The sequence below is a fragment of the Atractosteus spatula genome, chromosome 9 (assembly GCF_055471065.1).
Source record: "Atractosteus spatula isolate fAtrSpa1 chromosome 9, fAtrSpa1.hap1, whole genome shotgun sequence".
Taxonomy (NCBI): Eukaryota; Metazoa; Chordata; class Actinopteri; order Semionotiformes; family Lepisosteidae; genus Atractosteus; species Atractosteus spatula.
In genome coordinates, this window is record NC_142714.1 from 43,362,869 (window position 1) to 43,651,226 (window position 288,358).

General features: G+C 34.8%; 2 protein-coding genes across 2 annotated transcripts; one reads left to right on the forward strand and one right to left on the reverse strand.

Moving 5' to 3' along the window:
• The first annotated feature begins 3,520 nt into the window (after nt 1-3,520).
• sh2d1aa (SH2 domain containing 1A duplicate a) lies at nt 3,521-11,700 on the forward strand. The gene is made up of 3 exons (XM_088925604.1): nt 3,521-3,684; nt 7,699-7,762; nt 8,298-11,700. Exons 1-3 carry the CDS (start codon nt 3,545-3,547, stop codon nt 8,466-8,468), a joined length of 375 nt encoding a protein of 124 aa, XP_088781730.1. The 5' UTR covers nt 3,521-3,544; the 3' UTR covers nt 8,469-11,700.
• A 13,694-nt stretch (nt 11,701-25,394) lies between these two features.
• On the reverse strand, nt 25,395-239,593 carry tenm1 (teneurin transmembrane protein 1). Its single transcript, XM_088925605.1, has 31 exons — nt 239,374-239,593; nt 223,186-223,446; nt 155,941-156,184; nt 145,169-145,407; nt 132,440-132,601; nt 120,913-121,121; nt 118,168-118,378; nt 115,450-115,551; nt 110,042-110,236; nt 108,634-108,834; nt 103,224-103,409; nt 101,569-101,595; nt 100,966-101,112; nt 93,390-93,606; nt 91,463-91,582; nt 89,796-90,057; nt 86,793-87,060; nt 85,090-85,233; nt 84,689-84,938; nt 84,105-84,125; nt 82,146-82,378; nt 56,017-56,171; nt 49,123-49,489; nt 47,515-48,025; nt 44,950-45,122; nt 40,966-41,201; nt 40,031-40,324; nt 38,242-38,629; nt 33,546-34,766; nt 30,397-30,539; nt 25,395-30,124 (listed from the first exon to the last, which is right to left on the reverse strand). The coding sequence occupies exons 1-31, from the start codon at nt 239,591-239,593 to the stop codon at nt 29,369-29,371; spliced, it is 8,163 nt and encodes a 2,720-aa protein (XP_088781731.1). The 3' UTR covers nt 25,395-29,368.
• Nucleotides 239,594-288,358: the final 48,765 nt, after the last annotated feature.

Consider the following 288,358-nt stretch of genomic DNA (forward strand, 5'->3'; position numbering starts at 1 on the left):
CATTTTCTATATCGGAAAAATTTATTTGTTTTTCTTTACACTTTTCTACATTGAAGTGAGAAAGGATTTCACTTTCTGATTTATAATAACAATGGTCTTAACATGTTCCAGGATTAATTTTTTTCTTCCTGTACATCTCCATTCAATAGTGCTTGCCCAATAGACAAAGTTACCTTTACAAGCAGTGCATAATCTCTTCAACGTTGGGGGAACACAGAAAAGGATGGACAGTTCTGTCTTTTTATCACAGGCTTCATCTAAATCTTCAGCAGTGATTACTACTTGGAATAAGGAATCGAATGTTGCCAAAGAGGCAATTTCTCAGGACAATAGTTTGGATATTGCAAATTTTATCTTACATCCTACTTAGAGGTGTGCGTTGGGCTGAATGGCCTCTGCTTATGTCGTGTCAAGTGTTACACTTAATTTCACAAAGTGGATCTGATCATTTGTAGACTGTGTCATTGAAACTAGTTCCTAGTTCCCTGTATTCCTCTGTAATGTGTTCCTGTAGTTCCTTCTACACACTGGTCGATTCTTTAACCAGTTCTTTACATGCTTTTGGGGTGCCCAGGGGTAAAATTCTAGAACCCACGTTCATGTTTTTTCTGCTCTTCTAAAGCGAGAGATTCTCACTTTGCACTTGGTACTCTTGCTAGATAACTACTTTGGATCTCTCACAGCGGCAGAAACAGATATGGCTGTTTAGCATGACTGTGCTGTTGCTGCCAATGCTTTTGGGAGTCTCTTCATTCCTTCTACTAGCATCGCTGAATTCTATCCCATTGTGATGTTGTTTATATAGACCTTTCAATTGCTAAGTCTAAGAATAAGTTAAGGCTTAGGTTCGTAAAGCTGTTGCAAAAGCCTTGTTGCATGAAGGTTTTATTGTGGCTATTTGAACTATTTTAGGTGCCTTTAGACAGAGACCTGGAGGGAACTACCACTGAAGGGGGGTTGAGGAGGGTGTTCATAACTTCAAGATTCTGAAGTAGTCTGTGTTGGCTATAGTTCCGCTTGTTCAATGTAAAGGTTTTGCCGATGGATACGTTTCATGTCTGTTTTTTGTTATTTTAAATTTTGATAGTTTTACATCACAGTTGCAAAATTCCTATCTGTTGCTTTTCTCAATATATTGTCGTGTGCCTGTAGTATGACAGATTGTATGATCGTCATACAAGGTTCTGAGAATCCCTGCTGCTTTAAAGCAGCTTACCCGTACATAGGCCAGGCTTTGAAATGGAAGGATGCACACTGTTATCTCACGTTGCAGTTACCTTAAAGATGTTATCTTTGATTTAAGGTTGATTTAGCACTTATGGGAGAGACTGTATTAAAAGAATGTGCAACCACATTCAGTTAAGCTGCGTCATGATTGACAAAGCTTCTATTGTTTCAACAGAGGCATAAATTGGAAAAATACAGATACTATCTGCTCACGTGTTTCATAACAAAAGTAGAATTAACGAAAACCAGGTGGTTTGCCGGAATATTCTCAGGAAATTAAAATCCTTGCACATAACATGAAAGAACTGAAACATTTGTGGTAACTGATAGTTATCAGTTTTACATTAATTGGTCTGATTTGCAGAAAAATGCTTTCAAGCGGAACATTTAATGCAAACCCGGTGAAAATGCAGTTAATGTGATAACTGTAAAAAAATATTTTTAATTTGACTCATGTGACCTTAACTTAGTCAGCTACACATTTAAGTAATAGTGGTGGAAGTAGGTCATTTTTTTTTTTTACTACTTGAACATCTTAAGTATTTTAAAGAGGTTATAAATATTTAATAAGTATAGGTGTACATTAAAAACGGTGTCCCTCTGATGCTTTAAACATTTTAGACATGGGATTTGAAAATGTGCTGTCTGATTAGCAATAATGAAAGAGGTACTGCTTCTTCAGGATCAAGACCGTTTATCACTTAACCCACATACAAGATACAAAGTGTGAAAAATGAAGGCTTTGAAAACGGGTTCAAGTTGTTTTCAGCCATTGAAGAGTTAGACACTTAAACCATGTGTACAGATCTTTCCAAAAGTTTACGTAAGTCCATTTACATTGATATTACAACTTTGGGAGTGTACACCATTCTCTACAGCAACTCTAAATTAGCACGTCTTTATCCTAAGAAAGTTGTATCCTCACCCGTTAAGACATTTTCAGATTTTCTAGACATGTTCTGACATGTTTATCTATACAGCATTAGGGTGTTGCTGTCTGAAGCATTGTACAGAGAATAAACAGAAATTTTGTTAATAAAAAAAACTATTTTTTCTTGTGTGATATGGTTTAATGCTGTTTAATTCCTTTATTTATATTAGGACGATATTCCCTGTGAATATTACATCCATGCTTTTCATGTTTGAAGTTCAGAATAAAAGATATAACAGTACAGTATGTCATTTCACAAGTAGGTTGTAAAGTTGCAACTTTAGCAACAAATGTAAGTGATGAAAATAGATTCAGTGTATAGTTACTCACCTACCATGTTATACGGGATATTAATAGGTGAAGTATTAAGTGATTCAGGCCAAGAGAAGTTTCCCAAGTGTGGCAGCTGTGGTCAGAAATTGGATTCGATCCGCTTCTTCAGTGCTTCTCTGACCTCGGTGCCTTACAAGTGTCAGATCTGTTCAGCCAAAAGACCAGTGATGTGACCCAGTAGGTTTGAAATGCTTTTAAAGCTCCAGTGAGGTTACATTACTTTAACAGTTTCATATACCACATTATCCCAGTTACACTTTCCCCTTCTAAATTCTATGCATCTTCCCATGACTGATAGGCACCAGTCTCAGTGATTTAGACTCTAGTTTGTAACTTGCTCACAGCTGGTATTGGATTGCTCTCTCTCCGCCGTCTTCCAGCCCTGAGCTTTCTTACAGGGCTTCAAGTGTTTGAAGTTCATATCAGTTTCATTTATAAATACAGTAAATGAAAAGATTTGTATCTGTAGATTTTCTGCTACTTCAGGGTCAAGTAACAAACAGCTAAAAGATCCAAGGATCTTGCCCAGCTTTTTTCTTGAAAGAAGCCTGGATATTCACTATTACATCGTAGCTGGCAACTCATTCAGTACACCCACAAGCCAACATGTAAAGGAGAGCCACATGTTCTTGGTTTAAAATGAACTTCCGCACAAAACCATAATATGGAAACCCACATTTTATCTGGTGCTCATGTAATATGTACCTACAGAATGAGGAGCTTATGGGCCACAACACAACAATTTGAGCTGTCCCTTGTGTGCTAGCAAGTTTTATCAGTATACTGTAGTTTCTTGACTCTGGAAGAGGAACCTTTTTTATTATAAATAATTTAACAGAAGCTGCATAAACTTGCTGACTGGCCAATTTACAACAAGAAACAGAACCGACTAATTTCATTTTGATGTTGGAGATGGAGAGACTGAACCACTTGTGATGTTATTTCCTGTGTTTCTTTTTTTCTATTCGTTATTATCTCATTTCCTGCACTCCCCAGTTATTTGAACACTTCTCTGACAGTACTTGCAACTTGCATCACCTTGGTTTTAGCAGCATGATGGATTCTTTGTCTGTTTATCATGGAGGCATCAGCCGGGAAACAGGTGAAAAACTTCTGAGTGCTGCAGGGCAAGATGGCAGCTATTTAATACGAGACAGCGAGAGCGTGCCTGGTGTATATTGCCTCTGTGTGCTGTAAGTATTGAGACAGATGCATTGGAAAATACATTTGCAATTTCAGTGCAAATCACAGGATCAGTGCCAGACTTTGGTACTCATCACAAATTCAGCAGTGATGGAGAAAAATGGTTCTCTAAAAAAACTTTCTCAGAACATGATTGAAACTTTGTTGATTTGATGCACTGCTTATTGATGTTCGCTTATGTTCAAAACAGTTACTGTAAAAAGCTAATTAGTGCATGTATTTTTATTGTATGTATACATTTCAGCTAGAGGCGTATGTCTTCTGTACAGTTATTATTCACTTTAGAAACTAGGATTTGGCTCATTTAAGGTAATGTATGTCTTCACTAATTTAAAGAGATTAATTTCTTGTTACATACTAATAAGACTGCCTCTTTTAAAACGTTTTTTTTTAATGTTGAGGTTAGCACAATGTCTTTGTTCAATGGGCTTGGATCTTCACTAGTGAAACTACATTCTAAAGTAACAGTGGAGTCCAAATTGAAAGCAATGCAACCGACACCAAATCTGATCATATTGTGCTGGAAAGAGTTTAAGTTTCAATAATGGTTGTGAATTTTTCAAATATTTGATTTATTAAATAATTTATTACAAATATATTCACCATCTAGTGTTATTGGAATATGTCTTGGCTCTCTTCGTTTGCTATTTAATGCCTGTGTTACCACAATTATAGAATTAAGATAATTGTAAATGTTAAACTAACATTTACAATTATGTTAGTTATTGTTAGTTGATGTTAATGAGTATCTCAGCATATAATTGCACATTATCGGAATGTACTCTTCACTACATCATTATAAACACACTTTTACACATTTCACAAGTCCATACTGGCAAGTCAAGGTCTATAAATCCACTTTATAATCTAGGACATTTTCTTTAATATATTGGTATTGTTGTAGAGCAGCAACTACAGCCTAACTCTAAATGCTAAAAAAGTAGAAAGCAAAAAAAAAAGTTTGGCTGTGAAGCTTTATTTGGGTATTTGAGAGAGAAAGATTGCAGGATAATGAAACAGCTGATTGACAACCCCATCACTCACAAGTAAAAACTGATTACTGATTGTAATCTTTACAAAAATTACATGATTTGGTATTATTGTGCAATATAGTACATTAAAAATTATGACCCCAAAAATGTAAAGGTACAAGTTAAGGAAAGAAGAGAATATTCCTGATCTAACAGTACATTGTTCACCTCTCACATTTCGGCCAACAGGATTAGCGGTTTTGTTAGCCTGAAAACCAAAAGCAGCCTAAAGATTTTCTGTCTGTGCCATGTGTTTGAAGCCCTCAGCATGTTTTAAATACTGCATAATGAAAATGCACAGTACAAACGGCACGTAGAAGAGTAGTTATTTGTATATTTACAAACATTTGGAAGCAAAAATGTATCTTGGGCTATTACTAGTTCAAACCAAGTGGGAGCCGCCATTCGGTCTCTGGGCTTGTCACTGGATAAGTATTGTAATGTTTTGTAAATTAATAGCTCTTAAGAGGGTCATTGAAAAGGAGAGTTTAGTTGTAAAGTAAAGATTTCTTAAATTTAACCCACTGTTTGCTGCTTTTCTTTATGTTGGACACTTGGCTTTTAGTTTCTGTAGGCCCACCTCATTGCTGCAAAAATTAAGTGCAAAACTTAAATCTGGAGTCTTGCTTTATTTCAGTTAATTTTATAGTATTCCCATTGTTGTGTGCATTACATCATTTTTGCAGAACCCACATTAAAAAAAACAAATTAGTGGGTTGCTGATATATTGCGTTTACACAGAAAACAATGAAGCTTGAGAACAGAAGGTGCTGTGTGATGGGCAATCAACATAAAAAGTAATGTTGGAACGAAATGTGTCGTGCTAAATTGAGTTCACTGTTGAGTTCAGTGAATATATGGAGTATCAGGCTTTTTCTCAGGTCATTGGTCATACCAAAGATTTGTGCATTGCATGTTAATAAAAAGATCTATAAGTAATGTGATGATGGTATGTTGCATTATGTGAAATTGTGTAAGCAGTACTAAATGGATTTTAGTCCTGCTAAATAATGGTTGTAGATGTTTCTGCTTCAACCTCAGACATCTATAGGAATAGTCTTTATGACAGGTTACATTTTTTTCTGTGGGATAAAACTAGTTCAGGATGTTTTTGTAAACAGTTGAATGAAAACAAATAGAAGTACTAATGTGTGACATAAAACTAGTTTTTGCAGTTAGTATACAATGTAGGTAGCTGCAAATTGAAGTATTATACCCATGTCAGAAATAAGATTATTCAGTGACTCATGTGAATTATACTGTATATAGGAAATATTCCTTGTTAAACAAGTTTTGAACAACTTATTTATGGTATCAAGTAGAGGTTGAGGTGTTATAGTAAACTAATTTAAAACAGAGTACCAATAATTTAATCGCAAAATCTTTGTGCGTTTATGTGGAGAAAGAAAAAAAATGTACAGACATTCCTTGTACAGACAGGAATTGTGTCTGTTACTAGTAAACTCACATATTTTAAGTAGGTATTTTTATCAAGAAGCTAAAAAACATGTTAGAAAAATACTCCCACTCATAAGAAATTATAGCACCAGAAAGTGAGAGACACAAATGCAAGAATAGAAAACAAAGGAGAAGGTAGCAGGACAAGACGATGAGATAAGATGTTCCACTTTTGGGCAACCAAACCATATGACATTTTCTCATAGAACAGTCTTGTAATTAAATTTTCTGCATGCTGAGGAAATCATTATCTAATGGTGTGGACATTCATACAGAAGTCACAGTTTCTTAATTCATGCACTTCCTTTATTCTTTGTGACTCCTTTGACTTCTCTGTTCTAACACATTTAATTTTAAATTGTACATTTTTAAAGCTGTCTTGATCTGAAATTATGAATTATGAAGCGCTTATCTGCCATACATTAACTTACTTCAAGACGTATTTTCAGATGCAAATTGAACACATTGAACATCATAGACTTTTTAAATGCTTTACAAATTCATCTTCTGTAGAGCACAGAAAACACATAATGCCAAATCTAACTTAAAAAATATTATTCATTTAATGGACTTTCTAGCATTTCAATTGTGAATAATTGTGAAAAAGATCATTTTCATGTGGTTATATACAGTACACTACTTATAGAGTTATGCAATGTGAGCCATTACAAACTATTGGTACCAATAGCTTTTGTTTTTAATGCCTCATAGTATATTGTATATTATATGCTTATACGAACACATTATATATTAACTGATATGTCATTACATTGAGCTTCACTGGATTTTATGTGACCTCGACATTGCAACGCATGTCTTCCAAGATACAATGTTTCTTCAGCCAGAAATGTTAGCCTTCCTTTTTTGCCTAACTCAATAGTTTTTGCTGTGTTAAGTTTGTGTTTTTATAAGGGGACATTTCTTTTCAATAGCCTGACTCTATTATAGTAATATAACTATGGCTTATTTAAATTGTAAATATATAGATTTTACACTGAGAATTAATCTGAAGAATGGCTCAGCAAAAGTTACAAAATGTGTGTGAACCTAGAATAAAACGTTAATGTCTTATATCATCCATCCGATGTCAGAAAGATGTTCGCTGTGATATCAGTCAACTGCAGGGCACAGGCATATACACACCGTTTGGAGACGCCAGTTAACAACACCTGCATATCTTTAGAAGGTGGGAGGAAACTTGAGCATGTTGAGAAAACTGAAATAAACTTTGAAAAAAGCATGAAAACTCTACATTCTGGCTGAGTCAAACAACAGCGGTACCAAGTACTACACAAGCATACCGCCCATTCTAATTCATATTCTGTTTTATGTCAAATGTATCGTTTCTTATAAACAACAGATCCGTAAAATGATTGTGGGAATTGGAATGCAACGCAATTTATTAATGTCTTAAAAGTTTGAATTACTTCTAGAATAATTAAAATGTTACCCGTTATTATTTTTTGTTTTGAGTTGATGGGAGAATGTTATTAAGATCTGTCATTTGGTTTACAGATTCAAAGGCTTTGTCTACACATATAGGCTCTACCAGGTTGAAGGGGGATCTTGGACAGCTGAGGTAAGATACAAAAATATTTAGCAACTGGGGCTGCATTTTTATCCAAAGCAACACGTACTTGTGCCCATTTGTACAGCAGAGCAATTAAGTAGTACAGTCTGAGTGAAGCATTTTGTTCAAGGGTACCACTGCAGTATCCAATCAGGTAATTGATTTCACAATCTTCTAGTCTCAAGTCTACAGCCATGACACGTCCACACTGCTGTTCTGTTTCTTCTGTTCACATATTAATTATATATGCATGTATTTAATCCACTCTAAGTAGAACACTTAAGCCTTGGGTGGTAAAATGTCAGAATGATAAACTGTTGAATTTTTAAATATGGTAGACTGAAAATGGAAAACATCTGTCAAACTAAATGTTTTTTTCCTCATTCATTATTTGGTATTATGTCTCTTCTCTGTCTTTTTTTGTGTTTTGCAAGATTCAAAATTAACTGATGAAAAATGAGAAAAGACCTGAAATAATACCACATACTTGAAGATGCACAGTAGACGCTATGTTGAATGTTTGTTCGTTTTGTTTTTGTTTTAGACAGCTCCAGGTGTCCATAAAAGAATGTTTCGGAAGATCAAGAACTTGATAGCAGCCTACCAGAAACCTGACCAGGGCATTGCAATTCCTTTGCTTTATCCAGTTACCGTTGAAAATAACTATATCAGCAAATCCAAGACTGGGCACGATACTGAATCTTACATGCATTAGATAGAAGGTTGGCTGAGTCAAAGAGCTGTCAAAACACCATCATTTTCTGAAAATGTCCTTTGTTACTCCCTCTGTGCAATGACTTCAGCTCAATGATACAATGTGCTTATAATATTTTTTTTATTTTGCAGACCTTGTATTTCATTTGGAGTTTTCCCTGTTTTTATATGCACCGTCCATAAAGCCATTTTAATAAGGAATATACATGATCATCTGCAATCGTTGGTGGCTGCTGAGTACTTCCCCACCTGTGATACGATACGGTGTAACAAGATCAAATAAAGGACTGCATTAGAAAAAAATGGCAAAATAGGATAGAGCACAGCTTTAAAAAAAATCGGACAATTTGAAAGGTGTTAAAAAATGTTTTCCATTGAGAAAAAATGCCAATATTAATTAACTACATCAAAACAGACTTAAACTTACTAAATATTAAAAAAAATATTTAATTTAATAAAATAATTGTTTTCTGAATGATTATCTGACTCAAGCATAATAACTACAGGTCTTCAGGAAAGGACTGTTTATTTCAAATATATTATATATGTCTCCTTCACCCAAAGAACTTATGCCAACCTTCAATGGACGTTCTGTATAATACCGAACCATGACTCTGGACATTTTCCTTTCCAGATCAGATGCCAGTGGACTAATCTTGATCACCTTGTCCTTAAATTACTCCCCCCTCAAAGAATGTTGCATGTATTTGGATGTGGACTTTACAACGGTCAAGACCAACCATAACTCAGTCCTGTTTAATTAGCTTTAGCTTTCGAGAGACTCTTAACATGGTAGGGTGGGAAAAGAACTACTTGCTCGTACTGTTAGAGAAATACCCACCCTGCATTTTTTAGAGCAGTCTGGTGAAGATGTGATTAAATGAGCAAAAAGATCAGTCTTTTCCTGAGGATACTTCACTGTAATTAATAAGAGTAGTGTTTTTTTCTGATGCAAGTCATGAAAAATGCAATTTATGTTTTAATAGATCGAGACAACTGAGATATTTACCTTTACATGTGCCCTGGGTCATTACTAAACACACCATTTGATCTTCATATATGTCAGTGGATTTATGTACATAGAGGTATATTGGATATTTTGTGCATTTTACACAATAGAAATTACAACTTCAGTAAGATTTTTCAACTGTTTACAGCTGGGAAAAAGGTGCAAATCCCATTCATTTGGGAAGCTCAGCACAAACATGCAATGCCAGTTTTATCTAGACCACAAGCCATAAGCTGTTGTCCAAGTGCTATTTCATCAAGTGTGTTTTTTTTCTGCACTAATTTCCAAAAAAGGACATTTTACTGGTGGGACTACATTGACTGACATAATGGGTAAAACCATGACTGTGGAAAAAAATATTCCCTTGTCCTTGCGTCATGTTTTGTATTGTCACCCATGTGTTTAAATTAAATATATTCATAACTGGGGAAGGAGGAGAGATTCCAAGTGAACACCATATATTGTTTTGAGCACTCCTGACTAACAGGTTGTCGCAGCTTTCATTGTATTGTAAATCTGTTAATTATTTTTTATTATCTTCACCGATTGAGAAAGGTTTTGATACAACATAGAAATGTTTTGATGCAATATAAAAGTGTAAAACAGATACAATAGTAGCTAAATTTTCTTTCATTGTACATTTATCGAAACATTAGAGACCATGTCTTACTGTGTTCTTGGAATACGTGAGATAAAACTAAGTAAGTAAATTGCATTTGTAGTTATACTGTGTCTTCATCACTTCAGAAAATATTATTGCCTTACCGCAACCCATCAGCTCTACACCTGTCCAGTCTTTCTGCAGTTTCTGCTTTGTTCTTATGCATTTTTGACACTTCTGTATCTAGGTTACAAAACAACCAGGTATTTCATTTTAGAGTTTTTGACACTTTTCATGCACTGTTCACTAGATAATGAGAGGCGTTTTTGTTTTTCGTTTTGTCTTTGTTATTGCTGTTGCTGTATTTAACCTGTCCTAGGAATGTTCCAATCAAAACATCTACTGATGAAGAAATCCGTTCCATTGCAAAGACAGTGGCAGAAACAAAATAAATAAGTTAATTCGATCTTTTAAAACAATACAATGACCAAGAAAAGCAGTGTTTTTTTTGTTGTTGTATGATACATGGGATGTGTCCTAAGCTTTAAAATCGCGGTCTGCAGTAACAGAAACAAAAGCAATGGTCATAATTTACAATTTTAAGGTAGACTGCATTGTAGGTTTTAGATAAAAGATTTTCAAATACTCCTCTGTATCCTGATCATTTGCTGCATTACCATGCAATAAGAACTAAAAAGGAGAATCTATACAACTGTTCTACAATAATGTATGCCACCTTTTCAGTGGCTGCATCACTCATATCAGCAAGGCGAGCAGTAATACAATGCTGTAGTCTGTCATTCACCAAACAAAAGGTTTTTGTGCTGTGAGTAGAATTTGCTTCACCAGAAAAATGAATTTAACGGCATATCTGTTTTTAAACCAGCTCTCTTGGCGTTATACATTGGCAGAATTATCTCTATGTTTGTAAAGAAAAAGAGTGATGAAACCGTGAGTTTGCAGTGTAAAAACGTTTGATTTTTTTGCCCCTGTTTTGTTTCTAAATCCTTAACGAAATCTAACAATGATTTTCTTCAGACCTAACAGCTATGCAAAGTGTATAGACTACTATGTGATATGCACATTGTTTAGGGGAGAATTAATCACTTTTTAGTGTATGTAAGTATTATGAACTGTAAATGTCATTAGTGGGTGCATTGAACGAGAACCTCTGGGTTGATGTAATAAGTTGCTTGTGCACTTATCATTTTGTATGTATTTTGTGGTATTTTAAAAATTCTTTAATGGATAAAATACGTAGATTTTTCTGTTGGAAATTGAAATATTTGTTTTCCTATATTATGGATACAAAATGGGTGTATTTTGTTTAATATCTCTCAGTGTTTGTCAGCATTTAGTCAGAGGGGAATATGGTGTGCTTTTTAACTTACTTCAGTACAGCAGTTAGATCTGTAATTTATATTAACATTCTTTCCTGCATAATTCAGAAATCATGAGTCAAACTGGGATATTCCAATCTTGGTTCACATGATATATGGTTTAGAATTTTTGTTAGTCATTACTACACCCTTGTATAGCTCTGTGGTTGTCATTTCTGTTTTTTTTATAAATGTCATATGGAAATATGCAAATTTACATTTTAAAATAAAATTTATCAAGTTGTACATATTGGTATGCTTACATTTTTGCATTTAAATGCAGTTCCTTAATCCTTTACCAAGTTTAAAAAAAAAACCAAGCAAAATATATTCATGTTATATTTAAGAATGCTTGTGCTGATAAAAACATTTTAAATAAGTGATCTTTAGTCTTGGTTTTGGAGTACTCTTGTGTAAGCTACTTTTTGTTCTTACTGATCCTTTAATAACCAATTCTAATTGCTGACTAATTGAGCTGTTTGTTTGTCTGGGTTTTTTTCTGCTCTTAGGCCTTAGCATTAAAAATTACCCCTTTACAGTTGGACCTGGGTAACACCTGTGTCTTCTGGTTTCCCAACCAACTCCTTCCTTACAGGATAATTTCTTTTTTATTTCAGGCCTTTTTTAAAAAAAAAAATGCTTTCAGGTCTTAAGCTGAATAAGATGTGTAATTGGTATGAGCTAGTTAGTGAGTTTCTGGACTGCCCTAAGTCAGGTGTGGTATTGGACACAGGTGATGCTGTTGGACAATAAACGTGCAGTTACAAGGCTTTTGCAGGAACTGAAGCCAAAACTGCTATTCTGTGCCATTCCTGTGCATAGAAGAATATTTACGTCTTATGTTGTTCTCCAGTTTTGCAAGAATTAAAAAGAAGGGGACTGTGGAAATTTCAAAGGAAAGCTGTTTAAAATGCGTTATTCATTATTGTATAAGTTATATTATACTGCATATTTATTAAACTGGGATCACTAAATGGATCTAGTTGAATCTGAAATCCTGAACATTAAAATCCTTATGTTCTGAATTGTAAATCAATGCATGTTAAACTAAAATTATTTGGGCCATAAATTTTATTTTGCAAATGGTTAAAATATTTTCTGCACTTTGTTCTGCTTTGCTAGCTAATATATTCTATTTTTTTTTCCATTCACTTCCTAACTTTCATGAAGGCTTTTACTAATATTACTCTGTTTCTCATTTCCTGTTTTTTGTAGAAAATCTCAAACTCAAAACAAGTTTTGTGTGTGAAAACATTAACAAACTGAAGCAAAAGCGTAGCAATTTGCTAAATACATTATCTAGTGGCACTCAGCTAACTTTATATCCAGTATTTTAGAAAAAAAGTCAAGAACGAAATAGGAAAATGAAAAGGAGAGATGCTAAATAAAGTAGCCACTACTTGTATTTCTCTTGGGAAATGAAAAATGTCTTAGGTAATCAAGAGAACACCTGTATGACAAAACACCTCCTTTTCAGTATTGTAAGAGGCTTTGCCTTTTGGACTGATGCAGTAGGCTATCTAGAGAATTTGAGGGAAGAAGAACAGACAATATTATTCTCTTACCCTTCAATGTTCACTACATGGTATTTATAGAAATAGAAAGTGTAGAATATCACTATATACATTGTTAGATAACCAAATTAAAAGATGGAAAGACTCAACCAAGTATCATATTGGTTCTTGACATTTCTATTAGTTTGCAAATATTATGTCCGTCTGTTTTCAGTTCGCTTCTTCGAATTCAGGATCGCGGGGTCGTCCTTCACAGGGCAGACACAGACATACCCACATTCATGCAAAATTTATACACCATGGAATTATTCTTTTTAATTTAGCACCAATAGATCTGTGTTACTTTGTTTCAAAACTCATACCAAGAAGCAAAGCTGTTCTGTACAGTCACATTAAGTATATCATTCTGTAAAACAAGAAAATATCATTTTAAGTTTTCTCTTCTCATGATGAAAGTACACATCACATGGCTGGCATTAGAAATGCTACTAAAAGTGTTCTGAAGTGGCATTTCACAAAGTATCATTTTTTTCAGATTGACTTGGGACATGTCTGACTAAACAATTTGGTGGGAAGAAGAAGAGTGCGGTTTGTGTAACAAAGTGAAACAAAGACCCCATAATAACGTACTCTTGCTGTTAACAAAGGAGGATGGGTGAGTGGCAGAGGTCTAGTTGTAAATGAGTAGGCAGACACAGCTTAGGTGTCAAGAATAAAGTGCAAAATATGTATTAGAGACCTTATACACTTGAAATTTGGAAAAATAAAACTGTAAAATGAGACTCCTCATTTTAAAGAATCCTGTAAAGTGTATTCTGAGGATATCAGTCATCCTTTCTTAGGGCCCTTGACAAAAGAATAGATTTTCTCCTTTTAGCACACACATATTGGCACTGTGCCTTTCTCTCGGCTGTCCGAATAAAAAAAAAAATCCCAATTCTCTGTTCGACATGTATCCTCCTCTTATGGCAAATCAGCACAGTTAAATCCATAAGTGCTAACCTTCCGATTATAATTGTAATATTGTTTCAAAGACATAAGGCAGCAGTCTGGCCTGGTCAGTACTTGGATGGGAGACTTCTAAGGAAACTAGTTTGCACTGTAAATAGTGTTGGTCAACCAGGAGGTGGTGCTCTTTTGTCTGGTCCAGAGTTTTCAAATCCAGTATGGTAATGGGTGAAGGGTATATAAAAGGATTAAAGAATCTTAGTTTAGTAAGTCCAATTAGGACACAGTGAGAGTCTGTCAAATTGCAAAACTGGCAATGGTAGAAAGAAAGGAGCAACATTTAAGTTGACAGTGTTTGTAAGGCATTAAAAATAAAGATTGAGAGAATCTCTGCAAGAAAAAAAAAAGTTTTTTTTTCAATTATTCAGATCTTCTTCTGACACCAATTTGAGAGAACAAAGGAAAAATAAACTATAAAACCAAATCATGCCAAGTGCATACAAGTGCACGCTATTGATCACATAAAAGTAACACATCATGATCAATCAACACGATTAATCAACTTTGTGGGAAATGACAATAAACTAATTCTATCCAGTTCCAGCAACTGCAAATAAACCCCTCTGGAAGAGTTAACAAAAATAAATAAGGCTATAAATCAATATTGTCACATAAATCTGAGGCTTTGTATAAATGATAGTAGAGACATTTACAGATGGCACTATATTTTAGGTGTACTGTACATTCCAAGACAAACTTACTGTTTAGGAGTTAGAAGTGTCCAATACAGAATATGTCTTATACAGTGGTGTGAAAAAGTGTTTGCCCCCTTCCTGATTTCTTATTTTTTTGCATGTTTGTCACACTGAAATGTTTCAGATCATCAAACAAATTGAAATATTAGACAAAGATAACACAAGTAAACACAAAATGCAGTTTTGAAAATGAAGGTTTTTATTATTAAGGGAAAAAAAATCCAAACCTACATGGCCCTGTGTGAAAAAGTGATTGTCCCCCCTGTTAAAACATAAATCAACTATGGTTTATCACATCTTTGGAAAGCTGAGTTCAATTTCTCTAGCCACACCCAGGCCTGATTACTGCCACACCTGTTCTCAATCAAGAAATCACTTAAATACTGTAGGACCTGCCTGACAAAGTGAAGTAGACCAAAAGATCCTCAAAAGCTAGACATCATGCTGCGATCCAAAGAAATTCAGGAACAAATGAGAAACAGAGTAATTGAGATTTATCAGTCTGGAAAAGGTTATAAAGCCATTTCTAAAGCTTTGGGACTCCAGCGAACCACAGTGAGAGCCATTATCCACAAATGGCGAAAACATGGAACAGTGGTGAACCTTCCCAGGAGTGGCCGGCCGACCAAAATTACCCCAAGAGCGCAGCGACGACTCATCCAAGAGGTCACAAAAAACCCCACAACAACATCCAAAGAACTGCAGGCTTCACTTGCCTCAGTTAAGGTCAGTGTTCATGACTCCACCATAAGAAAGAGACTGGGCAAAAATGGCCTGCATGGCAGAATTCCAAGACGAAAACCACTGCTGAGCAAAAAGAACATAAAGGCTCGTCTCAGTTTTGCCAGAAAACATCTTGATGATCCCCAAGACTTTTGGGAAAATACTCTGTGGACTGACAAGACAAAAGTTGAACTTTTTGGAAGGTGCGTGTCCTATTACATCTGGCGTAAAAGTAACACAGCATTTCAGAAAAGGAACATCATACCAACAGTAAAATATGGTGGTGGTAGTGTGATGGTCTGGGGCTGTTTTGCTGCTTCAGGACCTGGAAGACTTGCTGTGGTAAATGGAACCATGAATTCTGCTGTCTACCAAAAAATCCTGTAGGAGAATGTCCGGCCATCTGTTCATGACCTCAAGCTGAAGCGCACTTGGGTTCTGCAGCAGGACAATGATCCAAAACACACCAGCAAGTCCACCTCTGAATGGCTTAAGAAAAACAAAATGAAGACTTTGGAGTGGCCTAGTCAAAGTCCTGACCTGAATCCAATTGAGATGTTGTGGCATGACCTTAAAAAAGCGGTTAAGGCTTGAAAACCCTCCAATGTGGCTGAATTACAACAATTCTGCAAAGATGAGTGGGCCAAAATTCCTCCACAGCGCTGTAAAAGACTCATTGCCAGTTATCGCAAATGCTTGATTGCAGTTGTTGCTGCTAAGGGTGGCCCAACCAGTTATTATGTTTAGGGGGCAATCACTTTTTCACACAGGGCCATGTAGGTTTGGATTTTTTTTCCCTTAATAATAAAAACCTTCATTTAAAAACTGCATTTTGTGTTTACTTGTGTTATCTTTGTCTAATATTTCAATTTGTTTGATGATCTGAAACATTTCAGTGTGACAAACATGCAAAAAAATAAGAAATCAGGAAGGGGGCCAACACTTTTTCACACCACTGTATATGATGCTACTGATTTAGCTTGGCACAAATCTAGAACTACCTAGTGTTCGGTAGTTCAGGAAATGGTCTAGAACTAGATTTTTTTATTCCTGATAAAAGATAGTGCTTGCAATACATATTGATTGTTATATTGAAATAATTCTATTATGTTAGCCATTAAGGACTGATTCATGTCTTATATACTTAAGAACAAATGGAACCAAGGTATTAAATGCAAAATTAATGTACATCTATGTATATTTCATGTGAGGGGCTGTCACTTTAAATGCTTAAATGGGAAGTGAAGCATTCGAAAGTACAGGGGTCCGCATGTTTAACGGTGATGCTTAAGAAGTGTGTGTTGCATTAAAAAACAAATTTTAATACTTCTTCAGGCTTCATGTGGTAATATTACAGTCAAGAAGGATACTAATATTCAACAACAGTAGCTTTTTGTGTGGAACTTATTTTTGCTTTAGTGAAGAAGTCATTATTCATGTGATTGCGTGAGAATAACATCAATATCAAAGGTAAAATGGTTAAACCGTTATAACCGTTGATTCTAAGCTTTAGTTTGCAGAAAAAAAACAATTGGACGTTTGAATTTGAAGTGAATTATTGATGTACACAGGTTCTTGTGCTCTCCTTGGACAGCAGTATAGCTTTATTGTGGTGGGGAAGTGTGCAAACATTTTTTTCAAAGGCAATGCTAATGCAACAAGAGGCCCACAAAGACTAGAAAGCAGAATTTGTGGCATGCAGAGTGTCTGGAAAAAACGTCAATTTTTGATTTTTTTTAGCCCACATGGCAAATTAAATCAAGTGTAATTTTAAGTAATATTGTGAGTCATTCTGTGCTAAAGAACAAGCTAAATCAATTTTAATTTTCCAAAGTGAAAGGAGTACAGATCTTAAAACTAATGTTAAAACCTGTTATACGTAATAGCAATTAGTCCAGGAAAGTCTATGGTGGGATAATCAGAAAGAAAACCAGCCAAAAGAGAGAAACGTATCTGGTTCTAATGGTGGTAGTAATCCAAAGCAAGAAAAACTTAAGATAATTCAAAAATCTAGCAAGTGACCAAAAAAGTGACCAAGTGGTGAAGTCCTACCCTGAAATAAATAGTAAAAAAGCAAACGCAGACAGGGTAGGTCTGCATGACAAGTCTTAGGGTGTTTGTGTTGCATTGGATGAAAATAAAACCTCCATCTGCTCTTTCAAAGACCTGAACAGTATTTAAAAAATCCTGCTGAGGTTTTATTTTTTGGTTTGACAACACAATGAAAGACATAGAACATCACTTGCTGAAAAAGTAAGCACCTTCTATTCCAGAAACTGTTTAAGCTTATAACATGGCGATGTTATGAGTGCTTTGTGTTAAACAGGATCTTGCATTCATACAACTGTTTGAGAACCACTTATTGTTGTAAGTCACAATGTTAAATATGAGTGCAGGGGAATTCAGAGGCACTCTGTGGGACTTTCAACATGTGGATCACTGGTTTACAGTATACCCACAAGACATTCTGTATGTGTTTGTTTATCACCAGAAACTGATGGTCCCTTCTTTTCTGCAGAATCAACAAATTAATTTTTGTATTCACGAGTAAAGTGGTGTCTGATGTGAAAATAGAAATGTGTCCTGGGAAATGGGACTTACTGAAGTTTTCATACCAGATCTTTAGGAAGAAATTAGTAACAGATCACCATATGTACTGTATACTCAAACATGTGATCACTATTCTCTCTTACTTGTGCCTCCAACATTTTTGGGTAATGATTCTGTTCATTTACCTCATTTCCCTGAGTAAGAATCTGATAGCTCCTGAAACTACCCACAATGAGGTTTGAGTCATTATTTCAGGTTACAGTGTAAATTGCATATTTACACTGTAATGTAATGTCTCAGCCAATTTCCTTTGTGATTTTAGTGCTTGATAGGATGTTGAACTTGTACATTCAAAATCCATCTTTGATTTGTCAGTGACTGTCTAGATTACAGCCCAAAAACCTGTCCATGAGCATTTTACTCATGTTGGTTTTCTAGGTTTCATTATATAATAAACAACAAAGTTAACACAATTCATTCTTAAACTGGTGTTGAAGGTTTTGACAGGCAGTCAGCCTTAACTACTGCCTTAGAGAAGCCAGCTGTTGTTGGTCTTCATGATCACGAGCTTCACCTGACAGCTAGGTTCCTCCTTATTTATATGCATCCCCCATCTTAGCAGGTGAGGGAGGGTAGCTAACACCAGAGCAAGAAACAGCCACACCAAGTGTCCCCTGGAGAGCGCCACATAGAGAGACGAAGAGACAGGCTGACCAAGCTGAAGGTTTGAGGCTCAGCAACAAACAGCAGAAAGGCTGATAGCAGAAAACTGAAAACAAGGACATTGAGTCGCAATAAGAGCAGCTAAGCAGCAGCCTGAGGAGCCGGCGGTGGCTGAGAAAGTTTTGCTTGCACTGACGAATGTGTTCAAGGTAGGTTTTGTTGGAAGAATCAAGGGCACTATAGAGTTGTCAACTCTCGACTCCTTGACCACATTTCTTTCCTAGCTTGTAAGAAAAGTTTTAATGAATCCATGAAAACATGCTAAATAGTGGCATTTAAGAACTGGAGGTGGTAATTCTGAAGATGTATAAATTATTTGAGCGGTAGCTCACTCAATATTAAAAAGAGTGTTTTGTATATATTTTAGATAAGATCACTTTAATTTGCCATATACAATTTCTTGCATTAGGAATTTGTCTTTTTGCATACCCCATGAGGAGACACAGGCTGGGAGAGAGAAGGTTGGGGTCAGAGCGCAGAGTCAGCCATTTATACAGCACCCCTGGAGCAGTTGGGGTTAAGAGCCTTGCTCAGGGGCCCAACAGGGTAGGATTCCTCTGCTGGCTGCAGGATTTGAAAAAGCAACCTTCCAGCCACAGGCACAGATCCTTAGCCACAGTGCCACTGCTCCACCAAAAAAATATTTCTTTTGTATAAAACTAAAATGTTTAGATGTAACAATAAATGCAACCAAAAAACTGGGTTTCAGCTTGGATGCTGAAAATGATGCCTTTGCGATCACACAAGGTTGTGAAGAGGACAGTGAAGGGCAAATCACCATTTGAAGGTGTGGGAGATGCAGTGAAGAGAGACATTGCACAAACAAACTTTCAGCTTTCCACCGATGGCCTGATTTGAACTCCAAAGGACACAGCAAGATTGCCTTTGACAGGATACCTTTTATCTATTTTGCCAGAAGCAAATCACAGCTGCTGCACAACACCTAAACTAAAAGAAAAAGCCCACATTGACTATAAAAGGCAATAAAAGTCTTATTCATCCTCATCTGATAGTCTTGTTCTCAGTTGCTTTCACTCTCCCTCAGATCTCTTCACTCTTGACATCAGCAGTCAAAACCTAAGGAAGCAGATGTGATTCCTATAAGGGAAGTGTTATTTTTGTTATCTGGGAATTGTATTGGTCAAGACTGAATGTGCCTGAGGAATCTGGAGAGTTTTATACTCACTTGTTGGCAGTTATAATGAGAAACTGCAGTGCTGAGTCTTTTTTACACATCACCGTCATCAAGAGAGTATGAGACTCAGGACTGAAATGACCAAGAAACTGCAAAGATAGAAAGCTTCAATGTCTGGAGTAACTTGTGAAAAAAAATGGTCTCACTCTTGTGTTATTCATTTTATCATGTATAAAATATAGAAATTTCACAACAATTTCAATATTCAACATGAAATTGTGGTGTTTGTGAGGAGGTTAGAAACAACCACATTTTAAGCTGTGATGTACCAGTACCTATTCTCTTATGAAGTCCTTTGAATAAGATTTAAAATTTAGAGTGATTTGTTGTGGAATGCTCTGTAACTATTTAATGCAAAGCTGATTAGGTAATACATTTGTAATAAATCAATAGTGTCTTTTTATTAGTAAGGATGAAAGATGAGAATTAGTGTTTGTTTTAGTCACCAATTCCCATGTATGTGTCATGTAAATGTGAAACACTAATGATGAGTAGTAAAATTAGTTTTACTCTATTTTCTGTTGAAATGTAGCTGTGATTCAGTGCACATTCAATTCATGCGAAGAAAACGGAAATGACCGATATGAATTAAAAAAAAATACTGTACAGGAACAATCTGAGTTTTGAAGAAATGTGCTGTTTGACATGATAACTGTATTTTGTAAAGGGGACGTAGGTTTGATTCTTGCTTTGTATATCTGTTGTGAAGTTTGCATGCTCCATCTATTTAAAAGTGGGCTTTTACTCAGTGCTCCAGTTTCTTGCTAATTAGACACACTATTTAGGTTTGATTGCCTATTCTAAGTTATCCTTTTTTTTACATAGCCCTGTCATTGATTTGCTTTCTGAACTAAGGGCAAGAGCAGCTGTTTATTTTCAGTTCTACCTTGCATCCAACACATCACTCCCAAAAAATGTGACGACTAGGTTAATTGCTGTCTCTAAATTGTCTCTGTGTATGGGATCTTTGATGGACTACTGTTGCATCCACAATGTACAGTAGTACTGCCTTGTGCCCTGTGCTTCTGGGATAGGGGAAGGGTTGCCATGATGCTCTCCAGGATTAAGCAGGTTTCTGATCATAGATGAGTCTGAGATCTGTGTGATCATGAAAGTCATATAGTATAGCATACGTTATTCCAAGGTTAGATATTAAGAATGGCCTTGTGTTAGTTTCTGTATATGATTTTAGGGTGTTATTTTCTAAGCTTTTTGATTTTTGAGAATGAGAACAACATCTCTTAAGTGTCAGAATGCAATGTGAATACTGTGGTAGATACTGCTTTTAGCTACCAAGGTATGAGTAATAATAAAGACAACAAAACAAGTGTAGTTTAATAGTAGCAAATTATTTTTACACTGATCCTTCATTTACCATGAGAAAATGTAAATGTACTATCAAGACAGAACAAGCTACAGTGTTTTGTGTGTAAATGTAACCCACAGGAAAAGGGGTTGTAGGGGACTAGGCACAGAGGAAAAAAGATCTTACCAGCTTCAAGCCCCTAAACCTTTAATTGAATCCATTAAAATATTATGTGCCTATGTGAAAATCTAGTACAGTTGAAGGTGATCTGTTAGATCTTCTGTGGCACTAACATGCTTCTATAGAAATCAGCATTGTGAAGCAAATCAATTTGTTGAGAAAACAGAAGGTGCTATACTAAGTTGCACCACCATTTGTTTCTGTGATCCATGATGGCTTGGGTCCATATTTTTTGTTGGACGCTTGTGATTTTAGTGTCCTCTTGTGAATACTGTCTTCCAAATTGACTCTTTGGCTATGCCTACTGTCAGTGTATTCCAAATTTCATAGCTTCATGTTGCACAGTTTACTGTTTTGTATGACTAGGCCAGACCTTTATGATCCCATGATTTTCGTTCCAGCTGAGCTTTTGATTATATAATTTAACCGCAAATTTAAATAGCTAGACCTTTTTGAGTCTTTTTCAATTTGGGAACTGGCAGAGATGTTAATTTACCTACCAAGATTGCAAACATGAAAAAATGATTAAAATGGTCACATTATTTGTAGAAATGTGGAGTTCAATTAAGAAACTGAAAAGATAGTTGAATTGAAAGCTCATTGACACTTAGGTCAACATAATCAAGGTTGAAAAGGCCTGGATTAGCCAAACCAGTTTCTCTATACCCACTGCTCTACAACTGCAGGATTTAACATTTTACTGAGTAATCAAAGCTCTGTGGGAGGAAATGAGAGAGACTAATTTACTCAGTGAGAGTGGAAATAAAATGTTGACATAATCATAATTTCAGATACTATTTATTAGACCTAATCAAATGCAACATTATTTTTAATTTGAATAGCAACTTTTCTCTTGATTGTATAATTGGAATAATCCAAGGGCTATTATAGAGAATTAATTCATGAACACTTTAAATGGAAATGTTTTTTTTTACTTTTAAAATGTGCATTGTCAGTTATATTTATTTATATTGCTCACACAACACCAATTTGGAAACAAGCTCTGCAGGGTTTTGATTTAAAAAAAACTTTCTGCTGTCACTATTTTGTTTTGAAGGAAACAAAGATAAGTAATATGTTATTTTACTTGTCACATACTGCTGGGTAGCTCAGCTCTGGTCCCGAAGGGCTGGTGTGTCCGCATGGTTACTACACTTAAAGATGGAGCACCTGAACTGTTGGGAAAAGTTGGTAAATTGGTTTAAGTACGACATTAACAATCTGATTTAAGCCAACGGCTGATGAAATTAAGTTGTGAAGAGTTAAGTCTACACTTCTTGCAGCTGTTTTGAAATATGGGCAAGTAACACTACTGTGTGGAGTTTTTTCCCTATGTTTGAATGGGTTTTCTCTAGGTTTCATCCTACAGTCCAAAGACATACTGGTAGGTTAAATGACGTTTCTGAAAATTGTCCCTGGTGTGAGTTTGTGCATGTCTGTGTCTGTGTGCCCCATCCAGGGTGTACCCCGCCTTGCACCCAGTGCTTGTCAAGATAGGCTCCAGGTTCCCCATGACCCTGAATTGGATGAAGTGTTTAGAAAAAGGATGGATGGATCACTGCTTTAGGTCTTTGAAATATATTTTGAAATATATATATTTTTTACGTAGTAAATATTAGGTAAGCTAAGTTGCTTCACATTAGAAGCACGCTAGATACACACACATACTTTGTGTCATTTATTGTATAACTTTTCAGTTCACTTGTATGACTTATAATTTGTCATATGTATGGTACTGTATGTTGATTTTGTATTCACTGTAGGCATAACGGAGATCACTAAGATGCTCTCTCATTCTTGATGATTGTTATCTGTGGATGTAGCCCAGTCAAATCAATCACGCTCAATCAAATGATCAGTCATTTCACACAGGTATCGTTATTTGCTCCTGCATGCATGCAGTCACAGTGTTAAATTGATGAAACTCCATGTGCTTAGTTGCAGCTTTAGATTTGGTAAAACAATGTGGTGCAAGATCAAAGCATGTTTTCACGGAAATGTTCTGATTGGAAGCTATTGAGAATGGTGTTGAAACATCGCCTTGCTTGTGTTTGTTTTTGCAAAGAGAGTGAGAGAAGCTGCTGAGGTGATGAATGTGCATGTAAACCGTTAAATTATTAATGATTTTAAGGGTTTCATTATCTACTGTGTTAGGCAACATATCAAAAGCAGCCCTGTAGACAACAGGGGAATTCTTCTGGGTTACAGGAACATTACTGGTTAACTGGGTCATAGACATCAAGTTGAACGACAGGTCAGATGCATCATCACAGTAGAAATACTTTTTGACTGTGTATTGGGATTGACTTGGTTGTGATGGAGGATCATCCTTCTTTTCCCATACTTTAGTGACCCAGCTCTCCAGCTCTGACCTCCTGAACTTGGACTATATCTGTTTCTAGACATTTCCTCTCCTGCTATTTCTGTTACATGCACAGTGCAAATCATTCCTGGGCAATTCTTTGGTTTAAGGTGGTATACAGTACCTTGAGGCAAAGATGAACTTCAAAAGGGCCCAAATCAAAGCACTACATAAACTTGTAAAATAAATCCCCAAAGCCCCAGTTCCCCAAACATTGTGGAAACAAACCAAGAACTGCACCTCCTGTCATGTAATTCTAATTCAAAGCTGTGTGTGTGGGGTGACATTTACCCAGTATTTCAAATAAATTGATAGTAAATTGTATTTATTTGCTAAATTTAAATCAGTAAGAACAAAATGAGGCTTTGTGATGACTCCAGACAACACATCACTGCACCTGAAACAAGTGGTATTAGAAACCAACTCTGACACAAAAGATATATTTTATCAGCATCCCAAAAGTGCTCCCAAACAGAAAAATACTGCCTTTCTGAAGACACAAAATGAGTAAGTGCTAACACCTTCACTTTATCATTGTAAAGAATTACAATATCACAGACCGTATCCAGAATCTTTCACTTTTCTTTTTTCTCTTCCAAGGCCCAACATTACAGCTCCACGGTATAATTTATTTTATAACACTAACAATAGCAATGCACAATAGCGTAATTGTACGATATCCATCCACGTTAAAGATTTCTATTTACTACATTAGGACTTTCTTGATCAGTGGGATACAGTTTTTGTACAAAATACAGTTTTTGTTTGTGTTACTTCACTAAATTAAAGACTAAATATAACTTAAATGGCACATGAACACAACTTGAAAAATGTTTCTAACTCATAACAAGCAGCGTATATTGGTTTCAGGCTTTTATTTTTACCTTTTGGAACATAAACAGTCAAAATGTCAAAAACACATCCTGCCTCACCAAGGTTATCAGATGATTTTGAGTCAAGTGCCTTTTTATCCTCCTCTTTTTCTTTTTGCTAAATCTATTGTTTTACATAAGTTAGAACTTTAAAGAAAAGTGATATGGTGACCAGCTAATTGTGCCTATTAGTGTGAACTCTGTATATGCTATGTTACAGTGAGATTAATAAAGTGCTACAAAACTAAATACTAATGGTGTGAGACTATTAACATAGTGTAAACAACTTCTATTGCCTTATGTACATGGTAAAGTGTATAAAAATCAAGACACTGCAAAGGCAAAAAGAAGTTGTTCATTTCGTCTTATTTTCTTAGGACATTTTATACCCACATATAATAAAGACTCAGATAAGGTTACAGATCATTGATTGTGTATAAAAATCGAATCTGGTGATTATATCTTCTCCTTGCTTTCTATATAGAGTACCAAACTTATTATATTCTAATTTTATAGAAACTTATTATATACTGTATGTTTTATTTTTTAATATAGCATTGTGTTGTCACCTAAGGTGATGTCTGTAGTAATGTTTTGGAATTCTTTATGTAGAGTGGGAAGAAAATCTAAAATATTCCAATTAAAATAGGTGGCTTTTCATTAAAACACATTAACTTGCACTTTTATGCACAGTGCAGGTTTCGTTTTTCATAATAGGGAAAACAACGTAAAAATCATAGCAAGGCATGGTGTCGTTAATCCTGGTCTAATAGTATAAAGAAAGAAAAAAACAGTACAACATAAGCTTCATTTGCACATTTATTTTTTAAAAATTAAAAGTTCAAAGTAAGTTTTTCATGAAATTTTGACACTTAAATATATGAACTTCTTACTATTTACAGCACGTTGCTGTGGAGCACTTGTAGAAAATACATGCCTTGGGTATGAAGCCCAGAGAGAAATTCAGTAGAGCATTTTCACAAGAGCCTGCACAATACCCACATTTCAGCCACAGGAAGAGAGCAGGAAGACGTCACTGGAATGCACTGTTTCCTAGCAACAAGACTTCCATTGTACTAACCCAATTTTCTGCTCAGGTAGTGTTAGCATTGGTAATAGTGAGTTGAAAGAACAAATAATTTTTTGGGAAAAAATATTTGACAAATACATGTTTGATCCATACATTAAAATCTGAAACACAGTTTAGAATAGGTTAGTTTTTCCTGCATACTGTATGTTTTTAACACCTTTTAAAACTTTCTCTATCACTGACAAAAATACAAGACAATAAGAGAAAATGTTCATATTATTTTTAACCTTATGTATCTGACCAAGGAATTGTAAAGAAAGGAACATTGAAGAGGTTACAAAAGAAACCATAAGGCAGTGCAACAAACTTTAAGGAAATATATTTTTAAAAAACCACAAAGAAAGAAACTGTACAAATTAACCTAAAATGACTGTTATTCTCAAATTAAGAACTTAGATACTTTGCTAAAACAAAATAAAACAAAAACTGAATCTGTAGTAATGACACCAGAATGTATGAATGCATGCACTATGTATTTTCTATCAGTGCTTAATGTTTTGGCTTTAAACCACCAAATGTGTCATGATTCACAGGATGTTTACACACCTTTGGTAAAGCCTTAGTTTCACAGTGCTGTCTTTCTTATACTTCTTATCTTTCGGTACAGCATGTAAACAGATTGCCTGAGAAAGAATATATTCTTCCTCACTCTTCAGAAAAAGTGCAACAATTTGGGTTTCACGACTACGATAAACTTTAAAATCAGACTTTGTTCATCAATTAGTTTGGCTAATAGGTTGGAGTCCAAACAAAAAGCTGTTACCAAAACAATAAAATAACGACAAATGTACAATTGAAAGGTGTAATTGAAGTTACTAGAAGTACTTTTTGCTTATATTTTGCCATAATGAAGAAGCCATATTAGACCAATGTTATTGTTGGTTTCTGATTTAGACAACACAACTTAACTTAATCGCATGAAGGGATTCCTAGATATAACAAACCACATGTATATGCAGTTGCATTCTTTTTAATAATGACAGTGTGTCATCTGTTGTCAGAAGAACAATACAAAGTGAATGTTTTTAAATACCGGTGTAGTGTATGAGTTTATAATTCTAAAGATGTATTATAGCTGCTATTAACTTATGCGTTTGAAACAGATGCATTAGCCAAATTATAAAACACCTGCAAATACTGAGTTCTTTACAATTTTGCTATAGTAATAAAAGTGGAGAATATCTGATGACCAGATTTTGGAAGCAGGGCCCAAGGTGCATTTGTGACAATTTAACCTAGTGCTGCATTATTAAGAAAAAACATATTTGAATGGACGACAAAAAACTATTTTTTTATAGGGAGATTAATTATAAAATATGGATATAAAAATAAGATTTATGTAATGATCCTTCATTGAATGTGGAGGCGTATAATAGCAATAAATGTTAAAAGTATTTCTTACCACTGTTTAGTTATAAATAGTGATTTTCCTTCCAATTGCTTGACATTTAGTTTAAGAAGGCTAAGAAGTCTTCTGTTGCAATCCTACTATATAATCTCTTTGTAATGTTCCCCTATATTGAACTTATAGCAGCCAGATTTTTCGAAAAGTATTAATGACTATATTGTTTGCTTTGCAGTTTCAGCAGTACTGTGCATTCTCTGTTATGAAATTAGTTTTTTAAATGCATTATAGATATGGACGTGATGAGAGAATGTTAACAATTTTTCAAAGGCTTTTCTTGAAAAGGGAATGGTCAGATGTGTTTGTTAAGAAAACTTCAGCCAGAAGGTACAGTTCACTTCATCTGTAGTAGTCTTTAGCAATCAGTACATCATTCCATGTCGTCAGAATGTGAAACCACTGCATTCAAGATCTTTAAAGACAGCACTTGAGGACTTGATTTATCAGATGTCAAAATCTTTTCAGAAAAGAGAATAAGTAAACCAACTTGAACACAAGAGTTTGTTCGGAGAAGCTGTATTTAAATATAACTTAATCCATCACTAAAATCAAGAGTGATACTCCTATGAGTCAATGAACATACCAATTTTCTTCCAAATCAATGTTGTGTAATAACTTGTTTATATCCATGGTGCTTCCTTTATATGGTGTAATTAAGGTTACAAAAGCACTTTCTTAATAAAACAATCTAGATTACTAATACTTTGCAACTGAAAAAAATCAAAGTTACAGAAATTGACACTTGATGAATGTCTGCGTAGTTGTCAACACTTCTCTGTCTTGTAAAAGAAGGGTATCTTTTAATCATACATGAAAACACAGTTGGACAACATATATAAAGACAATAGAATGTTATGTATTTTTATATGAGGCACCTCACTTCAATTTTCCTTCAATAAGAAATACTGTACAGGTGAATGCTTGCACAAGTTACAATCATGTGGAATCTTACATTACTGAAATGATTTAAGAAAATAAAGCAAATAACATACAATTAATACTTCCATTAAATATGTGCAGGGGGGTGTCTTTTATTAACTCCTGAACAGTGAGTGATGATAAAGAGCTCTGGCACTATGATAAGAAATGACTTTTGCATCCCTAAATGGGATATTTTACAACTTTGTTAAGCGATAGAATATGCAATGAAAAACACTCAATATTAAACGGAATAAAAAGTTTCAGTTTACGACTGATTAGTTTTCCCCCCAATGGGTCTAAAAAAACATGGACTTGAAGAACATTAAGATTCTCTTCTGCTATTCCACACTTAAAAGATATTGTTTTAAACAAAAAGGCACAAGCTCCACCCAAATTATGCATTATATACCAATAATGCACAGATAATAACTTTAATCTGTACTGTAATGCATTAAATAATTTGTAGAAAAGTAAACTCTATACAGATTTTTAGCATGAATATTTGTAGCAATGTTTACTGTCTGCAAAAAACTGCGCCTACAGATTAACAATAATATTGATTATAATGGGTGACGACATATTGATTTTAGCACTTGTTCTTGTTAATGCACTTGCTATTTACAGTTTCTTGTGACTAAATGTATATATTCTAATTCATTGTTACCATCATAACTTCAAACACCAGAGCAGAAGCAGACAGTGTGTTGAATTAGGGCGACTGACATTGGAGGGCTTTGTAACAATTGTATTTGCTATCACATTGTTAGAAGAGACCTCTCTCCAGCATTTACCAACAGATTTTTGCTTTAGTTTTAGACTAGCTCAGATGTCTTAATTTATTGAAAGCTTTAGAAGCTCTCACAAGTAAGCGAGGTTTATTGACAGATTTCTTAAGGACTGGAAATACTATTTCCATCAACTTTATTTTTTCTAAATGTAATTTCAGAGAATTTATGTCAATCTATCCTAAAAGGTGGCATTTAATCCATTGCTCCTGTTTGCACGTTTAAAAGTAATTTAATGAAATGATCTGAGAGATACTTCTGCATATCAAGGATCAATGCAGGGCCCTCTGATTATACAAAAGCCCTCAAATAAAATGCTGAATAACCTGGAAATTTTAGCAATTTGTAATAACTCAGCAATCCCCGGTCCTCCAAAGCATGGGCCACAAATTTAAATGAACTCCCAATGGAACAATAATAAAATACCATCATTTGTCACATTTAAAGGCAGTTGGAAATGATTTCTCCAGTTTTCTTTATATTTACAGAGTTTGTCATTCTAGAAAAACAGTACAACAAATCATTGAATGTCTAAAAACAGGCAGTCTTTGGTGAAAGAAAGGCAGGCAGTCTATTGTCACTGTTACCTCCTTCCTATTTCACTCTGTCTCATGAAGTGAATGTTGTTGGCACTGTCAGAAAGTTCTAGGTTCTGCTCTACAGACAACACAAAGTATCCATCATAGCCTGGGACCCTCCCCGTGGTTAGCAGCTGCTGCTTCTCTCCCTCTGTCCATGCCCTAATCCCTTCCTCTCCTTCCTGCAGCCTCTTCTGTTCTCTAGTCCAGGCTTGTTCTACTGCCCTCTGCCTGGCCATTTCTAAGACGTGCACTTTTTCTTCCTCAACAGTGGCCCCGTAACGAATATTAAAGCACAAGGCCCCGTGCTGGAGCTGAATATCGGCAAACCGTCTAGTCCTTCCATTCACCACTGAGGTCATCTGAGACACAGTCACATTGACACCATTTTCCAAAATGCGCCCTCCACCAGTGTTGCCAATCACTGCCAGGTCACCTTCCAAAGGCCCCGACTTGATGAAGTAATGGGTATCTTTCCCATCAATGGTGAAATGGAGGCCACTCAGGTATCTGGCATTGTTCAGGATAGCCGCAATCCGCCTGCTGTCATCGTTGGCAACTCCAATAATGTCAGTGGATACAACGTCATCCAATATAGCAAACTTCACACCTTTACCGAAAACTGAAGAAATGGCGGAAAACCCGGGCCTCCTGTCTTGGCATCCTTCCTGGATACCACTGATCTGGGTCATTGGAAGCCTCTCTAAAGAGATGAAATTTCTCAGTTGTTTCTGGAGCTCACATTGAATTCCAAGGACCACCTGTTGCAAAAAAACAAAAACAAAACACAATTCTTTTTGTTTGCTCTCAATTATAAGGATCCAATCATTTGGTGTATTATTTTCACCTGAAATGCCTGTAGTATTTATTTTACAGTCTTCAAAGGCTGATTGGTCTCCACTCCTTTGTAATCTTCATTACTTTCTGATTCAACACTAAATGTGTACTACTGCCAGTAACAGTTGGCAACTCTTTCTTGGCTTTGAGTTCCATATATGGAATAAAAAAGGTGTGATGCTTATTTTTTTTTTACCTTACTTGGGTCCCAGTCTTGTGTTTTTGTCTGAGTTTTCATCAGCTCGTAAGTCTGCTCCATGTTTTCTACATCAGGTTTGGGGAATCCTGGAACTACGTTATGAAGCTGAAATCCAAATAGCTGCAACCAGCTTCCAATGTCTAAAAAAATACACAGTGATAAAACACAGAGGTTTTATATTTGTTCCCAAACATTTTCAAATATAAAAATAAATGTCTGAGCACTCCAGTTTTTAAGATAATTTCATATATACTTTTAAAATAGAGAAAATACTGACCATTAAGTTCTGCCTCTTGTGACAGCACCTCCATTGGGCTTTGCTAGTTTTTTATTTTTTTAAATGTACAATTTTAATGCACTGGTTGATTTGCTGTATATTTCCTTGTAATATGCAAGTATTGGCCGACGTTTTTATCATGTAAATGTTTTTGTAAATGTAAATACATTTTACATTGTGTAAATGTAAATTTGTAAATATTGTAAATGAATATTTAACAAAACATTTAAAGTAAAATAGTCTACTAAAAAATGGAAAGAGTTTTGGTGTAAGTACAGAGTAAAATGACAAAGCGGTGATTTTTATATTATATTTTTGGAAGATATGTCAGCTTGAATCTTATTATTAAATGGTGGGATTGTGTAAAATAATTTTGTGTCATATAATGTGAAGTTTACCAAGAAAAAACATGAGAAGACTATACATTATATATAATATGACATACAGATGCAGCCATCTAGAGTATGTGAGATGTCAGTCAGTATACAGCAGTTGGCACAGCAGTATCATGGACAGTACTGAATTTTAAAAACAAATCTGATGTAGGACTGCACTATTCTGTAAAAATGAAGTGCAGCGAATCCTTAAAGTACCAGAGTTGCGTGTGGTTGTCAGACAAAGGATTATAGTATTAGTACTTCGCCACGCAAATCATGGTGTATTTCATCAAGTGCAATCATTACATTGTTGAAACATAATGTTTTTACCACATTGCTACCATAACTTCAAGTAAGATACTGAATGTCGCAATACTGTATAACACTAACAGAATTATTGTTTTTCTTTAATTAAATATACAGAATGATTAGTAACTGTGTACAAACAGTAATTTGAATACACTTTTAAATGTTTTTAATAAAAAATATACATAGTGTTGCTAAAAACATGATATTTAAAGGCACAAATATCTGAAAAAGAAAAAAGAGGCCATATTTAAATTAAATTTGAGTAGATTTGAATGTCTTTTTCAGTCACACACTGTAAGTTGAATTTTAGCTGATACAAGTCTGTACTACTGTATATAAAGCGTTTTTCTTTAATCAAAGAAAGGTTTAATACTCACACAAGAGGCCTAATTGTAACCTATTTTGAGTTTGTGATATTCTGCTTTAAATGGTCATATTTAGGTACAGTATTGCCTATAAATACAGTACATGTTGAACAATAATTCTTACAGTATGAACTCATGTATACTACACTTACACTGTATTCTAGCCTATGCGTAATTGCACACAAACAAAAAGCTGAATTTACTAAAAATGCAATTACAGTAGATAATTGAATACAATTTGTGAAAAACTTCACAAACAGCAATTTTTAACCATCAGTGGATTGAAAGAAAACAGCACAGGAGAAGCATCAACAAAGAGATGTCCAGTGCTCAGAAACAGTACCTGATGAAAAGATCTGATAAAAGAAAAAAAAGAGATAGGATATAACACAGAGATTATTTTCCATGTTCTAATTTGGTATCATAGTATACAAGTACAGGTGAAACAGCCTGCAGTGGGGAACTAACTCACAGTTCCTTACAAATATTCAGAGGTTCCAATTTTACATTACTGTACTGAATATAAACCGATAATTTAAAACAGAGCAAATACATTACAAGGTCTTCATTTGATTGTTCAGCTCTTCATCCCAGAATCTATAATAAGCTTTTGCTTTGTGGTTGATTTTACTGTTTTCAAATACAGTCTTTGAGGGAATGTCAAACCATCACTATTGGATTGAAGTGAGGGGATTCTGCTGTTTTTTTTCAGAGTTTATTCCCTCTGTTTTAATACTAGACATTGCTGCTTTGTGTTTGAGATCACTGTCCTTAACAAACCAGTGTCTAGATCCATAATGATCCCTGATGTTACCGTTTTTAAGTAAACAGTAGAGAAACAAAGTACAAATATGTATAAGAACAGACCAGTTTAAGAAAATACTAAAGTCTGTTCAGTTAATGTCTAGCTCTGCGGTTCCAGGTTTTTCCCAGCCCAGTAAAGATTCAATGAGCACCAGGGATTCTCCTTAAGGAGCAGAAAACACATTTGCCACAACACTGCAATATTTACAACAAGATGTTATTGATTTATGGTATACTGTTCTTTAGTTTCTCAGTAATTTCATGTAAGCTTTCGTTCAGTGTTTTTTAGTCATATTGTTTTATTTTTCTAAACACTTCTGGTTGTACCACTAACAGCTATATAAATATATTTATATAGCTGGTAGAGTAACACCCGAAGAGGGCTCCACAGCCAAAATGTTATGTTTTCTTTCTTCTCTTTTCAGCATGGAATAAACCTATATTTAGATTCATCAATTAATATTGTTCACAACATTATTTTCAGCTATCAAAACTGACCTTTAGTTACATTTTTCCATATTAATATTACATATTAAGTGAATTTAAAGTAACAGTAAAACTGGATAAATTAAGCTACCATTTCACTTACATCTTACGTACCACAAGTGCCACCTATCAATCCTCTTTGCACAGTGAAATGCTAAATTAAACTCTTTCAAATTCAGATGACACATACTAAATGAAGCATCTTAGAGCAACATGCAATATTTTCCCCAAACTTCCCTTTCACCATTTCTGGATTTGGACATCTATGGAAAACTATATCCTGATAGGAGACCATAAACTATTTCAGCACAGAACTAATCATCATTTTCAAATCATTTTCAAATGTCCTACACAAATTTAGCAGTGCATAGTGGGCTGATTTGTGAAGAGGTACAGTAATTAGTGGCCTGTACCTTCTCTTTAACTTACAATTTCAGTTCTACCAGAGCAAAACATTGTACAAGAGTAAAGCCTGAGAAGGAATTTATTACATCCTTTGAAATAAAATTAGTCTGAGATCTTTCTTACCTGTTGTGTACTGTGTGACTTCCTGTAAATCCCCAACTGGATAATTGTTCCTAAAAGAATACAGGTTAAAAGGCTTTGGATGTAAGCTCAGTTCTTTCCACAAGTCATAGTTTGGGGTGGTCCACCGTCCTGCAATCACATCATAGTCCCTCCGACCAAGATGAACCAACTTGGTCAGGGGGTCATAAAGCCCCCCATGGAATCCGATGATTATTTCAAAGCTAGGGTTGGAGTCTTGGTATATATCTCCGTATGGGGTGTACAATATTTCTTTAATTATCTGTCCTTTGCTGCTAAAAACAGCTAAAGGAGTTCCAGTGTTATCGCAAGCCACATAGTACTCCTCACCACTGCTTAACTCCATGGCAATCAGATGTCCTTGAAGGTCATAATACAGGGATGTTATCTCAGAACTGCTGTGGTTGTACATATGAGTGACTCTTGTTGGTTTGGCAAGATCGGCATAAAAAAACTGGAGGTGCTGCATTAGGTTTGACTTGCTTGCCACCCGTCGACCCAGACCGTCATAGTGGTACTGCACACTCCACTCCGAAGCTTTGTTGTAAGCTCTGCTCAGTAATCCGTTAGAATTATACTCAAAGACATCATTACCCCGAAGACGAAGGAATCCATCCTCATCCATTTTGTACTGTATTTCACCCAATTTTGTTATGCGATCTCGTAGGTCGTACCTCAGTGGCGTGAGTCGTGCACTGTTGCCATGGCTGAGCAAGTTAATGTTCCCATTCAGGTCGTAGCTGTAGCGCCATTGTGGTCTATCATTCACTGACACAGTTTGAAGCTGGCTGTCTGCATCATAATCATAGGAGTACCGCGTGATGTTGTTGTCGACACCTATTCTGATGTCACAGATGGTGGTGCGCCCCATATTGTCATACTGAACTGTCATCCAGTACGCAATGGACTTCAGAATTTCATACTGGACTTCCATTACTTGTCCGTTAGCACTGAATATCTTGGTGTGCTTCATTACATGCGTGGTAATAACTTGATTGAGATCGTAGTTAATAACACTGAATTTGCCAAACTGTTCAATCCTTCCAGAAACATCCACATAGCGATAGAGGTCAATTGGCAGTGGAGTCTCGTTAATCATTGCTTGCATGCTGGTCACTCTGAAATTATTGTAGCTGTAGTCAAAGCGGGCGTTTACAAGACCCTCTTCACTGAACCTGAAGATCTGACGCCCAACAAGAGGTCCTGTGAAGGTAATTTTTTTCTTAATATTTTTGTAAAGGAGTGAAACAGAAACTATTTTCCTCATTTTATAAGACAGTACAGAAATAACAAAAACGTGTAACTATTTTTGTAAGATTTACATATTTTCATTTTTTATCAAAATTCAGTGCTCAGAGCTGTCACAGCATTTTAAAACTGATAGAAGAAATGCTATTATGATGTGTTCTCATTTTACATTTCTAAGCATTATATAGTAGCAATGAAGAGCTATTTAAGAAATATAATTGAATTTCATTTTGACCTGGAAAGAACAGTTTGTAAGCTAGAATTACAGAAAAACAATACTAACCATTTTTTTAGACATCAGGCCATTAGCTACTTGCTGTACCAGAACAGGTGTGATCTAAATTAGCTATAAAGAAAACAGTTGAATTTGAACTTAATGATGTGTGACTGTAAAACCCTTCTAGCCTTGCTGATGTAAAACCCTTCTAGCCTTGCTGAACATTATTCAGTCTTTTAGAATTTGTTTTTGGAAAAAGAGAGAAAAAAAGATTCTAAAAAGGTTACCATAGGGGTCATCAGCAAGTGTTTTTTTGTTGTCATTGGAATTTCATGCTTCAGAAAATAGTGCTCTTCTGATGTGTTTTGTTTTCACTTAGGGCCCTGAATTTTAAAAGAACCACGGTTCTTTGCAGTTACTTTAAGCCTTTCTGTATGAAACTTGAAAGGGTTTTACATGTAGTCTGACCAAGTGCCTGTGCATTTGCTTTTAAGCAAGATGCATCTCTTCTTGAGATATAGCGTTTTTTTTACACTAGCATAAAAGTCAGAAAGTGCATCGAAACTCGTCAGTAAGAAACTGATTTTACACGTGGGACATCTTCTGAATAATTAGCACTTTTCTCAGTTTCCCTCTCTAAAAATCATTATTAAACTAAGCAATGGTAAAGAAATTCCCAATTTTGTGTCAGCTTAAAGATTGACATCCCTGCTTTGTTAACTCTCAACCAATGAGTTCCATAATAATCAATTTAGGCTGGCTAAATCTCTCTTAATTTAGTGAATATTAAAATCCACTTTAAAGCTGACCAACAATATTACTTGCTGTTTCTCCAGCTGCCCAGATAAAATACAGATAGAACTTTTTACATTCATCAACTTATTTGCAGGAAAATGGAAAATATTTTCTTTTCTATTTTTCTAAAGACAGTATAGACTACTTCAAAAATGTTTTTTCAACAAATGCAACATGCGTGTTTAATCAAATGATAACAACAGATTATGGTTGACATTCCTGAGTGTCTTCAAAAAGGTCAGCTGAGTCTTTTAGAGCAGATTCATTTGTATTGTGTTATTTTCACATTTCTTTTTATAGATTGCACTGTCTCGAGGTTTCATTTCTGTTTATGTGAATTTTAAATCGAACACAATTCTGAGCAATGTTTTTCAATGCTAAAAGCAGCATTCATGTGCGGTAACTTAAACTTGGTCAATCAAGTCTTTGCAGCTATTCTAAAAGGATATCGGAGGATCCTTCAGAGTCAGGGGAGAATGGACGGCAACCTACTCTGCTTGAAATACAAAATATATTTATCCCAAGAGTGAGTACAATTTCTCAACTCAGAGAAATGTGTGTACCAGGATTTAAAATTGGTTAATAAATAGAAAACAGAGAGTACATAAAAGCAGTGAATTCTCAAACTGAGGGTTCCCTTCCCTTCTCCCCCTGGTGTTGGTCTGGTGTTGGCCCTGATTTTCTTTCCAAACTGTTCTGCCCACCAAGCCCTGGGGCGGAAAGGGTTCCCAGAGCTCAGACCTCCTTCCTCAGTGCCCTTAAATTTATGCTGTTAACCCCAAACCTTAGACACTTCATACTATCATGAGAGAAATACTATTGTACTGTAAGTCCTCGGGTGGATCTCCCTTCATCTACTGTGCAAGTTTTCCTCTATCCTTCCTTTCTCAGATGATTTCCCATCTATTCAACCTTCAACCTTGACTTAGATTTCAATTGAGGAAACTTTCCTTCCTTTAGGTCTCTAGAGATCGTCCTCGGTTCTAACTTTTCACACCTCCTTATCACAAGCCATGCTTGGCTGCATTAAGATACCACCATTTGCTGCCGCCCTTATTCAATGCAAGCTCCTCAACCTCCTCGGTCACTTAGCCTGCTCTATGCATATTGTTTCTTTGAGGTGCACCATCACTTATCTTCTCAAATTTGCTTCCTCCATAACATCTGGACATGGACACCAACTGCACAGTAAATTAAGGCCATGGTTCCTGTACCTGGAGCGATGGAACAGAATCGTTTCTATAATGATGACCCTCTGTTTCCTGATGACCTCCAACTTTTCATTATGCTGCACTATCTATTGCTTTACAGCCTTCATAGAGGATAATTGCTCACAGCTCCCCGGCCTCATGAATCTTCTCAAATTCCTCTGTAATATTTTGAGAATTGTACCCTATCATCATCATCCACTCTTCATTGGGGTTTCACCTTCAGCCAAAATGTCTGCCCTCATTCAGCACTTATGTAATATATCTGTGGTACACATTATAAATTAAGGTGCTTTAAATCACTATCACTGTGTTTCACGAGCTATAGCTGCATATCTCGTCTGGTGTTCTATGTGGAACTAATTCTTAATACAGATTGCTCTTCCCTGTTTCTCAAACTGGATTTGCAGCCTCCCCATCTTCAGAAATATTTTCTTCTGTAAACTATGTCACCTTCATGGATCATTTCTGCAGAGCACTGCATCTCAATTTTTCCACTAATTATGAGTTCATGCCAGTCTCTTGGACCGCCATCCCTTCTGATCTAATGTTCTTTGAAACACCTCTGGTTCCTACACCACTTCCTCAAAGCGCTAACTAAGCTGGCTTCAGCACCAAATACTTCCCAGCCATTCTTTCAAATGGTTTGGCACTCATTGAGGAATCCCACTCACTGCATTTAATCCCTTGAGCCGTGCTCCTCTGATGTAATGGACTTTTTATTAAACCCAAACTCACTGTAAGCTCACTGACCATGTTGCATGATTAAGGATTCTGCTTTGATGTTATGACATTCTCATTCATTCCATTCCTTCACCCTGTCTGTAACAATATTTCTTCAGAGCAGTGTGTCCTGAACCTTCGCTCTTTAGTTGACTTGGCAATGTTACTAAAGTTTCTTTCAAACCTCACATTTACCTTTTATATGTTCAGTCCAATAATCATACCTTTATTCCTATTCTTTCTTTAGTTTCCCAAACTTTCTAATTCTGCATTAGCATTGAGTCTCTCTTGTTTTTTTGGGGGTTGTTGTTCTCCTGAGCCGGGTAATTTAACCCCTTAAAGCTATTATTACTATTATTAAATGAAAGTGTTAGTAGTTAATAATATTTAAGTATAATAAGCATTAACATGATAAGCATTTAATAATGAACTCCATTAATGGTATTTAACTTAAAACCAATGAGTAAAACTGAGAAAGATTTATTACCTGTCTGCCGGTATCTGATAGTGCAGATGAAACCCTCATGCATCAGGTGGATAGTTTTGACCACACCAGAGGAGTCATCATAGGTGAAGGTGACTAGTGTGGTGTCATACAGGACTTCAGAGAGGCGCGACTGCCTGGTATATCTGTACAGGACACGACGCCCTGTTCCCAGGTACAGTGTCTGAAGCAGACGGCCATCGTGAGTGTAATCCTGGATCACAGAGGTGCTGCTGTCTGGAGGGGTATAGATGTTTCGGTAGCATCCCACAGACAGCATAGTTTGCAGGCTGTGACGTACCATACTGGGCATTGTGACAGACACGAGTCGGTCCGTCTGATCGTACTCGAAGATGTACCTTCGCTGACTGTGCAAAAGTAGCATTATAGACTGTAAATAGAAAGAAAAATAGACCAAGACATTAACAGAAATCTTTGTCAATTATATTGTTATTATTATAAGTGAAAAATACAGTTTAATTGCTTTTTTTTCCCAGAAATAAGAGCATTGCATTGCCAACTAGAAGGTTCTAGTTATCTTCAGGCACAGATCTAAAATGTTATCCAATATGTTATGCCTGGGGACCTGAATTCCAGTTTTTGTGGTATCTGGTCCTCATTGTTAAACATTAAATAGTTATAAATATATGCTTTGAAACAGGATCTGAATGGAAGGTGCTATTAAACACACATAGTCACAAATGATACATATAGAGTATTATCTACAGGAAAATTTAGAGCAGCATATAGGAATTGGTAAGGAAAATACTGCATCTTCCATCTCATATCAAGTTTGGCATCCCTGAAGAGACAATATTGAGACAACAATCTCCATTCACTGTCAGAAGGCTGCTTATCCTGGTGAGTCTCATGGCAATCACAGGTATAAGACACACAACATCCTCTGGATGGAACACCAGACCATCACAGAGCGATTTCGAAAAACAGCATGTCTCTGGGAAATGGCAAGACACTAGAGCATCTGGCTTCCATGTAAACACAGAGAGCATGCCAAAAACTGAAACCGTCCTAAGCACTCTGGAATTAATAAGAATCTCCTATTTAAAAATAAATATAAACTACAGAAATTGGAGGAGAGCATTCAGGTATTTTTGCTTGCTTGGTTAGTAGCTTATTGATTAAAACATCTGCTTTAGTTTCATGGTTGTGTAGTTTGTTCCAGATTTTGATAACCATTAGACTCCCCTGTTTTCAGTCCTATATGCATACCCTCTTCATAATGGAGGAAAATGTATATTTTGTCATCAAATAAAAAATCAGTTCTGGCAAATAAAATACAGTGAATTCTTTGAGGAGACATGCTTAACCTATTATAAGTAGGAAAAATAAATATTAAATACAGCATATAAACATCTTTTACCATATTTACATATTTGACCACTATGTATGTAAATTAAGGAAGGAAAGAATACTTAAAGATATCACCATTAGTAAATTCTCTTTTACATAAACTATTGAAAAACACATAAAAAGCTTTATGTTACACCATGCTGACAAAAACACACTTTTTACTCTTTTTACTTCTTTTGTTTCTTTCTCTGGGTGTTTACATATCCCAACATATCCCAGAGGTCACAGGTTTTGGCTACCCGCATTTTACAAAAGGATCTAACAACAAAGGACAGCAAATCAAACAAACTTGTGATCCATTTTCACAAAACGCTTAAATACATTTCAGTGGAACTATCGTTAAAAATAAAAAATCTCTAATAAAATAGGTTAGGAACTGTTAGCAATAATCAAAAAACACCTCATGTCAGCCATACTTCACCTTCTCAAGAAATGTGTAGCTCCATATCTTTCCATTGGCCCAGGTTCTGGATATAATCCTGCCATTCTCATATTCTATTTTTTCTGACCAGTTTCCCCTCTGTATATTGGTCACTAGGCCAGCAGGTGAGTAAGTGACATTGACCTCATTGTATTTACTACTAGGAGACCACAAAATGGGTCTACCCATTTGGTCATACAGAATCCTAAGGGTAAACTTTCGATGATCATCGTAGATCTTGCCCACTCGTGTTGCTTGGTCAAAGTCTATGGACAGCAGATTTCTGTTATGAGCCTAATAATGAATATCAATAATATAAGATTAGTGAAACAATCAAACTTAAATAAACAGATACAACTTCATGACAGTTAAATACACATAATAAAGCTGTAGACTAACTTGCTAGTGAATGTTTATTTATGGAATGTAAAATGTATGATAAAAATAAATACAAAGTAAAAAAAAATCTCAAGTAATAAGTAAAGCTATCTCTGGTTTCAGCACCAGTGTTCATTTTTTAGTATTTTTTTCATCCTTCAAAATAGCTTTATGGTTTGTTGTACTTGTTTTTCCAAAATGAAACAAAGTAAAACCGTATATCATCACAATGAAACTCACATCCCAATCAGTTGTATTTTGTAGTTTTCTATATATTCAGAGGAGGAGAATGTGCACCAAGAAAGAAGAAAACAATAGTATGCAGGCCCTGAAGTAAATTTCTGGGGGGAAAAAAGGACATTGTGTATTTTTGTGCAAGTACTTATGATTACATGCTTCTAAAACATGCAATTCTCATACTTAATGCAGGTTTAGAAAGGGGAGAGAATCTTACAGAATTTAACCTCACATTATTACAGAGAAGTTGGTATTACAGCTATCTAAGGATGAGTTACTGTTCTGAAGTATCTGCATCGGCAATGAAGAAATGAAATTACCCTCAGCCGTCGCTCATAGGCTGTATGATTTCCTTTGGCTTGTTCCCGCCTCTGTCTCCACTCAATGAGGCTAGAGCTGTGTTCCCCAGGCAGGGTGATATTGCATTTGCCCACTGTGGGGTTCACCACACCTCCAGAGTGATGTGATTCAGTGTTGAGAGTCACTTCCATTCCACTTGCAAAGGTCACGCGCAGGGATCCGTCAGCGCTGACACGATACGTGTTCTGTGCATTGTCTGTGAGACACAAAAACAAGTAGGAACAGATTTAGGAAAATCTACCCAAAATCGCAACGGGCATTCTGCTACCACAATATTTGCTGACACATACTGAAATCTCATTTAAATGTTATTTTCCCAGAGGTGATGGTACACCGAGTTCTCATCAACTGCCAGAAAAAGTGTGAAAACAAAAAAAAAAATAGAAGCATGAATGATGGCACTAGAATGATGAGCAGTTAGTGTTTTCTTTCTAGTTTTTGCCTTCATGATCTCACTAGGGCAGGAAATATGTTTGACTTTTTTATTATTCAGTAGACGTTTTCCGTTGTTTCTGCTATTATTGAAATAACACATTAGGACATGAAGTGTTTGGATGTTTATGTCATAAAAAAGTCTCTAAAAAGTTGTGAAAATGAAACTCTTCATAAACTAGTCTGGTTTTTAATTTGGATTTTATGTTAGATAGATCTTTCAAAAATAAGGTTTCTAAAGATGACTCTTTGTGTTATTTAAACCTTGACTAAATTTTCAGATGAAGGAAAATCAGGCTTTGCAAAAGTAACAAAATGCTCTTCATGGAGCATTTCTGATTATAATGTGTGTCTTAATATGAGACTGAAAAACATCGGAACCAGATTCACTATGCCTCAGTTTCCTGTTTACCCATTTATAGTTGACTTTGGGCCAGCAGTTCACACCTTTGCAAAATCTTCACAGAGTTAAACCTAAAGATAACATAGAAATGCCTAACTACATTTGTTACTTGATTTGATCAATTTCAGGTCTCATGTTGTCTTTTGTTCACACATACTTTGTTCACTCTTCTGCAAATGTGTGATTAGCTGGTTAGAAAGGCAGCTATGCACAAGACAATATATCATCTTCCTTGTAAAACCCAACACTTTGTACCTCTACACCTATTCTATACAGTGTAAAAAAGAATTTGGAATAACCACATTTTTACTTAAACAGGTCAGATTCTGGGTTTTCACGTCACATTTTCAAATGAGGAGATACGCATTTTTAAAAGTTACAAATTGCATTCTATTATGCATAGCATGCACATGTTCACACTACAGCTGCACTGAAAATGTCTGATTTGCACCCAGTGTGATACATATCTATAAAAATGAAAAAAGACAAAAACCACCACACTGCTACGTATGAAGTCAGATGCAGCTGAGAGCTAAGTCTAAAAAAAACATGCCTCCCGAAAGCTAAAAGCTCAGCTTGAAAACAAAGGTATAAAATCACTTTCACATTTTAAATAAATAAAAGCTCTTCTTCTTGCCTGTGGGAAGCACTACACTAATTAGATCAGTAATGATAAAAAGATACAAACAAGTCAATGGAAGTCTTTTGATAAGTTTTTACCTGCACAAAACCCCATTTCAATTTATTAAAATCAGAAATCATTAATCATCATAATGCATTCAGGTGGCTACAGACTCCATTTCTTCACTAGCAAGCATAAAATGGTGGGCTAACTGGCAGGTTTCAGCATTTGTAGATTTCTGTAATCTCTGATTCTCCAGTTAGTGAGAACATTAAAACTGGTTATTCTCCCTGGAGCACTTAGTCTGTAATAACAACTATCTAAGAGCCATTTGTCTTGCTAAGGTAATTTTTCCCCCTGAAACACTCATTTCTGTTTTTTCTCTTCCCCCCTGTTTTTCTTTTCAAATTCTAAAACCAGTAGGTAAAATAACTGTGTCCTATATAGCAGACGCTGGGACTACGTATATGCTGTACAGTATATTCACCATCAATGGTCAGCCAGTAGAACACATTTAAAAATAACAAGCTATTTGAAAAGTAGTAGGCCAGTAAATGATAATAGTTGCTGGGTTACATCAACAGGATTCATAACTTATTAACCATGGAGATAAGTTCTTAATTGTGTAGAGATTATTATAATTAGGAGCAAGGGTATTCTATTATTATTTCATGTAAGAGAGTATTTTCTCTACTTGAATTGGACTAGAAGGTTTTCCAAGTTTTCTTTTATGTATGGGTTTGCACTGACAATATTAAAAATAATTTTCAGAATTCATAAGTACAAAAATAAATTTGTCAACTTGAAAAATATGAATTGAAGTAGATATGGACAATCATTTAAAATATATATATATATCACTTAGTATTACTATAAATAAGAAGTTTATATATACTTTAATTGATCTAAAATGAATACACATGGATGACCCACTTAGCTTTGTGTCGATAGAAACAGGTTACAAACTCTTATATTTTCTTAGTCTATGCTGTGTTACAGAGAAAAAAGCTATTGTATTTAAAGCTGTGTTATATTATTTAAGATTTTCATTTTCATTTTTACAGAGCTATCAGGCTTTATTCAATACAAGCATTATTTAAAACTGCACTTCAAAACTTTATAATATTATATAGCTGACAATATGTAGTCTCAAACTGAAATTGCAATACTAATTCAGGTGGAAACAGTGTAAGGAGGCTGTGATGTTTTCTCTCAATACCTCTGTATGCAATATCAAAATATATACTGTTTTAGTTAACCATACTGCCTTGATTTTTGATTCTCTAATATAAAGGATTCAACTTCAGGTTTTTCAGTTTTGTGTATTCTGTTTGTTGTCTGTTTCTTGTTTCTGTTTTGCTGTTTTCTTAAGTGCTTTCTTAACAAGTGTCTGCACTAGAATGATTGACACCATAGGAAAGGGTTTTACTTCAATGACTTAGGTTTAGCTGCTTTTTGTTTTTTTGTTGTACATGCTCAGCTTTATTCATTAGATTCAACAGCAGTGACAGCATATCTTCTTAACATACACATTTTCCAACCGCTGTTTAGAGAGTGACATTGATGTGGCTTAAAGCTGAACCACTTGTTTGAAAGGAAACTCCTGAAATAGTAAACCTTAAATTGCATCTGCATCTGTGTCATTTATATCTACAATGAAGACAAAGCACAGTGATACATTTCAATCAGCTTGCTTCACTAATCGGATAACAGAAACAATGAGCAAAGCATTCAATACCACAAACTCTTAATTAGGTCCCATTTCTTTGTCAGGCTGATGAAAAATGCTTGCATTAATAGTACTGGTGTTGATTTACATCAACAATAAAAAATGAATGTTACCCTTGGACAAACATTTACAGTGGCCTGTAACATTAAGCATAATTGGCTACATTATTGCTTTTGCAGGATAGTACTCTAAGAGGAGTACAGTATAAAGCAGCAACCCAGACCCTCACTTGGTAACAATTTTTGACAATAAGTCAAATTGTTAATAACAATTTATTGGTAATAATTTTGATAACAGTTGGGAAAATGGGGGCAATATGGCATTTCAAGGTTCACAAGAACACTGTTATTTAAAACCCCTTATTTGATTGTTACTGAAATTATATGAATTGTTCTCAGAGAACTATTACGCATGTCCAGGACAGCATTAAGCACTCACAGGCAAATAATCAAAAGTGATTTTTAAATGTATGCCGTTTATAGTATTTTAGTCCTTAACAGTGTTTATTTAGTAACAGTCTGATTTTTATGCCACTTTCCTGGAATATAACATGTTGTCTAAATATTCCTCTAATCCTGAGAAAAAATAATAAGTGTGTTTTCCAGGATTATCAAAAATATTTAAACTTTGAAATACAATTCTCTGTGGTTCACAATATATTCTTTATGCTGGCTTTTAAATGGCAGAACTCGATTTCAGGTGATAATTGTCCTGTAGTTTGAGACTCCCCTTAACATATCACAATTCCATACACATACCTTGCCTTAATGTGTAGATAGTGTTCGTGGCAGAGAAGTTGGTGGCAGTGACAAAGTTCTCTTTGGTTGAAGTGTTCACTTCCACTCTCACAGATCTCTCCATGTTACTGTGGAAACTGCTAACTTCTCCCGTCGGAAAGGTTACATTGATTAGATGACCTTCACTGTTATACCTACAAACGCAATCAGAACAGTTAGCTGCTATTTGTATTCCATTTGTGTTTTGTATTCTGACCACTTTAAACGAAATAGTTACGAATGATATTCCAGTTTCTGTGCTGAACAATGAGAACAGCGAGGCATTCAAGTACTTATAATTAAACACAGACATTAGTGACAACATACTGCAGTTGTGAAAAGGGAGGCAAAACTCATGATGCTTTTAAGATAGGGTGGTCAATCCTTCCATTTCATTATTTTTTAAATCTTTGTTTTGGCTAATCCCTAATTACTGAAGAGACCTTTAGCACCTGTATTATCTAAATAAATCCTTTTCCATAAAAACAAAAAAACAAAAAGCAAATGGAAACAGTGGTGGAGCAGAAGCATTAAACTGTAAATAAGGAATTAAGAGGAAGCAAAATATGTGGATCTGGCTGATATCTTTAAATGTAATGTAATTAAAGAAAAAAGGTTAAGAATTACAGTAATTCCATTCCTGGCCATTACTTAATTTATCTTAATTCTTTAACATTAAGTATTATAAATGGACACATTATAAACAACATTTGGTTTTATTTTTTGCCTGATCATGTTTCTTTTAGAGTCCTTTTAATTCTGAAGGCTAGCTAGGATTGATCTGCAATTCCCTTCCGGCAGATAATAGAAAACAAAAGATATACTTAACAAAGGTTTGCAGTGCCATCCAAGTTCCACTGGATGGCACTAGTAAAACACTGATTTAAATCTAGGAAACATGACCATGGAAAATAACATGAGTGAAACTGGAAAACAGAATCGAAGATGAACATTTAAAATTTAAGAAACAGAGACAGAGATGTCAACATCATGATAAGTAACATCAAAAGCATCCTGTACGTATAATAAAAGTAATACGATTGCATTTTGTAATTTTGAAACTTTTGAAACTTGCATTTTAAAACTGAACTTTAAATATATATAGTCACAATGGCAAAATAACAACAACAATAAAATATTGCTAACGTTTTCCTAAGTTTAAAGAGATACAATTCAAAATTTTATATTTGGATCACAAGTCATAACTCGTACATTAATCTGTAAGAATGTAAAATAGTACTTGATGTTATTTGTTTATATGTTCTGTATATGTCCTGGTGGCCTGACACCAAACACAGATTTAATGGGAAAAAATCCTTGGTTATTACAAATATTACATTTGCAACATCTGATGTTTCCATTCATGGCTGACTTCTAGATCATAAAACAGAGTAGAAGCACAAAGCTGAAGAGCTGAAGCTGAATAGGTTATTTAAATGTCTTACTGAAGACACCAGACTCATCAGTTTTTTGCTCTCATAACAGGCTGCTTTTCTACAAAGCCAACCAGTTAACAAGTAGCAGTTAGTCTAGATAAAATAGTCTATAAAACTCCTATAAAATTCACTATAAAATCCTAACATAACTAAATAACAGACTTTATTTACAACATTACAATCCTAGCATTACTAAACAACAAATAAATAAACACTAAACTAGACCTTCTGGAATATTCAGCTAAATTATCCAGAGGGAACGTTTCCATCTGCTAACTTTGGGTCACAATTTTGTGTAACACTGTATAGAGCACAAAACCACAAAAATGTCAATACGGTACATAGTCAGCACTGCTAATGTTAATTTCCCAGGTGACCAAATGCTGCTTAAAAATACCTCTTTTGTTCAGCTGACAATTGGATTTCCAAGGAAAGAGTCAAAGTTATGTTGTTAGCAAATTAGCTTTTAATTTACCAAAATCAGATATTATCAAACCTTTGAAAAATGAAACAGGAAAGCAACATTTATTTTTAAAAAGATGAGCAGCAGAATGCGGATGTTAAAAGATCAAATAAACAAAGAATGGAAAAACAAAGAAATGGAAATATTGGGGTTTCACAGAATTGATATATTTTTATATATTTATGTAAAAATCACAAAGACTAATCTTTTCTTTATGCATGACATCTTAGTATTAAAGTTTAGCCTGTTTGTCTGTAGTCAAATTTGATTGTACCTTAAGCGGATGCTATTTACATATTTGAGAGTACATATTAAAATTAATGCAGTTCCCTTTTGAATTCATTGGGATTTCAAATGAGGCAAACAACAGCATAACCTTTGTGGGTCATTTTCATCTCCTTTGTAATACCCATGCTGTAAAGATGGAATGACAGACCTCAAAGGCATTTCAGTTTGCTACAAAAATTAGAGCAAACAGCACCAAATTGTTAAATGTCTTTTTCGATTACAAATGCGGGTGTTGCCAGAAAAAGATCAAAAGAGAGGTGGAGAGTGAGACACCGATCTCACCACTTTCATTTTTCCAATTAAAAAATAAATTTGAGAGTTTAATAAAGGGAGGGGGTTAAAAAGAATGAAAAACCTTACTCATAAACAGTAGTCCAACTGTTCTCATTGCTTTTGGTTGCTAAGAGACCAGAGTTGCCATGGTACGTGATCTGTGCAAGGTCGTGTCCCTGTGCAGAGACCCTCTTCAGGGCTCCATTGTTACTGATTGTGAGCCAGTAGACCTGACCGCCTGGCACTACCAGCCAGAGAGGCACGCCGTTAGCATCCCGACGGATGTGCACAGAGTTCCCATTGCTGCTGATGATTGTGCTAATATCCTTCTCCCCTGTGTAAGTGAAATTGTAAATATAGTCTCCCGTTATAAGGTTGAGTGTGTGAAGGTGGGTCCCATTGGTGTTGAACAGATACAGTTCCTGATCCACTGCAGAAGCTATTTCATACATATTCATGTGATTGAGATTAGGTTTATTTCTGCTGAGGGCTCGGACTCGGATGTTTCCCAGGTCAGCTATGTAGAGTGTGCCAGCAGGAGATACTGCCAAGGATGAAGGGGCTTTCAGTTTGGCATCCCTGGCGTATCCTCCATCACCTGAATACGTAAGAAACAATGAAACCAAGAACAAAAAAAAAAACATCAGAAATTTGATAACTTTAATAACCCATCAGCTGAAAGCAGGCCTATTTTGTTCATACTGGGAATTCGGCTCACAAAATCCTTCATGGCACAGGCTTACACACATTTAGGAAGGATTTGATGAAAAACTATTTCATTTATCATTATTTTTTATCAAAGATCTGCCACATTAGGAAATGCTTTTGAATCTCATTTACTCCAGGGGGCAAACCATTTTGAGTGCTGTGTGCCAGCAGTTGAGTTGGGGGGAGGGGGGTGGTTATAACCAAAAGAAGTAGACAGACACGAATTTTTAGAAACTAACAGGGTAGCACAGGATGCATATTTCTCGAGAGAAGGAAGTGGGAGGTAAAAGCCTCCAAAGAGTGCAATCATCTGTTAACAGCATGACGTGATGGAAAATATGCAAAGTATCACATGAAAAATAGTAAATGTTTCACACTGTTGGCTCACAGTGTATGTATTGTAGGTTTTGCTTTCACGTTTTAAAATAAAAAATATACTACTGATTAGATTATGTCCGGTACAGGCAATTGTTATTTAGCACATTTAGAGCAACAAGAAGGATCTATGCAAAAAGTGATTTGTCTTAAAAAAGGAAGGGCAAATTAGACTATCTTTGCTACACTGCTACAACATTTATTAAATAATAATCATCTTTGCAATCTATTAGCATGTACTCAATCTATGGAACATAACAGACTGTCTTACAGATGGACTGGGGAGGTAGACAAAATCAGAACAGAGACTATGAGATTATAACTAACATTCTAAGCCCCTGGCTAAAATAAATATCATGAGGGGATTATGCTGTAGTTATTTTTTTCTAAAGGAAAGTGTCTTGTTCTTTGTCAATCTCTCATTATTGCATGTGTTTGTGGTTCTCATTCTGCGACAGCAAATATGACGCCACACTACAAGTTATCAAAGAGTTCAGGAACAATGAAACAGATTAAACAGATTTAGAATCTCAATTCAGTAAAAATAACAAAACTACACTAAACTAACACAATCAAAGATACGGTGGCCAAAGACCAGCTTTGAAAACCCACCTGAGAAACAGTCGCAGTTGGGATCAATTTTGCAGTCACATTCTGTTGGTGCTCCTGCTATAATCGAGATCTCTCCATTTGTTGTGACTTGCTGAATGCGATTGATCTTTCTCTCATCGGTCTCGGCGATATAGAGTACTCCATGGTGAGACACACTGATAGCTTTTGCTGATTCCAAGGTGGAATGGACAGCGGCCTTGCTTACAAGGTAATGATCGATTCCAGGTACCTGACAATGGATTGGCCTTCCTGCCACTATTCTAACTTGATTGCTCTCTGACACCTGCATCACAATGTTGTTGTCCAGGATGTAGAGTGAGTTATCCATTGGGTTTATGGCTAAATCTGTAGGCCACTCAAGTCGAACCTGAAAGAAATATGCAATATATTAAAATAATAATCTTACGCGTTCTGTACTGTACAGTATATATAATTCCATGTGATTTACTGGAGTATCGTCCAGGGTGTGTCCTGCCTTGCGCTTGTTGTGTGCAAGGATAGGCTGAGGCTCACCGCATAAGGCACTTATGTACAAAATGTGTAAGATGTTCATCTCTCCTCTTCACTGGAAACTGACCAGGATCCAGCCCTGGACAATAAAGGTAACATTTACATGCTCAAATCAACTAAAACCCCCAGCCTATATAATAATAAACTGCATTTATTTTAAGCATTTATAGAAAAGAAAAAAATGTATGGGTTTGTTGCTTTGCATATAAATAGGACAGATGACACATGATTGCCTGATAAGGTGGTTTTATAAGTTTCATTTTTACTGTAGCCCACCTATTTAGAACTGATCTTATCAGGCCATCTTGAAAGAGCATATCTTAATTTCCTTACCACAATTTGTGGTATGTCTCTCAGGTTAATCATGCATAGCCTACTCTGTTTATGTTTTTCTAAACTGTGAAATTGTTCAATCTCCCCTACTTGATGTCATTGACTGTTGAATCCACGTGGCTCAGAGCTATGACACATGTGTCAACACCTCAGGGAACAGGACATAGAATGCTTCTAAGATACCACCTGTCTTTATTTGCAATGTGAGTCCCAGCAGTATTTACAGCAGACTTAACTTTAAACGGTGGACTGATGTTACTCTCATTCACAGGAATAAAAGCTTACAAATGTAGAACAAACCACAGGACCTCTGGCCAAGCAAAGCCAACCAGATTCTAGGAGTACTTGGTCAGCACTTGGTGTACCTCTGTTAAGGGAATTCTGCTCACCGATGTCTAGACTACAAAACCTGGTATGTATTCTAAATATAAGCCTTTAATATTTTAGCCATTGGAGACCCCTACAACCTAGAGCTTTGTTCTGATTTTCCATCCCATGCTTTTCACTCTTGGTTTGAGCGGGATTTTAATTTCTTACATTTCAATGGACGATTTAAACATTCATCTCCATAATCTAAAATCAAGAGCTTAAGAGCAGGGGTTTAGGGTTGCAAAAACTGTTGTATCTGAAAGAATGGCTTAGGACCCCGATGTCCTGGCCAAATTTCCCATTGGTCCTTACCTATCATGGCCTCCTAATAATCCCCATCTATGAATTGGCTTCATTACTGTGCTCTCCTCCCCACTGATGTGTCTTGCAGGGACAACCTGGTTTTCCTTAGAGTCCTCCTATCCCAGTAATAACCAGGACCAACCTTGTTTAGATTTTGATATCTGACCAGATCAGGCTATGGTATAACAGACAACATGGTAGCAGGATTTGACTTGATTACATATATTACAGTATATCACCATAAGAGTTTGATTTGAATCCCACAAAAACTAACACAAAAATGAAAGCTAAAGTGTAAACAAAGACATAAAGCAAAAGCTTTTTTTATGTGTATGTGCTTTTTTAGATTATTACTAGAAGGATGCGCTATATTATATGTCTTGATGGATGCATTAACCAGTAAAATTGCATAGAGAAAATCATAGCTGACCTCTACTGAGATTTATAAACAAGAATGCTATTGTGGTGTGTTCATTCATTATGAATGTGCCATTCAAAGAGCTCTATTTTCTTTTACTGCACTGATCCAATAGGCCTCCTATCAAACTTTTATAAATTAAGTGCCTTTTTCCAGCACTTTATCTTGGACCTGTCAGGTTACATCAGAAAGAAGGCCAAGGTAGGTAACCAAATACAAATAAGTGGATAAACAGCTTTTGTGAGATTTTTGAAGTTCTGGATAGAATTCTCTTAGAAAAGCAAAGGGCCTTTTCAATTTTTAATCATGTCAAGACTTAACTGAAATGTTGCCTGTTTTCCCATATTCAGGTTGTTCAAGATTAATATTGGACTTTTAAGGTACTATTCTTGACATTACGTTAACTTTTCAAAGGAAATGTAGTTGTCATTTTATTAATTTATTAATTTTAACACCTTATAAACTCTGTATATTTGCAAGAAAACTTTTGGAAGTATAAAAATGTAAGATGAGTGACTAATCTTTAAAGACTTGGTTTTGGAATGGCAGTTAACATACAGCATTACAGAAAGTTTAATCTAGGATACAGGTTAGAGTTAGTTATTCAAACATTATGTTATTCTCCATGTCAAAATCAATTCCTGCAGTCAGCAGCTACATTCTTGGTTACAGAGGCTCTACATTCCAGAAACTGCTGACTGCTATAGGAAAACATTTATTGTCTTTGTATGTTTAGAGGCCATAGGGCTATGTAACAAACGTGAAAGAAATTCTCTTGGGAATGGCTCCCACTTCGTACTCCCAGCACACATGAACCTTCTTCCTTGCTTGTTAATAATATAACATTGTTTTGACAATACATAATGTGGAGCACACATGCAGCCCCTCTGTGTATCCACTCTGCCAGTATAAAGCAGCACAGGCAAGAAAAGAGGAAAAAATACCCTTTTGTTGAGAAATGGAAGTTATTAACTGAAGTTTGGGAAGGATAACACTGACAAATCAATCACAAACAGCTGCAGCTAATCACCATCAATATGAAATTTAGCTATAATACAGTATATCGACACAAACACCTCCTTTTGCATTCATCTTGAGCATCCCTCCTGAACCCCATCTGCACCTACAGTAGCTGCTTCCCCTTCTTTCAGTCTTTCATCTCACCTAGTATTCTAAACATTCACAAAGCATTCAGTTCTTGGATTTTGTTGTCCTTAGTGAAATAATATATTGTGTTTTAATGTCAGGGAAACGTTCAGAAAAACACATTAGTGAAAACTGTGATTTAACAGTATAAATATCGGCCTTCTTCAGAAAAGAGTAATTGGTCTTCTAAAACCCAACTTTGATGAGAATAGAAATCAGAGGTGGGTTGTGTCTCTATTCAAATGTTCAGACCAACAATGATAGAACATTTTGGACTTATTTTTGTCCTTGAAAGACTTACTGTGCTGCAGCAGTCATGCTGAGTAGTAGTAGACACAGTAGCAGTACAATAATTGTGGTCCATAAGCTCATATTTAAATATACATTTTTGTAACCTGCTCTTTTTATTGAGTGTTATAGGTTTAATACAATTGTGTCTAATTGTTTTCTGGGGAACGCTGATGAATCCGGTGTTGATGGAACATACTGTTTCTCTTTTCAGAAGCTGCTTTGTTTTTTTAAATCATAATATTTCAAAATAATCACAACCTATACACTAACATTTTATATTTTATAAAACCATCTAACTTATCTAATAATTATAACACAAAGAGGTTTCAGATACCTACATCTATATATATTAAATATAGTTCAGGTTGGTGGCTGCGTCAGCATGCGTAGGCTGCAAAGGAACAAGTAATAGGTTTATTCCATGCTGAAAAAAAGAAGAAAGAGAACACAACGTTTCGGCCGTGGAGCCTTTTTCAGGTGTGCGTGAAGAAGGCTCCACGGCCGAAACGTTGTGTTCTCTTTCTTCTTTTTTTCAGCATGGAATAAACCTATTACTTGTTCCTATATTAAATATATATACCTATAGAAAAAAGAAATGCAACATTTTCTGAAATGAGAATACTATATTTATAGCTTATGTACTTTCACAAAATGTTGTCAATTTGTTATAAGCCCTCTGACCAGCAATACAGCTTGTGCAATGAGGCATTGCAACTTGCCAGTCACATGAAAGCTTGTAGGTGCACTTTTACTCAATGAGGTCCAGGTGGAACAATGCCTGATCAGGTCACCTTTAAAAAGGCCTTAATTCAAAGCTTAGGTCACTGCAAGAAAAAGGCCACACTTAGTCAGTTTTCTGTGCATTCCATAATGCCTTGAATATCACCAGAAGCAAGGGAGAGGGCCATTGGCATGCTGCAGGCACGCATGTCATGTGCCAGCATTGCCAGACACTATGGTGTAAGCCACTCCACTGTGTCCCGACTGCAGAGAAGGTTTCATCAGACCTGCAGGACAGATGACCGTCCAAGATACGGTCGTCCTCGAGTGACCACACCAGAGCAGGACCGACACATCAGACTGGTCCATCTGAGAGATCATTTCAGATCTGCCACCCGTACTGCTGCTAAAACTGCCGGCAGACACAATGCCCACATCAGTGACAGGACAGTGAGGCTCTATGCTGCTAGCCTTAGAGCAAGGCGACCTGTCAGACGCCCTCTGCTCACACCTCCTAGACGTCACACCTTGGCTTAGGCCAGACATAGGCTATGATGGACTCATCAGGCAGTTGCATCAGGTCCTCTTCATGGTGAGTCTCTCTTTAGCCTGTTCCACCCAGACGGGAGGGCCAATGTGTGGAGGAGGAGGTGTTGTGTTTCTTTTTTCCATCAGTATATATAACCTATATATTAAATGATTACATTTATTAAGTTCTGTGAGGCATTTACAGTACTGCACCACACCTTGTTTGAATGGCAAAATAGAATTATTAATCATTTTTATATTTGAAAGTAGGTGAATAACATTGGTAGGAATCTGTAATCTATGCAAAGGGATGAATGTATGTTCATGTATGTAACATTTATGTTCTTTTAGGTTACTGCGTGGTGCTAGGTTTTTATGATTGTTATTATGCATTTAATTAATGAAATCTCAGTGTTGATAAGATATCAATTTTGGGAATAAACCAAGAAGATAATACAGGAAAACTACAACCTACAGAATCAAAAGAACAAATAAAGATTTTATGTGAAACATAAAATATGAATAAATAAGTGCAGCATGAATATTAAATCACCCATCTTACTATGTTTGTATTCTTTCAAACCACCCTGGAAAATATATTTGTCTTTTGTCACAATACCTAGCAATGCTATTTTCCCTAAATAACAAGTAGATACAACTATAACTATATGTAATTGAAAACACTCCATAAAGATAACAAATGGTAGTTTCTTTAAACTGCTAAATAGTGTCCACTATTTCAAAAAATCTTTGCAAATGTCCTGTTTCTTTCAAATATCATGTTTTAAAAATGTATATTTGAATCTGAGCTTGAGGACCACAACAGCAAAAATGCTATCCTTCTATAGTCTCAGCTGAAGTATGATAGTGGTAGTAAAAGAACAATAGAACATTTCAAGGAAAAAAAAATAGTCCCACCTGCACTCAAAATGGATGACTATCAGTCTGAATGATAAAACGGTTCTTCTGTATGGATTTATGCGTTCACGTTGGTTCATTTCTCTTTCCCACATGATTTTTCCCACCTAAAATTCCCTTAAATGTGGGTTAATGTGTTCTATTATTGTGCCTCCAAGTAACTGCAGGGTATCACTTGGCAGTCACTGGGAAGGTCAGCCAGCCTCAGCATTTTAAAAGTTTCTATGAGTGCTTAATAAAGGTAGGTTTGTTTTGTGAACCTTTATATAACAAGGGGCAGACTAAGAAAAATGGCTCATAGATCAGATGTTTCTCTATTTAGCGTCTCTGCAGTTCAGAAACCTGGAATCTCTTGGGAAAGGTTTCTGCCTTACAGACAAATTCAGAGGGTAGTGCCAATATATTATGAAGAAAATGTTCTTAAGAAGTATGAACAAATCTACCTTCTGAGCTTTCAAGAGAGTTCACTTTGACATCACATTGACAATGTGAATGTAACAATGTCAATAACTCCACAATTGTGATTAAATCATTTATAAGCACACGATATAATGCTGTTAGAGCTCTGACAGTTTAATGAACCAAGAATGTTTGTTAAGTTTTTAACAATTTTTATCAGTACTGCCACATTTTTAGATACTAGCAACTAAGGTTTTTTTCTGTGGAAATCTGAAATGAAAACTTTTAATAACATGAATAATATCGGTCTTTGAACAAAAACCAATAACATAAAATCACTTATTTAAATAAATAAGAACTGTTGTTCTATTTTTCCAAAGTTATGTAACAAAATGACTCTCTATCAATTATTCACTAAAATATCTTATTAAATGAAAATGCATGATTTTTATAAGCTTGATTTTATTTAGATTTAGCTTTTAGAAAGAATATGTTCAGTTCTGTGTGTAGCTATACAAACCATTCTTTAATTAAACATTCTTTTAATTCATGAAAGAAGATGTACCATTGAAATATTGTGTTTTTACCACCATATTTTTTAAAGAACAAAACAGGTTTGTTTGCTTCAAGTACTCAAACAAACATTTTATGCATTCAGACTGTTTGTCTTGATCATCACTTTATTCCTCTTACTGAGGTGCTATTTAGAAATAATGAATGGAGGAACAAAATCAAAAGTTTCAGACAGAAATAACTATGTTCTAACATGAAAATCTGTTTCTTCATTTTGGAGTGCTCTGCAAGTAGCAGACACATTAACAGCAGTCTGGGGAAATGAGTGTCACAGTCAACGTTTTATAACAGTCACGTCCAGGCCTTCTAGCCGAAAATGATTTTGAGTCACTATAATAAGATGAATATTAATGTGTGTATCTCAGGCACTGACTTAGGCTGTTTACCTGAGTGATGTCCATTCTGGAGTCGCAGCTGAGTGGCTGAGTTGATGTCAGGCCATTGGAACCAATCACTGTTGTTATTATTCCTTTCTCATTAATCTTGCGAATCATGGTTCCATCAACAAAGTATACAAAACCTCTTTTGTCGACAGCAATTCCTAGAAAGAAAAATGGAAGAGAAATACATTAAAAATGATGGGTAAGGTTTTATTGGATGCAGGTACTATGTTAGAATACTTTTATGACAGTTTAGGGACCAGTGTAGACTGTTCCATGGTTCATCATCTGCAGTAGCGTAAACAAGTATGGATTCTTATTTTTTGATGAGTCTTTTACATTTTTTTGGAGAAGAACAGAAATACAACATTAAATTATTTGTGTTTAAATTCAGCTCTGCAAAATGAAACTTCTTTAAAATTCTCAGAGTCTCTCTTTGAATTGCATCATGGAATAAAACCATTAATAATGTGCTTTTCAAGTTATATCGAGAAAGACATATTGACGTGGTAGTGACTCCAGGTTTCAAATGAGCAAATATGCCATGGGTAAACTAAATAACCCCAAAGGACTATTCTAATTTAAATAAGCAAGAATAATTCCAGTTCTTGTTTACTGTGAGATCAGTGAGTCACAAAGGCACCCCCAAAAAAAGCTTTTAATAACGTGCAGTCACTTTTAAAAATGCTTATCTGTCTCATACATTGATGGTCATCCCTGGCACTTCTATTTCATCCAGCTGCAAGTATTTATTCAAGTTAAATGTCAAAGTAGTCTTCAGCACCTAGGTTAATGAAGTAATTAAGGCTCAATCCAGTATCTAATTTTTATGAAGGTTTTATGTCTTATAATGACACAGAATGGAAGCTGCAAGGTTGACTACTCCTGGTCTAACAGGTACAACTTTCATGTATTTTTTAAATGTCTGATAAAAAGGTACCCTTATAAAATATATCATGTATATTGTTACAGCTTTAGGAGACTTAGAAGTGTCTCTTAAATTTTAGATAAAGTTTGTGACACTGGGAAGAGTAAACACTTCAAAGGAGAGAGGATGTTTGCTGAGGTCTGGGGGCCCCTTGAGCAGAAGAAATTGAAAAGTTTACCTTAGTATACCTAGGGAAGTGCTGGGTTAATGATTGGCAAGGAGCAGTACAGACACACACACAATATAAGATCACATGAAGAAAAAGAGGAAGAGAAAAGGGTAGGAAACAAGGAGAAGAGAGAGGGTTCTGGAGGAGCTGGGATTTGAAACTTGCGCCAGGTGAGAGCCCCTGCTTCATGATCATCCAAATGAAACCTGACTGGAGATAAGTATTTGAACCGTGTTAGAGAGAGCATGCTTTTCTGTGTTTTTAGGGAACTTGGATATCCTGGATAAGAGATACCTTAGGTAGAAACATCTTTCCTGCTTAGGGTGCAATTTTATGAATAGGGATATAGGCTCCCATTTGTTTTGTGACATCCGGGGTGCAGAGAGAGAGATTTAACTGCAGGTTACATTGTATTTAGTTAGAAGGCAGCTCATCTCTTATGTGGCCTCTCTAGACATTATGAGTTTAATGCTTAGTTGCAGTCTGGGGTTTTCTGGATGACCGGAATGTTAGGCCTCTGAAACACCTTGTTTGTAAATACTGTACATAAAGTAACTTGTGTGTTGTATGTTGTGTGTAGTGTAGTTTGTGTTTTGTTATTGTAATAAATATTTGTTTTAACCAAGTGTGCCAGGATTATTACTCTTCTCAACAAAGCTGTGCGAAAGAATAAGGAATTCAGGTACCTCTAATTATACCAGCCACTCCGGTATATTGCTAGAAATAAGTCGGGGGTTATGAATAATTATTTCACCGATTGACTAAACTGCTCGGTCAAATACTGATTTTCGTAACCCCACATTTGTAACAATATTAAATAGTTTTTTACAAAACAAACATTTTTGTGTAAAAAATACATTGTGTATATTATAGTCTTTATTTTATCATTTTTAAATAGTGCCAATCATCACTTTTAATGTGTATAGTATGTCAATAAAGCAACTGACTAAAATAAACAAGTATTCCACATATGATTTAATAAAAGCAGTTATTTAAATAGTAACCATTTACATGTTATAGAATAATATCTAATTGTTTAAATATTAAGATCTTCCAAACATTTAACACTTGTGACTTAATTATCAGGTGATTGGTTGATTGGCTGGTTTTAACAGGTTTCATCCATTTCTAAAGTAAAATAACAAGTCTGACAGAACCTGTACAAGATTTTCCTCTACCAGACCATAAAAAGGACAGGATATGTTTGGAAAATGACATTCTAATAACCGGTAGTTCTGAAAGAAATTGCAAAGCCCATTAGTCTTTCAAGGTTGGCAGAAGTAATGCCCTACTAATGCAATCCCATGCTGACAGTAGAGGGTAAAGGTACACATTGCATCAGCATAGACAAATGTGAGGCACTCTTGGCTAATCAATAGTAATTCTACTAGCTTGCATTATTTTAGAAGAAAAAATATTCACAAAAAGTATACTGTGACTTTACAGATGAGATAATTTCACAATGTACAAAACAAAATCCAATTGACTTTGTGTTTTTCAGGAGTACTTTTCCAAAGATGGAAGATGCTAAACTATATTCTTTCTTTTAACATCCAATTAACTCCATACTCAGTCATGAATAGGTTTCTGATCATTCATCAGAACAGGATTTGCACTTGGGGTGACTTAATAATTTTCTTCAGCCTTTATGTTTATGCTTTGAGACTGGCATGGTGTCATGGTGTCATAACATAGCACATGGGAAACTATTTTAGATGTACAGTAACTGGTACTTCCTTTTGATGATTTTATTTCTTTTTTAGTTTCCACAAGCACGAATTTGTAAATCTTGAATGTTTTAAATCTCAAGCTGTCACACTTTCTCGGAGTGATCAACACTATTTAGTATTTACTGTAGTTGCTTTAAAAAAATCACTATCACAAATTGTGATTTCACTGCAATACTGGTGATGTTCTCATTTAGTTATGGACAAAATCATATACTACTGCTGCAGTGTCTGCACTTTACAGGTGTTCGTCTTATGGATGAACCAGATTATTTTTAAACTAAACTGTGACAAGGCAGAGGTTATGCTCACAAAAGGTTTGCAAAGATGGCTTAGTGTTGTTACACACAGGGGTGAAATCTAACGCTAGACTGAAGTTTGAAACCTTGCTGCTATTTTTTATGATGTATTGTTATTTGAAATTTTTTTTTAAAGGAATGTTACAACAGTATCTTTTACCTTCTTTCATAGCTCATGTGCTAACTAAAAGTACTCTATATCTTTACTATTGTCTAATATAAATCTCACTGGCTCCTTGTAAAATATGAAATGTAGTGTTGTAACCTTGCTGTCCTGGCCAAATTTCCCCTGGCCTTTACCAACCATGGTCTCCTACTAATCTCAGTCTATAAATTGGCTTCATTACTCTGTTCTCCCCCCTCTGATAGCTGATGTGTGGTGAGTGTACTGGTGTACTTTGGCTGCTGTCGCATCTACTGTAGGTGGGTGCTACACATAGGTTTTGGTGGAGGAGAGTCCCCATGGCCTGTAAAACACTTTTGAGTGGAGTGTCCAGAAAAGTATATAAGTGTAAGGCATTTTTATTAAATTTAGAATGCACTTTAAAATACTCCTGCTCATGTCTGAGGCTTTTAATCTGATACCTGCTGATTTAGGTCTTTTTACTCTGCCAAAAGCCAGGCTCCTCACAACAGGTAAAAGTCCTTTCTCTTATGCATCACCACGTCAGTAGAACTCATTGCCAAAATTCATTACAGACACAGTTACTGCTGATTATCTTTTAAAACTCACTTAAAAACGTTCTTCTTACTTTTGACATATAATTTAGTTTTACTGTTCATTTTACTGAGTGTATCTGCTATGCATTTCTCTTTTCTTTCCTTTTACTTCTGAATATTACATGTTAAATTACCTGAAAACTGGTAAAAAATAAAACTATTATTTGTTCTTTCTAAAATTAGAACACAAACGCACATACACAAACATACGTAGATTTCAATCAGATCCTGTGCATCTGATGCACATAAAAAGCTGCTGGAAAACTCCTAGGAGAGGTTTACTATTTTAAAATTTTGCTAGAGGAGACAGACATCTCAACAGGGGATTCTCTAATTTTAATACTCCCATAAAATAAAAAGACAGTTCTCCACTTTTTTAACCTAAAAATCTCTGCATGTACAGTCTGTCTTTTTAACTACAAGGAAATACTTTTATTCTGTACATTAATTTAATAAACATTCATATAACAAATGGAATGACAACATGGTATGGTGATGAGGTACAGGATGTACAACTACATCAACAATGGTTGAAGCATTACCATTGTTGCATTACCTAAGAGTAAGAGTAAGATGCACAACCCTAGCAATGTCTTGCATGGCTGCCATTAGCAGTGGTTATCTGCATCTGCATTTTATAAAAGGCCTTTACATTTGTGTGTTGTAGGTAATAATGTAATGATAATGTTTCTTTATTAGCCCTATACAATTTTTTGCATTAGAAATTCATCTTTTCACATACCCCAGCTTTTCTCCATGAGACACAGACAGGGAGAGAAGCCTTGGGTCAGAGCACAGGGTCAGCCATTGTACAGCACCCCTGGAGCAATTGGGGTTAAGGGCCTTGCTCAGGGGCCCAACAGAGTAGGATTCCTCTGCTGGTCACGGGATTTGAACCAGCAACCTTCCAGGCACAGGCGCAGATCCTTAGCCACAGAGCCACCGCTCCACAGGTATAGCTGCTGAATGGTTGAAGGCAATTATAGAGGCGCTTGATCCATCTGAATTGTGAAAGTGTGATTTCATGTGAATCTCCTGCAAGTGCCTTATTATTGATGCTGTGAATAACACTATAACATCTCATAACTGCACTAATAATTTTAGGTGGGTAGCTGCGTCAGCATGCGTAGGCTGCAAAGGAACAAGTAATAGGTTTATTCCATGCTGAAAAAAAGAAGAAAGAGAACACAACGTTTCGGCCGTGGAGCCTTCTTCAGGTGTGAGAGAGACAGGGCAGTAGGCAGTTGCCTACTGCCCTGTCTCTCTCACACTAATAATTTTAGACAATGTCTGAAGAAATTTGACACAGTCTATTGGGGAATTCCAGCTAGAAGTGAACCCAGCACTTGGTTACACTCATCTATTCATAATCAGTGACATCACTATGTTTGGGACGGAGCCTTTTTTTGTTAGAAATTTATAGTTGCTCAATGTGTCTCCTTGAATATTGCTCAGCTACTGCATTTGTTCCAGTGAATAAACTGGGTCGATACTTTGCACACCCGTTGAGGGAATTTGTGATATGTCATGCTTCCCTTTGTCAGCAGCACATGTAGAAAATGTGTTGGGTTGCAGTTAGTACAATGGAGCAGTATGTGCAGATGCAGCAGTGTGAAATAAATAGTTAGGGGTGTGAACTCATGACTGGAAGCTTTTTGGTTTAATTCCTTAGTAGGGCACTATTGTTGTACTCTAGAGCAAGGCTCTAGAGAGCTGATTGCCTCTCCAAAATGCCATGCTGTATAAATGGATACAAATGTTAAGTTATTATGAATTAAATTCTCAGATGGGTAAACATTAAAACGTTATACATGCATATATAAAGTATAATGTACAGAAAAGGCTAACATCATGTCTGACTCCCAAGGCAAACAGTGGGAAAACAAAACTCAAGGTGTACAAGGCGTTAGTATCATGTGTTGTCATAGATAATCTACATATTAACAGTTAACAGTCAGTTAACAGTCAATATTCCAATTTTTGGCATTAAGGGGTATTTGTTCTACCTGTTATAACTCATGGATCACATTGGTTAGTTGGCATCAGGAGTCCGGTCTGAAAATTGCAGACTCTGCCCCTCCATAGTATAAATGCATAGAACACCTTAGCAGGCCAAGATGGAACCTGTATTTTAATAAACAAAAATGTATTCCAACCAGGACTAAATCCCTCTTTCTAAACAAATTAATAGGAACCAATTTCCTGATCCTAAACAAGTCCGCACTGAAATAGGAGTGAGGTTTTTAGCCAACTAGCTACTAGGAAATGAGAATTTTCAAACACATAAGACAGAAAACCTAGGCTGTTTTGAAGGAGGTAAACTCTCTCATGTTACAATCTTGTTGTGATGGTTAAGATAATGGATGATGGTGAACTGTCTGTTCTTCTGTTTATCCCTTTTTATCCTGTTATTCCATTTTATCCTATGATCCATCCCATGAAGGCTGGAATAACAACCTTCTTAAGATGGTTTGGCCACTGTTAAATATTGATGACCTAATATTACTGACTCAATGATTTAATAGTGAGTTAGTTCAACCGGGGTTAGGAACACTCCTTTGTTCATCTGTATCTTCCCTCTTGATTGCTTTCCTCATGGCTCAAGAATGGCTACAATATCCATACAGCACAACAATATCTATTGTTTCAAACTTTCAGAATAAGGCAACCAAGGTGGGAAATGCAACAGAGCTAGCACTCCTTTGTACAACATTGTCCTACCCTTAAAAATATTCTCCTTAACTTGCCAAGGACATTATAAAGAAAAGAGGTAATACAATGGGATAAAGAAATTTAACAGGCTGCTGCCTTTTCCTGAGATACATTTCAGTCACTACTGAATCACTATTTAAAGTCCTAGTTTGAGAGGAAACTAGTAGCTTATCACTTAAAGGTTTTTTTTCCCTCAACATGATTCTCCTTATTTACAGGTTTATCAAGGGGATTGTCAGCTGGCAATGTTATGGCAATCACTCTCTGATCAATATCCACAATATCAATCATTTTAAAATGCTGCTTCTGCCCATATGCATTATTATGTAAAGGTAAAACACTACATATATGCATTTCCCTGAAACATGCATTTTACCCATCACACATCTTGACAGATATTACTGCCAAAATTGTACACAAGCTAAACAAAGGTTCATTTTTTTCATTCATCAGAGGGCCTGAATCTAAATTACACATCCCAGCTTAAGGCTGAAAATTGAATCTCTTGTCTGTCACGCACCGGTGTCACATTTATTCTTCCTCAGCTTCAAACTGTTAGAAACGCCCATTTACCATATTGCTGTTCAAGCCATTTAAAATCAAACAATTTGTGACTTTTCTGCTATAAAGACACTGACCTTTTCTGTTCAATGGGTAATGTATTTTGTGAACTCAAGGCAAAGTGGGAGATTGATAGCAAACGAGGCTGGAGCACTGTGTTTCTCCACAGGCCAGGTGCACCATTTCACACCTCTCCGAAACTGCTTCATCATCCTGTCATGGCAGAAAGATTAAAAAAGGCAGGTCCCTTCAGGGCTGATCTACTGTCTAGCAGCCTGCGTTTCTCCCTGCTTGCAATGAATCCCATTCCTTTTTTAAATTTAAGAAAAACACAATCTGTGCGCACATGTGGTTAACGTTCCATCAGTTATTTCTTAGCCCTCGAGAAGGAGTGCCTCATCCAAGATTTGCAAAATGGCCTCTCCCCATTTTCCACATTTCTTACATCTTTAAGGTGTCACTTCAAAGATGAAGTTACTTAGAAAAAACTATTTAGCGTGGAAGTACTATGTTCTATTTTTTAGAAAAAAAGATTGTCTACTTCACTAAACTGTAACAGTATCCAACAATACCACCTCAATTTTCATTAAATCCACTTTATGCTGGTATAAAGAGACAATATCTAATATTGGACCACTGGTTGCTTCAAATGAATTGGTGCCAAGTTATGGCACAGGCACCATCACATAATCTTTTCGAAGAATTAATCTCAAAGTTGTTGAAAAAGGTTCTGTCCATCATTGATTTAAAAGACTTCTTCTTCTTCTTCACAGCCTTAGTCCCAGACTGTCCTGGGGTCAGCTGCTTTGGTTGCTCTTCTTCACTTGTCTCTGTCGAGCACATCTTCCTCACTCACTTCACATACCTCCATATCTTTTCTCACACAATCTATCCATCTCTTTCTAGGCCTGCCTCTTCCCCTGTTACCTTCCACCTCAAATTCCATTACCCTCTTTGTTACTTCCTCAACGTCCCTCCTCATGATATGATTTAAAAGACTGATTGTAATAAAAGATTTCACTTTCAACCAATTCAAATGACTTAAAAAATGGTCTTCCTCGGTTAGCTTTGGTAATACAAAAGAAAAAAAGCTTTTAAAGAAAGTAAATATTTCAAAAGTAAAAAGAAAGATTTCTTTTCACAAAACCTGGATCAAAAAATACAGGATAAGCTATATAAAATGTTTTGAAAGCATCAAGGAACATCCATTACTGCATGTCAAAGGAACTAGCACACACCATATTCAGTGTATTCATAATGACTTGGGGACCTTTTCACCACAAGCCCAGATTTTACACTCACTCTTGTCTGGTGACATTCAGGCAAAGCATTACAAAGTTCATTAAAATAGATTCATAAGTCTCACCCAAAAATACTTGGTAGACGATTTCAAATGTATTTTGTTTCTCATTCTATGGTAGGTCCTTAATTTCAATAATACTGAACTGGTTAGTAGTGCTTGACAAGTGAATCAGTGGTGATTAATCACTGGGGTTCACTGATAAATATCCATCAATCCTTCAAACAATTCAGGGTTGAAGGAGAGCCTATACTGATAAACTAGGTTTTTCTGGAGTAATCTGACTGATCGTCCCATTTGAGATGTGAATGAATCTCATATTAAAAAACCTTCAACTTATTGTTATTAGAAAATACTTTAGTTTTATAATTAAAACATGACATTCGTCCATGAGGTGGCCATTGCATTGTGATTTTCTCATAGAGAATCTTGTTCTGCTCTTTGCTGAGTTAATTTAATTGAGCTACTGTATTTCTATTCCCAGGCTTTGCACAGCATTGTAGAATCACTGGCACTTTCAGCTAAATAGTTTCAAGATTACCCTGTTACTGGCTTGTTTTACTGTGCTTTAAATTCTACTGAATAAAGAGCCTTGATTTCACTGTTCACGAATCTTTGTGCAACTTTTTATACAATTTTGATAGTACAATTCTGGCAACAGTTGCTTTTTAGAACCTAAACTAACTCTATACTGCTGAGAAATAAATATCTGTAGTTACAATAGTGTATGAAACATAGCAATAAAGAGAGATTATTTATGTTGTTCTGTGATAATTGTACTTATTGTCTGTCACACACTGTCATCGGAGTCTCTTTAGAAACAAATAAGTCCATATTAAAAAACAAATGTCACGTGCAATAAAATATACTAAGACAAAACCTCCACCTCTAATGTCCGCTACTTTTTTTGCAGTGCAAATAAGCAAAAAAATGAATTTGGCTTCACACACACATTGACATGTCAGATTTAATTGATCATCCTTTTGGAACTGAAAACATCACTTATATTTTCTGAATTATCTCTAAGACAAACCAAACAGATGTATCGAAAGTAGGTTAAAACCACAGGTAAAAACAGCAAGTATGTCACTTCTACATAACACATACTGTATGTGGCCTAACACCTCATGACTTTTACTTATTTCCTGCAATCTCTGAGCCTAGTTAAAAATTAATCTTTTTCCTTTGTATGACCGCTTTCACTTTTGGGTAACACTTTATTGAATTTGGTTGAAAAGTGGCCTTCATAGCCACTAAAAAAGATGTTATAATCAGATACATAATACTTTACAAGGACATGAACAAATTACATAATGTGTGTAGAAGTGGTCATGACAGTTGTATTAGCAGGATAACGTACCAGGCACTACGAATACGCTAAATCACTAAAGGTTTACATATTCACACAAGGATGGTAAATATATAATAATTTGTGTTATACATCTAATTGGATCACCCTAGGGGGTTCACAGACTTTTTCTCTGCACTGTTTATAACATGGTGGTGCCATGTAGGATAATAATAATATAATTTAGAAATGTGCAGTATTTAGTAAATTGTGTTGTTTCTAACTACTGTACCTGTACTACATGTTATGAAATCTAGTATAACAGAATCTTAGACCAATCAAGGTTATAATTAATATAAACAATTTTCAGGTGAGATAGAATAAATAATTTCTGTTTCCGAAAAAACTATAAGTTGTTAAAAAGAGAATTAAACACGGAGGGCGTTGTGTATTATCGGAAATTGCAAAAACGCAGTTAATTTCTACAAAGACATTAATTAAACCACACTGAAAACAATATTCTAGAATATTTTTTACTTTAATCAGGATGTGGCTAGCTTTCTACTGTTTTAAAATAATGTAGAGTTTGTAATGTCTCCTCTGTCAGTAAGAGTGTTTTATTTTAATGGGACAAGCAGAGGTTAATTCCAGTCTATACCACAGAAAGGAAGAAAAAAAAACATAACAGCTGTGAAAGTTTCTTCAGGTATGTGACTTACTGTCAGATGAAGAAAATCTGATATATTTTCTGTGGAATCCATTTTCAGCTCATCTTAAAAGATGTGGAATTTATGTAATACATTTGTGGAACATATTGGAATTGTGTTTAAAAAAAGCAGACTTGGAATAAATACTTCCAAAATGTTCACAACTATTTTAGATCTTCTTCTCTGTGGTTAACAAAAGAATGGCAAGATTTTAATGATTTAATATTCTTTTTTTTATAATTTTAAGGACCCCTGGTGGTAGCTAATGTTTTTTGTATGAGAAAAAATCATTTCCTAGCATACTCAAGTGTAGAATCACAAAATCAGTCTCAGACCAAGCTAGAAAAATGACAACCCTAAAAGAATGTCTGTAGGAGTTTTTTTGTCAGCTTCAGGCAAAAGACTCCCACTGTTTATTCTAATGGAACATGGGCCCTAGGAAATATAAAATGCATTTAAGCTTTTATTTAAGAGGAATTTTGTTTTCGTATTCTTTGTCAAAAGAGTTAATAGACAGCATGTCAGATGGCTTTGACAATTTTCTGTAATATACAGCTGTACCAGTGATTACTTAAATGTCATCAGACATCTGTTGCTGTGTATTTGTTAATATCTACATTATTAATGAATATATGTACAATAAGAAAAAAAATCACATTTCTCATTTGCAGTGCCGTCTAATTAGAAAATTATACAAACAAGACAACATAGAATGAACACCAACTTTTAAATTAAATGATAATGAAAAGGAAATGTGGCTCAGCATTTCACCTTTACATTATGTGTTTCAGTAATCTGTTGTCAGCTCTGAGTTACTCTGATTACACAGTGCCATATGGTATAACACATCTTTGACTTCAGGATTACAGCACTTCTCTGATGCTAAGCCTGAATCATTGAGCCATGTTCTTAGCGCTCAGATGCAGTTGGATGGCACATGCCTGTTATGCTTCAACAGGGCTAGAAAGCCTTCTTTGTTTAGCTGCAAAATTTTTAATCGCCTGTATTGTTAATGCTGTTACCTATCACAAAATAAAGATACTAAGTAAAGCAAAAGAGATGGATAAGTTAGAAAAAGCTGACACACTGCATAATTGGATACTACGCACTGTAATTTGGCAACTTCAAAATTTCATAAGAAAAACATTTCTTTAATTTCCCCAATCTAGGTATTACAGTAACATTTATTATTAATCTAGAACTATTGTAAACAAATTGACTGATATCAGTAACTGAGTCTTGAATATTTGTTTCATGTTTTATTTTAACAACTTACAAATATGATGTCTATAATACACAACAGCAGCTAAAAATAACACATTATACAGATTTTGTGAAACCAAGATTAAAAGTATTATTTTAATATATAGTTATGTAATTATTATTTATAATTATATTTTCTCTTTCTGGGTTTAAGAACAACTTTTGATACTATCAATAATGATATCCAACTGGAGGGCATTGACAACTAGTGGAAGAACCAGAGATTCCTAACTAATTTTAAGTGTGCTATATACTGTATTTAAATATTAAGTGACCTTGGTTAAAAAAGTCAATTAAATGTTTTATTTTAAAATGTATTAAAAATGTATTTTACTCTCTTAACCATGTCATATGAAAAATTTCATTTAATCATATTAGAACATAAGAAATGTTACAAATGAGAGGACACTATTCTGCCCATCTGGACTGTTTGTTAGTAGTAATTAATTGATCAAAGGATCTCACCTAGATGTCTCTTGGAAGAAGCCAGCATACAGCAACATGCAGTAGCTTGTTTTATACCTCACAGCCCCTTTGGTAAAGAAGTGTTGTTAGATTTACTTCCACATAGTTCTCACATATATCCACTGGTTCACGTCTCATTTTAATAAAGGCTGCTGGGTTGACTAGGATTTTAAATACTCGTATCAGGTCCCCTCATACTTCTCAATGTTCAAGGGTAAAAAGGTTCGGTTCATTCAGCCTGTAGGTCTTATTTTCCCTTGACCCCTAAATGTACAGTATTTGGCTGTTCTTCTCTAGACTGATTCAAGAGCAGCTGTATGTTTCCTAAAAATTATACACAATATTCTTATACACATTAGTATTCTTTATACAAATTTAACATAACGTGTTGATTTAAATTCTATGCTTTTAACTATATATCTTTGCATATTATTTTCCTTTTGAATTGTTTTCCCACATTGTTTAGAAGATAATGAGTGAACATAAATACAAAATACTTTTTCATAAGTAGCCTCTTTAATTCAGCATTTCCCATTTTGTATTCATAGTTTCTGTTATTATTATCTGCATGAAAAACCCAGCAATTGTGCAATTGTCTACTTTAAAAGTACTTTTAATTGTCTGTTTTAAACGTAAATTTTAAATAAAATTGAATTTCATCATCTGCTTCTACAGCATTTACGTATCTGTTCTGCAAACTCGATTGGTCACTATTCCAGACAATTGTCGATCACTGACATAAATTAAGACGAGCAGTGGTCCTAGTACAGATTTTTACATAACTCCACTAATTACATTACTCTAATTAGTATTCGTTCCCTGTATGTACCCTTTTTGTCTTCTATTTAATAACCAATTCTCAATCCAAACATAAGCATTTCCCAGAATGTCACCTAAAGTTTTAGAATTAATTGTTCATATTATATCATCATCCTTTTTGTGTAGCCATTACTGCTGTCGCTTGTTCAAAGAAGTTTTAAGTTGGTTAGGTAAGGCCTACCTTTTATAAATCCATGTTATTTCCTCTAGTGATTCTCTAGTTACATTCTTATAATAGTTTTCATTACCTTACATGTAATAAAAGTCAGACTTATTAGTTTATATTTATTTGGTTTCATTTTCACACCCTTTTTATAGAAGGGTACTATATTAGCAATTATTTAGTCAATCGGTACTACAGTGGTCTTTATCCACTGTTGGAAGAGTGGTGTCAATGGCTTCTGGGTAACAGATGTTATTTTCTCAAGCACAAGATATCATTAAGCCCTCAGGATTTATTTATCTTGAGAGCTTCTACTACCTGAAACACATCTCCCTCTTCTGTGCTAAAACTATCCAATACAGAACTTTGTTCTTCTGCTGCCTGAGGCACATTGTTGACTTCTATTTTTGTGAACATACAGTATGAGTGAAATACTTATTTAGTTATTATTTTCCTTTTTTACCTTTGCTAGCAATTTGTTGTACTATTTTTATTTAACTGGATCTGCTGTTTCGTAATCTTTTTTTTAATAAAACGCACCCTTTGCTTATATTTTTCCCAATGTAATAGTTGAATCAGGTGGAATACTATTTTTTAGCTTCTGACTTAATGATTTTGACTTAATAGTATTTTTTTCTTGATAAATTTATTCTGTTTTTTGCTTCAGGTAGTATCTATTTAAACTGTCGCCATCCATTTCCCCACTGCTTTAATATAATCTAATTCCACTTAATTTCTCTTAAATAGCCTTACCAATTCAAGAATTATGCTTAAATTTTGCTATTCATTTAACCTTGTTGAAAAAAATGCAATTAATGAATGTATGGGTATGCATGTAGTTTTATACTTCGTTTAAAATATTTCTATTACTGTACATCATCTGTGGACACGTAAATGATTAAAGTAAAGAGATTTATTCATTTTAAATAGAACATAAATAGAAAACCATATGTACTGTGAGATTCACTTAAAATGATTCTCCAGTCTTGTAATAAATACAAATGCTATTTTTAAATAGTTATTTACTAACATTTACTATCACCTGGTGCAGAGTACTTTTTGAAAACTTAACACACAGGAGAGTATTATAGGATTTACCTATCTTTACATTTATTTAATCTTTTATGTTATTTTATAAACTTATAACAGAAGATACCTAGAGGTCTGATTTTACCTGCTTTAAATTTTACTTATTCAATGGAAAAAAATCTTTTATCATGTACACACATTATGGGCTACTGTTACAACAAAAGAACTAATTTCACATGCACTGATGCTGTGTTTGCTGTTGTTGAGATTGATTTTTATCACTTTTCATCCTGTTTGTATGAATCTAAGTGATTAACCTTTTGCCTGTTGCCTCTGCTACAAAAAAGAACCACATTTTTTCAGCATCTCCAGGAAATATATGCTCTTTCCGACAGCTCATTTCTGTCATTGAGATTCAAAAATATATTTGTTCTGAGTAGGCGGGGGCTTTTGTTACTGTAGTTTACTTCGGAGATGGAAGAGGATTTGCTGATGTAGTTTTTTTAGACTTTCATTTTTGACTGATGTGTGCACTTTCCGAATTGTATGTAGGCAGAATGAAAAATAAAATGTCATGCAGTCTAGACCAATGACTTTAGACCTAATAAAACCGTATGGTATTCCTGCGCCCGAAAGTGCTCAGGTGCACCATGCTCTTTTCTGTGAGAGATAAGGTTTGGATCACTCTTCTTGTGTAAGCTCTGATAAACTCATATGTCTGTGCAGATGACTTTGCACAATACTGTATGTCCTCTATATTTTCATTGTTTTATTGAGATCATATTTCACACATTTGCATGGTGTGACAGCATGAACAAATTACACAGAAAATCCTGAATGTCATGTAAACCTAAGGATGCCATTACATCATAAGACAATTACATGCATGGCACAGACATGTAAATTTAGACCCTGGAAAAAAATTGAAGGATAATCTCTGCCTATCCCATACAATGCAATACTACGCAATCACATTGGAAATGTCACAGAATTCCAGCTTGTGTAACTGAGAAAAGGAGTTAGGGAATATGAAAAATTCCTATTGATAGTATTAATTGGAATAGAATAATAAAAAACATATTTTTTTAAGTAAAATGAGCAAAACTTTCAGTAGACGTTTCATTTTATTATTGATATTGGTTTTCAATGGAAATAAAATTGACACACTAACGTGCTTCTGTATTTTTTAAATAAGGAATTACACTTGGGGTACACTTGATTATGTATTATAGAATAAGGCAATTTGAACAACAATATATAATATAAATATACTGTAATATCATAAGGGGCTCATAAAATGCGATGACCTTCAGACTTCTATTCAGATATTTTTATTAGTAGATAAGCAATTGAATTGTGATTCCATCAGATTTCATTGACTGTTTTGACAAAGGATAAAATAAATTAGATCCCCAAGAGTAATGCCACCTACTGAACAATAAATCTGGATTCCATCCATATTTTAAGGGTACATTTTTATTCAACAAACTTGAATAAACCCCACAAAATACATAATTATCACATGAAAACATCAACACCTATAATTCTCCACATTTAATTTTTTCTCATTAGTGAAGGTAATTGCACCACTACACCACTCAGGAATTAATTATTTAACAAAACACACATTTTCCTATTGTTTTTTATTTAATGTGTGGAGAAACATCGAGAGAAGAGAGAATAAAGCAAAAGCTTGTTTTTCTTCCTCAATGCCTAATGTACGTTAATACTTTTAAAATTATTTCAACGGCAAAACACTTGTTTTTATAAATTTTAAATAGGACATGAATGGAAAACCATGTGTACTGGGAGATTCACTTAAAACCATTCTCCAGTCTTGTAATAAATCCTGGAATGTTAATATTAAATGTACTACTTAAGAAAGAGATGAAGGGAAGTTATTTTTGAACTCAATCTTTATTCTGATTGTCGACAGGCATTCTCTTCAACTCTCTTCAACTCTCCATGCATGTGTGTTCATTTTAAGTGCGCAGTTATGGCTACCCTGTATAATTTATGGCTTTTTCCCTCAAAAATCAAGTTTCTGTTATTGTGGTGGTGCTGGTGGGGGCTAGGAGTGGGATGTCCAGTAAAATTAATGCAACAGACATATCAAGTTATATTTAGACTGACTAGTCTAATTCTATTATGGAAAACGTCAGAAGGAATTCTGATGACCAGCTCTCTAAGGAAACCTCCTGGGAGATGTGTATACTGTACCTCTCATGATGTCTGACCCAATGGTTATGCCTTTGTCGGTACAGACCGAAAAAGAGTAATTTTTAAAAGACTGATTTGACCCATGGATCTCCAACCCTTTTGTCATGTTAAGATGTAAATCTACTGTATGTTGCTTGGTCAGAAAGTTCTATCGTGGTGTTTTATCTTAAGCCTTCTCAACTTCACTAAGAGTTTCTTAAAGCTTTTGTCCACACACAGTTGGTTCTCATCAAAAAAGCCTGATCCATCAGATTCGCCTCAGTGTCTGCATTCATGGATGATTGCGTCGGCCATTTATGCTTTCTCATTAAAGTGGCAGTGGCAGTTTCCATGCCAGTGCATGCTGATTGAAGCTGTAATTCTGAAATGTTCATGCCCTCTACATTGATTGTGTGGACAGCTCCTTTTCCCTCAGGAGAAGGTTTAGTATGATGTTTCTTGATTTTGGACCCCATGAGGTTTTGATAATTGGCCGTATAAACAGTAGATGAGAACTGTCACACAGCAAATACTAAATACATTTATTTTGATAAGAATGCTTGCTTAGGGACCTAAACGAAACCTCCTTCTGAAGCAAAAACACACTAAATTGTTTGTTAATGGAAACAGAAAAAAAATACTCTGTAACTGAAAACAGAATTTTAATTCACAATGCTTAATGCTGGATGCTTTTCTAAGGAACAGGATATTTAAAATGTCTCTGTAATTAAATACATGTTCACATTATTGGTTGAGAAGAACCTTTAAAATTAATTAATTTAATTTCCTCTAAATTGCATATTTGCAGACAAGTCTTCTCTCATGGACAAGCAATTTTCTGCTATGTTATTAAAGGAATAATTAATTTTCCTATTCTGTCCATGCTTACAATTGTTCAGATACAATTTAAATTAAACTGAATATTTGTTAAGTTATAAAAATGCATTTAGAACTAAAATGATGTAATCAAGCAATGGTCCATAAAATGCTCTATTTCCATTATATGTGAATTTACGTGCCTATAGAATACTCTCAATTTGATAAAATGTTTTTGTAGAAGTAAATTAGTTTTAGTTATTGTACGATTATGTTTTTCTTATACTGTAGGTTTTTTGTTGCAGGTCCCTGAGACTTCATTGTATTTAACATTTAGTTGACAAAAAATAAATTTTTTTTATCATCTTATTTCTTTGTGTCCAAATTTCTTTTGAAAATGGACAAATTTATATTATTTAAAATAAACAATTTTTTGTTCATGAAAAATTGAGACAGGATAAATATAAAAACACAGCAAATGTAGGTCCAAACACAGGACACTACCTTCAAATTACATGTAAAATATGTTTTTCTCTAGTCCACATTTAAGAAGAAAAATCTTGAAAATGGTTATTTCATTTAAATTAATTTAATTTATTTAAATGGAAATTTTTTTGTATATCACGGTTAAAAAAACAGTGCTTTGTCCTTATGTCTTTATTAATTGCTATGAGTGAGACCTTTGCTAAATTTTAATACATATTTAAGAAAGCTTGGCAACTAAGATTTAAATATGTCAATTCATTTCTACAAAACTGAGTTTTCTGATTAACAAGTAGAGAATTTTAACGGTAAATACAATCTAACATTTAAAATGCATTAGTAAAAAAAACAAATTGGAAAAATATTTCAAAGAAACTGTGAGCAGAAGACTGCCTTTTAAACTGGCCTGATCAAATTGTTCTAGGTGTGCCAATTGGTATAATGTGGTATAAGGCTTTCCTGAGAACTTAGGACAATCCGTGCAAGTGGAGGACAGCAGGTTCAAATCCAGTCTATGACAGTTGTACATCCAGTAACTGGATGTCCTCTGTTAAGACAAGTGTGAATGAAGCAAGACAATTCTATTCTGGCCACACAGCAGTGGCTTCATCTGGGAAGGTAGGATTGTGACGCACAAGCAATAGCTGTTGACAGAGTAACATAAACTCAGATTCTGCCAATATAGCTTGCAAAAAGACAGTTTGGGGTGTCTGAAACAACTGGAATATAATTTGAGGAAGGAAAGTTTATATTTTATAGTTTATAAAGTTTATATATTGTATTTTATCTTGAATGTGTACATTTCACAGCAGTTTTTACACCTTGCTTTCTTAAATCCCAATGTTTGTCCTGCGAAACTTTGTGGTACAGTATAAAGGCAGAGGTGTTTGGCTTTGGTTCACTCTGGGCAGTAAAGCATTTTATTTTTTTGTCCTGAATTTTCTGTCAGTCTGTCAAACAGTTATTCAAAATTATACATAAGGTTTAGATGAAAGAATGAATACATCAATAAATATGATTTATTCAACATTGCTTGATCTAAAATACAATGGGGTGATAAATAATAATCCAGTATCCTTTAGACGTCTTAATTTTCCAAAAGGTACATAAAACAGGCCGCTGTTAAACAGTCCCACATTCTTTTGAAAGTCCCAAAATGCTTATTGTAAAAGGGCATTTACACCAAATCAAGTAGTGATAGCAAAATCTCCAGGCATTTGCAGTGACTTGTCATATGATATTGATAACATTTGTTTCTTAGATCAGCTGATAATGAAAGAGGTGTTTCTTAATTGAAATTCTTCATCAATACTAGTATTTTACCACCAACACTATTTCCACTACCACTTCCATCTGCAATTAATAATAATTATACTTATACCACTGTTAAAAATAAAGATGCTAACAAATAATGGTGCTTGTAAATCTGACCAAATCAATTAGAATCACAACACAAATGTTGGCGGCTCAGGATTTGCATTACATTCATTGATTAATTTGCTCAGTGAAAAAGGGGAATTGGAAAGACTTTGGAGGGCTCCTAAGCATTCATTGTTCTGAGTGTTGTTCAAAACAAACCCGGGTTCAGGAATCCTGGCTTTTTGGTCATGTGTAAATAAGATCTTGTAGAAGACATGAGCAAAGGCAAAATCAGAGAAAAGCATCCAAAACTGTTCAAAGTTTGCAGAAATCTGATCATGCAGATGACTTTAAACCTACAGCTAATTAGCTGTCAAAGTTAATGCTGCACTTCACATGGATTGGAGTCATTGTTTTACAATCCAGGCATTCTTTCAAACTCCTTGCTTATACTCTTCTTGTATATCCCTGCCAACTGACAAAGCTTTGCATTAAAATTCAGAATTAAGTGACAGAACTATTTAATGCTGATCACATGAAGCTGAGCAGTGGGAATTGACTTTCAGCTTTTTTGTTTTTTTTTTGTTTTAATGCCAGCTATCAAAGTGGGCTGGGAAGAGATTCAAATGGGGTTGAAGTAAGCCTGTCATTACCTTACTCATTTCTTCCTTAGGCTGTCTCATTTGAAAAATTGCAGAAAGTGTGTCAGGCAAGAGATTACCTGAAAACAATGCAATAATCTTTAATGTATTCTGCTATCACTAAAGGGCATTTCAGTTAACAGCTCCTGCTTACCGAGCTTCAGCAGAGTCGGCTATGCTTGACTGAACCACTGCTGTTTGTGCAAATCTCAGGTGTGTGGGTGACAGTCTTGTGTCACCTCTTCTTGGTATTAACATCAAAGGGCTCCAGTTAATATGCCACTAATTTATATCACTCCAGGTTTAAGAGTTCCCGGGATTAAGTTTTCATAAATGTGACTTAAGCTACCCTGAGCTGGCACTGGGAGATAACTCTTTTCTCAGCTCAGATAAGATTTTTTTTTGTTTTTTCCACACAGTCATTCTTTCCAAGGACAAGCAAAGTGCTTCTGCATTTATGAAACAGGAGCAGAAATCTGTCACCAGACACTTCTGCTTTCTAACCTACTTAAGAAGTGCTCATTAAGAGTGTCACCTGAGTCTGAACCCATACTATTACAAAGTACATGAGTTAGTCATTGACCTAGCTAGGTCTAATGAAAGATCAATACTCAAACAGAAAAGTACTAAGGTGTGGTTTTACATTTTTTTTACGTCTTATGATTCCAGATTAAATTAAATAAAGGGGTCATATTATGGTCCATATTAACATATCTGTGTTAGGGGAAGACAATCTGTTATCATGTCTCACAAAGATTGATAAAGGATTTCTGATCTTGATTTATTATTCATTATGAATTTGCTCTATGCAGGGGTAACATGGTGCCACAGTGTTTAGCACTGCTGTCTTGCAGCTCTGGAGCGCTGGGTTCAATTCCAGACCTGGAGTGCTGTCTGTGTGGAGTTTGTATATTCTCCCCATGTTCACACAGGTTTTTACTGGGTGCTTCGGTTTCCTTCCAAAGTCCCAAGACATACTGGCAGGTTAATTGGCTTTTGGAAAATTGGCCCTGGTGTGAGTGTGTGGTTAGTCTGTGTTTGTGTGTGAGTGTGCCCTGCAATGAACTGTCATCCTCTCCAGGGTGTATTCTGTCTTGCGCCTGTTGCTTGTCTGGACAGACACCAGCTCACAGATTGGATGAAGAGGTTAAAAACAAATGGATATTCTAAGTTGGACCCCAAAACATAATATACAGAGCATCAGGAGATAACTGCACTTATCATTGTAGAATGTACAAATTACCAGGGAAATGACTCAATATTTTTTGTATGAACAGACGTGACATATGTAAATTCTTTCTGTTAATTTACGTGTCATAATTTAGCACTGTTCATTGCCACTGGTGTAGGGCAATATAACTATACATCTGCGTTGCATGCTTTGCACAAAGTTGCAGATGCTGTACTTACTGTGAGATTCTTTCCCATTACTCTTGTAGATTCTGTGGATGTCACTGCATGAGGACATACATTGTCCTGATAGAATGTCATCATGTCAGAATGAACCAATATGAAGGGCAGCAAGTGAGAATCCAGGATTTGATCAGTGCAGGTTGGTGTTGTCAGGTTACCATCAATCATTACAAATGGAATTCTGTAGAGATTAGACACTCCTACCCAGACCTTTGATTGGTCTCATGTATTGTTGTGTACATTTGCGCCACACTCACTGACATCTATCAAGAGTGGTTTACTCATTACCTTGATTCAATGTTAATGTTGACTTGGCTCATGCTCATGTTTTCACCTGAGGTGTTGCGCTAAAATACTGGAGGCACAAAGGCATTACTCAAAGTATATTGCTTCCTTTCTGTTTACTTCTTGGCTTCACTAGGCTTGGTTTCAAGAGGTTAAATCACCTCTAATGCTCAACTCTTTCACTTATGAGATGATGCATATGCAACAAAGCCTGTCGAGTGTATCAAAGTCAGTCATGAGTGATTATTTAGTCAAAATGACAAAGGAGCATTTAATCAATATTTAGAATCTGTGCACTTTATATTTCTAAAAATACACATGCATGAATAGACTAATAAGTTAATTTTGATTATCAATGTATATAACACAAATATAGCTTTGGTATTCAGCTATCTAGCAAACATGAAAGGGCAGAAAAAAAGAACAAATTAGAAACCATCTGTCTGTATTATTCAAATGCTCTTCTGTCAATCAGGAGTGCTGACAGATTGATAAAGTAAGACTGGTGTCTCCTCTGACAGTGACTGAATGCCATCTAAAAACCTGCCAGCATTCGTAATTGATTCACTGCTTGATTTAGCAAATAGTGCATGAATGTCATCTTTCACAATCTATCTCCTGCAATACCTTGTCTTAACACTATTTATGAAAAAAGTTCACCTTCCAAAATCTTTGGTCTGAATTGAGGGCTGGTTTAATTCTTTTTCTAGCAATATTAATTGTCAAACAAGCTGGAACTGAAGATTATTTAAAGGGCACAATCATAAAACAAAAAAACGTATGCCACTCCATGAAACTGCAAAATGTAAACATTTTATTTTATACTCTAATGGTATAAAGCACCGTGCTCAAATTATAATGTAAGTCACATATTCCACTAACAGAAGACTACAGAACTATAATACTGTTTTTAAATCGACAGAAGGAACCTTTTCTTATATTCACTGATATAAATTAATGGAAATATATATTACAAAATACAAAAAATTACCAGAAAGTAAACGTTCTAAAAACAGAAGTATCAGTGTTCAGTCCTAGTTTTTATGATACTATTACCTTTTAGGTAACTGCAACATGTATTGAATAGCAATGGTAATGCAAGTTGTCTGTATAAATAACTTTGGATTAATTAAAATGACTTAAATAGAAAAAGAAATGGATTTATCAGGGTCAGACTGGAAGGTAACATGTTGCTGGATGGACAAGTAAGAGATGAATCAGTTCATCACTAATCATCAGTGACTATACAGGCTTCCAAATTTACTAAGAAAACTTAATGTGGCTGGAAGGTTGCCGGTTCAAATCCAGTGGCTGGCAGAGGAATCCTACTCCGTTGGACCCCTGAGCAAGGCCGTTAACCCCAACTGCTCCAGGGGTGCCATATAAATGGCTGACCCTGCGCTCAGAACCCAAGCTTTTTTCTCCCCGTCTGTGTGCCTGTGTGTCTCATGGAGAGCAAGCTGGGGTATGCAAAAAGACAAATTCCTAATGTAAGAAATTGTATATGGCTAATAAAGTGATCTTATAATAGCTGGTGTTTTAAGAGTCCAGGCATGAGGTGCAAATATCATGGTAGTTGTCTTCAAAGCTACAGTAGACCCCAATTTTTTTAGCATTTTCTAAAAGCAAAAATGTGCCTTGAATGGGAGGTTAATAGGGTATGAAAGCATTTATCAAATGTCAAATTTTAGACTTTTCTCTCTGTCCTTGTTTTCTCTTTGTTGTGAAAACGGATGTTCTCTCTACTGAAAAAAAAGGGAAATGTAACGCCTACACTTGATTAAAAAATAATTTCCCCTCAGAAACACCACAGTAATCTTTTTTAATATCATATGGAAAAAATCATGTCTATGACGCAACTATTTTTTTGTATAAGTATTTAAAATTTCATCAGCATAACATATTACTACTCACAGTAAAGAAAGCAAACAGCATAACCAGGATTAAGAATGTTCCCAAAGGCCTTGTTATCAGAATCACATTCCATTATGCAGTAGCACTGGTTAGAATTTACCTATTAATTAATTTAAAAAATGCAAAGAATTCCATTGCAGCTCTTAAAGACATACTGTATTTCTGCAGTTCACAACCATTATTCAAGTTTTTTTTAATCGGTCTTCTTTTCAAAAATAACTCAAATCAGGACCGCAAACAAACATAACATGACTCAATATCTGGAAATTCTCATAAGCACCTTCCTGAAAGCATGCTCTTTCTCATAAATAAACCACATTCAGAAATTATCTAGATGTGAACAAACAAACTTGTTGTGACTGGTACTAAAATTAACTGAAAAACACTTTGTAAAAGGTTAAATTACCATTACATTGGACCACAGGGAAAATTTCAATGTTATTATATAAGAGAATGTCTTGTCTGGATCTTGGTCTGTTGCAAAATCACAAGCTCTATGCCCATTTTGCATCTGAATAGGAATAGATGGAAACTCTCCCTTCCCACCCTTGTTCCCCATAACACACTTCTTTTATAAAATGTATTAGAGAAGGCAGTTATAGAGAATAGATTATAAAAAATAAGAAAAATTGTACAGAAAACAACCTCCACAGAGGTGACAATGACAAAGGATTGCTAAGGCCACACAGCCTAGGGAGCCATAAAACAGTTCTGATATTTTTTGTACAGTAGGGAAACTGGATTACCGTGGGATGAGTAAGAATGCCAATACTCACAAAGGCTACTGTAAAGTAAGCATGAACTAAAAAACTGTCATGGGCCAGTTGCATTTGTATCAGGGACATATAGACATTGCAATATGCTACTTAAACTGGACAACTGGCATGACTTTAACCCACTTAGTTACAGCCCTTGTCCAGCTAGTCCAAATGTGTCATCCTGGACTTGCTCAGGCTTGAAATAAGCTATTATTGAAATACAGGGGCACTTTTCTGATACAGTGTTTTGGAATTATTATTTTTGTGAAAAGGCTTTATGTTTGCGGCCAAAATTCTTTGTGTCATAACAGCTTTCCTAGTCATGGTACTTCAAATTCACATGCCAATTGCATTTATGCACTTTTGTTCTTCACAGCGCGTAATTTGCTACCCACATCAACCTGCTTCTCCTTTCAAAATGTGGATTTGTGCCCCCTCACATCTGTTGTCGTACTACAAATGCATGAGTCAGTAATAGGGGCTCTGGGAAAACACTTTGCTCAAAAGAGAGCGGCAGTTGCAGTATGTTACTACGTGATAAAGGCATTACTCTTCCACCTTTGGGCTACGGGACCTCAGAATTCTGGGCTGACTGAATCTGAATCCATTTTGATCTTAAATGGGTCTGTGTGGTGCAAGCTAAGCTGCTCTCTGCCCGGTTTTGAGCAGATAAGGGGTCTACATAACAATAATTCTTGGCATCAAAAACAGACGTCTGTCCTCATAGAAAGTAGCTAAGAGATAAATTCATCCTCAGTTATTTGCTAGTGTTATTCTGAACCTCATTTTTAAACACATTAGCTGTTTAAAAAATTCACAGGATTTTTGATCCTAGGCAAACTTAGTGACTACTTGAACTTCAAAGCTGGAGAGATTTGAGGATTTGGACATCAATTGGCTAAGGCCTCAAAAATTAATGACATTACAAAGACTTCCTTCAGACATACTTATGAAACTCAAATTATTTTCTAAAAATGCTTCACAGTGAATCATTGAGACTCTTTGTATAGGGTCTTTTATTTTCTCATTTCTGTTTGCCACTATTGCTAAAGGACTTACCTTATCTGCAATTTTAGTAATTAAATCCTATGCTAATTACGTGTCTGAAAACAAAACACTTATTAATACTAATCATGGAAAGACGTACATTTTCTTTTTTAATTACAAATTTTCTTCCCACTGAGACTGTTCTATGGAATTGCAAATGCCAAGAAGAAAATGAAAAAATGAAAACATAAACGAATGCCTTCGATGGAATTTTTTAGATATTGTATTTGCATTGTGTTGCACACAGAGAATGCTAAAATATTTGCTTTCAGCCTGGAATATTTTTTATGAAAGTGACAGAAAAATTATCTTATAGGGCTCATATGACGTAGAAGCAGAACAAAACATGTCTGGAATTACTTTGTAAGGCTATAATGTATTATTGTGGTAGATTTTATTCATTTTCATTAGGGCGTACAAAGGATGCTTCTGATTTTCAAGTATTCTGAGTACAGTGCCATTTCCATGGTGCTGTGGTTCCAGTCTAAAGTGATAAGTCATCAACATGATGTATCATGAGAGACAAGGGTTACCATTTTTTGTTTTATTGTATTACTTCAAAATACGTAGTTTGCATCTAGTTTTGTTTAACGTATTTAAACATATTTGTTTCTACCTAAATATGAGTACTATTGTTTTTCTTCAACCTTTTTATCTTTTCATTTCCACATTTCCACCACGAAAAAGCAGACTGTCTGTGCTTGGCAGACCAATGAGTTATTCATCATAGCAATATGGTCTGAACTGCACTGAAGCTGGGCTTTGATCAAGATAACAGCAAGCTATTTACCATTGGGAGAATACATAAATGAAAAACAACCACCACCTCAAATCTCACTTTCCACACCTACTCTCTGTTCAGTAGAAACTGTAATCAGTGCTGCATTTGTGTATGAAACTTTTGCAGTATAAATAGGACTGCCATTTTCCCAAACACATTTACCCCAGACAAAGTCGCTGCAGACCACTAATCTAAGGAACATCTCATGCACACATTATGATTTAGCCCAATTCACTTAAACTTTTAAAATGTGTCTAACTAACTATGAAGAATTCTGTGGCAGACTTACCTCTAGGATTGTTGAGAGAAGCTTCTGATGCTTTTCCCCCATCTCCACAATGACTCTGATCAAAGGGAAGGCACTGTTCACCAGTTCCAGCCACCAATTCAAAATTCCTAGCCAGATCCTTGGGCTCAGCAAGAGACTTCAGTCTGTAGACCTTTCTGCTACTGGTGTCTGACAGATACAGGAATTCATTCACTGGGTCCATAGCCAAGTAATACTTATGAGCTGGACTTGTGCTGGATAAAAAAGTAAAAACATCCATCATCACTATCATAATTTTATTGTGAATCATTAATGTTATTTTTCCTTAACTTCTTTACAATTTAAGCTCTTTTATACTTCATAGCTAGGTATGCAGGAACCTGTGTAAAACAGTGAATAAATGAACCAAGCCTTAAAACCTTTTATGTTTGTTCCACACAAGAACACAAAATGAAGACAGATTTGTTTCTAAAATAATCACGATATCAGAGAGTCTATTTAATTCAAGGCTTAAACCTCTTTTTGTTAATGCAACAGAAAAAATACATTTGCTTATTGATATGAAATGGAAGTTGGTACACATATTGCATTACTGCTCCCTGTTTTATCAGAGACTTGTAAAATGTCCATTAGTAGACATTCCAATGGATGTACTGTATATACAAGTAAATGGTGCATGAGCTAGTTTGAGTGAAAGAAGCTCACATATTGTTTCACATTCATGGGACTCCTTTCTCCCAATTCTATTAATCAAAACATTCTCCGATTTGTATAGTTAAAGCATTAGTTTACACTACATACCATATTCACATTATTTAATATATTGGTGCATATGTAGTAAATATCTTTATCTAGATCTAGATATATCTTTATCAATCTAGATGTTGTGGCCTAGAATCTAGCTGGACTATCATAATGGCTTCTGACAAGACATACAGGGAAAACAAATTAATATTCATATTATAATGAAGAGTCAATTTTCCAGTACAGTTTTTCCGCCTGTAAACCTATTGTAGAAGAACAGATTTCTACTATACTCTATATTTTGTGACATTTTATTGCTACATATGTTTGTCATTTCAAACAACCTTTCTGACAAGTGTCTTTGTGTCTGACAGTTGTTAAAACTGATAATAAAAAAAACTTAAAACAGATGCACAAACCACCTGTCTTGCTAAATAACAACATTTTATTGGATACATAAAACCAGTTCCCTTGTGTCTATTATCTTTGATATGCAAAGTTTTAAAATAAAAATCCTCCATTGCTAGCTAAAACAATAGCAAACCAAAAAATCTTGCATAAGCCTTGTCCCAAATTAGTTTTTGCTTGAAAGAATGATTCTGATTGTAAAAGGCTTAGTATTGTATTGTAAACTGTAATCTGATAACATTTTCAGATTATGTTTTGCAGGTGTAGTGCTGACGAAATGCAAAAATAATAAAACACATTTACATGTATCTTGGATCCTAGAGTTAAGACACAAGGAAGACTTAGCTATATTTGTAGGGAAGATTTCACCCTATCATAGCAAAGTCTGTACTGTACATGACCTTCAGGAGTACTATAGGACCCATAGTCATATGGGATTCTGCTTCTTGAATAAACATGAACCCATGTTAGTCTACAGCATGCTGTGGACATTAAATACCCCAGACCATTCTTTTAAAAGACAGAAGATGTCTTAATCGCAGCACAATGTTTATGTGTAGATCAATAAACCCCTATACTAATTTCTTAGTAGTTTCTGAGTAATTTCTTCCTCAAAAACTAAATAAAAAAAAACATGTCTCTACGTATCATAAGGGACAATTGTAACCAAACTGAAGTGGATGTACTGAGCCAGATTAAATAAACAAAACATAAATATCTAAATAAAATTAAAAGATAAGCAGGATGTCATTTTAACTTAAAAAAGCAGCTTTAATCAAAATGTAAAGCAGCACATGAAATGATTAAATTATGGAATTTAATACATACCTGTGTCTTATGTCTCTGTTTCTAAGGACACAATCAAGAATTGAAAAAAGACAAAAAAATACATATTTAATGCAGCAAAATAACACAATATTGTGACAAAAGCTTGTCATTGCCAGCTATACTTTAAAATGAATTACATGAAATGTATGGAATGGAAGTCCATTAACTTGTAACAAAGAATCACTGATGTTCATCAGCTTCAGATTATTTATTAATAAGTCATCTTTTACTTTTAATGTAGAAACAATTTTTTGCTTGAGGTTTTGAGCAGGAATAAAGTTGCTTCCATTTTTCCCTAAGGAAAACTATCTAATATCCTTCTATAGTACATGCTGAGAGCATCAATTTGAAAAAAATATTCTGTAGGATTTCATGAGAGAATAGTACTAGAGGGTAAGAAAGGTAAAAAGATTTTCAGGAATGAAAAAGGGGCTCAAAATAAAACCTTGTCTTTTAAGGGCAATAAAAGATTACAGTACATGGCTTCCATAATCTACTTGCCCTCAAAACACAAACACTTGAAGCTGAAAGAAGCTCTAAATCATCAATGTTGTTCTTGAAAAGGAAATCTGTTTATAACATACCTCAGTTCGAGGATGCTGATAGCATAACCATTTGGGTATATCCTTCTTACAAAGTTAAAATCTCCTACATAGACACTACCATCAGGACCACAGGTTACTGCCACAGGAGCGAAGAGTTTATTTCCCAGTGCAGGCCCATTGCAGCTTGGACATGGGATTGTACGATAGTAACCGTTACCCATGACAGTAGTTATAACTGGAGGCTGCTGGGAAATAAAGATGTTCTCCCCATTTCCTTTGTGTAGAATTCCTAGAGACATAAGATTATTTTAATTAAAAAGTAAGAATGTTAAAATCATATACTCAGGTTAAAACCTAGTGATTTTTGCACCACAAACATCATTGTTCAGACATGACAGGTACATAATCATAGAAAGACAAAGAGCAGTATGGATTCTTACCACTTTGCAAGTTCAGGATGTGATGTTTGTCCAAAGACCATCCACCCAGGTTAGAGGCTATCATCTCAAAACCCTGTAACAGGGCAGTTCTCTTCTCCCACACAATAAAGTCAGGACATGATTCATATTCATAACCAACGGACACTGAAAGAGGCAAACATTTCTGGTGAAAATACTGAGTATCAGTGTGAGAATGCATATTGAAGATGAGTGGAGAGGTCTACATTTCTGCTGTATATTGTTGGTGGTAGCATACATACAGTACAGCATTTTAAACCTTTACTATGTTTTCTTGTTCTTTGACTGTCAGACTATAAAACATGACTTGTAAAGTACTGTAGATTACAATATTCATGCAACAATACATATGTACAGTATGCCTATATAATCACTTGGTTATGTGGATATTGAAGAAAATTACTCAAACTTAACATGCATATATGTAACCAAACTCTAAAATCATGACAATTTATCATTACATTTTTTTAAAAAAAGGTTATAAAAATAAATAAAAATAAAAGATAATCCATTTTTCACGGTGACTAAGAATACCAGTTTATAAAAGGGTGATAAATAATAATGCTCAAAAAACACACAAGAACAGGAGTAACACCGGCCAACATTTTATTATATAAAGGCACTGAAAGGCTAAAATGCGACAGCATTTCCCCCCTGTTTTTGTATATCCACTGTGGTGTAGTGGTGTTCTCTGTTTGTGTACCACTGCTTGCCATCTCCCAAGAGACCCTCCACTGTCTAGGCTCATGTGTCTCTCCTGTGGTTACTGGATTACATATATAATCGGGATACACCATGTTAGCAAGCACTGTATTGGTGTCTGACTATCACTGCTGTCACAATGATTAAGCAGGCTTTTAGTCTTTAGAATTTCCACAAAAGACCATTCTAGTTTTTAAATATCATGTATATTGTTATCTGTAAGATTAACACTTTGTTCACTATGGTGACAGCTATACGGAGCAACACAAATACCATGCAACATAGTTTGCCAATACAAGGCAGGAGCAGTACAATGCAAGCAAATATTAGGCAACCATATGTACATGTCTATCTGTTTTTAGTTTAATAATGTCATCAAGAATGAGCAAGAAGTATACTGTATAGGAAAATTCTGTATGAAAGAAAAATTGAACAATTGAACAGAAAAAAAGTGAGCAATTTAAATGTTCTGGCTTCATAATCTATAGTCCACTACAGCTTTCAGGCTGAATTTGAAATGACCTTTTTTAAAGTGATAACACCACTCAACCCTTTTTGCTATGAATTTGAAAATGTGTACCAGTCAAATATCTGAATACATCATGAAACATTACAACGGTAAATTGATTTCTTCACATCTAATAAAATAACGTTTTTCAGGGTCATTTTAGATAAATAAAATGTCTCAAATTTGAAAGCAAGCAGATAAGCCACAGTTCAAATATAGTAGCTGAGAAGAGCTTCAGAATGTTTCACTAAAATTGAAGGTCTCCTGCAATCACTTGCTTTTATTGTATGACTGCTTTCAGAGTGCTGGGGATAAGTTCATGATTTAAAATGAACCCTTAGCAGGCTGGGAACTAAAAGGATACATTAAATATGTAAACAAAATGTTCATCTTAGATTAAAGAGTCTGAGAAAATAATGACCATCTGTTAAGGATATTTTTATTGCAACTGATGATAACTGTGCAACTGACATACCAATCGCTTCAGTCAAGCCAGACACTTTCTGCCCGTAGATATCAGTCTTATTCCAGGCTAAGATGTAAGACAGGTTGGGAGCAGCTGGAAACCATTTTTGGAAGAGCCTTCCCTCAATGGTGGCCATCAAATGCACCTTTGTGAGGCCCACGGGAACAGTAGAATGGGTTAGGATAATCCTCAGCAAGGATTTGTAGCCAGGGGTGCGAGTGCTGAGATAGCTGAGCTTCACAAAACTGCCAGGAATGGTGATTTCTTCATGAACAGCCTGAAAAAAAACCAACAATGTGCATGTGGTACTGTGTTCCCAGTAATTAACAGACACAATTAATTCAGATACTGGAAAAGAAATAACATTGGTTTGCCCAAATCTCCTCATTATAAGCAGTAAGAACAAAACATTAAAACTAAATGTGACCACAAAATTCACACTTCATACGAAAACACCCAATAAAATGTGTCACAGACAAAAATATACATATATGTACAGTACCGCAAAACAGTGGTCACTTTTAGCTGGAGAAAGCGTAGCTTTTGTCAGATATTTTTCAATTATTTTAGAAAAAAATCTTAATACAATATATATTCAAAGACAATATTAACTTTTATGTAAATATTGTCTAAATAACTTAAGAGTAGAAGGACAATGTGTTCCAGTAAGAGCAGAGTGGATTACATTGTTCCAAACTTGTGTTCCTAAATCAAGAGAATTTTGTACAAACATGCTTTTTTCCACTCCACTGTTTTTACTTGTGTAGCTTCTTGTATCATAAAGCATATTGTTTTCTCACTGTATACTGTTACTGAGGTGAGTTTCATGTTCTATTGATCAGTGCAAATAGGACTGTCAGTAATAAAGTGTGTATAGTAGTGAAGTGTGCAAAAGACATGACATGTTTTACATTTTTACATGTTTATAATATTACAACAAAAATAACAATGTCAGTATGAAAAGCTGAAATACTGCATTTCTCAGAATGATATTTTTATGACAGGTTATAATATTTTTTAAGTTAATGGAAAAACAGTTAGTTAGAACATCAAAATATTGTTAAATATATACTTTTTCCTTCTTTCCTAATCTCTTATGCTAATATTTTCTGTTTAATCCTGTATGGAGTTTAGTGCTCAGTAAGATTTAGACTGAAATCCAGCTTCAATTTTCATTGATTGCCCTCAAATATGAATGTGATTCCAATATCTTTGCCATTACAGACTATCAGTGCAAAGCACACACTGGACTAGTCAGATAAAACCCCTCCTGCTCCAGCCATTATCGATGCTAGCCACTACCTGACATCTTAAGCATTATATTTTGTTATTACTGCAAGGAGTATCAGCAACTTCTCATTCTAAATAGCTATGTATGTCATTAGAGGACACCATAAACTGGGTGATCCAGAAGGCCACATGAAATAGATTTTGAAGGCACATACATTTCCGGGGAATTGAATTATCTGTAGCAGATGGCAGGCTGAGAAAAATGTGCGCAAATGTCTAATTACTGTTAAACTGTTAGAGCAGTACACATGTATGGAGCAGGAGCATACCAGGTGAAAATGACTTAACATTATAGATGCAACTTTTTCCTTAAAGTATTATAAACTTTTATCCTACTGCTTCAAGAAAAAAAAATATAGATTTTACTTCCTAGTTATAAACTATAGTTTGTCATTTTTGTCTATCATACATAACTATAGAAGTATCATGTTCTCTAATAAGACAAACATTAAAATGTCATTTATCAAAATCTTCAGTGATGTGGTGAAATAAATTAGTATTGATGCTTGTTTGGGAGTAGCTAAGTGTTTGTATTTCCCATAGCTGTAGATTTGATACAGTGGACACTGTTGAAGTGTGCAGGTGTCCCTGGTTCTTGAAGCAGCAAATATGGCCAAACAGTGTACTAACTGTTAAGTGAGGCTAAACTAATTCTCTGATAAATCATTACAGCCACTATTTTAGAACATCAATATTTAACAGTTACCAGATCATTCTTCTTGAGGTCATTAAACCAGTCTTTATGGGGATGTAACATAAAATATAGGCCTCAAGGCAGGATATACTATATATAGTATAAAAAATATAGTAAACTGGTATGGATGATCTTGGAGAGAAATGTCAGAGGACAGAGAAAGAGAATATTCAGGGAGAGGTATCTGGGCTGAGAGAGAAACCTTCTTCAGCAGATTAAGAGAATACATTTTGTTTAAGCAATCTGAAGACTGGAAGAGCACTATAGGTTTTAAGTAAAGAGATTAGGTTTTTTATATATTTGTCTGTGGAATTGACAGGCTGGACAAATATCTCATTGTTGAGAATGATTCAGTCTTGGGCAAGATCCTTTTTATTTGAAAGGACACATTTCAAGTACTTTCCTTTTTTACCCTTTTAAAGATTTTTGTGCCTTGATTTCAGAAAGAGCTATGTGTTTTCTACAGTATGTTTGAGGCAGGACTCCGATGCTCAACGCATGAGAAATATCTGTCAGTACTGTTAGTGAAAAGTACTCTGTGTAATAGTACATTATTGTGTCTTGTGTACTTGTGTATTATTGTAAAATCCTTGTCTGACTTATGAAGCTTTCTGCTTTGCAACTACAGTGTAATCAAAATGTGCTGGGGAACAAAGAACACATGTACAGTATTGTACTGTCATGTCAGAAAAAGATACACATTGTTTTATAATTATTCATACCCCTTTTTTGTAACTGGAAATAAACTGTTTAGAAAGTAGTCAGAGCAAGTAAAAATACTGTATATGTAAAATTCATTGCTTAAAAGTTTCATGGGTGTAAAAATCCCTAAAAAACCCGAAAGGCTGTGGATTACATTTGCAGCAAATGTTTAAGGTAGATATTCCTAATATTTTGTAATTGTACATGAGGAATTTACTTCAGCTGCAAGAAGCATTCAATTACGCTTAAACATCCAGGCACGGAATAACATTTCCTTTAAGAACTTAATGAACCTGAACTGTGTCCTTGAATCCAAACTCCATTACCTGCAGCTCAGGGATGGCCGGTCCCCGTTCAGAACAAGACCCAGCAAATGTGGTCAAAGGGGAAGGAAGGACAATGGGGTAGGGACTGACAAAGTTCTTCATGTCACAAGTGGGCTTGGGAGATTCCACTCTTGCCATGGTGACCTTGTCCAGCACCACAAACTGTGTCCATGGCAACCAGACGGTCCGTCTCTCAGTTATGAAAGGAGCCCGCTCAAAGACCAGCGTGACGGAGATGCCCCCGGCAGCCACCAAGTCAAAACTGAAAGCCAAAAGCAAAGTAGGGAAATAACAAATGAAAAAAATGAACATGAAAATATGTTAATTCCATATTAATACGGAAAATGAAGATCTATATACTGTATATATACAGTACATCCATCTATTTGTCTATTCTCTGTGGACCCTAATACAAAATGGTCTGACTAAATTTAATCATAAGGTGTTAGGGAAAAGATTTGATAATAATACTTTATATCAGTAGGGTGTCAATTCTGCCATGGTGCTCAATAGCTTTACCCTGTTAAACTGAGTGAATTTAAAACTTCACTCATCAGAAGTGCAGCGAGGAAAACAGCAATTAGCTTGACAGAAAGGACCAGCAGCAATCAAACAGTACTTTGTTGCTCAGGCTTTCTTCATCTGAAAATTCTTTTCGCAGCTTCACGCTGATTATATTGTCTGGAACCAGGAAGGATAGCTTGTTATCATTAACTGAGAAACCATTCGTGCATTAAGAAGTTTTTTTTTCCATGCTGTGCAATTCTTTTTAAGTTCTCAAAAGTCTTTTTGAGACCTAGCTTGAATAAAATAAATGTTGACAATGATGGAATCAATCTAAAAAAATAACTTGGGGGTAACTAGAAAAACAATTTTATAGAGAATAACAAGCTTTTCAATGGTATTTATTTCCGAATGTTACAAGATTGACGAGGGATTCAAAATGATGATGATACTGTAAAAATGAAACAAAAAGAAACTTATGTGTAAACAGTATAATTTTTAATTCTGGAAATTCAACAACAGCCCACATGTTATGGCTAATGATAGTCATGTGTGGGTTTATTGAGAAGTGTCTTGGCTAAAAACTGCATTACATTTCTGCTTCTGTATTTGCAATTATAATCTGGAATGGGCTGCCAAAATATTTCCAAAAATCTACTCAACGGTAATCATTTGCGTGTAAGTCCTTTCTATGAGCAGCAATGTACATAGATAATGCTGTGCTTCTATGAGTAAGCAATATTTGAAAACATACCTCTGTGAACTCCAGTTGAATCAATAGCTGCTAAGCTAGTGGTACTAAACATAGTGAGAAAAAGACAATTTGTTTTCAAGCAATGCAATGGTCAGGCCTGGTAATTTTGCTTGATTTCCATGCTGTTGCTAATTGAAGGGAGGAAGCTGTGAATGTGGATGCAATGGAGGATGCAATTAGTCAATTTGGTTGCAGTTTCAGAGCTGACACCTATATTAACAATGACAGTCAAGTTCTCTCATTTCGCTTCTTCAGTGAGTAATCAATGTGCAGCAAGTGACTGAATATGATTTTAAAGGAGCACCTTGGTTATTTATTCAATATCTCAATGACAGATAAATTATTCAGACTGTGCACCATAGAAAACATACAGTATGAAGAGGTAAGAGTGGAGCAAACAGACGCATACCTGCCATCCTGGCGGCTGATGGTGTAGCCATATTCAGGATGGTGCAAGAAACTCACATTGACGCCAACCAGCGGAGTCCCATCGATTGCAACCACCTGACCTCGGATCACTGAAGAGCGACTAGATGCAAACACAGGAATCAAGGCTTGACAATCAAGGCTTGGCTTGGAATAAAACCAAAGAAAGTAAAACTAAATTCCTTATGATATTACACAAACTAAAAAAGGATCACATGGCTCTGCATCCTTTTTTCTGTAAAAATGATTGTAATCTAATGTTTTCTTTGCTGTTATTTTAAGTGGCCATATGAAGATTTATATGCGTAACATATGCTGCTGGAAAGGAAGGTTCTCTGTGTCACAAAATGGAGGCAAATGAAATGCAGCCTCAATGTGTCTTCTTGTCATCCTGGGTTAGACCTACACTCAGGGTCTCGGCGTCTTGACTCAGGATGTCTTCTGAAAAAGCAGTTTTGTTGAATTGTGACTGCTTTGTTATATGAATTAATATCTACTGGCTGCTCGAGCTTCAAATCTGAAAACCATGTCTCCAGAGGTGAGGGAACCGATGCACCACTCAGCCACTCCAGGAGTTCTAGGTTACACAACTCAGCTTTTCAGTTATTCAGTTCAGTCTCACACTGATGCTTAATTAAAGACACACACTAAACCTTAGGAAGAAAGTTTGCCTCATATTTCCTGAAAGGAATAAGAAACAAATGCTGAATTTTCAAGGCTAGTAATGAGCAAATTCAAATATTCAAAGGTTTTGTGTGAACCTAAAATATTTATATTTAATATTGCAAGTTCACTATGTTTACTTAAAAATGAACATGAAATTTAGAAACCAAAAGGCTACAACTGATTGTTAGAGAAAGATGACACTTAACTGACACTTAATTCATTTTGCTGAGAGAATGCTTGTTAAAATGCTATAGTTCACAAATTTCAATGAGCATGGTACAATGGAGGAATATTGTTGCTGCCTTATTTCCTCCATGGAACTAGGAAGATAAAGCAAAAACACATCAAATACACATTTACTGTAGTAATTGAAAAGAAATAATAATTATTAGTTAAGAAATTGGACTACCTTAACAGAAAAAAAAATGCCTGAGGCAGCTGAGGTTACTTGATAGAACTCTACATGGCTTTATACAGGTGCTTTGGGGGTAAGGGGTGTATGTATATTACACATTCTTTTGAAAAGTAATATTTCAAGTTTTACACAAACACAGAGGTCAACAGGCAATGAAAAATCCATTTGCACATCACATAATAGTCCTTTGCTACTGCCGATTTGCACAGACACACAATGCCCAAATGAGTGGCCATACCATGGGTCAATTTTCTCTCAGACAAGGAGCTGTTTTTTTAAAACAAGTTCATGTAGTTAAAATGGTGTCTTCTGTAATCTGAGACAAATAGTATTCAAAGTACCCTGTTACTAAAAAAATGACTTACTCAGTATTTAGGAAATATATTACTCTCCTAAATCCCAGCAGTGAGTAAATCTTAATGAAACACTCACATGTAGCAAGACCAAGTAGGGTTTTAAAGCTTGTTACTGTATATGATATAGAATCTACTGCTGCATATTAATGTGATTAAATAAGTAAAAAAGCACATTTTAATTAGTCAAACCCCAGTGAGTTCAGTCCTTTCTTAAGATCAGCAAGCATTCAGATGACAGCATAAATAAACAGTAATCTACAATAATGTGAGACAATTCACTAACAAAACTAAGAAAAGGGGCATTTAATGCTTCTTCTAGTTTTTAGTTTATTTTTTCATTTGAAACCCTGAATTTGGTATTTTAAAAACTGTTATGTTATGCTGTTCACCATCAGAAACGTCTGCTGAAATCAAACGTATTAGTCTGATTTAATTCATTTACTTATGAAAAAGGGAGTGAAAGGGAGTCGCACCTGGTGTCAAAAGGGATCTCCCCAGGCAGGACGTGAGTTGTGTCCTTGCCGATGAGAAACCTGATTCTCTGGAAGAAGAGTCGTGGGGGAAGTTGGATAAAGGGAGTCTGACTCTGCTGGATGAGGTCCAGAGGGTCAGGTGAACCTTGGCACAGAGGGCCACTGTAGCAGGTGGCCTGCTGGCAGCAGTCAGGATCGACACAGTCCATCAAGCCATCTGCAAGCCACAGAACCATGAGAACAGACATTTAAGTTTACTTTTACTTATTTGGCAGGCACTTGTATCCTGATAAGTGCAAAAGCTACATATAACAATAGCATGAAATAACAGTAAAACAACAAAATCAGTGAGCAAAGTGTAGACAAAAAAAGGCGAAATGAAAGCATACTCCTTTTAGTCGGATTTCTCTTAAAATTGACTTTCTTTTGCACTTTCATTGCTACACATTATAAAACTGCATCTACAGACTTCTGTGACGAAAGAAAAAGAAATGCCATAGTAGGAGAAACAGATGGAGATTAATGATGGCTGCAGCATACAACTGAAAAGCGAGCTTATTCAACACCAACATTTAGTATGGAGTACATGATCAATTAAATCACATCTGAGAATATACTGCAATCTCAGATTTACAGATTTGCAACACAATTGTGTGTCATTGTGTTGTTATGTTGGGAGTGTGGCTGTAAAACAAATTTCCCCAATGGGACAATAAAGCTTGAATTCAATTTGTAATCTTTCTGAGTTGTGAGAGTGGCACTGAATTTGATTAGGAAAAAATAAGTTTTAATGCTCAATATTAGTAATTTGTACCACAAATGTTGGAGAAGATAGTTATAATTTATGTATTTTAATAGAAGATATAAAAAGCACACCTTGTGATATAAAAAAACACAGTGTTATCCAAGTTGTTCCTCAAACAATAATTAGAATTTAACCTTTTTAACCTTAACTTATATGATTCAACTATGTCCCAGGCACAGAATACAGTATTGAACTGAAACTAATTTCAATGCAGGCATGAGACATTCTGCTGCATAAACATCAGAAATAAAATTTCTTGGAACATAATATCTCTGGAGTTGCCTGCTTAAAATGATAACCTTATGCTCCCAATCCAACATCCAATTACTTTCTTTTTAACAACAATGTACTCCTAAATCAATAGAGACTCAAAATTTACAGCCTTAATGATAACTATGTCTAGAGGGGCATGGCTTGTTTGTTAAGATTAAAATGAGTGAAAATTAGGACATACTGCCTGCTAGATAACCGAATTTTAGGTCAACGCTACCTAGGGATAAATAGCAATTATAATTTACTCAGGCTAAATGTATTTACTTCTAACTTCAGGGTATATATGAACCTTACCCAAGGAAACAAAAAGAAAACCTACAGAAAGACTAATGGTTTCCCCAAAGACTTATCAAATTAAATGTGTTCCATTTTTTAGCTTTATTCACAAGCCATAAAACAAAACCTGCCATCCTTATGTGCTGTCTATTAGCACCATGATCTAAGTTATGATCAATTATTAAAAACGCATTAAGAAATTTTGCTTGAAACAAACAGCTATATTGAAAAACATAACTGGCAGACTTTTTTAATCTGATACCAGTTGTTGATATGTACCAATAAACAGACAATGAACATGTGAGACTCCTAACAAGATCACTTCCCAAACTTAAAATGGGTTACTTAGCCAAAAGAGGCCTTTACTATAGTTTGGATTCCATTCTACTTGTAAGCCTTGATAAACTGGAATCTATTTCAAGAGAACAGCTGTACTCTCCAATTAGAGCTAGTAAGCAGGATGGCTATGAGTTTGCTTTTATGAACGAGTAATAATTTGGAATAATTTCTGTATTAGCAGTGTTGGATTCCTAGTTCAAAGGGCAATGCAATTTGCAAATCCCTATATTACAGTATGTCAATGGAAAATTCTGTGAAAGTCCATTAATATACATGGCTAAATCTGTTTTAAAAATCTTCATTAAAAATGATGCATATTTTTTTCTTAATGCATTTATTTTACTAAAGACAGTTTACCAGCTTCACAGACTTCAATGCTTCCCGATTACTTCCAACATATCTCTGTAAAACTGAAATTTTAAATATATCTACTAAAGTGCATCAGATCATGAACTCAAATTATGATTATAAACTCAGAAATGTGCAGCTGGCTAAACTTTGTCAGATAATCTCTTAATCACTTTATTTGCGTAAGGTCATTAATTGCCATTTAGTTTTCATATCAATAGTTGTAATGAGGCTTCATTAAGGATATAAATGGTAACACTAATGAGCTCTTGATCAAATGAAGACAAAAACATGTTTTGGATTTGGATGTAGATTTCAATAGTGAGTAATTGAAAACAGCTGAATATTTCTTTCCATTCAAACCAACATCTGGCTGAATTGCATTTTTCTTTTTTTGCATCGTCAAACTAGAGTAAAAGTAGAAAAAGAACAACCAGAAAAAACAACCTGTAATCCATTAACATGAAGGATTGCAGACAGGATTTAAAGAGCCATGCATTAAAATCAAAATGTGAGGCATGAAACTAGGAAATATAGAAGGGTCTCTATGTTTGTGAGGTTTTGGTACAGAGAACCTTCACAAAAGGACAAATTTATGCATAAACAAGTTCACCCCTATACTGTTGCATAATCTACTATAGTATATAATGTGTATGGTTAAAAGAAATAAAGTAACACCTCTTTTAAGATAATTAAAGTACTAATGCATTGGTTTTACATTAAATAAAAATGATCAATTAAAAAAACCCCAACAGCAAACATAAACTTACAGTAATCAGGTAAGATAAACACAAACCCCGCCTCTGCATGCAGCCTGCACTTTCTCTCTCTGCCTCCATGGTTAGCATACCCCACTGTTATGAAACCAGCAATAAAACTCTCAGTGGGTCTGTGAGCCTGTTGTTTCTAGCTTGTCATTCTCCACACAGCCAACACAGAACCTGGAGTGTTTGTAACAATATGAAAAGAAAACTACATTGAGATGCAAATGCTGGGTAGCTAGTACTTTGGTAGGAGATAGGGTGAGGCTATTTCACTACCTAGATTCATCTTTCCATTCTAGTCGGTTGTACCACTAATTTTTAAATCGTGGTTAACAACCTTCGGGTTGGTTTGATCCTGCTTTTCTTCCATACAAGATCCCGTTGGCCAGACCGAATCGCAAATAAGCAAATTTGCGAAAGTTAAATTTGCAGATGTCGAGATCTTACTGCACAGTACTCCTGAGAAAAAGTTGTTTATTAAATTCAAAGTTAAACTTTATAATGTCAGCCTTGGCACAGATAACTTCATTTGCAACCAGGGATACCACAGAAATTTCACAGTATCCCTGTGGAAAAAATAGAAGAAAAAAAAAACACCATACAGTATACCAGGGGTGAATAAGGATACCGAAAGAAAAAAATAAAAAAGCATAGCTTTGTGCAGTATTCTCTGACAGAATCATTTCCTCTGATAAAGATAGTGATTAAAGAGTTTCATCTGTGCCAGAAGATCTCTCCTGTTCTTCCTGGGAATTGTCAGCTTTAGAGTAGCTGAGAAGTGGGGGAAGTAAGGGCTTTTGTCAGATATGGCACCTAACCCCAGACTTGCAATGCATCTTGAAAATGATAAATAGTCTGTTTAAACTGCTTCTGCCAATGTTCCCCAGAAAGAGGTCTGGGTTTGTTTAATAACAGTTTTTTTTTTGTATAAACCCAACAAAGCATCTTCTACTGTATGTTTCCTGTTTCTGTTTTAATTTTCTAACATATCCACCTGAACTCTTACAATCAGACTTCTAAAGTGTTTCTAAAACTGAAGAATAAGACAATATTTTATTCTATCCAAACATATAGCAATGACAGATGTTGGTTAACAGATGTTGTGAACTGTTGTGACATGATACTCCAAAAAGAAAAAAAGTAGGAAAACTCTTCGATATTACTTATTGCAATGATATGCCATGCTTCACTCCTTGAATCTAAAAAAGTGCACACTTAGCCAAAATCAGATATCAGTAAAAGACTTTTCATCAATAAGAATAGTAGAAAACATACTGCTAAGAGTAACTTATTGAACCACTCTGAGAAAAGACTGACACTTTTTTCCTCAAAATTAAAAAGAAATTTCAGCTCTGCCACTGCAAATAAACACAAGCTGCACAATATCTAAAGTATGATTTCTGAATAATTGACATCTTCCATATGGTGAAATGTATTAAAAGACAAGAAAATATATGTTTTTCTGTTTTACCTCACAGTTTGAATTGATCTATGAAACTGTTTTGTTCCACAAGCAAAGGAAAGGGAATTTAAAAATGGGTAGTCTCTCAGTCTCAGGGCATTTCAGAGCCTTTTCTCCCATAGGGGCTACAAAACTAGTGAACCTGGCAGAATGAGGTCCGGCACTAACTTGGTGTGTCTGGGTGTGCACTGAGGACCAGCTCCATTGATGTTCAAGGCCAATGAGGCTGTATAATCCTGAATTACCTTCCCTTGTTAGTCTACAGGAACTGAAAGAAGCATTAAACCACTTTCACTAACACTATCAGCAAGAGGCCAAAAACAGTAAATCAATACCCATAATCAATTTACTTTATTTTTTAAAGATGCTGCATAGAGTGATATATTTCTTTTGGTTCAATATGTACTGTGTACACTTTATATACCATCACATATAAAGTGTACACGAAAAATTAACACATCCTGCATGCAAGTCAATGAGCCAACACACATTTGAGCAATTGGCCATGAACAACTGTGAGCTGAGGGTTAATTTTCTCTTTTCTTTTTCTGATTTTCATGATATGTAAACTAATCCTGGGGGTATTTTGCAGCTCCATCTTGATTCCTTTTGTTTATTTCCACATTAAAAAATGAATATATTTTACTGCTAAAGATTGAAACTGACTATGTTGTTATCTAAAAAACAAGATTTTATAGGATTTAACTAATTTGACATTGTTTAGTGTAATTTATTACTGTAATAAGCTAAATGCTACGATAAAATTACATTTAGGCTTTATCATCATCTTGAGTGGGATCATTGTTTCTATACTTTTACTTTTTTGATAAGGATTACCCCAAACACATTTAGAAAATGAAATATGGAGGCTGTGAATGTTTACTTTAGCATTAAAAGTAACTCATTTAGCAAGACACTTAAGAGGGTCTGTGTGGTAACTTTGCTTTTCCCTCCCTCCTTCTCTTTCCATCATGTTAAGCAACATATCTACTATCTAGTTAAAAATACAACAGTATTAGTGCCTCTAATCTAACCCATTGTGAATTAATGACCATACAGTAGGTCAATTTTGACTTAATACCAAATCTTTACCTCATGGGTACTACTCTGACAAAATCTGGTAGCTGCAAACAAAGTGACTTTGGAAGTTACTATTTTGCTGATGCTTTTATCCAGAGTGCTGTACATTTGTACTCACTGTAGCAGCGACCTGCTTGTTGCAGCAGGTGAGAGTGCCATGGCAACCGTCACACAGTGTTTGTAACTCACAGTTTCACAGCCTCATAAATTTAATGTGGTATGTTATCTGGTCTGTGGCCAGAATTGTATTCCACAGTCCTGGGGCAATGTTGTTCCAGGAGACTGTGCAAACACAAATCTCCCACAGCAAAAGTGTAAAATCCCACTGCTCCAGGACTGGACAACCAGGCTTCAGTCACATCCTGAGCATTATGGTGTGCTAAGGGAAGTTTTTTTTTTTGTCTTCACAACCATTTATTCATTTTTCCACAACCTTTCATTTTCCCAGATAAAAATATTTCCCCTTCTGGGGAAACATCTCAGTTCTTCCCCTAGGCTGCCTTCCAGGTGTTATCCTTTTTTATTTCTAGTTCCTGGGAGTGCTCCTTGGCTACTAACATTGTTTTAACCAATGAACTTATTCACCACAACTATCCCTTGCAGTCGTGACCACCAGATTTATGCCTTACAATTCTCTCTTCCTTCAGTCAACCATGGGGTCTCGAAACCATGACACCCAAACTCCCACCAGGTTTTGTGAGCCATAAACCTTCCGCCTTCAGGAAAAACAAAACTTCCCCAGTCTTTTTCTCCCTTAAGAGATAATCACCTGTTATTTAACCTAGCCTTCTTTGCTAACCCTAACCCTGTGCAACAGATCCTGTTTGACCAGGACACTTCTCAATAACCAACCTCAAGACCTCTGATACAGCAGCATTTGAGTTTGCTGTTGCTTTCTTGGAGACCTAGTCTACTCAGTTACTTTTTTGTCTAAATTGTAATGGAGATATTTTTATCCTAAACCAGCAGATACTGTTCTCATCTTCGAACTTTTTAACCTCCAGGAAGAGCCATAACTCCTAATGAAGGAGTACACTTTGGGGAGAGAGAAACTCTGAGATAACTATCTGAATAGGGGCTAAACTTTGCAGATAAACCATAGGGAGAGGTAACCATGATTCTCCCATTCCACCTTCTCTTCTGTGACAAAACCCAGAGAGATGGAACTTAACCATAATTTAACAGGCTGGCTCCTTTAACTGAGAGGATGTTCTAAGACATCTAACCAAGTATGACACCATCCTTTACCGGGAGACTGATCTAACTATGATCTAGAAGAGATAACCTGAGAGACTTCTTCAACGTACTCAAAGAAAAACCTCATTTACAACAGATGCAGCAGAATGCTCTGTTGCCACCTTGTGCAAATTCCTGCACTTAACCTGCTTACAAATGCTCGCCCCTATCCCTCTTTGAATTGTCATAACCTTAATCTTAAAGCACTCTTCAGAGGCCTAAACCAAGAAAGCCTGCTCAGAGTGACAGCTGCTTCTTAATACCATTCATACAGCTGGGTATTTTACTGAAGCAATCTGAGCAAACTACCTTATTCATACAGGCAGCAGCAATACCCCATCTGGGATTTACACACAGCCTTCTAGTTAAGAGTCTAATACCCTAACCATTACCCCACACTGCTTTCTCCAAAACAAGTATAAAACAGAAGTCAACAGTCCAATAAAACCCTAAGAATTAAAAAAATGAATTTTCTGTATTTGTTCCTTCATATTATTTTTTGTTTCCACTGCGGAATTGTAAATTGGACACTTCAGCAAAATGTCCAAACAGAAAAGAGACACCATGAACAGAAAATCTATCTCGTCATCTGTAAAATGCAATTTTGTTATTGGTTTTGTCAGAGGTGTGCTCTTTATTTTGTGGATATGCATTTTTTTTGTATTTCCGTAGAGCACTCAAACATCAACCTAAAATTCAACGACGAAAATGATTTTTTGAAAAGCAGAAAATTATTACATATACTGTATTTTTGTAATTTGGCTTATGGTATAGTAAATTGTAAAGAGCTGTTTATTTACTTTTTTTTCTCCTCTTCTTCTTGGTTGGAAAAAAGGAAGAAATCCTACAAAGAGCTTTGATTCTCTATGTGGAATGAAAGGTGGTTGCCAAATGAACTTCTAATTTTCTGAATTTCAGTACCTGAAAGGGATCGAACCATATATCAGATATACTTTAAAGAAAGATAAAGTATTCTTTCCAAAGGACCCTTACCTCCATCATTGTCTATGTTATCATCACACACCATCTCCATTATGACATTACATCCTATTCCACTCCAACCTGGCTGACAAACACAGTGCCAGCCATTCTGTTCAAGGGTACACCTTCCATTGCCATTGCAGAGGCCAGGGCAGCCATCTGTAAAAAGGATGGGAGGAAGTAAAATAGAGTCCGATCTTGAGTGCCTGTCTGTGAATGTTGTAATCCAAGAATATACGAAATCACCTCTGATAAAAGAGAACATCTTCAGAGCTTGCCATTTGTCACACAACAAAAGCATTACAATCATCATTTTACAATTATTGAACCTATTTAATTTATTTTAGGGGATGACTGAAACAAAACTGGATAAAGTAACATTTCAAAAATAGTTTAATAAATACCCATTACCTTTCACGCATTACAAATTCCCATGCACAAAATAATACCAAATCATTTGTTTTTCTTGGAGGAGAAATACTAGGAGTCTTAAAAGATGCAATAATTTTGAGTGCTGAAACTTGTGCATAATTTTTAACCGTTCATTTGGTGAAACCATTATTAGTTTTCTGCACTGCACACAGTATGAGTCTTGTATTTAATTACGTAACATACCTTTAACAACAACATCCAAGTAGTGTGCTGGTGAGAAAAGAAATAAAACCGTTAGACTGCAATGTTTCATTTTTTAATACCGATATACGCAAAGAAATCATTCAGCCATCGTTGGGCACTTCAGTCAAATTTTTATGCTTTGCTTGATATTTTTAGAGAAGCAGTAACCTATTCTTTAATTTTCTTGTTTAAATGCAAATAAGAATCTGATGAATTCTGAGCTAAGCTTTCCCCATCAGGGAAAAAAGCTAATTGTGATTCTACTTTTCTGAAAATTTGAATGTGATCTCTTGGCTTTGTGAGGTTTCACTAGCACTATTTTGTTTCTGCTTTAGCTATTTTCCATATTCTGCAGAACTGCTGACAATTACCTAAAGTTTGTGGTTCTGTTTTATTCTGTAGTAACAACATACTAATATAACCATGATACAAGTTTTAAAATAGAAGTAGGGAAAATGACAACCCTTCATAAGAGAAACGATTCTGATTTTAGACTGATCGTGACCACTTTGACTTGGTTACCTTGCTATACTTTAAAACTCTAATAATTGGCATGAATCTAATATAATTTATGTTTGCTTTCATAGAAATATAAAAATGAACCTGCTTCTGCTTACACTTTGAAGAAACATTAAAATGTCAGAGTCCGGGTGTTGGTGAAAGAAGAGCTGTTTATTCGTGTGCACATGGGAGAGCAGCTTGCAAAAGCTACAGTAGTCTCCCCGAAAGACAAAAGTTGCTCAGCGCTTTTTATACACAGACAAGCTTCCTACTTTTGACATGGATTACCTAATCCCTAAAACGAATCATTAGTTTTCAGTCAAACTCTGGTAGAGAAAAACAACTTTTAATTAAGACTTTCGTTATTGCTCACAATCGCAAAACAAGACATTCGACTTCCCTTTTACTACATTTAAGACATGAGCTATACTTTTCCACTGACCTATAGATGCCCCCTGGTATGTTTCCACTTGCCAGGGTTATAAGCAGTTAGGAAGCTAAAAGATAAGCAGTTTGTTAGCTTTTATAAAATCTATAACATTACTTCAACTTTGATCACTTTGATGTTTACATAAAATTTGTCTTTCTCTTTTAAACCAAAGTTCTTTATATGCTTTCTATTGTACAGTATATTGGATAACACACTAAATTCAGTTTCTTGTCCTACCTGCTTTTTTCTGACATGTTGTCATCACTGGGTCTGACTCTTTTTATGGGTTAAGCAAGTCATTTAAACTCAATCCAGCATAAAGATGCTTTTGATTCTGATGTTTTCAGTTTACCATGTTAGTAATATTATTTTTTACTTCTTATGTTTCATGTGTGGTTTGAGGATGAATGTTTTGCAGATGCCCAATAGATCAGCAGCTTTATGATGAGTGTTCTATAAATACAGTACATATGATTTGAAATATAACAAATACAAATCAGTTGTAGCCTTAACTGAACTAATAATAATTTTTCTTTGTTTTGACAAGTAGAACTTTTAAGTTAGTTACTTTCAAAGTTATGGTATGAAACACCATTCAGGAGATAAAAGGTAAATTCCCAAATGTTCAAGAGCTTAAAACAACTCAATGAATCCTATTAAGTTAATTATGGATTCAACCGTGTAATAGGGAGACCTGGGAACTGCTATATACACTACGACTCACCAATAGTGCAATGCTCTCCCTCCCAGCCAGGGCTGCACTCACACTTCCCATCCTTGCACTGCCCGTGTTCCTCACAGCGAGGATGGCACGTACGCTGGTCGCAGCCAGGCCCTTCCCAGCCTTCCTCACACTGGCACTCTCCTCCAGAGCACACACCATGGCTGCCACAGTCCACAGGGCACATCTCTGCAGGAGACAGGGGACAGTGTGTGACAGAAGAATTGCCACCTTGTATCTAGATCGTGTCAAATCCAAGAAGCTAAGCAAGGCTGGGCCTGGCTTTTATTGTGATGGGCACCTCTGAGGAAAACCAGGAAACTGTTGAACCAGTAGAAGTGTGGCAACACCATACTGTAGGAGGTTGTGCTTAGGATGGAACTTTAAACCAGGGTACTGACAGCTGACTAATATGAATATAATAAGAAAAGTTGAAAATGAAGGCCCATTTGGGCCAAATTACAGATAATTGTATATATGTGTATAGATGCCCATCCCTAACTGAATGTTAGTTTCAATTTACTGTAAAACTGTGTTTAGGTATGTACAAAGTGTGTGTAGTTAGGAACAGCTGACAAAGAATTGTACAGATATATCTCCACCTTATAAATGACTTTTTTACAAAAAAAGAGAAAACAAGAGAGTAGTACTCCCTATGTTAAGCACGATTGTTGCTATAGATAACAATGTAGATTGTTATTGTGGTTATGTGCAAAGAAAAAAATCAAACTCATGCTAGACTACTGCAATGTTGAAGAAGCTAACAATATGAAAGCACAAGCTTTTCTGTAACATCATATAGTAGTGCTTTTCCACATATGCTGCTTAAACTCAATACTAAAACAATTGCCTAGTGGTTATCATTCTACTTTTACAGAAACTGGACCTATTTATTTCTTTTACTTCCAGTCTCGACCAGTTGGATGTATTAAACCAACAGCAAAATCTAGGAACTAAACAGTAAAGGTGTCAACAAAATGTTCTGTGAGAACAAAATGTTGCCATGAAACATGTTCTGTTCTGTCAGAAAATGTTCTGCAAAGGAAAGAAAATTTTAGATACATTGAGAAGCTTGCAAAAGAATCACCTAGAGCACCTATACCTCTACCATATACTATAATTCAAGACAGAAGGACATAATTAAAATAATACACCCCTTAACATTTAATGTTTCCACACATTAAATTAAAAGGGCAGAAATTCATCCAAAGTTTCTTTTATGATTAACTCAGGCATCTATTAAATCATTAACTTAGAAAATCCATGCCAATCTTACCTTAGGTAGTGTTATTTTATACTGTCAAATAGTGGAATGAATTAAAAAACGTTAAAAGAATATTAAAGTAAATCTTTCCTATCCTTTTAATGCGTTGTGAGCCTAGGGTATCTAACCATAAAATGGAATAATCTAAAAAAGTCTAATAATCCTGAAGTCTGAAAATGGAAAAAACCGTATTAATATTTTTGCTGTAAATTTAAGCTTCTTCCTTGTGCGGCAAGTGCCAGCATCCCACACGACAGTATTCAAAGTTTTGATATTCTCATTTTTAATAATATACAATGAATAATTTCCATGAAAATTGAAAGTTCATATTATGCAACACTGGGTAAAGGAACTGCTGGAGGCACTCAAAGGCCACTTGTTCAAATGCAATAAAAATTTATTTCAATTTAAATATACTTCGCTGTTAATAACTACATTAAAATTGCACAGATCACCATGACTTTTTAAAAATTACATTATTGCAGTGGTTCCAAAACAAGACGACTTTTTTCATTTTATATTCACTAATGATTAAGATTTTTCCATACCAAAATGATGCCCTGGAATGTGAACCAAAGACAACTTCAAGATGAAATTCACCCTTGCTTAAATGACAATGTCTGAATGACAATTCTTTTCTCAACCACCTCTAAACTGTATTCGCTGTTCTTAATGTTCTCTGCTACTGCACACTTAATCATAAGAAAAAAAAAGAAAACTAAAAGTAAACATCCCCCTAGTGATTTATTTTTATTTATACAAATATTAATTTTTATAACTTCACAAGGAAGCAATAATGATTAAATTAGAAACATTTATTAAGTATATACTGTACATCCAGGAACCTAAACATAGATATTTATAATGCTTCAGTGCATTCTGTATCTTTTGCTGCTCTTTTAAAACTGCAGATTATTGGTTTAAATAGACACACAGCTCAAGAAATATTTATAAAACATTACAAAAACAAAATGAAGCAAGAAATAAAAGTGCTGTTTTTGTGTTTTACCCACAAAATACCAGTATTATGTTTAAAGAAAATTACATCATAACATATTATTTAAAGGAAAGAAAATCCCACTACTACAGCAAAGCACTTTGTTCCTGGTAAGGATCTTGAGGGAAGAAAGCAGGACTGTGTGCTGGATAGAATGGTAGTCCATCTTAGCACACCCACACATAACTCAGAAACACCAGGTAAACTAACTAGTTAGCTGTCTTAGGAATGTAAAAGGAAACCAGGGCACCTGGTGAAAATCATGTGATCAACATGAACCCAAACAGCCTGTCCAGAACTGAACCCAGGGCCTCAGAGTTAGGCAGTAACAGTGATAACTGCCAATCCACTCTGTCATCCTAAAACTAACATCCTTTTGCGCAAAAAACTATAATCTATCCACAAAGAAACTATGTGATCTGTCAATGTATACATTAACAAAGAATATATAAACAGGATAATGTATACAGATTTATATTTTTTTTTTCTTCTGGACTGCATACCGCATTTTTTTTTTCATTTTTGCTGACACCTTGCTCAATATATTATGAGCTTTTGAGTTTTGTTCTCACAAAGGCAAACAGCAAAATGAATGATCCTTCAGAGTGTTTCATTCACAAATCATTAGAAAGCAGATAAGAAGTTCAGTTTTAGTTTTAGAAGCTCAGTTTTATCTTGATTTTTAGAAGGATATTAAGCTGCATTAAATTATAAATGAGTCATTTGGAACACATTTCCAACATCTTGACACCAGGTGGCATCATTTTTGGTACATCACCAGGGAGAAACTGGTTTTCATAATGCAATTTCAGCATTGTGCACAATTTAGGCTCATTTGTTAACTGAATACTTAATTAGCTTTTAGCTTCAAAATGATCTACATAAGTGTATTTGCTTAAAATATCTCAAATCATTGACATATTAAAAGAATAATCATTTTTCTCAGTTACTCATTTTCCAGATTTAATTGTTTTTAGTACCTGGGATTATGCAGAGAAAAAAGTAAAAGAGAAGCAGAATTTGGGAATATAAGGAAATAAACTTTGATGGACAAACAGGAGGCATCACATTGCACAAAATGCTGAAGAGTAAGATTATGGAAGAAGTGTTTCAGACAGGTTGACGAAATTTGATTAACTTTATGAAGTACAGACTCCAGGTCATTCAAGTGTGAGATCTGATGACAAACCATTTTGATGACTTTGCAAGGGAGTGCTGAAGCTGTGAATTAGTAGAGGAGACAATGCAATTTATTTTACATTCAACAACTGTCATTAAAGGTGCAATAGATACAAGACATTCTCATATTTTGATGGCACCTTTGAAAGAACCTCTGAAACTCACCTGTCTGCTTTTACGTGCCTATTATCTTCGCTTTAGAAATATATATTTTGTGCATATTTTATTATTGAAAATATGACACAGCACAATAATTTTAATAATGAACACAGACATTTAGCTGTGATTGGCTACTCATTTCTCCAATAAGGTAAAGCTGAGTTGTAAAAATTATTCATCTGTTACTGGTGCTGGTAGGTAATAAGCTTTTTTTTGTTTGAAAATAATAGGTTTGGAGTATGTTTTTGAATAAGCTTCTTTTTGCTTGAAAATAATAGGTTTGGAGTATGTTTTTGGTTATTGCCAAGAGTAAGGATTAGTTTTGTTATTCTTTTCTCACTCAATGAGATTTTAGTACAATTAATTAATAAAGAGTACTTTTATATATTTTGTTTGTAGGGTCCACAAACTATTAAATATATGCTTGTCACTTTCTTCAAAGTCAAATATTTTCAAGATAATTTCAGTTTTCTGAATCTCTGTAAAATTTCAAATAAATTACATAATCTGTTAAATACAGTACATGGAAACACATTTTTTGACAAACCAATATATTTCTCACTGATTCTTCCTGACAGAGGAATTGAGCTTAATTAACAAGGTATAATACTGAAATTTATTATTTTTTATTAAGAGCAAAACTGCAATCAGATGCATCATTTCTGGGTGCAGTAAGAATGTATTCACCATGTAACAGTGTTGATTTAATTCACTAGCTCTGATTTGGATTAGTGTTTGTCAGAATCCACTGGACAGTCCCTGAAGAATGACAGTGATTCCCAAAGCTCTGGCTGAAATGCCCAAGCTACTGTAAATGAGTTAATAAAGACTAACTTGCACCTGCAGAACATAAATAGAGGCACACAACTTTACAATTAAACAATCAAATCAAATGAGCAAAAATATGTCTGTCTACGTCCCTAGAAATGCATCACAATGCCCGCAAGAACTAGAGGGAATGAAGTAATATCTTGAAACAAAGCAACACAAAGTGTTCATACTTTTGAAGTCACAAGGCGAAATCTAATTTACACTCAGCATGTAAAAGAAATTATCACAAGATGTGCTGGTAGTGAGCTGTGAATTAAGTTTGTTAAGGTGCCCCTGACAGATGTGTAATCATTGTTCCTAGGAAAACACAATCATTTACTTGTGCCTAGAGAGTTGATTCCAAGATATTAGTTAAACTGTCCCCTTTAAGCTGACAAAATAATTGCAAGATTAATGAGAGTTTTACATATTATTGTTAATAAAAACAAGTATACACAAAAATATAAACTGAAACATTTAGAAATGTCTAAAACAGATTTGTCTCATTAAATATATTTTCCCAATCTGACATCCATTTTCTGATTTTATTAATTTTATTTTTACTATTCATTTTCTCCTTAACAACAAAACCACAAAAAACAGCCTCTAAATATTGTGAAGCATGTTTGCTCATTTTTGCATGGGTAAAACAATTTTTGTGCAATTACGTAATGTTCCTGCATACATACAACAAAGAAAGAAAACAGTGCATTAAATGAAGTACTGTAAAACTCCATTTTAAACTTTATAGTTCTTTGCTAAACACTGCTTCCATAGGAAAGTTTATGTACATTTTTTTTAAGTTTCTAAGGCGAGCCTGAAAAAAAGATGTTGAACAAAACACTAGCTGCAGTTTAGTAACACTTTTCTGTGAGAGGAGTAGGGGACTACACATCTGTGATTTGTCTGTCATTTGTGAAATGAATAAATAGGAGTAAATGTGGCCTTTTCTGTTGACAATCCATTACCCTAAGACATGGTACTGTTGACCGGAGACATCTCACCTGTGGAGCAGTCACTACCAGTCCAGCTGGAGTCACAGGCACAGGTTCCTGTCTCAGGCAGGTAGGACCCGTGGCCTGAACATTGCTCCCGGCAGGAAGGGAGGGGGGTCTCACAGTTCGCACCCCCCCAGCCTGGCGAGCACAGACACTCCCCCTTTACACACACGCCTTGGCCAGAGCACAAGGGATCTAAGCAGTCCACTGGGGAAACATGTACATGTAGACTTTATGCACGGAACATGACTCTGTACAGTAAAATACAATTGAATGAAAAACAAATAACTCTAATGCATGTTATGATACATTTAGGAGTTTTTAATAAGAAGAGGTATGGTGCTCCATTTATATAAGAAAAATAACATCAGCGTGTTTGTTATCTGAGTGTGAAGGCCATGCACTTGAAATTGGGACAACATCGCAGTGTGAAGAAGCTGCGGCAGAGATTGTTTATTGGTCTCATTCTATTACATTTTGTTGGGAACCAGGTTGAAATATGTTAAGGTAACTGGTTTATGTTTTTACTGATTTTTTTTTTAAACTGTAATTAGCAAAAATGATAAAAATGTAATCCAATTAAAACGTCAGCATCCATCCTTTCTATTGAAAAATACATTTATGTGTTTGAGCACAACTCTCATTCCCTTTCAAATAAAAACTGAGGAAAAAAGATGAGCATGATTCATCTGGTGGGTTCTGGAATGTGATGCACATGGAGGAGAATCATTCATAATTTACATAATCTGAAATACGACTAGGCCATAATTATATCAAATGCATTTTCCCTGATGTTTTTGCAAAAACATAAATAAGAAACAAAGAAAATCCTGATGTTTTCTATCCACACTACATACAAAAACAGCTCATATACAACAAAATGAGACTGATTATCACAGTAAGAAACCTTAGTGATTTAAAGGTCTGTATTTTGTAATTTCATATAATAAAATATAAATGCTTCTAATTTGTATTTTTCAATATTTCAAAGATGTTTAAATTACCATGTATCATAAATAAGATAATTTTATATAACTCATAACTCAGCAATTATGTGCATATTAATGACAGCATGTACTATGTGACTATGGACAATTTGCAATAATTACACAACACCAGTGAATGAGTGATTTGCAAAATTAGCTTTTTCTCCTTTTTATGTCACAATATTCTTTTCAATATACGTAATTCAGGTCAGTACATACCTTTTGTCTCCAGCCTTTTAAAATTGTTACCACTATATAAATAATACCTTTGGTTCTTCTTAAAAAAAACAGAAATCTATGGGATTTAATAGCTTGTTTTCTAAAGAATAAGGACTCTATTCTTTGGTACAAGGTAATAATTTTTTAAACAACTGCTACCCATACATAGTTAATTTGTGTTCAAAAACAAAAGTGAAGCCTAAAATTACCTTGTTCACAGTTGGTGCCCTTATAGGTGGGGATACAGACACACACCCCTTTGATGCAGCTGCCATGATTAGAGCAGGTAGGGTCTATACACTGGTCCTCCTGAATGTCACACTCTGGACCCTTCCAGCCAGGATGACAGAGGCAGTGGCCCTTTTCATATTCCCCATTTCCACTGCACAGCACCGGGCAAGAATCTTAAACAAAAAGATGGAGTTTAGATAAATAATAATAATGAGAAGAAGAAGAAACTTAATTTCATATACAGTAGCCCTTAAAAGTAACCCCTCAAAGCATTTTACGGTAAGTGAAAAAAGGTTTACAAGGAGAAGATGCAACAAAATTTGCACAATTGAAAGCAAGAATTTAGAATGCAAGAACTGACTAAGTAAAAGCACTGAAGACAAAGGTTTTGAGTCTGGATTTGAAAGCGCTCAGGGAAGGTGAGTCTCTGATATCCTTGGGGATAGAATTCCAGAGCTCTAGGCGTAGCAAGAGAAGGTCCTGTCACCCTTAATGCGTAGACGAGCTTGGGGATAAACAGGAGACCAGAGTCAGATGAACAAAGGTTGCGAGGTGGGGAGTAGAAGCAAGATAATAAGTCAGACAGGTACTGAGGTTTCTTTAATAATCTTTGCCAAATCTTTTACGCTGAGGTTATTCACATCATGTCCCTTTGTTGCATTTTAACACAGAACACTTTCAGAAAACACTTCTCAGACCTGAATTATAGGATACTACAATATACATAATATACTGTACATGTGTAGTCATAGTTATTTAATTAAGGTAATTTGTGGCACTAATTGATTTATCTGCATGAGCTCCAGCAAACCTTTTCAGAGGCCTCTATGAAAGTCTTTTCCCAGAAAACATTAGTTAACTGCCTCACTATCAGACATCTGCTAATACAGAATAAACGGGAAAAACAAGCACATGTATCGCAGCACACAGCAAACAAATACACTGCTCTCCTGCACACTACACTTCATTCCATGAAATCCAGTTGAGTCACACAGTGTTTCAATTTGTTCAAGTGGCAACAGAACTGAACTCCTGAAACAGCAGCTAGCTCAAAGATTGTGTAGGCACCCTCTGGGCTTTTATAGAATGTAGCATGAAAATTGCCGTTTATGAATATAAAAAGTAAGCTGTGCTTCCAGACAAAAGAGCAAGTCTCAGCAACACAATTCTTCACTCCACCAAGTATAATATACTAGACATAAAGTGAATTAGAAATTCGGGGAAAAAAAGTCCTGCTTTTTGGAAATAAGCATGCAGCAAGCTTTACTTGAGTCTACCTTTCCTTTCTAGGAGGGTTTCTTGGCATCTCTCAGTGAATATTTATAATGCTGTTGCACTTGTTTGTAGCCACTATAATGCACAACACACCAGTTTAAAAAAGAAAAGCTTTTGTGGCAAGAGTAACAACTTGTTAACCTAAAGAAATGCTTTTTTTCTAGTCACTTATACAGTACAGTATATAGTATGAAACGAGGTTATAATGCCTCAGACGCTGTTAAGAATCTCAGTACATATACAGTAATAATATGAAAAAATGTGTAAGCTGCTTGCAAGAAGTGGAAATTTACTGTAAATGTCTTTCAATGCAGGTTAATTCCTTCACAGTGTGGTATCATTTAAGATTCTGGAGTGTTTGTGTTGATGTAGTCCTAAATTTTTGCTTTAAACTTTCTTCTTAATTAGATTCCTACTTTTTTTAAAGATGGTAATTGACAATTTACAGTAAACAGAAGTGACCAAATTGTCCCTTCCTTCTAAAAGGGCTTAAATGTACACTGAAAAACAACGCAAAATCACAGATGTTTTTTTTCTCATTTTGATCAAAAGATTCCCTAAATCATGCACAGGTAACTGTGATTTACTTAAAATCCAGCTTTGCATAAACAGTTGAGTGTGGCCTCAGTCTTGCTCTGTGTTGCCTTGTGTGCGTACTGTATCTTCTCTTATATGTGCATTGTCTGGAACATTTTCCTCTGTGTGTTTCCAGTGTTACCCTGTTAGTCAAAACTGAAAAGCATACTAGCGATGTGACATGTGCGGATGCTGCAAAAAAGAGCCATACAATTGCTCTGCAAGAGCATAACTTTAATTTCAAAGTACTGTACAGGTCACATTGATAATAATTTAGTACTAGTAGTTTTATATCATTAAAGTACTGTAATAATAATGATAATGATACAGATTTTGAGAACATACCATATGAGAGTTATGACTTATAGTTATGTACATTTAGTTTATGTAAGGTCATGTAGAACCAAATTTTTAATTTCTCAGATTGCAACATTGCATGGTTTGAGACATTTTCCACACCCTGCAGCAGCTGTTGCTGCTTCACTTTGTCTACAGAAGATATATTTGAAATTTTAATTTATTTAATTTTAGATATGATGAATCTTGCGCTAATTATGGTCTAATGCTACAATATTTGACTTCAAAAAGTATATATTCAAAATGTTTAAGAAAATAATCTAACTGCTAGTAGTAGAAGTGCTAGCTTCTTTACAATTCTAAAGAAGGGACTTCTAAAGAAGGGAGAGTATTATTAATGTACTGTAACTGTACTGATTTGGTGGTGTTGAGCACATAACGCCCTGTAGATGTTGAGTAACGATACCAGAAACAGTAGACAACAGAAAATTAAAAGCTGAAAATATTTTTTAAAATGAAATGAGATAAGTGTGTGTAAATAAATATCTGAAAGCAGCAGAAATCCACAACTCGGGCAGCTCTCACTTTTTTTTTACAAATATAAATGACATACTTTGGCCTTTGACTGTTTCTACATTCTCCATACCAGGTATTTGTTTTTCCTGTTGTGGTGGTCTCATTTCCAATTTAAATGAGCATATGTTAATTTAATCAATCAAGAACAATCGTATACTGAGGCTTTTAGGAAAGAAAAGTGCATCTTTATTGCCAACCATGCCAAAATGCAGTCCTTAATACCTCTGTATAATAAAAAAAGCAAAAGCAAACAGAAAGTTAAAGCACCCCTGCTTTAATAAATACTGCATAGTTCCTGGAAGTGAATCATTTAATTAATTTGTATTTTGCTTCAATGACTTCTCTATAAAGTGTGAAAGCATGAAAAAAATTATTGCTGTTGTTTACTAGTCCAACTCACTTCTTTTTTTTGTATATTCTAAATAAATATGATTCAAAGCCTGGAGTTAAGTACATTAGGTTATTAATGTTTGACACAAATTGCTTGTGGTAAAGAACAAAAATAATGAATCACAGCATACAATGATTAAGGCTTGTTTAGTTTTCAAAGCAGCTAACTATTCTTGTCAGGATGTAATGTTCCCACGTCAAAGCAGAATGTAATCCAATAATGAACCACAAAAGAAATCTTAATAACACAAAAGATTATGTTCTTTTCTGGTTTAGCTTTTGCATTTTTTAGTATCCAGAACATCACTTGTCTTTATCCTGGTATTACTTCCTTCAAAATACTTTACACTGCATGTAATATTTGGAGATAACTGTCTCCAAATTTGCAATTGATATTTAGCCACACCATTGGTGTAATAAATTCTGATTGCTTAGTGAAAGGAAAACAGGAGGACAACCTTGTGTATTTTCTTGTGAACCATATTTCTCTGTATTTTCCATTTTCCTTACCAGTGGGTAGCATAAAGTTTGAAAAAACTAAAAATGTTTGTTATGTTGTATAATGACAATTGCCAAAAAAAAGTAACTTAAAATAAGGATCTCTTTAATGTTTAAATTTGTTTCTGTGTACTGTGCCTTTTATCGTACAGTCACAATATTTCACAAAAGGAACATTTAAATCACAGTATTAGTATGATATAATTTGACTGACATTTACTTAGATATTTTAATTGATTCGTGGCATCATAAACTGGAATGACCAAAGACATCTTTGTAGTATCTTCATTAAGCAGAAATTAGGTTAACAAAATAATTTTTATATCACATAATGCTTGTTTTTTTCTGATGCGTAATATCATTATGTCTTCTTGTCCTCCAAACCCATACAAGGTCTCGGCAACCTTTCTAGTTTTCTGTTTGTAGACAGAAGCTCTCAGTTAGCAGCAGCACTTATCCCTGATGGTCTATTAGTCTCCATATCAACTCTGGCATAGCTCCACATTGGGATCAGTAATGGGCACATTACATTCGCTACAATAATTCCAAGGGATAACGTTCAAAGGAGAGAAAGAAAGGTGTAGGATCAGATAAAAGTAATAGACCCAAAGAAGCAGAGAACAGTTTATTTGAATCCAAAAAAGAAATAAAAATCGATTGCAAAGGGTTTTAGCACACATTCTAGTCACCTTAAAGTCAGGACTGCAGTAATGCAGTAAATAAATATAAAGAAGTTATATTTAGTAAACAAAGTTCACTAAAGGTTCTATTTTGCTTTTAAAATGGAAAATGCCCTCTCTGTGCTTTGTTATTTGTACATGTAGATTTACTAAATGTATTTTTATTAACCTACTTTGCGTTTATATCACATTATACACAGCATATTCTGCTGTATTTGTGTATAATCACCCACACACTTACTGTACTTGTACAATACTAAAAATAGTATATATGATTAAATTGCTTTGTAGAACGATTCCTGGGTGAATGTATGACTATTCTATCCTTGACTTTTTATTCTACAAATCAGAACATGGTATAAAGAGATCTTTCAGACAGAAATATTCAGCACTAAAAGACTCGAAATTCATTGGTCCTCTATATTTTACAGAATTATTATCCTTTTTAGAAATAGTTTTATAAAGAAAATTACTGTATGAGATGGATATGGAGGACAGTGATTTTTTAAAAAATTGGAACTTTCAGTTTAGCTGCTATTAAGTATTACAAAGCAGTTGAAACATTTACTTCACAACTGACAAGATACAAAAATCAATACTAGAAAGTCTCCTAGACTAGAAAAAAAACACTTTATTAATCAACAAAAACATATTAGCTTTAGCAGTGAATTGTCAATAAGAGAATCAAAAACTCTATATGTTGCAAGCTGCTATTGAAAGAGCACAACACAATATCAATAAACTGCAATAAATACAATAATAAATATTCCAGTCAATAGACAGAAATAAAAAATAATCTATTTGATAATCTCTTCCTTAGATGTACATTTTATTTATATTATATTACATGCATACACCTACAAGGCACAGAAAATTGGAAATTTCATAGCTTTTTATAGCTTGGAAATGCTATAATTGGACCAATTTAACACTTTTCAAAGGTCTTCAGTTGACAATAAATTAATAAGACCTAGAAAATCTGCCAGTTTCTGGCTCTCCAGGGCTGGATTTGCGCACTTATGGTTCAAGTGAATGTCTGCTATGTACACTGCATAAAATAAGAGTCTTATGTTATAAATAAAGAAAAACACTACCTTTTGCACAGTCAGGTCCAAGAAATCCTGTGAAACAATGACAGTGGCCAGAAATGCACTCTCCATTTCCATTGCAGTTTGTTGAGCACCCATCCATGGTTTCTAGGTACATAAAACACACACTCAGTAATAGCTTATAGGTAGAAATTCAATATTTCCTGATGAAGTTGTTCCGTAGTTGCTAAGGGCATCCAACAATTTATTTTTTATGTTTTTTTTTTGCCAAGAGAAAACAACCAGCAGTTTAACATGAAAACCAGGTGAGCATTTCTCCACTGATTGCTCTCTAGGCAGAAAGAGCCATTAGCAGGGCCTTGCAATGCTATACATCTGTACTTTTGAAAAACCATTTTGAAAACCTCTGGATTTGTTTTTAAAAGGAGTTATGGCTACTCTACACCCACTAATCTAGTGCTGTTGTACTTCTTATTCTCAACCTGGTGCTTGCCTTTAGAGAGAAAGACGAGGGATTCTATAAAGGGAAAATGGAGATCATAGGCTGTGTCATGTATGTGATACTGTATGTAACGTATTTGAACATGCAGTGTTTGAACTGAAACATGACGACAGCTATGAATTAATTACTGGGTACATAAATATTCATCACAGAAATCTTATGAGAGTTTGAAATGAAAAATCAAATTTCCACTACTAATTCATGTAAATAACTGATGAGATAAACTAAGATCCACAATCAAAACCTTAATTGTAACGCAACATGCAAATTTTACATTATATTGTGTATGCGGTATATAGTACACATACTGTATTCATATCAGTTATTTTTGCAATACTCATGTAGAATAGTCATATATACATTTTTACAATCAAAATACTGGTAATGGAAAAGATTTGTGATGAATATTTTATCAATAAGGGAGTTGTGGTGGTGCAGTGGTTAGCATTGTTGCCTTAGGTTCAAGTCCTAAGGCAGCCGGTGTGGTGTTTGTACAGTACGTTCTCCCTGTGTTTGCTTGGGTTTCTGCCAGGTGCTCTGGTTTCCTCCCACAGTCCAAAGACATACTGGTAGGTTAAATGGCTTCTGCAAAATTGGTGCTGGTGTGTGTTTGCAGCTACAGTATGTGTGCCCTGCAACAAACTGGCATCCAGGATGTATCTTGTCTTGTACTTGCACATGTTGCTTGGCTCCCCTGCAACCCTGGATCAGATAAAGCAGTTAGAAATTGTTACACAGGTGAAGATTTCCTGTTTTTATTTCTAACCTCTAAAGTTATCTTCGGCAATAATGGGCAACAGACCACCGCTACCAAAACATCAGTGTTTCATACAGTATATAGGGACAAGTGAGGACAAAACCACTGCAGTAGAAAAGTTTCAGCTTCTCCTCAACCACCCTCCCCCTTTGCGTAGTAACAATTCCCTTCTTGACCGTGCATCATGAATACATTAGTTTCTAAATTACCCCTGAAGCATTTACATTAGAATAAGTTAAAAATAGAATGAAAACCTTATCAAGAGCAGATGGGTAGTGGATTGGCGAATCCCATACCTTTCTTAACATATGCCTAGAGATTGGCAACCAAAGGTCAGTCAATTAAGGTGGATATGCTTTTTAGCTGTTTCAGAACCTATGAAAGCGTTTATTTGGAGAAATGTAGATGGCTTATTCAGAATAGTTTAATTGGACATTACACACATAACACAAACTGGGAACAAGAAACTTTCATTAAATTGCTCTGAGTCTCTGTTCGAATGTCAGAGAGAAACACTGCGTGTCAGCTCTTAGACAAAAAGCAGCAATCGTGACAGAATGGTTGGCAAAAGATAAAAATGAGCACAAAAATCCCAGAGCTCTGATGTACTATACTAGTAAAGTTTCAAACCATCATTACATTTTAAAGTAATAGCATTTTACCGGAAACCCAGAGGAATATTTCTTCTATAATCCATCATATAGAACCACATAAAGTACTAAAAAAAAATGCAAATTAGAATGTGATGACATTTGTCCTAAGAGGCCAAATAATTACAGTATATGTGTCTTCCATATTCTGCATTTCCATCTATTTTTGTGTTCTGTAATTTCACTTTGTATTCAATATTTCCTTTTTGGTTTTCAAGTGAGTGACTTACACATAGCTGTGGGAAGAAGATACTGATATGTAATGAACCCGTTTACTGGGTTTAACAACTTTTTTTTATTCATGGAAACATAACATTTTTCAATGAAATAATTTATGATAATGTATACTATTCATCCAAATAATGTTAGAAAAGCTGCTCAAAACATACATATAAATATGTTGTTAAACATTAAGTTATTTTCATATTTATTGTATACACTGGGGTTTTTAGGTGAATAAATACATTACAGCTTCACGAAATTGAATATATGGTGAAAATTGATGGGATAGAAAATACTAACTAGAACTATAGTAGGATGAAGAAAAACCTAGAACAAGGGTGAATGGTGTTTAGCAGCTGCAAAACGTAACACATGTCATTTTAATTAGTAAAACATTTTAATTTTGGAAGAAGCAAAGTGGTGACAGTGATTTTATTAGTGTACAAGAACTGTATTTTCTCTGTTATTTATTATGGAGTTTGAATAAATGAACCAGCCCTCTTGCTTTTGAAACACTGCTGTTTACTGTTGACCTAAGGACACAGTGGTCAGAAACCCAGTTTTTGGGCAAGGGAACTATAAAGCCTATTGTATCCAAGTTAACATCTGTACAGAATTAATATAATTATTACCAATTACAGTGGTCAGGACAAACACTTGTTCCATCTTTTTTCCATCATTGTAGAATGCAAGGTACCAAGTTCCTGGATCCATATATTCAATGAAGCCTGTCTCTTGGAGGGATGTAAGAATCAAATTCCTTGGAGAAGAGCTGGAATCATCGGAAACCTTTGCCTCTTGTTTAATCAGTTGTTTCCCATCCAGCAGCTTGACAAAATCAAACTGTAAAACAAAACAAAAAAACTGAGACCAAGGACTGGTTTAAGTCACAAAGTAAGCTCCTACTTAGAATGAACAGTGTGCTTGACATGTGTTTGTACAGTATCTCTTTTGTTAGGGTCCCTCTTCCTTCAGGAAATCAAAGAACTCTGTTAACAGATAACAGATTGTCAAAGTAAAAATTCAGACAAACTGCAAAACAAAAAGTAAATAAAACAAATAAAAAGTAGCTTGACTTCAACTGTTTACACAAGTATGACCAGTGCTAAATATTGTATAATGCATGTGTTTATTAAAAAATGAAGATGTTGAAAATGGAAAAATCTGGTGCAACATATTTATTTAAACGACACTGACATGTGTCAAGAGTTCTCTCTCTATAATTCTTTTTCATAAAATATAAAACTGAAAATCTGCATTAGAGCAAGGTGATTGAACTGAAAGATATGCACAAGAAGACTACATCGCCCAAGGCAGACTTGGAGAGTAATATGGCTGTACACTCAGTGGTGTCATTCGTATTTGTTTGCATTTCAAAAAAAAAAGAGAAAGAAGACTTGGATCACTCAATATCTCCTTTTAGCTGGTATGAAGAATTCACACCTTCAGGCCACAAAATATTTTTTTCCTCCACAACGAACTGAATGCTGATGATTCAAACTTTGCCATCCTGCAATATCTGCAGGCAACAAAACTGCTCTTGTGAGCAGCAAGAGTCAGATAAATTCAAGAGCAATACTCAGCCAAGTGTTCCCTCTGGGTTCAGGGATGTGGGTAATTTTGTTTATAATTCAGAAACACACAGCAAGTCATTTAGAGGTACCATTTGGCTCTGCATTGTAAAACTTCTGAAAAACAAACAAGCAGAGTAGCTTTTGCATCACAACTACTCTGAAGCAGCATTGTCAGTCCCTGCTGGGGGAAAGGATGTCACATTGTATGCGATAAGTAATTCTAACAGTTAAGTCAACCCTTGTCATAATTACTGCTTTAATTTCTCTGAGAGCAAAATATCAGAATTTTAGAAGTACGGTATACTTGAAATGTATGTTAGCAATGTAGTTATAGGTGAGGAATGTGTCACTTTGATGAAGAATTTTAGATGAGGTTTAAATAGGATAGCCTCTAAAGGACATTTGCTTATTTTATTAACAACAAATATTTTTTAAAAAAACATGTACAGTAAGAGATGATCATCTTCTTCTGCCTCAGTCTTTCTGACTGAAAAATTCTGGATTCTTTCCAGAAATGTACCCACATGCCCTCTGCTGTAATGACAAAGTCTCCTTGGAAGAAACGTTAATGTACACGCTCGGCAGACTACCCAGAGGACACAAACGCAAATAAATGACAACAGATTCCAATTATATCTCATCGTGTAATAGCTCACAGGTTTGATCAGATGAGGTAAGAGGCATTAAATAATGAATCCGTGGAGAATGCATGAGAATGACTATAGTGCTTGGCTGGGTGACCTATAAAGAATTCTATCAGTTTTAACTGAATATAACTATTTCTGGTCAAGAAGAACATATGCCTATTTGTACAAGTGAATCCCCAGGAAAAGCTGAAGTGAAGATGAGTCAATGTCAATGACTACACTGACACACACTGAGTTTGGCTCTCCTTATGCTGAAGTGTAATTAAATATTGTATAGTATCTCTATAACACCAAGAAAGGATAACTAACAGGAAAAATCTTGATTTTTATTGAATCACATGTTTATATTAAGTGAGAGTACTGTCTGTCATCTTAGCTCCTCTTTGTTGATATTTGGATCAATATTTTAAGTATTATAAGGGCTGAAAACAGGAGAAACACCATTTAATGTATTTCAAAAACATTCCTAGAACACTGTGGTTTTAAAGACGTTACACTAACAATGCATTTGTCATTGTGGCATAGACTATTTGGCTGCTGGATAAATGTGTTTTCTGCATTTGCATCTCACTCAAGTAACACAGATTAATGCTGATAACTTTCAAATTGTAGTGGATATATAAAATAAACTTGATGGAGCCAGCTACATATTTAACTGGCTAAAAGAAGTAACATACTGTATATACAATACATTTCTGTGAAATGTCAGCAAATTGAATTGCAATTTCCAATGCTATCAAGTTTGCAGAGGAGTGACATGAAAAGCAACATTTAGTTAATACAATGAAATAATAAGAATGGTGAAACAGAGAGAAGTAAGGTAAAGCATGATCCAAACTAACAGGGCATCTGTGCATAAGACTGATACATATTTAAGTCAGAAGAACAATAAAATACTGTTCAACACTCACTGTAATTACAGTAATTTAATTGTACTTAAGGGAAAACATTTTGGGGATAGAGAAATTATGGTCCTATAAATAGAAATGTTATGTACCAACTACAGGACCACTCCTCACTGATTTCACATTTTCTCATTCAAATATTACAGCATACAAAGCTAAAAATAGAATTATGATTTTAACGACAAAGAAGGAATTCTCTCATCTTTTGTAAGAATAAGAGATACAATGCTTTAAAAGATAAAAGAGTTCACCTGAGTGTGCGTAGGGGGGATATTTCTTCTTCCATAAATTCCTAGCAAGGCATCTTTGGCCAGGGAGATGTTGAATTTCACATATGTTGGATGGTGAACGGTAATATGAAACCGCCAAAAAAGTCCTGGAGGAATGGTCTGCATCACTTGTGTTCCAACATCCACTTCTCCTCTGTCTATTGCTCTACCTCTTTGAAACACAGTTTTGTCTGAAATAGAAAAGTAGGACACCACCACACAGTAAGGCAGTGGAGAAAAAGAGGTTTTCAAGCAATGCCCGAAGACTAAGGTTCTAAATATTTTTTGAAAAACGTACAAAATACAAATGTTTCTCTGCTTTGTTTTTGTAAACATTATTTACCATATTTTTAACCTTTTTTCAGTGTGAGTAATGAAACATACCAAATCCTAGGAAGCTCCCATGGCATAAGTACAAACTTCACATGTTTTAACACTTTATGAACAGGCTGACAGATAAAGCCAATTCAACAGAATGCTTCTTTATCACTAATAATAGGAACCTTAGAAACAATGCTGTAAGTGGTCAGCTTGTAAAGGTAGTTCTCAATTTACTCTGGGGAATGCATTCCTGAAAAAATGTCATGCATTTCAAAAATGTGTAAATTAAAAACCTATTCCTTATAAGAATGACTGTAAATACTGTAGGTGAGGATGCTTTCTGGCATATTCTAGCCTCTCCTAGCCAAAGGTTTGGACTCCTAAATGACACCATTTAGGTGTAACATTTAGTAATGTAAGATGTTTATATATTGTAGCTGTAATAAAAGTAAACATTACATTTTTGTTCATGGTTATCAATTTCATTTAAAGCATGAAGGAAAGACCTGTTAGTGATGGGTGTTGAATGGTGGAAAATGAATGAGTCACATGCCCATAGACAGATCTGGACTGCACTACCTTCAGTTCTTTTATTGTCAGTTAGCCTTTTAAATGTTATTTTAAAGTCTCATAAGTAAAATTATAATATGCTTCCTTATTTAGAGCTTTAGCTGATTATTAATTGATACAGTAACTGTTCAACAATGTGTTCATCTTAAAATGTTTTCACATTAACAAAACAGTTCACTTCCTCTTTGCACCCTTAAATAAAAATAAAGCATTTTTTACTATTACCAAAAGGCTGCATTAACAGTAAGAACATGTTAAGGAAAATGTGTTACTTCACGTTACACTACTGCTTATGAAGTTTTTAAGTTGACAATGTCTTCCAGCGAAACAGAAACTGAATATGTGGATATACAGGACCCAAATGTATTTTGTTTACTTCTTATTACACAATCATTGTCAAGGATTTTATTTCTTCGTGTTGACAGATAATTCATACTTTCAAAACCTTTTTAGCTCATAATCGAGGGTTGTTTTCTAATGACTTTAAATCCATTTTATTTACAAATTGCTTGCATTTAACTACTTTTCACAAAGTAGCTTACTTTGTTTTAGGGTTTTATTGATTTAATTTTAGATTTACAAACATTAGGAACAGAATAAGGTACTAAAACACATTTGAAAGATTTATTTAATAGTGTAAGATGATGGGAAATCAGGCTGGAAGAACATTAAGACAAACATCACCTAAATTCTTGTGTGACACCCAAGTGACTCTATACAACCCCAGTGCGACAATGCATACTTGTAGAGTATACTGTCTCAAACATTCAGTCCAATTTAAATTGCCTGTTAAAGGACAAGCATGTTAAAGTGATAACTAATTTGTCCTAAATTAGGAAGGTAAATATTTTTGAGATCTTTTAAACCAAAAATGCACAAATTAAGAACACGTAAATCGATAACTACCTCTATGTATCATTATCATTGTATGTATCATTGTCATGCTTTGACTCATCTTACTGTACATATACCTGTAGTTTCAATTAAGCTTTCATAATAAGCAAGTCCTTCTGATGAAACTAATGACATCATTCAGAATGTTATCCTAATGTGATCTGTAAGCAAGACCAGCATGAAATGTTTTTCTGTACACACTTCACACATACCCAGTAGGGCATCCTTTATTTCCCACTAATGCAAAATCAGATGATCGTTTTTTTCAGTTTTAAAGATTAAAGATGATCAATTAGTTAATTCTTTGCCATTTTAATTATTAATTATCTTGTTTTTCCAAAATGCAATAACCCGTGTTCTGGGAAAAATAATGTTAATATCGACTAAACCTACATACTGTACATGTTGTAAGAACATAAGGCTACAAATGTGAGGAGACCATTCGGTTCATCTAGCCCATTTGATAGTTAATATTTAATTGATTAAAGAATCTCAGTCAGCCATTCCTTGAAAGAAGCCAGTATTTTAATTTCAACAATATGACTGAACAGCTTGTTCCATACTCCCACAACCCTTGGGTAAGTACTTCCTGTTCTCAGATTTAAAAGTTTCCACTTTGTCCTATAGTTTATGTTTCGGTGTTTATTTTGAAGAATTCTGCTGGGCTGACTTTGTCAATGACTTTGAGGATTTTCGAATACTTGTATCAGGCCCCCTAGTAATCTTATCTGTGCGAAACTAAAATGTTTCAGTTCTTTCAGCCTGTTCGTGTAGAATAGTCACATTTCTACAATGTGGTGAATAAAATTATACACAATATTCTAAATGAGGCAAAAAATGACCTAATTAATTTTCATAAGGAGACTCTTCTATCTCAGTGTTTCCCATTTTGTACTAGTTTGACTGTCTTGAATTTTATTTAGATCTATTTGAATTTCATCTGCTTCTTCTACAATGTTTGCTGATACTACTAATTTCGTATTATGCAAACTTGGCTAGTTTACAAACTCTGCCAGAATATAGGTCATTTATACACATTCAGAAGAGCCATGGTCCAAGCATAGATCTCAGTGGTACTCCAGTAATTCCAACTAATTGAAAGACTGAGCTTCGTCGGCAATTGATTGAGGCAGGAAAGAAAAATCACATTGCTGCTTGCAAACAGTGACATGAATCAATTCAATTAATTGATGGTAATATGCCTTTTAGACCAGATTTTACAAAGCAGTTTCCTAAACAGTAAGACAACACATAAGGAAACATTAAACTGAGTCCTTTCCACTCTGCAAAAAATAAAGAAAGGGGGTTGTTGACTGCAGTGATGTGGACTGTTTATTAACATGTTTCGGACAAATCCCAAAACATGCTAATAAAACCTAGCCTGGTCTTATTAAAGTCTTTCCAATTCTGTTTCCAAGAGAGAAAAAATCACATGAACTGGAGCACAGATTCACAAATTGATTAAAACTCATGGCCTTGAAGTTATCTGGATGAAACAATTAGACCTATAATCTATTTTCTACAAAACTAATTGTCTTTCCAACATTATTTTTAGAGTTCATTTTTAACTAGCAGCATGCGTTTTACATAACAGGTAATTTCTTTTTTTTTCTTTTCAATTAGAGTTATTATTTCCCAGTGCTTAATGAATGGCAAATCGGGCCAGTATTTTAATACCTTGTCTGCTTGAGGTGTAAAGAATGGAGATAAAGATGTCTTGTCTCTCTTTACACACCAACCTGATAGGTGCAGATAACAAGTTTAATGATTTTTCAAAGAACTTGCCTAAGGAGGCATAAAAATATCACAGAAGAGCAGGTCACTATAATTAAGGGAATTCAATTAAAGGGTTTGGAACAGTACCTAATAAGATTGTGGGCATTCTTCCTATTTCAATTGCCAAATTAATGTCAGATAAGTCAGGGCATAGATAATTCCATAGACCTAGAGTTTTTTATTTAATTTTTAACCCTTTATCACCATCTACTGGGAAATAGAGATACTGATTAAGAAAACAAAACTTCTATTAATACATGAAACTAATAGATTATGCAACATATGATTTCATGTACATAATACATTATTTGAATTTACAAAACCACTCCAAATGAACAATGTTTTCCAGTTTTTAAAAACTGAAAAAATATATTGGTACCCTCATACTAAATTGCATCCATATTATCTTATCATACAAATCAGAGGGAAGGCCACAGTGTGTCATTTAACAACACAAATTAGTAACCATATCACAGTACAGTAGCTGCACAAGAGATTTTTACTAAATCTGCAGAGACCCAAAGACTGTATCACAACATACTTAAATCAATAGTGGTGATGAACCAAAGTACAATCAATTCGAAAGTCATGAGATGAAAGCTACTGCAGAATATCGATGTCTTCTTCTTTTAAAATCTATTTGCATGATATCATTCAACATTTCAAAAGCTGTAATGTTTTATCTGCTAGCAGTAGGGCTTCATATCACATTCTGTTATTACATTACACATATGAAAAGCAAGAGTCACATTCAGATGTTCTTTTTTCTCTTTCTCTCTTCTTCTCTTTTAATAAGAGGTAGTATTCTACCAGGATGTAGATTTATCTTTTGATGATTTTCTTAATGTTCAGCAGACATTTATGAATTTGGTATATAGTCATCTTATCATCATCATCTTATTTTGCGCAACTTTATAATTGTGTGGCAGGGTCCCCTAACCCACTAGTGTGGTGTGGAGTACTTATGCACATAAACCCTCTTTAAAGCTTTAATAACATTACTAGGGAATTATGAAAACATAGTGAGACTGGACCACACTTTTTAAGTGGAAAACAATTCCTAATCCAACTTGATCTGTAACCTGCTTCACTGTGCTGTATTTTAGGTGTGAACCTAACCTTAAATAATGGGAGAGGAGCACGTGCCTCTCCATTTAAATCTTAACCTTAAGGATAAAATAACCTGCTTTTCCCTTTTTAACCATTAACCATTGAGAAAACAAAAGCTAAACCATGGCTTCCATTTTAAATGATGAAAGAACCAGCCAGTGTCTCCCTACAAATTCTAAACTTTTTTCCTGGTCTAACTGTAACTTTGAACTAGCCTGATATCACATCTAGCTGACTAGACACCTAGACCCATGCTCTGAACCTTTTTATGCATAATTTGTTTGAACACAATTGCAACAGGTCTTACACTCATTGTCTTGTGTGGTTGCCTACACTTTCTCTTTCAAATTGGTCTCTAAGACACAAACTCTCCGAGAAACTGACAAGCAGCTAAGGGATAGGGCTGCTAGTTAACAAGCATCTCGAAAAAGGGAACCTGATGTAACACCAAAACACAACTTGAAATATACAATCACATTCTTGAATTTGATGGTTATTTTAAAGGCCAATGTGTAGATGTGAGACTTCTTTTTAAAATCAGTCTATGATGGTCTGTTTCCATTTACTTGCCCTCTAACCTATGGATTGCAGTCTTCTGGTTTTTATCCCAAATGATGTCTGAAGGACCTGATTAAATGTTTCTTTTGTTAATATTAAAATAATAACCCTAGTGGAGATATTTAAAAAGGTCTGCTTAATCACAGTGCTATGTGATTACTTCCATTAAGGAAGATCATTAAGGTCTCAACCAGAGCTCTCTTGAATCTGAGGCCAGAAAGTAGAGTGCCTGTAGAATGAAAGCGAAACTTTATCACACTGCATGATTGGCACATTTATTAGAAAATAATAAAGAGGTTATCAGTCAGAGCTTCAAGTAAATGCCTTAGAGGTGGATACATGAGCATTTACATTGCAAACATATATTCAAATACAGAGAATGTAAAGAAAAAAGGTCTAACAATTTATGACTGAGTTTTGCATTGTATTTCACTACCAGTAACAATCCTGAATCCTATTATATAGCAAACATAAAAGCACATTAAATGCACTTTGGAGCACATTAATAGCACACATCTATTAGAACAGGGTTACCAAATGTTTAAGTAAAAACTGAATCATCATCATTTTTAGCCTAATTTTTGTGCCACTCAGAAACAGTAAAAGTATTAAATTATCCTAGTGTTAATATATTATTATTATTATATAACTGATTACACAGTTTGTCATTACACATGGCCCCTGAAAATACTGTATGTTCTATGATTATCTAGACACAGGTGCTACAGTAAAATTCATAGATTTATACTGTACTCATGTATGGGTTCTGAAGGCTATTGTAGTTTCATTACATTTCATTTTTACTTTTATATATGTACTATACATGATTGTAGCATTTTAAAAACCTAGTTCTCCAATCCAAAAATTGCCATGTGAAATTATTGACATCTGCTGTTTCCTTTTCATATTCTTCATAATGTATAGATGCAGCCACCTAGAAAGCACAACGCACTGCAGGCACTGTGGTATCCTAAACAGCAATGCATCATGGTGTTTTTATTTTTTCTAACAATCTGATGCTGGACTGCACTACTCTGCAAAACAGGTGCAGTTAATCCTTAAAGTACAATAGCTGCCTGTGGTTGTCAGGTTAATCTCTACAGTATGTTTACTAACCTATTGGTGCTTTCCTGCGCTAATCATACTGTATGCATACTCCACTCACAAAATCCAGAAGTATTGCAGATATTTGTCTGTCTCCTCATGTCAGAGCAAGTAGTCAAATATAAAGTTAAGCATGTTATAAGAAGGCAAATAGTTCTAAAAACTATAATTATATCAACTAATAAGAAGAAAAATGGCTAGCTATAGGAAAAAAAACTATATATCACAATAAAATATTTTAGGATTTAATTACAAAAAGTATTATACATAATGGCTTAAAATTTAATTCAAAAGCAAATAAACACATACAAAATAGATGGCAGACTAAAATAAAAGTTTCGAGTAGTTCGTAAGCAATTACAATTTTGATTCTAATGGTGATTCCATTTATTTATAATTTAGCTATTATTCATTATTAATGTTAATAATATACTTTATACTGTGATGTATACAATTAATATAAATATCAATACAGAATATATATTATTTGTTATATTTATTTTATTACTATTAGAATCTTTATTATCCCCAAGGGGCAGTTTGTAATAGAAACTACTGCTTGTGCAATACTGTAGATGTCGGAACTCTACCTACAGTATGCTTAAATATGCCTGGTCTGTCATTCCATTGAAAAGAACTGTCACTCCCCATAATTCCAGTTTTATTTTGTACATAAGATTATTTACTAGAAATTGTAGTTTTGGTTTTAAGTTTTGAGTAAGGAATATTAAGATATAAGCTTTTAATTGTTTGATAGCCTGTTTTCCCTATATCTCATTATTACTGCCCTCTCATTCTATAGAATGATAAAGAAAAGAACTGTTATTCCTTGCCATTCCAGTTTTATTTGGTACATATTTGAATTTACTGGAAATGGTATTTTTGGTTTTATGATCGAAGTCAGGGTTTATAATCTTTTAACTAATAGGCAATACTATTTATATTATAAAATATTGTGAGTAGCTCATTTAGTTTGGTAGCAATGTGGTAACAACATCCTGTACCAACAATGTAATCATTGTATTTAATGTAATTATTTGGCACTAGGACAGTATGCATAAAGCATGATTAGCGCAGGAAAGCATTGATAGGTAAATATAATAGATTTTCTTGAAAACCACACACAGCTGCAGTATTTTAAGGATTCACTGCTCAGTAAATCACAATATTAACAATTTCAGTTGTTTTGCATTAGTTTAAAATTACAGCATGTTTTTAAATGCCATGCCTACTGGTTTATTATTATTATTACAAACACTGACAAATGGAAAATTTAGTTTGCCAGAATTTAACAAATGTAACTATTATTACAAGTAAACTAATATTTATTTGATTATAGTCTTCCAGTTATGTACAGAAACTAATTTCAGTAACATAAATAAAAACACTTCAACTCCAATAGACATGTATAGGCAATTTGCATTAAAGAGCATCTGGAATATCTTTTAAAGTTTCTTTTTGCACATCATAACTACAAATATCTGCACTACTGAAATATTAACAATTACAGAGGTGTACCACTAATAAACGGATTAAAATGTGCCACTAGAATGTATAAATTCTGTTTATTAATATTGCTTTTCTTAAATGTGAATTCTGCCAAAATGGCATTTTAATACAATCTGATTTAAAACTAACTTTTACTTAGCAATACTGGTGGTCTTAGAGTGATTGCTTTTCAATTGAAAAAAATGTTTGATATTGATAGGGATATTTGCATGGGATATTGTCAGTGTGTACAACTGCCATTGAACATTGGAAATCCTGGTTGTTCAAAACCATCAAGTACTGTATATATATTAATAGCAAAGCTTGTGCAGCTGCCTCACAAGTTTGTCTTGGCAATTGCTGTCTTGTGGTTTTTAACAGTTTGAATACATCTCTGAACATTTTTATTACTTTTGTCTGTTGATCAGGTCATTAAATGAAATTGTAGACCTACTGTATATAATATATACTGATGGAAAAAAGAAACTCAACATTTTCTGGAATGAGAATACTATAGTAATAGCTTATGTATTTTCACAAAAAGTCGTCAATTTGTTTTAAGCCCTCTGACCAGAAATACAGAAACCTCCTTAGGTTTTATCAAAAGAGGTCCTGGTGGAAAAATGCCTGATCAGGTCACCTTTACAAAGGCCTTATTTCAAAGCTTAGGTCACTGCAATAAAAAGACCATACTTAGTCAGTTTTCTGTGCATTCCATAATGCCTCGAATGTCACCAGAAGCAAGGGAGAGGGCCATTGGCATGCTGCAGGCAGGCATGTCATGTGCCAGCATTGCCAGACACTATGGAGTAAGCCGCTCCACTGTGTCTCGACTGCAGAGAAGGTTTCAGCAGACCAGCAGGACAGATGACCGTCCAAGATCCGGTCGCCCTCGAGTGACCACAGCAGAGCAGGACCGACACATCAGTCTGGTCCATCTGAGAGATTGTATCAGATCTGCCACCTGTACTGCTGCTGAAACTGCCAGCAGACACAATGCCCATATCAGTGACAGGACAGTGAGGATCCATGCTGCTGGCCTTACAGCAAGGCGACCTGTCAGAGGCCCTCTGCTCACACTTCCTAGACGTCACACCTGACTGACTTAAGCCAGACAGAGGCTGTGATGGACTCGTCAGCAGTGGCATCAAGTCCTCTTCATGAATGAGTCACTCTTCAGCCTGTTCCATGCAGACGGGAGGGCCAGAGTGTGGAGGAGGTGTTGTGTTTCTTTTGAAAATGAAAATGTGTGTGAAAAACTGGTATGTGTACATTTTACGTGCAACTACTCTCACTTCATACTTTCACATCACTATTCCATTTTTCAATATTATCATGTTTAAATAATGTTTATATGCCCAAAGAGCTGATTTTAAAAATTTAAACCAGCCAAGTTATGTGAATGAGGAATCAAAACATTTGACACGTTAAAGGCTGGCCTTAAAAGTGTGAGTGGGGAATTTAGACATTGAGATACATGCAAGGTTTGATTTTTCTCTGTTTCCCACTTTCCCATTTACCATCACCACATTTTCAAACAAAGGTGACAAATCTAAATCTACAAAGTAGAGCATTAATTAATTTCTAATCTTGATCAGCCAGTAAGATCTTGGCAAAGAGATAATAAAGGTTTGGAGCATGGCTTCTAGGAAGTGATTATAAAGCAGTCTCTTCACCTTCTTTAATTAACTGCCTAAGGTGGTTATCATCATTAATTTGAGATTCTGGACAATATAAAATAAAATGATCTGGCAGCATTAAACACCTTGTATGGCACACACAGCATTATAAATTCTTTTAATCTCTCACTAGAACTGGATTTTTTTTCTTCTACTTTGAAGTCAAAAGAATGGAAGTGTCAGACAGCTTTAGTAAAGATGGTTATAAAGCACAAACGTTGACAGTTTGAAACTAAAATCTTTACATTTACTACAGTACTGGGATTCATTCATATACAATTATGAACATTAAGGAATCTTTGAGAGGAATTTCTTTTTTTCCTTTATAAGTATAAATCAGTACAATGTACCATGTAAACAAATATTTTAAAATTGGCTTGACTTTTGAGTGTAGTATTAAGGCTGGGCTGCTCTAATGTCAATGTACAGTAGCAATTCAAAATAAAATCCAACTTGCCTACACAACGGTATTTCTGTAAAGCATGAAATCATGCCTTTATCAAAATATTTCTTAGTGGAGCCCTACTAATAAATGTAGCTTTTGACAGGCCAAAATATTCATTATCTCTCTGCTGTTATTATCACTTGAGCCCGAATGCAATTTGAAGGTACCTGTAATCATGTAGTTTCAAGACTTATTGTCATTGGTGTAGTTATAGGCATTGCAGCCACTGTGACTACACTGTGGCAGCACGAGTAGTATCTTTAACATTTAAGTATGGGCCCACTTTTAAACCGTGGGATAACACAATGAATTGAACTTAATTTTTTTGGGAAAAATAGTTATTATTTAATTGCACTAATTGTGATTTTTTGTTCAATGAACAACTGTGTTCTCTCATCATTTGCTGGAACGGTTTTCTTGTAATAGAGTCTGGCTAAGGCCAAGGATAGACCTGGGGCTAGGTGTAAGAATTTAGAATTTAATTAGCAGTTAAAGACCTACTTGAGCGACTGCAAAGGGACTATGAAGTGTGATCTTTAAATATGCTAATTATAAAAACAATACTCTGATAAAGACAGGTTGAACAAAAAGCTGGTATTTAAAATTAGCTACGGTTCATTACTACAGTACCTTAAGTCATACTATGTCACGTAGGCCACAAAAGCTTAGAGGTGGTACTCTCAAAAGAAAAACCAAAAGAGAGAAGTTTGCAGTGGCAGCAAAATTGACTAAATAGAGAAAGGTCACAACCAACGAAGAGTTAGCCAACTAAGTTAACTGTAGTTCACAGTTTGCAAGCAACATGCAGCACAGAGCTCCTGTGGAAACATTGAAGGAAACAGTGCAACATAAACAGGCCGATGATGAGGAATTCACTGCAGTAATGCCATGGGCAGTGAACTGTAGTCAGGTGATATTTGTCCTATTGACAGAGGACATTTGAAAATATAACAAATGGACAAAGGAGGCTATATATAATAGCGAAAGATTCTACAAAAAGAATTTTAGATGAATTTGCAGTTTATTAGGCAGGAGGTAGAGATTTCAAATGAGTGACTAGGCTACTTAATATTATTATGGTACTGCTAGTGTGCGATGTGATCAGGGGAGAGGGATCTATGAAAAAATATTTGTACCAGGACCCATGGTCATCAGTTCCACCACTGCTTAGCATATTGTAATTTCATGCTGAAAAAGAGAAAAAAAGGTTCACATACCCCAAGAAGGCTCCACAGCCGAAAAGCTGTGTTTCTTTTCTTCTCTTTCAGCATGGAATAAACCTTTACTTGTTCCTTTGCAGCCTATGCATGCTGATGTAGCTCCCTACTTGAACTATTGTAATTTCTATCACATGTGATGAAGTTACTCTATGAATGTATTGTAAATTTACAATACAGATCTTTCAGGCCCAAACACAACTTTTCAGTTATTAAATACAGTATAAAGGGCATATTAGAAGAAAAAGATATGGTATGTTTACAGTTTCATCCTCAAAACAGAACTAATCAACCATTTCTATCAAAAACGTAAACAGGAACATGCTACTAAATGGTCCTATTCTTACCTCCTTTTTCGCCTTTGTCTGGCTTATCTGAACCAGGTGCCCCAGCTGGTGAAAAGGTTGTTTCTATGGTATCAGAGTCTTTGCCCAGTTTGCTGACTCCGTTTTCATACAGTTGTCCATCCACTGGCTGCAAGTGCCATGTTAGACCAAACAAGTGTACTGCTGTAGAAGAAACACATAGTCAAATCCTTACACTGTTTTTGTCTGGGGTTTTGCGCAAACATCACGTAATGTTCACATTATTACATCACTCTGATAGCTGCCCAGGGGAGTGTGTGCCATTTGTATTGACTTGAAAGTTGAAATTGAATATTGGTCTTCTTACTTGAAGTGTGGCATAGCTGAGTATCATTCATTTTCTCTCTTAAACTCCACACAGAGCTTATATGCTTATTAAGACACAGCATGACAGTGGCGGGCAATTAAGCCAGTTCTCCTGAGATACAGTCTAGGGTATGCCTTGAACTTATAACATATTCTTTTCAGCATGACTAATGATCTCTTCATGACTGCTACTCAGTCAAAATCCATTTGAGCCCCTAAAACTAAAAAGGTTAGTGATTTTTTAAAATCATTTTTTAAAGTAAAAATCTAGGCATTTATACACAATTGTTTTACACGAAAAGAAGCATTGTCATGTAAACAAAGCTATTTTTGAATCATGTAAGTTTTATATGATTACTAATACTGTGTTATTTTTCATATCAGACCCTTCAATATTCGCTGCTTTTTACTTCTATTTCTCTCTGAGGCACCACAAGTGGCAAAGTTGTAAAGTGCAAGATCCCTCTTAATCTGGTGAGTTCCTCTTTAAAGTGTACATGACAACACACACATGACATGGGATGTGTGTGATGTCTGAAAATTGCATTTGTTTATTTTTACTTCTTATGCAGAGCAATGCATTATATCACATTCCAGCTGTCTGAAAATTGAAAAATAAGATAAAGATCACCTCTTCCTATTTGTGCTACAGGTGAAAGAAGAATGGGAAAGCTGTTTCATTTATGAGCTTAATAATTGATTCCATAACATTAACAATCTAGTGGCCCTGCAGGAAGCTAGAAATTAAAGTGTGCTTGTGATTAGCAGTAGCTGCTCTCCAAAAGATGATCTACATTACAGTCACTTGTGTAGAATTTAAATATGCAAATCAAGGTAATTGACTTCTAACAACATCAAAGTATCTTTCCTATTACTTCTTCCATTCTGACGTCTTATATTTCTTAAAGTAGACAGGACATAGATTCTATTCCGTGCATACTAAAAAAGGCAGGATTTTGTTCCCAATTGATGTATAGTGCAAATTAAACTTGCAACAGTTCAGTTCAACTCAATTTGCATCAATTTTAAATAAGTAAAAAAACTCATTAAGATGATTTGGTTTCAAAATATGTAACTTTTCAGAACAATCAAACTGAATTAAAACTAAGTTTACATTATTTACAGACATATGAGCTTTATACTCTGTTGGGCAGCAGGGGAAATGAGAGTCATAGAAGAAACCTGTTAGAAACATATAAAGTAATGGAAAAATGGTAAAGAGTGCTCAATTTTCAGTGATGGCAATGGAAAAGTACTGTTTCTAAAGTCTATAGAACTGGAAAAAGCTTTATTTTTTATTATATAATAACTGCATTATATAATATATATTTCAGATTTGATAAATTTCATATCTGATTATTAATATTAACATTTTTTTAAAATGCTATTTCAATGACTTAACAGTTTCAAAACATCTCATCTCAGAATATTCAGAAGAACATAGGTACACATAATATTGAAATGCAGATGTACTGAACTGTTTGTAAAATTAACAGCCTATTAATATTTTTTTCCCATTTATTCGTAAACCACAATGGAATGTAATCATGTTCCCTAATTCAAAATACAAAGAAATATTTATAAAATGTAAAACCTTTTCTATTAGCTATTAAGAGAGCTAAAAATCTAATTACATGACAGCATTATGTATTAAATTTGCCATAACCTTTAAAAGAACACAAACTTAAATAGCTACTTAAAGCTTTATGCTTTTTTACTGCACATTTACTGCATTGCTAACCCCGATTTACCCTGTAATGGAGAAAAAGTTCTTGGCTAAATGCCTTAAGCTTTACGACATACAATCATTTCTCTCAATGGTTGTTGACCTTTGGTAGGGCACTTAAGCCATGCTGTAAACCAGTCACTGAGTAAACCTAGAAAGAATTAAGTTATGTTGCATGGATTTTCTCCTCAAGAAAAATGAGGTTACATTTCAATCTTAAGATGAATCCAATTTTCTTCCCATTCAACATCAAATCATTCTATATCTTCACCATTACATTGTGCTAAAGTACCTACAAATCAAGGTATTATCACTCTAACAGCAAGATTACTTAGGGGATTCTGGAGAATTACTCTTCAGAGAAACCCCATGGAGAACTGTGTAAATTGTAACTTCACCTAGGTAATAATGCATGAGGGTCGAATGGATTTTTTCTTTGCCAAATTTGTATAATCCCTTTAGAATTTTATTTCTCACTTTGTAAGTCTGCAAAAAACAAAAAAAAATCTAAATTAAACTTCTGTGCACAAGAGGACTGATGATTATAATGTTCACATCTTATTTCACCAAGATAACTAGCTGTGAATCTATTTTTTTACTTAATGGAAATACATCACTTCTTCCTCTCTTCAATCTATTATCACGAAAAACTCTCTTCCTCGAGTCTAGATCGAGTAGACAGAAGGCATTTACAATCAAAGAAGGATCCTATCAAATAAAAACCTTGTATATCCCTACATTTTTAAAATTAATCTTTTGAAATTCAAATCTCAAATTGATTTCTGCAATGATCTTATTTGTGTTAACATGCTTACATTGACTTTGAATTTCAAAACCATTGAAGCTATGTAATTGCAGCCTGAGGAACACAGAAAGCATGCAGTTACAAAACAAAATGCTGTAGAAACGGTACATATATGTATATGAATCAAATCAATTGCTGTATAACAAATCAATGACATAATATGGGATTGGTTCCCATACATTCTAAAAGAAGGCCCAAACACTGGTGTTGACCATTATGCATTAATGACCACTTTTAGCTTTTCTGTAGTAGATACAGACTTGTGGTTTCTCTCAATACCACCAGTTCAACATTATCTGTTTGATGTACTCTCTTTTGCACTTTTGTATTAAGTTTCCATATGCATTTTAGTTTCACTTTGATTGTCAAGTTTTGCATTTCCCTCCATTTCCCTAAGGAGCAGAAATGAAGGTCCCATTCTGTTAATCTATTAAAGTACGTAGATGATATGGCCTTAGTAGGTTTGTTTACGGGGGATGATAGAAAAGGGGTGGAGAATTACAGATAAGAAAAGTGGGAAGGTAGTGTCAGTCAAGCATGCTTCATATTAATGTTGATAAAACGAAAGAACTGGCTACCTGTAATAGTAATACAATAGATTTTCAACCTCTCTCCGTTATTAATCAAGCTGTGGAGGTTTGTTCAGTGTTATAGTAATAGATGAAAATTTAAACCATAACAGAGAATACCAATTGCATTTTTAAGAAGACTAGTCAGCATACAGTATATATTTTTGATTGGGAAGATGAAAGCTTTTAGGGTGAGTTAAAACATTTTAGAGTGGGTCTACAGAATATCAGTAGAAAGCATCCTTACTTCACTGTGTGGGGTGGTAGCCTGAGTATTAAAAGTAAAGGGAAATTGTCCAGAATTGTAAATACTGTTAAGAAAATAATTGGCTGAATACAGAAAGAGCTTAAAGAGTTGCATTATATGGCACTTTAAAAGAAAGCTCAGCTTGTTGTCAGTGATCTCTCCCACTCTTTTCATTCCAATTTCCAACCACTACTTTCAGGGAGGCGTTTAGAATACCTGTGGCCAAGAAAATTGTATACAAGAAATCTTTTGTTCCCTACGTAATCGGTATTTTAAACACAACTAAATGACTGTATACTTTTAGTTAAGTATGTTTATTGTATGGAGCTGTTGGATTATGGGTAACGTAGTGTAATGTGGGCAAAGTGACATGTATGTATACAGCAAAGGAACAAGTAATAGGTTTATTCCATGCTGAAAAAAAGAAGAAAGAGAACACAACGTTTCGGCCGTGGAGCCTTCTTCAGGTGTCATCTGAAGAAGGCTCCACGGCCGAAACGTTGTGTTCTCTTGTTCCTTTGCTGATGCAGCTACCCACCTGAACATGTATGTATACAGTATGTATTGTTGCATGTCTAGGACTATCATTTGTTTTAATGTTTATTTATTTTATATTGAATGCTGATTTTTTGTAGTTTTGTACAGTGATGCCAAAGACAAATTTCCACCCTTTTAGATGGAAAATGGAGTTCTATTTTATCTTGTATCATATCTTCCCTTCCTTAATCTTGGATAAATGATTTTCACAGGTGCTTTGGTTTCAGTACATTAGCCTGCCTACACAGTTTGCCTATACAATTGGACCTCTCAGGGGATCTTTTACAATTTGTAAACAGCAAGAGACAGAAAAAATGAGTGGCAAAGGAGCATTTTTGCATTTTAATTTTGTGAATACTGTATCTCATTATTCTGAAGGCTTGACTAAGTAGCTAAATGTTATTTTCTTTTAAAGGTCTACCCAGAACAGACCATCTGACCAATCAGAAAGATACTTAAATTATCTGATTTAATGAAACAAATGATAGTCTGGAAGTCTTTTACGTACAGTATACATACCTGTAGGTCCCAAGAACAAGGAGCGTTGAAAAATATTATGTGCTATCATGCCTTGTATTTTTTCACTCTTTTAGATGTGTCTATGATAGTTATTATAATATTTTCTGGTGAAATTTATTAGAATATAAATAAAACATTCTGGTATTATTTAAAAAGTTTAAATGAAAACTTCATTCAAACAAAATAATTATAGTGGAATACGTTTTCAGTTGGGGCTGCGTCAATCACTGCATTTTGTCAATATCATCATTGACTTTTATTGACTATAACAACATTGACACTAAATCCTTAGTTTACGTTAATGTGAGTTGTCTTCTTGTTTATTTACCACAATAATCTGCCATGAAGCAGAGATAGGTGCAAAACACAGCTTTTTTAATTGTTCCAAACAACATACACTGCATGAACAACTGCAACAACTGAACAATCCTTTCAATAATAACTATGCCAAGTCATTATTTTCATACATAACAGTGTGCTACCCTGAAGAGGCCAGAATCCAACCAAATATATTTTGAAGACCTACGAGATTCTGGTTCCCCCTATTCATAGGTTTAAAACTAAGAGCAATCGATACAAATGAGGCAAATGCATTAAACTAGAAAGAGATGTTTATATGCTTGAATTCAGAAAAAAAGTATAAGTTCATTGCTAAAATACTGTTCTGTCACATTACTGTAATTTTATGTCTATGAAATCTTATTGTAAGACAAAACTTACAAGCCTTTATAGCATCAACATCATTAGGCAGCAAAGCATTAGATCCTCTACTGAAATGGATTACGGCATTTTATAAGCAAAGTACAACATAATCTTAACTAATTTCTAGATTAAGCATTGTAGTGAAACAGCAGAGCTGCAGTCTTTTTTCTATAGTGTTATTGATCTGATTTTTTCTTCTTGCAAATTATGTAGAATTTAAATCATTTAATGAGTGGTAGAATATGCAGATTTTAATGATTAGAATTCATTAAAGATTACAGCATGTACTCAAGCTCAAAATTCTACAAGGAAAACCTTTATTTGACCCAGATAGCTAGGACCCAAACAGTTCTTTTTGTGACAGAAATAATTCACTGCCTGCTTTCCAAACACTAAAGTGTTCTCTTAAGAAAAGGGCAGGCTATATGGTTTATGGTAGCAGTGCCAGTCCAGAATAAGGATTTGAAAACAAAGGGGAAAATGGACTAATCAATAAGATCACTATGAAGCATGAAAGGCCTACTACCTTTAAGGCAAGTTGCCTTGAATCAAAAATACTTCTACTGCCTGACTCCTTTGTAACATTGTGGTTCTAACTTGGCCCTTTGACATTACTCAGGTCCTATTGATTATAACACTTTTCAGTCTGTTAAACCAATAGCACAGTTGACAGATCTCCTTTACTGTGCCCTAATGAACTGCAAAAATCAAGACCTTTCATTTTCTCTTGAGAACCTTTTTCCCTTTTAAGGTTGAACCTCATCAATACTCCTTAGAGAAAGACAATGGACTTCATTAGCTCTACAGCTCAATACAATGACATATTCAACAATAAAAAGGTCTATAATGTTTACTGTACATACATATATATTATGAAAAACAAGACCCAAAAATGGTATTGACCTTAACATCTATCAGTTCCTTTCCTGCTTTCTGTTTCTGACCCTTGGATGGATTCTGGATGAATCCCTTGACCCAGATATGTCAGTTTCAGCCTAAGCTACACCTCTCACAAACTGTAGTTTGAAGTCCTAAAGTAGTGTGAAAACCACTGGCTCAATGTCACTGGACATGGGCATGAAACAACACGCAGAGATTAATTCTCAGTTCCCTGGTGAATTAAACAGGGAAGTATTTGCAGAAGCTGTTTCTGTCCTCCAACTGACTTCTACCAGCTTGTTTCACTGTATGTAGATAGGAAATGAAAAAAAAGAAAATGAATATTTCTTTGAGGATGCTTGGGTATGTCTTTGGCAGGGATAAGAAGAGCACAGCTGGAGCCCATTGGGATATATAAGGAAAATATGTGTGCAATGAAATTTCAGACAATACCCACATTCAATTCTGAGAAAAAGTTAGTGAACCCCCAATATAATTATGGGAACTACCATGATACCTTTTTAAGTCAAAGCCAATCTTTTCCCAAATAAACCATTGCTCTCATTGCTGCCTGTCACAAGTTCACCACAGAGTACCTGAACGATCCACATGACTACTGGAAGAATGCTTCCGGGCAGACAAGTCAAATGTTTAATTTTTGGCCACAAGGAAACATGTTTTGTGTGTTCGTAATAATACAGTACAGCCCATCCATTTGTCAGCGGAAACTCAGTCGAACGTGGGTCATGCAGCAGTGCAATGATCTTATACATGTACTGTACTGTAGATCTACAACAGAATGACTGAAGTACACAGATTTAACTTTTGGATTGGCCAAATCAAGGTCTGAACTCAAACCCCATTGGTAGAAGCTTAAGTGAGCCGTACATTTAAGTATATTTTCTAATGTCAACGACTTGAAGTTGTTAGGCAGAAGGGGCCAATCGTGCCAAAAGTCAATATGAGAGATAAATAGTTACAGGTAATGTCTAGTTATTGTCATTGCAGCTCAATGAGGTGCCACCAGTTACTGAATCTATGGGTTAAACTTATTTTTCACACAGCAATATTTACTGTGGAATCATTTTTAATGGAATAATCCAAATATATCTTATCTTTGTGTTATATATTTACTTACTTGGGTTATCATCATCTATGAAAGCTTTCATGTTGATCTACATGTACAATAATTGTATTTTAGGTATAAAATATAGGAGAATACGGAGCAACCTAGGGCGTTTGCAAACTTTATTAAAGTTTTACTTTATTAAATAATGTACATTATACAATCCAGTATTTCTTAAGTGGGCCACTAGCCATTGGAAGCCTGTCTTAGCTACAACCAATACAGCAGTAGCAAAAATGATAAGAATGCACAGGCCCTGGTCTCTTCTATTGTTCTGTAATTCTTTAATATTGACTCTTGTATTTTTGTATTGTATTATTGTATCTCATAACTTTTTGCATTGCTGTACAAGTATCATGTATGTTTATGTTGGATTACTGAGTTCTCAAGTACTTGAAGGAAGAACTTGAAGTTAACATAACACAACATCACTTTATTAGCCCTCTACAATTTCTTGCATTAGGAATTGTTGCTCTCCATGAGACACACAGGCAGGGAGAGAAGCCTGGGGTCACAACGCAGGGTCACCTATTGTACAGTGCCCCTGGAGCAGTTGGGGTTAAGGGCCTTGCTCAGGGGCCCACCAGAGTAGGATTCCTCTGCCAGCTGCGGGATTTGAACTGGCAACCTTCCAGCCACAGGCGCAGATCCTTAGCCACAGAGCCACCGCACCGTGGTGCTCTGTGGCGCTCTGTGGCGTGGTGCTCTGCGCTCAGTTCTCAAGTAATGTGCTCATGACATTGTGATAATTAACAATGCATGAAGTACAATTAAGTATTTAAGAAGATACTGTGAAGTAAAGCCTATCAGATATATTATTTCTAAATAGACATTCAAAAATATTGTGTGTCTTAATTTCAGTGCCTAAAATAAGATTATTGTACTGATAAACATTTAACAGGCTGAACTAGAACAGCTAGATATGGCAAGAGAAATATCTATAGAAGCAGAATATGCTGTGCAAAACCTACTGACATCATGACATTCTGATGCTTTATTTTACTAAATGTTTTTTTTACAAATAGTGACTATTTGTACTATTTGTACTGGGCATGTAACGGATGTCCAGAAGCAATGCCACATATCTGAACAGCAGCAGCTACAAAGAGAGAAATGATGAATACTGTAGTTACTGTAGGCACTGACTTCTAAGGTGTTATTTCTTAATTTTAAGCAGTGCACCTTCTACTTGTCATGACCCCATTCTATATCTGAAAATTCCCAACAACCTTGCAGCTCCCTTGTGTATAGTATTCTTTCGAAGCACAGAATGGTTTTGAATTCAAGAAATATGAGGCTCGATGTTTTCTATTTAGAATTTGTGTTTTTATGTTAGAAATATCTTGACATCTGCAATTAAAAAAAAGTATTTATCTAGCAAACCACTCCCGCAAAAAGCATTTTCTTTTAATGTGGCTTTAAAGTTACATTGTATGGGAAAATAGTGCAAACCCAACATGCATTATATTGCATTGTACCTTGTAAGATATATTCTTTTATACAGTATGATTGAGATTAGCACACTTCACTCCTTAGCAGCATCTTTCCTATTGTCTTCAAACCTTGGAAATTCTTAGTAGCATGCATGTTTTTTTCAAAATATATTTCACTATATTAAACTGAACTGCCCAAGTCGTCATTGGGGAGCAGTACAGTTCATAAACCTTCATCAAGGAATAGGAAGGAGTAAAGTGTAATGGTTGCTATCTCGAATGACTCCTAGTTTAAAGCAAAGCATTGTGGGTAATAGATTTTCCACTCTGTGATTTATTTTGCATTTTCATGAATAATATGCACTTTAATTTTAGTTGACATTACATCCATTATGATATGTTTGGAAAGATCACCCAGTAATGGAAACAGCTTGAAGAAGATTAACATTTAAAGGCTAATTTGATATGTTCAGCACTGCATTTCAACGATGAGAAAAATTCATTTTTTTCAATAACACTATGTACTTATGATACCCCAGCCTACAAACACCATATATATGTTACATTCATCATTTATAACATTTAAGGTCTCCTGTTGGGAACTGACTAATAATAAAGGAAAAATTGAAAGGTTACTTTTTAAAGAATTGAAGTTTGTTTCAAAGATTGGAACTAAACTGTTTTTTTGCTGTCAACTGTCTTATTAAATGGGAACATAAGTGTGGCTACATAATTTAGTAAATGGAATATCTGTTATTATTAGCTTGTTGTATATTGTGTTTTCTGTTTTCTTTATAAGAGTTATATTGATCTTACATTGAGAGCTTCAAGGCATCATGTTAAAAAGCATTCTTAGTAGAGAAGAAATCTATGAGAGATATACATGAAGGTTACAAAGCAGATTTGTTAAGGGCATTCAAAACAACAGAGTACAGGACCTAAAAGTTCATTGTTTCATTAATAATGGATAACTGAGAGGAGCTGTATTTTAATCAGATTGAATCTGTATAAAGCAAGAACCATAAGAGAGGCGGTTCTTCCATCCCTCTCCACTACAGCACTTTGATAGAACCTAGAACTTAATTGTTACTTTGAACTTGCTAATTATCAGAGTAAATAATCAGGGGGACGAATTTAGCAAAATTCTGCAAAACAGAGGCAAGGAAGAATGACAAGGTAATTACCACTAGTCGAGAAAGTCTTACAAATTCTTTAAATGTGGTATTTTTTCCAAAGCTAGTGTCAGCTGCTCCAGGGCCCTGCCATGATGGAGGCCCATTGTTGAAGAAAGGGGAGGCTTATTCCTAGTACTACCCTTGATGTGTGATGCTATTCATGCACCCTAAAACTACACCATGGGGAACCCACCGTTCATCATCTGAAAATGACCTAGAGTATGAGCATGACCTAGTGTATGTAAGTAAAGTGCTAAAAAACATAATGTCAAACTACTATTACAGTACTGAATAAGTTGTTATTAGGCTAACTATACATGAAATTCTTAGTTTTTCAAAGGGACATGATTTTGACAATTAAAACTACAGCATGTATGCAGAAATTAGTGTGCAAGCATAACTGCAGGCTATGAAATGTAATGATTCGAATAGTTCTATATTGTGAGTTGCTGCTATAGAATCTGAAATCTAAAATATCTGAAACACCATTGTTTTGCAATAATTCTTTAATGAGGCATCTTTCAAGCTTTTAATTTTTGCTCCAGTAAAAAATAGGCTCAATTTTCTCAACTGCAATATGATCTCCTATTTTGTCTCTTGTTGGATTTGCAACTAGATTTTTGTGGATTAGAGGGAGACAAATGTGCTTTAAATCCAATCGTTTTGAAAATATATTTATTTCTTGTGATGATGTTAGGAGTTTGAAGGAAATAACAGAAGCTATATATGATTTTTTACAGTTTATTGAGAATCCTTATGATAATTTTGAAAGTATAGTGTTTTTCCTTTAGAGAAAAGCTTCTGTATTTGCAAAAAAGATTAAAATAGTCATATTAAAATTGTTTGCAATTGTCTAGACATTGAACTTGCAAGGATAAAATAGCCTTGAACTGTGCAGATTTTCCATCTTATTTATTAATAATGTATGCACTAGGAATAGTCATCTATATAGAGTACAAAGGGTCGTCAAAATCATACAGAACTGTCACAGATAGGTTTGCACCCGGCAATATCTCAGACCTGTCATCACAAATCAAATGGAATCTGGTAGTACAATGAAGGGATTGGCTTTCTCTGAAAACAAGGACACAGGGTGATATACTATCTGACCCCAAGCAAAAGGTACTCTGTTTTCAGTGATACCGGATGCCTTTCTTAACCACTTGCTTGAAAAACACATGTCTAAAACTAGATGTTTTGCACTTTGGGTCACACTATGCTGTCTATAGTATTCAGCTCAAAATGTAAAACAATCTTCAGAGTTTGACTTTTGTACTAAACTGCTGCTACAGCATTATTACAATAAATTTCACTGTAAAGAGACACATAAACAACATCACACTGTTTTCCTGGGAACACCTTTGTTAGCTACATTATCTAAGTGTACAGCCCATCTTAGATTGCATTGTAGTTTACTTGGAAAGTCCATCTAAAACACTGTTGACATGTACAGAGAATTGTTTAAAGAGAAATAATCCAGGTGTCATCAGGTTTTTTATAAGGTGAATAAAGACTTTATTTGTTAACAGAATGTGATACTTTAATACTTTAATGCATGTTGTAATTTTGTAATTCATAATGGTTTTCAGACATAATTTGTGTGTGAGTGGGGGGATTAGATCTACATTATAATTAATTATATACAAGTACTTATCTTTTCACAGTACAGATGGTGAAACACATATTTGTATTTTAAAACCCACAGATAAAGATCAGAATGCTTCATATTAATTTTAAATTAATTACACATTGGAAGGTGAGAATGAACAAAAATAATAATGTATAATTCACATTTTTGCAATTTTGCAATAAATGGATATCTTATATTTTAATGTGATATGCATTTAGATTAATGGCATTTAGCAATGTGATTAGTTTAACTAAAGACCGAAAAAACAAGTGGGTTATTTAACCCATTACAGTCTTTTGTCCATAATAATTTATGTTATGTTTTATGTCATATAACATTTGTTGACACATTAGTTGAGTCACTAGAACATATTCAACAATACTGGCATGTGACATTAGTAATCACACATTAATTTCATAAGGAGTCCCTGAATTTCCAATTACTGATACTTTGTGGCCAAGTTTTCTACCTATACATGTATATGTTTAGCCCAAAAAACACTGTCTGGTAAACTGTCTGATTGTTATACATTTTTCTATTAAATTTATTGTGATACTTCTCTATGTTGCACGTTGATTTGAACTTTTAATTTGCAGATACTGAAAAATCACAAATTAAACTTTTCTAAGTCTCTTCTGTCACCTCATTAAGCTGCTAAAGCTCTAAAAGTTATAAGAAGAATGTTTATCAATAATTGTGTGGTATGCAAGTATTCTTAGGGGAGTTGTGAGACTATCTGAAAAGTACTTAACAAACTAGGAATGAGTTAAATAAGTTTTAAGAAGAAACATTTTGACATCAATTAACATCTAATGACACCTTGGTTTTTGAAACTATCTTGGTAGCTCCCTAATTAGCTAGTCTTGAATACTAATGTGTTTTAATTTTTCTGACTATGAATCAATCTTTTTAGTGTCTTCATTTAAAAGTTGACCTTCTATCTCCTCCACCAAAAAAAAAGGACCTCACTCAGGGGAAGGCTTTGAACACAGGTAAACTAAGAAGGAGAGAAAGAAACAGGAAAAAGAAAGGTAAGAAAAAGACCCAGAAAGCTTACCAATGACATAGGCTAGCAGAAGGGCTAGTGTTACTGTAATAGCTGTGGCACTCAGAGCAGTGCATTTCCAGTTGCAGCACTTGTAGGGTTTGTTGAAAGTGAAGGCAGGTCTTGAAAAGGTGCTTCTAGGGAGAGGTCTAGGAGGTGGGGAGTAAACAGTGTTGGAGGTTAAAGGATAGCTCTGGCTGGCCGCATTGAAGAGAGCAGAGGAGCCAGATCCATGCTTAAACAGGAAATGCCTACAAAACAGAAGAGGAATTACTTTGAAGTTAAAGATTAAGCAGTCAGTCTATTTCCCATTTTTTGCTTTTCTGAGAATCAAAGCACAATTTCATTTACAGACACCTACAATAGGGTGTATATTTCAAAACAAGACACCTACCATATGGTATTTACTGTATTTCAAAACAAGTATTATTAGAACCCATTGATTAGGATTATGTGTCAAAAGATCATTGAAAAACTACACAGAACCACCTTTCAGATGAGAAGCAGTACAGCATATAAAGTATCTACTTAATCAAGGAAAAAGCTCTATGAAAAATTCCATTCTTCTATTGCATTTTGATAACTGAGGACAGTGCCTTTATGTATGATTCAAGAAGTAATACTTCATACATTTTTACATTTTACAAAATTTTACATTTCTTCTATGACTTAAACTGCCAGGGTTACACTAAAACCTGGAACCTGAGTTTGTTCCCTCAGCCACAGGATGATGAGTTGAGATGCAGTACTTATGATATATACTGTATACCAATAAGGAGAAACACCTTTTGGTTGAATTAGATTAAAGCTGAGTAAATGCAATGCAGCGTTAGAGAAATTAATACTCTGACAGCATTGTTTCATCTCATCTAAAATCATGCATGCACACATTGTTGGTTCAATGCATTGATTTTTATGTCTCATTGATGCAAGCTCAGAATTATACACAGTGTTTTAAAAACGTCTATTTTTGACCTACATAACGTTTTTGCAAGTACAGCAGTTTCAGGTATAGACAACAAGAAGCTGTATAACATTAAAATAACATTTATTATCATAATTATAAATCTGACAGTGATGGTGAGCTGCTCTTTATATTGATTTCAGTTTACAGCAAGAGTGACACAGTGTCTCTCTTCACAACATACCTGACCTTGGGAACAATATCTTCTTTATTGCTAAACAAGCTGAAAAAGGGATGTTTTTTTTTTAATAATGAAACATGACTCCCTAATTAAAATTCTCTGGCCACCATTAGCCACTATGTTAAGTGAATTCCATTAAACTAGGAACACTGTATATTGTACTGGAAGTCACATTAAAATGTTATAATAAGTTATGTTAGAAGATGATCAGCTTTGCTAACAAACAATTACATTTCAGCTTTCACACGGCTGGCTCATTTGGTCTGCTTTATTACGGTAGTCATTTAGCCCATACTGGATATATTGTACTGACTGGGGGGACAACTGAGTTTCAAGAAGGTTAACAATGTTTGCACTTGTCAGTTTGATTACTTTACTCAGACGATTTGAAACACTGGATAGTGTGTTGATGTATTTAGTGAGCTGCTACCATAAACACAGAGGAAAACATAGATGATCAAAGGGAGTCCTAAAAATGTACTTAAGTTAAACAAAATCACCGTTAAATCAATAAAACAGCCATGTTAAAACATAAATCTCCGTTATCGGCCCGTTACTAGTAAGGTTTTTAGCCCAATATTGTTAGTAACGGACCTACTGTATCTACTACTACTACTGGAAGTCATGCAGAGGAGCAGAGAACAGTGAAGACAGAAGATAGGAAATGAAAACGACTCATTATCATACATCATCCTCTTCTTCATAAAAAAAAACTTTAAAAAAACTGCTCTGAGAGGGTGTCTCCTTGAAATTAGATTTGAAAACCAGATTCTGTCCAGGTAATCCTATCTCTGGGTACCAGACTCAGAGCCCTATTATGTGTATCTAAAGCCCCATTACAGTCTTTTTTATTTAGAAATTAAGATTTCTTTTATTGGGGAATCCACTGGTTAAAGACATACAGGTATATTCTATTTTAGCAGTGCCTTTGTGATTAAAGTTAGGATTCTAGTTAGGATCCGTTTTGTTTATTAGGATGCAGGACTTCTCTTTTCTCAGGTTTTATGCCTTTAGATTATAATCTAAAGACCAGTATTCTAGATGTTTTATGTTTATAAAAGGTAGAACTTTGAAACTCTGAATTGTACATCTGTACATAGTGCATCTGTTATGTAATGTTGTGTTTTGTATTGTTGCATTATTTAGTGTTAGTTAACAGTGTTTGTTCTATGTTTGAGCCTGATTATTATTGTATATTACTCTATTTTTCAAGCAGTGCCAGAGAATAAAGGACACAAATGCTGCCATACTGAAATTCAAAAACTGAAGTTTCTTCTGATTCAGATGCAAGGTTAACAAAGCACATTGAAGTACATCTCTTTTATTACAACTATTGCCCATGAAACAGTAAATAAATTCTGATTTTTTATGAGACAGGAAATTTAAAAACCAAGATTGATTTATTGAGCTCTCAGCCAATTCAAATGGAACTCACATGTGAAAATTGATTGTACTCTGCTACAAAAAGATTGGAGCCTTTGTACTGCTGACACAACCAAATATTATTAAGTACAAAAAAGTAGTCAATTATAACCAATCAATTTCTATTGCTATATAATTTAAACAAATTTAAAAATGCTTGTAGTTATGAATGGCATTTACATGCTGATGCAACAAAAATATGTAATTGCGTTGATATTGGACAAATGTCAATTACTATTAGGATCTTTGTGTTCTATGATCCTGTCAACTCTGCTGATTGAGATGTTCAAATATGAAAGTTGCTTCGGCTCTGCAGTATGTGTCAAGAAGGTTTGATTAAAGGGTTTTCTGTACATGTACAAATGAGTCTGTCCAGAGAGAATTTTACAAGTTTTTGTGAGCTTCCATCTGCTCTTACCCTGCTCATATTTGCCGTTTATTTAATTATTGAGCACATTAAAATGCATGGATGAAAATGAGTAAAACTATTTAAAACAAAAACAACAATAAACTGTGCTTTTCATTTAAATAATGAAATCATTAAAAAATAAACATTTAGAATGGCCATAGAATAATAATATTTTCAACTTTTAAAATGGATACACTTGTAATCTCTTCTAATAACATTAACTTGGTTCAGATGTGTCTTAGATAAGCATGCCCTGTTTTGAATTTTTAAAATCATTTATTTCAGTACTGGTACTGAAAGTACTCTATTATGTAAAACTTACATCTTCCCTAAAACAGCATTAAAAAATTCTGACAGTGTTTATAAAGACAGATAAATAATCAGAAAGCCCTAACTTTTCCTTTTAATTCCATTCAAGTGCTAATCAGAGAGCAACATTAATTGAACTAATTCTACATCTTGGGTGTGGAAATTTGTCAAATTATGTCAGAAATAACAAGCTGCAGAAATAATTGCCCTTTAAAATCAGCACATACTGTAAATGCTTTTCAAAGATTCCCTTATTAAATATAATTATTAAAAATATTGGTATTGCTGTATTTTTAAACTAGTTGATATTGTATAGATAACTATACACAGACCAATATCACAGAAACAACATTTAATATAATTTGATAAAAAAGATCATAGTAAGAAAAAATATCATATTGTATAAATAGGATTATACATCTTTTGAGAGGGCACCAGGGACACTGTGATCTTCCTGTAGGTTCTCAAAAGTGTTTTGAAATTTAATAAGAAGTGAAAACAAAAATGACAAAATAAAAAAAATACTGGTATGAGCCTAAGATGTTTAAATGCTCACATTTCAACTCACTGGTGCAAATACACCTTGGCATTCTATAATGTCACAGCATCGATCAGAGCAAGCTCATTGGAATTCATTGAATGGGTTCATTTGAGCAATAAAAATGTGACTTTAAATGTCCTCACAGGAAATAAAATCTGGAAACACTGTCTGGTAACAGTGGACACCATAAAAAGTGACTTTGCGTGCCTGTCTATTATTTGGGAAATTTGTTGTCTAACTACATTTGGACATGCACTGAATAAGGTGCAAGAGGTTTGTCTTGATGGAACCTGATGTGCAAATGGTGAGATCAATTTACGATGAAAGAAGGATGAATAATAGAACTAAGGTGCAAGAAAATATGGTTCAGTGACACCACACCACGATATGTGGATTGAATTGCGTGTGTTCCATGGTCATGTGGAGGTTTCCTTCAACCCAGCAACAAATGCTCTGGCAGTTCATGGTCCTGTTCAGATGAATAATGATCTCATCTGAGAAGATGTTATTATCTGCCACGTTGGCAGCATGCTCTTTCACAGAAAAGCTTTCAGCATTCTGCATCCACTATTGATAATGCTTGCAGAGCAGGAGAATCTGTGTGGCTGAGACCTATTGTGATGAAGAATGTTCTGTGCGGATGACTTGGTATTACCTGTACCCCTGTTATTTCTTTGTTTGGTTGTCTCACACAGTAGCTGTTGTTACTGCAAGGGTACCTGTGAGTTAATCACCGAAAACATACGTGGGACATTTGATTCTTTTCTGATGTGCTATACTGTACATCCGATGTGAAAGAATTGTTCCACTAAAACGGTTGCTGTTGTTTTTGATGTTCTTGGAATGGTGCCAATGTGAGGGCTCTTGCTGGCAAAAACAGTAGTGGGTTTGGCAAAATATGGCCAATTTTCATTCTACAGAAAAATAAAATTGTTTTTCTCTGCAAGTGTAAGCTTTGATGCTTTCAGCACATTTTCTTTGCTGCAGATATGTCACATAAAGCACTTTTATGCATCAAGTGAATATAAAATTCCTTTCACATATCATCCTCAGCACATTATCCATTTTTGAAAATCTTAAAATATCACATAATGTGTGAATTACAATGACAATTCAAAGCTTAGTTAAAATGATTTGTATTTTTCTTCTTCTGTAAAAAAAAAGGTGAAAGACAAGCAAATCAGTTCCATTAACATGTGCCTTTTAAAAAAATGTGATACAGGTATCTTGTTTCAGGGGCATTTCTCCAGAAGAAAAACAATCTACAGTATAGCAGCAGAGAGCATAATATTCAATATACAGTAGGAGAAAAGCTCATTACTTCATTATTTAATTTTTCCGTCTTTATCAATTGAGCTTTATTGTACCTTTTTCAAGACTCTCTGTGCCAGTTGATCTTTTCAAAACCCTTTCAAAATATTTTGGCCAAAAATTCACCTTTCAGCAGGGAAACACCCCAGTGGAAAGTCTTAAACACTGATGACCATAAATGATCCACAAGCAAGTTGAAAGAAATTCAGAAAATCTTCCAAGACGTATTGGCAAAAAGTGCACCAAACTGGTAGCAAAATTGGTGTGCAATAGAATGCCTAAAAAGACTTGTGGCTGTACTTTCTGCCAAATGTGGTTCAGACTAGAATTTGCAGGTCGGAATAGGTACGCACTCAAAATTTCAGTCTTTTCTCTTTAGTTTTTGATGATATTTACTGTAATTTATAAAAGGCTTAGATTTATAAAATAAGGCAACATTTTAAGTTGTTATTATTGTTACAAATAGGGGTTATGAAAAAGGTGAATAACAGGAACTGACCTAGTGGATAAATCAATAAGTAAAATAAATAATCTTTATAAGGAATTTGCAGAGAATATACCCGTGTAGTTGGTATAGTTAGAGGCATGTGAACTGTTTGTTCTCTGGCACAGCTTTGGTGAAAAGAGCAATAATTCAGGTACACTAGGAAGTATTTATTAACAGTAAAAATACATACACTATACACAACATAAAGATACAACACACAAGTTACTCTATGTACAATATAAGTTGACAGACAAGGTGTCCCATAGACCAACATCCTAACCACCCTGAAAAACCCCAGTCTTACACAGTGTTGAACTCTTAATACTTACAAAGGCCATATTAAGATAAAGCTGCCTTTTTAATAAATAGAATACAACCTGTGATTAAATCACAGCTGCAACAATGTTAAGTTTTAAAAATGTTTTTTGTTGTAACTTCACAAAATTGGACTTTATAGAATGGGTCTGAATACTTTTGCCAGACGTTGTACCTGTATATATGATAGCTGGGTAAGCAAAGATAAAAAATGTTTTTGTTTTTGTAAAAATAAAATGTGATTATTCTGAATATCAGCAAACTGAGCAACCATAAATACTATTATTTATTGCTTTGTTAAAGACACCTACATTTATCGGACACAAAATAGTCGATCTCTTTTATGGTAGTGATGAGAATCACATTCATTATTCTTTTAATACCTAAGGACTTTGGACACAGTTATCATAACTCAGAATCTTTCATATAGAGTTATTTAATGTTGTCAAAAAAGTAAAAAAAGATGGGATTGTTTTAACCATACATATTTTTAGTTTGTTCACTGAAATGTAGTACTCTAGAACAGGGATATCAATTCTGACGAGAAAAAAGACATTCTGGTGCATAGAAGCTTGGAATTAACAACTTAACAGTAACACAGCAGTTTTGTCATCCCTAATAATGTCCTTTAAGGTTTATATACTGTATAAAACATATATTAAGTATAACACTATATACTGTATGTTAAATGTAATATATATATATTTTTTAAAAAATGAGACCATGGTATGAAAGTATAAAACCTTTAATTGCTCGCTTTAACAGCCATTATTGATTAACAAATCAAAACTGTTGACTCAATGAAAACAAATTGTTGCTTGTACTTAATGAATTCCCACAACTTAGTTAATTTCTTCAATATAAAGCTTGAAATAGTGTAATACTTACATTACCAAATTCTAGTTTCTATGGTGTCATTTGGCAACCATCTATAAAGCTCAGTCTTAATAACATATACTGTACTTCTGATCCTCTATAGAAAATGTCATCTTCACTTTTACTGAAGTTTTTTTCATTAGCGTTAACAGTATTTTATATATCACAATTAGGTTTTATGGCATTGGACTAATATGAAGAACAATCATTTAAAAATGCTTCAAGTTTGTTAAATATATTAATTCTAGTAGTTCCCTAAAATTAATTCCCCAGTAGTGAATTTCAAGACATAATGAGTGATGCATCCCTGTGAGTCACATTAAATATATAATTCTATCAAATTTGAATATTAAGTACAACATCTAAAGTTGCCACAATGTTTAGCTTTGACAGTTATGTATGCTTCCAAAAATCAACTCCCACCTCTGGTAAAATCATTCATACTTTTTTAATCCTAATAAATCATTTGATCATTCCTAATCAAAGTAAAATTAAATGTGCTACATAAAAACTTTCCAAATAAAATAGTCACAAAGAAGAAGGTTAGAGTTTCATTTTGTTTAATTAACATGTACAGACCTGTCTCAAATTCCCTGCAAATAACTTAAAATCCTATTATCTCCTTAAACTTCATTTAGTCTCAACCATGGTACTGACGTTTCCTACTATGGTACTGGTACTGAAGAAGCTACACAGAGAACTAATATTATTTTATATCATTGAATCCAGATGACTTTATGGTTTCTAACAACACCACAAATGAGCATTTGTAAAGACCCTGTGATTAACTACAGCATCCAAAATAGTGTGTTAAATAACTAGGACAATAATGGCCTACTAAATGGAGTTATTTTTCAGAAAATCAGTCCAGAAAGAAAAATTATTGAGTGCATCAGAGGCATTTGCACTAACAAATCAAAGCATAATTAGTATGATATATCATCTTATATTAAGTTCTTCATGAAAAAAGCTTAGGTTGTGAACTCCCATTTCTGTGACCACACACAGTTGTGTGCTTCACAAATTCATGTTAGAACCATGTTAGTAAGTAAAAACATAATAATATAAACAGATTCTCTTTAAATTAAATATTCATAAATAATCCTAAAAACGCACTGATGAATATATCTTCTTTGATATTCGTATGCAATTCTAAAGCCTTTACATTTCTTTCATCATAACATCTCCAGAGTTATTACTGATAACAAGTACGGGACAATATCCACCTACCTCCTGGAACCAGACATGATCAAATTCCATATCTGAAACATTATTTCCCCAGAGAGCTACTGAAAGCTGTGTTCTATTTCTCTAGGAAGTGGACTAGTTGGATACATTTCTTAACTTGGTGTTCTCATTACACCACTATGGTAGTCTGTGGAACATGGTTGTGTACACAGAGCATAACAAATGTTGATAATATTGTCAGTGAAATTGTAACTGTCATATCATAATATACTATATATTCTATCATAATATATATTCTCAGTAAAAAATAATAAAAGAGGATGAAAGAGGACCAATCCATTGGCTCATAAAATTTCTGAAACATAATGTTTTTTTGTATTGGCATACTTAGTCACAATTTAACCAGAAAGTTTAATCCATATTATTAATCTTTGAAATAAATTTACAGACTGAATAATTTAAAAACCTATATATATGGTCAATGATACCCCAAATAAAGTACTACAGACATTCTGAAATCATGTTGTATTCTTATCTTAACCCTAAAGGTTAACAGTTTATACATTTGGATAGGTCTAAAAATTAGGTGGATAAATGAGCTGTATTTCTTTAACACAAAAACAAGACTTACAGTAGTAAAAGATGTTAACTGCTGGAATTTTAAGATCTGCTAGAAAAATAGGAACAGAAACTGCTTGAAAAGAGGCATTTTTTAAGGTTAGTGTCAGAGCCATTCATCTAAACATGAACCAAGTACTGACATGGAAATTTTAAATCATTCCTTACCAATTGGAGAGAAAAAAGTTTTAAGAGACAGGGCTGAATGGGTGCCAATTTCATTTCACCTGTAACCTCCTGCAGCTGTCAGTGGGAATTGTTCCTCTTGACTGCTTATCAATTATCGTGCTACCTAACCTGTTTTGCTGGGGAAGTTTCAACTCTTTAGCCTTTTTATATCCACTCTGACTGACCTAAGAATAAAGATTCCTGGGGAAACCCAGTTTGATATTAAGTTTGATATGGATAAATAGTACAAATTAAACTATTTTTTTCTCACATCCCTCTATATTATAAAATGTATTTGGTGTTATGTTTTGGAGAAGCAAGAGACCTACAGCTCCTCAGCTTACCTGTACGGCTGATCAAGTGCCAAGATGTATTTGGGGTGAGACCTTGTATAAAAAGCAAGTTTTTCTTCCAGTAAACACAGGGGAATGGATAATTTAGACAGCAGGGTAAGGGGCATTTACTGAACATTTTCTTGTTACAGACAGAAAGTTTATTGGTGATTTCAAACGTAGCCAGAGCTAAGAGGTGCAGGTGAAGTTAGGAATGCTGCAGAATGACTACAGATGCTCAAATTGTGTTATGCATTTTAAGGTGGCTCATTTCCAGATACATTACTTGCGAATTATACAAGATGTGTGACTAGACTGACTTTGGCTAATCTTATATTTCAAATTTTCATGCCAGTTAAAAAGCAATAAAATGGAAAGAACTGCATCAGGATCCAGTAACTTAGTCTTTTTTCTTACCTAAAGAAGATTTAATTATGAGCTGATTCATACATCATTAAAAATCTTCCTCATGACTGGCTACCTGCCAATGTCAAGCAATGTCATTATAGAGGAGAATTCAGCTGTTACTAACTTTTCATTAAAAATGCTAATAAATCATTTATCTTTTGGTTCTATGGTTCAGATGGTATCTGAATAGGTTTAGTATTGTTGCAAAAGATGGAATCACAGATGGCAAATTCTACTTTATTTTTTGCTGTTAAGGATAAATACAAGGTGTTGCAATAAAGCAGGTACAATTGGGACAAAAATGAGGGTGCACAACCCTTAAAAATTAGCCCATATTAAATTAAACTATAAGTGCCCATTGCAATGCATTCAATTTTAAAGTCTGCTTGACTTATGTATTATTAAATGTATTGGTAACAATATTCCAACCACTTAAAATTGCTTAAATTCTTGCAGGAAGTAATGCAGACTTAAGCAACTGTTTTTAATAGCAAAGGCATTTTGAATACAAAAATAATATGAGACCCTTGGTATCTGAATTAACATTACGAATCATTCAACAAGTCCATCCGTCCAACCATTATCCAGTACAGGAGCATAAGAATTCTGGATATTAATAACTCGGCAAGCAACTCGGCAATACAAGATACACCCTGGATGGGACGCCAGTTTATCACAGAGCAAACACAGTGTACAGTGCACAGTGTAAACACACCAAGGTCAATTTTGTTTACAGAAGCCAATTAACCTACCAGCATGTCTTTGGACTGTGGCAAGAAAACAGAGCACCCTGAGGAAACCCACGCGAAGACGGGGAACCAAAGCCAGGGACCCAGGACTGCAAGGCAGCAATGCAAACCATTGTGCCACTGTGGTGCCCCATTCAATAAATTGTACAAAACTGAATCTTAAGAAATACTTGTTTAGATAAACATATAAAAGATAGGAACTTTTTCTTAAGTTTTGAACTCCTTGAAACTTGTGATGTTAGGGTATAAGACAATGTACTGTGTGTGCTTTATCAAATCTGGATCATCTCACCATTATCTCCTTCCTCTTGAAACAGCTGTGAAAAAAACAACAGGCATATGTCGGTCACATTTGACCCATAGTAAAAAATGTGAGTTTTGGAACCTTGTACATAGTAAACTACATCTTAGCCATATTGCTTCACCTCCCAGTTCCAAACCCAATCCAAACTAATTTTCCACAAATTGCTCAAGACAAGATTACCAAGGTATGGGTTTTCACTCACCTTGTCTCAAGAGGGATGTTGCTGTTGAGGACCCAGCTGTTGTGCAGCTGCACACTGTCCTGCTGTGTGTTGGAGGAAGAGTCCCCAGCAGCTTGGCTGGTTTGACTGCGGGCCGGCATGGTATTTCTCTGTAGAGTTTCTCCTGAATGTGCTGGAGGACGGGCACAGGTGCAGGCGTGGGGTGGAGGAGGAGGTGGCGGGAGTGGTCTGAAGGTGAATTGGCCTTGAGGACTGCTGGGCATCTCTGTTTAAAAAAATCGCGAAGAAACTTATTTTCAAAGCAGTTCATGTAATAGTTTAAATTCTAAATTACATCTCATTTTCTTTCAAGATCAACTGACGTTATTCATTTTCTTTTTATTAAAAAGGTCAGACACAATCATTATTTGATTGGCACAAGTCACAATCCTCCTCCCTCCTCTTAAGGGTGCTCCGACCCTTTTGTATTTTAGTTCATTTCATGCGCCTGTCCCCTGTTTGCTCATCTTTATTTAAGGCAGACGTTCGCGCTATGCCTGGCTCAGTATTGGGAGATGGACGCCCGGAAGCCCGCCTACCAGTGGGTCCAGGAGAGACCCGACGGCATAGGCTTCATCACGGCGTCCTGACCATCTGAATCCGGGGCTCGGAACGCCTTATTCCCTGTCCCTGTTCCGGATTCAATTCCGGATTTTAACCTTGTTTATTTCGTCTTGGATGGATCAGCCGGTTTTGGACTTTGGACTGCGCCCTGGATTTTCCCCTTGGACTGTCCGAACTTGTTTGCCAGCGCCACACCCCCCGAGCACCATCGTCACGCCCACCTGTCTGTCAACCCGTCCTAATCCTGCTATACCTTCCCCTGATGTCCTTCTCCACTTACTTCCGGATTATATCGTCTGCATAGGGTCCTGAACTACGCTTCACAAAAGCCTGGACCGGCTTCCGTTACAGTATATTTCAATCTAACTCCAGTGAAACTTTTGTGACTGCGTTTTTCTAAATCCTAAAATATACTACATGTAAATTATAATTATGTTTACACAGAGATGTGTATCAAATAGAGATCAGATAGAGATCAAATGTTTGTAATCTTTTATACGGTATATATTCAATCATTTCATCTCTACACATGTACTAATATTTTTAAAATGTAATAAGAAAAGTCAAACAACGTGGACCAAATTCTTATTAAATTTACCATGAGATAATTAAAAGTACATTAACAAAACATTGTAGGCTATGAATATCTACTACAATTGACTTCTAAAAATATATTTTATTGTTTAATACTTATTAAATTCTTAATAAATTGATGCAGGATGAATACATTCCATCCTAATATAGGAAACTACAGTGGCCTGAGATTATGCTGGAAACAAAACATTGAAAAAAAAACAAAAATCCATTTCTTTCCTTGACCTTGAGAGGTCTGATCAAGAGTTTCAGATGCTTATACATTTTGGACAACTCAATATTGGAGACTAATCCACTTAATGTATCTGATAAGCTCACCTAATTTTCTGATAAGAAATATAAGAAGGCAAGAGTACTGGTGGGAAAAGGATGTGCTTGTTAACAATAGTACCCTGACTTGTCATTGTGCTGTAAAAAGTAGTTCCTTATGACCTTTGGAGGCTCCAAAATCCTGTCATGACTGTCAAGAAATATTTCCAGCTGTGACCATTCCAATAGTTTGTTGAAAGCAATTCAATTCTGTTTATTTGGTTTCTCATAGTGATTATTATTATTGTTATTCCTTTTATTGGACATTGTTTTATAAAGGTGTTTCAAATCCATCCACACCAAGATAATCATGCAGTTATTTCAAATTCAGGGGACATTTACAGTATCATTGAATTTGTTCCCTGGGATAATTGTCATCCATTTTAGCAGGCATTAGTAGTTCCCTTCCTTAGATTGATATATCAGAGCACACATGAAGTTAGGAGTATGTTAACTGGCATGATTAACACAGCTGTTGTCTTCATACAGTCATGCAATTGACAGTCACCTCATATTTAGACAACCTCCTTCAAGGGTGTTTGTTTCTTCAAACATTCAACTTAGTTTAATACTTTTGCAGTTTTATTTAAAAGTGACATGATAATTTTCTTCTGGAGGAGACAAGATTGCGAAGGTCTTGAACAAGTATGACCAATCTACTCTAACATATTTATGTTCAGGCTTCACAAATCAATTTAATCCAGAGGTTTTATGCTCCCGCAATGTGACAGGATTTCAAACATTCTAAGGGTCTTATGTCAAGGACCTATTTCTCTGCAGTTTCTGTCAAGAGGAATAAGTCTCAGATACATGTGAATCTCTTGTACTGTCACACCTGTTGTGTATTAATATGATAATAAGGTATTAATGTAGACCAAGAATGCATTTCAGGATTGACACTTTTCAAATACCAGTACTACTAGTTGTTTCTTGAATTGAATCGAGCCAAAAGTATAAAAAGTCTGCTCTGAAAAATTTTATTAACAAAATATGTGCTCCAATTATCTGTCTGTACTGCCTACTAGAACGATACCAATTGAGAAAAATAAGCATGTTCTGTATAATTTATAAAACTGTTGGGGTAGAACTTGTATTCATATAAAATTCAGTGTTGCACAGATTACAAGCTCCTAACCTATACATTAAATTCTGACCTGTGCCAAGTGCCCTTATCAGCTTGTACTCATGATTCAGATTTAAGTCTAGCAATTTATGATTAATAAAACGGCATAACATAATGTATGAAGTAGCACAAATTTTTCGAAGAGGTTTAGAGTGGGAACCTGCTTCACTGGCGATTAGCAAAGAACAAGTATAGGTTAATTCCAAACTAAACACAAAAGAAACAATAAAACACAAAATTTTAGCTATGTCACCTGCAAATAGATTTTCAGCATGTCAAAGCAACTGTCAGAGCAGTGAGGAATTAAGACATCCTCAAGCTAAAAGTGTGCCATTACTTCAACACATCTGGGTGAAGTAATCGGTTTAAAATTGCAGTAAGAAGAAAGTTCTGTGCTTCCAAAGACATACTTCAGACCAAAAGTTTAAAATTGATATATTTATTAAAAATGTGTTTTTATGAGCTGCAAATAACTGATACAGTAGATGGAATCCCACAAAGGTCTTAAAGGTCCACCATAACCAGATATCATTTTAACCTGAAAAAGTTTCTAGAAAATCATACAATTTTAAAGAATGCTCATTTTTAACTCAGTTGAATGTACCAAATAAAATGGAATTTGTATTTCATGCTAGAAAATCCCAGTTGTTTGTTTTTGATTCACATAATCCAATTCAAGTCCTCCATAAAGGTTAATAGAATCATTTTGCAAAACAAATAAATAGAAAATCCATACCATACACCTTTTTTCTCTCCCATTTGCTATCATACTGACCTCTGTGTCTGTAACACAACTGTGCCAAAAAGACAATGGAAGCAAAAATCATTTTTAGACATTTTTAGTGTTCATGCATTCCCCACACAATTGAAAAACCTCTTTTTAAATTTCCCTATGCATATACAGGTAGCTGCCTTTCACCCCCACCTGTAATCTGTTCTGCAAATTTACAATAAACTATCCAATGGTATTCCTATCCCCTACCACTCTTATCTCTTCTTTATTTTGTTTACCAAACTTCACCTCCTGGTTTCATATCTCGTCTCTGTCCTGTGCATACTGTACCCAAAGAAGGTTTCATTCCTTCTGATCATTCACTATGGGATTAAACTTGGCTTGCACCTTTAGATATTTTAAAGGAACACTATGCCTTTGAAAAACCAGTCCTCTGAGGTGAAGACTGACAGCAAATTCATATATGATATGATTTGATATACTGTATTTAGCTCAAGTACAGCAAAAACCCAAACTATTTTAATGGAAGAGGATGTCTTTGACAAGAAGATCATAAAACATCTCACCACGACAGAAACTATTATCCTAAAGATAAACATGACTTTGATAGATGTATTTGTCCATGGCAGTTAAATTAAAATTCTAACTATTCAATTTGATGCCACCAGCAGATTTGAATTCTATATCTGAATAAACATAACCTGACAGTATTTCTTCCTGCAGGAATAATTTCTCTAATTCTGGAGACTGGACCAGTTTAGCCTGTTTGAATGTGTCTAGCCTTGAGTAGTTTGTCCAATAAATAATATTCTCACAGTGTTTTTGGCATACTGTACATTATAGTAACACAATTTCTAAAATCTCAACATATCTAACTGCATGAAACAATCTGGAGTTGGAATCATTAATTATGTATGGAGGAACACACAAAATTATTTATTTGCAATGAATTTTCAAATTGTAGAACAAATGGCCTGAATGTGGACTATTAAAATAGCTGTTGTATTACAACTTAATTAATTATATTATCTTTTGTAAAAGACCAGAAGTAGTTTTTTTTATCTGATACTATTATTCGCTTCTTTGTCATATGACAATAGATTTTCCAGTTTTTTAAAACACAGTAAAATATATTCAAGCAGCCATACTAGTGTTTGCTCCACTTTTTATGTAGTACTGTACATTATTTAAATTTGCTTTACAACAGTATACATCTGCGTATATGTAAAGAGCTGTAAGATGGATCTAATATTTTTAATATATTTTACAAATGGATTCACTCTGAATTTGAATACGAATTAATTAGATGTGAGGGACTCTGGAAAAGTACAACTTGTAACAAAGAAATGAAAAACATTTCATTTCAAATATCACATTTCAGATCACATACACACACCAAAAACAAATGAAATATATAACAGAAAAAACACTTAAAATGCCATTTCCTCCTTCATTATTTGTTTTAATATTATATATTTAAATATAATACCAATAAATATAATAATGTCTCTTTACAGCTGGCAGTATGATAATCCTTCTCACATTCTTCTGACATTTTAAACCGAAAGTGTTAGAAATATGAACTTTGAGATAGCAACACTTAACCTTCCAGTAATTGTCTATTTTGATGTAATATTTCACTGTTCTCCCAAGCTGTTTTAATGGCATGTTTTTGCTGTAAGGTTTTGATAACTGACAAATGTACCATCATGAATGCAATAAGGACCATGCCAATGTCTGTAATTTTTCAGGCATACACTGTGAGAAAGTCAAAGACTTCAGCCTGTTTTCAAATGATGGTAGTTTATCCATTATCAACAAAGATGGCTGTTAAGAGGCAATTGGCTTTTTATTGTGAAGGCTAAGATTAAAATAAATGACAGCGTACATCTTGGTGCTTCAAAATAAGTTCTTTGAATTGGTTCTTTGAAGCATCTCTGATCTCCTTTCACAGCAACATTCAATGTGTTTTAATATAAAATTATTATTTCTTCAGAGAATACACAGGGAGAATTAAACATAACCAAAGCAGGACCATTCTGGCCAATGAAGACATATTTTGTAAAGTGGTGGGTTAGTGCTGGCAAATGTAGAAATCACACAAGATCATGTTTACCTACAGTAGGAAGTCTTCTGATTACAGAAAACCCACTAAGATGGACATATGATTTTTTAAACCAAAGATATGATACAGAGAGGAAAAAGAGGCAAAGCCAAAATAATTGTAGATGCTTTACAAACAAAATTCACTGCTGAAGTTAAGAAAAAAACAATCTTTGTAGTCTGAGACAGAGGCTTAGATGTCAAAGAGTGTACAAAGCACGGATAATAGGCAGAAGCAGCAGATGGCAGGGCTTAGTTGATGTAGGTCTGGGGAATAATAATAATAACAAAAGTAGAGTGAACATAATTTTTTTAAACATGATCTTTGTGAACATCACTCACATAAACACTTCCGACATACACACAAATGTAATTATCATGCATCAGGGTGATATGACATACAGTATTTTGAGAAACAAACTCTACATGTACGCATTTTAAAGGCTAAAGCTGTTTTCTTTACTAATCCAAGCCAAATTCAAAACTGTATTCCAAAACTCAGTGTAAAAACTCATGTTACCTGATACATTGATCACAGTATGTTACTTTCCCCCAGAAATCGGATTTAAACTAGTGTTAAGTCTTTAACTTCCTTAGGTTACATGTCCTTGTTATTATTTCCAGAAATAGCTCAGGTAGGTAGCTGTGTCAGCATCTGTAGGCTGCAAAGAAACAGGTAAAAGTTTATTCCATGCTGAAAGGAAATGAAAGGAGACACAATGTTTTAGCTGTGGAGCCTTCTTCAGATGTGGAAAGCTCTGCAGCCAAAATGTTGTGTCTCTTTCCTTTACCCTTTCAGCATTGAGTAAACCTTTACGTGTTCATTTTCAGAAATACTGTATATTATTTCACTCGTTTTCAGGTTATCCTCCAGTAAAGCACTTTATCACATATAAACTTGTCAAATGTAAATATTGAATCATGCTTTCACGAGCATTAATGAAAAGTTTAAAAGTGCCCTTCAAAGTTTTCTCTGAATGTTTTTTCTCCTTTTTCAAAAAGATGAGCCATTGGTATTACATGTTCCTTTATCTGGTCCTGAGAGTATTCAACATGAGGCATACTGAATTCTTGCATCCAAACACTTTTGAGAACAATCAAAAATCTAAGATATGCAATATATTAATAGGCAATTTGTTTGTACATACAATAACATCCTGAAATAGAAAACACTTATCTCTTCAGTGAAATCAACATTTAATTTATATTTACCCTTTACTGATAGTTCAGATAACCTGCACTACCTCTTAGCTATAGCTTAGCGTTCCTCAAAAAATGTGGATGCATTGAACTGCCATTAGGCTTATGAGTCAATCTTTTTTATTATTTTTTAAAGAGGATCTGATATCAATTCCGTGGTGACAAAAAGACAAGCAGGGCAGGCATTTGACAGAAGAAAAAAGAGCAGTGCCCTCCAGTGTATGCCTACCAAAGCAGTAAATCACCTGATGGTTAAAGTGTAAAGCACATTTGAAGCACTGTTGGCAGGATCTTGTGACCGTATATACTGCACGTTTTGGTTCAGGACCCACATGGAGGACAATGTTCCCATGAGCCCCGACACAAAGGTTGCTGGGGTCTGATTCACTTCAATGTATCACCCCTGCTGGGTAGTCTCTCCATTATGCCAGGTCAGCTTTTCCAGGGTTCAGTAAGTTTTCAGCACATGCTGATCAGGTATGTGGGGTGAAAAGGGAGTCTGGCTTCATGGTGGTAAGGCTAAAGAGTGCTCATCAATCTTAACCCTCTTCAGTCATGCATGCACACCAGAAAGCAATAGGGAATTGAACATACAGTATAAGCCACTAAGTAAAGAAGCAGAGTTGTGTCAGAGTTGTGTCATTAATACACGTTATTGAGATACAAAACAAAAGTTTGAATTTGAGAAATTAAATTAACATAACTATATATATTTTGGGGATTTCTAGCATCAAACCAAATTGGGTTCTTAAGAGTAAAAAACATGTTCAGTAGCTGAAAAGACATTTCATTTATAAGTCCTTTAATTTTATACATAACAATTTTAATTACTTTTTAAAAAAACAGATCAGTGGATGATGCTGTCTCCCTAGCTCTACATACAGTACAGCCTTGGACCACCTGGACATTACGATTTCATATGTGAGAATTCTGTTGTGGACTACAGTTCAGCATTCAATTCCATTATACCTAGCCAACTGGTGACAAAGCTCAGGGGATTAGAACTGTGCAACTTTGTCTAAACTGGGTGCTGGACTTCCTAATCCAGAGACCACAGGTGGTGTGGATAGGTAATAAAACATCAACACCACTCACCCTGAGCACTGGCACCCCACAAGGCTGCTGTCTGAGTCCAAGGTTGTACTCCATGTTCACTCACAACTGCACAGCAAGACACAGCAACAACTGCATCACTAAATTTGCAGATGACACCACTATAATAGGCCTAATCAGCGATGATGATGAGTCCACTTACAGGGATGAAGTCGTACAGCTGCTGAGGTGCTGTCATAGCAATAACCTGCACTTGAATGTGAGTAAAACAAAAGAACTAATAGTGGATTCATTATTGATGGAACAGAAGTGGAAATAGTCACCAGCTTTAGGTTTTTGGGAATTCACATTTCTAATGACCTAATCTGGACTGTGAACATGGAAATTATCTTGAAGGCTCAGAAACGCCTCTATTACCGCTGCACCATCGAGAGCATTCTCACCAACAGGGATCACCGTGTGGTACGGCTACACCTCTTCTTGAGAGAGAAAGGCACTGCAGAGAATGGTGAATGTTGTGACCATAGGCAATGGTCTCACAGAGATTAAACAGCTCTACGAGGACCCCTGCTGAGGTAGAATTCTGGCCATCACAGAGAACAGTCACCACCTCGGGCATCAGCTCTTCACCACACTGCCAACAGGCAAGAGATACAAGAGCATACTGTACCACTAGATTCTTCAGTAGCTTCTACCCACAAGCAATCCAATTGGCAAACACATTTGGCATTGCCCCTCGGACCACACCTACACCATCTACCTCAATGTAATTTTATTTGTTTGCACATCTGTAGTCATTGTTTACATGTCTGCATTTTTAACAATCGAGAGACTTTCTGTAAGTAAGAATTCCATTGTACCAGTACATGTACCGGTTATATATGGCAATAAAGTTCAAGTTCAAGTTAAAATGGTACCTGAAGAGCATTTGTCTGAAAAGTTTACAACTCGGCACTTATTGACACCAAGATGTTGTTTCTTAACAAACCACTAAATTTTAAAGGGGAAACAAAATTCTAGGTCTAGGTCTAAATTATACAGCAACCAGTTATAAAGTAAGTCGTTTTTGGTTTATCATTCTTTTTTTAGGCTTCTGATGCATGCATTACAAAAACAATCTATCAGATTACCAATTTATCATTAAACATCCAGGCAGTTAAACACCTTCTCCTTTACAATACCGCAAAGCACACAACTCTGTAAATATCTCTAGATGTTTGTTTTCATGGCCTTATTAAATATCAACATATTCTTCAGCTCTGGGGAAAATGCACAGATTTAGTTTTAATAAACAATATATTAAATCATAATTATAATTTTAATATTTCATTAATCAAATTACCAAACAACTTAAATTGACTTAGATAACTTCGTTTAGAAAAAATAATGAGATATTGATTATAATTTTTATTTGTACATGGAAAATAAGAACAATTTAATTAATACTTAATTCATTTACAGTACTTTCCTCTACTGAAACATTATAAACCTCCTCCAAAGAAAATCAGATACAACAGATATACTATAAATTCATGCAAAAGGGTTAGAATGTGTTCGTGTTATTTCAAGGGTGTTTTTCTAAAAAAGGAATGGTGTAGCAATAGTGTCACACTACTGGCAAGCCAGCCCATATGGATAATACTCAAATGTGTGTTCTCCCACACATGAAGCTTAGTTAGACATAATGCCAGCTACTGTCAGACATTCTGACAAGTCCTAAACAGTTATATACTGTACTCTGCCATATTAACCTGTTTTAAAAAGAAAGAAAACAAGATGTTGTAGAATTGTTATGCTGATTGGCAAGCACTCTGATCTTAAATCACTGAACTGCTACAGAATTAGCTGGACATAACAGTGAAACAGCAACTGAAACCAGCAGCATAAAAGTATTTTATAAAATGTGAACATGATTACAACCAGACAACAATGAAAAATGACGCACTGCTGAGCAGTCAACAATGAGTAATAACACACTGCTTAAATGATGACAAAATATCTAAATTAGCTGCATCTCTGATTGGAACAAGAAAATAAAAAATGTCTGGAGTCAAATGACAGAAAAACCTGCCCTCTGTTGCATTTTCATACAGATCTAAAAATGTATAGCTGTGACAGCTAATACGTTTCAGTATTGAAAACCAGTTTACTCCTCTTGAACAACATACAGAAGGTGTGAACAGCTGTACTGATCCGTTTTAAAATAATTGTTTACTCTTGCATTAAAAATCACAATTAAAATAAAAGATTTTTGCAGTTTTAGCCATGGGGAAGTTAAATGCCTACTCTGTTAATGCACGATAACATTTCCCCTAAATGCTTCCTTTCAGCTAAAAATTTAATTACATGGGCTTGTAAACAGACCTATCTTTAAAGCAAATCCAATGAACATCAGCTAAGTGAGGTATGCCACTGAGCCTCTGTCTGTGGTAAGTACACTGTTTTCTAGATTATTTACCAATGATTTTTTTTACCAAGAATTTGAATGCTCTTTTTTTAAATGTGAGACATACTATATAACAATACATGTAAAACACATTAACTTGAAGTTGTCCTGGGAATGTATATTTTTAAGAACTGGTGTGGAGTAGCACTGTGTTTGCATTGGCACTTGAGCTGACTGCTACTCTCTCTAGTCTTTTGAACTGCAAGAACATAAGAAGGTACAAGTAAGAGGAGGCCATTTGCCCCCTCAAACGTATTTCGTACAGTAGCTAGTAGCTAATTGATCTGAGGATCTCACTTGATCTTGAAAGAAGCTAGGGTTCTAGACACCCATGTTCTTTTGCATACTGTATAAAGGTGCTTGTGTTCTCAGGGTTCAACAAATTTCAGTGCACTTCACCACAGCACTTCATGTTTCACAGTTTATTGTGAAGTCCAGTCAGTACCTTTCATGATTGAGTATACTGTACAATACATGAATTAGGTATTCTTGCACTATTCTCCATTCAAAACTAAAAATGTTCAGTTCCTTCACCTGTCAGTGCAGGACATTCTTCTAATAACAAAGTATCTGGTCAGGACTGAATCCAGAGCACTATACCTTTTTAGTAATATATTGTTACCACAATTGTATACAATATTGTATTGTCAATACTTAGTACAATTTTAAAAGTACACCCCTTGGTTCAAATTCTACATTTTTAGATATACTGTATATCCTAACTGCCTATTTGTTTGTTTGTTTGTTTGTTGTTTTGGTTCACTGCAGTGTCTAGAAGATAATCACGATTTGTCAAAATAAATACATTAGTCATTACATAATTAGGTTCCTCAAGCTTGGTTCTTCCAGTCTTATATAATGAATATTTATACTGTCTGCAAACAATACTCTGAATATGTCCATCTGCCAAATGTTTGCCCATTCTTGAACATTATTAAAGTTCTTTTGCATTTCCTTTCCAGTTTCTACAGTGTTCACTATTCCTGCTGTTTCAGTATCACCTGCACATTTTACTACATTTCTAACAATGCCAGAATCTACACCAGTGATAGCAATCTGAAAGAGCAATGATCCTAATAGGAGCATGTCCTTTAGGAGACACTTTATCAAAACCCTCTTGAAAATCTAAATATGCCATATATTTACTGTACTGTATACTGTACATATGTACTGTATCTATTACTGCTAATGTTTGTTCACTAAAGTGTGAGGTAAGCAAGACCTACCATTTCTAAATCCCAGCTGACAAAGCCCTAGAATCTTACTGTCATACAGATGATCCTTGGTTTTGTTCTAATTATTGTTTCCATAACCTTGCATGTAATAGAAGCAAGACTTAATGGTGTATTATTACTTGTTGCCGTTTTTATGGATGCGTGCTACATTAGCAATTTTCCAGTCAATGCATACAAACCGTGACTTGAGGGACTGCTGGAAGACTTTTGTTAATGGCCTATGAATAACATCTCCTGTTTCCTGATTGGTAGAATACCAGCAGGCCTTGGAGATTTGATTATCTTAAGAGCTTCTAGTTCATGTTATACTTCTGCATCTACAGTATGCCAGTATTATTTAATATGAACTGTATTTTTCTTCAGGCAGGGGCATGTTATCTATTTCATCCCCGGTAAAAACCTGAATGAGACATTCATTGAGTACTGTATGTCATCAGTTTCCACTTATACACTTTTTGCTTTATCTTTACTGTATTGCTGCTATTATACTGTAATACTTGATTTTTACTCTAGCCTCTTTTGCAACATTCTTTTCTATCATTTTATTGATCTTTCTTTCTGACTTGCATTTGACATTCCTTATATTCAATTCTTTAAAGTCTGCTCTTTTTTGATCATCTCATAAAGTGCTCTCTTATATTTTTCTTAACTGATATGTTAAGCCATTTGGACCACTGTTTTCTTAAAATTCTGCTATTTATTCTTTCCTGGTTCCATATTTATTATGTCCTTTTCCTTTTCCTCTAGTCTCTCTTTCTGAAATCTTAATTTTGGACTCTAATATGTCAAAATAAAATTCAAAGCATAGAATATAATGACCACACTTACTGGTTCTCTCACTTCTTTTTTTTTACTTTGTCTTGATTATTTGAAAAGACTAGATCAATACTAGAGCTCCCTTCAACAGGTGCTCTGACAAACTGCGTTACAAAGCAATCATTATGGCCTCCTGAGTGGCTTTAAAAGTAAAGGCTAAATGCAGGTAGAACTCTATAATACAGGGGTTTCCCAAGCAGCAGCTCACATTTGAATTAGCTATGCTGAGCATAGGGTGGTGTTAGCTGTCCAGAGCTCTCTCAGATCTTGGTAAACAAAGCAGCCCCTGTGGCCACCCAGACAGGCTTGTGGTGAAGGATATACCGTACCTCTCCTCCAATCGTCTCTGAAACTTCAGTAAGAGGCTATGTTACCAGCAATGTGTAAAAAGATGAATGGCTGAAAAGTCTGTGTTTTCAGAGGAGTCTGCCTAGATTACTAGTTCATACTCCCCTGTGTGCAGTCACAGGTTTCATAGCTGTGAGCTGACATGAAAAACGTAAAACTGGCGAACCCAAATCAAATTTTTAGAACAAAACATAATTGGAGTTTCTTATTTAAAAAACAGTCATTATCCATGCCTACCATTTTAAGTTGTTGTGGCTATCCATCCTATGTGTTCGTCCACAGTCTACATGATGAGAAATATGCTAGACAAAGTACTGCATTCAGCTACAGTTAGAATCGGCAGGGTTTGGGTGAAATAAAATAAAGGTTCACGGTACTACTATAACATCAACAACAACATTCTTCCCTACTACAGCAAAATAATATACAACAACAAGTTCTAAAAGTTGCTCATATTAAATGGTATGGTTTTTATGGAGACACTTAAATGTCTTTATGTATATACTTATTGTTGAAAAAAACAACAACAAAATAATCTCCTTATTTTAAAAATGCATAATCAAAACAACACTAGCATTAGAATTTCCTAAAATAAATTTGACAGCAAACTTTTTGTAATAATGTTCAAATGACTTAGCTCGAATCTGTTTCCAAGACTGAACAGAACAAGGTGGGAGAGATGAGGATAGGTTCCTTTTTCACTCTCCTTCTTTCCATGTCTTCTTCTCTTTTTCTTCCTTCCCTTTACTGTCTTGCCTCTGTTTTATACTATGCTCCATGACTGATACAGTATATGTTTATGCTTTATTATGGATATATACTGATGGAAAAAAGAAACGCAACACTTCCTCCTCCACACTCTGGCCCTCCTGTCTGCGTGTAACAGGCTGAAGAGTGACTTATCCATGAAGAGGACCTGATGCCACTGCTGACGAGTCCATCGCAGCCTCTGTCTGGCCCAAGCCAGTTGGGTGTGACGTCTAGGAGGAGCGAGCAGAGAGGTCACCTTGCTCTAAAGCCAGCAGCATGGATCCTCACTGTCCTGTCACTGATGCGGGCATTGTGTCTGCTGGCAGTTTCAGCAGCAGTACAGGTGGCAGATCTGATACGATCTCTCAGATGGACCAGTCTGATGTGTCGGTCCTGCTCTGGTGTGGTCACTCGAGGGGGACCGGATCTTGGACGGTCATCTGTCCTGCCGGTCTGCTGAAATCTTCTCTGCAGTCGAGACACAGTGGAGCGGCTTACTCCATAGTGTCTGGCAATGCTGGCACATAACATGTGTGCCTGCAGCATGCCAATGGCCCTCTCCCTTGCTTCTGGTGAGATTCGAGGCATTATGGAATGCACAGAAAACTGACTAAGTGTGGTCTTTTTCTTGCAGTGACCTAAGCTTTGAAATAAGGCCTTTGTAAAGGTGACCTGATCAGACATTGTTCCACCTGGACCTTGTTGGGTAAAAGTGCACCTAACGAACTTTTGTGTGATTGGCAAGTTGCAATGCACAAGCTGTATCGCTGGTCAGAGGGCTTATAACAAATTGACAACATTTTGTAAAAGCTATACCTATAGTATTCTCATTCCAGAAAATGTTTCTTTTTTCCATCAGTATATATAACAGAAACAGCATTTGATCATCTGTATTGTCTCTTAACCCACCTATGGCTAGGAAAAAAACTCAATTCTGGTCAAAAACACCTTAGAACAATACCCATTGATTTAAGCTTCCTGAGTAAGGCTTTTAGTAGTGCAATTGATATGTGACCTGCAAACATTCTTAGACTTTTCTGTTATTATTATTATTTAGTTTTTTAATGTATTACTTATTAATAATAATTATAACAATAATAATTGCTTATACTTATACTGTATACCGCTTTTCTGGACACTCCATTCAAAGCGGTTTACAGGTAATGGAGACTCCCTTCCACCACCACCAATGTGCAGCCCCACCTGGATTATGCAACGGCAGCAATAGTGTGCCAGTCTGTTCACCACACACCAACTAACAGTGGGGAGGAGAATAGAGTGATGAAGCCAATTTATAGATGGGGATTACAAGGAGGCCATGATTGGTAAGGGCCAATGGGAAATTTGGCCAGGATGCTGGTGTAACACCCCTACTCTTTTCAAGAAACACCATGGGATTTTTTAAGGACGGTGCCTTTTTACACTATAGTGCCCCGTCACTAAAGTGGGGCATTAGGATCCACACAGACTGTAGAGTGAGTGCCTCCTGCTGGCCCCACTAACATCTCTTCCAGCAGCAACCTTAGTTTTCCCATAAGGTTTCCCATCCAAGTACTAACCAGGCTTATACCTGCTTAGCTTAAGTGGGTTGCCAGTCGTGACCCAATTAAACTGGGATGATCATATGTATGTATATTTCAGTATTATACAGTATGTAATCATTTGCTGTATGCTTTTTTTCTGTAACGTCCATGTACTGACATGATGCATACTGTGCCTTTGCTCAGTATCATTAGAAAAAAACATCTTGCGATGCAGGGTTGAGGTAATTGTTTCCAGCTATACCCCTATTTACTGTGATATTTTGTATCCCTTATTGGCCCTTTCAAGCCTAAAGAAATTCATGTAATAAAAAAGGATGAATTAATTATCTGAGACGATTCCAGTTACTGAGAGCAGGGCACCTTGAATAATACAGAGACTACTGGATTAAGAAGATAAAGCAAACCAACCTGAAACAACTTCTTAATAGGAAAACTAGCACATTCACTTTTTCGGTGTATCCTGTTATTCACCCGCACACACAATGTCCATGTGGGAATCTGCCTGAGAGACTTGGCAATGCAGGAGACCAGAATCCAGCTGTAGTCACCAGTGGCTCATAGATAATAAAGAAATTCCCTGAATGTGCTTGGAGAATACCAACACGAAGCAATGCAGTCTGCCAAAGTTAAAGATTTAACATCTTGTTATCAGTTCTGCAGCAGTTTCTGGAATGCTGGCAATTGTTGCACTGAATTTTAAGCATGTTTAGGGGTAGAAAATGACAGTTTATAAATGCATTACACACACTCTATTAAAACTCAAATAAATATTAATAAAGAACTTGTATATGATAATTATTTGTGTATTACAAACAAACATACAATTAATCATTAGTAGATAAGCAGTGACTATATTTACAGTAAATCCTCGGTTTAATGACGTTTGTTACTGCTGGATATCCGTTAAATCACGAATGACAAAAAACAGTAATATATGAGAAAAAAATATATACTTAAGCAACCTCTATAGGGCACCATTGATCTTTCTGAATTTGAATCCTATGTTGTATCTATTATTACCTCTTTTTATTATTTGTGCATTTTACTTTTTTCATATTATTATTATTTTTGTGTATTTTTTAAATTATTTTTTTTTTAAAATTGCTAAAGCATACAGTATATAAAACAAAATTATAAAGACAAAATTCCCCTTCAGCAGATTTTGTCTATTGAATCTGATGTACATTAAAGTGAAGTATATTTTACTGTATTGTTCATTTTATACATTAGATTATGAAGAATTTTTAAACAGATTTTGTAGCCCTTAATGTTATCAAAAATGATGTAGAAAAATATCAAATTAATAATCTTTATTGTTCCAATACCATTGCATAGAAATGTCTATTACTAGACAGTTATGTGAAAATAATAAAACTGAAACAAAACAAGAAAAAAAATATAAGCAAAGCACCCATTAAGTGGTTTTCAGAACGGCCAGCTCAGGGCTTCAATCCAATCTTTGTTTTAAGCCTCTTTTTTCTATTCTATCCTATTTAGAAGATCATACAGAGCCATTACAGCAATAATGCAAAAATGCTAGGGACGTTAGGGCATTCTGACAGCAGTGTACTCCATGCTGTTATCATTAACTTGTTGTTCAAGAAGGCACCAATTAAGCAATTAAGCATTATGTATTTTAGTAATACAGTCTCATTTTCATTTCAGTGTGTTTATTATATCGCTGCATATACTGTAACATATGGAATAAACAATAGCTATTAAAAAAACTACTGTAAATATTTTTGTATGGGGCACTTTATTATTACATATAATTTGATAATCATCATAAAAAAGCACTAGCTCCCGTACACTCAAAACATTTTTTTGTTGTTGACACAAAAGATAATTTCAAAAATAAGCATGGAATCAGATCTCGGTGGCTTGTCATTGTTTTCACTGAAGAATTGTAATATCACACTGCATTCTTTTTCACAGCCTGTGGAAAACTCTTTATGTCCTCATACTGTATTAAAAGTACTGTATTTTACTGCCTGAACCTCTCGGATTAAAATCACTTTCATCAGACCAAATAATACATTGCCACAATGAAAGAACCTTGTCCTTCTGATGCACAGCAAAGTCTTGATACTGCTCTCTGTTGTTTTGGGACTAATTAACTTTTTTCACCCCCACACAGGCAGCTATTTAAACTTCGCATGACCTGACTTCTAATTCATAACACTTCTCTGTCTTCATCATTCAAGTCTGTGGATGTGACATTTGAAGACTATTGTGAAGTTACCTTTACAAAACTATGCAATATTTGTAACTGACAAAATGTATTTTTTCCATATGTGTCTTTCTAACACATCCTTCAATCTTTCTGCACTGCTGCAATTTTTTAGATGTTAAAATCTTGTTTTTACACATCAGATCTGGATTTGTGCCACCACCACAGCTTATAAAATTGCAGCTGAAGAAAACAACATATGTTTTCCCACAACAGAACTTAATTTAGCAGAACCAGAGTTCAAGCTTAGTGTGGTAGCTATACAATGTAAGACAAAAACAATAGCGTGGAAAATCAGTAAAAAATAATTTTACAATTGCAAATGCTGTCTTATTGATGAGAAGTGTGCAACCAAAAGAAAAAAAAATGTCTTCACAGATTTGTAAGTTACAATCACAATAATTATACTTTCAGTATAAGTGCAACAAAATATGAAGTTCTGACAGCTGGTATAAGTAGTATTTTTTGTTCTTGTGTTTTTATTGAAGTCTTTCTTTTGTTCTGAGAAGATGTTTTTTTTATGGATTTTCTCCAAAGACTTGTGAATTAGAAATGTGAAACAATGATAGTACAAAGTGCAGTCTTTGTGCCGTTAGCTACAAGGCAAAGATAACACAAGCACCACTAAAGCCTACTGTACTTTCACAGGTACACTGTACCTGACAGACATTTTTTTTAGAGTGCTTAAAAAATCCAAGAATTTACATTTTTTTAGATGTATACTGTATATATGGTGGCCCAGAAGTGCAAAACAAAAAAAAGAGTGCATAAACAAAAAACAGCAACACAAACAAAAAAGAGTACACATACAAAAATGTCAAAAATGACATGACATCTGTTGTTCGGCAAGATGCCAGCATTGAGTGGAATGCACTCAACGCTGAGTGTACGCACACTTTTGTTGAGTTTATGCACACTTTGTGCACTATTTTTTGTTTGTGTTGCTGTTTTTTGTTTGTGCACCATTTTTTGTTAGCGTACTCACTTTTGTTTGTGCATCTTTTTTGTGCACTCTTCTTTTGTTTGTGTTGTGTTGTTTTTTGTTTGTGCACTCATTTTTATTTTTGTGTTTTGCACTTCTGGGCCACTGTATATACTCCATGTTTCATCTAATGTATTGTAACTTCTACTTACTGTATAAACACATGCACTCTGATACAGACTGATGACATGGGGTTTATGAATGGAATTACAACCTTAGTGCCATTAGGCAAATCTGAGTTCTTTTTAGCTTAAAGAGGATTTGGAAGAAATGCAAATCTGAAATTAAGTTATTATCCTGTCTACAGCTACTGTATCACATGGGTTTCAGAAAAAATCTTATTGTAATTCTGGGGGTTGCAGTCTGTGTTTCTGATACATGGTTTCTTCATAAACATTTCTGTCAGTACATTTATGTGCTTTTAGCTACACTGTACTTCAGGGAAACTTTCTTTCAAAATTCAATTTTTTTCAAAATTAAGTTATTTCCATCCCAGTGTAATGTTATATTATAATAGATTGGGTTTTTCCTGGGTGCAGCAGATCAGTGGTTTTCTTGTGTCATCTCATGGTCAATGAGACACTATCACTAACCTGAAAATGCTTCTAGAATTGAGGTTGGAATCACATAGCCCTTTTGAATGTTGAATGTTGATTTTTTTAAAGTGCTGCTATCTCGCTGTTCCTTTTTGAAAAGTAAAAAGATAAAATCATTTTGTATTAAATATTCACTGACAAGACTTTTGCATTTAAGACTGGAATAGAGATAATGCACTGTGCAAACCTGTGAACATTACTTTTGATTGGGTTTCGGGCAGTTTTAAATTCCTAACTGTAATTGCTGGTCAGTCATTCGGTCTATTCCTCTTATAGAAATTGATTTACATGAGTGTTGTCAATCAATATTTAAGCACTGACAGATCTAGATTTAACTGGAGACATAAAAAATTAAATTTTTTAGGCTTAAGGGGAATAGTGAGATAATGTCTCAGGTCCACGTGACACAAACAAAAGGGCATTTAAGAACTACTGTACATTTCAAAGAAAAAAACATTAAATCCATTTGTAAATTGACATAAAGTATCTTATGTACTGTATACTGTATATCCAGTACTGTATTGCAACAGATACTATTTCAAGAGTAAAAGGGATCACAGCAGTAATATATTTTGTGTTTGTCTATGTTGAATTAGAAATCATGTATACACATTTTTAATATATGAATATTTTTATTTAAATTTAAATACTGAACACTTTAATGGGTGTAAGACTTTAAACACCAGCAAAAACTGCATACTATAAATGTTTATATACAGTATGTACAGTATATCATTTGCAATTTGACCAAACAGCACATCATTCTGAAGGGCCAAATTTCTTTTGCAAGGTTTTGCATGTTTACCACATCAGGCTTTGTAGGTACATGTAGTTCATAAACCTGTATTTTTCCTTTCCAACTGAATTTTTCATGCTGCAGGCACAGCAAATAAGAACAGCTAACTCAACAACTTATGATGGTTTAAGTTTCTTAACAGAAGCAGTAGAAATTTGCATTAGATTTGAGAATCTCAAAACACCCGGTGGTATCTAAAATGTTTCTTGACTTTAGTTTGCATATAAAGTGCTTAAATTTAAACTTTTGTCATTGTAATTATAAAAGACGACAGCACAGTGCACAGCCAGTCATTAAAGCAAGTTAACTGGAAAGACTTCCTGTTATCATTGTCGGTTTAAGTCAGTGCCACCTGTTCCAAAGGTTACTGACTTGGTAGTCCTGGAAATACACGTAAATGGTGACAGCACTATTTCCATTCCAGATGATACCCTTCTTTCAAATGACAATTAACGCGGTCTGAATATTTATGAAGCAAACTGACTGGCAAGGACCCGAGGAAGTCATTATAAAGAAGAAAAGGCAGTAAAAAACAACCTACTTCTGAAGAATAAAATTTAAACGAGAGCTGAATCTTCCCTTTAAACCACAACCAGAGCATCTGAAGGGCTGTGGGATTTTCTATATTTTGTCCCCCTCAACACCACTGTTACTGACTTTAAGTTATTTTATTAACTAGAAAAATGAGCACAATTCTAACCAAGACATGATGATTACTGCACCTTCACACTAAAAATATTTGATATAGCCAGCTTAAGTAGAATTAAATTAACCAATAGCTTATGTTGAAGTAAAAATCAGAACACCCCTACTGTACAGTAGTCTAGCAACAGTCTATGGCACATTTGGTTTATACAGATGTTAATACTATTTTAAAAAGTTAAGTTTTTAAATTACAAAAATCTTGTATTGCTGTGTTAATTACAGAAGTATCATTTTATATGCCATTTTGTATTTTAATATACCTGTACTTCATTTTTCCAAGTACTAATCATCCTTTCATGCCTTGTAGAGAAATGTATTCCAATGGAAGAAAATGCATCCAACAGGTCTATTTCTTTTAAGTGCCATGCATACCATAAAAATACTTTGAACAGAGAAGTATGCAACAAAGAAATAGATTGCTGAAACTGGATTTTCACATAAGATTTTGATCATACTCTAAGCAGGGGTTGGCAATCTTTTGGAAGGGGTTGTGCCAAGAGTTAGCTTCTGCAATTGCTTTTATGGATTTGCATGCCATTGATTTTTTTAATGTCAGTAATACCCCTACTTACATTTTGATTAATACAAACATAATATTAAAGTATAATAATATCTAAATAAATTGATATGCAAGTCTTACCATTTATTCTTGCTCTTTCTTTCTCTTGCTGACCAGCACGCAAGCCACTGAGTGTTCAGTTGTTAACTAGCTGTTAACTAGGGACAAAGACCTGACTTGATGTGTGAAAATACATGTTCACAGAGGTATGTTGATCCAAATGCTGAGAACAGTGAAAATGCCACTTTCTTCAGTCAAATTTCACTGGCAGGGACTTCCAAAAGGTTATGATAGTGACGCTGTGATTGCTTTCAGTAGTCTCAAGTGTGTTTCACAGAAGTTCCACAAAAAGTAGTAAAGACACTGCTTTGTTTTCCATACCTCACTATGGTCCATTTGATAGACTCAGTCTTGTCCACCTCATCCATGAAATGTTTGTCATATTTTGTCTGAAAATGTGGTTGGACACATTTATCATTTTTAAAAATGTAATTTCTTTGTTGCTTATTAGACTTTTATTGAACGTGCTGCTTTCATTGCATGTATCATTAAAAATAAGTTTGCGTGCCAATAATGAGACACATGCTGTAAGTTGCCGACCCCTGTTCTAATGAATACTTTACTGCTTAATAGATCCAGCACAAAAGTGTATAGAAGATATGTACAGTCACAAATACACATAATGTAAATAAACACAGCAAAGTTCGATATAGGTATGCAAACATCAACACCTACGTGTGTGTTTTTGTGCTTGATCTGGTGTTGGTCACATTGTTGAATGGAAGGAAGATGATCCCCAGGAAAGCACAAAAAATCAAAATAGCTTTGCTACTGTCCATTGAACCTGCAGACAGCTGTTTAAAACAATTCAGATAAGAAATTATTCTCATAGCAGATGGTAAGGGATTGATAAAGCATCTCTGCTGACAGCTCCTATATTGATCTTGTTTCATGAAGTGATACAGAAAGGTCACAGGAAGTCTATCCATTTACCCTTAGTGTGGTTTTACTGCCCCTGTCACGCACAGATAGATTGGCAGAGCCAGGAGCAATTGTACTTTAACTGTGTGGTACAGCTATGTTTACCACTCCTGTGTTACAAGTAAAAGAGCTTTAATTCACACAGCTAAGACTAGAATCATTTTTATGAGCTTCCTTTTCTCTGCAAGTATTGATTTGATGTGCATTATTCACTTAAACAGCTTATCTGTTTCTTACAGAGAGATTCAAAAAAGGCTTCATGTACTTAAAAGAAATACAGTAGCAATGCTTGAGTGGTGTTACTAGAATAGAAGAAATAACTGTAAAGTGGATAACATGGCTTATCAAATAATTTTTAAAGACATGTTTTGGCAGGACTTGGTTTGAGTAGTAGGGATATCCAAATACCTAGTATCATTGTAAGCACTTTAACATTAAATATGCAACTATTTAAAGAACCTAGGATGTTACAAACATATTTTACCTCCTTTGTTTCATCCACAAATATGATTTACTTGATAGATTTGTAGACTTCAAAATGTACACATCATTTTATACCACTAAATATATTTTCTAGACAGCAAAGGTGCTGAGGTGTTTGGGAGCTTAAAGGTCAGAACCTTATTTCTGAAGTTTGATTTCTCAAAGGGTGTGTCTGAGTTGCAGTAAGAGCACAGACATATCCAGAAAAACACTGATATTGTTGTCATGAAATTTGACAACAATATCAAATTTCATGAAGCTGGGACTAGATTCAAAGTTTTTACTGTTTCATTAATTTGTCCCCTGTCCATGTCATTGCAGTTAAGGACAGTCATAAACCTTCCAGCTAAATGATCATACTGTATGTATACCTTCCCCTTAGAATGTATCCACTTCAATACTGACAACATACACAGGAGAGTCATACAAAAACATTTGCCAATGCAGCTCAGTATATTACAAAATGAATAAATGAATCACATCAGTATTGATCAGTCTTGTTTGAGATTGCCCAGGTAGGTCTAATTGTTTGTATTCAAGACTTCATTTATTCAGGCAACGACAGCATTTCATGCAACCTCGTATATAATTGTAAAATCAGACAAGCTACGGTATGATAAAGTACTTGCTGAAAGTCTATAGTTTTAAAATGTACGCATACAGTATCATCCATTTGTTGAGATAAAGCCAACAATCATGTCTTCTTTAGTGGATTAACCAAGCAGCAGCAATTAATTTGAAAATTAAGAATGACACAGAATTGCTTTAAAATCAGAATACTAAGACAGTCTTTGACAGCTTCTTGCTGTTACCCAACAGTACACAGCTGTTAACTTCTTGAGGCTCTGTCATCCCTTAGTTTATTATTTTCTTTGTCATAATTTGTTTTTATGAATAATGCACAATTTAAAATGTCATTTTGTAAAGCTAACTTTGAGGCAAAGTGTACCTGACATAATATTTTTAAGTTTCAATCCTGATTAAAGATTTTTTTCAAATTACAGCTTTTATAATTCAACCACATGACATCAGTTTCCATTAATTGTACAGTACTTTACATTTTAAATTGATCATGTTATATCATATAAACATATGGAGTTACACCTAACTACACCCAATTTTTATACAATAATAGCATGTTCATTATTAATATCCTCTCTACATGTTTTGTAGTGATTGAAAATGGACAGCAGCAACAGCATTTCACTTCACTTGAAGTCTCTCATCTGCGATGAGCATTACATTTGTTTTATATGTTGAGGGAATAAAAAAAAAAGAAAGATCTAAAGATCCCTTAAGCTAAAATATATTTTGAGATTAATAGATTAAAAGAATTACAAATGCAATTGATTCCATCCTGCATTTATAATTACTGTCAGTACATTTTTCTTGTCATTCAATCAACTCCCCTGCTGTCCTCGAACTTTTAAACTTCAAACGAGTTTTAAATAAAAGTGGAAGAGGATATCAAGCACTAATCTTGCCCTCTTCTGGCTTTCTTGCTTGTGCTTTTCCTTTCACCACTGACTTAGCCTCTCCCTCTTCCTCTCCCTCTCTCTCTCCATGGGATCTCTTTTTTTCCACCTGCTTGAAGAAAAACAAAAACTGCAGCGGTCCTATCACAACTTTTCAGCAGTCAAGCCCATCTTCAGTCCTGCGTCTCTTCTCCAAGTGCATCTTTTTAAAAACAAGCCTCTCCAGTCTCCCTTCTAATGCCTTGGAAATGACCTGCTTGCCCGAGTCGCCATGTTGCCTTTCCTTCTTCCTTATACTGTTGTATCCACACTATTCCTACAAGGAGCTTCAACCCCTAGGTCTGCCTTTTCCCTACCCTCTATGCCATTCTTTCATCTCTCATGCCTCCTGCTCCTCCCCAGGAATGAGGAGGAAGAGAAGCATATAAAAGTAAACAAAAAAAAACACTAGGTATCACATGTTCCCCTCCTCATTTAATCTGATCAGATACAGACTTTGCATTGTAACACTACTGTATGTGGTAGCTTCTTCTACAAAGTAGAAGATTAAGTAAAGAAAAACCTGACATCAGGGACTTGAAGCTGTCTCCCCTGCAAAGGACTCGTCCTTTTCTTGTGTCAACGCATGATCTCTACAGTATATTGATCTGTTTGATCTCTACTTTTCATGCTTCACGGAAAATAACTGGCTAGCTTGACTTATCATGGCATCTGCTCTTCTTATCCAGCACCTTCTGATGTCATCTCCCTACAAAGCTCCAGTGCAACCATGCCCCTGGGGCTGCCCCACATTTCCTGCTCATTGTTCATATCAACTCTACCTTACACTATTCCATTCTCACAGTCTGCAATCCCCACCTGGTGTGTTCACTCCTTCGCACTTTCTTCTCTTTCTATCCCTTTTCCAGGTGTTGAACTCACTACACCTTCAACCCCAGCAATATCTTCATTATTTGTTTTCTCTTTCTCTTTTCCACTCCCCTCTTTTCTTTGTCCTCACAGTTCTCCGGCCACTGGTGTTCACTCCACCTTCTTTGCAGGCCAGTGTCAGATCTGGGATTTTCTTCCACAGCCAGCATCATCCCCGGGGGCCTGTACGCAGACTGCAACAGTGGCAGAAGTCCCTTCTCCACCCTCATGACCCATTCTCACAGGCATCCAATCGGGTGTTGTGTGGTGCCAGCAACGGACTTTTTTCCTCAGACTGTTCTCCCCAAAGCCACAGAAGGCCAGTTACCAGGGGATAACATCTTCTTTCACAGAGCCCCATAAGTGGAGAGTACAACTCTGCACTAGACCCACTTATGAAAAAGGAATACTTGCACATCTTTACTCCAGGAACCTGCCTGGCTGCTGATGGTTGCTTTTCCTGCCCACGTTTTTTATTCCACCCTTTTCCCACTTCTGGATGAACCCTCTAAGTATAACCACTGGGATGCCAGATCATCGCTGGGCACACACAGATACACATTCTCAGACTTGGACTAGTTCTCCCAAGAAGAATTAACCTACCAGAATGTCTTTGGATTATGGGACAAAAGTGGAACTTCAGGAAGAAACCCACATAGACATGGGGAAAACATACAAAACCCAGGGGAGCTATGCTAAATAAGCTCAATTTTCAAGTTACTTCTTACATATATAAAGTACATATACTGTATTTTAGGCATGATGAAAATACAAGCTATATTATGTTTATGACAGAGAAATCATAAGAATGTATTATTATTATTATTAAAGCTATGTACTAAGAAAGAAACCTACTGTATTGGACTATTGTTCCATCTTATTCCTAGTACTGCCCTATAATACAAGGGCTTATCTTTATCTTACATTCTTTTGAAAACAACTTGAAAATTGGATACAATAGAGAGTATTATTAAATAGAAAAAAATAAAGGAAGATGTCCACACTAAGGTCATCCGTGACATTTTTGATTATGAGAACAACAGATACTTTTTTGGAACATATGTTTTGTTACAATTGATAAATCATTTAATTAGGAGATGTCAACAGTACATCTTGACTTATTTGGATGCATTCTCTGAGTGCAGTCATGTTAACATGTGGTCAGCTTTGGAAATATGTATTAAATTTTGTCTGCTTTCTTGACAATCAACCTAGAATATTTCAGTGCAATTGTGACAGAAGCAGACACCCATCATTACTTTGTCTAACTATGATTCACTTTCTGTTTAGAAGACAGCTTTACAGCTAGCCCCATGAGGCTACTGTTAAAGTGACAGCCATCTCCAGAAAAGACGACAACCTTGTGTTGAAGGGCACAGCTGTCAGCATCAGGGTTGGAGATGCCTTTCTCAGGAACAATATCTCTCCTGGCTTTTTATAGGGATTGAGACAACATGAGTGATATGGAGTGGAGCTGTGGCATTGTACTTGGAAAATGAATGAATTGTAATAGGTGCTCTCAACTGAAAATTGTTATTTTGAATTTCTGACCATTAATAAAATAAACATTTCTACAATTTTGCACCCTGATTATTTGGCAACATTCTCTGTCATGGCCCCACACAAGGTTCCTTAGACCACCAGATTTAGCCTGAATGTTAGCCAGCGAACTGCAATAAAATTTGTAGCAAACGACTAAACTTAAAGATGCGTTTAGAACAGGGTTCTCTAAAATTGAAAATTAAGACAGTTAAGACAGTGAATCTCACAGATTAAAGAAATACTGAGCCTGAAAGCAACAAACAAACAATACAGGCAAAATGTCACAAGGGAACCAGCAGTTCTTCCACCATGGACCTCTGTCACAGACCTACTGTTCCTGCCGTGGGTGTCAACATTTTTACAACCAATTCTTATTTTAAGAAATAAAATTATTTATTTTATTTTAAATAATGGTTTAAACTAATTTTTTAAAATTTATCTTAGGATTCCTATTAAACATTTTATGGTAAGAGAGTATAAGTTTTCATTACTCCCCATTATTATGGGGAGACTAGTTCCTCGCCTAACTGCTAGATGACACTCTGGTGAAAGGTGCTGAAGGAACAGAGGTTGCAGCTTCCAGTTGTGCTATCTACCTTCCCCAACACAGCACTACACATACAGTATTTACATATATAAGAGACTTTTGTACACTAAAACAACCCAGACAGCAGAAATCTTCTGGTCATGGGTATGGGTTCTATTTTTTCTAACTTAAATTTCTTTTACACCATGGCTGTATAACCATGTTGGCCAGCTCAAATGTTTGATGCAAGCAGTGAGAGGTTATACAGTACAATCACATTTTCTTTTTTTAGATTTGAGGTTAGTTGGCTCTTGTATTTTTGAAGACTTAGAGATGATAACTATAAATGGGAAAAATAACATAACAGTAGCATTTACTATATAGCCCATTTTTGCAGCAGCAAAGTTTCAACAGGGCTCCAGGATAAAAAGAAAATCTTTTTAATTTAATGCCAAATGTTATTTATTAAGTAGGTTGTTTAAATGTACTACAGTGTGCTGTCTCTAATGGAATAAATCTTTTAATCCTTCATTAAATGTATCATTCAGAAACCATTAACAAGATGTTCATTATGGATAATTCTACAGTTCCTGCCATTTTCTCTATCTTGAAGTCTAAGTGGTAAAACAACCTTCTCCTGCTGAGAGATCACAGATGTCAAGTTAACTACTGCTCTTGGTGTTGTGTTACCATAGTGATTTCACTTTAACAGACAAAAGAGGGGAGACTAGGAAGTGTGGCAAATTATTTAGTTCTAAACTGTCTGTCACTTTTGTACCTGTTACTTGAGCATTGCAGTGTATACAACAGATGTGCTAAACTGAAATGAATTTAAAACATGGCCATTCAGTTTGTTCTGAAGAGTAGGATGTTTAAGTTTAAAAGGTGTAAAAATGATTATGGAATTGTGCTAAATGACACAAAACATAATAAAAGGCAATTCAAACCCTTTAGCAATGTTGCAAGGACACAGTGTATCTAAAATAAGCTCCCTTTTTGTTGATAAGGTGATTAAAAAAGGTACCAAAAACAGAAATAAAAGCAAGAGAATCTCTGGAGCCAATGTTCCAGAAAGTACAGACATATAGACTGATTAGAAACAGTAAGCATTTTTAAATTGCTGAGGATCTACTTTACAGTATATTTGCTTCATCTCAGTCTCTATTCATAAATGCAATAACTTTAAGAAGATTCCAGTTGTAAAAATGTGCAAGCAACAAAATGAGTAGCAAGTAACAGATAAAAATGTATATTGTTTAAATTCTCACATTTCAGTGATCAACTGCATTCTTACTCATTAGCCAAAACATCATCAAAACATAATTTTGTTTCCAGTCTGTTGTCAAAGTATGTAACACTTTACTTTAATTAAGCTAAAAGTGTATTTAGCATATGACAAAGTCGACAGAATGAGATTCAAAGCACAGGTTGCAGTAACGCCAAGAAACCCTGGCTTGGTTTAGAATAGAATTCCAAGATGAACTGAAAAGAGTAGTCTGAGGTAATCTGAACTGACACAGACTTAGAATAGGAACAGATAGTAAGTTAGCACTTGCCAATGTTTGCTACAACTGAATGGATGAGGATGTATTCCTTGAGGAAATCCCAAAAGAAGACTAAATTTAAGCTAAAGCAACAATTGTAAAGTGGAAAATGTATGGGGAAGACTCAAGGGCTGACACTACACCAGTTGGACACCAGTGGAATGGGGGTAAGTGGGTTTAGGATGTGCAGTAATATCAGCAAGGGCAACATCTGATGCAGGCACCAGTTCTAGAGAGGGTTTACCATGAGGACACTAGGTCCAGAGCATACATAGGTTGAACCCCTAAAATGAGGACTTGGGAAGGGGGAGAGACAAAGCAACAAAGATAGGTTGGAACTGTAGGAAGATTGGATGCTCAACAAAAAACAGAGAAAATGGAAGAGAGCAGGGATAGTGGAAGAGGAAGGAGGGAGAAGGAAGATTTAGACAGAGGGAACAGGAGAGGATGTGGAAGAGATCACAATCTCTTAATGACAATCACAAAAGCATAATCTTAAAATGCAACTATGAAACTTATAGTGCAAAAATGTGAATTCACAGAGTCAGTCAGAGAGTTTGTAGGGTCACAATATAAATTTTAATCATCTCTAAAGTGGGAATCTAGGCAGCTTTGAGGATTAAATGCGTAAAACGGTTGTGAACATTACATATACTGTACTGTACTTTCTTCTTTAAAAACAAAGCATTTAATCAATCATATGACTGGTGTGAAATTTTGTCATTTAACTTTTATCCTTTTTTAAGGAAACTAACAGATTTTTTGTTTTTTATTCATACAGTATATTACAGAATGCATCCTTAATCATTGATATTGCGGCTTAAAACTATTTCATTATGACTGCAGTATTTAAACACAAGCTTGAAAACAAAATGTTTAATCTAATTAAAAAAACAAGTTTCCCAAGAACATCCTGTAAAAAATAATGTCAGGAAAGATCCAGATAAATTAGTGAACTTATTCTCTGCTGATGACATGACACTAACATACAGTACAGTAGTTTAAATTAATTTTGATTTTAGATAACAGTCCTGCTGAGATGTAATTAAACCACCAAAGTGAAGGGGTAATAATATATTCCTATCTATGAACTAGAAAGTCCTGCTTACTGATGTGCTAGAGCACACATCTGAGTGTATACAATGAACATTCTGATATTAGTATGATTTTTTAGTACAATTGCTAAAAGGTCATATGTCAAAGTTCACCTGGCTGTTATCTCCAGATACAGACTTGCTTTGTTGACCTCTTCATAGTACTGTAAGTGATAGGAAGAACCTATAAGAATTACTGTGTACTGTGTACATTAGTGCAGTGAAATCATAATGCACTGATCTTAGAAAGAGGCCTTAAAATAAAGGAAATACCTGCCAAATGAATGCATCAAAATACTAAGTTGTAAGAATAATGTGTATATTTTTTATTTTCCTACATGATGCTGGATTAAAGTTTAATTAACTAAAACAGCAGATTGTACTGTGATTAGACTGGCGAATGTAAATAACATTTCAGATGAACACTGCAGCTTGAAAAAAGATTTTACTCCCATCTCATAAATGCAAGAACATTTTATTCTATACTAGAAGGGGCATGCACATAGAACTAGGAACTATTAATGACACTAACACTACCACTGCTTTTCTTTCAATCCCAGTTTCAAAATATCTAAAGAATACTATTAGGAAAGGTTCAGATTTGTAATAATTCAAAGCCCTTTTGAGACAAATTAAAAAAGAAATATATGAACATAAAAAGTCTACAAATCATAGGAGGCCATTTGGCCCATCTAGTCCATTTGGTAGTTAGCAAACAATTCATTCAAGGATCACAACCAGCTCTTTTTTTAAATTAACTTGGGTATTAGCTTCAACAAAATGGCTGGATGACTTGCGCCATATTCCCACAACCCTTTGGGTAAAGAAGTGTCTCTTGTTCACAGTTTTAATTGCACTTTCATGTAGTTGTGCCCTCTGGTTCACTTTTCACTGTTCATTCTGAAGAAATCCATGGGGTTTAGTTTGCCAGTGCCTTTGAGGGTTTTGAATTCCTTTAGCCTCATCATTGTAACACCTTCTCTTAGGCCTTGGAATGTATCTGGTTGATCGTCTCTGGATGGATTCTAGAGCAGCAATATCTTTTCTATATTGTGGTGACCAAAACTAAAATAAAGGGGGGAATTGTAACCCTAATACCTGTTTGTATATGAAAGAAGTGCTCCAGTTGAAGAATCTGGAACTTGCTACACACTAATTTAAATGGCGTTTAATATAGTGTTAATTTTATTATTCATATAAGAGAAATAGAACACCTGCACCCAGTCTGATATCAGTGGGTTTGCTAATATTGCACCTGAATTTCAGCTGAAGGGGAGAAATCTGGTGATTAAAAAAAAACTATAAATACACAAGCCAGTTCAAATAATTCAAACATTATAATTAATGTTTTTTGATAATAATTCAACAAAAATATGAATTCACACATAAATTATTATATACATAAAATACACTGTGCTTTTAATATATGTGTCTATGTGTATATAATATATACAGTAAATTTATATTAATATTTATATTATATTAATGTCCAAAGAGGGTTTTTGATTAATTAAAAATTATATAAAACTTTAAAAAGTCTTTTTCATTCTCACTATATTTCTATCTGTGGATGCAAACCACCCAAGTTAAGCAGAGGATTTTGTTCACTGAAGTACTCTTGAACGTCATGTGAAATAAGTACAGATGAGTGTTGTGGTTTTCTCCAGTGTACATAGTGGTCAACTACAGCTCACCCTTACATTCCTAGGTGTCTAGTCAGGAAATAACCTCTACTACTAAAACATTTGCTGCCAACCTACTTTCATTTCCAGAATATCACTTGGATGGACTACATCTAATCTTGTTCCTTTTATAGCAGTCAGAGGGAGTACCATCAAAGGCTGCCATAAAAATTGCATTATTATCCAAAAGACAGGCATCTCTTAGATGTCTAAGATGAGACAGAAAAATACAGTACCTGACTTCTCTCATCTCTGTTCATGTAACATTGGAAAAAAAAATTAAAGTTTTTTTGGTAGCAAAAGACTTGGTAATGACATTTCTGCATTGAAAGCAAAAACATTTATCCAGACTATTGAAAATGGAAATTTCTATATTTTTATAACTGTTTTATTTTAAAAACGTAATAAATAATAATCCTATGTTAAAAGCCACACATTGTTATTTCTCATCTACAGCATTTTTCAAGGCGATAAATCAAGAACTGAAATACTTCATTTAACTGTTTTCTAGAAGAAATACAAAGAGGTGATCCTTAAATATTTAATATGCTCAACCAGCAAACTATTCACAATGTTAATAGCAACCTGTGATGTCATGAGTTATACAAATGAGTTTTGAAAACAGTGTGAATGTGGACTATAAGCAGATTTTAGATATGGTAGTATGTTAAATATAAAGTAAAAACTGTGATTCCTTTCCACTTTGATCCATTCTCCACATTCACTAACCATTAACTCGAACTCTACCTCTAAAATAACTCCCCACTCCCCTTCTTTCTCCAAATACTGCAACTTTCTACTTTCTATTTCAACACAATGCCCCTCCTACTTCAAGTCCAAACAATCACAGATTTGCTTGTTACTATTTAAACCTGAAACAAGTGGAGGCCTGTAACATCGACAAACAAAACTCGAATGGTGATATGTTTGTGTACAAATGTTTGACTTTTTGAATATGTTATTGATTATGTGCTTTAACTACCTACGGCATCTGCCTGTAATAAATTATGTGACGACAGCATTGGACTTGGGAATCAGATAATGATGTTTTTATTTACGCTGTCTCTGTGACTGTCATCTCAGAACCATTTCAATTTTTCACACACTACCATTTAATTTTATGTTTTGTTTCTAATTGTACTGATGTGTTTTAGGCCTTAACATTTTTTTAACTACAGTACATACTGTATATTACTGTTATTATTTACATGTTTATTTTACCAATTAGGGGAGTGCATGTGCCAAAAGTTCAGACGGAGACTTGGCATCAACCTGTTAAACTAAACACTGTATAATTGTTAGGCAATTAAAAATATTTGTTAGCAAATCTTGAAAAAGAATGCAAACAGCTAATGGAAGAAATCTAGGGAAAATGGAGGTTATCTGTCTCTCACAAGGCAGAATGTTTCGTCTTTGCTGGATGACTTAATGAATCTGCCTTCAACAAAGGTGAGAAGCGTGACAGCTGCTGATAAGAATTATGGTGAACGGAAGCAGGATTGTGAGAATTAGAACAGCAAGCTAGATTTGATAGAGTATTTAAACTACGGGGGGGGAAACATCAAATCCAATTTCCGCTGTTGTGAGTGACTGCCATATGAAGGTCCTGGTATTTTCTGAAGAATTTATTTATTCATTTTCACAATTTTCTCCCTCATGTGTGCCCATTTATCAAGTCCTGAGGGTGAACTACAGTAGAGTAGTTGAAGGCTGTGGTAGCTTTAGGGAAATTCTTTAAGTTATTTGCTGTATACAGAATGCCACAGCCGTTATCAAGTGTTATGCAAGCTGGTAAAGGAACGTTCTATGATTTTATATAACTCTAGGAGTTTAACAAAACACAGCCAGACATTATTTAACAGTTACCTCTAACTGTTTTTACAAACCATAATATACATCTCTTCCTGACCTGTTTTCAATTTTCACTTAAAATAAAATCAAAAGCCAAACAAAAAGAAGACAAACTCTACATTAAATAGACACATGAAATGAAGTTACAATTTTCTTCAAAAAGTACCTCAACGTATCTTCTACCTCCACATTTCCTTTTTTTTACCTTCAGCTGTAATATGTCACTCAGAAGTACATTTCTTGTCTACCTAAATCCCTTACTTATCTAAAATTATTTCTCCCATGGGGAGCAGATCAGCTTTCCACCTTGGAATGAGGAAAATCTACTGCATTTGATGCTTATGTCCAACAGGGAAAAAAAACTCTGGACAAAGCTGGGTTTGTATTATTTCTTTTTTCTTTACTTATTTATTTTGCCATTTCATCAGAATGACAAGTTTGGAAAAACAAGTTTGGAAAAATCTGCTAAAAGTTTCTGTTTTACTGTGTTTTAAAATGTGACGTTTTTTTTCTTTTACAAAGGAAGAGAAATGTTAATTACTTTATAGTTTATGTCCATCCCCCATAAAATTTAGGACAATAACATGGGATGAATCTGTAGTTAATACACAAAGTAGAAGATTTAAAGGAAATACTGTCAGCTACATACAGAACACTAGATACTGTACATTGTAGTACATGCATATATGTCTCCTATTTCAAAAGATTCCGCTCTCTTTATATCAGAACCATTATGTGAGAAACACCTACTATGAAAACCTTGAACCACATCTCATGCATTTTTAATATGGCCATTGCTTGGTGATGTACAAGAACACATTCAAGATGGGAATAAATATAAAGAAAAACAGCTGAAGGCAGAGTTGCATGGGTAATAAAATACAATGAAATCTTGAAATCTTCTTTAGGTAAATCAATTTGATGTACTGTACAGTATATTATCACAATTGTCCCAGCTGGAAATAGAATAACAAAGAAAAAGACCAGGTGAGCTCTACTGACTGAGAATGGACTACCTATTGAAACTGTGATGAAAAAGTCATTTTAAATGAGCAATGAAGAACAGAAATGCTTTTGTTTGGGGTTGCTGGGATCAATCCTAAAGTTTCTTCAAAGCCACACTTTTCCTAGTGTGACCTCTAGGTCCCTTTGATGTCTTCAAATATGGAAAGCAAACCTCCAGAGTGCTAATTTCAGCTGTTCCAAAAACGTGTTTATATGTACTGCTGAGCTAAAGAAAGCCAAATTAATAATGCATGCGGAGTGTATTGGACCATTGCTTTTCATTTTATTTCCTAACTTCAAAACACCTTCTTATTGCAAGCACATACCACCTACACCCCTTGAAAAGATGTTTTTAGGCTTTGGTGTGATACCAGTTTGTTGAAGAAGCCAGAATTGTATGGCACTGCATGATATTTTGTTTGTTACATGGCAGCCAAGCTATATTATAAGTTGTGTTTTTGCAATCCATTGTATGGGACAAAAGAAAAGAAAACAAATACATATGGTAGCTATATATTAGTTGTATTTCTTTGCTGCTTCAAACAAATTGCTGAAAACTAAGGCACCACTCAAAGAAATCTGCATATTTTTGAAAAGAAATGTGTTAGGGAGCTTGGGGAAAGAGACAGTTAACAGGTAAGTGATTTTTAACCTAAAATAATAAATATACAGTATATAACTTTCAGATTTAATTTTAAACTACTACCAAACAAACATATTTGGTGAACTAAACTAATATTATATTATATTTAATATTCATTATATTTAAATCTAACTACTTCAATTGGGTAAGGGTAACTCCATTAAAATATACCCAGTGCAATTAACATGGATGTTTGGTTTTCACTCTAGTGTTCAAAGAAACACAGTTAGAAGTGCTTATCACAGAAAGGAAGTGCCACAAACAGTCTATTGTTACTCATTCCTTGTTTCAGTTTTATTTGGATAACTGCCAATACAAATTGAATATCTTGGTTTACGTCATGTAAGATAAATCTGTGACTGGTCTTTACTGTTCTTTTGTACAAGTCAAGTCAAGTTCACGTTCAAGTTTATTGTCATTACACTCATATACATGGTATATGGTATAACGAAATGCTATTTAGCTAGCTTTCGGACATAAGTAGTACAAAGAGAAAAAAAACAACAACAACAATACAATTGTGTAGCAAAAGAAAGACAGAGACAACAGGCAGTGTGCAAAAAACAACAACAGACGATGTGCAAAAAAACAACAACAGGCAATGTGCAAAAAAACAACAACAGGCAATGTGCAAAAAACAACAACAGGCAATGTGCAAAACAACAAAACGGTAATAAGTTATGTGCAAAAATATGCATCAACAGAATAAAATAAAGGGATAGAAATTATGGGGAGTGAGCTTTTGACATGTATGGTAGAGGTAGATTTTCAATGTGTGTTTGGGTATTTGGTGAGAAAGAAAGAAAGGAAGAAGGCACTGTGAGGTTCAGATCATAGGTGAGAGGTGAGGTGAGAGTGAGAGTGAGAAAGGCTGGGAATTTAACAGTTTGATAGTGCGGGGGTAAAAACTGTCTCTGAGTCTGGTAGTCCGGGCCCGAATGCTCCGGTACCGTTTTCCAAGATTTTGCACTTAAAGATACATTTGTGAGACATCTCTCTTAAGACTTACCAATACCATTATTGAAGAACAATTTGTAAATGATAATGTGAAAAGATTGCAGTTTAGGGACACACTATGAAACAAGTGCATCAACCAAATTCCAAATGGTTCTCCACTTCCAAGAGAAATGCCAGTATTTTAAAATGGCATTGTAATACTGTAATTAAACACTATTATCTGATTTATTATTTGTATTATTTTGTATTGAATATTAATTTAATATTAACGTATTACTACATGTACAGTATTATTACGAAAGTGCCTTATTCTGATACTGTGCTTCACTACTTCATCTGTGCATGTGCATATCAAACTCAAGCATGCACTTTGGTACTTTGACAGAAGCATGTGTTAAAAAATGGTTCTCCCATTCCTTGAAATTCAGACCATGGATGAATAAGTACAGTGATGATAATGGAACCACTTTTATGTCCCACCAGCGGGTCTAACTACCAGATCAAAGATGTTGTTAAAAAGAGGAAAATATCGAACCCCTGCTTTTCTTCAGTCTTCACTGACTGGGTCATTGCTTCTTTCAGTGCTTATAGCTGTTAAATTAATCATTGTCCCCTACAGATTAAGAATGTATTTTTTCTATTTCCTGCTTGATCCTACTGAATATATATGTACTGTATACACACAGAGTTTGGCAAAAGAAATAAAGAATTACACACAGAAGGATGTCTGTGTGAGTGACTGAAAACCTAATATTAAACCATGCAATTAACATTAGTGACTTTTAGCATTTATAATATTCTGAAAATCTAACAGTGGGAGCATCTGGAATCTTAGGTTGCACACTGTCACAGTTCATCTCTCCAAAAAAGGGGGCTTTGTACTGTAAGAAGTTGAGTGAAAACCTCAAACGATTAAGTCTAATTGCTGCAAGCCATTATCCTACATGACGTGAATGACCAGAGCTGTCCTGTTGGTCAGAGAGAGTGATCTAGGTTGGTATTAATGGATTGGGAGACAAGGCCATCTTGCAGCTCAGAGTAATAAGTAAATCTCACATATGCCCGCAACAGGAGCTCAGCTCCAAGGGTCCAGCTGTGCTAAGCTTTTATAACGCTTCAAAGGTTCCTTGCAATGGTGTGAGAAATGCATTAGTGTACACTCACTAGCAATCACATTCAGCACTGTGCAAAATTGAACTTTCATAAGATGTACGTGTTTAGCCTGAAATCCCTGGAATATTGGTGTATTGATTTTCTTGTGTTCAGTTCAATGATTAAAAATAGAAACGAGGCACTCTATAAATGTGGATATATACAACCACAAACAACAAAAATCTGTATTCTAGCTGTTTTATCCTCTTTTGAAGATAAGCTCTTTTTTCTCTCTCCACTTAATCAGAGCTGGTCTTTTCTAGGCAAACAACATATGGAGAGAGAGCAAGATTCTAGAAGCCTCTAAAAGTAGGATTCGATTAATGCAGTTTTAAGTGTGTAGAGCAATACTGATGAGCCGAGGTACTGTCGTAGTAACAGGATCTGTTTTCAATGAAGTCTTTGTTTGTGTTCACATTTATCAAGCTAATGCAATTCATCCTTTGTAGGAGTTGGTCCCACGCTTTATTGCAGACACCTGAAAAATCATAAAGCCTTCTTCTTTTTCCTTTAACTACAGCAATAAATACAAATATGGGACCTTATATTTAAATTAGGAAGTTGGGCATTACATTTTTGTGCATCCATTTTACATCAGTTATACAAATAAATAAGTTTGTAGCATGTATCATGTAAATGTACTGTATCATTCCCCATTTTTTGTATGGAAAAGGCATCATTTTTATCTTGAAACTGCAAACACAGTGAGTTCAAGTGTGGGGTGTTGCATTCCAATTTCTATTTCAGTCAGAATTTCCCAGTTCTCAGGCACTGTCAGTACTGTACAAGGATTTCTTTACATTACAAAGTCATATAATATTACAGTCGATAAACCATCAATCATTACTGTAAGGAACGTGGCAGCAAGTCTGATGGGCACGCTCAGTTTCAAATTGTCTAATACTGTATGTCTGTTTTAAAACTGCAAGATTAAAAGGGATTTCATATTTGTGGTGTGGCATGCTGCGCAATAAAAGCTTCAGCTTTAAGGGCCATAATTTAAGTGGGAACATAGACCAATATGAAAGAGACAGAAAATGAAGTAGAACAAGGCAATGGAAAGAAAAAATGAGAAAAACATACCTTGTGGTAAATGTTTGTATTGTAATTAAATATGGAACAGCATTAATATTGGAAAAGGTACCTTCAGTTAAACATCTGACTGTTTCTTAATTCACCATGGCTGACCTTCATTTTCACTATGAGAAGTATTAGCAAGACAATAAGCTCACATTATACAGTAATATTAATATGCCAATCATCTTACATTTAAAAGTTAGAATCAACAATAATTTTCCAATTTTATTCTATTGATATTGAACACCTCTCTGTTGTTCACCCATGCATGCTGCTGAAAAGTGGGCACGAGCATTCAATGCAACGCTCCTGCTGAATAAGGTAAAAAAGACATTACAAGACATTAGGCAGTTCTTGACTGAAAATGTGTGGCAGCATCACTGATCTGAAATCCTTTCTCATTAGAACACCTGGCATTTCATCTGGCTTCTTCCTTTATTAAATGATTATAGAATAACATAGCCAGACAAAAGGGATTACAGTTAGCAGATAACAGCAAATAATGTATTCACAGCAAGCCAAAAAAGTTTTTTTTTGTTTAGGAATTATTTACATGATGGATTTGTTACAGAATAGTAATCTAAAGGTTTAGAATAATCTTTACATACTTCTCTGAAAGCTAGTAAAAAATAATGTTAAAAAAGTTAAATCTCTGAAAAATACATATTACACTGGCACAAAACCAATTTATATTTCGGTTTTATAATCCTTTGCTAATCCCAGTCCTACAAAGGTGGCCCAAGTTTCTAAATACACATGTATTGAAAAGAATGTTGTGTCCAGATGAATCATGATTAAAAAATGATTCCTTTTTTGTTAGAGATTATGGCAGTCTGCTTTTTTTTTTCTTTGAAGATGTACACATCTCACTTCATAAACAAGATAAACTATTCCTTTAAGAAGCTTCTCTGATTAAACATTTAAAATACAATTCAATATAAACATGTCAGATTTCTCACCAGAGCTTTTTACTTTATAAAGTTTGATTAATGACATCTGATTTTAAAATGGATTTTCTGCACTTTTAATTGTGCAATGTATGATAATTTCATAATCTGTAGAACCCAGAGATGACACAATTGCAAAGATGTTTAATAAAATGATAAAGTAACCTGGAATCCAATGTCTGCCACTACATCTGGTTGAACCTTCTTATATTTGTATAATTTGTTATATTCCTATAACATTAACCAGAGAACACAAATGAAAAATGAAGTGCGTTTAAATCAAAGAACAGTAGGCACTTCTTTACCCAATAGGTTGTGGAAGTATAGAACAAGCTACCCAGCCAAATTGATGAATCTGATATCCTGGCTTACAGTATGTTAACTAATCACTGGATGAGATCCTTGAATCAATTACTAACTACCAAACAAGCCCAATAGTATTGTCTTGGTTGAAACCATTCTTATGTTTTCTTATAATCCAAACACAAGGGATAACACATTGAGTGAATATCTTTTCAAGTGGTATAAGCATTCAGTTAAATTTATCACATAATCTTACTGACATGGATCATTATTTATACTTTGGATATCACAAATACAAGAAAGAGGATTCATGTTACTATCATACTGTATATAGACAGCATTAAGCCTGTTCTGGCAGCAGAAATCAACACACCCACTGCATGCATAGTACATACAGTACAGTACAGTACACCTTATTAGGAGTACAAATGTGTCTATTGGAGTTTCATATTATTAATGATATTTTGGAGTTTCTTGTCTGGGTGGCCCTAGTCTGTGTACATATGGATAATAAACATTCAGTTTATTCTACTGCACAAACACTAATTTTGAACTTGATAAGTATATTTCACCTTCTGGAGCTCTTTAAATTACAAAGAAACTCTCTACCAGCTACTGTGAGAGTGGTTTTTCTTTCTCCTCCTTATTCCAGTGTAAACCAGAAGAATACCTTTTCATCATGCCTTCCCTTAAATTGCTGCCTTTACGATTACATACTGTATGAAATGCTTGTCAAGGAGATGTGTTACGGTTTACCTCAGATCATTACACTAAAATGTCTTACCAATGATTTGATAGTAAGCCACCCTATATATATTTTAATGAACCAAGCCTTTGCGTAAAAATGTCCAGCTTCTAGTAAATGTACAAAAATTGCTGATTGACTTTAAGAATATACTGTATATTTAATAACTGTAACACAGATGTAATTATTATGCCATTTTTGAATTTTGATAACTTGTACTTTTCATCATACTTATAGATACCCATACTATGACCTACTGTACTGTAAATTATATCATCATCCATCATTTTATAACTATCCATCCATTTCTAACCTTTTTATCCAATTCAGATGATGGAGCCGGAGCCTATCCTGGCAAAATGGGATGCAAGCCCATCGCAGGGCAGACAGACACACTCACACCTGGGCCAATTTTACCAGAAGCCAATTAACCTACCAGTTTTTCTTTGGACCAGATAAACCAGAATATGTAGAGGAAACTCACATGAACATGGGGAGAACATACAAACTCAACAAACATAGCATCCCATGAATTGAACCCAAGGCCCCAAAGCTGCGAAGTGCCACTCCAGACATGAATACAGTTATTTTGTATATTATGTTTTTAAGAAATATTTTTTTTGCACAAAGTATAAACCAATCCATTTTAACATTTTATTTCAATGAGGATAACTAGAGGACTTATATATTTCAGTACCCTGTTTGTCATGTAGGTTTTGAAAATGACTTCCAGAATTATTGCAGAGCCAGGTATCCCAGTTGTAATATAGAGGAACATAGATGGCATATTTTTAAAAGCCTTCTGTGGTTCAGGCCTTAGTAAGTAACATCCAGTGCTCTGACAGAGGTCATTCCATTATCATTCATGACATTTCTGATAGATAAGTGCCTACCACTGCCATTCTATTACAGATTAGATAATGGAATTGAGGGTGTTGCAGATAGATATTTGACATTGGTGGATTAAAGCAGAAGCTTCATAAAAAACATGTTATCAGTGTTGTTTGTTGAACAAATGAAACAGGTGTTGTTTTGAGTTGGGGACAATCCAATAGGTGAACTGTATAAAGGACAGAAAAACCCAATGTGCTGGCTGGTGTGAAGAAGAAATGCACAAACATGGCCCTCAATAAAACCTCTGTTTTGGTTTCTTCACAAAGTGGCACTTCAGGAACCGAACTGCAATTCATTGTTTAAACCAAACCGATTTAAATCATATGTACATTTCAATCACTGTATAAAGTACTTTTCCTGTATATTCAAAAAAGAATGTGCTGCTAAGGATAATGAGTTTTTTCTCACAGACCTGTGTAATATGGTGTCCATAGTCTTTTAAGTGTTGAACACCAAACACCAAGAACACCAAAACTAACGCTGGTGATAGACTTATAAATAACACCTTAATCTTCTTAATGTAGTTTTATCGCAGATGAGCAGGAAAACTCACTGCTGAAAATATGTTTACAGAATTTAAAAAACTAACAAAAAAAGTAAATTGTGTTGTTATGTCTATTCCATCTTTGTCTAAGGTAATATTACATAGGTATTCACTTGGTTAGCTTGCTGCATTACCTTGGGAGATACTGTACAAGCACAGCAATGCTCTCAGTACCACTCATAAACTAGAGAACACAAATGAATACTGCAGAAAAGAGGTTTTAAAATGAAGAACTGGAGGCACTTTTTTTTACACAAAGTGCTGTGGGAGTCTGGACCACGTGGCCATGGTAACAAAACTGATAAAGCGTTGTCTTTCAAGTCCCAGCTTTCCAAGATCCCCAGATCATCTTGTTTCTAGTGGTCAGATGAGCTGAACGACCACCTTGTGTTTGTGACCCTTCTTATATATTCTGTTTACTCAGAAATTATTAAGCTCAACAACACTTTTCTCTTCTTCAAATCATTATACATTGTACAGTATGCTACATGATGCATAAGCTCAGATCTGTATTCCAGTGAAGCATAATCTAGGCTCCCAGCCTCAGTAACCAGCAGGAGGTAGGTACGTTTAAGTCATTGACAGCTTAAAACCACAGGTTAAAACTACTTCAAATAAGTAGTAACTATTTTACATGATTTATCTGTGTTTACACATTAGCATCTAAACTTGATTATATCTTTCTATTTTAAAACTGAGAAAAACAAGCAGCAACAGAATGAATTTTAGCTTAGTGTAAACACACTACTAAGATGTTCAAGCAGCTAAAAATACACAGCTAAGGTAATAGATGTGCCGATGTGTTAAAGTGAAGCTAATGTAAACAGCCATTGAAAGGTCCTTTCAGAAATAGATATTGATTATCACATCAGATGAAGGTGATTTTTCTCTTTTGAACAGGAACCTGCTGTGAAATTAATCTAGACATTCATAAAATGAGTTCAAGAGCACAAAATAACACGACCCACCCCTCTAAATCACATATTTTTTTAAAAGTAAAAAACAACAACAAAAGCATTTTTTTCAGAAAATGACCAATAAATAGAGGGATGACTATGTTCTTATACATTTAGAACCTTTCTGTTTTACTACCTTTTAGAAACAGGACTGTAAATAAGTATTGAGACCCTTGCACATTTTCACATTAACAAAAATAATACAGTATGTGTTCTATACACAACCTACTAAATAAAATAAATAACATGAAGGAAAAATCCAAAAGTCCTGATTGCATAAGTATTCAAACTCTTTGCTGTGGCAAACCTAAATTATTAATTTAAATGCACAATTACATTAATGAGGCACACAAGGATCCTGAGTGAGGTAGTGAATTTTAAGCAAAGACTCAGCCATTAAGACCAAGGGCTTTCAAAGCAACTCAGTGATAAAAATGTAGAAATGCACAAATTAGAAGAAAGATATAAAAAATTCAGAAACACAGAATAAGCCTTTAAGCACTATGAAGATGTTCATTAAGATGTGGAAAGTGCATTATACCCTCAAAACTCTGCCTAGATCATGCTGTCCCTCCTAACTGCGCAGCCGGTCAAGGGGAATACTGGTTAGGGGTGCAATTGTTATATACTGAATTAGATATACACTTCAACTGCTGAACTCTGATGGCTTGGTATTGCCTGCAAACGTAACTAATTTACTAACTGGTCTAAGTACAGACCCCTGTGGTACTCCACTAATAACAGTACATCACCCCAATTTAATAATCAATTTAATAATAATTTAATAACCAATTCTCAATCAAACAATTACAGTATGTCTCCCTGAATGTCTACTGTCTGCAGTGTAAGAATGAATTGTTTAAAAGAACCTTTATCTTAAACCCTCTGGAACTCTAAATTACCCATATCACATTTTCTGTGTGTATCTATATATAAAGTTGCTTGTACAGAAAAAAAACTTAACAAGTTCATCAGGAAAAACTTTTCTAAATCTATGTTTTCTATTTCCAAGGATATTATTTCCATGTATTGATTCTCTAGTTCAGTTTTTAATAATTATTTCCATTAGTTTACATGTAACAGAAGTCAGACTTATTGGTCTATAATTAGTTAATTCAATTTTCTTCCTCTTTTTATATGGATTGGTACTACATTAATAATTCTCCAGTTCCTGTGTACTACAGTATCCCTGTCTTAAGTGACTGATGGATGAAAATGTCCATGAGTCACTACACAAATCTGGCTTGTATGGAAAAGTGGAAAACCCATCTCATGTCCTGCATGAAGTTTAAAACAAAGCATTTAAGTGATACTGCAAACATGCGACAAAAGCAGGCAAATGATGTATTGATATCTATAGCTCAGTGAAAACCAAGCTGGTACAATAGTTGAATTTACTTGCATTAATCTATGTAAACTGAAATATTATTATACTAATACATATTTGTGCAGGAGGCACATTGTAAAAAAGTTGTGCCAAGCCATACATTCAAGTTACAAGCAGGCTGAAGGCAAAGCAATTCTTTTTGTCATACAACTGTGCTAAATGAGAAAAGGGTATTGATTGGACTAATGATTAAGAAGACATCTCAATTTAAATGTAATTAATTGATTATGTGCAGTGTCTGTGCTGGGAATCTGTCAAGAACTGGATTTGGTTTGTCAGCTGTTTCACACACATACTCTATATACTAGAGGCATTATACTTTTAAACTGCTTAACTTTTAAAGTACAGTACAAAATAATTTTAAAATTCTGAATACATTTGTCTGCCTTTTGGCATGTTAACAACAATGGCTAATAAATAAATTACTAATTCAGTCCAAAACGAATGTGTTTAATCAAAGTCATAGCTGTGTATTGCTTCATAAATAATCTTGTTTTTTTTACTTTAAATGAAAATTTAATAAACTAAGGCATAAATAGTAGAACTAAGCCTGAGGGAAAAAATAGGAAAAGCCAATAGTATTATTTTAAAATAAACATTTCAGACAGTGCAATGATTATGTTTTATGGGATTTACTTGTCAAACTATTGTTTCTCTATTGCTATATAACCCTCACTCCCCACCCCCACAAAAATATACGTTCAGAATATGGATATTACTGCCTTGATAGTTACACTAAATTGCTTAAATTGATTTTTTTAATCATTACTGTGATATTTATATTTATGTCCTTTGTAAAATGATCCAGTTTTATGATGCAATTATTCACAGTGAGTTGAAAACCTAATGCTGACAAAGAGATTCATAAAATGCTTTTTTTGCATGGTCACTATAAGAGGCTTCTACAAGAGAAAAGTGCTGTGGCTCTCTTGTGTTTGTTTCACCTTCAGCTTAGACAATAAACTGATTGCTATTGTTTCAACAGCTTTCATAAGGTATCTTTAAGACAAAAACCCATGGGAGGTTTCTAAATCTGCGTTGGTAGGGTGATTTAGTATTCTGTGTACTTCACTCAATAAACAATGTGATATACAGGATCAGCTCTCAATGCTAAATCAATGCAGAAAATAATATAAGCCACCAGAAAAAAATGAAGTGCCTGCTAAAATGAATCACCATACTACTACAGAAATTGCAGAGCACATATTTTTTCATTTACCAGCAATCAGTTATTCTGAATCTTATTTTCACATTCCATGGCTACTAGTGATATATTTAACTAAAAAACCCCATCAGAAAGCACGATGCGAATATTTCAAGAAATAATTAAATTTGTAAATGCAATAAAAATAAGTGTTGGACAATTTTGCAGATTAAGTATCATTCCTCCATGTGTTAAATTTAAGTCATTACATTCTAATCTCAGCACAGCAAATGTGTTCATGTTCTGGGTATGTAGAAAATGAATAGGTAAGAAAATGCCTGTTTCAAGCTGCACTTAGATTTAATTATACCATAATGATTAATTCATTGTACAAAGTTTGCCTGGAAAATTACAGAACAATTAATTAACTCTGCAACAAAGATAATTCAGTACTATTATTTGCATTCCTTTTCTTTCCTGATATGTTCACCAGAATAAATTAAAATAAATTCTGAAGCAAAATATTTTTAATGAATACCAGTAAATTCAATTTCATTTGAAAGAAACAGTGCGCCAATTATTACAGAAATCAGTACAGAATTAATTGTATTGATATGTTCTTTTTTTATACACTACATCCTTTTGTCATATTTTTCCTTTTATTTAATTGAGGCCAGAAAACTTGGTGTTCCACCCTGCTGGCAGCAAAATGAAACCAGACAAGGGCTACGTGTTTTTAGAGTTAATATCATGGTTAGCAGTGGCCTTTATTCGCAGCAGTGGTTAGCCCTCACATCTTTTCAGCTGAGCCAATGATGGCACAACAGCCAAAACATATGTCAATTAACAGCTTGTGAACAAAACAATCTGTTACCATGGAGATGAAGTGACAAAACAGTCTAGAATTAGCAGGGAAAATGACAAGCCAGAGCATCAGAGCAAAGCAGCAGAAATCTGAGGTCCCAGTCTTGGTCCAGTAGGCCTACACACCTGCTGGTTTTTGTTCTAGCCCAGTTCACACTTACACAATTGAACCCTTCATTGGCTTAATCATACACTTAAGACTTCTTGACTCTTAGACATGTTGGTTGCCTTTTAACAGGTGCGCTTCTTTAGTAATATACAATTCCACAGTGTTCCAATCAACCAATTTATCCCTTCAATTAATTAACTAACTAGAATTGGCTAGAATAAAAACCAACTGATGAATGGGCTTCCTGCACCAGTATTGGGAACTTCTGACATAAATATGTGTTCTGGGGCCACTGGCAGATACTACTTCAGTCTGAGAATCTATCAAGCAGACAGAGGTAAGTGTCATTAGAAGATGACAGAAGTGGATCTATTCACCTTTGAACAACTGATATATTCAAGTACTTCTAACAGACTGAAACCACTCTGCAACCCACCCCCCACAGATATGATAACAGTTAACTTTCTATGATTTTATTGCCCAAGACCTGATCCCATGCCAAAAAAAGAGTTCAAAAGCACAGCTTCAGAGACAAGAGGCAAGGTGGAATTCTAGCAGAACTGGATTAATATTTAATATTTTAAAGCACTGTATACAGTATATACTGCAGAATACTCTGTACAGCTAACAGATCCCCATCTAATCTCAACTATATAATCCTTCTATAAATGACAGTATTATTGGTATACTGTATGGGGAGTTCATAATTTCTACCTCTACTCTTATTATGCATATTATGCAAATGAACTATAATTGTATTTAAAAGAATTTACTAAAAATGTGTAAAAATATGTACTGTACAGAAAACACTGCAGTCTTTTTTCTTTTCTTTTTTGCAGAAAACCATCTTCTATGTCAACGTGCTCTTTAACTTCAGAACTTAACAGTGGGTGTTCAGACTTCATTATTTAAAGCAATAGCTAAAAATGGATGCTATTCTTGCCAATAACCTACAGTAAAACTCACTTTTAAAGGGCTTTGTTTCTGACAAGTAAAGAGAAGAATTAGTAAAACAATAGGATTTTTACCTTGTATGCACATTGTCTCTGCCATTGTTTCTGTGTTGTTTTATTATTTATTAAAACAATAGACTTATTGTTTTCCTTTAAAAATGGTCTCTTTTTAAACTGCAAATATTGCAGAATGGTGTTTACATATTTCATAGACAAGCAGAAGTAAGTTTATCCTTGTCAAGTCTTAAGTAAACAGAGCTTTCATATTGTTTAGCTGCCATGAAAACAAAAACAGCTAATTTAATTTAAAATTGCTATCATGGTGCTCCAAGTGGCAGATGGGAAGAAAACTAATAAGGAAGCAAAGATAAATTGGTGTTTTAAATAAGGTAAGGAAAAGACAGAACAAAATATGGTTTAAGCAATGATGGCTATAATATTAAGATTGTGTTAAGGAATTCAGTTAGCATATACATTTTAATGATTTCATGAACCAAAATATATCAATTAAGCAGATTGAAGACAATTCTCTGACCAAGTTTTATGTATCTTTTTATTTAAAGCAGTGTTGGAAAATTGCAAAAATTGTTGTACTTCTTGACTTAGCATCTCGTTTAAAGGATATGTCCTTAATTCCTTTGGTCTCATTATATACTGTAGCTCAAACATTTGTTGATCTGTAATATAAAAACATGTTCAATTGTGAAAATAATAATACCACTATTTCAAATTGCCCCTTTGATATAGTTTTTGGAATATTTGACTGTTTTAATATTTGAATATTTTTTATAGTAATTTTCCTGAAATCATGAGTTTTTAATGTTATTTCCAACAGACTTGTTTCTCAGTGTTTCTACTGTATGCACCCATTTTGTCTCTTGATATGTAACAATCGAGTCTAGTTCATCAGCTACATTCCTACTATTGCAGAAGTCATAAAAGTAGCACAGCAACCAACAGAAGTGAGATAAAGAAAGCAGAGCACAAAGATTTCAGACATTTCATCTAAAATGCCTTTAAGATTGACTACAATCAACACAATGACAACATTCTTGTCTCATTTCAGTTCACATGCAACTAATCTACAATGAACAAAGCAAAGTTTGATTCCACACTGGTTTCATGTTGATGTAAATTTTCCTTCTGAAAGATCACAGGTGATTTGTGGAATGAAAAACAAGTGGTTTCATTTCTTCACTTCAGGTTGAAAGAAGTTAGAGTGGACAAGTTTGAGAAGTCAATGCCAAAGACAATATCTGGTTAGAAAGCAATGTTGTTTTTTCATTGTAGCATGGCAGTGAAAAATGGAGGATTTCAAGTGAAGATGTAAAGGATTGAAACTGAATATAGTGTGTTGGAATCTGGTAAAGGAAACGAAAATGACATATAGTTGTAAAACTGTAAGATATGTTGTCTTCCATCAATTTTAATTTTTCATTGTAGATATTTTGCTAATGTTTTTTAACCAAGGTCTTTGTCAAAAATAAAGGTCATTTTTTGAAAAACAGTATGGAAAAAGACGAAGGTTTAACCACTAAACCTTGTAAAGTGGTAAATACTTACAGTAACATGGAATTTTTTGCAAAGCTTCACATTTAAAGTGTGTACTGGAAAAAAAAAAGATAAAACCAATAATGGATTCAGTTGTTATTAACTCATATTTTTCTGTTTACTGTATCTTTGAAACTATGTTTACAATTAACATTATTTCAATATAGGGCCTGTTTTTGAACCAAGGAATTATGCTCTCTCAATGTACAGGTACAGTACAAACTCAGGTACTAAGGAGTTGCACAATTTGGAAACAAACTAATTGGAATCTATTAAACTATGATTTGACCTATTTCTTATTCTATCCTTAGACAAAAGCATCACCGACTTGTAACATTCTCTATTTAGATCTGAAAAGTTAAACAAGGTTAAACCTGATCTGTACTGGGGTTGGAAACTTCTATAGAAAATCAGGTTAGTGGTGTTAGTGGCTTAGACAATCGTTTCCCAGGACCAGAATTTTCAAAACAATCCCCCTGTTATGTGACCAAGGACACTGTACTGAAGGAGCTACAATTCCTTTGCAGGAGACATTAAACCAAAGCCCTAACTATTTGGTTATTAAACTTCTCCCATTACAGTTTGTATGGGTAATGTTACTGTGCCACCATCCAGGTGTGAAGAAACCTGAAGAAGGCTCCACAGCCGAAATGTTGTGTTTTCTTTCTTCTTTTTTTTTAGCATGGAATAAACCTATTACTTGTTCCTAAACTTATAGATATAAACAAAAGCATCTACAAAACAAAAAGTGTAAAAAGGGTGCAATGGTGTTCATGGGGATTGGTATTTGAGCATATTTTTGATAATGCAGCCCCTTAAAACAAACAGAAGGCTGGCCTTTTCACCTAGTGGAATTCACTACTGCTGTTTGGAGGCACTGTGCTTGGTGACAGCAATCAAATCCCAGCTGGGAAAGCTACTGTATGTGAGTCACATTAAGAAACAGAAGGATGTAAAAAAATAAAAGCTAATAAAACCTTTGAAAAATGTGTCAGAGAGGTAAAATTATCAGTAACTATTCAAAGTAAAAATAAATAGCCTGTTTAAAACGAAATTAAAGTGTATTTTTAAAAAGATAGACCTAATGCACAAAAGACTACCATGTCTAATCTTCCATTTAGATTGTATGCAAATCTGGCAGAGGTGTTTATTATGAAAGACAGAGTTCTTTTTCATCATTATGCGCTGTTCTTTAAACTAATTTAAGGAGTATGAAAGGAATCAGCCATATTTCCTCTTAATTGAAGTGAAAAGGGGAAAAATGTAACCAAAACCATCCACATGTACAGCAAACAAACACTTTAAAATTCAGTTTAGAAAAATTAGGAGAGAAGCTCCAACAGATTTAATTTAATTTCTATTCTTTTGATTGACGTAAAAAAATATGTTTTTTATCTTGCAGCAGTTCACTGAATATTATCTTCAAATGTACCAAGAATCACCTTGCTGAGAAGTTAACACCAGTGTCAACAGTAAGCCTACTATGAAAACAACATTGTTGTATGATGCATTCACATTTTTAAACTTAGTGTTTAATTAAAGACCTGAATGCTCAAACTGAAGTCTTCCAAGGGTAATATAAGTTGTAATAAATCCTAGCAAAACCTAAAGAGAAAAACTGAAATAGCATAAGTAACTTATTGCATTCATACCTGTGAACTCAATATTTGGTGAAAACACTTTTTTAGAAGCAACAAGAATTGCAAGTCTCTACCAATTTTGAACACTGTCTTGTGCAATATTTTCACTTTCTTCTTAGCAGATTTGCTCAAGCTCTCTCAAGCTGTTTGGGCATCATTTATGGATAGCAGTCCACAACTTCTCAATAGAATTCAAGTCAAGAATTTGACTGGCCACTCAAGGACATTCACATACTGTACTGCAGACAGAGGTCACTCGACTAATTGTGTGGACTCATTTAAGGCTTTAGGTAATTTTCTATTACTAAGTTAATTTAGGCGTGCCACAGAAAATGTTTTAAATACTATGCAGTCATGATTTTCCATGTTTCTTTCATGTTCATTTTTTTTTATTTGCTTTGAATGTGTGGAGTATGTCATGTACAGAACAAATATAAATTGTTAACATTCCTAAAAACAACAAAATGTGAAAACTGTGTAATGGTCTAAATACTTTTGCATGGTACTGTATAAAATATGTCTCAATTTAAATGCTTTTAAAAGCTATTGGAAGCATACTTTTAGATTATGAAAACAAGAGCCCAGTACATATTGATAGAATTGGCATTTATGATTTCACCGACATCAGTAGGGTTTCCACCAGCTTGCAACTCAATTGTACTTACTAAAGCAAAAAGTTGTTTAAGATAACGTTATTATCACTCAAGCTGAGTTTACTGTTTCATATGCATGATTTGTTATTTTGTGACAAACATGGAATCAGATTTGACAGTGAGGTTGAGTACAGTATCTCTCTATGTTTGTATGTATAAGGAAGAATGTGGCGGGGGATTAAAGCATGAGTGCAAGGGGATATCATTAGCTACATTTATCTTACATTAAACCACATTTGACACAAAAATGCAAATGAAGAACAATGAAAATGAAAACTCACAAGTATTTCTGCCTATTTAAGAATTGTCATTGCAAGTCAACAACTGCCTTTTGACATTAGCATTTGATCCGCTTCATGGAATTAAAGATTTTTTATCTTTTGTTTTAACCTGAATCCAACTTTACCCTTGAAATTACTAGCATTACCCAGTGAAGTCTTTGTGTCTTGATGTCTGCCTGTTTTTTTCTCACATTTTGCTTGTGTCATCACTTACTATCACCTCCCCATTCAATGCTAAGAGATTAGGAAAACTGGTCTAGTCATATGTCTACACTTTAGATTAAACTGAGGAAATGAATTCAAAGATGTGGATTTATCAGATGCTATCAGCTCTGGCAAGTGTGCTCCCTTGAAATATTAAAAATTAATAGAATCATCTTATTGAACTGCAGCAGCTCTCATGTTATCTTTAACTCATTTTTTTTCCTGCCAGTTCTTAGAAAAAAAAGGAAAACAACCAAATTGGACAAATAATATCTTCTAGTTATACATTTTAAATTAAGATCTGCCATCTGTTATACCAATATAAAATTAGATGATAGAAAGTATCAGGTACAGTACATTTCTAATTTCCTTATTCTTTGGGATAGGATCATTTTAATTGCTGTAAATAAGATATTTAAGTGTAGAGAAACAGGTGTTCTTAGATGTTCTATGTGTTGATCGTCTTCACTTAATTGTAATACGAATACAGTCTAAAATTCCTAACATTATATGCATACTGTATCGATCCATGTATTATTAGTGAACCATTTATTCCCTGATAATGGCTGCAACAAGCTGGAGCCTATGAAAACATAGGTCACAGGGCACAGCTACACCCTGGATGGGATGTCAGTCCATCACACAAACACAGGGACTATTTAGAATCATCAGTTAACACAGTCAACATGTTACTGTAGGTATTAAGGAAACTGGAGCACCGGAACACCTATCTGAACCCAGGAAAATCATGCAGACTCAATATATTGTAGAGGTTCACAACACAGAATCAAAACGCTAAGATTCTTGTTACAAATTTCTATTCATATCTAAAGTATTTGTATATGCTTATGAAATATTTTCAATGTATACAAGGTTGGGCTCCAGTTGACTAAATTACTATACTGAAATTAGTGGACCCTGAACTGTCAGTAGATAAGTTCTAATATTCTTGTATACTTGTTTAATTCTGTTAAAAATGTTGCTATTTGCAAGTTTCCTATGTCTTAGAACAAGCCTTCCTGTTTCTGGTCCTTGTGACCCTGGTGCCTGTTGATTTTCATTCCAAAGGGACTCTTGACTGCTTAATTAAATACTTAATTGAACTAATAATGTAATTGACTAGAGACCTTTTTTAATTGTTCTGCATTTAAAAATCACAGTTTTTACATTACCTATGAAAATTTATATGTAAATTAAAAATCTCTTGCAGTTCAAATATGTCTAAGTTACTTTTATTGAAATCTTGGGTTCCATTAAATGTTCAAGTAGACACAGGGGTTGGAAGAACCTAGGTTGGAAAAAAACTAGATTAACAATTTACATGGTACACTGCCTATTTGAATTTTCCCTATCTGCTTTAGAAACATTAACATGGGTAGAAACTGTGTGAGGTGAGGGGTCTGGGGTGGACCCCATTTTCTGTATATGCAATATATAGAGCTCCATGGAGCTGGGATCCCAAAACAGGCTGGTGTCAATAATAGATTAAATTCCATATCAGAGCAAAGATTCCAGCTCCTAAATTTTCAGAGCCATCCATACAGTAATTCTCCTTTTCAATAAGTTAGTAAAATATAGAATAATTTGGCCTAACAGAAATAACATCAAATACCTTCTTGTGTGTGTGTCTTTTTGTTTTCCTAGAATTGTACAGAGGGACTTTGTGAACTTTCACACCACCACTAAAAGTCTTCTGAACATTAAGGATAGAAATGATCGATAATGGACATTATAGGTCTTGCTTTAAGAGCTAAAAACCAGAATGTATTTCTCCAGACCTCCTGGGCCTCACTGTGCAATTTGTATTCTTATACTAGATCTTGCATCTGCAGTTTTCATGTAACGTATCATTTTTTATCATTACATTATATAAAAATAAGGAAAATTCAGAGATTCATAGTGATGAATGAACAAAAGCTGGCAAACAGGCAGCAGTAAAGATTGGTATCAATTGTACATCACAGTAGACACAGAGGTTCTCCTCTTGGAGATGGGTGGGTATGCAACAAGAGATTAGCTAATTTTTCAATTTGCAGAATGCGGAACAACTAAAGCAAACAGTGAGGTCTTTGATGATAGACATGAAAACATCCAATATCCATGTCTTTGTTCAGGAAATACAGAGCATACAATATCCCCATACATTGAAGCAAACAGACCAGTGAAGTGTTGTAAAGCTTTGGCTTGGTTCAACAGTCGAAAACAAATAGGGCTGTGAAAACACTGGTTATTGCACTGGTTGACTCTGCATGAGGTCTAGGCACAATAAGCATAGACTTAAGGCCAATAGTAAAGACTATAGCTTAGCATTTCATCCCACGTTTTAAACAGGTATAGGGAGATAGATGATTACATTAGGAAATCCTTACTTTAGGATGTAGGGGTGTAACCCCGGCGTCCTGGCCAAATTTCCCATTGGCCAATCATGGCCTCCTAATAACCCCCATCTAAGAATTGGCTTCATTACTCTGCTCTCCTCCCCACTTACAGTATAGCTGATGTGTGGTGAGCGTTCTGGCGCACTATGGCTGCCGTTGCATCATCCAGGTGGATGCTGCACATTGGTGATGGTGGAGGTGACTCCCCATTACCTGTAAAGCGCTTTGAGTGGAGTGTCCAGAAAAGCGCTATATACAGTACAGTAAGTGTAAGCAATTATTATTATTATTATTACATTGCAAAGAGGAAAATGGTTATATTAAGAAAGAAAATGGGGTGGGGTGGGTGATGAACCAGCTTCTGCAAGGAGCCAGATATCATGAAGACTTGAGCCAACAAGTCGTTCCAAAGCCTGAGAAGTTGTTGTATACACAAATCCATCTGCTGAGAGAGCTACAGGCAAACTGGTGTGGCTAAAATAGGGGAGAATGTCACAAGGAGCATTACAGAATTAAAGAGTGGTCCACAAAATTGTGAAATAGTGGTAGACAATGTGGGCACAGGGAAGAGGAAATCAAAAACTCTTGATGGAAGAAAATAAACTTCTAGGAGTTCAGGGGCAATGATCGCCTCCCTTCCTATTGTTATATTGTAACAACACATCAATAAAATAGAAGAGGCATTTGTAGCCTGAGGGTTTCACAATATAGGAAATCAGAATTTCCTAAAATAAGGCAGCAAGAGTCTGGTATAGAGTACTATATATAGTCTGGTTAAAAACAGGAGCTCTCTCAGACATTTTGAGATGATGATGATTTGAGAGAAGATGGTGAGTGATTAAATATGTTCTCCCTTTCTATATTCTTCTCTTTTTTTCTCTTCTTTGTATGTCTGCTCCTGTATTTATGTTGTGGTCTACTTCTGGATGACCCAGTCACTATTGAAAGTTTATTGTGAATTTACAGTGAAATCAATAGGAACACCATTTGATCATCTTCCTCCATATTTACTGTACATGCCTCCCAGGCTAAGGCCACCTAGGTAAATACAGCAAAACAATATCTATTTTTCCAGACCTTCTCATTAAGGTAGTCAGTCTGGGAAGTGCAGACATTACTAACCTTGCTGAAGCTCACCTGCCCTGTCCAGTCACAACAACAGTTTAGAATTGTGTATTTGAATGTTAGTGGCTTGTTATGAATAAATAGTGTCACTTGCAATCCTAAAGTAAAGTGGTCATATAAAAACATTTGAAAGTTTGCCTGTTAGTTGTAGGAAGCAAAGAGATTTCATTGTCCTTATTTTTCCTGTGGGCAAACTTCCCACTCCACAGTAAATTAATTAGCTGCTTAATTTGCCTACAGGGAAAATTAAGCTTTGTGTTTCTCCCTTGTGCTGGGAAATATACAATCTAGTATTAGGTGATGAATTAGGCTAAAAAATAGCTCCAGTAGGGTTCAATGTGTAGAATATAGCTGTGAGGAGCCTCTCGACAAAGCATTGAAAGGCATTTTTTCAAACTTTCTTTTTTTAACGCAGGTTATGAAGGATACAATATATACAACATCAGAGATCTGATTTAGAAGAAACCACTGAAAGCAATTATTTTTCAGCAGAAGTGGGTGAAAGCTTGCTTTATGTTAGCTCTTAAAGTCTGCATAGTTTTATTATAAACAATGTTGTCATTATCTGCATTTTTGCTTCTTCTCTTTCTGTGTTATAAAAGATACAGGCTACAGATAAAGGAGGTGTATCTGATTCAAACTTTCATATTTTTTTACTGAAGCAGCAGTTCACCGCAACAGGATTTGTGCAAAAAGAGACAACTATTTGTACCAATTCTAAATTTAAGTTCAGTATGACTCCTTACTGATGAAAAAAACTATTCACATCTCAGAGAACTTAATTACAAAAAGCTTTCAATGCTGATATCAAATTCATACCCACCTGAGTGTCATTCCGAACTCCAAAAGCATGAAAGCTGAAGTGTAATCTTCATTATACAACTGAAGAGTTAATGTGGGAAGTATTTTAAATATATTTCTGTAATGTTACATTTTATATTAATCATTTGATCATTATTTGCAAAGCCCTGAAAATGAAGTGACATTTGAGTAGCATTAACAATAGTATACTGTACATCCACATTAATACAATAATGGCAAAATAGATTATAAAACATTTTTTTTAATTAACCATATTACCATGCATGTATTTTATTTCTTTCACAGATAATAATTAAATTTTTTATCTAAAGCCACTTTTTGAAGCTAATATGTTAAGCAGTTTTAGATTACTAGAGACTTTGTAGCACTGTAAGTTTATGATCTCATGTAACCTGGATACCATAATAATGTTCCTTAATATGTATTCTGGAGATAATAAATAGGTTCAAGGATGTGGATCTATCTCAGGCTAAATCAAAGTTTCAGTTAGCTGTTTCAACTCCATACAAATATTTCAAAAGTAAACTTTAGCTGTCAATAAAGGCTAAATAATCTTCAGAATGTGTCCATCACCCTTGCGCCAAATCCTTCTTTGTTATTTCCTTATTATATTGTTATTTCAGAAAGACAATGATTTTGATTTCTAACCTACTCATTATGAAGGACACATAGCAATTTAAGTAACAAATCTACAGTACGTAGGACTGGAAAGCATTAAAAACAATCCTGAAAATTAAAATTCTGCACTTAGAACCATGAAATCTATGCTGACACTGAAAAGATTCTGCTGTTTCTGAGAAGAAAGGAGAAGTCGCATCAGAGCTAGTAAACAAGGGGCGCTTTTCATTTGGTTTATGAACAGGAAAATAAATTACTCTTGAGCTCTCATATTGTTGAGAAAACGACATTTAGATTAAGTCCATGCAACACCTCCAAGGATAATCTGTCACAATTTTGCAGTTACAACCAACAAGGTATTGATTTGTATGGAACCTTTTTTATTCTTTATTTGTGATTCAATTTGGAACTGCCATGCTTCTCTCCAAATGAAAACAGAGAGTATGCATTTAGGCAAACCCTTTGAGGTTTACGGTGTTACAGCAAATTCCAAGGACACCTAAAACCAATCCCTGCTTTTGCAGTTTGAAATTGTCTGTCTCTTCCCTCAACCACCTGTGTTTACAGAGTGTTAAGAGCAGGGGTGCTTAGAAAATGGACTTAACCGTGTTTATATTTAAGAGTCTAAGTGAATCAAGAACATAGAAGAAATACAAAAATTGCTGAAATTGCTCTGCATTTTCGGTAAGCAGAAACTGGTTACAAATATTCAAACTGATACATCATTAAAAGTAAAGCTTTAATATGAATGCCCTATCTTATCTTACAGTATATACAATATGACTTTCAATTTATACCTTGAATTTATTTTGATTCCGGGTCATTCTGTAGATCTTATCAAATGTGAAATATTTTGATTGTGTTAGTACAATATCCATTTTGCTACTGGTAGTTTAAAACATTATCAGATATTTGTGATATAATTGTTTTTTTTCTGTAGCATTTAAATGTATCAGGATTCTTAGGTCTTCCGTATCCTAAATATTAAGTTTGCAAAATTGTTCCAGAGGAATTAAAATAATCTAAGTGGAAATGTGTTTTCTTATGTGATGGTATAATATATGTATATACAGTACAGTATATATAAAATAATGTAGTCAACATTATCCAAGACAATATACCATTTTAATGTTATGCAATACCCTTGTATAACCTCACTGTATATATCTACTGGCGAATATGGTGTTAAAGTTAATACTATATGAGCCCATGCGTAGGTTTCCTAACAAGGGACGTGTTAGCAAACTTAAGTGGGTGATATAGAATGCTGAAAATACCACCTTAAGTCAAGTCACCCTTAAAGATTTTTAGTGTTCTATCTGTACATGACTTGAAAACAAGCACACAATTATAAAAATGTCATTGATATGCAAATTTATTATACCTAAGTACAATGTAGAATTTAAGTAAATTAAACTTCAGGATATAAATATTCCTCCATCCATTTTCAAACCACTTCTGAAAATTCAGGGTTGCTCGGCAAGCAACAGGCACAGGGTAAGCAGGGTACACTCTGAATAGCACGCCTGTCCATTGCAGAACTTCAAGAAAAAACATCATGCAATGTTAATAAAAATATAGGTTATATCGTCTTGTAAAATAAAATTTTCTAAACCTTAACAGCATTTCTTCTTTATTTTTCAAGGTCATCGAGACCCTAGTGAGAAAATTAGTCCTATTCTACTGTATCTACTGTCCCAAAATCTAATATTTTAAACTGTAATTATTCTAATTTCATATTGCTTTATATCAGGAATCAGAAGACATTGGAAACTGACAATTCTAAATGAAAGAATTATGAGAGATGAACAAATTACCAAGTGCTAGAAGCTTCTTCTTTATACTCTCTTTACATACTGTTTTTTCTTTACACTCTGTGTCTTCACTCTGTGAAGACCACCCACAGAAATACGTTCTCTAGTATGGTAAAGGAAATAGCCTTCCCCATGATTTCAGTAACAGGCCGCTGCTGCATTTGGAATTGGCCCATGTGATCCAGTGTACTGTTCAGAACAGTACAGTATTAATACAGTACAGTATAGACTTACTCAGTCTATAGCAAGAGATGCACTGACTTAGCCTCATCAATTAGTATCCTCTAGAGGGCATCTTACTTTGGGTTAGTTGTAATTATGAAAATTTTTGGTATGGATCTAGGGACTAATTTCAGCAGTGAAGTCGATAACTTTTATAGTGACTTTAAGGTTTGTACATATATTTAGTGCTCTAAAAGAGGGAGGTTTAGGTAAAAGTTAACCTGAGTTGTTTTGCTGCCTTTACTATGTTGCAAAGGCACTAAGGTCCTGGCTTGTTAGGCAACCCTAAAAAACATCACAGTACTGTATATACTGTATAATGCTTGTCAAATTAAAACATATCATTTATAAGTGCAATAAATTCACAAGTTCAAGTGCAATAAATTCAAGTTATTGTTAGGAAAATGGGAATTCTTTTTTTTGTCTAACAGAGTCATCAGGGAGAAATCTCTGAAAGGTCATCTCAACTTATTTTAAAAATGGAATTATGTCATGTCAGGATGAGCTTGCAGCAAGTGAAGTTCAGGATTTGATCAAAATAGCACTGTGCAGTCACATTGAATTCGTAGTGTAGGTACTGTAGCAGAACTGGAGCACTATAGAGATTGGGAACGTATGCCCAGATTATAACACTTGGACCTCCATATCTGTCTGTTGAAAACAACAAGAAATGTATCGTTCTGCTCCAGCAATCCGTCAGGTTGGTCTACACAACATCTTGAGTCATTTCTAAAATGGACTTGGCTCCACTGAGTTAATCTGAGAAGACTATAGAAATGACATGAAGGTACTGTTCTTTGGAAAAAATGTATACAGTATATACTGTATGTTACTTTCTGATTTTTTTTATTTTCACACACCTTAACATTCAACAGGCTAGATCACCTGTGCCCAATCAACTCTAACTAATGAGGTGATTTAGTGCTTTTGAAACAGCCAAAGTTACTCAAGTGTATCAGTTGCTTATGAATGATCAAACCAAAATGATGCTCACAAAATTAAAACAGTACCTACAAACCATGTACCATATGATTTTCTAAAACCATACATGCATAGATGATGCTTTTGATGATTTGTGTTTGTATACAGTACATACATTTATCCACTTGATGCAGACTGTGTTTTAGTCGGCTAAGTAAAGAATAAAAGCCCATGTCTTCTCTGTACTGTATCATTTTTAAATCCTGTAGGACAATCCAATGTTTCCATAATGTGTCAGTAATTGAAACCTTTACAGGAACACTTCTGCTGTTTATTTTACCATACAAGAGCCTGTCTAAACAATCATTACTTCTGTATTACTTTTGTTGTGAGGATTTTATTGAAGAATTAAGTGTGGCTTCATGTTTTATTGAATATTTATCAAACAGTAAATTTGAAAAGCTATCTGTCAAAAACAGATCATATTGTTTTAAACAAGTAATAGGTTTATTCCATGCTGAAAAAAAGAAGAAAGAGAACACAACGTTTCGGCCGTGGAGCCTTCTTCACACCTGAAGAAGGCTCCACGGCCGAAACGTTGTGTTCTCTTTCTTCTTTTTTTCAGCATGGAATAAACCTATTACTTGTTCCTTTGCAGCCTACGCATGCTGACGCAGCTACCCACCTGAACTTGTTTTAAACAAGATCATATGCATGGATCTCACTTTTTATGCAATATATCTGAGGTGGCACAAGGTCAGTTATGTGACAACAGACGTTCCAGACAGAATGAAATGGAATACACATGTGGCAATTTATTAGGTAAGTATGGAAATCAAGTGCTAAATTTGTTTCATTTTTTTGGTATATTTTGCAGGTGTGCACAAGTCCCGAGTCCACACAGGACTCAGGGAAAAGGTTCTTCATTTTCAACAGAAGAATGTTCCACACAATATGTAATTAGAATAAAACTCAAACAATAACACTGCTGACTGAAATGTCTTCACGTAGAGATAATCACTCATAGATAACTCCATTTCTTTCAATTTACTGTTACAATACAGTACATTCAGATAATGAAAGAAGTGTATTTTCTGATTTTTTGTAGTGAAAGGTCCAAGTATGACTGAAAAATGAAATCTATCACATTTCAGCAAGTAGATAATGAAAGAACACATTTTGTACAAGAAGGGAATCCATTGTTTTCCGTTGAACTGCTCTGCTGTCTTTAAAAAATGTCCAGTTATTGTATGTACTGTACAGTATATAACTCTGGTTCCCTGAAAGAGAAAGGTAGTGAGGGCACAGGTAGGTTGAGCTTTTAAGTCAGAGTTGCCAGAGGCATCTGTGGGAAATCACATAGTACAGATTATTTAGCACACCACACATCCTGAGAGAATATAAACAATCCATTTCCCACAGATCTGCCCCTTTTGCTTACAAACCTGCCTAGAGCTACTGAAACGACCTTACTGGCTGTCTTAAGTTTTCTTTTAGGAAACAAGGCTTACATCCATTACCAGATATTTAATTTCATTTTGAAAAAGCAATCGCCACAAATGATAACTGTGTACCCAAGATGTTGTGAGTGTTGTGAGGGACATAGCTGCAACAGAGAAGTCTAACACATAGAAAAGAACTAGTCACCTCCAGCATCTGATTTCAAAGAGCACACATTTAAGCATCACCATTCCTGTTGCCTCACTCTCAGTAGAATATTTTACTACTCTCCTAGGTAATGGGAGGTCAGAATTATCATAAGCCATCAGTATCAACCTCTTTGATCAATGTGAAAATGCAATGCCCCCACTAGAGTGTGTTGAGCTGCTGAAAAGGCCTCAAATCAAAAATAAGAGGGTGGGTGGAAGGTGATCAACTATAGTACAGATTAAGTTGGAATGAAGAAATGACCTTTGGAAGGCTGGGCATAGCAAAACCTTGGAGCCAACAACAGCAAACTGACTACAAGTACACTGTGAGTACATGTAGCCCACCAACATGCTCTGCTAAATAATTGGTCATAAGAATCAAAAAGCTTTTTTCACAGACAGGAGATGCAGATCCACAGTGTGGAGAAGCTCAAAGGCTTTCTAGGACAGGGAATCACATTGAGCTCCACGTAGAAAGTAGGAAGGTAAAAAGCAGGAAGGCCAGGCATCCTAGATGGACAAAGCCTTCCCGCACCCTCAAAGAACTGGGGTGCTAGGAATTGAGTCTTGTGGCACAGCTCTTCAACCTTGACATGGTATGCTAACATAGCAGCCAAGAATACCTTCAACATAGTTTAACAGAAGATGAAAAATCCTAATCTATGTGGAAAAAGCAGCTGCTATAGAGCAAGTATTTTGTTTTAACCTTTCACCAAACACAACATCTGGAAAATAAGTATATGTTGTCCTATGCTCGGTACTATTGATTACCCTTTGAAGGCACAGGGTCAACTGACATTCTGTTCAACAAATCCCATAGCTGCCACAGCACCACATTTGGATGTTTGTGTATTTAGGAGAGGAAATAAATTAATAGTAGGGATGCACGACAGTTGACCTGCAGCACCTATCAAAGCATCGAGAACTCCATCTTTCACGTGAGTGGCAGAAGGATGACCACTGCTAGGTCTTCTCTGGGAAGGTAGGGAGGAGTGCAAACAGAGGAAAAGCACACCAGAGATGAGCTAGGCAATTCATGGGCCAAAACATCAGCAAGCAAAGGACCATCTTATACAAAAACCAAAACGGGAAAACCAAAGGAAACTCTGGGTCAGTTCTTGTGAAACAAAGAGATCCGCATCTAGTCTATCAAAAAGGATCTTAGATGGCAGGCCTGCCAGTCCTGTTCCTCAGTAGAAATACAGTTTAATTTAAAATGAGAGTGGATGTACTAGTAAAGGGGGCCAGAGGCTACGTCTTTGCACTATGTAGCAATTGCTAACCTAACATTAGATCAAGTGAGGAACTTGTCAAAGCTGAGCTGCTACTGTATATGCCATCAATCCCCTTGGCTTGGAACCAAGAGTATGGGCATGAGAAGCTGACAATGGAGGCTGAATGCGTACTGCTGGTTCACACAGAGTTCGAAGCACAATCCAGGAGGTTCAAGTAGAGGTTCAAATGATGGATCAAATGGGAAGAAACCATGCCTCCAGCTCCAGAAGTCCTTCTAAATGTAGGTTAAAAGAATAGAAAAGCAAAAGAAACATGGGTGATGTGAAGATGAGAAAGGGAGATCATGAGAGAGCCACAGATTTATATGCACATGAGGTATTGGGTTCCTAGGGGAATATGTATGCTGATGTACAAAAGATATAGGTGTATGGGAGTACAGAGAGTTGACAGACAAGTTATAAGTGTGGCATGGGCACAAAGCATAAGTCCACAGTACAACACACTCCTAGAATACAGCCAGTTTATGTAAAAGCAGGGGCAAAACGTGTGTGGAGGCAACACCTCAGCACACAAGGTGTTAATGTGAACAGGGAAGCTGAGATACAAGTACACAACAATGGGGTACATGGTTTGAAGATATGCCATGGTGTCACCTTTTCATTTACCATGAAGCCTCTACTACTTCTCAAGAGGTGTTCCATTGAAATGAGAAGGCGGCAAGACAAACATGCTGTACCAGAGAGGACAGATGGGGAAGAACAAAGGCAGAAAGACACAACAGTGATAGAAAAATAGGAAAGAGGAGAGCTGTGAAAAGGCTCTCACAGGAAAGATGCCAACCTTACACAGCTCCTCAGAAAGAAGGATTTTTTCAAATCGTGAGACATTCCAGCATTGCCAAAGCTGACTCAAAATCAAGGTAAAAAAAGAATACAAAAAACACTCTGAATAAAAGAAAACAGAATCTGCAAAGGGGCAAACACCAGTATATAGCAAATAAATGCTTTAGTCTCTGGAATGCATGTGTGCACTAAAACTCTGAAAGAGAGAAAGTACAAAAATAATTTCCTACCTGCAGCTGTGAGATCACAAAAGGCAGATCAGTGGGAAACTGCAGGGTTGAATCTTTAATAGAGGTGGAACATACTTTGCACAATGTGTTTTGCATTTCCCACAGACACTTTCAGTAGCTGATACACAAGTTCAGTTTAGTAGAGCCCTGACTGGGCGGTATCATATTTGTAATAGCAACTATTCAAAATGAAAAGGAGCTTGTGTTTCAAAATAAGTGTTTTCATACTAAGAAAATCCATTCTGTGACATATTTCAGGATTGAGTGCTTTGTAGTATGGATGTAGTTTTTGTCATTATCATTTTCCTCTTAATGTCAGCAGTGTTTATCAAAGCATTCTCAATTGATTTTTCTGCTGCTAGGAATCTGTGGGGAGTCAGCGGAAGTGGCTTTTCTACAAAAGAGCGTCTGGAAATGTTAGACACCTTGTCATGACCCAGTTTGTGCCTACTGATAATGTAGATATGGAAAGAGTCTAAGGTTTAAATTAAATTTTGGACAATGTGTTCTATAGAGTATATACAAAGCTGATTATAGGTAGCATTAAGCTTTAAGATGAGACTATACTACTCTCTAGTGGATAATCTAGTTAGCCTATAAACACTTTCAGGTTGTAAGTGGCTATCAATTGATGTGATTTCAAAGATTAATGGCAAGATTGCATTCAACTGAAGTACTTTTCTTTTGGGACTGACCCAACCATTTGTTTTCATTTTGGCCAATTAAATCAATATGATGTTAACTTCCTAAGAGAGGAGGAGTGTTATGTTGGATGGTGCTTGCATTTGCCAAGCTCTCATTGTGTGAAGTCTGGTGCAGTTACCAATAATATTAATTATATCACAAGAGTGCAAAACATAATATCTACCAACACAACAAAATATTTTTTGAGATCTGACAGTGAGATATTGAGAGTTTTTAATGAGGCTAATCAAAATGCTTCTTAACACCACTTCTATACATGAGGTGCTCAATTTCTGTGAAATGTTAAAAACAGTAATAAAAAAGTTCAAATAACATTACTTGCAAAGAGAATATGATTAAATGTATATACTTACAGTACACCTGGGTTTTTCAAACAGCTGTCAAAATATTTGTTAAACCAGGGCTAAGTTTAAGTGCTGGGAATCAATTAACTGTAGGATTCAATTACTGAAACCTTCAATTATGTTTATTTTCTATAATTACTTTCTGAATAAGAGTAAATGTTTCAGGGACAGACGGAGGCTTTATTCTCAACTGATAAGTGGTCAAATCTGAGGTATAATTATGACATTTTGATACAATACATAAAATTGTGAGAAATACAGTATAGTAGGTCTATAAATTCATGCATTCTCTGAAGTCCTAAATATTTTTTTCCCAGTTGTAGATAACCTGCAGCATAAGTAAGCCTAAGAAATCTATAGGTTTCATCACTGTATACACAGTGTCATGTTTTGTTTAAATTGGTGCACATTACTCAGTCATAGTTTTGTGGTGCAATTATTACTGTATGTCTTTTTGATTTTTCAAATTAATACTTATTTATCTATTAAGGATTGTGTTAACAGATAATCCCAGGTGACCTTACCACAGTTAGTGTGTATACTGTTCTGCTAGGTTAGAAAGTATACAGGGTTTTATTGCATGCTAGCACTACCTGAACTTTAAAGTGTGAAACATAAGTTAAACAGAGAACACTGGAGTATATTTATCATATACTTCACAGACACATGCCACATACTGCATCAGGACTGTGTAAATGGGTCTCATGTGGGTGTTCCATGTTATGATAAGATGGTTGATATTGATAAAATCCTGTGTTAGCTTCTATCAAAATAGCAGACAAAACAGTAAATTTCTGTAAGGGAAGACAACAATTAAGAGTCATAGTGTTCTATATCTATCAGAATGATTTCCCCAAAGTGGAAGCAATTCTAGCATATCAAAAGATACGATACTAACAACCTGGAAGAAAAAAAAATTGAGGTTTAATTTTCTCACACAGTATGGTGCCATTTGAAGGCAACTAATTTCATACATGCAGAGCTTTTTAATGAATGGAAAGCAAATGAAAAACATTTGACTCATGAAATTATATTATATTAAGGAAACTCAATGTTTATAATATATAATTGATATATATAATACACATTTTCACAATAGTTATAACTGTTGAGAATGTTTTTAACAATAAAATGTGTACTGTATCTTTAAAAGGTAATAATGATTCTTGTATCACAGTTACAAAAAATACTAAAATAAAAAAATACACTGCTCCAGTTTTGTTTTAAAGCATTAGTTCGTCTTGTATTTTTTCTAGTTAGATTCAGAACGTGTTTAGAAGAATTCCACATCCAGAGCTGTAAGCGTAAATTTTTTTTACAATATTCCTGTGCAATATTACACTATGTGAATCTCAAAATGCTCTTGTACTTCAGAAGCACACATGACCAGGTGAATGAAAATGAATAGCATTGCAGGTCCTAACAGGATTAAAAAAAGTTTAAGAGAAGCTGTTTACTTTATCACATGTTAAATTAAAAAAGAAAAACCTATGTACTGCAAATATTAAACACAATGCTTCATTTGTGCAAATAATAATGTAAAGACAAAGTCCAGAGAAACAGGTTACTGAGGTTGATTGTTCCAGTCCATCTTTTTTGATGATATTTCCATAACTTTTGTTAGTTTCAATATTTAACAAAAAAGATTTTCTGTTATGTGTGTTACTGAAAGTAAAGTTCCCTCTCTTTTAGTAAGTTACATGATGTAAATTATCAGATCAGGCTTCAAATTCAAAATGACAAGCAAGGCTTTACTCTTAGGCTTTTATTGATAAACTCTACTCTAGAAATCTCTACTGTAGCTGAAGATTTTCTTCTTTATTTTACAGTAAATTGCAGATATCCTCCATGTCAGCGGGTACTAAGCGCCAAATTGTTTTAAATAGTATTACTAGTATAACAGCCTACTGTGTACAACACATTTTCCCTAACCTATACTGCTAAACAATTTAATTTTCTTTTTTTTTTAAAGAAAACATATTTGTTAAATTGAGTTGTCCGCCTCCATCAGAACCAGAACAAAAGCAGGCCGAGTACTTTTGAAGCCTTTGCCATTAAGGAGTTTGCAAAAGTCCTTTGAAGACAAAAGAAAACAAGAAAGAGGCTGACTTAAAATGCATAATTCTATTTTCACTGGGATGTTTGCTTTTGATTTTTTCTGACATTTCAGTGAGAGTGATCACTTTCATGATAGGTAAGTGTACAAAGGTTTCAAGACTTTGTTGTGCTGATGAAAAAGAATACTGCATCAATAATGCATCCCCATTCATTTTAGATATGCACGCATGTGTGCGAGCCTGTCCGAGTGCAATTGAAGCAAAGACAAAGAGTGAAAGAAATGGATGTAGGAAAAAAAAACATAAGCATAATCTATACTGGAACACCCGGCTTGGTACATGGAAGACTGCACTTAAAGATGTTGACAAAAAATGAACAATCTTTCACAGGGAGCTGACTCCCACAGACAAAGATGAATGCTCTTCTAAAAGGAATCTTTTTTTTTTTTGCATGGATTATTTATTACAAACTTCAAACAGTGGGAGAAAACAAGATTTTCCTGTCAGATTTTTCACTGCTTAAACCTTTTGAACCTGCTCTCACCACGGAAAAGCAAACAGAGCTTACCTTTTTTTGAGTAAAAAGGTAAATAATTTGCGTACGCTCCTAAGTATTTGTGTATGTGTGCGGTACTATAGCACAAAGGTGGCTTCCATCAACAACTGCCAATTATTTTAATTTTCTGCATTGAGACAGGATTTACTTCAAGAGAGGTGAACAGGATATACAGTGCAGCTGCTCATTAGAGCAGACCGTGGAATACACCAGGCACAAACAAATTTCATACCACATCAAATGTACAGTATGTATCCATTCTGGCTACGTGAGAGAAAGTAGGTATTATATTGAAGTATCTGGCATGCACATCATTTGTGCTTTCAAAGTTCAAATGAAAGCACTCTCTTATGTTTATATTTAATACCTGCTTTCTTTTCAAACCTGCACTGTTTTTTTTTACATCTTAAAGGGATGATTCCTGAACTCTCTATTCAAGAGTGCATCTCATACAATAATCCTGTGAGAGTTCCTCCTTTGTGCTTTAATACAGGCTTGCAGGATGTGCAATCACTGAACACTGAAATCACCATGCCTATCTGCCTATTAGCAGAGTATTAGACAGGTTGATAATAAAATATACCCATTTCTTATTTTTTACAGCCAAAAAAACCACGATGCTGGATTTTTGAAAGATTTCACTAACGTTTTCTCCCAAATCACATCCAAAAAAGATCACTCGCAACCTTGCATACAGGCAAATTCAATTAAACAAAATCGACAAGCACTAGTAAGTCTGTGCTCTATTACAAACTGTAACAAAGTATAAACAGTTAACTCTTGTAAAGTGATAAAAATATTACAATTTCTATTAAAAATGCCTAATAAACACTTGAAAACTCAATCAGTGAAAAAAAAAGATTTGATTTTAATGAAAGAAATAATTAGAAAAACAGAATAACTTCCTTCTCTCCCAAAATTCTTACCATTTTCTCCGTCGGACTTCCGCTCTTGCTCCGTGTCAGTAAGGGAAAGGACAGAATTGGCCCGGCTGGAAAGGCAGGAGCTGTGCTCGGATTTGATTTCCCTCATCCAGAGTCGCAGGGCATGATCGGGAGAGGGGCCACCTTCAGTTTCTGTGTCAACGTCGGAGCCCATGCCCAGCGGGTATCCATGCTGAGGGGCAGCATGCAGCTCAGACTGGTAGCTGGGGCATATCATTTGGGGCGTCTCACAGAATTCAAGTTCTTGGGGAGAAAAGCAAAACACGAAACCTGCATGTTAATGGCTTCTTCATCTTGATATGGGTCAGGGTCTCGGGCTTTCAGTTCACCAGGCAAAACACTTACAGTATGTCAACCAAAGTGGCAGTGCTATTATTTATAAAATATTACTCTTTTCTGTTACGTTTAAGCTAAGAGTTGTCTTAGAAATACTGGAAACAGATCAGTAATACAAAAGTGCCTATGTCCTTTATTCTTTAAACAAAACCTCTCATGATAGATGAAACCGGCACTGATTTCAAAAACTGCTCTAAACCAACCCTATGTCCATCTCCATCTTTTATCTAATTTCAACAGTAAAAATAACTGTGAAATAAATTCTTTCATTTTTTTAAGGAATACTGTCAGTGGTACAAACATTGCCAAATTTAGTATAAAAACACTTTTATACTGACCAATACCAAAATAGCTGCCTCATTGGTTTGATGGTTCATGATTCATGATACATAATCATAAATAGTTAAAAAGTACTTTTTAAAATAACTTTTCTTGTATTGAGCCATAGTCTGACATACAGTAGTCTAACACATTAGAAAAATGTATCTATACCACCTAGAACTGCTATAATTAGCTTCCACCAACGTGCAGCAAAGCTGAGGTGGTGAATAAGAGATCTGTGCTGATTCCAAGAGCAGAAAGTCCTTTTTCAAAGATATCAATCTTGTGTTGTCCCTTGAGAGATTCTACCTAGTAGCGGAGGTTGTTTTTGTTTAACCAAGGAGATGAGGAAAAATAGGAAGAGTGTTTTCTTTATTCTGCCACCCACTCTTCCATCTGGACAAGCTAATTCCATAAGGATAAGGCATGTCTTTTCCCTTGTCTTGCAGAAATACAGAGCCATTTGTCACTTTGGTTCTCCAAATACTGGGAATTTAATTGGACATTACATGAAACATAGGGTTTTGCAAAAGACAGGCTTAGCATGAAAAACAAAATAAATTACCATATGTTGAATAAGATGGGAAGGAACAAAATCTTGAGAACACACACAAAAAAATACAACACAGCCTTCCTAGACAAATGTATGCTTGATTGCTGGTGGTTTTATTTTTACCAGAAATAATGAAAGATAAACTATATAAAAACACTATTAGAATAGTGAAATACTAGAAAATAAATCTAAGAATATCACAATACATAATGTAGTTAATTGTGCTTTAGGAAGTTCCCATATTCTGTGTGTAAGAAGTGTGTAAAAACACATTTTGCTGATATATTATATTAAAATGTAGATTTCCCCATCTACTGTAGCAAAATTATACTTATAAGGCTAAACCACAACTAAGCTCTCTAATATTAAACAGAAAAATAACACAAACAAAACACTGAAAGCTTTTGAAAACAAGTGCTGCATATTCCTACTGCAGTAAATTACACGGTACAAATCCATATTTTTATGAGGTATTATTCATTACAGGTTACATTACCTGCTGGAGCAGCAATCAATAAAATGAGTGTCTATCACCTGAGATAGACAGCAAAAAAAATGAAATACACAAGTATAGTGATTCTACAGTTTTATATACACATATGACTTCTCAATGTCTTTCAAAAGATAAAATATTAGAATTTTGAGGCAAACATATCATGATATTATATTATTGTACATATTAAAAGCTTCACAGATGAGAGTTTCTGTACATTAACATTGGAAAAAAGAAGGTGAACTCCCTAGGTCTGTATTCTATTATATGTAATTAGGTCTTCAAAAAACAAGAAAAGATTAAGATAATCTCATTAAATGTACAGTATAACACAAAGATAAGATACATTTGGATTAATGTTTGACATTTTGTTAAATGAATATCCATGTTGGAAGCATGGTGGCACTTTGGTTAGTATTGTGCCTTGCAGCATTAGGGCCTGGGTTCAACAACTAGGATGCTATCTGCAAGGAGTTTACTTGTGTTTCCTGTATTTGCATGGCTTTTCTCAGGTTGGTCTGATTTTCTCCCACAGTCCAAACACTGTGAAATTTTGTCTTGTGGCTGTGTGTCTTGTCCAGAGTGTAACTTGTGCTCCATGTTTCCCAAGATAGGCTCCAGGTCACAATGACCCTGAATGAGATACATGGTTATTGGAAGTGATGAAAAATTCTTCAGTGAATAAGTACATTCTGTTACTTATGGCAAGTCCTTCAACAATGACTTCAAATGGACATTTCCTGTAACTGAAAAAAAGAAGAAAGAGCCTTCTTCAGGTGTGACACCTGAAGAAGGCTCTATGGCCGAAACGGATGAAACGTTGTGCTTTCTTTCTTCTTTTTTCAACATAGAATAAACCTATTACTTGTTCCTTTGCAGCCTACGCATGCTGACGCAGCTACCCACCATTTCCTGTAACTGTTTATAAGTCTCTCACTTACATTAGCCTTTTAGGACTTTTGGCCCAATCATCCTTACAGAACTATTTCAAGCTAATTACATTTTTATGTGCTTCCTTGCATGATGAGTTCACTGCAGGTGAGCTGTTCATGCTCATCAATGATGGCAAGGTGTCTGGGTCCCAAAGCAGCACAGCAGCTGCAAACCATGATATTAACAAAACCATACTTGAGAGGTAGGGTTCTTCTGTTGCAAGGCAAAGTCAAAGTCCAAGCTTAAACCCCACTAAAAAGCTTTGGCTTGAAACAGTTCTGTAAGGAAAGCTTTTAATTTCCAAAATAAATGAAGGTGGCTGATAATCAGTTACAGGAAATGTCTAGTTGGAAGTCATTGCTGCTAAAAGAGAAGTTAAAGAATTTTAGTGTTTACATAGAAATTCACACAAGGATATTTACTGTTGGATCATTTGGTTAAGTAAATATTAAAAACATATCTTAGTCTTTGTTTTATGAGTTGTTATGTGTCTTCATCTTTTATTAATAGTTTCATGAAGATATTACTACTTTTTATGTATAAAAATATGAGAATAAGGACAAAACCTAGTGGGTTCACAAACCTTTTTCTGCACTATAAACAGGCACCTTCAACTTCCAGAATGCAAAAAGTCTAAATACAAAATGCATTTTAGTGTTTTTTTTAGAAATTCCAGTAGTAGAGATTAGCTCAGAGCTCAAAAGCAGAATTTCTGATACTAGAAAAAATGATCTTCTGATAGTTTAAATGTCTTTCAAGAATGAGACGTTTTCACATTCGCTCTCCATCTCCTCTTTGCTGTCATATTTCATCAGTTCACTGACAGCTGGTGACAGTTAATGCATTCTCTACCAGAATCTTTACTGCTTTTGTGTGTTAATGGTGGAATCTAGAGCTTCTGCATTGCATTTTCACATTTTCAGATGAGTACAGCTGGATCAAAATGCTACAAAATTCTTGACTTTTTATGTGTGACACTGCTGTTTACCTTCATTTTTCAGAATTTTGCTTTGTGTTTCTCGGTATGGATCAGTGTATGGTAATCAAATACAATAAAGGCACTGTAAGAATCTTTAGCTTAAGATGATTAAATAAAAGATTATATGTATTATGTGTATTATTACCATATATTTAGTAATATAGTCATTACTATTGTAACGCTTCAGGGTTCACGTGGGCGCGAAACTAAATAAGACACATGTATTTTTTCTTCTTCACTTGAACTTCCTCATGGAATGGGCAATTTAGCGCAGCCTATCATCCTGTCTGTCTGTTTTGGGGAGAAATCTGGAATCTACACAAACTCCACCCAATCCAGAATCAAACTCAGAACCCTAGACCTAAAGCAGCAGCAATCCACACTACAGTACCACCCATTTATACAGTATACTGTATGCCTTTTCTACCCTCATACCACAGTATATATCTAAGTATATCCTGAATACATGCATATCGAGCAACATCAGAACTTGTGCTTTTTTTTTAAGAATTGCGATTTACAGTAAGTTGCCGTAAATCTGAAACACTGTAGAATTAAAATTATTTTCACTTTTCTACAATACCTTCTTTCTCTGAAGCCATCTCTAGATAAACTTTAGAAAACAAATAAGTACAGAAAAAATCCTCATTTCATCTGTATGTTCTACACTTCATATTGTTTCCTGCCAGATTTTGAAATAACTTTTTTGCTTGGCAAAAGGTTTTAAAAATCACCCTGCTCATTGATCCTGTGATGATCATGATCATCTGTCAGCGATAGTCCTTATGTACTATAAATGAAACATATTCACCTGGGTCTTTGATACATTCTAAAATCTTTATATAGTTTTAAATGCTGGATTTCATACAGTACATGTACATGAGCACAGCTATTTTATGTCTAATATCTAATACAAGATTTATGAAAAAAATAACTGAAGCACAAATATGAAAGTGCTGCATTATGAAAACACAATATCAGCTTTTAAGTATGTTCCAATTAAAATGAAGGCAAAACACTTGGCAGTTCAAGCATGAGTGAAATTAAGAGCAACTCACTTTATTTCATAATTAAGAGATTCTGAACTTTTAATTAAAAAAACGAATTGGTTAAAATGAAGTTTAAAGAAATGCAACCCAGTCAAAAATAAACACTAGAATATCCTAGAATACGAATTGTTATTCAGTTGTTTAAGATAAAACTGATGGCCAATGACTCTTAGGGAATCTAAGATCATGGAATAACCTAGGTGGTCAGGTCAGTAAGCGCCTGTACAAATTAGCAGCATGGTGGCCCTGCCCACAGGAGATGTCTCACAAGCTTAGAGACCTGAATCCCAGCTTTGTTGGATTACTGATAACTGAATGAGAGATCACGGTGCAGCACAGCAGGGTGTGGGAAAGGGCCCTCAATAATGAGATAAGTGGTTTCACTCTAAAGAAGGAGGAGAATAATTAAAAAAGAGGAGACGAAAGGAAATTCCTATTGTTCTGACTGTTTGGGTGACAGCTGATCTGCAGCAAACTCTTTTAAAATACTGGCTTTCTGAGACTCGGAAAAATCTTCAATGTGCCTTTCTAACAACAGCTTCCAAAAAGGAAAGGAATTTTGTGCAACGGCCATTAATACTGCTGTGGCCAACAGCAGGGGCGATCATTACAAGAATGGGGCTGTGGCTGGCATGAAAAATTGGTACTACAGGATCATAAATCATATTCTTGAGAGTTTAGCAAGTAGTATCCCATCCTGTTTCTGTATTAAACTTGACTTTTTAGGTATTATCTTTGTCCCACCTACAGTAAATGTAACCAGTGGAGGGACATTATTAAGAGGCATTTTATAACAAAAATGTCTACTAAAACAAACAGATTTCCAGCAATTTATAATTTGAGAACATAAACCAATACTAGGCACAAGAAACAGTAGTGAAATATCAGCGTTAAATGTGGTAAGAATATACTGCAAATATGCAATATACTGTATATATATCACAATACTTCTATTTAAATTTTCTTATAAAAATATCAGAATATAGATCTTAATATTTTAACTCTTTAAAAAGGCTTAACATATAGTTTATAAATTAACGTCTGTTTATAAGAAGTTAATATGGCAGCAGACATGACAACAATAACAAGACTGCTTACAGCAACTTTATTATAAAATAATGATTACAAAATAATTTTCCATTGGAAGCCTAATTACCTCAAATCTGTTGTGGTGTGAAAGGTGCCCACAGTTTCAGATATCTGTCTTTTGTGTTTGTGTTGTAAGAAACAGATTAGGTTGCTCTGACCATGGTGCTGAATTAAGGCTAGCTTCTAACTTACAGGTAAGGTTTTGTTTTTTTACAGTTTATGTTAAACTGCCATCAAACTTAAGGTGAAGGCTAAAATGTCATGAGCACTGAAACACCAGAAAATAATCAGGATTTGTCCACAGATTCAAATATGCACCTCATATCACTAATTGAAAAACAACATTGAATATCAGAAAGACAATTCCAGTTATTTTCAGCTGCTATTAACTAAAATTAACATCTAAATATGAAAGGGAACAGCAAAATGAGCAGAGAAATAAACACGCTTCGATACAGTATTTAAAAGAAAATGAATCCTGTTGTACTTGATGAACAAACTATAGGCAGAATATTCAAATCTCTGTCTGAATAAATTGTTGCTCATCAACCTATTGTAGTAGTTCTGATTCTATCAATGCTAGATCCATTGATATACTGCTGAAAGCATCAGTGTTCAGAGTGATTTATTACACCTCAAGATGGCTTGCAAATGCACATTGATGGTTGCCACAACAACTGGGCTTCTGTTTTCTGAGCTATACCATGATTATTTTTTGCTTACTATTCTATGGAGTAAAAGAACAGGGTAAAATGTTCACCTTGCTACTTAACAGTCATGGACATGGCAGAGAATATCAGTAAAAGTTCCATAGTTATAAGCACTGGATTGCTCATTAATTTGTATATAATATTTTTCCTTCACCTTTCTATTTACAGGTGATTACCCTGGAGGGGTATCAATGAGTACTATGAATTCAGAGAATACTCAAGGATACAATTAACTGTTCTGGGATATCTGTTTACAGCAAATGTCTTTGTAACCAGGGAAGAACACAGTGTCAAGGTTTTCTGCTGTGATAAACTAGAAAAAAATATAACCTTTCTGAATAATCATTAAAATTACACATTCTATTGTAAACCTCAATGTGATAAAAATCCTTCAGGTTTTTGCAAGCATTCTGGCAGCCACAAAAGTTACAGGAAAGACAGTTACTGTTCAGTCAGCTTGTGTAAAGTTTTTTTTTTCTCCTATGAACCTAACAATCTATAGATTTTGAAATCAAAGATGATAATTAGTACACAATTTAGTATGCAAGTCCCAGACCACTTCATGCTCCCTGGTATGCAATTAAATAGCAATCTTGTTTATGTAAAGGGTGTCTGACTATAGATTCTATCAGTTTTACTTGTGAATTTGACTCTCCATAATTAGCACATGTCAAGAACACTGTTCTGCAGCTGCTTAAAACATAATGTGTATGCAGACCCACCTCCGATTTCATATCTGGGCTTAATCTTTAATTAAGGTTTGTATGGGGGTGAAGATCACATCTTATCAATATTTACTCCATCAAGTAAAATAAATTAGCTTCAGAGCCATCTGTGACCATGAAAGGCATTGTTGGTTAATATGTGACAAAAGCCCTATTCAGGTCATACCTGTCAAATGTGAGTCAGTAGCAGTAAAAGCACATTATTTATACAAATTTAACTCTTAACTGATAAGGTGGAGAAATTCAAGCAGCCTCTTAACTGAAATAAGAGAACACAAAAGGCAGTATGATGATTTGTATGATTTGAAGATAGCTCAGGAATTCAGGTGAAATGTACAAAAAGAGAAGGAAACAGAGAAATCAAAGAATTACATTGTAAAATGTTGTCTCTCTTCACCAATATAGAGTTAATCAACTTCACAAATGTTAGTCTTCTCCCTAAAAGCTGTGACACCATACTAAAAATTCTCTTTGTTTTTGCAAAGAAGAGTAACCCATTGTAATCAAAGGGAAGATATGCTTTGAATCTACAGTCATAATTATCTCCCAAGAATGGATTCCTGCCAGAATCATGAGTCACCTATAAATGCCTGCAAATTTTCTCTAAGTTGGTGTGTTTACTCAAACACTCAAACAACATCCATTAAAAAAAATTAAATTAATTAACTTAAGAATGCCTGTAATGGCTTTACACCTTTGATACTACTGTAGGTCATGGTATGAGCTGACTATGACCAGGATGCCTTAAGTGGTGAAGCACAATTGACTGGGTGTCACATTGAGTAGGAAAGGGGTCAAGCAGTAAGGGCTCTCTTGGCTCTCATTAACATAGTTACCCCTGCCATTTACAAATCAGGTACCCAGTCACAGTTACCCCAGCGCAGTGCTATGAGCGTGTGCTCATAGAAATTAAAACAATTAAAACTTGAGGAGTGCATGTTGTGTAACTCTGAGGCCAGACTTAAAAGCACACAACTGGCGATTCCTAATTAGGTGGGCATGCATTACTATTAATATGCAACATGTGTAGTGATTTAGAAGAATAATATCCTGGCAGTCCTCACTTTATTACACAAAACCAAGGAACAAGGTCTTTAATCTGCCGCTGTGTGAAAAAAGACTCCATTCTTGGTTGTGATTCACTAGTTAATAACCAAAACATAAACCACAGATGGAAAATGGGACATGACCAGCAGATCAAATCAGATATGAGAATGTCATCTGCATACAAGGGTTACAATACTGCACTTACATTTTTCAGTCAATCTGATGAATTTGACAAATCTGCAGTGAGCAAACTGTAATTATTCAGTCTGTGTTGTTTCCAAGGCAACTCGAACAAAATGTTTTTTGTGCAAAATGTGATTTGAATACTGTTAAGAATATGAAATAGTATTTTTATTCACCTTTCCTTCCCAACAGAAGGATTTAGCTTGATTATGACTCAATGTACTCTTTTAATTATTCTACTAAATAAAAAAAATGTTTGTATGTTGATGCATAAAAAACAGACCTGGATGTTTCTAAGCTAAAGACAACTAATGTATTAATAGGCCAGAAAGGATACAGCTGTTACCCAGCCCTTAGCATATAAATTGTATTTTCAGTGAAATGCAGATATATTAATTAATTTAAAAAAAGAAAAAGATGTGAATGTCTATGGTCCATTAAGGCTATTTCTGGGAATCAGTATTCCCTTGAATCAATTCAAGACTAAATAAAAATAAAAACAATTCAAAACAAATTGAAGAATAACTTGTGATTATGAATTTTAAAATATATACTTTCAAATGAAGACAAATGCATTAGCCCACATAATTAATTATTTATAGCCATGCTTTAGTGCTGTACATTTCTACTGTATTTACCTCAACAGATTTCAACATTTACAGAGAGAACTGCAAAAATATATTAACATTTCTTTTCCATTTGTTAGCTATTATTGTCACAATTGAATAGGTGATTAACAGCACAATAAAGACATACTAATAACAATATCCTGTCCTCCATTATTTGACACAAATGTTGGTGGATTTTCAATTCCTGTTGTGCCAGGAGTCATTTATTATTTGTGCTAGAAGAATACAGATATAATTGTAGGGCACTTGCTCAAACCTGTATGAATTTAGGGCACACATGTTTGCTGTAATCCTACAAAAAACAATGGAGATTTAATGAGAACTTTTTTTATCAAGTGTCACTGCTGGTCAGTCTCAAATGTTGTATAAAATGTGAACCCTCTGAAAGCACAAACCAAAAGCATTATTATCACACCAAACTGTGTGACATCTCTACATTTGGAACCATCCAGTAATTTTACAACAGTGAAATAATAAGACTGCATTTGCATATTTTCTCCAGTTAAATGTTATGTAGCCTAAAGTATTTAACAAATCCTGCCATTGACCTTTATAAAAACATTTATTCTAAATAATGTGATATGACCAAACAAAAAAAACAACAACAAACAAACACTGTTTTACAAGTGCTTCAAATATGCTTATCACATTAAAATTACAAATAATTTCAGTACTGGAAAAAACCCCACTAATCACCAGGTAGATTTAATAACTTAAATTATTTGTGCATCAATGACATAATGATTCAGAATTACTCTCTTTCAGGCCCAACATAACATTATGGTCACTGAATGCCTTATTTCTTTAACTACACACTTTTTTTTCAATAAAAACAAATCTGATCTCAAGTAACACAAAGATGAAGAGATAAAATTTGGAGCTGTGTTGAAGAAAATCTACATGGATTAAAATGACAGCAAGCCACAATTGCTTGTGATTGACAATAACTGAGCATGAAATACTCTAAAGAATAAATATGTTTTTGTAGTCTTTTATAACTTCATCTGAAAGCTTTGTATCATGTTTTTTGGTAGTAATCAAAAACCACTTCCTTGTGCACAGGACATCTCTTAGAATTGTTGCAATTTATATCCAAATAATCAACAATAATTCCTTATATTTATATAATGTTTTTTATCCTAAACAATTCCAGAGTACTTTATACAGTATATAGGAGGTGACTCAGTTTATCTACAGTACCACTAAAATATAGCACAAAGCTGGGTGGTAAGTAGCAGCCATTATGCACCAACAGTTCTACTACACAGAAGACCAGGTAAAGAGGTGATTGCTTCACCAATAAAATTAAGGAGGGCTTTTGGGAAAGCTAGATTGTACAAGCCCAGAGAGGAAGATATAAAAAATGAACTGATAATTAGAGTTTTATGCCAATGGTTACCCATCCATTATACAGTATATGTGGGTGTAAAATTTATAATTGAGTAAATACTTTTACCCATGCATGTTATTGTGTCATTACTGTTATAGTAGTATGGTATAATTATCATATGCATTATACTTTTACTGAACACTGACAATTTTTACTAGTCAATTAGGCAACCAAGTCTGCCTGAGAGAATCTTTCTGCATAAGTGCCATTTCATACTAAGCCTTCAAAAGCTTTTTGAAACATTTTCAAATAATTAACACTTTTACATTCTACTTAGTTCAAAGGATGACTTGTACAGTTCATTGCTATTATTCTTAATTAGCTTTCAATTTTTTTTTGAGGGATGGGGTTTAAGCTTCGTGTAGCCAAAAGAGTGTGATGACCCTTACCTTGTATTTTTTCTGAAGCAGCATTTACTAATAAAAGCAACAGTCATCAGCTAAAATATGGTCAAATTCAAACACTTCCTTTCAGGGTTCACTCGACTGGACAACAATCTTTGAACAGATATACACATGGGCACTAAACGTTAGATATAAACCTAGTAAAACAGATGCTATGTAATGGTTGCCAAGATTTAAATACATAAACATTGACATAAGGGACAGTCTTTTAGGAGCTGTAATAATAGGCCATGAATTAAATATTCACACAACAGAGGGAGACAAGAGTACTTTCATTGTGTCGGAACTGCTGTTCTAAGCTCCTCATGAGCCATTAACTGGAACAAAGCCCAAAGATCAATGAAAGTGGGGACTCAAATGTAATGGTTACGTATAGCTTGACAACATTTTGTCCAAGTAACCTTACTTACCTTATAAGTCTGAAGTGCATTACTGTATATACTGTATGAATCACATATCCTTAGCTCATATGGTTGATAAAAACGCCAGCGTTTCAGGTTTGATTCCTGTATAGGCATACATTTTCACAGCAGTTTTACAACCTTGTAGCTTCATTTTGCCAAATCTCAGAAGTCAAGAAAGGCTGGGTGTGGTCAGTACTGGGAAAGAAGACCTTAAACGAAATTCAGGTTGATCTTGTAAGTGGTTTTGGTGGACCAGTGGTGGTTTGCCTACATTGCCTAATTTCCAAGCCAATGTCCCAGTTCAGAGATGGAGGACTCTGTGCTGAAGAGGGTGTCATGCTTTTGTGACAGGCAGTCTGCCTAATCAACATCCGAAAGGAGACAGCTGTAGTTCCTTATGATCCCGACACTTGTCAACTACGCGCCTCTCTATGAAATCATGTGCTCCCTTAAAACAGGTGTGCAAGTTAGCCAGGAAAGGAGCCAGAGAAGCCACATACCAAGGCTCAGCAGTAGGCCGTGAGTGAGAGAGAAAACTGACTGCCTGTCAGAAATGAATGAGCCATGAAGAAGTTTTTCTTCTACTGTTTTTATGAAACTTCATAAAAAAGAGTGCTGCCACGCTGGGTTTTGTTCAAACCTCATTTGTGCTTGCACTCCTTTCCAGCCCGTAACAGAGACATTAAAAATTGAAATTACCTGCTCATTGCAGGCGCTCTTAATAACAGTACAGTTAAGTTGCTAACCCTAGTGCACTGGTTAAATTTCAGTCTCAGTCTGATGCACCTAATGTTTCCCCAATCTGAACTGGAGAAGAAATCTCACTTTTTTTGATCAACTGTGTAGTTCGTATGCTGGTGCATTGTAGCTGCACGACATTTCCCTGGTGAGTGCGACTCTTCAGAGGTGATTGCAACACACTGCAAAGAGCTGTGTATTCCTTTAGGTTGAAAATCTATATAAAGCCAGCATATTATGGTTATGCTAAGTGGAACTATGACAAAACCTTCATGTATTGCAGTATTATACATCTTTGAAAATGCAACAGTATTGTTACAAGCAGATCACTTGCTTTTTCAGTTTTACTATTCGGAGTTTAAATAGAACTAAGCACTATGTTACAAATGCAAGTAAATAAAATGTCCATATATCCTCCATACTATCCATCTATTATGCTTCATCCTGTGAATAAAAAAAATTGAAGAGAAGAAAAAGTAAGGCATGCACAGTAAGTAGCTTTCCTCAAGCTTCTTGTTTCTTCGCACATGTGGTTAAAAGGTGCAGGGTGCTTGACGAAAGGTGTTTGCAAACAGAAAAAAAAAATGTTGTGTTAAAGATTACTACAGATCTCAAGAATTTACATTTGCAAACTTTGAAAATACTCCTATTTGTGTTTTTTCAGCAATGTCCCATACTAAAAAATAAAAGCAGCCCTTCAAAATGGACTTTAATTTTTTAATTCAGTTTTAGTACTTTTTACTACTGATGCAGTATTTGTATATCCTTAGCAAGTAAAATTGATATATTGATGTTCTCCAGAAAATTCCCAAGCAAAAAAAAATAAACAGAAAAAATTGATTCTTAGTTACTTGCATGCTATTAATCAAAAAACTCTGCAATTCACTTGGTGTTTTACAATGAGATAAAATCAGTGAACTGAGACTAGTCTATTAACATCTTTTTATGTCAACTGTCATTATTTGAATTTCTTACAATTAATCAATTAAAGGGAAAATTAAGCACCTCATCAAAATAATTAAGAAAAAAACAGCTTGTGATGAATTCACTTCATTCGCCATTTAAACATTGTCAGTAATTAATCCCTAACGTGTCCTCAATTTTTCTGTCACTCTCACTTGCCTTTTGTGGACACAAGATGCTCAAGCATTAAGCATCCAAGGTTTTTAATTAAGCTTGAGTTTAATATGTATACAAGGATATTGAAATAGAAAGAAGTACCAATTTCACCATAGAAAATAGTTTTAGAAATAATAGTTTTATTAATATGATGCAGTACACTGTTTTCCTTTATTAACATACTGTATGTTGTGTATTTTAAGGGAATTCAGTGTGTAATGCTAAGGCAATGAATTAATTTGTTCTTCATTTTTCTTGCACTTTCAAATGAATTGCCTATGGCACACAATACATAATTTATGAAATTCCTTCCATTGCTATCTTGAGGATATAGGATTTGAACATTACAAGCTAATAAGAAAGGAATCAAATGCCAGTACACTACTGAAAATATAGATAAAAAAATAATTTTAGTGTGCTGTAAGATACTTGTGGAGCTTTCGTTACAAGCAATCCAAAAAGACTATATGCATTTTTGATATTACTGGTAATGGGAGCAGAGTGTTTATTATACAGTAATTCAGAGTGGGGAAAAGGGCCTGCCAATTTTTTTTTCCATTGAAATGTTGACCACTATGACAGATCATAAGCCAACCAGAAACACTGCCTTTACATTGGTTCAGGCAGGAGAGTTCTACTGGCAGAGTACTACTGGCTACAGTCAGTCATTCATTAAAAAAGAAAATGAATAAGAGATAATGTTTGCCCAGGGCACAGCCGTGATGGATAAAGAGGAATTTCAACTAGTGTATAAATAATATAATTCACTGCATTTTGATACATTAAATAAAATAAGTTGCGCACGCGCACAAAATGTGACTATATGTTAGGTCCACATGTGTTACTAAACAACATAATCTTCAAAAACGTCTTAAAACCAAGTTTGCTGACACACTATCTATCATTCTCACAAAAAATACAATTTCTACTCCTGGCGTATTACATTCCCAAATTCTTTCAGTCTATACACCATCTAAACAAATGCATTTTAATTTAAAATAACATCAAGTTATATTATTACTGGATTTTCTGTAGAATTAATTTGACTCCTATTAATGTTGCACTACTCTTTCTTTTACATAGGGACAGGTACAGTAAGCTGCACATGATATCAGGTTTTCATGAAGAGACTGTGCTGTCATTGCATCACTGCAATTTTTTTCTCACTTTTTAAAATATATTGTGCCATATGAAGGAGCCTTCAAAGGCCTGTCCATTAGAATGTCTAACTTCATGTGAAATCATTTCATACTTGAAGTGTAAACTGCTTGCATGAACCCACTGCACATTTCTGAAGGTTTTTGAAAGATGCCTTTATTAACAGTACATGTACTTACATGTTTATTAATTTTGTTCCAGCTATACCACTTATTTTAACATTTTATGAACTTACGTGTGGCCTATAATATTTTGTAGTAGAAGAGTGATCAGAGAGGCTACTAAGAGGTCACTGGTAACTATTGAGAGAAAAAAATGGCCAAGACAGGTTAAAGTGTGCATATCACAAGCACTCCACAAATCTGGCCTATATGGCAGGATGGCCAGAAGGAAGCCACTCCCAACAAAACAGTAACAACGCATTTATGTGATACTGCAAACAGGCAGAAAAGGTTTGTGGTCTGATTAAACTTAAATTTAATTTTTTGGCCTAATTGCAAAACATTACATTTGGCACAAACCCAGCATAGCAGAGCACCCAAAGAACAGCATCCCCACTGTGAAGCATGGTGGTGGCAGCATCTTGTTATGGGTATGTTACTCTTCAGCAAGAAATGGAACACTTGTCAGGATTTAAGGGAAAATGAATGGAGCAAAGTAAAGAAAAGTCCTTGCAAGTCCCTCTGCAAGAAAGCTGATACTGGGACGTAAGTTGTACTTAACAGTGACCAGAAGCACACAGCCAAAGCTAGACTGTAGTGGCTAAGGAACAAAAAGCCAAATGTCTTTGAGTGGCTCAGTCAGAGACCCAACCTAAATCCTACTGAATATTTGTGACAAGACATGAAGACAGATGTCGATCAAGACAGAGTTCTTGACAGAGCCTGAACAGTTTTGTAAAGATGAATGGTCAAATATTGCCAAATCTACTGTAGGTGTGCATAGTTGGTATAGACCTATCCCAACAGACTCACAGCTTTAATTACTACCAAAGGTGCTTCTTCTTACGTATTAGCTAAGAGAGGTGGAGAAATATCAACTAAAATATCAGTTTCAGTTTTGGTATTTTTAATATATATATATATATTTCCCAATCAAATAATTTTCCCATTTAAAGTGTCAAGTATGGTATGTACAGTATATAGTGTAAAAGAAATAAAAGTACTCATTTACAGTACATACTGTACATGAAACAGATACAAGAATAAAAAGACATTCTAGGGGCATTAACTTTCGATAGGCACAATATACAATGTATGGTATGCATCATTTTCAGCTAGCTTTTTTGTACTTGTATTATTCACTAGATTCATCACATGAATTAATTGCACTTACACTGACGTGATAACACAACAAGTTACAACATATTAAGAATTACTACTCAAAATTAATCCAAGACAAAGGCAATCAAAAACACTATTCATTATTTCCTGTAATACTGCAACAGTTTAGTTGGAGAACCTAAAGGGATATTCTCTTGTGAGGGTAAATGCATTTAAGATGGCATGCTTATAAAAAGTTATACTAATAGGACCATACTGTAGCCATTACTCTGTCAGTCAAATTCAGTGTTAATGTTATGAAATTGTAATATTCATCATTTAACTTTGTTTAACCTCTAATAGTATACTTTGCCTTCTGACTACCTATATTTCCAAGGGGCGTTTTGGCTGTAGTAGTAACCATGATATTGGAGAGAACATCCCATCTGATACCTTCTGCCTAAAGATACAATACATTTCCTCTCATTATGGGCAAATTAATAAAGTATGTGGATGACCCACTTTAGGTTGTCTTGGAGAAAGAAGTAATTTGCTTTACACATTTCTGATTTTAGCTAAATTATTTTTTTTTCAAATAACAAGTATTTTATTTACTATATCAGGGTTTGAAATCAGTCCAAAACCTACCTTGTGTGGTGGGTTCAGTTGCTGCTTTCCGTTTCCTGCTGTGGCTGTTGTAGTTCATTCTCAGCTCCTGCCCATAGTCAGGCAGGGTTTCTCTGGATGTGTACGATTTTCGCATGTTACGCCCATCTTCACTCTCATCTGAAGAGCTTGTGTAGGCCAGTTCCATTTCATGCCTAACCTTTGAAAGTGGCTGGTAGGGTTTGCAGTCCATCTGCTCCATGGCTGTTGAAGCTGTACTGAAGTCATTAAATCATGAAATCCACAAAGAAACCTGGAACAAGCGCAACAGAGATCAAAATTTTTAATTACTTCGGTATGCTTTCGTTATCAAGCAATCCAGCTATTTTTACCATAAAAATAACAGCTTTATCTCCATCTATGGATATGTGGTGAGTCGAAGTCTAACCTGTCACAGTCGACATCCCACCCCTAGAGGGCGCTCAACTTCTCTTTTCTCCCTAGTTCCTTGTGATTGTTTATGTCCTCCCGGTGTTTCTTGTTTATCTATTTAATCCTAGTGCCTTCAATGCTCAGGGCTCAGCATTAGCATATGGATGTCGTGAGGCCCGCTTAGCATCAGGTGACCCCATGTCCGTGGCCTGAGCGCATAGGCCTCATCCCCGACATCTTGGGCGTTCCTGAGCCCGGGCTTGGAGGACCTCACCCCATGATTCCTACGTCTTGTCGTGTCTGTGTTTCCACTTCCCGGGGATTCTAACCTTGCGTCGTTGCTGGATGGATTACTTGGATTCGGATCCCTGACTGTGCCCTGACTCTTCTATGGACTCCCTTTTTGGATTGGACACCTGTGTCTCTTCCCCTGTTCCCCGTCTCACGAATTGTCCCTGTTTCTGTACGAATAAATCCCTGGTTGTTTGCACCTAAGTATGTCTCCTTTTCCTCCAGACTCTACCGCTCGCATAGGGTCTTATTACAAGCCCAAGATGGAGTGCGGGAGTAAACCTTGACATAACCTGGGAGAACTGGACCTGATACCAATCTATTGCAGGGTCCACTCACATTCAGTACATTCACATACAGTACACATGGTAATTCAAATCAGTACTTTTTTTAGTAGTAAAAACAACTATTCCAGGCCTCCTTTGTATTACGGGTGCAGGAAATAATTAATAGGAGAATCTAACAAACTTTTCTTTTATTAGCTAATCTGATTTTTATTTTCCCCTTGTTTACTCTGTGTAATATGTTTCACCTATCTTTACTATGTAATAAGTTTAATCTTTCACAGGTTATCCTGTATAACCAGCTTTACTGTATCATTCTACCACTAGTTACTTGTGAAATTGAGATGCTTCATTGTACAACATGCAACTAATGTGCATAACTTGCAGTGGACCTAGATATCCATAAAATAAATAACCCTCATACATATTCGTGATTGTTTATCCCTCAGGTAATTTTGTTCTGTATACAGGTAAATAGGTTTTTATACATTTTTGTCCTCTGTAATTGAGGTATTCCCAGTACTATAAATCTGATCTGAACCACCATAAGAATTGTGTATTATCATAAATACTCCTTACACAAAAACTGTAAAATACAATCCAGTCGAAAGGGGTTTGAGTAAAACAGTACAATTTAGAGATTTGTTTGGATAGCAAGACTTAAGTTTCTTAAAGTACATTATCTGCCTCATTATCTTATGTTGGCTGGAGGACTCTTTATTTTATTTCTTATCTCTGCTTTTAGTACTGAGACGTATAATGAGAGGTATTAATTACAAAACTAATTGCTATTAGTTCCAATACTTGTTTGTTGTGTTTTAATACATCTTGGTATGTAAAACAGATTTTTGGAGATACAACAGCTTAATTTGCATAGGATTGATTACAATTATTATTTAATTGACCAATTTATCTTGGTATTAAAAATATTTCAGGGGTGCTACTGAACCTGGGCATTGGCTCCTTCATGAGACATTGTTTCCTGAGGCTGTATTTTGCACCAAAAAAGGAAAGGTCTTGCAAGAACTTAATACAGTGTCAATTTGGAAAAGATTCCAGTACAGCACAAAAGCTTGAAAACATCTTCCTACTATAATGAAATAAATTAAAAATGTAATTAAAAAATTAATTTAAAAAATCCTTATACTTATATTGTGCTTTTCTATACACTCCACTCAAAGCGCTTTACAGGTAATGGGGACCCACCTGGACGATGCGACGGCAGCCATAGTGCGCCAGAACGCTCACCACACATCAGCTATCAGTGTGGAGGAGAACAGAGTAATGAAGCCAGCTCAGAGATGGGGATTATTAGGAGACCATGCTTGGTAAAGATAAATGGGAAATTCGGCCAGGCCAGCACCCCTACTCTTTTTGAGAAACACCTTGGGATTTTTAATGACCACAGAGAGTCAGGACCTCAGGTTTTATGTCTCATCCAATGGATGGTGCCCTTTTACAGTATAGTGTCCCTGTCATTATACTGGGGCATTAGGACCCACACAGACTGCAGGGTGAGCGCCCCCTACTGGCCCCACTGATACCTCTTCCAGCAGCAACCTTACCTGTCCCAGGAGATCTCCTGTCCAGGTACTGACCAGGCTCACACTTGCTTAGGTTCAGTGAGTTGCCAGTTGCGAGTTGCAGGGTGATTATAAATTATCTGATTCTATGATTCAGTTGACACTTCAGAAAAACTGAAGATAAACTTTTGATAATATTATACAACCCCATAAACTCACAATTAATTTTACCAACTGATGAAAACTAAATCATCCCAAAAATAACTAATATCAATGTTAATGGTGTGGTATCTGTTTTTGGAAATGAAAAAAAAACCTGACTGCTAAAAAACCTAAAAGATACTTCTTCAGTGAGTTTTGTAAATTTAGATTTAATTGCATCTTTCAAAATAAAGCCTCCAAAAGATGGCTTTTATAAGATAACATTTTGCTGACCTCTTTTTGTACTTTAAAAAAATGCTGCTGGAATCTTTCCAGCCAATTAAGGCACCACTGCCAGACACAAAGTCGTCCGAGTACTGAGTATTCAGGCAGCCTGATCAATAACTGGGTGGACTGTCAGGGAGATCATAACTCCTTGCAAAGATACAGGCAAGTAACCTTTGAATGAGTGACTTAATGCTTCTATTCCACCAGGAAAGTCTCCTTTCATGACCTTTCTGTCAACCTCCTGACAACCACTATACCTGCTACAAGACACATTGTTAACTGCAAGAATTACCCCCATTCCAGGATGAGTCCCACACAGCCCCTTGTGTTCTGTGAAAGTATGACAAGATGAGACCTTAAATTCTCCCTTCTATGCCCCCTAACCTACAGACAAGAAATGAAATGTTTTTGGGCAAAAGATAACCATATTTGTTCTGTGACACCTGTGATATTTAACAATGTTTAAGACAAATATGACAATCAGAATCTCATTAGAAGAGCTTCTCCCCTTCCTGCTGCAGTAATATATTATTAATTACATGTTCAGAAAATGTCTTGCTTGACTAATTGGTAGTTTAAGGCTTTTTTTAAGGGCCATTAGTATTCTCTGTGGAGGACTGCATTCTTGCTGGGCATCTTTTGCTCAAGACACTGATGCCTAAAGGTGTTTACATTCAAGCAGGTGTGGGCAACAAATTAAAAACTAGGCATCGCACACTGTGTATGGAATAAGGTCCTCATTTCTTCAGGGAATTTCCACATCAAAAGCACATGAACTGACAGATGTGCAAGGCTCTGTACTCATGTACAAAAGAATGTGCATTCCAAGCGGCTTTAGTTTTGCCAGTTGCTGTCAAACCTTGATTTTTCTAGATTGTTAGCAGGTAATTAGACTGGCGGGGTATGTGTGGGTCATTACTTATTAATGCACATTTGAAGATTTTTTTTTCTTTTTTTTCCTAGGATATCATCATAAGTAGACTATTCAACATAATTTTAGCTATGCTGTTAAACACTGACTATAATATATAAAATAAGCTTTGCCAGCAAACATAATCCTAGGAGAAATATACTTCTTTCCCAGTGTCTCCTATAAGCTACCAACGCATACTTAGTAATTTTTCCATTGGAAAGTCAATTACTTCATGATTGCATGTGGTTTCCAAGTCATTACTGATTTCTTTACTCTTCGATTGACCTCAGAAGACAGCCATCTAGGGGGTTCAGTTCAAGCTCTTTCAAACCATCTGGTAATCACCAATATCATCCTCTTAAAAATCAATATAATGTATATTCTGCTGAAATAGCTTATACTGCAGGTCATTGCAGATATAGTACAAATTTATTCCTTGGTATTAGTTATTATTTGACTTAAGTCTCTTCCTCCTTTATATCTGTTTTAAATTCAAGTTCCCCCTTTTTATCCACTTTACATTCAAGGCACTACACATAGCTAGAATGCTATTCTGTCAGGAGAAGCAAAAGTAATTAATGCAGTTAAACCTCTGCATGCCCTGTGTTTGTTCTTCAGCTGAACATTAAAGATAACATAAATGATTTTATCTTTAAGAACAGGAAATATTTTTTCATACAAGGTAACTACTTAAATGGAAACATATTTACAGACAGCTTAGACTAAATCCATTTTTACTAGATTTTGACAGATGTGGTTGGAAGTTTATTTGATATTTCCCGACCTAACATTACATAACATTTATAGGAAATATTAATATATTGATATTTGCTGACTTATTGATTCATTTAGGGGGTTGCTCACTTAAAGGGCATACATCTAATGACATTAGCTCAATCAATCTTATAATTAATCTATGTATGGCACAGTATGAGACTTGTACTGTGAGTACATATGAATGAAATTTACAATTCTAAAAAGACAGTTTTATGTGTAAAATATTAATTGTTCTATTTTAATAATCACAACTGATTAATGTAACTTGTATATCTATACAAAATGGAATGACTATAAACATTTTTTCATAGTCAATAATTAGCATCAGTTAACATTCATTGCTATTATTTTTTGCAAAAATTATATTTGTTTCAAAACACACAAATATGTATGGATGTCACATTATATTGCAGCTTTTTGTAAAATGCATTCATACAGTATGTATATATACATGCATATTTATATATAAATATATTCATTTATATGCTGAAGCCTTACAAATGGCAATCAGAAAAAAAAAGAAGTAAAGGAAAAGGCTACTTTGCCAAGCTGTTGAAGCCAATAACCAGGTTTCTTTCAAGAATCAGAAAAAAGAGATTGCCAGGTGGTACCGAAGTTGTCTGATTTCGATACCCAGCATTCCAGGGCTTCAAAACAAAATCTACTCATGTATCACACATCCTTTAATAAGATAATAAAGACAGAGCATTAATTGTGAACAAATATATATTGATTAGCTTCAAGAAATTTTACATAATTCTTGAGTACAGGCTCGAGTGGTTTTCGGATTGATTATGAAAACAGGGGTATAAAATAAGAATTATAATATTGCATTCTGTAAAACACTAATGTTACACTGATCATGTTAACTAATCAAAATATATCAAACAATATTCAAAAAATCAAAAAATATTTATATTAGAATATAAACCATGCTGCAGATTCAGGGTACTAGTTACTGGACAGGCAGTAGGGGCTCACTCACTAGCTAGATTTATCCTGTTGTGGAGTTAATTTGAAAGGTGTGGGTAATAACTCACAAAGTCCCCATTGGCTACAAGCAAATTTGTGAATGTTAAATTTATAGTTGAGAACATAGTCTATGTTGAGAACCTTCTGTATTTGAAAGAGCAAAAAAAAACAAACAAACAATTGTAGCATGTGTAAACATCCAATTAAAAACCTTACTCAGAAAAATTCTGCAACATCATATCACCTGGAAATAAAGACATTTTCCATATTAGGGCTATACAAATTAAAATGTTAACTTTCAGTCCTTTAGTTGACCAGCATATTTTTATATCACAGTTCTGTGTAAGAACAGATTAAGAAGAAACACACCTGGCTTTCACTGCCAATTAAAATAATGCAACATTATATATGCATATGTTAGTCAATCTGTATTCAGAACACTAGCCCAACCTCACAAAAATGAAACAGAGCACACCTAAAAAGCTACTTAAAATTTCCATTCTCATGGTAAGCTCTAATCATGAAAAAAAACAGTGTTTTTTGTTTCAATGAATAATCCCAGACCAGCTATACATCACAAAGAAGGAATGGTTACTATATATTATCTAGACCAGGCCAAACTGAGGGGACTATAAAACTCAATCATGCACCCAACAAATGCCAGTTACAGTATAGTATTGATCTATTTCAGAATGAAAACCTACATTAATAACATAGTTATTATCTAGTAGTATTTCCTGTCGGTCTCCTAAACGTACAGTACATTAAAACTACTGTACCTCTCAGGTACTGTACACTGTGTAAATAAAGTTATACTGAAGTATTGTACATAAGAAATGTACCGTATTACCCGTTTGTTATATAACAATTACTTACTTACAGCTACTAATTTTTTCACCGTTTACTTTTACTTAATATTACCTTTATATACAGTATATAATGGTATTTAATACAATTACTAATTGACAGAATTGCAGTAAACTGCTACTAAATTGGGCTAATAACTTGGGCTACGAACTGCGATCTGATCTGCTTCATAACTTGTTCACTTCCTCAGATTTCAGACTCTTCAGATTCAATGTTTCAACATGCAAACATGTTGAGTCAAGGAATAATACTTTTCAAATCTTCCTAAATTATGAGGGGAGATTTGAGAAAAGGAAAGCCTGCAAATGAATGAAATGAAAATGTATCATTAAACAGTCTCTGTCCACTGTAGGAAGGTCTACTAAAAGGAGTAGAATCATTTGTTAAGAGTTAAAGAGGTGGGTTCTAAACAGATAATGGAAATTTGCAAGTCTAATTAGGCTCTAAGCATGAAACCTGGCCTGAAGTACACAATGATACCTCCCAGCCTGGTATGTTCATAAAGGAATCAGCTTGAATTGAATTAATTAGGCCCCATGGTGGTTTAAATGCTAGAACAGGAGATTACAGAAGGTCTTATGTCTGTAAAAAGTTTCATTAAGTCATATAAAAAGATTTTTAATCTCTTATTCATTGTGTATACAGTACACAGTCAAAAACAAAGCATTCATGTAACTTGAGGCAATACTGAGGACAGGTCTCCTTTCTTAACGTCACCATACTTGGGTTAGACATATGCAATTAACTATCCTATATACACTATATACTGTATGTAGTATGACCAACATTGCATAAAGTAAAACATAAAAATAAAAAACAGATCTAGTCTTTTAAGAAAATAGGGATTTCATAGTTAGTAAAATAGTTGAACGCGTAGTATGCTATCTTTCAAAATAAGATTATACTTGCATTTACATTTATGTCTTTGTTGATATATTATATATTATAATTCTAAAACATACTAAATAATTTAAAATTGTATGTATTCAGTGTTATGTTTCTGCAAAACAGCAGCATTTAACCTAGGGGTTACCCCTTCTCAAACTGTCATTCATAACACTTAATGCCAGGTGGGTACTTCAGAGAATTTTAAATTAATCTGTATAGTTCTAAATGAAAGCAAATTACATTTCTTCTGTTGTTTATTCTCACTGTCCTTCTGGTGACATTTCTATTTTTTCTGAGTACCTCAGCACTTCCCAAACTGCAAGGCTGATGTTTGAGTTTATAGTGCCCATTAGCCAGGGCCAATGCCACCACCAGTTAGCCTAATTATGCATGCCTCAGAATTTTGGAGAACTGGCTCTTTTTTGGTAATTAGGGAAATAAAATATTCATGCCAATGCCTCTGTCATACGAGAAGCGGTCTGTTTTCCATTCTGTTATCCTGACTTGGGTACAGAGAGAATACGCTTCATCAATGTGCTGCAGGCAAGCTCCAGGCGTGTGATGCTCAATTCTCTCAAGTATAATAATTCTCCTTCTTTGCTTTTTGCTTTGTAAAGTTTCAAGCCTTTTTTGCCTTATCTTTAAAATATATTCTGCATAATTTTTTGCATTATTTTAGCAACCTAATTAATTTCCAGTGTTTGTGTGTTGCGAGTAAGGAGTGTGTGTGTGTGCATTTATCCCACAACACATTTTACTGATCAGATTTAAACACTGAACTGAAAGTATCATCACATGACTTATACAGCTTGCATGTTACTGTCATGGATTCCAATCAAGCACTTTCAGCATTGCATCACAGTATATTAGTTTGCCTTCACTTTGCCTATTTTATCAATTTTCTTCACACGAAACCATTGCCAGAATGAGGTCAGCAATTTGCCTGAGTTTTGTAATATTATTAATGCTGAAACAAGACAACAGAAAACTGATGTCAGCAGTTGAGTCTAGTACAATTCAAGAGTGTCTCCAGGGTTTAATAACACCAACTGCTGCGCCCAATCTAATCTTGCACTGGTCATTTTCCAGTGACGGATATAAATAATGGATACTCAAATACGTGCAAACATCACAGCAAAGATCACCATGAATAATGGATCTTTGCATTATTGGATACTTTCTTGTAAATGACATAAATAAGAGATACTCAGGTTCAAATTATTAAACTAAACATCATTTCATCTTAGCATTAGTGTCTCTGGAGCATACTTGACATAATATATGTACATCTATTTATGCTCTTGAAAGGTTATTACCTAGTGCAGACAGCAAGATATACAGTAGCTAAGACAGACCATTACATCTAAAGACTCAAACAAAAAAACAAATATTCTTCTAATCTGAATAATCTGGATATCCATATGTATTTAACATATTGTTAAATTATTACCCTGAAGTCTGTAAGCCTTTTACAGTATATGCAGCCATACAGTACTCATGAATCATACATGTATTCACCTGTTTAAAAAAAACTTAGAAAGACTCACTAGTATGATTCTAGTTTTCAAATATACAATATGTCAGGAATTCATATAGAATTAGATACATCCCACATACTGTATCTATCCTGCTTTATTTTTCAGGTATGAGTGAATAAATACCATATAATTTCAACAACAGAATGCAATACTTAAGAAAATAAGTATTTGCATTCTGAAAAGTCTTTCAGAATTCATGGTTCTTCACCACAGACTGAAGAATCACCATGGGTTCAGCTTTCGATTTCTGCCCTAGGTTATGTAGATTTTTCTATTATTAAAATCTGAAATTTCCATACAAGGGTGGCTTGTGTAGGTGTCTTTGTAAATCTGTAATTTTAATGAGTACAATTACAGCAAACATGAATAATAAAAAGGGTCTTACAAGGAAAATCAGCATTATTGCTTTGTGTACCTAAGAAACCAATAACAACAGAAACAAAAATCCTCATAATCACAGATTTATTTGTTCCAGAGTAAAGTAAAAATGGCAGTGAACTGCACCTCAAAATAACATAAAATGTAACAAAAGAACAGCACTATAATAGATGTATGCTTCAGATACTATCAATCTAAGCATGTCACAGAAACATATGGTTTTATCAAGATAATCACAATACACTTAAAGAACTAGCAGAAGAGAATTTTCAGAAATATTATGTTTTAAAGACAGTGAGTATTTCCTTGTAAAAATATCACATTTAGCCAAAAATATCTGTTTGCATTTAAACTCTTTCATAAAAAGAAGAATAGTGTAACTGAACTTAATGAAAAAATCTAATTTAATATCCTGCACAGGTAGAGGTGTCTTACTACACATTGTTTTCCATTCAAAATAAAATAAAATACTGTATATTGTTACCAAAACCTTTGGAGAAACCTTCACTTACTACTAGCCTAATAAATGATTTAAAAATCCCAAAGCTGATTTGCATTTCATTTGATGTTTTTTCATTATTTAAAGCCCAAGATAAATTATACTGTAGCTTAATTTATTTTGGCACTGAAATACTTTTCCTCCCTTTTCATTAAACAACAAAATTAAACATGAACATTCAGTTTTAAAGACAGTATCCACACTTTTTATTATGAATTAGTGTTTTTAATACTGCTATTATTAATTAATTACTATGTACATCAGAATTCTTCAATATAATTCTGAATTTCAAGCAATTTCAAGATTTTTAAGATTTTTAAGCATTAACTTTTTGTAAATATAAAAAATGCAACACTGGTAACACTATGAGTTTACTATATTAACTAGTCAGTAAGGTTCAAATATCTACTGTATCACATATCACATAATAGAATGTGTTTATATTTTAAAGATAATAATAATTATAACAATAAACTAAATTCATCTTATAAAGTGCCTTTAAAAGAAACCATTTCAATGATGCTATAAAGATGCCTTACACTAGTACAGCAGAATCTTTGCAAATCGTTGTATTTTTAATAATAAGGTGTTTCAGACTCAATTTAGGCTCAGTTTAGTTCTTCTTAGTGTCATTACATTACGTTTTTCCACCTGAGACCAATACTGCAGCTAGAGGCTAAGGTTGATTCCTATTAATATCAAAATGTGCACCCGCAGTCTAATGGAAATTGGTGCGTAGGGAAGTTAAAGTGGAGGGGAGGGGGTCGCATAATTATATCAGACACTAAACCTAACCTCCACGTTAAAGCATAAGAGAACGATAATTTCTGCTGTGGTGTCACCTGACAGCATGTTACTTTTTGAAGACTCCAACACAAGTTTATACTTTACTTGTATAACATCAAAATCTAAGAAAATACCCCTAACAGTGGGTCTGTCCACCTCCAGTGATTACAGCTACATTATACCGCAGCATTGATTCCATTAAATGTTTACCACTCACTTGTCTTCTCATGAGACGTGAAATCTGCCACCTGTCCCTCTGGTTCATTAACTGCTTGTTTCCTGGGCTGGACTTTATTTCACTAGGAATAACAACACCCAAGAATAAATTAATTACTGAATGGGTTATGGAGTGTTTAGTGAAAATTAATCTTAACCCACTTGGCTAAAGGGGTAACCTCCTGGCCATAGGACGAGGAGACCAGGACCCCCAGACTGAGAAGTGACCAAGGGATAGCTGCAGATAGGTGTAGATGGGGTGGAGGTGGAATGCAAAAGACATACTGTAAACGAAGGAGAGAAGGGGATCATGTACATGTATAGTGGGACATGTATACATGGACGTGTACTGTATATTTATAGTATTGTAGGAGAGGAGATGACATCAGGACTGACAGCCGAGTCTGATTGAACTTGGTTGTTGTCATCCCTCCCGAACTTTCGTTACAAACTCCATTTTGGTGGGCTTTTTTTCCTCTAATTACTGACTGGATTAAGACTCTTGAGGCTGTGTGAATTTACATATTATATCGAAGAATAACCCTGGCCTGTTACAGTCGTCAGGGATCATGGACCATTCTCTCTACTTTGAGCAGGATGGATCACTCTTGTGGGACATGCCATTCTCTTCACGGGGCTTTGTGTGAGAGGTTTTTTTTAATTAGGAGTGACTATTTAAAACTTAAAAAAATATTTAAAGTTCACGTCACACCTTAATAAGATTAGCACTGTACTGTATGTCTACAATGACAAAAAGATATGAAGGAATTTATGCTTTTGCTGAGTTTTCCAGAAATGCTTCAGACCACATTATATAGTAGCTTCAAAGGGCACTTGTGGCATGGCACTGAGATTGAACTGTCTGTTAAATAAATATTTATGTAGCTCAGTGTAGTTCCTACATGGATTCCAAAAATGCATACGTTGGGAAAATACAGGATGATTTATTCAGAAGAAAGTGCATGATGATATAATGGTTAATGTATGTAACAATGAAGCCTGAATTCTGCAATAACAAGTAACTTTTCTGGGCCATGAATATATCGCTTAGGGAAGGAAAGTGATAGACAGGTCTAAACCTAACTCCAGGGCAAAAATCCCTCATGCTGTGGATATACTGCTTGTATCTATTTTCAAGAGGCCCACATAAACCCATTGCCCTGGTGACCTACACAAAATTCAGACTCCAGTCTCCAAAGAATTAAAAAGGTTGGAGGCAAAATTAAAGCCTCTAAGATATACAAAATGATAAAACAAGAATTGCAACGGTCTTTCCAAACTGCTCTTCTGATATTTTTGATAATTAATCATATGGCGATATTGAAAAACAAAATAAAAAAGTAGTTAATGTCAGGTTATATTATAAAAATTCATTTCTTTTTGACTGTCAATCAGAACACTTGACACCTCAAGATATGAATATTTTCAAACCTTGAGATATACCTTCTGCCCTTGAGGAAAAGATATATACTGTACTGCATGCCTAGACTTCATTTACAGTATAGCTCCTGACCTATGCAGAGAGGGTTTTGGGTTAATCTCTGCCATCTCTACCATAATCTTTCTTTTTCAATTTCTGCAATGCAATCTACAATTTACAAAGAAAAAGACTGTTAGTTTATGAAAGATGCAAACTTGCTTTTAATCACTTGTTTATCCTTCTTTTCCTCCTTGAGTTCTTATCTGATTTCACAGGAAAGAGGAAGATTATTAATAAAACCTACTGTAAAAAGTTGTAACCATCTTGTTGTGCATTTGTCCAATGCATACAGTAAATAAGGTTTACCATATTGAAAGGAGGTATTGTAAAAAAAACACCTTTTTCCTCATATCACACTTAAAGTGATTAATAATAAAATCATGCTGGTAAATGGCAGTAACCATGTAGACTTGTTAACAGTACAAATTTAACGTTTTATTCCATTTTTACATGATTGATGTGCTAGTATCTGACAATATATATTTTTTAATTAATGTTGATTTAATATACAGTATGTATGTGTTGTTGTATCAGTAAAATAAAGGAGTGATTTTCATTTCTGAAGGTAACATAGGTACAGGTCAACTTGATAAGCTTGTTTGTCAGAAGACGGGGAACTGATGAAATTTTTCAACTCAATTCTGTCAGCCCTTACCTTAAATCTACAAAGTTATTTCTGTTTCTAATCATGAGACAAGGCAAAGGATTTAACACACAAAACAACTTTACATCTTTGTCAGGAGCTAGTCAGAGAAACAAACAACAAATCCTTGTAGAATTGTGTAGTTTCTGTGTTTGAAAAACTAATCTACATAACCTTGTTACTGGATCTTTACATTACTGTATGAGAATGGGTTGCACCTCTTCCCAATATGGGGATAACAAGATTTTATATCCTCTTTAAACGTTTAAATTATGAACAGCCAGTAAAGGCCCCCTTGTTCACTTCCAGATGTGACTCTAATAGAATGGAAAAATGCTGCCTGATACAATACAAAAAAAATTTGTGAGCTAACTTTTCTAATTTTCTTCATAAAAACCTTTTTTTTTCCAGTTCTGACCATTAACAATTTTATACAAAGTGTTGTTGGAGATGGGAACAAACTGCCTAGCAATATTGTTAATGCCAATAGCATCATCTTTTTAAAAAAATAGCTGAGCTCTTTCTGTTGCTAATACCAGTCAAAAAAGCACCAGAACACACACAAGATTAATAGATTCTTAAGCTCTAATTGAAATAGCAAACCTTTGGAGAAAATACCCATTTAAAAAAGAAAAAACAGACATTTGAGACTTTGGTTCAAAATACACCACCTTCATGAGAATTGAAGCAAACAGAAAAGCACTTTTGCTTCTATATCATGAAAAGATCACGATCAGGGTGTACCCATTTTATAATTGTAATGTCTAAATAAGTACTTGTGATTTTTACACATTTTTACCTGTGTTAAGTTATAAAGCAAAAATCTTAAAATTCCTATACTGTACAGTATGTCTTTACAATGAACGAGGATACTTATCAAGTATTGATATTAAAACCTTTCTCATTCAAAAGTGAACTGAAAAGTTCCAGTAAGTGCAGGGTGCTAAACAATTCAAGAGCTTTTTTAAAAAGTTTCTGTTATGTTCACCAACTGTCAGGGAGCTCTTTGTAGTTATTTGCCTGAATATTCCTATATTTTCTCTTAACCTTCCTGTGAAGGCACCATTGACTTGAGAAGTGAATGACTACAACAGGCCTGAGGGCTAGCAGAGGCTACGAGCCAAGATTTCAGTTTGTTCACATCTACTCAGTGCAGTGCACTCTCTTCTCCAATAGAGATAATTGCCCAGCAGGAGAAGAGATGACCAGCAAACTCATTTAACAAGTTATCTGCTGAAGAATGTCAAAGTTCAGCACTCAGTTATTAATACCTGTTGGGAAGCATGGGACCCACTTCACTGATTGATGTGTTCAGAATATTATGTAGGGAAAAATAATCTTTCTGTCAGGCATAGGGCATTTTACAACGCTGCTTTCCAAATTATTCTAAATTGTACATAGACCGGCAGACTAGTTTGTTAAGAAACTATATACATACACACACAAATACAAAAATAAGATGTACACTTGGCATTTACCATTGTTCCTGAACAGAAATGACAACATACAGTATACCAGTGGCTCTACATCATCTGTCATTTTTAATTCATTAAGTTCATAAGGTCGCTTGTTCTGGAACACAGATGACAATATGATCTTGTTGTGAAGGACACTGTAAAACTGAAGGGCATGAAGAAAAAATATTCTGGATGTTTTTGAGGTTGTTGGGTTTTTTTCGCAAAGGAAGTGTCTACTTTCTACTTGTCTCCCCCTAGAGAATAGCAGTCATTACAATGAGTTTTTTGACTAAATTGATAGATTGTCCTTTCATAGCTGAAGAAAAAGGGTTGCCATTTTTAGAACATCACTGAGAAGACTGGGATGGATACTTCGGACACATAAGGTGACACAACTGAACAGCAATTATAGAAAATCCATTGAAAAAAAGTATATTGCACCATATATCTTTTAATCTTCTTCCAGTATTTTTGTAAATAAAAGATACAAATGTATAATACACTTAACATACAAAGACTCCAATTTATTTTGCAACCATTGCATATGTAGATTAGGAAGGTTCATGAGTGATACAGGAAGTGCTGCAGATGTACTGTAACTGTTATTCAATGTGTAATTTATTTAATATGTTATGGTATGTACAGTATAAGGTATGTATATCCTCTTGATAACATTTTCTGGGTCTCTCATTAGTGAACATTAATATATTTCAGTGTTATTAAGTTATTATTATCTTGCAGAAAAATAACGAGATCCTCAATGTCAATAAATACCTCATAGCAAAACAAAACTTTTAGACGTGCAGAGCTCTGAATGGTTAGGGAATAAAAAATTACATTTTCTAGATACAGAAAATGGACTTCTGAGTGTCTCTGTAAAACAGAATTTGTATAATGTTAGTCCATGAAAAAATAACACAAAACTTGTTTTCCAATCTCAATCTCAGTATTTTCATATATTTTTCAAAGCATTAACCTTGAATTATCACTGTGATCATAACAAAACAGATCTAGCACAGGAAATTATTCCACAGTGAATACAGCCATGTCCTTGATCATGAAACTTAAAATGGAAAATAAAGTTCACTATTTAGACTAAAAAAATGGTACCTTTGAGTACATAAGAATCAGTAATACCTGTGGTACTATATAAGACATGAAAGTATGCCTATAAAAATATTTTTTTCACATTTTGCTTAAGTGATCAAATTAGGCATACAAATGCACATTTCACTTATTTTGTTGCAGTTTTAAAATATTGATATTCATAACTTTTATGATTTAATTATTGAATGCACTGGCTTTGTAATCTTAAATATTACCCCCCAAAGAATCTAAGTAGGTTAATTAGCAGTAGAACAAATAACATGTGAAATAAGTTGTTTTTAATTTAGTTTGCTTCCATATATTATTAACACAAGGTTTAAAACATTTTTAAGTGAAATAAGTGTGCTGTGGAAAGAAAGCTTGTGAGTGCAAATGTCTTTTTTTAACATTCATTTTGAAGATTTCTACTCTTACTGTACATCTTACTGGAAGACAAGGCTTTTAATATTCTAATTCTGCAAATGGTGTTGCTCTTCCAAATGTATTTCACTATACAGTATAGTTTGTTCTACTAGTGGGTTTTATATTTTGCAATACTATAAAAAAACAAAACATGTTTCTGGTGCAACATAACACAAGTCCTTCCTGAATCAACACAGCATGAACTTCACCTTGTTGAATTTTGCGTTTGTTCCAGCAGATCCACTTCATCTTGAACCTGTATATTGCTGGGCTTGGAAATGATAAATAAAGATTTTATATCTTCACCACACTTTTCATGTCAATACTGAAGAGCACTACAAGATGCACAGTGCTTTGAAGTATAGTTTAATGGATCCTATGCACATTTCAGTGAGGGTACCTGAGTCTGGTTCTTATGTATTCAGTATTGTATTTCATGCTCTGCTTCTGTTGTTGGTACAGTATGTCCATAACAGGTAACAGAAAAGGAATTTTTGGTTGTCTCCTAAATACCAGCAGATGCTGAATCTACTCTCCTCTCCAATGTCTTTTACCACGTTTGAAATGTAGTGTCTTTGTCATCATATTTGCACTTATTAGGCAGTTAATACATGCAATTTGAACATTTAATGAATTATACAGTTTGATTAGTTATATTCATACTTTATTCATTGTTAAATGGTGTTCTTATGCAAACTTTTGTCATTTATTCCTTCAACAGACAATACAAAGAACATTGATACCCCTCCATGTTGTGTTGTACTTCTCCAGTTGTTGGTAACTTACTGTTATTATTTGGTGTTTATATAAAATAATTGCAAAGAAGTGTAAGGTTCTGAAATAGCAAGTGTTATTTTCTCACGAAACCCCCTATTTTGGAAGACATTTATGCACTACTTTTGGAATTGCCTATAGTATTCAAGAAAAGACGAGGCTTAGAGAGATATTGTACCCTTTTAACCATGAGACCTTGAGGATACTTGTGAACTAAGGAACAAATATCAAAATGTTGTTTACCACACAATTCTAGCAGTCCAAATGAGCTGTTGCCTTGACCTTAAGTGCATTAAAACCAGAAAATATTCACAACAGTCTCACTGGCATTTTCTCAATCGAATATACAGTACATCAACACCAGGAAACCCAGATTGAGTAAATGAGTTGTACAGTAGACACATGTTATATACTTAATTTTTTAATTTGTATTCGCAGTTCACTTAATCTGTATGGATCCTATAAAATATCAGGAGACCAGACACTTTTTCCCTGTAGCATTTCTTCCAGCTATGAGAAGCATTAAGCTCATTAAAGTATGAAAAAAATACATTTAATCCTCTGACATTTCAGTGATACAGCAATGCCTAATACTTTAGTCTGAAAACCTAAGCAGGATGTTCAGTACTACACTGCACTGCATTTGCTGCTTCAAAGCAGTGTTCTTGCTGGCTCCTTTGAAGCCTCCAAACCACACCTTTTAAATTAATTCTAAGAACTGGAGCCACACAGCTGGTTCCTTTTTCCCCAATAAGGCCCGTTCATTTATTTAATACCCATAAGCTCACACATGGAGTTTTTTTACAAGTGAGTTTTTAAGGTCTGCTAATTCTGGCCCGCTGTAGGGTGCCCATTAGGTGACTTGATTTCCCGTTTGATATAAAACTCAGAAGCTTGCTCTTCAAACTGAGCATGCTTCAATTGAAAAACAGTATTCTTTTAACATCTGAGCAGTCTTTGTATAGCCTCAGGCATGCTTTGCACTTCTAAAATACTAAACACTGAAGATTGATGACTTGCAAAACTAGTGCTTGCTGTGACCCCTCTACACTTCCAATTTTGCTGCTGTGCAAGATATACACTGTCTTTGTTTTTCTGTCATTTTTATCTTTTCTAAACTTTTTTTTGCATTCTAACTGGTTTCAAACAATTACACTGGAAATAATTGTTTCTCGAATCTGCTGATCTTTGTTATTGACTAATAATCAGTTTGACCAAATGCTAAAGCATGTGTAGTGCACTGATAAGTTTAGATAACCTTGGGATAAAAGCAAAAAGGTAAAATTGATTGCCTTGTGTAATCTACAGTATAGTCATATTGAAAACCTCAATGCAAAAAGTTCAGAAGATACCAAACACCATACCTTATATTATATATTATATATTATATATTATATTTCATTAAATTAAATATGTACAAGATAAAATGAAAAAGATGTACCACATACAGTATTGCATCACATATCATGATGTTATTTTTTCTGGTCTGTTTTTTTTGTATCTTGCATTATAGAAGAAACAACTTTAAAACAATATTGAGGATTTTAAGCTCATCTTTGCAGTAAAAACAAAATACCACAACAAATGAAAATCACAGCAAAATAGAAGGAATAGAAAAATATTCCTTACATGTCATTAATGTGAATCCAGACTCAGGCAGCTATGTCTGTGAGGTTGTTTTAAACTCAAGAACACATGATTTTAAGTGACAAGAGAAAAAAAAAGATTTCTTTTTGATACAGTATGCCTTCGCTTTGAAGTATTAGGAAGAAAAAACTGTCATCTGCATAAATTTAAATCCTGAGCAAAGGAATGCCTAAAAATTAAAATGAATTCAAAGTGAAGTTTACCAACAGTTAAGCTCTATTCAACATCTTTTAAAACAGGTAAACTAAGCTCATTTACATGATTTGTTATTTTTTTACTTAAACTTAGCTTCTTAATGATCACATTATTTAAATAATGAAAATAAATATTACAGTGCTATTGATTTCTTTTAATAAGTTAGGCAAGTACTGTATAATCAAGTATTTGTTTTTCATCATACAATACATTAAAATAATGGAAAAAAATAATGAGAAAAATGCAAATGTGGCTATTTAGGGATTAACATTTTCTATTACATCAGGATTTCCTTAGTTGTGTTGCATAATATAGCACTCTCTTCTAAAAAGCACTTAAAAAAAGGTTGATAAGAATGATACATACTGTAAATAGAAAGTCTGTACTGTAGTCTTCCCCAGGCATTACAATGTATAGTATATGCAGATAGTGGGTTAACCACACCCTAGTACTTAATCTGTATAAGAAAAATGTAAATGAATTTGGCAACTTTAATTTTGTGAAAAGAAGAACAATAATATTCAATGATGACTGAATCAAAGCAGCAAGGTAGAACCCTACAGTATGTTTTATCCTTGAATTAATATGCTTTTATGGAGCTCAAATAGTATAATAAATCTCTGAACAAAAGCTTTAAAGTAAGCTGGATAATAACTTTGATGGAAGTGACTGAAATTGAATTTTCTTATCAGTTTTAAAAACATGTTAGTGTACAATGGGGAAATACTTATTTTGGAAATAAATAGTTGATAGCTTCAAAAGGAAAACAATACCAAAATCTGCTAGTGTAAAGCTATTTTGTGTGTAAAATAGGTATTTTTTGTGAATAAGACAGGTGATAAAAATAATACAATAAACACATTGCTTAAAAAATAACTATCACTGTTATTAGAAGAACATAATGTTGCAAAAATGAAGGAGTTCAAAGGAGAACAATATACTGTGTAAAACTGCTTTGTCCAACACAGTACATTCCTATATTATATAGATCAGTAGGACTGATAGCGTAAATCTTATCTCTAATACAGGAATTGATTACTGTACTATAGATGACAGACTGGATTTTTTTACCTTTAGTGATAAAGAAACAGAGGTGGTTAAAAAGATCAAAGTGAGGAGTATGTGTAATTGAATATTTATGGCATTATATATATAAGGTAAAGAAGGTCTGGTCCAGTGACCCTTAAAGTGGGCTTGTCTAATGCATTAAATGTTAATGCCTATCTTTTTGACTTATGAGCTCACTCTTTTAATAACAGTGCCACAATGCATCAGCAGCTTGCCAAGAATATTACTACCCAGTGAAGCCCAGCTTTCAGGATATGGGGAGCTCCAGAGATCCTGACTTTAAAAAAGCAATTACATTATACTGACAAGGAGCTCCTGTGAGAGAGATCTTTTCCCCATGTTAGTTAAAAAGATCAAACATGTTTTGAAAGATTTTGGACACACTTTAAAGAACCTACGGGCCACAACATCATTACCATAATTCTAGTTCTTTAATCTTTCGTTAACAATGTACATCAAAGTGCTTTTAGAACACTGTCTTCAGTAAAGCGCCATAAATGGCCAGAAGCAAAAAATTAGGTAGACTATTCTGAGATTTGTTCTATTTTTACTCCTAATGTGTAATCCTTACAAATGATCAATCATTATTACAAAAAAATGAATAAGGATTCCTGTTATAACAATCCTGACTAACATTTTAAAATAAAGAAATGCATCATTTTAAATTTCTGTTTGCTGGGGTATTTTAAAATATGGAAAGCAGGAATTTCAAATGACACCACATTCAGTTCTTTTCACCCTAGCAAAACAGATTTCTAACTATTCAGTTAGTGCATAAGTGCATATTTCCATGTGGTTAATTCAAGCCCAGGTGTCCACCCTCAGAACAGGTCTTGAATGAGCATAAGTACCAGTACAAATAACCTGACATCTATCAGAACATCTGCAGTCCCAGCGCAAAGACTAAGTAAAATAGATAAATAAAACAAAAGTACAAAAGTACTGTAAAGGAAAAAGGCTGACAAATGTAAATAATGGAAAACACATTTTTTTTATATTTTTGTATTACTACAAAACTCATGAAGCCCCGACACCAGTATCAATACCAGTTCTCACAAAAAAAATGAAAAGCAATAATATGAGCAGAATGAGGAGCTGCATCTCTACAGCTGTGGCAGTTTTACAAGAATAGCCTTTACTGTATGTAAAGCAGGACAAACCTTACTTATAAATCTATATTCATACAGTATATTCATAGAAACTTAATTCGTTCAAAAATTTACAGTTGCTATGTCTTTTATAAGACTCTTTTATAAGTCTGTTACTCCATGTTTTCATCCAACGCACATTAACTTGTCGTCTCCAGGCATATGTACAGTATTGATATCAAAATCCGTATTTATACTACAGTATATACAGTACACATCTGTGCATTTAAATGTCTGAAACAATGTAGTTGGAGAACACTAATAAAAACTCTGAATTTCCAGTGTATTCTGCGGTCTCCGACAGCTCTGACAATAGAATTATCTGACTTTTACTTCCACCAATCTCTGGTTTCACTTCACAGATGGCACTTTGTCTTTCCTGCCCACACTGTGTGAACCATATCTTCCTAGTAAGAATCGTGCCTGGTCCTCCACTCTTGTGCATTGGCTTTCTCCCAGGCTGCTTCTTTAGTTTAGCTTCACTCATTCTCTTTTGCCAGTGGGAGATGTAATCTTTGTAGGTTTCTTGTCTTCCATGAAACTGTACGTTGAACAGGAGGTCAATGGGGATTTTTGGGGTTCACCCAGAAAATAAGGTGAGAATTTAGTGGTCACACAATGAGTACAAGAGTACAATTTTACAATGAAGTGAATAGAGCTTTGCCAGGGATGTTTTCAAGTCTGCTTTCTCTTTTATAGTTAGAGTGCAGGGATAACAGTGTTCCATTAAATCGTTTGACTTGATCATTTCCCTAAGGATGATAGGGCATTGTTTTGTGGGGCCATAGATGCCACAGAGTCCTTTAAATTTTGAGAACAGCTGATTCTCCTACTTCTTCCCCATGTTGTGATATATCTTACTTGGAAACCCAAATCAGAGAGTAAAATTGTTAAAAATCTTCTTTGGCAAGAGTCTTGGCAGCTTTATTTTTGCTAGCTTATGCTTGGGAAAACCTACAGTAGTATAATGGTTCATCACCACCAGAATGTATTTATATCCTTGCTCAAAGTTTCCTTCAAAATCAATCCAGTCTGCACTGGGGCAATCTCTATAGGGTCCATGGTGTAGCCATCTCTTGAGACCATCTTACCAAGGAACCTCACTATCCTTTTGAACACCTCACACTTACGAGAGGGAAACTTGGCACCATACTGTCAGTAACTTTGCAGCACAGTTCATTAATGATTTTAATATCCATCATATAAATAGTTCAGGTGGGTAGCTGTGTCAGCATGCGTAGGCTGCAAAGGAACAAGTAATAGGTTTATTCCATGCTGAAAAAAAGAAGAAAGAAAACACAACGTTTTGGCCGTGGAGCCTTCTTCAGGTGTGCTCAAGAGCACAAAGCACAGACTTTTGAAATCCCTCTGTCTTCTCGTGAAGCACAACCGTGCTGTTCGTATTATAAACCTATTACTTGTTCCTTTGCATCATATAAATAGGACTGGCAGATGAGACCTAAAAATTATTATTCCTCTGAAACTCAGCTAGAGTCCAAAAGGGATATAAATCCATGCATAAAGTCTCCAGGAGATAATGGAAGCTGTCCAAGATTGACCTCACAGTCTATGAAACCCTCATGATAGGCTTTACTATGGTCATAGACTGAAAACAATGAGATGTCTTAGGAATTCCTGAATCCATGGGACTAGGTGGTGATCAGGCACTGATTTTCTATTACCTGATCTAAACAGAGCCTCAAGATTCCTTCTTTTTTCCTTATACAAATGAAAGTAGACCAAAACAATGGCCTGGACTGCTTTCCAGCCTTGGTTGAGTAGATTTTGCAGGTACTCCTTCATTTCATGGTGCAATGTCTTTGGAATTGATAAGTCTTCTGAACAGTTGTGGCGTCTTTAAGTGTGATGTGCATGTTGAGAGGTGGAATGCAACCATTATTGTCATAAAATGCAAAAGCATTATATTCATCCCTCAGTATCTGCCTTATTACCAGCTCCTGAGTATCGCTTAAGTGGTTTGAATTGACTTGTGGTTGCATTTCTGCTTCCATTTGTTTTTGCAATGTGCCATGGCATTCTCCTCTTTCAGTTTTTGTTCTTGGGATTTAAATAAAGAATAACTGTAGTTCAAGTAGGTAGCTGCGTCCTTTATTTGTTCCTTTGCAAGAATAACTGTATACTCACTTATCCTGTTGCCCAATTGTCTATGGGTTGCACTACAGCTGTATATACCTCTTTAATTATTTGGGGATGAGCCAGCAAGATGCACTGCTCAAAAGTGATATAACACTTAGTTGTGTGTTTATAATAGCTAAATATAATAGCTTTATGTATCTTTTTGAAACAGACATTTTGTCAGCTGAAAAATGGGCAATGTAAAAGGCCAGAGGGTTTTATTTATTTCAAACACTGTTCCAGCTTTGTTTGTTGGTTTGGGAATATCTAAAATATACTTTCCTGGACACAACCTTGGTACCTTGTGTCAATTGCAAGTACCACAGGAGAAGTGTTTCAACATCAAACCTTTTATAGCATTTAGAGCACATGGTTACTGTGAATTTGGTCATGTTTGGTTTTAAAAAAATGGACACCGGGTGAACTAGGTTTGTTAACATGCATCACAAGAGAATCAGGGGTTTATTTGACAGTTGGGATTGGTCGGCTCAAAATCACTGATTGTGACCACCTTCTCTTTACTGCTACAGTAAAGTGAAGTGCCTAGAAAGATGTGGAATTGATTGGAAGAGTGATGCAATAATATCCAGTAAATAACAGGAATTGTTGTCATGCAGCAGCCCCAGGATATTTTGATGAACAGAAACTCACCCAGTCCGAACACATCTCAACCAATTGAGAACCTTTGAAATTCAAGTAACAGTCAGCTATTGACATGGACTGAACTGTTTGGACTAAAGTCTGGATTATGGAGCTTGCATTTTGAAAGAGTGTCTTTATGGGTTAGGTCTCTCAGAACAGATTATTATCCTGTGTTCAGTACTTTCTGAGAATGGCTTATAATTTCTTCAAATCATCTACATTTTTTAACTTTTGGCTTGAGCTTTAAATTTAAAGGTTTTGATGAACCTCTGCATATGTCACAGTTTAATTTAAAGCTGCTGTTAAAAATATATGAACCCTAATCAAAATTACAGAAACACTGTTTCTTAACTTAAATTACCTAAATTAATACCTAAAAAGTATTAAATTAACTAAAAATACCTTAATAAAGCCTTATGCCTTACAAGAGATGTATGTAGTACAATATATATATACATTACTACTGCTTACTGCACACAACAATTAAACATATAAATTCAATTTATTATTTTATGCCTTGCAGGAGTTTTACTGTATGTGTCTCACCTGTCTTAAAACATAAAAAGTACAAATGGAAGTCATGTGGCTCATCTAGCTTGTTTGCTTGCTAGCAGCTTAATGAGTCCACAATTCCATTAATCCTTTTTATTAAACGATCCCACTGAGTCAGTGTCAAACATATGACTAGGCTGGTGTAAACAACTGTCTGGTATTTTTCACAAATGCTGGGGAGCTATCTGCATGGAGTTATAATGTATAGTGTTTCCTCTGGGTGCTTTGCTTTCCTCCCACAGTCCAAAGATATACTGGTAGACTAATTAGTTTCTGTAAAATTGGGCCAGTAGTGAATTTGTGCATCTGTGCCTGTGTGTGCTTTGTGATGGGCCCGTGATGATATACCCAGCCCTGCACCTGTTACTTGTCAGGATAGGCTCCAGCTCCCCTGTTACCCTGTACTGGATAAAGAGTTTTAAAGATGGATGGATGCCAAACTCAAACTTAGTTTTAATAAATTTTAATTTGTGTTCATGGATCTTTGATTTGCTGCTGATCTTGAAGAAGTCCTTTGACTTGGTCAATGCCCTTTAGGAGCTGGAATATCTGAATCATGTTCTTATCCTACCCCACCTTCACGGTTGAATTAATACTGTTTTAAGCAATTGCTCTAAAATGTAAAATCGCACTGAAAGAGTTTACTATACCCTCTATTTCTAAAAGTAGCCTTTAGGTCAAAGTAGCTGGGGGAGTAACCAGTTACAGAATGCCTGATTAAACAGTCCCTGATATATAGCTCACACTGCAAAGTTACCTTAAAGGCAAAAATTCAAATAGGAATAACAGTTTCCCAAAGGAGATTAAAATGAAGTCCACAGCTCACCATGCATCACTGCTTTCCTTTCAAAGAACTAATTATTTAGACATACCACAGCAGTTTAAGGGCGTACATCATGTTTTTTTTTCTTCTTTTTTCCTCATTGATTTCCCTAAAGTGTATTTCAGGTTTAACACTAAATCGCGGTTTGAAAGACAAAGGTGGTTTGACAGTGAGGAGAAAGCCACCTTAGTATAGTGACTTTCTAAACTTAAAATTAATTAAAATGGACCCATATGTTTATAACAGGTTAGCAATAACTCACAGGGACACAAGTGGGCCCTGTAAGACAGAATACTACGGAAAACAGACAATTAAATTAGAACTTTTGACCCAGGAACGCAATGCTGCACAATGAGAATGTGAAACTGGCTCTTATCAAATCAATATCACCTTTAGTCCCTTTCAATTGACCATTTTAAAAACCTTAATTTTAAGAGAGCAGACTAATTTAAGTCTTTGACAAAAATGATAAATACGTTCAAAAATACTAACTTTACAAAAGTAATTAAAGGTCCAGTCATGAAATAATAAAAACATCCTCCATGTTCTGTATAGAAGAAGTAAATAGAGGCAGAATTGATTATCCTTCTGTTGAAAAGTATAGCCAGTACCTATGAGATAAAGAATATTTGGCACAAACATATAAGCAGTACAGTATTACAGCGAATACATGTGTTCTTATTCTTAAATGGCAGTAAACACAGGATCTTTCCAAATTAAACAGGATTGTGTGATATAAAATGTAAAGATTTGGAGGAGCTAAATGTTTTTGTAAATAACTATATTTGACTGTCAATGTTTGCTTTGCTCATTATATAAAAATATTGTTTATCAATACCTCCACTATATTGCCACGTTCAGTTAAGAGGTCATCATAATTGTTTGGGAGGAGAACTAAGGCTTGCTGAACACTATTGAATGTCTCTGCAAGTTATCCGAATGCCTTAGTTTATGAAACTATTTATTCTAAACCCCTTACCATTTCACTTTTATACAATGAAATAATTCGTATATCAATGTGCTTTAGCTTCCACTAAGCTAAGAATAATAGAATATTAATTGCCAGGCGTTTCAATGAAATAAGTAGACTTCTGTACTTCTAGGAATAATGATTTAACAATTTTAAGACATATGGAACTTCATAACAGGCCACCCACCAGGGGATTTAAATACAGTCAGAATTATTTCATTTTATGTTCATTATTGAATTTTGACATGTAATAAAGTACCATAGCCAATGCCCTCTACAGCAGAGCTAAATTGGTAACAAAGTAAAAATAAGGTGCAAGCAGAACCATGTAGTTTAAGCTGCAGCATAATAATATAACATTTAGGCATATCTGACACACCAACATTCGCCTTGTGGGATGAAACAAATTGAGATCATTTACGAGAAATAATGGTACCTGTCAGATAACAGGTTAAAGTTACAGTCTATACTTTCATGGGCGGAGAGTCTGGCATTCAATTCCCCTGAGCTCTATATCATCTTTCTGACTCCATAATGAGAGTTTCCATTGTTCTAAATCTGGGTATCAAACAAATGAATTGTCAGAGCATCTGATACCATAGGACAGTTGGCTAATTCAGCAGTCAACAATTTTCATTCCCCGTCAGTCAAACAGTTCTGGAAGAAATTATTTATATCAAAGTTGAGCCTAAATACAGTAAACAAAACTAAAACTACAGAAAAATATTACAAACATCAATAATTGCTAATCAAAAATTATATTTTAATATGCAATTCTTTTTTGTTTTATAAATAAGAGAAACCATGCTCAGTGTAAACACTATATGCATATAATTTCATGTGATTATTAAATTAATCACAATAATTAAATCCAATTTCAACAAAATCTAAAAAAGGTAAGGTTAGAATAAATGCCAGAAATGTCTGCCCCAACAAGTGCAAACCCCTACATATGCCCAACATGTTTTTGGGTGCTGAAATTAAATGAAATAGATGGCATGGGTAAAGTAAAGATTCATTGTAAAGAGCTTTCCCCAATACAGCAATTACACTGATCAGCAGGAACACCGGTCATTAAGCATCTCAAACCACATACCCCCTACGGCAGATCAAGAGAGATATTTCCATTTTCAAAGATATTCAAAGGGTAAATCTCTGAGTGAAATGCAAAACCTAAGAATCAAACTACTCTTCCGCATAAAGTAATGCTTTCAAATAATCAAAAGTCAGACAGAAAAATCCACAACCACTAAAATATCAGGTACATACACAAAATGTACCATCAGTATCAACACTGTTGGTTCGTTTACCCTATTGGATCTCAGGTACTCAAGCATTATACAGTACAATGAGAGAACAGATGAAGACATCAGGCAAACCAAAGTGATTGCTTTTTAAGAATGAAAGTGCATCAGGAAGTGTGGAGATGCATTACCAGCTGAAGAATGGGTCACCAACACTTTGCTGAGCAAAGTACATTTAGATTTAAAACAGATTAAAACTGAGCATACCATTTTAGGTGCACTGGCAAACTTTATGATCTGCTTTATGCTTTATGATGCTGTCCTAAGACCTAGAAGGAAACTATTTTCAAGGAAAATTCAAGTTTTCTTCTGAGTTTCTCTTCTGAACTGATTTACTGGTCCCTTCTCTGTAGCTCATTTCTCTTAAGTCATATTATTAATAAATCAAAAAAATCAGTACATAAATTTAACACTATTAAACATGAAGCACTAATAAAATAGATGCATTTAAAAGCATTTATAACTTATACTCCTCAGATGTGTGTATTCAACCACTTAACCATTGAAATACAGAGCCTATTGAAAGTTTCCAACATTAACTCACTGCTCCATGATCAAAATTTGTAATGAAAAGCTGAGAGACTATGGGAATCCACCTGAGCCTGAGGTTAATCCATTAATTCTAAAACAAGTCAATCCTGGGATTGTATATTGATGGAGCAGAACCAAGATACAGTTACTGTCTGACAAGGGAGCTTAGCAAAATCAGGTGCCCCTCTCAATAACAGAGCAAGTGCAGTCTTAAATCAGCCCTCTCTTAAAACAAAGGCTTTTAAATGCCTGTCACACAATTCTACTCAATGCAGAAATATATATACATTCTGAGTTATTCAGTAGAGAGAGCTCCATGGTTTAGTAACAACAAAGAGCAGCTAGAAAAAGTTAATTAAAATGCTTCAATGAGAAGCAGAGAAAATTCTGCTAATTAATTATAATGTGTTGCTGGCCCTTAAGCCCTTTGGCAATTCCAGGAAGAAATTGTTTTAGATAAAAAGTGATGTTTAGTATAAATTGTCTACAGCAATCACTTGAATGTTTTATGCAAAATTACTGACATTAAACATGAGTAGAATGATTATATAATTCACATCCTAAAACAAAGGCTTTATAATGTGCAAGTAATCATTTAAGCAAATTTGTTTCATTAACTGTCATATACTGACAAATACTAATAGAGTCAGAGTTGCTCTGAATTTGGAGGACATTAGCTGCATAATGGCCCACAGTATGTGTCATTTTGTTTGCTTTGTGTACATAGAAAAATAATAGTACATCTTAAATTCCAGTCAAAGTTGCTATGCCAAACGGCCCTGACTTATCAATAGGACAGGATTGATTACTTATTAGTAATTAAAGCTTAATTAAAGCATGTGGAACTGAAAGAATCTGTATCCTAACAACAAAAGGAAAAAAAGTAAATGCTAAGATCATATTAGGGTTTAAATTACAACTCCGAATCTGAAACTGAAGTACTGGCAGAAATCCAATACTTTATGCCTTTTGCTGTTAAATAGCACTCAGCTCCCTACTGTGGCATAAAAAGAGTAAGGAAACTGCTTACAAAGCTTGGTTTCAGTACAACTGTGAGAAGCAGAGCTGCATTAGTAATCTCCTCAAATCACAGAACATTCATATGGTAACACTGTTGACACTGAACTCACACATGCAGTTAAAATCACAGGCGGTCTTCCTTTAAATCTGTATTCAATTACATCCATTCTCATTTGAACCTTGGCAGGAAGTTGGCATGGATGAGGCTCCTTCACTTCACTTTGCAACAACAAAAAAATGATCTGCAAATAAAAGAAATGTAGCTGTGCAGTCATTTTGATATACTGTAGAATTAAGACTTGACCACTGCTTATTAAATGAGGACTAAAGTCAACATTTCTGCCACATAAACAGCACATTTACAGCATATAACAGAAAAGGTGCAGATCCATTTATTCATACAATATTGCAATATGCAATATCACCCATGAGTATTGTTTTTGACTGTTTATTTCATTGTAAATCTTTATAAACATGTGGGGATTGCATGGTCCATATACATTTTGACATGACCAAAAGTTTGTAACTGTTGCTAGATTGATTATCAATGATTAGAGTATGCTATGCTCTGCTGAAATTGAACATAGAACATACAGTACTATAAGCACAATTTAACAACTTACAAATCCTTTAGTGACATTTCACAGAGGGTAAAATACTACTTTTTGTTTTTCACACAGAAACAAAGTCCATTTAGAAGTTAAACACAGTAATGTAATTAATGATTCAGTGGTATCAGGTTAACAAACCAGTAGCTGCAGTCAATCACTTGCAAAAATACATGTACAGTATTTCACTGACGCATTTGATAGGGGTCAGTCAAACATGGATTTCATAGAACATTCCCCACAATGAAACTTTAACAAAGAGAAATAACTGGAAGGATTTATTTGAAATTTAATCTGCTCTGGATAGGATCCTTTTCTACAGTGGAAGAAGAGATGCAATTAATTGAAAGTACTTATACAGTTCCCATCATGATTGATGACGACCCCTTAACAAGTCAAAACTGTCACAGCTGGCAGAGCCTGTAATCTGCAGTTGCAACAATGAATTTAACAACAATCAGATCAGCAAATAACAGCATTGTAACACCTTTCCCCACTTGCTCAAAGACACACAAACTCTTAAATAAAATACATTTATGATTATCTCTGACTCTTAAACATAAAGCTACGGTGTCAATCTGCTTTCTTTATCAGAATCGTCTGCCTTATGTAATATTCAGTGTAAGCCTGTAGAGCTTAAAGCAGCAGTAATGCCACATAGCAAAAGTTTTAAAGGTTAATGCATTGAGACAAAAAAGTGGAAGAAATAATACACCGAAAATAAACTCCCATATAAGAGAAATGTGGATATTGTATAAACATTTAACAAAGCACTGTATTTGAGAACAATATGTAAAATGTTTATTAGTTGCATACAGTATAAAGGCAAGAAAGGAGATATTGTAGATCACTGCATTACCTTGTAAAAATCTATTTAAAGAATGTTTTGTTTTTTGCTTTGCTTATTATTAGAAAAATAATTAATGCTTTTTATTCATCCACCTTTGCTAGCATCAATTTACACTGCTGGGCAAGCATGTGGGATTTACTGTACCAATATACCATTTTAAAACACAGCCTGTTCATTTTTTTTTAAGTAATAAAGGCTTACACATTACATGTGATGCAGGGAATTTTTTTTGCACTGCTACTTTTTAGTTATTTGCCATGGTGGAGCACATGGATGCAAAGTGCATATTTTGCGTATTTAAGATAGACGTGAACTCATTGCGTGTCCTGAGCTCTAGTGTACAAGCTAAAAAATGATATTGAGTGTCAAAGGAGATTTGACATTTATATGTGGCAATTTACTGCAGGTATGTGACAGTTACTAGGAATTAAAATGTAGACTTCTATATGAGATGAGGCTGATATCAAAGGGTGCTAGAGAATAGTAAATGCTATATAAAGGTAAGACTGAGAGTTTCAGAGCACAGCACATTTTTAGTGCTGCCACAAAATTACAATGAAAACCTCAGTCTTTGGGGATCCTGCTGTGAATGTTGCATCACATGTGTCTCAGTGAAGGCTTTAACAGAGGTACATCACTTCAGCTGTAGTAAATAAGTGATAAGAGGTATTAAACACAGGTGTTTTATGGTATAGGTGTCCACATCCAGGCCTTGAGAGCTGAAATCCTTCTAGTTAAAAAGGAACCTTTAAATTAACTTAAGACTGACAAACTTTAATTTGGCCCATTAAGTGAAAAATCTATTTGATAATGTGTCTAGGTAGCAAGGTTCTGAGACATCAGTACTAATTTAATCTATTTACTGTAACAAAGAAATACATTATATAGTTGCTCATTTACTGTGCTGTCTAGATCTAGTCGTAGGGGCTGTTGTGCAAAAAATCCAGGAAGGTTACTAATTTGCAAATCCATATATTTTAGCTATGAACAAGTGTACTTGTAACATCCCCAAAACAGAGACAAATTGTGTAATAGACAACTGACACACAAATACTTAATTTTCTTATGTTAGTAGACATTTTACATTACATGTTTAAATCAATATATGCAAAGGTATTAATAAAAACAAAACAAATATAATCACATGCTGAAAGTTTAAATTAAAACCCTTTTAACATATCTTCAAAGCATAATCTCAAAACATTCTGCCTCTTTAGACAAATGAAAATGAAGAAACACCACAGAGGCTGTGTCTCAAGCCAAGTACACAAGCACACACTGTCAAATGTTTTGTTGGTCATCTGGTCATTTTGTCAACTGTGGCTGATAATACTATAAAAAAAATTAAATTCAGAACCTCATGGGGTTTACAGTAGCTAAGTTAAAGCAGTGCTTAGGAAAACAGATCTAACTGCGTTAGACAACCAATAAAAAGTTAACTTTCCACACCAAAAGCATTACCCTTCACTACCTAAAGATTTTTGCTGCTGAAATACAATACTTACATATGCTTAATGACAATACACCTTTCCTATGCTGAAATAGATAAATGACTAGGACTGAAAAGTGTGGATGTTTATTATTTTTTTCATGATTTGCAATTAAGTATTCTGTGAAGGTGAATGTGTAGAGGGGTGTCAAAGGGTAATTACTCATTTTGATTTCTAAACCCATAATTATTAAGTTTCGCTGAATTTATGTTGGACTTCAAGGACATGTAAATGTGAATAAACAAGATAATGAATTTCCCAGTGCCCGTGAAACATGCATCAATCTCTGTAATGAGAAAGAATTATTTTTTCCATAGAAGTACCTCACTATGGTCACACTCTTCATTTGCTAAATGGTGCTAATTTGATCTGTAATCATTGTCACTTAAATACTACAATATACTGTACATTTCATAGTTTTAAAGCTGTTTGTGCATTATTAACGTGCTGCCTTTTGAATGACTACTTTGTAATCTAAAACAGACTTTCTACCATGAATTAAAAAAATGATACTCGATTCTTCTAAACAGTTCTGTTTATGATTGAATTACATTCAGTATAATTAATTTTCAAACAGCATAGTGCCTCTACCCTGACATGAAACCATAGAATTTTCAAAAAAGAAAGCAGCATGAAAAAAATATTTACCTCCTTGACATGACAATGTATCACCTTGAGATGATTTATCATGAAAGGACCTATATGACATAAAGATTATGATTATACAATGTGTATATGTTACTACTGCTACTACTTTAAAGTTAAAAAAGAATATTTAGAGGAATATTCTATTACACCTTATTTAGTTTAATATAATAGTACACTTTTGGTCATCACATTATAAATAACTGTTGCTACTCTGAAATATCTTTAAAGGAAGACTCTGAAATAAAGACTTTAAAGGAATATCTTACACTGACAAGATAAAAGAACTGAACGTTTTAGTCATGAACAAAGAATACTACAAGGGGAATTAATCCATGAATTCAAAATCCTCAAAGGTGTGGACAAAGTCAACCTAGTGGACTTCTTAAGAAATATACCACTTCAAATGAATCTCATGCTTCCGATAATTCCAGCACTGCAAACTTCAAGTTATAATCTTACCAAGTAAATTTACGATTTTCAGGATGAAAACAAACTTACTGTAGATCAAAACAAAAGTCTGATCACAAATCCCTTTACAGAATGCTATCAGTGTCTTCTATATGTGTTTGACTAAAATTTTAAACTTGATTAGAGATATAACTTTTTATAGTTAGACGTTAACAAAATCATACAGTGTTTGAATAACCTGACATACGGCAGAGGTTATCTAGAATTTAGCTCCTTTGTCAAGAATTGTGATGCAAATCTCCTGCACAAATCCACCCTCTTTCCAAGGTATTATTTTCATTTTATTTGTATCCATCTCTATTAGGGCACAGCTGCTTCAAAAACTTGAATCCATGCTATTGTTACATCTAGATTGGATTATTGCAGTCTCCTGCTGTTTTAAATTCCTAAAAGCTCTACAGTCAACCACCAATTGGTTCGAAGATCTACAGTCAGGGTTTTGAGACACATATCACATTACACCCATTTGTCTCCAGTTGTTCACTATAACTCACAGGATGGACAGTAAAATCCTTGTGTCTATACAGTATATAAGGCTCTGCGTCGTATACAGTAACACCTCTTTATCAGTTTAGCCAACACCTTCTCTGCATGTCTCCATATTGTACTTTCACTTCCTGTCCTATGTTCTTGCTCCTACTCTTAGGATTACACGAAGCAGAAATATTTGATAAATTTATGTTATTTGTAGTTCAAGAACAAATGAAGACGTTCCATTTTGCTAAATTTTCATTTTACTGTAATTCCTTTTAGAAAAACACTATCTCAAAATACTGTAGTATGGGTATTGTGGATTAAAATGTAACATGAGGGATTTATTGAAGGCCAAATTCAATCTACAAGAACATGGGTCAAGATTTTGAGTGTCTTGGCATTTTATTAGGCAAAAAAAGAGTGCTTTAAAAAAGATAAGCTTTTTTGCATGCCTATTTGTATACCGAGTATAAAACATTATATGTTGTATTTGACTGAGATACAGTAAGTACAGCAGTAACATGCAGACACTCTGAAGAATGATGTTTTCAAGGTCAGGCTTAGAAAGTGGCTAAGAAAGTGAATGTGACCTCTTTTACATTCCAACCAAAGCCTTTCAACCCTGATTCATAGAGTATTATCTGCTTCATCAGCCTTTCATTTTCACTGTCAACCCCTGCCAATTCCAGGATCTGAAAATGGTGGTTTCAGCTGACTCTAAAGGGAGATTATACCACAACTGCCTTGAACGCTCAGAAATATATTGTCTTCTTTTATATTATTATTATTATTATTATTATTATTATTCATATTGCTGTTTTATTGTCAATTTAATAATAATGATTATTGTCTCATTTATAAGGTTATACATGTATTACCAAATGTTTTAATACAATAACACAACTAAAAACTAAAGTTCTTACTTTCAGGGTTATGGTTTGTTTTAAGAGCAAGCCATCTCAATGAATTATCTCACTGTTTCACAACATTGAAAGACAACCATTTAACAGACTATGAATTCCGCTTCGTAAATAAAGTTAAAAGCCACTGACAACTGTTTTGCCTTTATTAAGGTTCATCAGTGGGTCACACAGTCAACTGTTATCACTGGAATGGGCATATATACAGTATGCATCTTTAATCTTTCAAGGTCATTGAATTATGGCAATAAATATTAATTAATATTAATTATTTCCAAAAATTAATTGCAGCTCCTTCATCTTCAAAAACATTTAAATAGATAAAATCCATCTGATCCAGTATAAGTTCCTGTCACTTTGTACATAACATGTTTATAAAAATGTCTTTGGACAGGGCCTTCCTTCATCATGGCTTACTGTACAGCTTTGAACTGCTAAACCACCCATTTTTTACTCCCTAGTGTCCTTTTCCTGACAAGACATTTCAAAAATATGTACAGGAATGTGTGAAGCTTGGGGAGGAGAAGTCCTTGTAAAAGTATTTCATAAAATGAAGGGTTTTAATGTTGAGTTAACTCTGAAGGCAAAAAAAATATAATTCAAGAATGGAACCTGCAGAGATTTAATCCGAATACAGCTTTACTGGTACTCTGGTACTTACAATGACTGATGCATTTTATAGTACTAATACATATTAAACTGCAGAGAAACGTAAACTCAACCATCATATTTCTACACCATATGGGCACACAAACACACAGATCCAAGAACAGTATTTTAGAAGATGGTGCAATTTTAAAGATTTACTGCTAAAAAGAAACATCTGCACTCTTTATATCCTGCCATAATTTTATGATAAGGTACTGGTTAAACTAAGCTTTTACTGATAAGGTGTTGTAAATTCTGTAAACTGATGTCTTTATACCTTATCTATACTGTGCATATTTTCCAATCATTTTTATTGATGTTTATCTATTCAAAGGATTCTGCTTTCCCCATTAAAAGCAGCAGTCATATCTCTTAGCAGAAGGAATATAAGCAACCACAATTCTGCAGCCATCGAACCAGCTGTAGGTTCCATTTCCTAGAGGAACTGTAGAGACATTAAGGTCATTCAAGAACATATTTCTTTTCATTTCATGCTGAACATTGTTTCCTTATTATAAGCCTTCTTTGACTCTGTTTAGACAAGGGGTGTCAAATTCAGTTGCTATGATACGCCAGATTTGATTAAAATGCACTTCAAGCAGGCCACACATACCGTGGATAATTCGAAGTAAAACGCAAATCCTTTAAATAGTATTATTTAGTATTTTCCAGTTTTAGGTTAACAATGAAATACCTCCCTTTGAAATGAGTTAGCAGTCAATTCATGTTCAGTAGGTATTAAACATAGATATTAACTTCTGAGTATGTTCGTAGCCATTATTATTTAAAAATTTAACAGTTGTGATTATAGTACACTACAGTACATAAATCTTTGTTAAAAAGAATACTGTCAAGACATCTTGTTTTATAACTGGTGAAATTAAATGAGCAGCTGCTATACTGTACACCCAACCCCTGCTATCTGAATTCTTGATTTATAATTGTTTTCTTAATTTTGATACAATGAAGCATATATTTTAATTCCTATTTTTTTCTGCAAGAAGCGATTTTTACAACAATGAAGGTGGTTCTTTATGTAGCCAGATATCACTTAATGAATTTTATTATTGAACATTTTCCTCATCTTTAACATGATCTCTCCAAAGTGTTTTGCCAGAACGTCAGGTGTTACAAAAGCAAAGAAAATGGGGAAAGCATTTCCCCTGACTGTAAATCAGGAAGTAATATAAATAACGAAGACACAAGCAACCAAAAGACATTTGCATCGCCTCCATCTTCATGGGGAAGATGACAGTGTTAGAAAGGACTCTGAACATGTCCGTAATGTTACATTGTCCACAAACACCACTAGCATTAGTGAAGAAAAAAGAGTAAGTGTCAAATGGCACAAAACCACAAAGAAGTATGATCCAACCTGGTAATTCCATAGACTGAGAACAAATTCTCCTGAAAAAAAATGAGCTGGAGAAAGGAAAATCTACAATAGTAACCTGTACAACAACCACTGATAAAGCCCTTGAAGCCTCTTAATGTGCCAACTTTAAAATGGCAAAAACTGGTAAATAACAAATAGCGAAGAACATATACTTCCCATAGCAAAAGACCTTGTGTCAATTGTGGCGAGAAGTCTGCAACAGATGTGTACAGATGGTTCCCGAGCAAGGTCAAGGCAAAAGAGCACAGTAGTAACATGTACAAAAGAGGCTGCTCCAACATGAAATGGACTCACTGTGGCATCTATCAAGCGGCTGTGGAGAAGATGCCAGAGGACATGAAGACTGATGGACTCTGCAGTCAAAGAGGCGAATTAAAGACCTATGAATTTGGAAATTTTTAAGTTCAGATGTTTCTGTAAAGCATCAATTACCATTGTCAAAAGGATTAATGTCATCATGAAGAAAACTGAAATTGTTCAAAATGAAAATGAAGACAGGCATCATTTCTGCTTTCCCCACTAAGGAAAATTTCATGTCTGAAAACAAGCTGGTAAAGGATAACATTGTTAAGCACAGCTGGATCACCCTTTCAGAACTGATGTAAACTCTTGGAACAACCATGTGATGAAACATTAAGAATGAAAGAAATAAATATGAATTCAAAAGATATTCTTTCTTGTATTTTTGAACAAATGAGTAGAAAACAGACATGCCCATTCCATAAACTAAAGGTTTAGGTTCATTATTTTATATCTTACATGCGATTTGTTTGTAGATCTAAAAGTTTTGGTGGTTCACTGATTCCAAAGTGGTCCATAGGAAAAGAAGTCTGGAAATCGCTGCTGTAGGTAAAGGTACTGATTCAGCCTTCTCAAATGTTGTGACAGAACTTGAAACATTTTCTACTATCTCATTTGTTTAAACATTAAATTAATTTAAAAATTGAGAGTTTTAAGTTACAGATGAGAAGCTTTCTACTTTAATGCATAAGTAATTGGACATGGAGGAGCTTACACTTCAAGGAAGACTGAAAAATGCAAGTAAGTTTGATAGGAATTTAGTCAATGTTCTTAAAGAGCATTATTATTAGCACAAGTTATAAAACGTTAAGAAAATACAAATGCAAACATACATAGTATATGTGCATATCAATCTATTAATCTATGAGATTTCTACAATTCTACTGTGGGGGATACCAATTTAACTTCAATGCAAAATACTGATACAAGTACTGTATATTATCCTCATCCATTTACTTCAAGCATTCTGGCAAGTTGAGGTACTTAAGACTTTCTTCTGAAAAGCTCTCAAGAAGACATTATTATTACAAAGTGCTTCCATCTTTTGTTCAAGCCGTGACCTCAGTCATTAAGCCTTGAATAGAACCCTGCTAATGTCTCTGTAAAGAGGTTATTAATTTTTCCCATATTTTAGAGTGTTCTTTTGTGAATATTTTAATCAAGAGTAATACAAGCAAAGAACGGTATGCCACTTTTAATATACATGGTTATGGGGCATTAAATAAGAATTTTATACTAACAACATTGCCAGCATTCCTAATTTTATATGTAGGACTCCTAATTCGCAATCTGTTTTTTCATTTCTTTTCATTAGGATCAGAATGGGTGTTGATTATTAGTAATTCATACCACCTTAAAATGAGTAGTTTTAAAACTCACAGACCATAGTAGTGTCTGCTGCTGATTACAGAGATTTTTATGGAAATACTGTACCATTACCAAAAAAACTATAATGAACAATGTCTTAATACAGCTTGCTTCCACAATTAAATGAAAAAAAAAATGTTTCTTCACATTTCTACTCATCATGTCTCATACAATTTAATATGTTCAGTACTTCTGGTGAATAATTAGCAAAACTACAAAAGTAAAAACAGTTTTAAAGTCTTCCGGGCCTTTTCCCTAGTATATGAAATGATGCAAGAACTTTATCGTTCTCTATGGCCTGGACTTTGTAAGACTCTTGAGTCGTATCTACCAATTTCATTTGGCCAAACAGTTCTGATCTAGAGAAGTTTCTATAATGAGATGTTTGTTGATATGGTTTTTGACATCTTCCAGGTAGGAAATTATAAATAAGAAAAAATGAAATTAACTTTTTAGGTGCAGAAAAACTTTGATTGTTGCTTAAATCTGCCAAATTTAAATTTAAATTTAAAACATTTTTGAATACATAGGTCAGGCTGCCATATATGCTGATACAGGATCATGATTTTTGTCAGAATTTAAATAGCTTATCTATCCCATTATACCTAGCTAGTATGAGGTTGTTCTTGACAAATGTGTGTGCTTGACAGGTGTCTTCTGTAGGATATTTCTTAGTCATTCTTTTTTACTTTTTTACTTCAAATCTACAGACCTAAGACAGATGATCTAAGACAGACAATCTCTCAACTGTGAAGTGAATGCTTTTTCTTACAGTATTAATGAAGTTCATGTCAGATGGGAGAAATGCTGCAAATTGCTTTTTTCAGCCTTCTCAAAGATTAAAGGAGGACTGTAATAATGTATTAGCTATACCAACTAACCGACTTTGGTAGATTTTATAAACTAGACAAATAGTTTATATGTTACTGTATCTTGAACTTTTGGCACTTTTTTACTTATTTTCATAGAGAAATATGTGATTTACATAAGAAAAATGAGGGGAAAAAAACTTGCTTCATCCAGACCTCACAAAATATGGAAGTGTATCAAATTCATTTGTTGATTACATGGTTACAGATTGTCTTATAGAATTCATGTTAAATTAATATTAAAATGGTTCAATGCATTAGTAAAACCTAATTTGTAATAGTATGTACAGTTTCAGCTGCCAACACATTACTGTTCTGGAATCAGTTCCAAAGTGAGCAACCAGGAGTATTCCCTCTTTTAAAGTTATATTCTACACTGACAGGTTAAAGAACTGAATTGGTTCGGAGTTGATCTTTCAGATTACAAGAAATAAATGAGTAAGAAGCAAAGGGACATTATAAGAAAACAATTAAAACAGAAACAAAAGTGCTCAATGTCATAATGGAAAATTCAATGACCTTGTCTTAGAGATATCTTACATAAATGCTAGAAAACTTAACTTCATTAGCTAAGATCTGAATTCTAAAATGGAACCTTCTATCTGCAAGCCAATCTGGAAGGAAAAGTGAAATTCTGTATCTATTGCATAATAGATAAGAGGCCTTTTTTTCTTTCAGGAAATGGGCACAGACAGATTTAACTAAAAGAGAGAAAAAACAAAACTCTTAAATCTTCTGCGCATACAGCAGGTGTAACCAAAGAGATTCCTTTTCAATCATGGACAAATTATCTCCAGGGTCTGTTTGTAACTGAAATAAATTGATTTTTTAGGTTGTCCAGAAGCTTGATTAATAAATGATCCAGCTCTGAGATACAAGTCCCAGTAGAAAGAAATCTGGACTTCACACAGAATAACTCAATAAATAAGGATACAGATTAACTGGCATTTTATCTGAACTGGATAAAATAGAGTTAAAAACTTTAATTACTTTGGAGAAATGTTAAGAACAAAGACAGCTGTCAGTAGAGGAAACATAACTGAATTACTTTAAGAATTTAGTGTTTTGTATAATCAGGCTAAATAACACTTTTGTAAACGAAGTGCTACTTTTTCATAGTAAATACACATACACATACACACATTTACACAACATGTTTTAGTGGGGAGCTGCAAAGCCTCAAGTACATGTTATTTCCATGCTCAAAAAAAGAAAAAAACATCTTTCAGCTTTAGGGCCTTCACATTAATTAAGCTGCTCATTCCATATTTACACAAAGTTTAGTTATTGATTAAATCTGTCATATTTTATATTTTTTTCAGTTTTAATGTCTTATCTATCCCATTAAACATAATCAGTGTGAGGCTGTTCAGCTGTCTTGTCTTGGAACACAAGCAGTTCCAAAAAATAATTGTACAGTGTATATGCCCTTTTACAATATGCACTCATTGTTTGGCATAGGTCACATACATTATTCATCTAAACACACTTCAATGTTGATGTGACCTGAGCCATAATGCAAGAATTCAGCAAAAGATATCCCATTCTCAAAAAAATTATTTAATTCCTTAAAATAGGTAAACCTCTGAACAAATTCAAATTTAAAACAATCAATAGTCTGGTTACATATTACTAGCAAAGTCACATAATGTGGATGCCACTTAAATGAGTTTCTATTAAGTATAAAATAAATTATTCCTGGATTAAAACTCAGATTATGTGCTTTAGAAAAGCAAAGCTTCTTAAAATCACACTATTTTGCAGATTATTTGACAGAAACTTTATTTGATGTTTTTTGTTTTGCATTCATCATATAAAAATATTTACTTAAAGACACTCAGAAATAAATGTCTGAAGCACAAATCAAATCATCTGTAAATTACATATAGGTCTGTGTGGCCTCACATCCTATTTGTGGAACTCACAGAGAAATAAAATAGCTTACAAGTTTATTGTTTTTGTGTTCATCTGAACAAAAGATATACTGTATGAAGACATGTCTGCTGAAATAAAATGACAAATTCAACTTGCCCCAGGACACTGTAGATCACATCTGCCTTGACATCATTCTACTGTAGCTGTGCAATCGTCCATTTCCTCTTCAGTGCATTGAATATCAGCAACTCAAAAAATTGGTAACACTTTCTAAAAGTTACAAACTCCAAACCTGTATCTACTAGTTTTAAAATAATTATTTTGGTATGGTTTTGTTGTTCTCATCCTATGGAGTCATGGCAGCAGTGTCGTCTTTAAATACCATGTAAAAAGTGTAGGGCCACAGCTTAAATTGTGCAGAAGGCTCGGTAGTGAGCAGTTCCCCAGAGGCTGTACACAATATTAGAGCACAGATATAAAAAGTCACCAAAATAAGAATAACATTGCAAATGACAACTAGTGAAGAGGATATTGTAACATTTTACATTTCTACTTGATTTCTTTGCAAGAGATCAGTTTATATTTTTTCCACAGCTTGGAACTACCTACCACTTCTTGGGTAGGTGCTAGGGCTGGTAGTGTCATACTGTATATCCATTACTTTAATCCCATACAGTAACCCCATGTTCAAAATGTTACCTTTTTAGAAACAGAGATCAAAGTTACAGTATCAAAAACAGTACACTGCAGACTTAAACACATTACCAGAGTATTCAGAGCATGAGAAACGTTACAAAGCAGAGGAGACCATCCAGTTAATCTTACACCTATGGTTGCTTGTAGCATACTGTACCAAGCAGTTATACTGTATGTAGTCACCAAGCACATGGGACCTTGCATTTTTAAAATATTGTACATTCAGTGTAACATTGTAATCTAAAATACTATATTGATATATGTAAAAATTCATAAGAAACTATATTATATTTTGCTGCACAAACTAGGTACTGGATTAGGTATAGCCTAACCTTACTAAAAATAAGAAAGCTTTAAAAAGGAGAATTCTAGTTACCTACCTGGTTTTTATAGTTAAGTTAAGGACCCTACTGCCAAGAAGCGTCAGAAACCTGTTACCTTTCTGCATAAATCATAACAGTAAATCAGCTGGCATATACCCATTGAGAATGTTGTCAATAACAGACAGTGGTGAGGCAGGTACAGTATAGTCTTTGAAAACTGTGAACATATTAAATGTTTTTAAAAAACGTTTTGAGTACTTAGTTGTAATATTTGTATACCTGTATTACTTGTAATACAGTTGTTAAAATTGTAATGGATTTCAAAGCCAAGATGGTACTAAAGAATTTCTGTTCACCTGAACTAATAAATTGTATTATAAGGTTCTTCAAGAACTGAAATACAGTATTTGTTTTCAGACACGGATTTCAGACAGAAAACAAAATACAGACAAGGAGAGACTTGATGTCCTTTAGAGTTTTCTAAATATGATAAAGGCATTGCTTCATATTTCAGGGTAAAGACCTTGAGCCATGACGGATATAGCTCCCATTCGTTTGATATGTTTTTGACAGAAAAATGTATGTGCATAAAAGAATTCATCAGCCATATGTTAATTTGTAAAATAATTAATATGGGGGTGGGTGCACAAACAGACATGATCAAGCACATAGATTTACATATTTCATTAGCAGCCTCAAGCTGTATTTTTTGTTTTTTTTATAAAACGAAAATAAAAATGACCAAAAAAGGTAACAGTTTAGAAAACAATGGAATAAAAAACATTTAATAAAACAAATTAAACAAAGCAGAAAAAATGTTCTGCACTATACTGTACATTTCATTGTCTTCTAAATAAACATTTGACCCTTTTCTTACTAATTGAAGGACAGAAAAAAAGCCTGTTAAAATGGCAAATCACTCCTTTTATGTTTCATAAAAGAAGTAGACTTTTATCCTTTTTAAACAATTCTCAAAAGACTGAATAATCTAATTTATAATCATGAAGAAAAACACTGCTTCCATTTCCAAATAAAGATTTTGTTTCTTTAACTATAGAGTTAAAGTATCCATTTGTCAAGTAAGCTACTGCTTTGAGAGCAGGCATTACCTTGATATCTGTAATGATATGTCTGTTGTGAAGCACGGAGAGGGGTGTCATTTATAGTGTCCAGTCTACATCTGATGCTTGCAAAGGAACTATTGATTACCCATCACATGTAAATAATGTACATACCTGTAATCCCGATCAATAATCGATTTTTAACATCGTTTAAACACACAACCGATGACAGACACATCATAAGACTGCATTCCATTTACTTTTAACATTTTTTTTAACGATCTTTAGTTTTTTTCAAGTACTCACACATCAATACGTTATCTGGCTTTGTTGAATGCTCAGTACTCTGAAACATTTATTTGACATTCAGAAAAGTTGAGATACAAATGTGAATTTTGTTCAGTCTTCCTATCAAAACAGACACACACAGGCTATCATACATCTGCCTAATGAAAGAAACTTTCAGAAAAAATCTGAAAATATCTAAAATAATTGAAAATTGCACAAAACTAAGATATTTTCACATACCAACAACTCTAAGACCCCTGTTTTTACTTGTATACATTTAAAACTTTAATGTTTCCACAATAGAGGTTTAACTTCTGTATTTTAATTAATATAAAAAATTCAAATTAGTAATTGCAGTGTTTTATATTTTGCATTTTAGAGATCCTGTATGAAGATACCACCTGTAGTATTAATTGTAAATAGCACTATAACATCAACAGACACACATAATGTACACTGACGGAGAAGTTTTCTGCAGGGAAAAAAAAAACCAATTATGCAGCTGTAAAATTCCTTTGCCTTTCCTCAATTGATCTAAAACATGATCAGAGATCAGTGCAGGTGTTATTACAGTGGTTATTAGAGAAATTTAATAGTACCTGACATTTGTGATATGTCATAAGTCATTATGTTTGTACTTAGATTTATGTGTTGCTGTAATAGTAATGATTGTGATATTTATAATACAATAAATCATACATGCACAAAACTCTGAAAATTTATTTCTACTGTTTTTCCAATACTTTTCATGACCCTTTTCTTCGTAATGCATTGGCTTTACTGGTGCTCTCTAGCAATTTGAAAGTTTTACTTGAGGAAGAAGCTTGTCTCTGCTGGCTTCAGTTTCACAATCTTTACTTCTCTACACACAGGTAGTGGACAAAAAATGGAAACACAAGGGTTAATGAGGGACACCAAGTATATTTTGAAAGCAAGGGCATCCACACAGGAATACCTCAATTAATTAAGCAAACAACATCCAGCATGCGGAGGGTCATTTGTATTGGACAAGCTTGGCTGCCTATCCTGTAAATATGACTAGCATGGAGCAAGAGGATACCCCAATATCTGAAAGAGGGGTGATTGTTGAGGTGTGTTTGGGAGGAGCATCAGTGACCAAGACAGCTCACCTTGCTGATGTTTCAAGAGCATTGGTGTCTAAGGTGATGTCAAACATGAGGGACAGACATCATCTGCAAAGGACAGTGGGTGGGAGCACATAATCCAGGAACATAATAGCCATGCAGTGAATTGAAGCACAAGGCAAAGCAGGTGAAGGACTGCAGATTAACTGTTCATTTCAACCTGTAGCATGAGCAACCAGTTTAATCAAAACAGTCTGCAGAGAACACCTCAGAGAAAGCCACAACATTTGTGTTGCAGTGCACAAAACTGCTCATCACACCTGGCAATGCATACTTGCTAGCCCAGTTGAGCAAAGAAAGCTAATGGACTACTGAGCAATGGAGAAATGATCATCCTTCACCATATTCTTAGCAAACTGATGAATGTATGTGTAGTGCAAACCTAAAGAGCTTTACAGCACCAGGTTCTTGTTTCCTAAAGTGAAGGAATCTGGTAGCTCTGTAATGTTGTGGAGTGCATTTTCCTGGCATGATTTGGGTGAAGGTCAATACTAATCACTGCTTAATAATCTTCATCACTCCATTTTGCAGCATTTCCTTCATGCCAGGAGTGTCTTCCAGGATGACAATGCCCCCATCCACTGGGCACATGTGGTCCCAAATGGTTTGATGAGAATGACACTGACATTATCTATATGTAATTGCTTGCTCAGTCAATAACTCTGAACCCAATTAAACATTTATGGTATATTCTAGAATGATCCATGACACAAAGTGATCCACCTCCACAAACCAGGTTGATTAACTGTCTTGAGGAAGAATGGTGCCGAATCCCTCCTGCAGAATTCCAGACACTGGTAGACTCTATGCCATAGTGCGTACAGATCCTAATGGCTGTATGTGGTGGCCCAGCCCCTATTAAATTAATTTATTCTGGTGTTTCCAATTTTCTGTTCAATACTGTACTTAAAACATTCCCCAAAGTGTGTCTGCATGACATAATTCAGTTACTTCCCTAATCTCAGAAAAAAGCACGGATTTAGTGCCTTAGATTTAATGTCATCATTTTAAAGGCTTTAATGTTTTAGGATAACTATATCGAAGTCCTTTAATTAAGAAAGGTAGAGACAGGTTCATTTGGAGGTGGATAGTAAATAAATGAATTAACTTACAACTCATGTACCACTCCAAATTTAAGAATGAAGCCTTGCAGGAAGAAAAAAATCTGCTATGGTTTACTCTTACGCAAAAAACACTTCTTATAAGTACTCTGCAAATGAGTTGAAAATAATTAGGAAATAGAATTCTCAGTATCCAGAGTTTCTGACACCTTTAGGATTTAGAAGTTGAAAAAAAGTAGGTAGTAGGTATTCGTGTGAACAGCAAGGTCTGATACGTCTTGCTTATAACTCAATTCAATTAACATTAATCTCTTTATTTATAGCAATATCAACATTAATGGCATCACAGATTTCCTAACTTCCAAAACTATACTAATTTCTGTCTTATTTGAAAAAAACTCAAACTTTTTGATTCCTGCTTCACCTCATATGTACTCTACATTTAAATATTGTGTATAATATGATGATGATTTATTTTGGAGACATTTTCAACCAATGTTCATTTAAAGCATTACAATAATACAGACATTAGTAGTTCGAGCACAGGGATATGTGATAAACTGTGAGTGGAGTGCACACACGTTTATAAATACACCCGTTCCACCGGTCACAATATATTTATGTCATGCTGATGAAAAGCACTAAAGGTGAAACAGCTGCTTGTGGCTGCTAACTGACGTACTATACATGAAACCAAATAAAAAGTCTGTTGTGAAAGTTGTGTTGTGAAATTGTAATGGTAATTATTATTTCTATATTCATATCCATAATTCATAAGTTTAGCTTGCTCTTAAATAAAAACTGTAACCTTAAAAATGTGTTTATTGTCACTTACAAGTATGGTATTTTCAATAAATAGGGTAATGATTTGACCTCTCATGGTCAAAAATGGCCTGAATTACCAGGTTTGAAGAGGAAAGATGCTGTAACACCTTTATATGTTTTGCTGTGAGCCCAAGTCAGTTCGTCCAAACCATGTCATTTTGTAATCTTATTAACACTTCATACAATCTTCAAAAACACAATCACAGCACATCAAGGTAAACTCTGCATTCAACATCAAGTATTGTAGTAGTTAATACATCATATTTACCAAATCAAATCTAACTGGTTCATTCTCAATTGTTTCTCATCAGTAACATACAGTAATTCCTCTTGATATACCCATCAAGCTGTTATTTTGCACTACTAAATTCAGAAGCAATAGGCCTATTAACAGAAAAAAAATATCTGATATTACATTTTTTTTTTACAAATTTCAAATAATTGTGGCAAAGGGAATGAAAATTAAAAGAGTTGTGCAAAACATCTTATGCACAATAGGTACGTATATTTACTGTACATGTACATATAAAAACGTATATTTATAGACAGACATACTAATATCATATTCTAACAACAGATTGGGGTGGGGTTACACCTGTGTAAAAAAGGTCTGAAACCATCTTAGGAATACATTTCTAGCTCTGTCTCTCATTAACAGTAAATGAAAAAAATACAATCAAGATTGACCACTCCCTTTAAAGAGTAAATAGTAACTGTGTTGGACATTGTTTTCTCATGAAAGCAATAGAACTGTAGGCAACAGACATTTTGCTGGCCTAAAGACATCTTCCTTTTCCCTCTCCAGTGTAGTAGAGCCAGCTGTTACAAACAGACTGCTTACAGGCTATTAGAAGTTTTACCCATGATAGCAAGTGCAAATCAATAGGTTAGGTGCATCAGATCATCCACATACACTGGGGATCCTTCTAAGGACTAAATGCAATAAATAATGTAATCGTTAAAAAGAATAAAAATGTCCACACCTGAAGAAGGCTCCACGGCCGAAACGTTGTGTTCTCTTTCTTCTTTTTTTCAGCATGGAATAAACCTATTACTTGTTCCTAAAAATGTCCACTGCTGGAACCAAGGATTTAGCTACAATCAGACTACATACAGTATACTGTATATTTTTGAAATATTCAAATAGGTTAGCTTGTTCAAGCTGTGTTTCTATCAACCCTGGTGCAAAACAGATTCTGTCAGAACAGCTATATTGCAGTTAATTAAAGATTTGTTTACCGAGCAAAAAACTCCCCAAAAGTGCTTACCCGTGAATGCAAATTGAATGCAAAATGTATCCTTTTAACTTTATTGTGAGAAGTCATGAAATGCACACCATGTCAGATAATGTAATTGGCAGAGAGAAGCCTCGCTTGTTATTACTAATTTCTTATCACTACTTTAGTAGAGTCCAATGGTTTCAATGGAGCACTGGAGCACAGGGGGGATTAGAGTATAGATTCACAACAGCAGAGAAATGCAGCAAGCATGAACAAGACAAATTCACATATGAAACAGGCAAAATGTAGCCTAGCCTGTTTAAAAATTAAAGTCAAATCTCCTTCAGGTATTTTTCAATTTTCACAACAAATGGGTCTATAAGATACAGGTCCACTCAGGTCATTCAGATTGAATGTAGAGATCTACATACACCAAAGCTATGTACAATTAAAAACATGACTTGTTTATCAATATCAAGAAATCCACATCTTTCACTGTGCTGTTGTTTGGGGTAAAACATAACAAATGCAGTAGGTAGAGCAATTTTAACAATGTACACCAAAACTACATTTTAATGTGGAAAATGCACTCCGGATTTCAGAAAATAAATGTATTTATTGATTGACATTACAGCAGTTAAACAAGGAAACAAAGTGTCATTCTTCTCTCATTCAAAATACTGTAATTTCAAGATTATACTAAACAAAAACAATTTGAAAAAACTCCAACATTTTTATCAAAATGGAAAAAAAAGGAGAAAATATATTTTAGTTCAATTTAGCTGCTGAGTTCATATGTCTGACAGGAAGGAGGTAAGTATAAATGTAGTCACTGGGGACAGTGCACCTGTCTGTAATTTTTGCATACCTTAATATTCAAATCAGCACTGCAAAACATCTTAATACAGTCTTAATACAGTCTCAGGGAAGGATAAACTGCAGGTGCAGGTGCATAGCCATCTAGACACAATCTGTTCTTCTACCCTCAAAACAAAAATAGTTTAGTTGCATAAAGGTGGGTAATTGCATAAGGCTCATTATCACATTGGGTCCCAAAGCACTTTAAACATAGGAGTGGTGGCACTTCAACCATCACTGAGTGATATTTGCAATTGTCATTATGGCACTATATAGTACATAGTGCCATAGTTACAGCAGATAGCAGCACTGACAAAATGTGGGCACATAAGAGAGGCTGCGGACATGTCATAAAGACAGTTGCAGATGTGCATAAAAAATATAATTGTGAATTTGCAACCCTGTTTGTGTAAAAATGGCCAAAAGGCATATGTAATGTTTTATTTTGTGTGAACAGTGCTATGTGTGATGTGTTTGTAAGTAATGCTTTGCCTAAAATAAGGGGGAAGGATGCACCAGATAATTTATCAAGTTGAGAGGGTATGAATCTGGGTAATGAAACTCAGATGCTTCTGACTGCCTGGCTACTGAAGAATTCAAATTTCCTCAAACAAAACACATTTGGATAATTATAAAGAAAATTAATCTTGGCTGCACGACATGTTGAAAGATGGGTTCAATGGGTCCTGGGGAAACTGGCATAAGAGTCAATACCATGCACTGTAACCTCCTCTGCTCCAGATTTGAAAAAACAACAACTCAGGAAAATCATTGTGGAACTGATCGAACCAAGGCACATTTAACCACATTTAGTAGATTGAAGAAAACCAAAGGGGACACTTGAGTGCAGATCATCAGCAATGATAAATCCAAACCAATATTAAGCTCTCAAAGAGGCTAAATGTTATAAACCGGCTTACAGTTTTGAAAGCAAAATTGTCAGG

Excerpts from the sequence above, each read along its gene's own strand:
- sh2d1aa (XM_088925604.1), top strand. The coding sequence starts at position 3,545 with ATGATGGATTCTTTGTCTGTTTATCATGGAGGCATCAGCCGGGAAACA. Across the intron at positions 3,685-7,698 it reads GTATATTGCCTCTGTGTGCT|ATTCAAAGGCTTTGTCTACA; the intron begins GTAAGTATTGAG and ends TTTGGTTTACAG. Across the intron at positions 7,763-8,297 it reads GGGGATCTTGGACAGCTGAG|ACAGCTCCAGGTGTCCATAA; the intron begins GTAAGATACAAA and ends TTTTTGTTTTAG.
- tenm1 (XM_088925605.1), bottom strand. The coding sequence starts at position 239,593 with ATGGAGCAGATGGACTGCAAACCCTACCAGCCACTTTCAAAGGTTAGG. Across the intron at positions 156,185-223,185 it reads GAAGTCCGACGGAGAAAATG|AGATGCCCAGCAGTCCTCAA; the intron begins GTAAGAATTTTG and ends TTTTTTAAACAG. Across the intron at positions 145,408-155,940 it reads AACATCCCTCTTGAGACAAG|GCATTTCCTGTTTAAGCATG; the intron begins GTGAGTGAAAAC and ends TCTGTTTTGTAG.